Below are 288358 nucleotides of genomic sequence, written 5' to 3'. Positions count from 1 at the left end.
CATAAGATTCCATAACATAATTTGGAAAACAATAGTGTTCACCATTAACAGAGAAAGAGAAAGAGTAAAAGCAAGAGGCTGAGAAAGCTTGACTCCATGTCCTTTAAGAAGAAATAATTTGTCTTATCACAATTCAAAAAGCATAAAAGGGTGAGTCTCAAATGGGAGAGATGTAATGTGTTGTACACCCAACGGTATTTACAAAAGTGGTCATCTTTGTATATCATCTTTAATAGTTTTTATTACAAGAGTTTTATAGTCAAACATATTTTGAAAATGCTACATTCTTATCACTTGTTTAGGGGCTCCCAATTTACATAAGTATATAAAAGGCCCTGAGTAACTAACTCTTCAGGAACAAATAAAATCCAACTATTTTACTCTGTCAAATTTAGAACTTCTTAAATCTATCTGACCATGAAATCCTTATTAGAAATATTATCAGGTACTCAGTGATATACAGCTTGGGATCATAGTTTTGAACAGGAATGCATGACAGAAATTCTGTTAAATAGTTGTAAAAGACATGTATAAACTAAAGTTAGAGTGAACAAAAAATTGAAATACACTTTGGTTGATTTATTTAGTTGTTTTGATTCTACTTGATTTATTTCATTGTTTTGAGTACAGCAATACATCTTTTCTTAATTGTTACAATGCATTTTAACTATAAATTTCTTTTACTGCATGTACCATGATAAATGTGAAAGCACATACACAAACAATTCGGCCTCATTGTTTATTTCCAAAGAATGCTCAGCATTTATTTGTAGTGAAGTAATGATTCTTCTAAACTGGATAAGAGGTAGCAAAAGAACAAAAAAAGGAAAGCGCTGGCAAGCATGACTTGATTCCAATTAATTCCAACTGAGTAAGATAAGTAATTCTATACAGTATCTGTCAAACAATGAGTGACTCAGAGAAGTTTAGCCCTTGCTTGGCACAAGTTTAGTTTGGGGATCATTTATGCCAAAAACAATCAGCCCAAACTATACACATTTAATACAGAAAAAATGCTTATCTAAAACTGAATGAAGTCAAGTGAGGAATTAACCTTTTCAAATAAACTGATAGCTCACAGTCTTATACGAAATATTCTCCTAGCAATCTTGACTCTAAAATAACAGTCCAAGTAGGACATGTTTGTGATATGCAATTAATACCAGATTGAAATTTTAAAATGTTTCCCTGTTTAAAAAAAATAAAATAACTGGCCTTCACAGAGTAGAGCGGGTAAAGTACTTGCTTTGCACAGCACCATGTAAAGTATTTACATGTAATTATAAATGCCTATATTAAGAATAAAGTCAGGGGCCGGAGCGATAGCACAGCGGGTAGGGCGTTTGCCTTGCACGCGGCCGACCCGGGTTCGATCCCTGGCATCCCATATGGTCCCCCAAGCACTGCCAGGAGTAATTTCTGAGTGCAAAGCCAGGAGTAACCCCTGAGCATCGCTGGGTGTGACCCAAAAAGAAAAAAAAAAAAAGAATAAAGTCATAAGGTATTGAAAAATAACAAAGTAAGCCCAAAACAGGCAGATAGAAGAAAACAGAGCAGAAGCAAATAAAATAGGATGTGGAAAACACAATAGGGAATCACGTTAAGTGAAATGAAAAGCTAGTTCTTTGAAAGATCAAAAATATTGACATGTTTAATTATTTATACATAAAAATAAAAAATATTCAAATTACTAGAATAAGTAATAAAAAAGAAAACTACTAATATTACTGGAGAAATAAAAAGACTTTTCAAGAAACATAAAAAATTAATTGAGACTGAAACATAATCATGAAAGTTTGTAAGTCTGTAACTGTATCTCACAGTGATTCATTAAAAAATATTTTAAAAGTAGTAAAATACTGCTCCCTGCCCATTCGAGACCTCAAGAGGCCACCCACAAATGGCTCCTCTGCTCCTGTATGGCCGTGATCCCAGAGGCACACAAACCAATTTCGGAACCCAGCGGCTTCTTGCAGAAATGCCTCTAGACTGTGAACTAATCTATGGCCCCGTGCCGCCCCAGGAGGGAAAAGGTTTTTGTCCCTTGGCCTTTCCTTCTGGCGGCAGCAACATGGCAACTGCCATCTTTCAGAGCTCACTGGATGGAGGTACAAGTTTGCAGTGACAGCACACACGGGGGAAATCTCGGGATGGGGGTCAGGGGGGCTGTACCAGCCCTGCTCCCCACCCAGACAAGACCCTGAGCAGCTGCCCACAAACGGCTCCTCCCCTCCTGAATAGCCATGATCCCGGGGCACTCAAACCAATTTCGGAACCCAGCGGCTTCTGGCAGAAATCACTCTGGACTTAATTACTAAAATACCAGAAATCCAAAATCATATATTCTTCATTACCAGCAAAAGAAAACAAATTATCAAATGATGCCTTTTCGGCAGGTCTGATTGTTGGGGGAAAATTCCAAATAATAATAGTGGATTTTCTGTCCAAACATTGAACGTAATCAAAATTAATTGAGAGTATAGTGAAAATCATCTGATACACAGGCAGGGTCGGGGATATACTGGGATTCTTGGTGGTGGAACATGTGCACTGGTGAAGGGATGGGTGTTTGGTCATTGTATGACTGAGACTTAAACCTGAAAGCTTTGTAACTGTTCTCACGGTGATTCAATAAAAATAAAATTTTAAATTTTTTAATTTTTTAAAAATTAATAAAATAAAATAAAAATTAACTGAATACCAACAAATAATCTAAACAATGGACAAACTCCCAGAAAGGTACATGCTAACAAAATCTTAAAAGTACAAACTTGTTGAGCAAAATTAAATACAACCAAAATAATTTTTAAAAATATTTCATGTTGATGATTTAATATTGTTAAGTGAGCAACACTCCCCAAACTTTTCTACAGATTCAACACTATTTTACTTTCAGCTGACTCTGTATATAAATTGACAAGCTTATTTTAAAGTTTGTAAGAATTTCAAGAAACCAAGAGTAGCAAAAACAAATCTGACAAAGAGGAACAAAATATAAAATTTCAAATTTTAGCTATGAATTAAAAGTAATAGAGACAACAGTCACAAGGATAAACAAATAAATCACCATTGAGAGTACTAAAAATAGACCACATATCTACAAGTGAACTGATTTTTACAAAGGTGTCAATATCACTCAATAAGGAAAGAATAGCATTTTCTTCAAATAGTTCTAGACAAGCAGATAACCATATGCATAAGAATAAAATTGTGCCCCTACCTCACACATTCACAAAAATTAACGTGAAATGTTGATTTCACAAATATAAGAGCTAACACAATAAGTTCTTAAAAGAAATCAAAAGTGCAAATATTCTTGATTTTGCAAGAGTTTCAGATTTTAAACCAAGAGCCCGAACTGAATTGAACAACTGGGACAATAGTGGAGGAAACTGGCACTCAGGTGGAAGATGTAGAGTTGGAATGTTTTATTAATAAAACTTTACCATTATTAATACTGTAAATCATAGGGCCTAAAACAAAAAGAATGCAAAAATTTGATTCAAAGAGAACATTATAAAAATTTAAAATAGCCCACAAAATTCTAATATTTATTATACAGTGGAAAATCATATATGTGATAAGAACTTTATCTCTAGAATCTTTTTAAGCTCATAAAACTCAATAATAAAAACACAAATAACACAATTAAAATAATAGACCAAGGATCTGGAGGAAGATATAAAATGGTCAATAAGCACATGAGAAAATGTTCAACATCATTGATCATCAAAAAATGCAAATCAAAATCTCAATAAAATACCACTTCATACTCACTAGGATGGTAAAAATTTGAAAGTAACAAAATAACAAATATTAGCAATGGTATGGATAAATAAGAAACCACATACATTGGTGGTGGAAATATGAATAATGCAACCAGTCTGAAAAAATTAGTGGCATTACTCAAAAGTCAAAGATAGATTTAGCATAGGAATCAAAATTCCATTCCAAGATATATACCCAAGAAATGAAATACAAAAAGATAATGAGTGTTTATAGTATCATATTTTACAATAGCTAGAAAATAGAAAACAACACTAATGTTTATCAGTAGATAAATAAGTTCCTTTCGACATTTGTTATATCCATTAGTGAAATATCATTTACTAATATAAAAGGTATGAATGCACATGTTCTACAATATGGATAAACCTTAAAGCATTATTTATGTAAGTGAAAGAAGTCATCAGAACATAAGTTTACATATATACAATTAATTCATATGAAATATGTGAAATAAGCATCCACAGAAACAAAAGTAAATTAGTGCTTCCTTACAACAGGGGTAAACAAGAATATAGGCAGATGGTACCTAAAGATAATGGTAATTTTCATTTTGTTTTGTTTTGAGGTCACACCCAGCAAAGCTCACGGGTTATTACTGTCTCTACACTCAGGACTTTCTTCTGGCGTTGCTTGGGATACCATATGGGATGGCGGGTCATGAACCCGGGTTGGCCCTGTGCAAGGCAAATGCCCTACTTGCTGTACTATCACTCTGGCCCAATAATGGTATTTCTTCTTGAGATAATGGAATAAACTAAAACTGTAGCTATGGTTACATATACACTGAGATATACTCAAAGTCATTGAATTATGCAGTTAGTGCATAAATTAAAAGGTTGTGAATTATAAAACTAAAGATTAGTTAATTATAGAATACTTCAATGATATTAACAGTAATATTGAAGAAATCACTCCAAATATTATAGTAGTTTTTTAAAGCTCACATGGCTCATTTATAAAATTAGTCATGTATAAAACTATAAAATAAGTTATTAAGTAGGTTCTCAACATTGTAAAAGATGTGTTACACAGGCGGGGGGGCTAAAGGTGGGGGGGCTAGGGGCGTGGGGGGGCTAGGGTGTGGGGGTGCAGGGTGGAGCTATACTGGGATACTTGGTGGTGGAATATGTGCACTGGTGAAGGGATGGGTATTCGAGCACTGTATAACTGAGATTTAAACCTGAAAACTTTGTAACTTTCCACATGGTGACTCAATAAAAAAATTTAAAAAAATTTAAAAAATTTAAAAAAAAGATGTGTTACACAAAATCAAATGTGACTAGAATTCAAATAAGTTACAAATAAGAATATTTAACCCTAATATTTTAAAAACACACATGTCAACAAATAAAGTATAATAAATTTAAGACTATTTTCATAATTTTTATCCACTTTTAAGAAATATGAACTGTAATATAAATGTTTTTCAGAACACAGGAAATTTTACAATAAGTCCTGGAGCCTTGAATTTTCTTAAGTACTATCGTATAAATAATAGATTAAAGCACTTAGAAGAAATTTCCATATAATGGGTGAGATTAGTTATATACAATAATTTGAATACTGCAGAAAGGCTTCTTATGAATGGTTCATGAGTAAAAACCTAACTGAACTAGACTTCTGTTTTCAGCTCTTCTGCAAATACACAATTTTCAGTATCTATTTCCAGAGTAAAAACAGAGGCAACTTCCTGATTTTTTGCAATCATCCTCCCTGTAATAGTTATTCCAATCAAAAACATATTCTAATATAAAGAGCCCGAGTAAACAAAGCTTTTTTCCTAAAATATTCCTTTCCCCACCCAAATCAGTCAGAATTTTAGTTCACTCATTTTAATAGACCTCCAGTATAATATTATAACATTATATAATATTATATTTATATATAATTATGTCTATAAATAATATTTGTATAATATTAAAACAAGTAAAAATATAACCATAGATTTATCATGTCATAGGATATTAGTTATGATAATTACATAAATGCTACAGCTATTATTTGCCCAACTTAAAATAGATTTTTCCTGGCACAGATGGTATACTATATATAGTACAAGTTGTACAGAACTAATACATAAATCACCACTAGTTAACAATACCACCAAGTTAAAATATATAATTTGTTTAAATAATACCTATAATATTCAAGTTATTGATTGAGGAAAAAAATGACTTGGCTAAAATATGTCAGCATATGTCTGATTGATGTAACTTCTTCAGCTATCAAGGTAAAATTCTAGAGCCCAGGTTGTCTTCTGACATTTAGAATACGACATTTAAAACCAGATGTAGGGGCTGGAGCGATAGTATAAGAGGTAGGGTGTTTGCCTTGCATGCAGTCAACCCAAGTTTGACCCTCAACATCCCATATGGTGCCTGATCACTGCCAGTAGTGAGACTTGAAGACAAACCAGGAGTAAGCCCTGAGCACTGCCAGATGTTGCCAATAGACAGGAATAAAACTCTTGCCATGAAGCATGGTAGGCTGCTTGTTGTTGTTATGTACATGTATCAGAAATATAAACAATTAACTCAACTAAAAATCAAAGAAAAACTTTAATAAAGTGCCTGGAGCTGTGTCTGGCAACCTACTGCCCGGCTGAGTCCAGCTATTCCAAATAATACAGCTATTCCAAAATTCTCAGTGATATTTCAAGATGTGATGACAAACAGAACATACTGGTTTTCTGAACAATTTTTCAAGGGCCAGTACATCTCCCTAGGCAATGCTTTACCATTACAAATACTTAAGCCAATTCTCTTACATATTATATGTGTCATGATCACATTTCCTTTCATTTCCTCCATATAGTATCTACAATAAAGATACAAGCTGTCTTAACCTATTGTCCTAATCTTCATGACATCTTAACAAGGCCGTAGTAGCTATCATCATTATCGCTATTTTACTTTAATGATATCAAATATAATCAACAAAAGTTAGATTATATGGCCAATAACATTCCCTCTTGTGTGGAGTTTTGAAAAATACAGGAGGAACTTTCTCCTTCTCATGACTTAATTTGTTTATTCTTACTGATCAATCAATTATAAAATGAAATCCCACAGGGTAATCCTATACTCTAGATCAGATATTTCCAAATTCATTTGGTCTATTTACCCTTCCTTCTTTCACCATCAAAATTATTCAGTGCTGGGGCTGGAGCAATAGCACAGTGGGTAGGGCATTTGCCTTGCACACGGCTGACGGGGGTTTGATTCCCAGCATCCCATATGATCCCCTGAGCACCGCCAGGGGTAATTCCTGAGTGCAGAGCCAGGAATAACCCCTGTGCATCACAGGGAGTAACCCAAATAGCAAAAAAAAAAAAAAATTACTCCATGCTATGTTGGAAATCAACTATTTAAAATAAACAAATAGTTGCACCCAAGGCTCCTCTGCTCACCTGAATTGTCCCAGTTACCCCCACACTTCATTCCTCCCCACAGGGATGGTATTACCTACCTTTGGAATCATTGCTCTAGAATTTGAATTTAAAATATGATATACATTTGGCAACTCTGAGAGCCCATTTTAAAATACAAGTCTTGTAATGACCTTGAGTAAGAGACTCCCTGCCCTGCATTTAACTTGTTGTACTTGTATTTGTATTAACAAATACCCATGAATTTCCTAAAACTTCTTTTATGAAACTAGAACTGTTGGTTCATTTTCAATAGATCCTATTATAAGTAAGTGGTACGTTAAACTTGGCTTCAAAGGGTGAAATAATACAAGTATCATTTTTGTAATGTGGTTTTCCATTTTTCTGTACCCTTGTCTTAAACAGCATCTTTCAGATTTTAATGTGTTAAACCCGGGATTCTGGGTTCCCAAGAGGTAAGACGACAGAGACATGAACACAATAATGCAAAAGCAGTAGGAGTTTATTCCAGTATATTGGGGTCAACTATTTCACCCACAAGTTGTCTCTTGATAGTGACCCAGACTTCAGGCAGCAAGCAGTTTATATAGGGTTTGATTTTATAAGCAGTACATGCCTTGTTTCAAAAAGAATCTTACTTAGTTACCAAACAAAGGTGTGTTGACAAATGAGTAACAGTGGTTATGCAACAATTGAACAATATTTTCCAGTATCACTACAATTATATGATTACATAGACTTCATGTTCTTTTAGGGTTAACAAAAAGCAACTTCTGGGACATTGTAAGAACTGATTAATTGAGCCCACTTGCTGAGCCCAGGAACTTTCCTAGGTGGGTTCAGCTTGGCTAGATACGCATTGTTTTATTGCTGGGAAACTGTATCTGTTTCAGTTCCAGGAACTGAGCCTGAGATCTACCTGGTTTTTCTCACTTATGCCGCCTGTCATGGCGTCAGTTTCGCCCTTACAAATGTACATAAACAAGTCATATAACTTGTTTTAATTGCTGTACACCAATTTCAATCTCCAAGATGCTGGTTCCATAAGTCTGGCATGGGTCTAGGATTTGCAAGTAATTCTTTTTCTTTTAATATTGAATCACCGGGAGATAGTTACAAACTTTCATGTTTGAGTTACAATCATACAATGATCAAACATCCATCCCTCCACCAGTGCACATTCCCCACCATCAATCTCCCCAGTATACCCCCTTCCCACCCTCTCCCTGCCTCCATGACAGACAATTTCCCGCATACTCTCTCTACTTTGAGGCATTATTCTTTGCAATACAGACACTGAGAGGTTATCAGTATATTTGGTATGTTTGGTATCAGTATGTTTGGTCCTTTATCTACTTTTAGCACACATCTCCCATCCCAAATGATCCCTCAAACCATCATTTTCTTAGTGATCCCTTCTCAATTCCAGCTGCCTTCTCCCCCAGCTCATGAGGCAGGCTTCCGATTATGGAGCAATCTTCCTGGTCCTTGTATCTACTATCCTTAGGTGTCAGTCTCATGTTATGTTATTTTATACTCCATAAATGAGTGCAGTCCTTCTGTCAGTCCCTCTCTTTCTGACTCATTTCATTTAGCATGATACTTTCCATGTCTATCCACTTATAAGCAAATTTCATGACTTCATCTCTGATTTGCAAGTAATTCTGGTGGTGGTTGATGCTTAGATGACATTTTGAGAAAAAGGTTTGATTTCATCTTTCTTTACAATAAACTGTATATTGCTTCAAATTGAATACATAAGGTTGTGTTCTATTCTGTTTCATTTTTGCTCTGACCTTGGACAAATATTGTAACCTGAGGCCAAGATGTTATGAAAATTTCACTGTATCACTGTCACTGTCATCCTGTTGCTCATCGACTTGCTCAAAAAGGCACCAGTAATATCTCCATTATGAGACTTGTTGTTACTGTTTTTGGCATATCGAATATGCCACGAGTAGCTTGCCAGGCTCTGTCGTGCGGGCGAGATACTCTTGGTAGTTTGCCAGGCTCTCCGAGAGGGGTGAAGAAATAAAATCCGGGTCAGCCGCATGCAAGGCAAACGTCTTACCTGCTGTGTTATTGCTCCATCGATAAGATAAATAAGATAAAATGTAATAAAAGGAAGGAAGGAAGGAAGGAAGGAAGGAAGGAAGGAAGGAAGGAAGGAAGGAAGGAAGGAAGGAAGGAAGGAAGGAAGGAAGGAAGGAAGGAAGGAAGGAAGGAAGGGCGATTGGATCTGAAGTGGTCTAACATATGTCCCCTGAAAAACTGCCTAGCTTAATTCCCATATCTAGAATGTTTGGCATACCAACATAATCAGCTGTGTCAGGGAGACTCTAGATGTCCCACTATCATTCAGTTCTGTGGCTCAATTCCTAAAATTGGCCGAGCCACCCTGTTCCTGGGATAGGTTAAAATTATTTATATACATCCCACTCCTTTCTCATGATGGCTCAGAACACTTCATAATACACGCATTCCCTGCCTAAAATTGGCTACACTACATGTTTATTGGTGACAGACTTCCCAGAATTAACAGATAGACAAAAAACAGAAACTTCCAGTCTGGCAAACGATAAAGATTCCCCAGAACTTTACTCACACTCTCTCTCTTTCTCTCTCTCTCTCTCTCTCTCTCTCTCTCTCTCTCTCTCTCTCTCTCTCTCTCCCCCTCCCTTCTTCCCTCACACCCTTTCTCCTTTCTCTTTCTCTATCTCTATCTCTCTCTCCCCCCAACACACGTATTCTCTTTTAAGAAACTTAGTTTACTTTCTTGTAAACAGTATCACTCTTCTACTAATTTTTTTACAAGGAGATAAAAGAAATAGGAGTTTATCTCCCTTCAGTTACCTTTTCGCTCACCTCTTATATATATATATTTTGCTTTTTGGGTCAAACCTGGCAATGCATAGGGGTTACTCCTGGCTTTGCACTCAGGAATTACTCCTGGCGGTGCTCAGGGAACCATATGGGATGCTGGGAATCGAACCCGGGTCAGCCACGTGCAAGGCAAACGCCCTACCCGCTGTGTTATCGCTCCAGCCCCTCACTCACCTCTTTTAAAGCTCATACTATCACATTCTTTCTTTCTATTCCACAAACTACTGTTAAGAAAGACCAAAATGTTGCCTTCTAGAAATGCTGCAGCTCAAAAGAAAACTGCTGCCTCTCTTCTTAAACTCCTAGGCATTGAACCAAAGCTACTCATTTCCTTGATGATTGGCTAACTGTTCGTCACTAATTGAATTTTCCACTGGCATTAGTTCACTTTGGCATTTTGAGCCTTCTTTGGGCAGTAACACAATTCGTTTGGAGAAAAAAAATAACAAGAGGAGAGAAATTCAGCATTTAACGAAACAATCTGTAAGGTACAAGAAACAAGAAAACATCTAGCTTTGTCAGGGAGATACTCTTTTCAAGTTCCCTTTGAATATGGCTGGCAGGTAACTTGAGTCTTCCTGGCTCGACCAGGTTTTAGTCTGACTTCAAGTAGATTATCTTCAATTACTGGACACATTTCAGAAGTGCTTTGGAAGACGCTAAAAGAATCTGTTCCCTACAGTGTGCAATAGTTGTGTTAGTGGAGGGCAAAATAGAACATATAAAATTGGGTAATTTATGCTTCTATCTTAATCTATACAGATCATTGATAAAGGTTCTGTTTTGTTATGTATAAAAGAACATTCTCACTTATTAACCTTTACAATCTCTGAACTTTTCATATTAAAAAGGACCCTTAATTTAAAATGATCTTCTAATGGAAACCAAATGGTAATAAACTTCAAGAAAGAGTAGAATGGTATAGTCATTAAAAAACTATTGAAAGAATATGAAATACTTTTATTGAAAAGACCACTGGCATTGCCAGAAAGAATCTTTAGCCTTTCAGAAACTTTATAGTTCCAATTCCTGTTTCCAAATTTAGATTTTATCAGAAGCAAGAGCAAATATAGTAAAGAGAATCACAGAACAGGTTGGGTATATAGTTCAGATTTATTTTCCTATCTATTACTGAAAGTTCTCTTGCAGACAAAATTAGCATTTGGAAACAAAAATAAATGATAATAATTAAAAACTTCCTATACAGCTTATTTCTTTCAGGAAGTAACTTATCCAGAAACCAATTCATTGGACTTGTTTTGTCAAAAACTAAATCTTAGTCCTGATGCTGCTGTTTCTATGCTGTGATATTGATGATGTTATTCAACCCCTCTGTCCCTCCAGTTTATTATCATTTATTCCTTCATATAGTTATGGTGAGGATTTAGTTGAGTAAATATCTAAGAATGGTACAATAATATAGAGAGTATGAAACAAATAAGAATTTTAACATACTCTCAATATTAAAAACAAATATCAATTAAAAACAAATGGAACAAAAAAATCAATAGAACTATAAAGAAAGATAGTCAAGCATCATCACAGGATACTATTTCAGGCATAGAATCAGAATAATCTATTTGTCATAGGAAACAGGAAGTTAAAACGTTGCATTTTAAGAAAACCAAACGTTTTAAACTCTTACTATTCTGTGGTTCAGATCATCTGATTGCTCTTTGCTTTTAATTAATTTATTTGTGTTTCTTACTAGCACCATCATGCCTGAAATTCTCCCCACAGTTTAATGAATGAATACATAATTTATTTGTCAGTGTGGAATTCTTTAGATTGGAATACAATCTATCTCAGTGCTAACCTGTAATTCGAAAAGCACATTTCTGTAATATTGCAATGATAATAAATTAAGAATATGATTTTTAAATTTTCATTGTATATAGGCAGAATTACTGAAGTCACAAAATATGCAGTAGTTTGGAGTTCAGTTAAAACTGGAAAACTATTCTTTGGAAAATTATGTGAATGGAAATGTTGGCATGGAAATCTGGCACAGTACATTTGCTATGGAATAATTTTAACTGTCACCTTGTTATACAAACTTCATTTTGTCTGGGAAGGTTGAAAAAGTCTATACAGTCACCCTACATGCTAAAGTTGTTCTATTTTCATTTTCAGATATCTTTGAGAAGATTCTAATAAACTTTTCACAGGAAAAAGATCAAACGAAGCAAACTAGGAACATTTTCCACATACGACTGACGTGGTATTTCACATGCTCTACTGTTTGATATATGACCAATTTTGCATCAAAAGAAAAAAATATTTGCCTCTAGAATTTTTATTTTGGGACCATAAACAAGGAGAAAATCCAAAAATTAAAGAGGAGCTGCAAAATAAGAAAAATCAGAAAAATGATTCGTGTTAAATAGCAAAGGAAACCATCCAAGTTTTCTTATTATAATCAAAGTTTGTCAAATGACCAGAAAGATACTGCAAAGGTTAAGTGTGGCCCTTGTAAACAACTGACCCTGGCTTGTTCCCCAGCACCACATGTGGTCCCCTGAGCACTGCCAGGAATAAGCCCTGAGAACTAGCAGGTGTGGCCCAAAAAACTTCCTCTCCAAAATAATAATAATCAAAGTTTGTCAAAATAGTCCTTCCTTCAAAACATTAAAAATCTCTAAAGTTACTCAAATGTAAAAATAGACACGCTTTGGAAATACTATTAATGCTAGTTATCAACCTCCAGATGCATAATTAAAAATACTACATATTATGAATATATTTCATGAGGAAAGCCTGGGTATATTACGCCTATATACACTAATACATTTTAGATGTTATTGAAACATTTTGGGTTTGGGGCCATACCTGGTGGTATTCAGGGCTTACTTATGCCTCTGTACTCAATGATCACATCTGGCAGTGATCAGGGGACAATACACCATGCCTGGAATCAAACCAGGATCAGCTCCATGCACAGTAAGCACCTTAATCCCTGTACTCTCTCCCTTGACCCTAACATGAGTTTTAATAAAAATTTGCCCAAAGTTAGGATCTGACTAATGAGTTACATTCAGAGTAGATTATTCTGCAGTCACTGTAAAATGAGACAGCATGAAAATGCAAAGACATGGAAAAAATGGGTATTTTTAACTTAAGCTGGAAAATAAATAATGTGATCTCACTTTTGCTTTAAAATTCTGCTTATACACTTAAAATTTGGTTTTTTGGTTTACTCATCAGTAGTTTCTCCATGTATTATAGACATAGTATATGTGCCCTAAAATTAAATACATTTTCTAAACTTTAGTTATACATATGTATGGATTTATTTTAACAATGAGAGATGTTACTGGTGCCCGCTCGAACAAATCGATGAGCAACTGGATGACAGTGACAGTGACAGTGATGAAAAATATAACACTGCACAAAATTGGTGGCTACTATCTTTTGTACGATAAGTACAATGTTTATAGTGAAAATCCTGCTTCGTGTATGTTGAAGTGCTCACTAAATTGAGAGAAATCACTGGAAGAGGCAATTCATGAATTAAGAAGGGAAAAAAGTGAAAAAAAAAAAAGCAAGTTATGGACTGTAGAAGATCAAAGTCAGAAACCAGGGCATCTGGAGAAAGACGGGAAATCCCTTCCAGTAGTCAAAAGGCAAGTACCTAAACCCAAGGGTTGAAAGCTGTTTCTTACTGAGTTCCACAAGTTTTTCTTTTTCTCTCTTTTTTTTCTCTTTCACTCCCTTCTATTTCTCTCTCAAAACATCTCCCAAATAACTAATGTGAAGTGTCATCTCCTTAAGACAACAAACTTCTAGATCACATGAAAAAGTGCTGATCATCCCTGATTAGCAAGGAAAAGCGAAATAAAAGTGGTCATTACTTCACTCCAATGAGAATGAATTATTCCAAAGTCCAGAAACAGGGCCAGCAATACAACTCAAAGGGTCCAGGTTCAATTTTTGGAACTATATGGTCCCCCCATACACCTCTAATAGTACCCCCGAGCACACCAGAACTGTGTATAAAAACGGGATTCAAAGCAGTAACAGACACAATCTTTGCCCAGATCCAACATACCATTCATTGCTCATGAGCAGCAGACTCTAGCATCAAGTGGCCATTCCTATGCACACCTTGATTCTCTTTCCAACCCAGACAGTGATAAAAGTCATGAACTTTAGCCTATGGCGAGGCTGATGTAAGCCTAGATGCCAGAAGCATCTAGCAGATATGCTCCCTATTTGGACTTTGGTAACTTGTACCAAACACAAAGAATGGGTTTGAGTGTTTGGGAACCATATTAATATGAACCTGAGGAATATAAATATATATATACATATACATATATACATTACTTTTGGATCACACATTGCTCAGGGGTTACTCCTGGCTCTGCACTCAGGAATTACTCCTGGTGGTGCTTGGGGGACCATAAGGATGCCAGGGATTGAACCCAGGTCGGCCGTGTGCAATGCCCTACCTGCTGTGCTAGCACTCCGGCCCCTGAGGAATATATCTTGATTGGTGAATTATACAAGATAAAACTGTTTATAAATGTGGGCTGATTATATTGTGTGAAACTGTGCAAAGTACAATAAATAATATTAAAAGGTATGTATTGCATAGTCATGATGAACCTGCATCAGGTGGATTGTTCGCCACACTGGGTAATCCCCAGCACTACATCTGCAGGCCTCACAATGAATGCAAACCTGGTAGGGCGAGAATTTTCAGGAGTGGCCCCATGTACCCTGAGCACTGCTTAAGGAGACCCCCTATCCCAGAGAGAAACAAACAAAGGAATAAACAATGGTCAATGGAAAGAAATCTTTGGACTATGATAACTGAACTGAACTGAAATTACTTATTTGAGCAGTTGGTGAAAGCAGGTTGCAAAATGGAAGTGAGATCAAGACAGTAGTATTTTGTGTCTTGGTATTTTGGTGGTTGTGGAGATACAGCAACGTTGTGCACCAATAGCATAAGCATTAACACTATTGCAAATCGTGCTTACTCCATTTTAAAAAAACCACTTTTAAATCAAGCAAGTTGTGAAATCTATGTAAAATTTCATTTCATCAGTCAGGAGAGAAATAATCAAATTTCAAAATATCTGATGAACATAATGTAGCCACACACAGAGAAATATATATTTTATTTACACCTTTACTTATACTTAAAGGTGTTTTACGTAGGAGTGTGTGTGTATGCGCATGTTTATAAGTATGTATATACTTATAATTTTTATAAGTATATAAGTATATATGTAAGTATATAATATAAGTTTATAAGTATGTATAGCTTTGGGGAAACACACAGTGGCCTCTACTCTGAGGGGTGCTTGGAAGACAAATGCGGGGATCAAACCCCAGACTCCTGCATTCAAAGCATGTGCTCCAGTTTTTTGAGTTATAATCCAGGCCCCTAACATGTATATATTCATCTACATATATTTATTAATACTTACATTGACCTTTTCTATTAAAAGATTAACTGCTTCCCTTTTGTTGTTTCTCCTATGACGGGGGTCCCACACCTTTGGTGGATACTATAGTTGCAGCGATCAACGAGGTGACACTCTTGATATAGTGCTCATATTTATTTCCAATGTCCAGTGAGTTCACTTCTACTGTAGGATTCACACACAATTGGCTATGGTGCTTCTCAGGATCACACACTTTTGTGGTGCCAAGGACCAGAACAGCAGAGCCAAGAGAATGGCACTGAGGCACAGGGGGTGTTACTGAGGTCAAAGGGTTCTTTTACTGTTGCAAGGCAGACACTTCTAGCTCTCCCCAGCCCTAATTTTCTTAAAATTATATAATGAAAAGCAACTTCAGAAATACCTTACTCTTCAATAAAAAGTGCTGGAGAAAAAAAGAAGTAGCTCTTCATATGCTAAAGAACAAAACTATACTACTATGTTATACATTCACAAAAATTAATTCAAAATGGATAAAATATAAGACCTAAAGCCATAAAAATCAAAAAATAAATAAAATATAGGGAAAGTGTCCCTTGACCTGGGTCCTGGCAATAATGCTCTTTGAGGGGGATGTTATATTCAGCAATGCATGGAGGCCCCTCCTGGCAGTGCTCAAGAGGGGCCATGTGGAGCCAGATAACAAACCCAGGTCTCCTACATGCAAAGCACAGATTCGGCCTTTGAGTTGCCAGCAATAAAGACAAAAATAAAACTAAAAAGCTCATCATCACCATCATCACCACCACCACCACCATCATCATCATCATCATCATCATCATCATCATCATCATCATCATCATCATCCTGTTGATCATCGAATTTCTCGAGCAGTCTCAGTAATGGCTCCTTTCGTCCAAGCCCTGAGATTTTAGAAGCCTCTCTCTACTCGTCCTTCCAACGATGCCAGACTGGAGGCTCTTTCAGGGTCAGGGGAATGAGATCCAACTTGCTACTGGTTTTGGCATATGAATATGCCATGGGGACATTTCGAGGCTCTCCCATGTGGGAAGGAAACTCCCAGTAGTTTGCCAGGTTCTCCCAGAGGCTCAAAATCAGGGAAAAACTCAATATAAAAAGGAAATTTATGGAATTAGGAGAAGATATTTGTAAGCCACCTATACACATAGAGTTAGTATCCAAAACATAGAAGAAGCACATACAATTTAATACCACAAAAATAATAATATTCTAATTTCAGAAAGTAAAGATGGGTCAGAGAAAAAGTAAATAACCAATAAAGTCAGTTAAAATTTATATTCTGAGTTCAGAATGATATCAGTATGCTTGCAAAGAGGTTGTACACTTCTGGAGAATTCCTCTGTCAATGTCCCCTGCCCCCATAGAAATTTTTCCAATATTACTAAATCTATGGTAGGAGATAGTTACATTAATCCATTTTAAATATTTATTTCCCAATAAAATAATCTCAGCTCAAGTAAATGTTCTTCACATATTAAGAAAAGGGTTTTAAATATACCTCTTAAATGCACCCCATTTTCCTAAAAATAAAATGCTAAAATTAAACAGTATCACATGTATTTCACTCTATGCACTTTATTTATTTATTTAATTAATTAATTAATTTTGCTTTTTTGGCTCACACTTGGTGATGCACAGGGGTTATTCCTGGCTCTACACTCAGGAATCACCCCTGGCTGTGTTCAGGGGACCATATGGGATGCTGGGAATTGAACCCAGTTCTGCTGCGTGCAAAGCAAACGTCCTACCCACTGTACTATCACTCCAGCCCCATCACTCTGTGCACTTTAAAGATAACATCTCATAATATAAATAAATAACAACTTCCAGAACAGTATGTAATGTGATTACAAAGCTGAGCATGTAAATCAGATGACCATTCCAAGTTAATAATAATAAATGCATATAGTTGATAATAGTAAAGATAGTTTTATTACAACTGTGATAAAAATGTATTACTATAACTATTAGTATGATAAATCACAGTGACTGAATAAAATGGAGGTACAGAAAGTAAAAAAAAAAATGGAAAAATAAAAAAGCATGACCCCCTCCACAAGGTAGCTTTTCTAGTAGTTTTCTCATATAGTCACGGCTTTCCAAAGAGTGAGCCCCACAATCTCCTACTAATGCACAACAAAAGATCAAACCTCCCCAGGTCCTTTACTCATGGTCTTATGGATTTTTGTTTGTACTGATGAGACATCCTTCACAACTCACATCAGGAGAGTTGACCCGAACAACTACTTAGAAGTACATGAACCACTTCTCCAAGAAAACGTTCTCCTGGAAAGAAGCGGTGATTGCGAAGTATACAGTACATTTCTCCTAAGTACAGGCTGGCTAGACAATTTATATTATCATAGGTTAACATAGAAATCCAGGTGTCATGGATATGGTTTCACAGCCATGTCCAATTGCACGTCCCAATTCACTTTCACTTGAGAACTTTACATACAGATCCTTAACCATATACCTAATAAGCCAACCTAATTTCAGAGTGTCCACTAGGTGGCAGAGGTGTTTACAAGAAAGTAGAATAAACAAAGTTCCCTCAAACAGTACGTCGAGCAGCAGTTCAAAGGAAAGGGGACCTAAATCGAGGAATATATATCATTTATGTATTATATAATACATATGTCCTAAACTATGAAACCACACTTGCACAGAGATAAATTCAACTTTAAGCAATGCCCACCATTTTAAGTAAATGTTTACCACAAGGACTGGAGCGATAGCACAGCGGGTAAGCCTGGCACGCAGCCGACCCGGATTCTCTTCCTCGGTCCCGCTCTGAGAGCCGGGAAAGCTACCTAGAGTATCCCGCCCGCACGGCAGAGCCTGGCAAGCTACCCGTGGCATATTAAATTTGCCAAAAACAGTAACAAGTTTCACAATGGAGACGTTACTGGTGCCTGCTCAAGCAAATTGATGAACAACGGGAGGACAGTGGACAATGCTACAGTCTACCACAAACAACAATCACCTGACTTAGCCAACATTTTGAAATAAATGTCTTAGGGCTGGAGAAACAGTATAACAAGTAGGACATTTTCCTTGCACACTGCCAACCTGGGTTTAATCCCGGGCATCCCATGTGGTCCCCCTTAGCACCCTCAGAAATAATTCCTGAGGGCAGAGCCAGAAGTAACTCCTGAGCATTGCCAGATGTGGCCAAAAAAGCCAAACGAAATTTTAAAAATAATTTTGTAATATATGTGCCTGTTTTCCTTCATTCTTAAGTGATATTAAATAATGAATAAAATTCTATATTATTTCATTCTATTGACTTGAGCAATTTATTTCCAATTTATACACTTATAAACTCTGGGTTTCTTCTTTTATTCATTATCTCCCCAAACTAGTTTTTTAACAGAAATTAATGTAGTTTTTCAAGCATGCAAATCATAGTTCCCAAGAAGCTGTCTGTTTCATTTCTGTAGTATTTCTGCAAATTACCTTAGAAATTAACCTCTTGGTTTAAAAATAATCACCTCCACATATATGCTTTATGATAAACTGAAATGAAGTCAGATGGGAAGAAATATTTTAAACCAAATATCTACATTTGAATCCTGGTTTACAACTTAATGACTATGTACTCCTATACAGTTTTCATCTATGTAATCCTATACAGTTTTCATGTAACCTATAAATGTTGGCTTCCCTGTCAAAATGAGAAAACAGCTAAATTCCAGGGTGACCCTGATTGACCTAATGAAAATATGCAGAAACTATTTTAAAATGCAGAGATAGCACAGCAGGTAGGGCATTTGCCTTGCATGGGGCTGACCCGGGTTCGATTCCTCCGTCCCTCTCGAAGAAACTGGCAAGCTACTGAGAGTATCTCGCCCACATGGCAGAGCCTGGCAAGCTACCCTGTGGTGTATTCGATATGCCAAAAACAATAACAAGTCTCACAAGGCAGACGTTACTGGTGCCTGCTTGAACAAATCAATGAACAACAGGATGACAGTGACAGTGACAGTGATTTTAAAATAGAATTAAACAAAAATAACCAAATATGTGTAAATATATAAATGCATACATTCTTCATCTAGTATTAACTGATCAAACCTGAAATTAACCTATCGCTATTATTATAAACCCAGAAAGAACCTGCAAATTTTGAGGATCAACTTGAGGACAAATACTTGTTAGTGGAAGGTCATATTTGCGACAAGGATGTGTAGATTCACATGCTGGAAAGATCTCATGACATGAATGAAAGAACAGATGCACAGATAAAAATCCTCTTCTCTCAATCTGTCCAGCCTTTCTTTTTATTTTTTTGTTTGTTTGGGGGCCATACTGGCAGTGCTCAGGGCTTACACATGGCTCAGTGCTCAAACTCAAGAAACATCCTGGCAGTACTGGGGATCATATATGCTGTGGGGAGTTAAACCCAGCTTGATTACGTGCAAGGAAAGCACCTCACCCATTGTAACTCTCTCTCGAGTCCCCCCCAAAATATTTCTTAATATAAAAATGTATTATTTCCTTGAGATGAATGTAGCTGTATATTCTCTAGACCTTTCAGTCTGTTGACATTGTTTCAGCTGTGTGTCATCTTGAGAAAAAATGGACACTGAACTTGCTGATACTTCATTGCATATCTTTGTTAAAATCTACTTATTAAATCCAGTGTATGTCTGAAGTTCATTACTGTTTTTTCAGGTAAAACTGACATTTTAATGAATACTTAATTTTTTTTAAATTGAGGTATTCTAAGTTCTTGCTACAAAAAGTGGTTCAGCAGTACTTTGATGCTCCATACTAGAATCTAAGCCTCCACACTAGACCCACTAAAACAGGATCTGAATTTGAAATGAGTCCCAAGTGAGGGGCTCAAGCAATAGTGCAGCAGACAGGGCATTTGGCTTGCACGCGACTGACCCAGGTTCAATCCCCAGCATTCCTTTTGGTCCCTCAGAACCACCAGGAGTAATTGCTGACTACAAAGTCAGGAGTAACTCATAGTATCACTGGGTGTAACCCAAAAAATTTTTTAAAAAATTAATAATCCGGGGCTGGAGTGATAGTATAGCAGGTAGGGCGTTTTGCCTTGCACGCGGCCGACCTGGGTTCAAATCCCAGTATCCCATATGGTCCCCTGAGCACCGCCAGGAGTAATTCCTGAGTGCAGAGCCAGGAGTAACCCCTGTGCATCGCTGGGTGTGACCCAAAAAGAAAAAAAAAATCCCAGGTGACTTGTTCATGCTTCAAAGTTTGTAAAATACTAATCTTGATCTTCCAATAACTATGTTTAGTTCAACTATTCTATCTTCAAGCTAACCATATTGGCTTAATCTATGATTACATGAGAGATGATGGGGTTTCTCATTTCATCATTTATAAGAGTTTCCCGCCCACATGGCAGAGTCTGGCAAATTACCTGTGGCATATTCAATATGCCAAAAACAGTAACAAGTCTCACAATGGAGATGTTACCAGTGCCCGCTCAAGCAAATCGATAAACAATGGGGAAAATAGTGCTACAGTGCTATTTTAATCACTATGGAGCGTACCAAGTATGAACAAAAAAATTTTTAATAAAATTTCACAATTTGACATCACTAGGAACCAACAGAGATATGTAATTATTGAATGCACATAATAAATATTTTCTGCAAGAATAAAATATTAAGGACATCCAGATAGGAAAGGAAGAAATCAAGCTCTCACTATTTGCAGATGATATGATACTATATTTAGAGAACCCTAAGGCCTCTACTAAGAAGTTCCTAGAAACAATAAACTTGTATAGTAAAGTTTCAGGCTATAAAATCAATACCCAAAAGTCCATGGCTTCCCTATATGCAAATAATGAGAGAAGAAAGTGATATGAAAAAGCAACCCGGTTCACAACCATGCCTCAAAAACTCAAATACCTTGGAATCAGTTTAACTAAGGAGGTAAAAGGACCTGTACAAAGAAAGCTACAAAATGCTACTTCAAGAAATAAAAGAGGACACTAGGAAATGGAAACACATCCCCAGCTCATGGATTGGAAGAATTAACATTGTCAAAATGGCAATACTCCTCAAAGCATTATACAGATTCAATGCAATCTCTATAAGAATACCCATGACATTCTTCAAAGAAATGGATCAAACACTCCTGAAATTCATATGGAACAACAAACCACCACGAATAGCTAAAGCAATCTTGAGAAAAAGAAGATGGGAAGCATCATTTTCCCCAACCTCAAACTCTCCTACAAAGCAGGAATAATTAAAACAGCATGGTATTGGAACAAAGGCAGAGCTGCAGACCAATGGAACAGGGTTGAATATCCTTACACACTCTCTCAAATATACAATCATCTAATCTTTGATAAGGGAGCAACAAATGTGAAGCAGAGCAAGGAAAGCCTCTTTTAATAAATGGTGCTGGCAAAACTGGATAGCTACATGCAAAAAAATAGGATCACACCTGTACCTAACACTATGCACAAAAGTCAGATCAAAATGGATTAAAGACCTCAACATCTGACCAGAATCCATAAGAACATTGAAGAAAAGGTCGGCAAAACCCTCAACGACATTGGAGCTAAAGATGAACCACCATTGGCCAAGAAGTGGAAACAAAGATAAACAAATGGGACTAAGCTTCTGTACCTCAAATGAAACAGTGACCAGAATATGAAGACAGTCTACAGAATGGGAAAGGGTAATCACCCAATACCCATCTGATAAGGAGTTAATATCAAGTCAATGTTTTTTTAAATGGTCAACCAAGAAAAATTGTCACAGCTCTTTGAAATAGGGTATATGGAAAAATGGTAACAGCTGCTAGACAGAAACAAACATTTTGAGTTGTTTCTCATTTAGATAGAAAAAAAATTTAAAACTCCAAGTTAGAAACACTCCTGATTATTCTGAATTACTTAAATTCTTTACTACCTCCCCTACTGGGAGGGAGGAAGGATCTATATGTAACAAGCACTAATGACTATTTGGTTAAGCATAAATTGAACCCATCTAACAGGCATAATGAACTTCGAACAGTATACACTTCCACTTTACACTCCCACTTCTTCCTTCTGCTCTATGAACCTATATCAATAAGAAGCAAATTGGGAAGCTGGCAAACGCAACTACAAACCAGAATGACTTAGGAGCATAAAACTTAAAACAAGATGAGTTGAGGTAACTTTTGAGTTTCAAAAGTATATCATAAATGTGAGTAACTCTGTCACAGGGTCTTCTAGGAAAGAAAATCCCAATGAAGAAATTTCTATTATCTTTGGACTCCAAAACAGACAAAATGTTTTATGAATTCAGAGTATTTATCAGAATTATGTGCCCAAAAGTAGAGAGAGAGAATGGAGGAAATTGTCTGCCATGGAGGCAGGGAGAGGATTGAAAAGGGAGGGTATACTGGGGACATTGGTGGTGGATAATGTGCACTGATGGAGGATAGGTGTTTGATCATTGTATGATTGAAAGTCAAACATAAAAGCTTTTAACTGTATCTCACGGTGATTTAATTTAAAAAAAAAGAATTATGTACTGGAATTTGACAACTTAATTTTGAGTTCCAACTTTATTATAAGATCCCAGAAGAATAACTGACTGACTTACTTTCTCCCTATCCCTTTTACCTCATTCATATATATTACTTAGCTCACAGTCATAAGAGTTGAATTCAGCATAATACATGCAACCTTTATGTTACATGTGTAATACGTAGCATTTAGCAGTACTCAATCATGCTTCTATCTATAATTTCAAGAATTTCTGAGGAAGAACAGCCTGAACACATACCAAAAAGAAGAAAGATAAGCAGTTTCAGACACAGGCTCGGTGATAATACTATCGCAATCACCTCTGCTAATCTCTTGGGGTTTTTTTCTGATGTTTATAAACCCATGCATATAAGATGACTTCTCCGGTGCTGATCAAAACATTTGTGTTCTCTAGTCAGCCCCACCCCTATCTGTCCAGGTTCATTTCCTGGAAATATGTCAATGCCTAACTTCCAAAGTGAAGTTAGAGGAACAGCATTTCCTGTAATCAGCTTCTATAGTGAAAGTGCCCAAGGGAGGAAATTGTAGCAATGTGTTGGAAATAATAGCCAATAGTCTCTGTATCTTTTCTTGGAAGAATTTTGAACAGAAATTTTAAACTCCCCCTAAGAAAATTTACAATATAAATCTATATAACATATATTTATTTTTCTCCTGAGCTTTCTTACTTTATCAGCAGCCATACACCTCCATGATTGATTTCAGCGGCAAGTGATCGCATGAATTTTTCCAGAAGCTGGCTAATGTGCTTTCTGTTAAATCAGAGGGCACATCCCAGGATCACCCTAAGAAAGGGCAAAAAACAGCCAATGACTATATTTACTGCAGCATTTAATTTTTTATGTTGTAATAACTTAAACATTAAGTGGATTAAGTAATATGTACATTTTCTATTAGTTTGAATTTGAAATGATATATTGTCTGAGCCTTTAAAAATCTGACTCTATGTCTTGTATGTTATTTCTACCTGCTCAGGTTTACATAATCTTTATTGCCATCTTCTGGAGGATTTGCTTTTTTATGCAAATAGGTAATACTATATCAATAAAGGTCCTCTCTTAAAAGGATCTAGGGCCTCAAACCCTTTCTGTGTGTCTCTAATGAGAAAGGTTGGTCAAATGCCATAACCACAGAGTAACTTAACCTGGAAGTCAGCACAGGAAGCATTTAAAAAATCACAAGAAAGTCATATGCACATAAAATTAACCCCTGCTCATTAAAAATCAGTGCTCTGATATGGAAATATAGCTAAATGGGCTGAGAATTTTTTGTAGCAGGAGGCCCAGGTCTGCTCCCTGGTACCACATGGCTTCCTTAAGCATCACCATAAGTGACCCCAGAGAACAGAGCTGGGAATAGCATAAAAGTATTCCTAGGTGTTGCCCCCAAACAAACTATATATATTTAATAAATAGCATAATTCTATATTTCCACTATTATAATTCCATGTTTGTTATGTAAGACTTTGAACTTACTCATCAAAGAGAAATTCCACTGTAAATAGTATCTTTAAGACTAATATCGGGCAGTCTCGGGCTGGGGCTGATACCGGCTTGCACTCCACCGAGATTCGACCCGGGTGGCCATGCTTTTCATAGCCGCTTTGCTGCTGAATGACCAAGATCCAAAAGGCAGCTACACGACTTCTGACCAAGCAAGTGCTTACAGCCATGTCTCCAGACTGTGAAGTAAGCCTTTGCCCCATGATGCCGCAGGAAGGGAAATTATACAATTTCCAACATAAATCTCCCTGGGCTTAGCTACTAAATACAGAAATCCTAAACCTAAAGAGACTTCATATCTCTTCATTCTCATCAATGGAAAACTAATTATCAAATGCTTCCTTGTCAGTAGGGCTATATTTTTGGGGGGTAAACTCCAACAACAATAATGAGTGTGTGTGTTGAAACTCCAACAACAATAGTGAGTTTTGTACTGAAATATGGAACGTAATCAAGGTAAAGAGAAAATGAAGTGAAATTTATCATTTATGCAGGCAGGGGTGGGGGATGGGGGGGTGGAAGGTATACTGAGTTTTTTTGGTGGTAGAATATGGGCACTGGTGAAAGGACGGGTGTTTGAGCATTATATAACTGAGACATAAGCCTGAGAACTTTGTAAGTTTCCACATGGTGATTCAATAAAATAAATTTTAAAAAAAGACTAATATCAATGAAGTCCACTGAAGCATAAATGGCGAGCTTTTCATTATGGTATGTGAATAAAGTGCCTTGGTAAAGAAGAGATTTCACAGAGATAACCTGTCACATCTTTGAATACTGCCCAGGAGAGCCCTGCTATTCAACAGGCCGTCCTGAGATCATTAATTGATCCCCAGAACACTGCCATGAATGATCCTGAGAAAAGAGGCAGGCGTGAGCCCTGAGCACTGCTGAATGTAGCCCGAAGCAGAACAAAGTAAACCTCCAAGGAGTTTCATCTGAAGAGGGAAGCATCCCAGCCACACAGCCAAGGTTCAAAAATAGATAACTAGTGCTACGAAGAGTAGCACACATATGTGGCCGTAGAGTTATTAGGGTTTAAAACATTTGTTATGACAAAAACTGATCTAAGAAAGTACATTTTTACGTCCTTGACCCTTAGTTTCATAGAAAACCAAGCTGGTTTTGGTGAGTACCAAACATGGGTACTCACAACTGTAACCATCTATTTTCACATACCAAAAGAGAAGCTCAAAGAGACAAGACAAAACCCAGTGTCTACGGTCACAAGTACCGAACTAGAGGGAAATATCAACCTCTGACTTGGGTTTTAGGGAGGAACCTAGGCTTGTGGCTGAGTGTTGGCTTTTAAAAAGAAAAACCATAGACACTAAAATAAAGGTGAAAATGAGGAACAAGAAGCGACTTGACTTGAGTACACAGAAATCAAACTGTGGGTTTTTTCCCCAGGCCCATAGCTGCAGTGTTCTTTTGTATAAAGGATGTAATCATGTGTTCAAGCATTCATTTATGCAACAAATATTTACCGAACCTGTACCATTTGGCTAACATCGTGATCAACAATAAGCACACCAACGAATAAAAGAAGCCATCTGAGCTTTCAACCACAAGCTTCAATCTTCTGAGAAAAGCATACTTTGCAAAACATAGCCATATCTTTTCTTATATATTGCATTATGTATTACAAAGGGAAAGATCAGCATTCTTACTCTAATAGAAGTTCCAGGTTGCCAACTGGCACTTTCCTCAAAAACTAGAAATTGAGCTTCCATATAACCCCGCAATACCACTTGTGGGATGCAAAAAAGCACAGTAGAAATGACATCTGTAAAGGAACCCTCCTACTCTGCTGGTGGGAATGCCGACTGGTTCAGCCCTTTTGGAAAACAATATGGTTGATTCTCAAAAAATTAGAAATTGAGCTTCCATTTGACCCAGCAATACCACTCCTGAGAATATACCCGGAGAGACAAAAAAGTATAGTCAAAATGACATCTGCACCTGTATGTTTATCGCAGCACAGTTTGCAATAGCCAGAATCTGGAAAAAAACCGAATGCCCGAGAACAGATGACTGGCTAAAATAACTTTGGTACATCTACACAATGGAATACGATGCAGCTGTTAGAAAGCATGAAGTCATGAAATTTGCATATAAGTGGATCAACATGGAAAGTATCATGTTGAGTGAAATGAATCAGAAAGAAAGAGACAGACACAGAAAGATTGCACTCATATGTGGAATATAAAGTAGCAGAGAGGTACGAGCTAGCAATGATGTAACCTCTGGCAGAAAGCCCTCTGTACTTAATCACCAAAATACTAAAATACAGAAATCTATAATCTCATGGCCGCTACTGTGGCCACATGACCTCATATCTCCTCATTCTCAGCAATGGAAAACAAATTATCAAATGCTTCCTTTCCAGCAAGTCCGACTCTGGGGGGGAAACTCCAAACAATAATAGTGAGTTTTTTTTGTTTGTATGTAATCAAAGTAAAGAGAGAGTAAAGTGAAAGTTATCAACTATACAGGCGGGGGTGGGGGGCTGGAGGGCGGGGGAGGGGGGGAGGTTTACTGTGGTTCTTGGTGGTGGAATATATGCACTGGTGAAGGGATGGGTGTTCGAGCATTACGTAACTGAGACCTAAGCCTGAAAGCTTTGTAACTTTCAACATGGTGATCCAATAAAAAAAGAAATTAAAAAAAAAAAGAAATGACATCTGTACCTATATGTTCATTGCAGCACTGTTCACAATAGCAAAATCTAGAAACAACCCCAGTGCCCTAGAACAGATAACTGGTTAAAGAAACTTTGGTACATCTACACTATGCAATACTATGCAGCTGTTAGGAGAGATGAAGTCATGAAATTCGCTTATAAATGGATAGACATGGAGAATATCATGCTAAGTGAAATGAGTGAAGGACTATATCCAAGGACAGTAGGTATGAGGGCCAGGAAGATTGCCCCATAGTTGGAAGCCTGCTTCATGAGCAGAGGGGAGAAGGCAGATGGAATAGAGAAAGGATCACTAAGAAAATGATGACTTGAGGAATCAGTCAGGATAGGAGACGTGTGCCAAAAGTAGATAACAGACCAAACATGATGATCTCTCAGTGTCTGTGTTGCAAGCCATAATGCCCCAAAATAGAGGAAAGTATGGGGAATATTGTCTACTATGGAGGCGGGGGGGGGTGGGAAAGGGAAAGTATATTGGGGATATTGGTGGTGAGGAATGTATTCTGGTGGAGGGATGGGTGTTTGATCATTGTATGATTGTAACCCAAACATGAAAGCTTGTAACTATCTCACAGTGATTCAATAAAATTTTAAAATCACTGTCACCATCACTGTCATCCCGTTGCTCATCGATTTGCTCAAGCGGGCACCAGTAACATCTCCATTGTGAGACTTGTTGTTACTGTTTTTGGCATATCAAATACGCCATGAGTAGCTTGCCAGGTTCTGCCATGTGGGCTATATACTCTCAGTAGTTTGCTGGGCTCTCTGAGAGGGGTGGAAGAATCAAACCCAAGTCGGCCACATGCATGGCAAATGCCTTACCTGATGCACTATCGCTTCAGCCCAAAATTTTAAAAACAATAATAATAAATAAATAAAATTACTTTCCTCAAGCAATATACCAGAAGATGTGTCAGAAAAAAATTTTTTTAATTCTTGGGGCCAAAAACAGTACAGGGGTTAGGGTGCCTGTCTTGCATGCAGTCAATCCCTAGCACCACAGACGGTCCCCCATGCACCACCAGGAGTGATTCCTGAGCAAGGAGCCAGGAGTAAGCCCAACCACAGTCATGTGACCCCAAGCCCTCTGGACCCTCAAAAAGAAGAAAAATGAAACTATTTCTCAGTACTTTTAAATACAAATTTGATGGCAAAGCATTGACATTGTTTTGTCATTATTTCATACAAAGCACTATTATAACCATATTACCAACTTGCACTACAAGATTGAAAATTATGAAAGTGACCCACTGAGCATTACTCCTTGTAAGTCACCCCTACAAAAGAGAAAAATTGTCTTTTAAAAATATGAGTAGCATCAGAGTGATAGTACAGTGGGTAGGGCATTTGCCTTATATAGGTACAATCCAGGTTCAATCCTCAGCATTCCACTTGGTCCCCTGAGCAATGCCAGGAGTAATTCCTGAGTGCAGAGCCAGTAGTAACTCCTAAGCATCTCCAGGTGTGACCTCCAAAGCAACAAAAAATTTAAATTAAATTTTTAAAAATTATAAGAATAAATAAAATCATAAAGAAGAGAAAATGTATTTAAAGTACTGATACTCTAAGTCTACCTGTGTGTTTACAATATAAATTGTCTCTCAGAATCTACTTCAATATTGTCAACATGAAGAAAAATACCATCAATGTTAAGTATATTACTAACACTACCCATCAAAATTTAAAATATAATGTGGAAAATAATTTAATATTTATTTATATGTATATTGACTCATACATTAATATTTACTGAAAAATCTCCACTTAACATAGGTCCACACAGTTCAAACTTGTATTTTTCAAAAGTCAACTGTACATTCTTCTTTTAAGGCAATATTTAATCTTATAACTATTTATATTATGAATATAACAGCTAAAATATGGCCAACAGACAAACTCAAATAGGCACACCCAGGTTCTAGATCAAAATTTTCTAAGTTGATAAATTCTGAGCACTAGTGAATACACCAGGTTCCGAGGGAAAAAAAATTTATAAAATATAAGATCCCATTCACCGGGGTACAAAGCATAATCAAATGCAAAATATATATTCCAAACTTTGAAGTGACCCAGGAAGGAGTGAGTGGATCTACAAACAGCTTTCACACTCAAATGTTAGGGAGCATCTTTAAAATAAAGAACATGACTCCCCCCACCATAAAATCCATTAGCTACCGCCCACACCTGACATCTTCCAGCATAGAAACAGCCGTGACCCACAAATAATCTGGAATAGAACTTGATGCTCTAAAATCTCCCCAGGAAGCTCAGTCAGGGCTGTAAACTATGGGGCCTTCTTAGGACAATGGTAGACAGATCCTCCTTTCTGCCTGAAGGCACAGCAACCCCCAGCCACATCCAGCACACTCCGCATTGAAATAGCCCAGCTCCACAACGGAACCTCCTCAGGCCAGCAAGCCTCCAAATGGTTCCAACTCCTGGAGTGCATGGCCCCGGAAAATTGCCAAATTCCATAATACTGTCACCCCAGTAGGACCACAGGAAATCTGATGGGGTGAGAACCAACCAGCCCAGTAAATCCTCAGACAAAGACTCCAGTGATACCATTGTGAGATATAAAAATTCTCATTGATCTATTTTCATTTGTCTTTGTGTTGTAACAAGCGATATGAAGTAAATGTGTGCCTGCAACGTAAATTTGGGTAGCAGGTGCGAAACTGGGGGCACTGGTGGAGGGGAAGTTCACACTGGTGGTAGGATTGGCATTGGAAAATTGAATGCCTGAAAGAATTGTACTAGAAACAACTTGGTATATCATGGTGTTATATATATATTTTTTAAAATAAAAAGATATGGAAGGATCCTCTGAGGTATAGATTCTATCATATGTTCATTTCATAAAAATAAATAAAGTACATAGTTATGGCTTGTACAAACTTTTTTGTGTATTATATGCCAGTGGAAAGTAACTGATTCGAGGATTTTTAGTTTGGGATGAAAAAAAGCCCCACCTCCCCCGCAAAAAAAGAGAGAGATCTTTTATGAGAATCCCAAGGATATTGTAAAAGATAAGCTTGACGATCTTTACTACTGTATAAAAATCTGATATTAGTTGGTAAGTCATCTCCAAGCAGAATACGTACTCTAAGTAATGAAAGGAACATTCAAAAGAACACAAAAGTAAATGAAATCAGAGGCCATTATGTAAATCTAAATAAAATTTTACTTTAACTGTATGTAGCTTGTTTGTTTTCTTTAAACCAGTGTTCTCCTTTAATCTGAATTTGAATCACTTCTTTATCTTTACACATGGTCTTCATTTACACTTACCTGGAAAGCTTTGTATTTGCTTTTTCACAAGTTTTATAACTTATTTCCTAAGGTAAATACTCAGGAAACTATAGACAACTATAAACATCATTCTTGCCTATTTCAGCTATCAGTAAAATAGAAACAAGATGCTTATTGTTTGAGAATTGATGAAATATCTGAAATTTCACTTACTCAAAATTTGTGAAACAATCTAATTTAAATTTAAAAGTATTTTTCTTCTGACTCTGAAAATGTATTTTCTTAACATTTGCATTTTATGGATATTTTGAGACCAACTGTTCATCCTAATTGTTATGAATCCTTTTCTGTTTGTTAATGCATTTTTAGGTCTTAACCCACTGAAAAACTTGGGTTTCAAATCTCAGGTAATTATATAAGAAAAAAATTCACCACTAATCTATCCTTCAAGACCCATTTATATCACTCAGAGGTTAAAGATAAATACTCCTATGTATAACCATTAAACTTGATAAAAATTGGGTTCAAACTTATCTCTGAAGGGGTATACCTTAACTCCTGAAAAACTTTCCAACAAGGACATAAATTACATAGATGCACAAAAGTTGTTTGCTGGTAGTCAAAAGCTAACAAGAAAGAAAAAGAGTTTGTGTGCTATGGAAAATTACAGCTACCAACATTCATTATTTTTCTCATGAATGGAGTTTTAAACTCATTGGAGAGAAAAAAAAAATCTCCAAGCACTTGCTAATGTTGTGGTTTATCCCAATGGTTGTTTCAAATCAGATCATATAATTCTTCATTCTTTTTGTTTGTGAAACCAGTTACTCATGTTCACTCAATTACTTTCTTATTGGATCTTAACAGAAGCATTCACCAGGCCTTTTGTTCCTAAAGGTTAAAATGCCCCATGAATCACTACCTCACTGAGAAAGAATGCCCTGGTCATAGGAACAAACTCAACCACATGACCAAAGACTCCTGCGGAGAGAGTGGGAACACTTGAACTTAATCTGATTTCCACAACTAGATGAGAAAAAACTCAGTCAATTGTTCTATCTTGAGTCTCTGCCCCAGATAACTTTTTTTTGATAGAAGAGCAATTGTTTAATGTGGCATTTCTTTAGATTTAGTCCAAAACACTTAGTGCTGTAGAAAAGTATGAGTCATTCTGAAACCTGCATGGCCCTCTTCAAAATGAATACAGTAAAAATTCTAAGAAATCCAGGCAGCTTCTGCTCAACTTTGTTCAATAAACAGAGAACAGCTTACAATTTGGGGGCCTAATACCCCAAAACATCTGTGATGCCTCGTTAAAAAATGCTGCACTTGTGATTTTAATCTATGTTCCACAGAATCCTCTCAGTGTTTCCCAAGAAACCAATGTGAAAAGGAACCAAGAGACAAAAAAGAAGCACTTAGCAAGTAGGATATTGGATCTTCAACATCTTTTTAGGGATCATAAATACAATATCACTTTGAGTAAAAGAATCATGATTTTTAAAAATCTCATTTCTAAAATTCTCTGATGAGAATTGACATGTTTAGTCTACTTAAAGGATAGGCTAGGAAAAGGCCACAGTATTTTGAATAATTTCACAAGTATTTCTACTGAATAATAGATTCTATTGAATATTCTATTTTTCTTTAAAATTATGTTTTATATTTATTATTTATCACACTATATTTATATCATTCATATTTATTCTATATTATATTATATATTATATTTATATAAATATTGTTTACATGGGCAGAGCCTGGCAAGCTATCCGTGATGTATTTAATATCCCCAAAATAGTAAAAACAAAGTGCTCTTCGTGTTCCTGGAGCGAGCAGATGCCATTGGGCTACACTAGCATGCAACAAGGACAGATGAAGACATTATTGGCGCCTGCTTAAGCAAATTGATGAACAACGGGATGAGAGTGATACAGTGATTGTTTATATGATTTATATAATTACATAAATTATATTTATATAAATTATACATATAAATTGTAATATGTAATTGTACATATAAATTGTACCTATAAAATTACATTTATACATGTACATATATTATATATTATTTGTGTTAAAATATAGGACTGTATTTATGATTGTATATAATTATATATTTTATATTAATGTATATAATAAAGATATGATTATTTTATAATTACATAATTGTATAAATGCATTATATTAAAATGTAGATTATAAATTTGTTTGTATAATTTATATTCTATAACACACTATATAATCATATTTGTTGTATTGATACATTCATATGATTTATATTATAAATATAATTTTATCATATTTATTATTTTATTTATCATACTATTATATCAACCATTCAAATAATGTTCTACTATACTTTTGAAGAGTAGATTGAATTATTGGTCATGTCATTCCATTGCCATCCAATCTGCGTTTTTCTGGAAGCAGAATCCACTTTACTTTCCCTATTAATCTGAAGCTATGCTGTATGACCTGTATTGGTCAATGAAATGTGAGTGGTTAATTGTACTTGCATGATTTACTTATGAGCCCCTTGACCTCCCTTTAACAGAAGACCATGACCCAGATAACAACTGCTAACAGCCAAAGCACGAGACTTGTAGGTACATGAATCCCAACTAATGCCAACAGAGTTATAGTCAATAAAAGCATTCTTGTAATATGAGCAAGAAGTTAACATTTATTGTACTAAGACTGAAATTTAGTAAATATTTGTGTACATATCAAAAGCTAATTGCTTTTATTCAAATAATGACAACATTATCCCTAAACAGCTTTAAACTAGGTCATATAGTCTGAAATAAAAATTCACTAACAGTTTTATAATTAATATATAAAGTAATATATACTAATCAAAAAATGTATAACTTTAAGAAGAAATGAAGTCATGCTATACTTCCCCTCTTTATCGTCAAATATCAGTTTTCACTGTCCAAGGTTAAATGTTTTATTCTCGATTCAGAAAGAAAGAGACAGACATAGAAAGATCGCACTCATATGTGGAATATAAAGTAGCTGAGAGGTACAAGCTTACAATGTTGCGATTCCTGGCAGACATTTCTCTGGACTTAGTTACTAAAATACTAAAATACAGAAATCCAAAACTATGCTGCTGCTAGTGTGGCCTCCTGACCTCATATCTCTTCATTCTCAGCAATGGAAAACAAATTACCAAATGCTTTCTTTTCAGCAGATCGACTTTAGGGGGGAGAAACTCCAAATCAATAATAGTGAATTTTTGGGGGCTGGAGTGATAGCACAGCGGGTAGGGCGTTTGCCTAGCACACGGCTGACCCGGGTTCGAATCCCAGCATCCCATATGGTCCCCTGAGCACCGCCAGGGGTAATTCCTGAGTGCAGAGCCAGGAGTGACCCCTGTGCATTGCCGGGTGTGACCCAAAAAGCAAAAAAAAAAAAAAAAAAAAAAAAAATAGTGAATTTTTTTTGTTTAAATATTGAATGTAATCAAAGCAAAGTGAAAGTAAAGTGAAATTTACCAGTTACACATGTGGGGTGGGGGGCTGGGGAGGTGGGGGGAAGGGGGGAGGTATATCGTGATTCTGGTGGTGGAATAGGTGCACTGGTGAAGGGATGGGTGTTTGAGCATTGTATAACTGAGACTTTAACCTGAACGCTTTGTAACTTTCACATGGTGAATTAATAAAAGAATTAAAAAAAATTAAAAAAATGTTTTATTCTCCAAAACTTACAGGACAATCAATAATTTAAAACAATGCCAGTAACACAATATATTGCATCACAACAGGGGAATCATTTTCCCATTGTTCATTAATTTAAATACTGCTTGGGGATTGAAACTTAGATAAAATGTTAATCTCAATGCCCATAATTATTTTCAAAAAAAAATTATTTTCAAAAATCTTAAATAGTCAAAATTAAAATTTAGTTATGTGTAATCAAGCAGTAAATTTTTCAAAAGGGCATCCAACCAACACACATGAAAAGCAATTCAGGAAGGAAAAAGAAAGTTATATTTGCTTCTATCTGAAAAATTGAAACCACGTCTACTAAAAACAGTCACATAGGGAATTAATAAATTTTTATATTAGTCAGGTTCTTATATACTTATCATTATATTAAAACAGTTCCCCACAGTATATGGAATGACCATTGAATTACTCAACCTAATAGAAAATATCTTTGGAGAAATACTTATAATGAAAAATTCTATTAGTAAGATATGAAGCAAGGGTCACATTTAAATATGTGAATCATGAACGGTCACTAGAAATAATAAACCCTAATTGAGTCAAACATGGTCAAGGAAGGTCATATAATCAAAAGGAGATTTAGTAAAAGATAAAATAAACTACAGGAAGATTTCTAAGAAATAAATGGTAATAATATGTGCAAAAGTTTAGAGCTCTTAATCACCTTGAAAAATCAATGAGAAAAAGATTTGTGATCTACAAAGGTAGTTTACTTTTAAATATTTTAAGTTAATTTAGAATATACTACTGTTTACTAAGCACCAAGTATGAAACAGTAAAGAATTGGTTAAAGCTTTATGAGTAGAGCAACTTGGCACCATTTTATGAACTTCCCATTTTACCAATGAACAGATTAAAAAAATTAAGATTTTAAACATGTCCTCATAACTACTAAAAGTATATTTTTAATATAAGTATACTTGACAATATAAGTATACTAGCTTTTTTATTTTTTTTTAATTTAATTACAGAATACCAATTCTTGGGCCAAAGTACAGTAGGTAGGGTTACTTGCCTGCATGCAGCCGACACAGGATCGACATGGCACCTTATATGGCCCCCTAAGCATTGCCAAGAGTGATTCCTGAGTACAGCTTAGTATGACCCAAAACAAATATATGATTGTGTGTATATTTGTACATATAAATTATATTTATATTTGTATGTTTATTTATATATGTATATATGTATATTTATATTTGTATGTATATATACAAACTCTTCTAAAAATTATCTCCAAAATTTAAAAGAAGAAAATTATTAACTCAATGATCATTACTATGATACCAATGTCAAAAAACATACACAAACAAAATTAAAAGCCAATAATCACTAATAAATCTGTCACTGTCACTGTCACTGTCATCCCGTTGCTAGTCGATTTGCTCGAGCAGGTACCAGTAACGTCTCCATTTTTGAGACTGTTGTTGCTATTTTTGGCATATTGAATACGCCACGGGTAGCTTGCCAGGCTCTGCCCTGCGGGCGAGATACTCTCGGTAGCTTTCTGGGCTCTCCGAGAGGGGCGGAGGAATCGAACCCAAGTCGTCCACATGCAAGGTAAACGCCCTACCACTGTGCTATCGCTCCAGCCCCACTAATAAATATTGATACAAAATCTTCAACAAATACTTTTTAGAAAAATTAATTCAACAATGCATTAAAATAGATCATCATCATAACCATGTGGGATTTATAAAGGTTGTTCACCATAAGAAACATCAATGTAATGGTACCTTAACCTAAGAGTAAAAATTGCATGATATTTTGAGAGATCACAACATAATAATGGTCATATATGAAAAGTTCTACAAACCACTGCAGTACGGTGTGAGTAAAATTTTACACTAATGAGAGGTACACTGAAAAATATAAATAAAGAAAATTTTTATGCTATATGTTGTGTACCATAATTCAGTAAAAAGTGATTTTGAGTTCAGTTTTATATACCTGAAGGCAGATAAACAGAACAGCAAGAAGTCTAGATAGAATGAGGAGGAATTCAGATGAAAAACAATCAACCATTATGTACTTTAAATGAGAGTAATGTGAGAAGGAAGCAATATCAAAGCCTCAAAATTTTAGTACTTACTTTATTATCATTCATTATCACTAGAATTACCATAACAAAATACAGCAGGCTAGTATTTTCTAATGATTTTGAGGAGTTGTAAGCCCAAGATAAAGATGTCAACAAGTCTGGTTTCTCCCAAGGTCTTTTTTTGTTTGTTTGTTTTAGGATACAGTCTTTTCTCTGTGAAAATGGATTTTTTTTAATGGAGGGCAGGTTAGGTGGGTGGGAGGTATGTACATACCCAGAAGTGCTCAGAGGCTATTCCTAACTCTGCACTCAAGAGTGTCCTCTGTGGTACTCAGTGGACCTGAGACCATATGCATTGTGGACTGAGTCCACATCAGCTGCATGCAAGGTCCTTCCTCCTATACCATATCTCCAGAAAATGTGTCCTTAATTCCTCAATATCCTATTATCTTCTGAAAATAAGAAGAACAAAGGGGGCCAGAGTGATAGTACAGCAGGTAGGGCATTTGCCTTGCATGCAGCTGACCCAAGTTCAATCCTCAGCATCCCATATTGTTACCCTGAGGCCTGACAAAAGTGATCCCAGAACACAAAGCCAGGAGTAAGGACTGAGCACCACTGGATGTGATGCAAAAAAAAAAAAAGAAAAAAAAAAAGGAGGAAGACAGTGGACTAGCTGGTAGTACCCCTAACTTAAACATAATTACCTCTTTTAAAGTCATATATCATATATCTTTAAATATAAGATATATGATTCTCTTTTAAAGTCATGTATCAATGGGAGCAGAGAGACAGTAGGAGGCTAAGAGCTTTCTTTGTACACAGTTGATCTGGGTTCAATCCCTGGCATCCAATATAGTTACCCAAGCCCTGCCAGGAGTTGTCCTGAAGTGCAGAACCAGTAGTAATCCCTGGGCACAGGAGGGTGCCCCCCCAAACAAACAAACAAATAAATAAAGTGGTATCTCCAAACAGAATTATATTCTGAGGTGATGGGGGTAGGGCTTCAATGAATGAATTTAGAGAAAACCCAATTACATTCCTAAAAATTACAAATAGTTTAACTTCCTACTTAGCTATGCACATGACTTTGTCTAAAATAAAACAGAAGAGCAATGGAAAAATAGTTCAGGTCATATGCTGTCAACCAGAAAAAAATTATAAAATGCAATTCTTTTATGTTTTCAGTCTCACTAGTTACTTATGATTCAAACCATATTTTTTGAGGCGTTCACTATAGGCAATTTCACAAATTATACATTTCAATGGGTCCAGCCTTTTAGTTTGCTTCTTTGGTTGGCTGATTGTTAACTATTCTGTATTTACTCAGTAGCTGAAAAAAAGGAAACACACACACACACACATCAAAAAATGGGTTGTCAGGGCCAAGTGTAAGCTTGGAAGAACATCTCTATAATTCTGTAAGTTTATGCACCGGATTTCACAACACACATGAGGAAGTATGAATAAAAGAAAATCCTTTCCTTAAAAGCTTTTAGTATTTTGGTTTCCAGACTTCCTCTGAACTAGAAATATTTGTAATCTTACAAATATTTCAGAGGTTGGTCTATTTGGGGGCCGCACCCAGAGGGGCTCAAGGCTTACTCCTGGCTCTGTGCAGAGGGATCTTTGCTGGTGGTTCACAGAGGACCATATACATTGCCAGTATTCAAAACAGAGTCAGCCACATACAAAACAAGTTCCCCACTACTGTACTAGCTCTTAAGTCCAAGATCTTTTAACTATTCTAGATGAAAATGTGATTTAATTTTGTTCCCCTGCCCTGGGAACCAGATGTGTTTTCCTTTCTTCAATATTCATTTTGCATCATTTCTATTTTACATTCAACAGCCATTAATATCTTTCCTCTGAATTTTTACCTGAATTAAATTCTTAAGAAAATTATATTCATGAACACACTGACTAATTTTCTCAGCTGTCGCTGACATAAGTAAATATTTATAAGAGACCAGCTGGATAATAAGATGCATTGACTAAATGCATAAACATTATGCTCTTGAAAAATGCAGCTCAGGAGCTGTTTTTATAATTTTTCATTATTTGAAGTGACATTATCTTAAAACTTTTTTTAATCAAATGTAAAGGGCTGAGGCTCAACATGTGTATACTCTACATTAAGTTCACTAGTGAAAGTCCAATTCTATCAATTGCTCTACTTTATTCTGGTTTATTCTACTTCTTTTCCCTTCTGGTAATCACTACTTGGTCTTAAAATCAAATTTTCATTTTTGTTTTATTTAGTTCAATTGTATGTTTTCCCTAGATACTACATATTAATGAAATCATAAGATTTTGCCTTTCTCCATTTGGCTTATTTCGCTGGGAATAATAAATGTCCTATGGGTCCATACATGAAACTATGCCATTGTCTTATCTCTTACATAGCTGAAAATATTTCATATGTTTATGTGTGTGTCACATTATTCTTTTAATACATTATCAATTTGTCAGTTCATGGTCACAAATTGTTTCCACCTCCTGGTTACTGTTAATAATGCTTCAATAAATGTAGGAAGACCTATATTTTGGGGGGGTTTTGTTTGTTTGTTTTGGGGACACACTTGGTGGTGCTCAGGCACTGCTTCTGGGTCTGTGCTCAGGAATCTCCTGAGATGGATCTAGGGATAAAGTGCTGGGGACAGGGTCATAGGGTGCTGGGGATCAAACCCAGGTTGGCATCATGCAAAGCAAGTGCCCTAACCACTGTACTATCTCTCAGGCCAAGATTTTTTTGTAGAACCATTCTCATAGGTGTGATGAGATCCTTGCAATTTTGGCTTGTATTTGTCCTATAATAAGAGATGATTAACATCTTTTCATATGCCTTTTAGCTAATATATGAGTCCATTGTGAAGTACCCACTCAGATGCTGCACTCATTTTTTTCTTTCTATTTTTGTAATTTTTTATTTTTTATTAATTCACCATGAGTATAGTAACAAAAATTTCATGTTTGAACTTCAATCATACAGTCACCAAACACCCATCCCTTCACCAATGCACATTTTCCACCACCAAAATCCCCAGTATCACCCCCCCATTCCATATCTCCCTCTGCCAGTGTGGCAGAAAATTTGCAGAATATTCTTTCTCTACTTTAGTTAACTTAGATATTTCGAGACCAGTCCTACCACCCCTCATACCTGCTGAAAATAAAATTGCTAGATAGTGTGTTTTGTATTGTTTGTTATGGATATAATAAAATGTGCGCAGTCTCATGCTCTAGGAAATCTAAGATTTTAATAATTAGGGTCTGAAGAAATTGATGCCACAAGTTTCTCAGGTCCTAGACTCGTTTGTGTGTCTCTAGATCGTGGCTACGTGGGAGCTTCTACACTCAGTTTTTTTGTATTTTTTAAAATTTTTGGGTCACACCCGGTGATGCACAGGAGTTACTCCTAGCTCTGCACTCAGAAATTACTCCTGGCGGTGCTCAGGGGACCATATGGTATGCTGGGATTCGAACCTGGGTTGACGGTGTGCAAGACAAATGGCCTACCCCCTGTGCTATTGCTTCAGCCCAAAACTCACTTTTTAAAACAGTGTCTTTTTATTGTGTCTTTTGAATAGTAACCCCTAGTTGGATGTATGATTTGCAACATCTTCCACTCAGCCTAACATTCTTTCATTTTGATTCAAGTTTCACTATGAAGAAACTGTTACGCTTGATGTGGCAACACTTATTTTTGCCTTGACATTGAATTTGAGTCTTCAAATATATTTCTAATGCTGGAATCATGGAGCACATCATCTTTATTCTCATATATTTTTTTCAGGTCTTAATTAAAGACTTTAATTTCATTTTTGTTAATTTTACAATATGCTAAATAATGGTCTAGTTTTATTCTTTTGTGACTGTCCAGTCCTCCCAACACTATTATTGAAGACACTTTTTATGCTCCATTATAGGCTCTTGGCTCATCTTTCATAATTATTTCTCCATGTGTATGTGGCTTTATTTCTGGCATCTCAATTCCGTTCCATTTATCTATGTAGTCTTTTCTATTCCAATGCCATGATGTCTTAATAACTATCTTTTTGTAGTACAGTTTGAAGTCAAGGTTCATGATACCTTCAGGAGTTTGGCTGTGTCTGTATATATGTGTCTGTGTGTATGTGTGTGTCTGTGTGTGTGTCTGTGTGTGTAGCACTGTAGCACTGTCGTCCCGCTGTTCATCGATTTGCTCGAGTGGACACCAGTAACGTCTTCATTGTGAGACTTGTTGTTATTGTTTTTGGCATCGTGTGTGTGTGTGTGTGTGTGTTTTAAATGTGTATAAATGAGGAGAGTTTTCCAGAGTCAGGAATTGAACCCAAAGCCTCCTACTACAATAATGTGCTCTACCACTGAGCTACATCCCCAGCCCAGGAGCTGTTTCTAATTCAAGGACCAAATTGGTGTGTTTAAAGTACATATTAGTGGGTGTTTATTTTTTGGTTTATTACTCCTACTGGAAATGCGTGGTACTGAGAAACATATTTTAGCTCAGTTTTCTTGGATTTACAAATAGTTTTGTCCAGGTACTCATTGTTTCAATATTATGAAATCTGATACATCTTTTAATATGTAAAATATAAAAACAAAAAGTAATAATTTGGAACAATTTCTAAATTAATATATTTATATTGCTCAAAGTTAAATACTATTTGAAAGACTGGTTTACCATACTAAGTTGGAATAATAAGCATACTCAGGACAGATTTAAATTTCCTAAATATTATACTTTATAAAGCTCAGCCAAATTTGTGAACTTTATATTCTAAATAATATTTACGAAGACTTAGACATAAAATCCTTCTTGATTTTACCTTACAAATGTTGATCTGCATTTAACATTCCTTAAAAATTTAGATTTTCCACACACCACACCAGAGAATGCTCCGGACCCCAGACCGGGCTGATAGCAAGGGGATGCCCCAGATGGAGAAGGTACAGAGTCCCCGCTTTCTCCAGATGGAATCCCGGTGACACTAACATGGCTCCGGTATGTGAGGACCAGGACTATTTCTCCAAACTGCATGGCCACTTACATGGCTATACCACCTTTCCTGATATACAAAAAAACATTCAGGAGTGGGTCTTTTGACCCTGGACGGCCATGATCCCAGAGGCACACAAACCAATCTTGTAACACAGCAGCTGCTGGCAGAAATACCTCTGGACTTAATTACTAAAGTACCAGAATTCCAAAACTATGAGGCCGTGCAACATCATATGCACTTCATTATCAGCAATAGAAAACAAAGGATTTAATGATGACTTTTTGGCAGGTCTGATTGTTGGGGAAATATTCCAAATAATAATAGTGGGTTTTCTGTTGAAAATTGAATGTAAACTAAGAGAGAGTAAAGTGAAAGTCATCTGCCACACAGATGGGGGTATACTGGGGTTCTTGGTGGTGGAACATGTGCACTGGTGTAGGCATGGGTGTTTGATTATTGTATGACTGAGACTTAAACCCAAAAGCTTTGTAAGTGTTCTCACAGTGATTCAATAAGTAAATAAATAAATAAACAACCAAAACCCTAAAAAAAAATTTTAGATTTTCTAGGGGGCAGGGGCAGTGGTAGGTTGATAGCATACTCAGCCTTGCAGGTATGTGGTCTCAAGTTAGAGCCCTAACATTGCACCGCTAGTTTACTGTGATCTGGTCAGCAATCCACTTGAGATCCCTGGCACCACAACAAATTCTACAATTCCTACACATTTATTACACTACAACTGAAAGTATGTAGGTAGGAACCATAATTACTGGGGCCAGAGCAATAGTACAGTGGGCAGGGAATTTGCCTTGCATGCAGCAGAACCTGGTTAAGTCCCCAGCATCCTATATGGTACTCCAAGCACTTCCAGGAGTAATTCCTGAGTACAAAGTCAAGAGTAACCCCTGAGCATAGCCAGGTGTGACTCCAAAAGCAAAAAGCAAAAAAAAAAATTAATAAACAGAAGGATTTATTTACAAAACTTAAAAGCAAATTTTAAAAAGAATCAGAATAATGTGTGTGAGCATCACAATTAGGTATATGTGTTCAACAGTCATCACAACAACATAAAAAGAAGGGAAGAAGAGAATAGATAAATTTCAATTACATTGTATGTTTCAGTCTATGTCTAATAGTTCAATGGTGAAAGACTCACATGTGTGGGGTTGAGTGTTAGATTCTCAGCATGAAAAAAAGGAAATAGAATAAAATTTGAAACATGTAAGACATACTTAGATGTTTCAAAATTCTGCTTAAATATTTCATTAAATCTCTCTAATACACCAATGACATTCTTAAAAACAACTTACTACTGCATCAAAGAAAAGAGTCATTCTTGTTCAAGGAAAACAGCAACTAGCAAACTGAGTAGCAGTGAGTTATACGATATTCAAAAAATGTAATAAGAATGCAAAATTTCAAATTGAGTGATGTATTTCATTTTTCTTTACCAACCTTCAGTTTGCACATGTGCTTTTCTACTCCCTTAAAATATCTAAAAAAACAAATAGCATCATCATATAAGGAATTTAAAATAATATACTGAAGAAATACTGATGAAAACCTCTATGCAAGTCCTATATTTTTTATTATCCTGAAGACGTAGAAGAAAAAATTTACAAATACCAAGTCAGATTGGGCCCCTGAGTCCTATAAAATAGGAGATATATTTCATCTAACAATCAACTTCTAACTGAGATTGGGAACAACACTGATGCCTTGTTGAATGCTGGGATCTTACTAACAAAGTAAATATGAAAATACTAGTATCAGAAAACACTTCTGAGGCTGGAGCAGTAGAACAGCAGGTAGGGAGTTTGCCTTGCAAGTGGCCAACCCGGGTTCGATTCCCAGCATCCCATATGGTTCCCCGAGCACCACCAGGAATAATTCCTGAGTGCAGAACCAAGGGTAACCCCTGTGCATCACTGGGTATGACCCAAAAAGCAAATGTGTATATATGTATATACACATGTATATATATATACATGTATATATATACATATATATATATATATATGCCAAACAGTCTACAGTCTAAAACATGAGAAAGAAAGTCAATGACATCCATTAAAATAAGCCCTGGGCTGGAGTGATAGCACAGTGGTTAGGGCATTTGCCTTGCACGCAGCCGGCCCGGGTTTGATTCCCAGCATCCCGTATGGTCCCCCGAATTACTCCCCAGGAGTAATTCCTTGAGTGCATGAGCCAGGAGTAACCCCTGTGCATCGCCGGGTAGTGACCGAAAAAGAAAAAAAAATAAGCCCTAATTTCTATTTAACACTTACATAAGACATCATCCAATGCACTTTTGAACTCCTTTAGCAACAGTTTTATGTCCTTTTAAAATTTAAATTTATAAGATTATACTTTGAAAAAACCACTGGGTTAAATGCTACATATATGTAGCTGCATACAGTGCATTAATAGGATAGAATAAAATATGCTTTAGATATTTTTTGCCATTGCTTGCTTTGTCAAGTGAGGACTTAATAGCATTTCAATTGATTTCTGTGCTTTTTACATTAAAACATTACCAAATGATCAATGATTTTGCTTTTGTTCAAAAAGTCTGCACTAACAAACCTATGTAATATTCTAATAAAAATGATTTTGTGCATAAAATCTGGCATTTTGTGTTTGATGCTTAGAAGGATCTGGAAAGGGAATGTGATATCCAACAAACACACTACCAAGACAGAAGGTTTCTTTTGCAAAACTGATTCCTAAATGTTTGTGTTTAAAGAGCAAAATGTGATGAGAATGAGGAATGCTTCTGACATTACATAGTTCTACTCAACTCTTTCTGAGGGTTTCCTGTTCTCTTAGCAATCACTTTTATGTGAATGTTTCTGATCAGCCTCCTACCTGTCTTCCTAGCCCTCATTTCAACTTAAGGCTTAACCTTTCTATCTAAATGTTTAACTAATACCTTTGACTCCAAAATGAGTTCAAAAGGAAAACTCCCATTTCTGCCCTTTATCTCCCTCTCTTTCCTCTATTTCAGTGAATCTCCCTTCTTACTTTTTCCTATTTGCCACCACTATTTGTCTTCCATCTCTGAAGTCATGTGTGGGTTCAACATTCATTGACTGCCACCCCTAGCAACTGCTATTCATAGCATAATGAATTCCCCTCTCTACCAAGTTATGCTCCCAATTTTGTGTTTGCTACAATCAAGTCTCTCCTCAATTTGTCATATTATATGCTTTAAGGTATGACTATTTACAGCACATCTTCACAGATAACGAAGAGCCCATTTGTGATGTTGTGCAATTCAGAAAAGGCACTCCATTTTCAAAATACTTGACTTGCATTGGTCAGGAATCAATGCATATTATAATATACATTCAATGACTGATACATGGTTGTAATAAATATGGACATCTGTGGAGTTATGACACAAATGGTATCCTCTAAGATTTTTCAGAGCACAATATTCACACAAGCCTGGGAAGCCAATTCACCCAACTACAATTCACACAAGCCTGGAAAGCCAATTTCCCCCATACATTTTAATGATCCTTCATGAACTGTCAAATTTAGTGTAAAAGTGTCAGGTTTGTACAAAAGATACTCCATGCTTGGCATCACACTTCATCTCTACCATGATTTCCTATTTTTTTTACATCTTCACATGCTTATATTCCTCTCTAGCTCTGCAAGTTTTCTCAGAACCCATACTCAAAAATAATCACGCCTTTAATCATTTTTCTGCCTGGTATGTATCTCTTCTTTTTTGTATTTTTAAATATCTGCTGGATAACAACTTTGGGAGTTTTACTTCCACTGGTGAAATTGAAAACTTCAAAATGGTTTGCCAATTACAAAGGAGAGAAGAAGAAAGAAGAAAGAGAAAGAAGAGAAGGGGTAGTGGGTAAGAAGGAAAAGGAAGAGGAGGAGAGGGAGGATGAGGAAGCCTGCCACGTAGGCAGCATGGGGTTGGGGGTGGGTGATGGAAGGGAACCTGGGGACACTGGTGCTGGTAAATGTACACTGGTAGAGGGATGGAAGACTGTATGATTGAAACCTAATGGTGAACAGCTTTGTAAGGGTTTATCTCACAGAGATTCAATTAAAAAAAAACTTTAAAAAAGGGAAAAAAGTACAAAAAATAAGGCTAACTGTATTCAGAAGTTTTTTAAAAAAAAGACAAAAGTACCTAATTTTATTGTTGTATAGAATGGTGGAAATTTAAATCAAATTTATATTAGTTGGGTATAGAGGTAATTTCCTTGCTTTGGCTAACCAATTATATGTGTAAAAAATGTAATTAATTTTTAATGTCTTCCTATTGTTGTGACACAATTAAAATTTATTCATTGTTAAAAAAAGAATTTGTGGACTAGTATAGGAAATAGATGAACAACGGGATGACAAGAGTTACAAGTGATACAAGTATAGGAACAGACTCTTAACATATATTGTAATAACCCTAGATCAATAATTTGTTCATCGCTCTGAGAAGAGAGAACTACCAGACAAGAAATGATTTTGAGTCTTTCCATATGAGTTACCCATCTAGTTACCCTTGCACCCTAAATTTAGCACAAGGAAATGTCATCACCACTGCATAAAATGCTTGTAGTATTATCTTGGTAACAACCCATGGAAAACAACACATTTATGAATTGTCTGAACTGTAGACTTAGTAAAAGTATGTCCAAAGCTTGAATTTGGTTCTTGCAATTAAAAAGCTATTTCATGTTAGTTGTTCCCAGCTCCTATGAATGTCTCTCAACAGTAATCACTAAGTGTTAACCATCATGACCTTGAACAGAATACTAAGGATTTTTTAAAATCCCTTCAGCAAAAGCTTTATTGTTTGTGGAATTGCCCTCAGAGTGGTGTGACTACACTTAGCCTTAATCACTTGGTACAGCAATCATAGCACCATGCTATTTATTTCTAACAGTTAAACTGTAGAGATGCTATTGTGATATGTTCTGTGGAGTTGAAAATGCAGTGATTCAGTATTACATGTCACTGAGTAAAATGTAAAGTTGTTTTTTCTCAGGCAACCTTGAATGAAGATTAAAAAAAGATTAGAAATCCTCTTATGTGAAAGAATTTAACTCTGAATATTCAGACTCTTAACCACCTTATCCTCCCCCCACTTAACCCATGGATTATCAGAGACAATAATAATGATACTACAGTGAAGAAGAACTAGTGGTTGGGCAGATTAAAGACACACAGCCATTTACCTCAAAATTCATGTTCTCAGAATAGGGATAGATGTTCATTAGTCACATAAATGTGGAATATTGTTGAGGAAGGCTAATTGCCATGAATTAAAGGCATTCATAAAGGCAGATCATAAAGAAACTGACTTAAGCATTAGAAGGCTTCACAGAGGACGTGACAAATGAGCTGAAGCTGAAAGCAAAAAAAATAATGAAGAGGTTGAACTCGAAGAGATGGAGGAAAGTCCTTTCAGAAAGGCAATACGGCTCAGTCCCGACCGCACGTTGCACAGGAGACTCAAGGGATTGAAAGCTTATACATCATACCACATTGCTTGGGTGCAAAAGGCCAAGCGAGCGGAGTAGCCCTTAGCCCTATTAACAAGATGCCATTAAGTTTTGAGTTTCTACATTTTTTAGTTATATTTTTGATTTGCTTGTTCTAGTTTACTCCTGGGCATAACTTTTTGCTTCTTCTGTTTCTTCCAGGATGCTCTTTCTTCTCTGAAGCCACCTCTTCAGGTTCAGGAACAATGTTCCTGAATGACCAATGTTCATTCCAAGTTGCCTGGAATTCCAAGGTTTTAAAGAAGGCTCACCTTCACTCAGGGTGGTCAGGTAGGGGGGAATTCCACTTTCCTGTAAATTTTACCCACAGTGCATCTTAGGTGCTTTGTTCACCTGAATATACTCAATGATAGATAATCTATATTTACAGGAAGTCACCACGAGTTCCTGCATCATTATGTGCAAAAAAAACAATCAGCCTTATCTTTTCAACCAGACTGTAGGTCCAGTCACACTGCTTGGCCTGTGCATACCTACCAAAGCCACCATGTCACAGCTTAGTAGCACATGCTGCTTCTGGGGAGTGACATCCCTCAGATACTCCTTAGCTTTTCACATCTGTGCCCGGCCTGACCTGGGCTTCTCACACAACTGACCTTAACATGACCTCAAAGATCTGAACCTCTTGATTTACATAATTCTTTAAGGTTTTATAGAAGTGAAAGACAAACTACATTTTTAAATCTACATAGCAGAGCAGGTAGTGTGTTTGCCTTGCACGCAGCCGACCCTGGTTCAATTCCTCTTCCCTCTCAAAGAGCCCGGCAAGCTACCAAGAGCACAGCAGAGCCTGGAAAGCTACCCATGGTGTATTAGATATGCCCAAAACAATAACAACAATTTTCACAATGGAGATGTTACTGGTGTGTGCTCGAGCAAAATCCATGAACAAGAAAACGGCAGTGCTACAGTGCTACATTTAAAAAGAGGAAGCAGGTCACTTACAGAAGAGGAAGAGAACTATACTTTAAAGTTCATTCCACTCAGGAGAATTTTCAACAATTTTCAACTAAAACAACAACAAAAACAATAACAACCAAATTAATATCAGTCCTGTGTGCTAACCCCACTTTGTAATTCACAGTGAACAGATAAAAAATAACAATAAAACAATGTTAATTATAAAGTTCATTCTACTGAGGAGTATGCCCTGTGGTGTGTGTATATGTGTGTGTGTGTGTCCTTTACGCACACCCTGCACACCTTGCAGGCTTATTCCTGGCTGTGCGGGCAGGGGCCACTTTTGTCAGGGCTCAGGGGACCATATGGAGCGCTTGGGTTCAAACTCAGCTGCGTGCAAGGCCAAGGCGCTACCCATTGCACTACCGCTCCAGCCCAGGCATACACAATGTTCAATCAGGAAAAAAAGAAGTGTCAATCCAGTATGTTAACTCTGCACACTTTCTCCCTTCCTTGGAACCCGGAATACTCCCGCCGCTGGCCCCTTTGCCACCACAAAGACCCCTTACCCGAGCTCTCACAGACCTGCTGGATGTGACACCCACAGAGTCGGCCACTGCCCAGGCCTCAAGTCTGGTCTCTGTGGCGGGAAAAGCAGACACCGGAAGAGCAGTGCGGGTCCCGTGGCCCGGCTGGAGGCGCAACCCTCTGTGAGAAATCTTCAGAGAAGAGACGCTATGGGACGCACGGGTCGTCGTCATTGTTGTCGTCGTCTTTGTCTCATCCATCCTGCTCACCGTTGGCAACACCTTCATGGCATGTCTTCCAGACAACACAGACCTTGGGGAAGCTGAGAGGCTCGTGAACAACCGGGGAGCCTGTCCTGCAGTGCCAGGAGACACCGCAGGCTGAGGGGCCGGTGACTGAGGCGCTGACAAGGTTGTTTCCATGCCTGTCAGCCTGTCAGGCTGCAGTGTGTGTGTGTGTGTGTGTGTGTGTGTGTGTGTGTGTGTGTGTGTGTGTGTGTATGTGGTGGGGGAGTGGGGCACAGGAGAACCACAGCCTGAAGAAAGACTTGGCATTGTTCTTTTGTTTTCACACACACACACACACACACACACAATTTATATTGAAGTGCCAGTATTTACAATACAGTTAATTATACTTTTAGGCATATTTATCATTCGTTCCCCCTCAAAAATTGTTGTTGTTACACCCGCAGGACTAAATTAGGTAATGTTTTGAAGAACAAAAGGAAAAAGAAACCTTTTTAAAGCAATCACCATTGATTCAGGCGACTGGACTCGAAGGACCTTTGCCTGGAGACCTGCCCTCTGCTGAAAGGATGTCTCCTTTAGGCTTCTGTTGTTGTTAGTGGTGGCTATAGCCCCCTACAGTGCTGGGCTCAAACTCAGGACTCACAGGTGCATGGCCTCTGCTCTACCATTTGAGTCACATCCCTGCCGTGATTATTTTTAAATTATTATTTAAAGGAGCGCTGACAGACTGAACATCACCGAGCTCGGATTATTTCTCAGATAGCCAAAATAGCCAGCCAGGGTAAGACAGGCTCTGGGAACAACAGTCCAGATGCTGAAGCTGAAGCCAACAGAGCTGCTACGCTCTACTGACACAGCCAGGTGCCAGTCTGGTTTTGTTTGAGGGTGAAGGGGAAGATATGGGAGGAACTCATTCCCGAATCAAGATTTGGCAGCAGGAAGACCTGACCAAAGAAAAGTTTCTCAGAAGGAAAAGGATAAAATGATCGCACAAGATGGGAGGGGGGGCAGGTTCAAATAACAGCTTTCACAAGGGAGCCAAGTAAGGCATGATTTACCCCTGAACCCAGTACCTAAAGAGTTTATATCCCTACAGTGGCATTTGTCATCCCATCACTCTTGTGCTCAAAAACTTTTAAGCACTTTTAGGATGGAGAGTAAGTTGCCACAGCCCTTGTTATTTCTGATCCTATACAATTTGTCTCCTCCAAAACCAACTCCCACTTCATTCCATCTCTATATTTATTTCCACCTCCATGCTTGCGCTCATGTCATTCCTCCTTCTTGAAATTAATTTGTGCTTTTTTTTTTTAACCTCAGTCATCTTTTATTCATGCATTAGAACATCACATCTATGGAACTTTCTACTTCCTCTGTAAGTTGCATTTCCCCTCCAACCCCATTGTAGGACTTTTGTTACAACTTTGTATACTCTTCCTGTGTACCTTCCTATTGTTCTTTCTATTTACAACCGGTTATCATTAATGCATATTTTTGTGAAATCCTGTTATATTATCATTGACTTTTCTTGTATTTCCCAAGTAAAATACAAAATCTTTATCAGAAGTCATGAATTTAAGTCATGGCTTTATCAGAAGTTATGATTTATGTAAGAATTTTGAAGTTCTTGGTAGAAGGTTAAAACTTCAGAGAAAGGAGCAAGAAAAAGAAATTCTATTTCATAAGCGACAGTGACATCTAGTGGTTGCATTGTTGCATAGATAATTTTATGGTTGTATTTATGATACAAAAATGGACAGCTAAGGTATTTTTAAATATAATGCATAAATTATTTAATAAAATCAAATTATTCTAAATTACAATTCCTATTAAAGGGGTTTAGAATTAATATTTCTGTGTTCTGCCTTCTCAATGTCTTTCCCACCTCCTGTGGCCCAATAGCCCACAAACTGTTGTTAAGGGGTCTCCACACATACTCCTTACAAACTACAACTTTCTTTTCCGATAAGAAGACCTACGAAGCTTTGTGGTTGTTATGTGATGCATTTAAAATTCTCTGCTTTCTAATACAGATCATTGGGCTGGAGCGATAGCACAGCGGGTAAGGCTTTGCCTTGTACCTGGCCAACTCAGGTTCAAGCCCGGCAAGCTACGGAGAGTATCCCACCTGCGTGGCAGAGCCTGGCAAGCTACCCATAGTGTATTCAATATGCCAAAAACAGTAGCAAAAAGTCTCACAATGGAGACGTTACTGGTACCCACTCTAGCAAATCGATGAGCAGTGACAGTGCTGCAGTGCTATAAAGATCAAGGTTTATATGTTTCTATATTTATTTTGGAAACAAAAATATAATTGGGAATAAATAGAACATGATAAATATAATGGCCAGAGTAGAAACTCATTCAGGAGTCCAGCAGGAGAAAGAAAATATGGGATGGAAGAAAACTTGTAGATTTTAGTGTTTTTTTTTTTTTTTTTTTTTTTTTGCTTTTTTGCTTTTTGGGTCACACCTGGCAATGCTCAGGGGTCACTCCTGGCTCTGCACTCAGGAATTACCCCTGGCGGTGCTCAGGGGACCATATGGGATGCTGGAAATCGAACCCAGGTTGGCTGAGTGCAAAGCAAATGCCCTACCCGCTGTTCTATCACTCCAGCCCCCTAGATTTTAGTTTTAAAGGAACTTGATATCACACACTAATTCTTCCTATTAAAGTCACATACTAATTATAGTACAGTAACATCCAGGGCTAAATTTCCCCAAATAACAAGGATTTCATATACCTTACTAGGTGACCTTGGGGAGAATAAAATAGGATCACGTACAATAAAATTATCTCTTGTGATATACAATGATAACTATTACTATTTCTTACACTTTAATAATTAAATTATCCTCATGTTTCCATATGATATTTAAAAAGCCCTAAACTCTTGTTTCTTTATTCCAGATTGTCAGCAACTAACTTTACTCCTTATTAATATTGCCTGACCTTTCTTGATTTCACATGCCTAAGTATAAAAGTTTACAATAGCTAATTTCAATCTCTGAAAATGAAATAGGAATTATAACCAACTGTGTATTCTTAAAACTTGGATAATAAAAAGGGTTAACAACTGGAGAATACTGAAAATTTTAAAATAGCTTCTTCAATAGTTGCCATGATAGCCTAGGTTTGTGGCAATTAAAGCAAATTACTAGGAGTAAGTTTGCTAAGAAATTGATCATAACACTATGAAGTACTGACTTGTGTGGCCCCCTTGTGGGAAAAATGTGAATCACAATCACCCTTTTTAAATATATTTATTTTTTGTTACAAAATATCACCTGACTCTTGAATTTATCTGAACCTAAAGATTAAAGAACTTGTTTCAAAAGTTAACCAATTTTTACTCTTACATGAAATACAAATAATTATATAAATTATATCAATTATTTGTATCTCTATATAATTACAAATTGAGTTAACTGATTTTTACAAGGGAAAAACAGTTATTGACTTATTTGTTGATAAAAGCATCATAATAAAGGTTTGCTCATCTAGAGAACTGTGACTGAAAAGTAAAGGGAAAAGACAAATATAATCATTAACGTGTCACTGTATATTCTTGTAGTTATCTCTTGTTACTAATCTAAAAAAATAGCATTAAGCAAATGCAGAAATCAAGGATCACAAAGATTGAAATCATTTGTCTTAATAAAGTTTTAAAACTATTAGAAAATTAATAGGGTTTTAAAATTATTGACTTGTTGATGCTTTACTGGTCCTGAATGGACTGACTACTCCAGGGTTAGCTAATTTCTACAGTTAGCAAACAAATTTATCCTGGAGTATTCTTTCATATATAAAACAATCAATCCAGAACTTCAACCACATACATAGAAAACACTAAACTTCATGATCTAATATCCCAACTTCAGTCAGCTAGACAGACCTAAACCTAGAGTCTAATAAATTATTCACACTAACCAATTCTAGTCCCACTTATTCTATTTTGTCTCATTTTTCCTATGGAATCCATATTAAAGACTCTAGTCAATGACTTCCCCTGCTTCCCAACCAATCCTGGTGCTTTCCTGAATAGTATCATGTGGAACTGCATTCCTGTATTTCTAGAAAGTGTAAATGTAAATTACTTTCATGGCAGTGACATCCATATTGTGTGTCTGGCTATACTGGATTAAATTCTGGATGTTTTTTTCAACTTTCCCAATCATATTAACAATTTAGTTGGAGTGTTTCTTTTAGTAGCTATATTATTGATCTAATTTTAATAATATTTAGACGTTTTTTTCTTTTTATTTTTTTGTTTTCTTAAAATACATTTTTATTTTTAAGTGAGACTTTAAGAAGAGAATTTAATCTCTGAAATTATCTTGTCATGAATCAGTTCTATTTTCTTTTTTGAGAAACAGTAATAATCATAGTTCATGAAGTTGGATTTGTGGTTTACAGCAGTTGCTATAATCTGTTTTTGATATGAATAAAATAGTTGAGTCATCTAATGAAAAATAATTTTCCCTCTGTGGATTGAAAATTATTTCAGAAACCTTTTAAAATTCAAAATGAAACAGCATTGCTTCTACAATGTGCCTAATGTTCATTTCCATGCAGTGATTTATTTATTTACAGAGGAACTATTAACAAGAAGATGGCCCACAAGTGATTGGTTGATGTTTTCTTGACCAGAAAAAATCAAACTTGTGGCAAATTTTACTTTTTATTTTTACTGATGATTATGAGAATGGAGTTGAGGAGCTATACCTTTTTGGTGGAGTGGTGGGTGCCTCCTAAGTGGCTCAACAACAAATAAACCCATCAAGAAATATAGAGATGAACAAACACTTTCTGAAAGAGACTGGCTAGTAGGCATATCAAAAGTGTTCATCATCACTTATTAGGGAAATACAAATCAAAATGACAATGAGATACCACCTCACACCAGTGAGAATGGCATATATTTAAAAGACTGGAAACAGGTCAGAAAGACAGACAGGTAGAGTGCTCATCTTGCATATGGCAAATGCCTATGGGTTATATCCCCACCACTCTATGTGATCAACCAAGGCCACCTCAGCACAGAACCAGAAATTAGCCCTGAACAACACCGGTTGTGGTACAAAAGAAAGAAAAGTTTGGAAGCAGCCACTGTTGGTGGGATGTGATGAAAAAAGAACACTCATTCACTGCTGTTGGGAATGTCATCTGGCTTAGCTCCTGTGAAAACAGTACGGAGACTGCTTAAGAAAACAGGAGTCTATTTACAGAGGAACTATTAATAAGCTGGGTTCCATGTAATCCAGCAATTACATTTGTCATCAAAAACATTAACTTGAAAAGATATATGCAACCCTATGTTCATTACAATTCTAAGCACAACCAGAATATAGAACAGTCCAAATATCCAAAATTAGATGTATGGGTAAGAAAGTACTGATACTTTAGCCACAGAGATGGCAAAGGGATTAAGGCACTTACCTTCATGTGGCTGGTCCCAGTTTAATCCCTGGCACCACATATGATCCACTGAACACCGAGCATGGCCAAAAGTGATCCCTGAGCATAGAACCAGGAGTAAGCCTTGAGCACATCTGAGTATGCTCCCCCTCCCCAAAATAGCTTTTGTATATGTACACATTGAAATATGCAGCTATAAGGAAAGATGAATTTTGAGGTTTTCTGCAACTTGGATGGAAGGCATAGTGTTAGACAACATAAATCATAGAGAAAAGGACAAATAACCCAACAATCTCACTCATCTCCAGTATACAGGGAAACAAAACTCAAGGCAATAGATAATTTGAATGATAAAAAAATACTCCAGTTCTTTCATTATAAATGGATTACCAAGTAGTGGGGTTAGTAGAAACATAAGAGGCAAATAAGTGAGATGACAGTGGTACAGTTATCTTAGGAATTTTGGTCATGGCGAAGGTGTAGTGATTTTTGTATATCAAAAACTATTAATGTTAAAATTATTGCAACCATGTTACCTAAACTACAATAAACAAGATTTGTGTGTGTGTGTGTTTGGACCATACCTTGTGGTGCTCAGAGGTTATGCCTGGTTCTGCACTTGGGAATTACTCCTGGCAGTGTTTGGGGGATCATATGGGATACCAGTGATCAAACCCAGGTGGCCACAAGCAAGGCAAATGTACTTGCCTGCTGTACTATGGCTCTAGCCCCAGATTTTTAATTCTTCATACATAAAACCAACTATAAAGCCGGAGCATTCACTAATTTGTGCAATCAAACTTTCAAACTCTAATGTGAATAAAATTACATATAGAGTTTCCCTCAAATTTAAAGGATATGCCCTAGGAATTTAGATTTATTAATGTGAATAGTAGGATCAAAATGTTGCATTTTTATCAAGAATCCTATATTGTAATGCATATGTCCCAAGAATAACAATTTAATAAATGCATATAAATACTGAATTTTAATTGCCTCATCTATAAACTGGGATTAGAATACCTCTTCAGAGAATTATGTTGAGAAATGAGCAGGTAATTATATGTAATCCATTTAGCCCAGTACCTGGCAAAGAATACTAGCTAGTACTAGCATAGAGTAAGGACCTGGTAGATAGAAATAAAGGATAGGGGTGCAAAAGTACAACCCATAAATGCCTTACATTTGCAAGGAAATTGCTATGCAGTTTCCTTTTAAACTTGCATTTTTTCATCATGTCCTCATAATTAGCATGCGGATTTGAAACGCAGGGTGATGGGGGCAAGTCACCCATCCGCGACTCCGTGTAAGCCTGGAGATTTCAGTAACAAGTATCACACAGCTGGGTTTTTCAGCAGATTCACTCATGGTTGAGGCTCAGCCGAGCCTGTGGAGATTGGCCATGAGCATGGTGGTGATTGAATTCTGGAGGTTTTTGGCTGCTAGGGCTCTGTTGGGGCAAAGAGGGGAACTCACCTGCCTTCTTCTGGGTTGCCCCAAATGAGACAGTCTGTCACAGGATCCAGAGACATCTCTATGACATGTTGACACATTAGCTCATTAATGGCCATGATCCAGAGATGCACAAATAAATCTCTCAGAGGAAAGCAACACAGAGTGACATGTCACAGAGATGCCTCCAGACCCCAAAGTCACCATCCAGTTAGAAAAATAATTAATTAACCTCAACTGTGTAACCATATTTAAAATTTTAGAATTTCTGGAGTGACATCTCATTCTCTACACCCCTGATTTACCAAGAGTAGCACACCACATTTGATGGGTGTAAAATAGAAGGCAAACCAATCTTGGGGAGGAAAAATTATATATAAGGCCCTACCTTTAACAATATGCCACTTATCTATTATACAAACGTTTAAATGGCTCCAAAATGAAATATAACAACCTTAACCCACTTTCCTCTAAGGAAACTTTTTGGGTTATTTTTAGTGGATTATTCATAACCACTGTACTATCTCCCAGCCCAAGATGATTTTTATTTTTAGAACCATTCTCATAGGTGTGATGAGATCCTTGCAGTTTTGGCTAGTATTTGTACTATAATAAGAGGTGATGAACATCTTTTTATAAATTATTTAAATCCTGCTTAGGCGTCGGATATGGGATCAGGGTAGAAACATTCAAAACATGATGGTGGGAAGGTGTTATGGTGGTGGGATTTGTGTTGGAATATTAAATGTAATAAATTATTGTGAACAACTTCATAAAATATAAAGAAAAGAAAGGAAAAGATTTTAAAAATGAATTCAACGAGAGTCTGCCATCATGATTGTTTACTCACAGACTCAATAGAAACAAACCTCAAAGCAACTGCGAGGGTATAAGTTTCCTTTGATTTTTAAAATCAAAGAATTAGACCTGGAGCTAGAATTCAATGGTATAATGCTTGCTTTGCATGTGATGCACTGGGTTTGGTCACTGGCACTGTAACAGAACAAAACAAAACAAATCAAAATCAAGAAATTAGTATGCTTCTGAATTAGTGTCCTATAAATTTTAGAACTGATGATGAGTTTCAAATTGACAGAATGGTAGTATATGGTTAAGAGCTAGGTTTCACAGGAGACAAACTTGATTCTGCACTCTAATACTTGTGTTAAATTCATAATTTTATTTTAGTCCTCTAACCCTTAATTTAGCCTCTTTTTAAAATGTTACTAATAAAGCAGTGATTCAATAACATCATATACATATGGATTCTCAAAATAGAAGCTAGCATGAAAGAAACCACCTACTAGAACATATTATAAGTCCTATTAATGTGTGGGGTCTTTTCTTTAAAGTAAAGCAAAAAATTTTCTCCTAATTTACAGATAGCTAATGGAAAATAATTCGTCAGTATAACTTTTTACTTCACTAGGAAAAAAATAAGCATGAAGAGATTATGTCACTAGGCCAAAACATAAAATGATGCCAAAGCAAGGTCAGATTTCTGGCCTGACCAAGACCTTGTCTCTTCTCTAGAGATCTCTGTGATCTTTTCATTTGACTTGAAAGAAAGATTTTCACTTGGGGAATTCCCTTGTAGACTTCCCGTGGTTTTATCCCAAATGCTCTTGGGTCTGGAAAAGTACTTTGAATTCTCATTTCTAGTATTCTGAGTTTCTCTTAAAGATGGAAGTTTTGCTGAGTTAAGTCCCACAAAGTTCTTACAGGTTCCAATTTGGAACCAACCCTAAATCTTTTGTGGCTTCAAGTTAGTTTTGGCAGAACACTTTCAGAGTGGGAGGGTTTTAAACGAGCTTCTTTAAAGAGTCACTTAAAAGCATTCACTTAGGCTCACACCAAAATAAACTGACTACTCTATTCCCACGGATTTTAGAGGTACAAGGGTTAGAATTCAGGGGAAATGTGGTAGGCAAAGCCTACTGAGAATTTGGTTGAAGCTGTGGTCTTTAAACAGAAGCAAGACCATAGCATAATTAAAAGCAACTTTCTCACGAAGACTTTGGTTAAAAAACTTTCTATTGCTCAAAGCTCTCATATTATTAAAAGGTGGTTATATATATTTAAATACCTATATACAAAACATGTATATAGTACTTATATATACTTTGTCCCAGCACTGAAGGCTGAATGATAAAATTAGTATTTTCTGGATATAAAAACTTCAAATGTACTTCCAGAAATTAAAAAAAACTCTAAATTTTTATTGAAAGTGATGATGAAAATTTTAGTTTAACATGTCTATGAAAAACCATAATAGTCAATGCTGACAAATACTAATGACTTTTATAGTCACTATACAGCATCTTTAGGTAAGCTTGTTCTAGAAAAGTGAAACACTGAGATATTTTCACACAGTATTTTTTTCTCCATAGTTTTTATATATTTTGTTATGTCTGAGAATTATATGTTATTTGGAGCTTTTGATCCATCGGGATGTTTAAGATCTCAAACTGATGATCTCTTAATTCTTTCTCATAAATTGTGAATAATTGCCAATAGAATTTTTTTCCTGCACAGGAAGTCAGGTTCAAACTTCTTAAAGTTGGAGCTGGAGCAATAGCACAGTGGTAGGGCGTTTGCCTTGCACACGGCCGACCTGGGTTCAAATCCAAGCACCCCATATGGTCCCCAAACACCACCAGGAGTAATTCCTGAGTGCAGAGCCAGGAGTAACCTCTGAGCATAGACGGGTGTGATCCAAAAAGCAAAAAGGAAAAAAAAAACAAATATTTTAAAGTTAAGTTAGGTAAAAGCTTCAGTGATAAAGTGTATGTTTTGAATGTGTGAGGCTCTGAGTTTGTTCCCCAGCACCAAAACTTTACATTTGGCTTATTATATTGACTTTGTTTAGCATGATGATGAATTTTCATGTTTAATAACTATAAAAATTTAATTAAAATACGGATTTATTTCTATTTCATACTTTTGAATACTGTACAATTTTTTAAAAAATCTTTATCCAACTAAAGTACCTTTTTTACTAGTAACATTAAAACAAATTTTTTATTTTATTGACTTCAATATTTTATTGAGATCATTGACATTGTGTACATTTAAGGTGTAGAACATGTTGATTTGACACTCCCTACCCTAGTATCAGCACACTCAGTATTCATTTTTTTGCTCTTTTGGGCCACACCCAGCAGTGCTCGGGGGTTCTTGACTCTGCACTCAGGAATTACTCCTGACAGTGTGTTGGGAACTATATGGGATGCCAAGGATTGAACCTGGATCCACCATGTGCAAGGCAAATGCCCTATCCACTGCACTATCACTCTGGCCCACACTCAGTATTCTGAGTAAGGAAAAGATCTTTTTCACAACGTCCCCACATGGCTATAAAAATGAAATTTTTCTTTTATTCTTTTTAATATCCTCGTCTTGAAATAATTTGTTTGTATGCCAACAGGGTGCTGAAACATTTCTGATGGACTCCTGGAATTCCACAAAAGTATTCTCTCATCTGTAAGTATCTTAATCAGTGTTCTTAGAGAGACAGAATGTGTGCAAAAGAGTGAAGTCTTTTATTTCACCATTTGGGTAGTTATGCCTGATTTTACTTTTTTTTTTTTTTTTTTTTTTTTTACAAAATAGTTACACTGACATCTTGTGGTAATTGATAGGGTTCACTTGCACAAAAGTGGTAAAATGAAACAAGGACAACATGCTGTTTTCATTTTGTTTTGAAAATATTGTCTTAGCTACTGTACTATCTCTTCACATGGGGATTTTAACTGCAAGGCAATTCAGGAGCTAAAGACTTGCCTTGCATGTGACTGATCCTGGTTTGATACACAATATTGTACACGGTCCCCTGAGCATTACTAGGAGTAAAACCTAATCATAGTCAAGTGTCATACAACCTTCCCCAAAATTAAAATAATTAAGGGGATTATAAAATAAAAGGAAATTCCTACTGAATGGAAGGGAACATTTATACAGCAATGCAACAGTTAAAGTGGTAGTATCCATGAAATATAAAACTCAACAAGTGGAAAACAATACCCTTGTCAAAAAATGGGAAGAGGAGTTAAACAGACACTTCTCCAAATAGAACATGGCAGGCCAGAAGTCATATTAAAAAGTATTCAATATCATTTAATATCAGGAAAACATAAAAAAGTAAAAAATGTAAAACAAAAGAGCAATGAGATCACCTCACACCAGTGAGAGTGGCATATATATATTCATATACATACATATATGCATATATATGTGATGAAAATTGAACGCTCTTTCAACTGTCAGAAGGACTGTCATTTGGTTTTGCTTCTATGGAAAAGTTTGGAGACTGCTCAGCAAAATAGGACTTCCCTGACTGAGACCTCTGGGGCAATCTTGGGAGGGGACAAGCCAAGTTCTTACCAAAACTGGGCAGCTGCATTCACACCCCAATAGCTGTGACCAGACCTCCAGCAAGACTCCACTAACTATCAACTGAGCTCCACAAAAATTTTGGCAAAACCTGTCAAAAAGATCAGGTCCATGCATCCAGCCAGACTCCACGACCTCACACCTGAGCTCCACAAAAATTTTGGCTTAACCTACTCAATACCCCTATTGCGGACCACAACACCCAAAAGGAAAGAGAGAGAACTAAAGGGAATGCCCTGCCACAGAGGCAGGGGGGCTGCGGGGGGGGGGGATGGGATTGGGAAGTGGGAAGGATACTGGGTTCACTGGTGGTGGGGAATGGACACTGGTAGAGGGAGGGGTGCTAGAACATTGTATGAGGGAAACACAAGTATGAAAATATGTAAATCTGTTACTGTACCTTCATGGTGACTCACTAATTAAAAAAATAAATAATTGGAAAATAAAAATCAATATTAACTTAAAAAATTAAAGATAAAATAAAAATAATGTTTACAAGTTTAAAAAAAATTTGGCTAACCTGCCAAAAATTTCAGGTACACTGAGTTTGGGGCTAGAGCGATAGCACAGCGGGTAGGGCATTTGCCTTGCACTTGGCCAACCCAGATTTGATTCCTCTGTCCCTCTCAGAAAGCCCGGCAAATTACCAAGAGTATCCTGTCCGCACAGCAGAACCTGGCAAGCTACCCAGGTGTATTCAATATTCCAAAAACAGTAACAGCAAGTCTCACAATGGAGATGTTACTGGTGCCCACTCGAGAAATCGATGAACAACAGTGCTGAAGACAGTGCAGTGCTACACTGAGCTTTATTTTGGCTGTAAACTGGACCTTCTCTGTTGGAGTGTGTGATCTTCCCCAACGTCCTCATACTTCTGGAAGCTCTGACAGCCACACTCATGTCCCACTGCCACCACCATAAAAGCTGATCTACTGGCCCTATTCCAGAGACTCCTAAATAAATCTCAAAAGAGATCAACTAGCCACAAAAATTTCTCAGATACCAAATCCAGGATGGGACCTCTGGGGCAATCTCAGGAAGGAGGTGGACCAAATTCCCACCCTACCAATGCCTCAGCAGCCACATTCATATCCCAACAGCTGCCACTCTGCCTCTGGCCAGAGTGCTCAGCTAAATATTCTGAATTTTCTGGAGCAACATCTCAAATTCCACAATGCTAACATCCCAGTAGGAGCGCACCAGATCGAATGGTAAGGTAACATAGAAGCCAACTGATCTTGACTAACAAAAACATTAATACAGAAGGCTTAACTTGCAATAACAGCTTAGTAAACTTTCAGATAAGAAGTTAGTGTCCCTTTTGTGAAATACAATTTTCACAAATTTTCTTTTACTGAAGTACTTCTTGATCATTCCATTAGCCATTTGGTGGCTAGTAATATAAAATAAATTATTGTGGGCCTGGTACTAAGTCAGGCTTGAGGAGTGGTTGGGGAAAGGGAGACAATGATGGAGGGAAGCTGACAGTGGTAGTGAAATTGGTATTGGAATAATGGATGCCTGTAACAAATCATGAACAACTTTGTAAACCACAGTGTTTAAATAAAGTGCATGGGTGGAGGGGGACAAAAATAATAAATAAATAAAGATCACTGATGATCACAGAACTAGAAAAATCACTATCAGTACCACCAGCTGGTTAAACAAGTGTGGAATATTCAGTCCCAGGTTGGATATGCATCAGAAATCTAGAAAAATGACAGAAGCAGCTTTTCCCATCACATCAGGTTAGTTTCATGGTACTGACAATCTCAGGCAATATCTAGGTCATAAGGAAGCTATACCAAAAACCCAGAAAAGGGGAGAATCCTGGCTTTCTACTTATTGGGATGTAATACATATGTGACAATGAACTGCTTCCGTGGGGTAGGGAGGAATCTATAGGAGTCCTAGAATAGGCTTGCAACTTAATAAATTTACATGAAATTTTTTTAAAAAACAGAATAGAGCCTCTTTATTACCCAATTATTGCATCTTGGCATATGCAAAAATTAACTCAAAAATATATATGTACACATTTAATTACAGCACTGTTATAAACAAGTTATGGAAACAACCATATGTACAATTATGGGTCAATGAATAAAGAATTAATGGTAGATATATACACACTGAAATATGCAGCTATGAGAAGAGATGAAATCTTGTAGTTTGCTACAACTTGGATGGAACTGGAGGGCATGTTAAGCAAAACATGTCAGAGAGAAGTGAAAAAACTGGTTGGCCTCACTCTTTTGGTATATGAAGAAATAAAACAAGAAATAAAACAATATCAGGTGACTTTTGATTTGACAAACACTTTGCCATTTATTACAAAAGCACTGAAGAGAGAAGTAAAGAGGCTGACTTAGATGTTATATAAGAACAGTGATGAAAGTCCTGGGCAGCTTGGATATGATAAAGAAATAGTAACTACATCAAAAGCATAAACATTAATACTTTTTGCATGTGGTTGTCCAGCTATGCCAGCAACATTTGTTAAAGAGGCTTTCCTTGCTCCACTTTACATTTCTTATCAAAGATTACATGCTCCCTTATCAAAGATTAGATTTTCATACATTTGAGGTTGTGTGTAAGGATATTCCACCCTGTTTCATTGGTCTGCAGCTCTGCCTTTGTTACAATACCATGCTGTTTTAACTGTTACTGCTTTGTAGTAGAGTTTGAAGTTGGGGAAGGTGATGTCTCCCATCTTCTTTTCCCCAAGAATTGCTTTAGCTAGTCTTGGGGTTTGTTGTTACATATGAATTTCAGGAGCATTTGATCAATTTCTTTGAAGAATGTCATGGGTATCCTTATAAGGATTGTATTGAATCTGTATAATGCTTTGGGCAGTATTGCCATTTTGACAATGTTAATTTTCCCAATCCATGAGCAGGGGATATGTTTTCATTTCCTTGTGTTCTCTTTTATTTCTTGGAGCAGCGTTTTGGAGCTTTCTTTGTACAGGTCTTTTACCTACTTAGTTAAGCTGATTCTGAGGTACTTGATTTTTTGTGGCATAATTGTGAACAGGATTGCTTTGATTGCTTTTTTCATGTCACTTTCCTCTGTCTCATTATTTGCATATAGGAAAGCCATGGACTTTTGGGTATTCATTTTATAGCCTGCAACTTTACTGTGCAAATTTCTTGGTAGAGGATTTAGGGTTCTCTAGATATAGTATCATATTATCATATCATATCATATCATATCATATCATATCATATCATATCATCAGCAAATAGTGAGAGCTTGATTTCTTCCTTTCCTATCTGGATCTCCTTAATATCTTTTTCTTGCCTAACTGCTATTGCAATTACTTCCAGTACTATATAGAACAGAAGTGGTGAGAGTGGCAACCTTGTATTGTCCCTGATCTTAGACCTCGACCTAACACCATGCACAAAAGTCAGATCAAAATGGATTAAAGATCTCAACACCAGACCAGAATCCATTGGTACATTGAAGACAAGGTCAGCAAAACTCTCCACAATATTGAAGCTAAAGGTATCTTCAGTGATGACATGCCACTGACCAACCAAGTAGAAACATATACATAAGCAAATGGACTACATTAAACTAAGAAACTTCTGCACCTCAAAAGATACAGTGACCAAAATACAAAGACAATCTACAGATTGGGAAAAGATATTCATTCAATATCCATCTGATAAGTGGTTGATATCAAGGATATATAAGGCACTGGTTTTACTCTACAAGAAGAAACATCCAATACCATCAGAAAATGGGGCGATTAAATGAACAGAAACTTTCTCAAGGAAAAAATATGAATGGCCAAAAGGCACATGAAAAATGCTCCTCATCACTAATCATTAGGGAGATGCTGATCAAAACAACTATGAGATATCACCTCATACCACAAAGACTGGCACACATCCAAAAGAATGAAAGCAACCGGTGTTTGCGTGGATGCGGGGAGAAAGGGACCCTCCTTCACTGCTGATGGGAATGCCGACTGGTTCAGCACTTTTGGAAAACAGTATGGATGCTTCTCAAAAAATTAGAAATTGAGCTCTCATTTGACCCAGCAATACACTTCTGGGAAGATATCCTGGAGAGGCAAAAAGTACAGTTGAAATTACATCTGCACTTGTATGTTTATTGCAACATTGTTTACAATAGCCAAAATCTGGAAAACACCCGAGTGCCCAAGAACAGATGACTGGTTAAAAAAAAACTCTGGTACAGCTACACAATGGAATACTATGTAGCTGTTAGAAAAGATGAAGTCATGAAATTTGCATACAAGTGGATCAATATGGAAAGTATCATGCTAAGTGAAATGAGTCAGAGAGAGAGGGACAGATAAAAAAAAGATTGCACGCATCTATGGAATATAAAGTAACAGAATGGGAGACTAACTGTGTAAACACAAAAAAGGAGGCACAGGGCAGTGGCACTCTATCTCTCCCGCTGCCTGCATTTGGTAGTCTCGAGCTGCTTCCCCACCCAGGGAGGTAATGGCAATGAGGAGGCAAAGGAAGGAATGAGGACCAGGGTGGTTGGTCTCAGTTGCAGTTTATTCCATTCCCATCTCCTCTGATTCTCCTCCTGCTTCTTCCTCCTCCATGCTACTTCATTCTTCTTGCTCTGGGTCTGGATCTTGATCTGGCTTCTCCAAATCTGGCACTTGAACCAGCCGTCAGTCCACTCTTTCAACCTAGTTAAATTCCCAAGCATGAGGGGTTGGGGCTTACATATAGGTGTGGTCACAATCAATAGAGGTAAAGTTCTTTCCCTCAGGGGATGCTTCTCCTAGGACATATTCTCTTTCAGCAGGACACCCACCCAAGAGCAGAATCCCATGGGTGTGTTTCTCCTCTCCTCATCCAACTAACATATGAGCATTCATAATATTAATCATTTTATATGGACATAGTAAGAGATACATTAATCTTATAGAATTGCTCTCCTGCGGTCATCTCAATCTCAGACTACAGTGCTCAGGCCAGATTAGTCTTTCCTATCCCTAGCAGGGTCCTAGTCTCGTCGTTGCTTTTGGATCATGACAGCATTTGTCCATGATCAAGCTCTTAACTTATAGTTAGGAATCCTGGTGTTTTGACCTGACCCATATCGATGCCAGGGTAGCTCACAGCTTGCCCTGGGTCCTTTCAGTCCCTTGTCGGGACTCTGCTTTTGAGGTGCTAGGAACTAAGGCCAACTGAAGCTTAAGTCAAGAAAACAGATGCCTGGAAATGAATAATATTCAAAGCCAATTAAGTCCCAAGTAATAAAAGCATAATATTGACTGTCTTCCTTTATCCATACAAAAAAGACATTGCTTTAAACTAAACTATTCAAAAGACATAAAGAGAGGAGAAAGACAATATTTCACTCATACATATAAAATCATAGATTTTTGAGGAATCTGACCTTACAAGTTAACAGAGTCAGATTAGTGGGGAAAGGTGGTAGACCGGTTGGGGAAGAAAGCATGGAGAGGAGTTTACAGATAAACGCAGTGGAATGGAAGTGCCTCGGGAGCACTGTGATAAACCTAAGCTTCCTGTGGCAAGGGGAACAGGAGATATCAATGTTGTCTTAAAATGTTTAGAGATTATTACCAGGTAACCCTAAACTCTTTGTGGCAAGGGAGAAAGGACAAACCAATGATATCCTACAACTAACACCAAAGAGTAGTGGAGATAAGTACCAGGAGGTTTGCTCCAATGCTTGGAAGCTGGCTGCATATGCTGGGGGAAAGGGAAGCCCTAATAGAGAAGGGAACACCAAGTAAAGGGGATCTGGAGGATCTGCTCGGGATGGGAGATGCATGCTGAAAGTAGACTATAGACTGAACACGATGGTCACTAAATACCTCTATTGCAGACCACAACACCCAAAAGGAGACAGAGAGCAAAAGGGAATGCCCTGCCACAGAGGCGGGGTGGGGAGCTGGATATAGTGGGGGTTGTGGGAGGGACACTGGGATCATTTGTGGTGGAGAATGGGTACTGGTGGAGGGATGGGTACTCGATCATTGTACAACTGAAACACAAGCATGAAAGTTTCTAAGTTTACGTCTATACCACATGGTGTTTCACTAATAAAATTTTTTTTAAAAAAACCATTAACACTTTTGTAACCAAATTACCTAAACTGTGAGAAAATAATATTTTTCAATGTCTTTTTTTATAACTGCCAAGTTATACCTTAATTATTCTAACTAAGTACCCTTTTCTCCCAAGTCCTTCATTCTACCCATGGCATTATGCTAATTGTATCAGATATAGATCTCTCTTATTCTCATAAAATTATCAGAATTCCACTTTTAAAAGGATCACTGATTTCAGCAATCTTATCTCTTTCTGCATGAACTGTCTGTTCTAACCATGCTGATATCATTCTTCTATTATAAAGTAATTTACCTTTGCATTCGTGAAATTTTGTTCTTGTCCTCCACCACACATATCCACTTCTTGAAATTATAACTATCCTCCAAGGACTAACCCTAGGTAGGGTTCTCCTTTGTAGGGTGAAATCATTTGAGATCATAATGTTCTTTTCAGATACTAGAATAGACATTGTGAGTAATATTCAAATAATTTTCTATATTGCTAGATGTATTAGACTTCCCCAAAGGAACTATGTATCAAAATTATATATGCATATGCATATGTATATGTATGTGTGTACATATGTGTACATATACACATATGTATCAAAATTATATATGTATATGTATATGTATGTGTGTGCACATATGTGTATACATATATGTGCACAGACACACACATATATACATGTACATTCCACCTGGGAAAATCTTATTAAAATACTAATATTGTTTATTAATACTATGATATGATGGAAAATTCTGCATTTCTGAAATTTTTAAAAGACAAAAAAGATAAATTATTATGTCACATATGTGCAATAAAAATAAGTTACATTTTTTAAGTAGCAAAGTTGAGGCTGTAGAAGTAGTATAGCAGATAAGGCACTTGGCTCCCCAGGCACTCACAGGTGTGACCCAAATAAATAAATATAGTAGAATTGTGAATTTTACTATAGGGAGGTAAGAAATTGTTTACTCTAGGGAGGTAAGATGTTGTTTATATTGAAGGGAACAACTTGCAAATATTACCACATAATCCATAATTACTCTAAAACATAGTGTGGTGAATATCAACAGCAATATGGTATAATTATATGAAAAAATAAGTATAACTACAGAGATATATATTAATGTATCAAAGAACACATTATACACATTAAATTTACCTAATAGGTGTAAAATGTATTAAATAAATATAAAACATGTTCTTATATAAAAATTAGAAGAAACAGTATAGTTTTTCATGATTTTACAAATAGAACTACCATATGATCCAGAAAAATTGAAATTGCTATATTAGACAGTTACATTCCCCATTCTCATTACAGCATTGTTTATAATAGCCAACATGTGGAAACACCCAAATACCCATCAATGGGTGAATAAATAAAGAAAATATGGCATAAGTCTATAAAAAAGCATATTTTTCAGCAAAAATGAAAGTTTAGTATTTGTGACAGCATGAATGAAACTTGAGGGCATTAATCTAAAGTAGATAAATCAGTCAGAGAAAAATCTGTATCACATGATCTCATATGTGGGGTTGAAAAATTAATCAGTGACTTTCTTTATGCTAATTGTGATCAAGAAAAAATAAAAACTAAACCTTTATTTTATACCATATAAGATATTAGTTAATTGGAAAAAGGACCTAAATGCAGGTGCAAAAACTGTCAAAGTTTAGGAGAAAAAATAAAATAAAAGTTGATTTTTTGACTCAACTTTGATGGTGATTTTATTATTTTGAGACCAAAACTCTGAACAACAGCAAAATCTTATGTAAGTTTTCTTCAGGAATTTAAATTTTGTGTATCAAAGGACACTATCCAGAAACTGAAAGATAATCTAAGAATAGAAGAGTATTTTACAATTCTACATCTAATAATCCAAATGGCCTAATATCCAAAATGTAATGAAACTCTAATACATCTACCAAAGAAAAATGACGGCCACTTTTTAGTGGGCAACAAGCTCAAATAAGCATCTCTTTAGAATGACATACAAATGTCAAATTAACTCATTTGACAATGCTTTATATCACTAGCCATTAGTCTTTTTTTTTTTTTAACTTTTTGGGTCACACCTGGCAATGCACAGGGGTTATTCCTGGCTCTGCACTCAGGAATTACCCCTGGTGGTGCTCAGGGGACCCTATGGGATGCTGGGAATTGAACCCGGGTCGGCCGTGTGCAAGGCAAATGCCCTACCCACTGTGTTATCACTCCAGCCCCATAGCCATTAGGGAAACGCAATTCAATAGCACAGTAATTTACCATTATATGCTGAGTAGGACTATTATTAGCAATAAGTCAGAAAAATACAAGTGTTGGTGAACATTTGAAGAGGGTAAGTGGAATCCTTGTTCCAAGAATTGGAATCCTTGAAACCTTGAAATTCTTCAGCATTCTTAAAGCAAAGTTTAAAAAAAATGAAATATTGTCCAACCCTCGTTGCTAATAGCACTGCCACTATGAAAAAATTGTGACATTCCTCCAAAAGAGAAATATAGAATTGTTATGTAATCCATAATTTCTAATTCTGAATACATGCCCGGAAGAATTGGGATAGAGTGATAGTTCAGTGGATAGGGCATTTGCCTTGTTCGTGGTTGATCCCGGTGCAATCCTCAGCACCCTAAGCCCACCAGAAGTGATCCCTGAGTACACAGCCAGGAGCAAACCTTGTGCACCACTGGGTGTGGCCCCCAAATAAAGCAAGGCAAAATAAAAAATGAATTGAAAACAAGGATTCAAACAGAAATTATTTTTTAAATGTTTTATTGAATCACTGTGAGATAGTTACAAGCTTTCATGTTGGGTTATAATCACACAATGATCAAACACCATCCCTCTACCAATGCACATTCCCCATCACCAATATCCCTTGTATACTTCCCCTTTCCCACCTTTCCCCTGCCTCCATGGCAGACAATATTCCCTATACTCTCTCTCTGCTTTGGGGAATTATGGCTTGCAACACAGACACTGAGATGTCATCATGTTTGGTCCATTATCTACTTTCAGCATGCATCTTCCATCCCAACTGATTCCTCCAGCCATCATTTTCTTAGTGATCCCTTCTCTATTCCATCTGCCTTCTCCCCTCCACTCATGAAGCAGGCTTCCAGCTTTGGGGCAATCCTCCTGGCCCTTGTATCTACTGTTCTTGGGTGTCAGTCTCATGTTATGTTATTCTATACTCCACAATGAGTACAGTCCTTCTATGTTTGTCCCTCTTTTTTTGACTCATTTCACTTAGCATGATACTCTCCATGTCCATCCATTTATAGGCAAATTTCATGACTTCATCTCTCCTAACAGCTGCATAGTATTGCGTTGTGTAGATGTACCAAAGTTTCTTTAACAAGTCATCTGTTCTAGGGTACTTGGGTTGTCTCCAGGTTTTGGCTATTGTGAACAGTGCTGCAATTAACATATAGGTAGAGATGTCATTTCTACTGTGGTATTGCAGGGTCATATGGAAGCTCAATTTCTAGTTTTTGAAGAACTGTCCATATTGTCAAACAGAAATTCTTACTTTGGCATGTGAATGTATTTTGAGTAGCAAAAGTTGGAAACAATCCAAATGTTCATCAACAAAGGAAAGAATAAAGTACAACATACACATGCACACAACTGGACCAGCATTGGCCTTTAAAAATAATAAATTTCGACAACATACTACAGCAGGAGTAAACCACTATGGAAAATTCATAGTAACAGAAAAGGAATCTTCCTTACCAGAAATGGAGGGAAGGAAAGAATATGAAATGTGTTTGATAGGTATGAAGTTTCCATTTAGGATGATAAAATTCTCTATATTGGTGAGATATAGATAGATAGTGTATAGATATAGATAGATATAATGTTACTGAATTGTGACTTAAACAGTTGAAAAGGAAATTTTATGTTATGTATACTTTCGTCGCAATTCAAAATATATTAATTAAATATGCATTTCTATTGAACTCCCAGGTACTGCTGATGCTGGTCCTCTTGGTACCACTCTAGTATTCAGACTGTGACATACAGAAGAAAACTAAGGATATTGAGTTTGATATTATACAGAAAAAAGGCAAGAAATGTGAGTTCCTCAAGAGAAGGAAATATAGTTTTATTTTTATAAAAATCTCTTAGCTGAAAGTTTGTAACTAGTAAACACTTAGTTTTTATTATAAAACAATGTCCCTCTTTTTCGATCTCATTTTTGATGGTTTGTTTATGTGGGAATAGCATTTTAATTTGATAGTTGTAGTTCACTGCACATTGAGGATTATGATTTTGTTTTGTTTTCTAGAATCTGTTTTAGTTAATGAGAAAACTACTATTTGCTTGACTTTCTTGTTTATATATTTTTTCTCTTACTGATATGTTTTAAATTTTTCTCTCTTCTTTAATAAAGTGAAATTTTATTACAAAAAAAAAATCTCTTAGCTGACATATTAAAGATTTAGCTAACTGATATTCCCACCAGTGTAGATAAGGGTTCTTTTCCGTCCAACATCCATACTAACACTGGTTGTTTTCATTCTTTATGAATATTTCACTGGTTTAAGGTGATATTTTATTGTTGTTTTGATTTGCATTTCTCTAATAAAATTACACAGAATATTTTTTATGTAAAAAATTATTGAGATTTGACAGTGGATACTGAGTATATAGGCTCTACAGATCTTTTAAAAAAAGCATGTGTATAGAGTGGTGGCAGTGGCTTAATGGATTTTCTTTGCTCCCCTTGTTATCCAAGTGCAATATGACATGAAGAACATAGTGTGCTTTATCTGGCATTCACTATTGTAATCAGATAGTACAGTGCAGTGAGAAAATAAGCTTGGTAAGGCAGTTGTGAAAGTGTCATTGGTTATTTGTTAAAAAAGAAGCCACACAAGAATTTGGTGCAATTGAACAGATCATGAGCTTACTAAGGTGAGTCTCAGGTGTTTTATTTTCATTACTTTATGCTTTTTATTATATACTTACTATATTTTTATTAGTTTCTATAAACTACAAATGATCAGTACTTTGATTTTACTTGTAGTAATTACCACAGATGCTATAAAGTAAGCATAGCAATTGTGAAAATGTCCTATATGATCTTTTTCTGTGAGGGTCATTGATTTCTGAAAAAGAAAGAAAACATCTTATCTGTATGTAGCACGTCTCCTTTCTCAGGTGCTAAAAATATTTCTAATTAGTTCACACTTGTTTCATTATGACAAAGCTTACTATCTAGAAGCATTGAATTTTCAGATGCTTATGAAATGTTTAAGTAATGACTCCACTGTAGAGTTTAAATCAAAATCATTTGTAATCATTTTCATATAAGTAATATGTATTATGGCCTAACAAATAAGAGTGATTGAAAAACAAGTCTAGACAGGGCCCAGGAATGGTGCAGTAGTACAGCTCCTGACTTGCACTTATAAGGACATGTGTTTGGTCATTGACACTAACTCACATGCCAGGCACTATCCCAGTGGCACTACCATCAGGATGGTGCACAGAAACAACTAAAGTGTGCAACTCCACCACTGCAAGCCACAACTGAAAAAAGAAAGAAACAGAATCAAATGTTGCACATCTGATGAGTACCACAACCAATTGTATAGGACCTGCAGTCATCCCGGTAACAACAAAGAAAAAGAGCAGGGAGAAAACCTCTCCACATTTGAAATGAAATTATATTTATGGATAATTATAATCTTAAAACAAGCTAAGATCCTGAATTGTCTTTCAAAGAAAAAGGGCAGTATGCTTAATGTTTTAATGAAAACCAATTTTTTTTTTTTTTGCTTTTTGGGTCACACCTGGCAACGCACAGGGGTTACTCCTGGCTCTGCACTCAGGAATTACCCCTGGCTGTGCTCAGGGGACCATATGGGATGCTGGGATTTGAACCCAGGTCGGCCGCGTGCAAGGCAAATGCCCTACCCGCTGTGCTATCTCTCCAGCCCCTGAAAACCAATTTTTCAAGGATTTTATATTTTAATAAATAGCAATTTGTATAAATAGAAATTCTAACATGTTTCCTGAAAGAGAACATCTCTCTCAAACTTATGACTGCCAGAAATTCCTCCATCAGATTTTTACAGCGGAAAATAAGCATGGGAGAGTTTTAAAGGTTTTGATCAATTATAGTAAAATCAATGGCAGAATAGTCCCCCAAAACCATGCATTATACATGGAATCTGACTCTTTTCCTCTCATATATTATATTTCTAGAATTCTTATTAGTATATAAGTATAGCCCAGAGTAATAAAAAATTTATATATTCAATGATAAAATCTAAATCACTGTATCACTGTCATCCCATTGCTCGTCAATTTGCTTGAGTGGGCACCAATAAAGTCTCCATTGTGAGACTTGTTATTGTTTTTTTCATATCGAATATGCCACGGGTAGTTTCAAAATCTAAATAATTGAAGTAATACCCAGAAACATTAGTTGAGGTCGGGGTGAGGAGACAGGATGAAATGTTTAGCGGAAAACATTTTTCAGAAATGGCTAGGAATGTAAAGAATGTTTTCTTATGAATAAGCAATAAAATTTTATATTGCCATATTTGTTAACACTTTATAAGAATTAAATTGTAACAAGATGGCAAGTTTTGAAAGAACTGGAAAAATGGAAGAAATTTTTCAGAAAAATAGGTAAACTTTGCTTTAACTCTACATGTTCTGTAACTATTTACATTCATATATGAATATAATATAAGTATATTCATATATGAATAAATTTATATATTAATATACTTGCTTTTCACAAATGTAGCAAAATGTTCATACAGCTTTTAAAAATAATAATACTATTTATATTTTACTGGGCATCACCTTAGTAGTTATTACAATTAAGTCATTTTAGGAAAGTACCTGATGATAGTTACAGCATTTATAGGTTTAGTAGATTGTACATCTCCCTTTGCATTTCTTGAAGCTCACCAGTATTTAGAGTGTAAAATTCCTTAAATATTTTTGCATTAATCAATACGTGGTACATTCAATAAAATATTTGATCCTGATTATTTTTTCCACTAAATATGTAGCACTGTAGCACAGTTGTCCCGTTGTTCATCGATATGCTCGAGCAGGCACCAGTAATGTCTCCATTGTGAAACTTGTTGTTACTGTTTTTGGCATATTGAATATGCCACGGGTAGCTTAACAGGCTCTGCCGTGCAGGCGAGATACTCTCGGTAGCTTGTCAGATTCTCCAAGAGGGATGGAGGAATCGAACCTGGGTCAGCCACGTGCAAGGCAAATGCCCTACCCGCTATAGCTATTGCTCCAGTCCTGGCTATGTGTATGTATGGCTATGTATTTTTCACACCTGTATTTAATTTAGATTTAAAATGAAAATGGTTCAAAATCAATTTTATTTCCTCTTACTATAGTAATTCTGTTAAAGTTGGGTATATAAATGGCCAAACTAGAACGGATCCTTTTGGTTCCTTTAGTTCATTAATGCTGGGGTATAAATGACCATATAGGATCTCCTGACCTACTTATCCATGTGTTCTTCTCCTCTCTCAACTCTGAGCCCTTCTTTGTGTATTTTTTGTTTTTTTCTTAATTTTTGCATAATTAATTTTATAATGCAGTTATATAGTAGACAATGCAAATTACATATTAGTGCTTAAATGTGATATTTAAACAAATAGTTTATTAATAGATATTTTAAAAAGAAACTAAATGAAAAATACTATGCTTGGGGCCAAAAGTCCTAGATTTATATAACAGTTTATTCTCTATTATGAGGTCAAGAATTATTAACTATTTTTTGTTGTTATATCGCATAATGCCTTATATTGTGGATACGAAATATGACTTATGCATTATGACTTTTAGGAAATCGGTTAATTTTTCTAACTTTTTCTAAATTTTATTTTCTTATCAATAAAGTGGGAATAATGTTAAATACCTTTGTAGGTAACTGTAAGACTCAAAATTCTGATAGCATACATGGAAGTTTTATCCATTATACAAAATATTTTTGAAAGCTTATTTGCTCTTTTTTTCGGGGGGGTCACACCTGGTGATGCACAGGGGTCACTCCTGGCTCTGCACTCAGGAATCACCCCTGGCGGTGCTCAGGGGACCATATGGGATGCTGGGACTTGAACCCAGGTCAGCCGCGTGCAAGGCGAACACCCTACCAGCTGTGCTATCGCTCCTATTTGCTCTTTTTTTTAAATTTTTATTTTATTATATTGAATCATCGTGAAAAAAAATACAAAGCTTTCAGGTATAAGTCTCAGTCAAATGATTGAAACCCCATCCCTTCACCAGTGCACATGTTCCAACACCAAGAACCCCAATATACCCCCTCCAACCCAGCCCCCACCTAAGTAGCTAATGATCTTCATTTTATTCTCTATACTCTGAATACATTCAATATTTCAATAGAGAACTCACTATTATTGTTTGAAATTTTCCCCCAACAATCAGACCTGCTGAAAAGGCATCATTTAATAATTTGTTTTCATTGCTGAGAATGAAGATTCTATGAGCTGTCGCTGCCGCGCGGTTTTGAATTTCTGGTATTTTAGTTCAGTCCACAGTGTAGATGCATTTCTGTAAGAAGCTGCTCTGGGTGCCAAAATGGGTTAGAAGACCTCTTGAATCATAGTCTTTAGGAGCAGAGGGTCTGTTTCACGAGCAGCAGCTCCAGATCTTATCTGGGCCGATGGCGTGCCAGTACCATCCCCTTCCCATGATCGCCTATGAGCCAAAACATTGCAAAGTTCCTACCTCTGGGCAGAAGTCTTAGAGGGTGGCTCTCGCCATGTGGATGATGCCGCCGCCACCATTTTCCGAGCAGAAAAACAGGGTGGAGAGAGAAAATCCCTCCCCGGGCGTGAGCTCTTCTTTGAAGGGCTTCTTTTTCATGAGTTTTATAGGAGACGTGTTTTATAAAACAAAATGTATGAAGAGAACTTATTTTATTTCAAAGCTCTGAAAACTATTCAAAGTAGAGACAGGGATTGTGGGACTATCCAACCTGTTTTGTCAAAAATCATTTGCAAGAAAATTGACCCAATTAAAAAAAAGATTATTAACTTCTGGTGGAATAAAATTAAATGACTTATCATTTACAAATCTGACAGAAGAACTTATTATAAAGATGAAGAGAAGAGTGGAACATTCATTATTCCTTGATATTTTTCCTACTAAATTTACTGTGGGCTTCTCCAGTTTATCTTTGTTTAGGGCCATGTGTGTTTTGAGGGTTTGTGAGGGAGCACCGTTATTTAACAGGTTTGTCTGAAGTCAGTGGATGAAACTTAACATTTTCATTTGTACCTCCTTAATACGCAAACTATAAAATTAAATTTTAATGGAAGACAAAATTCACAGCACCTTAATTTAAAGTCTATTAAACAGAATTTCTTTCATTGAAACTCCCAGTAGTTCTTGAGCAATTTGTTACAAGGCTTAAAAATTCTAATCCATTATCTAACACTCATTAAGAAGATTATTATTGGAAATAATAATACTAGTAAAATAAAACAAAATAACAGATGTTAGTGACATTATGAAAAATTTGGAAGTCTTGTGAATGGTTTATGTGAATTTAAAATTGTGCATGCTATAAGCAACCGTATGATGAAAAAACATAACAAAATAGAAGAGCCAGGGATGTATCTCAGTGGTAAAACACTTTCCTTGCATGTATGAGGTCCTAGGTCCAATCCTCAGCAGTGTAAAGAAGGAAGGCGGAGGTGAAGGAGGAGGAAGAGGAGGAGATCTAGCAATTCCTCCCCTAGCTATACCCCAAACAATTGAAAGCATGGTCTTGAAGAGATATTTTTATACCCACATTAGTATCACCATTATTTACAGTAGCCCCAAAGTAGAAGCCATTTAGATGTCCATTGGCAACTTTAGGGAAGAGGAATATTCTAACAGCTACAGCACAGATGAACCTGGAAGGCATTATGCTAAGTCCAATAAAATGGACAACATGCTTGCTAATTCTACTTATTTGTCAAGTTCCTAAAGACAGAGAATGAAGTGGTAGTTGCTAGAGGCTTGGAGGAGGAGGGCTGTGGAAGTTAGTGTTTAATAGAAACAGAGTTTGGGTCTTGCAAGATGAAGAAAATACTCTAAAGATAGTGGCTATGGCAGTATAGCAATATGCACGTACTTACTACCACTGACCATACTTAAAAATAGTTGAAAAAGGGTGCTGTAGTGATAGTCCAGTGGGGAGGGCATTTGTCTTCCACTCGGCCTATCCAGGTTCAACCCCCAACATCCCATATGGTCCCCTGAGCATCTCCAGAGGTAATTCCTGAGTGCAGAGCCAGGAGTAATCCCTGAGCATTGCCAGGTAGGTCCAAAAAGAAAAAAAATAGTTGAAATGGTAGATTCTGTTATGTGTATTTTAGCACAACTTTAAAAAAAAAACTCAAATTGTATGACATCTGTTCTTACTCTAACTAATGTAGAGATATCTTTAATAACTTAATTTTTTAGTGATTATATAAAATATCAAATGTAATCCTCACATTTTAAATATTTATTTTCCAGAAATATGGAAGAACAACCACCATCCAATGTAAGAAGGAAAGTTGTTGGACCAATTGAGATAGTAAGTGGTATCAGTTAGAAATTATGTATCTTAGGAAATTTCAGGAAATTGTCAGTATTGCATAATGTGATTATATTTGCACCTATTTGTAGAAAAGAGGAAGTAAAAGTAAATAATTGATCAAAATATTATTTTCAGCAATAAGAATAAATAACCCAAAAGTTCCACATAAGGAATAAAGAAACATAATAATATATTCATATAATGATTCCATATTTTTTAAGTTTGTACATAAATATATTCATATGTATCACATAAACATGTAATAGTAGGTTATTTATGAATTTGAGAAATTTGAGAAGCTTTTTCTGGTTAATGTTTACAGCATTTTCCATAGATAATACATTTATATAAATTTATCATATTAGTTTTAAAGTTATATTACTTTTCTTAAAATCAAAAGTAATTTTCTAAATCTTGTGTAAGCCTGTGAATCAGTAAGAGTGTAATTTCACTTTTTTTGAATTATGTTCAATGTTTAAGGTTTCAATATCTAATGTTGGAAGGGTATTCAAATCTGCTTATGCCAAGTGCAAGGCAAGCTCCTTAACTTGTGTACTGTCTTTCTTGCCCAACAGTACCTGTTTTTACAAGTCAAACTCTGAAAGACTTGAGATGTAACAGAGCTTGACAAGATTTATCAAGATACCTATTTTAGGAGGAGGTGGAGGAGTATAGAAAGACTCTCTTATCTGTAGTACCAGTATAGTATTATGACAGCTACTCCATAAATATGAGCTATTGCATAAGTGAGTGGAAAAACAGGAAAAGTTTTTATCTTTACTCAAAAAAAATTTTTACTAACCTTCTCTTGCTGTTACTCAAATCAATAAAATTTAATTCCAATACATTATATTTTGGCCTCTTTCAGTAAGCTGAAATTACATGTTTTCAAGTTTTGTTCATATCTTAGCTTTAAAACAAGCCTGTGAAGAAAAAAAAGACAAAATAAAAGCAACCAATATTTGAATGTTAGTTTTTCTTTTTTGCTTATTTCAGCCAGTCTTGCAAATATCATAAACCTTAATTTTATAGGATAGCTGTTATCCTGGGTTGAAAATAAGAAATATAAAAAAGATGATTGATAACATTTGATGAATAAATTTTGATTACTGTTCACTGCAGTTAATTATGTCAGCATTATGATATTTAGCCTAGATAAATAAAAGTTTGAAAATCAAATCATCATTCCCTAACTCAAGCAATTGTTTTATTTTATTTTTTTTTAATTTATTTATTTTTAATTAGAGAATCACCGTGAGGGTACAGTTACAGATTTATACACTTTTGTGCTTATACTTCCCTCATACAAAGTTTGGGAACCCATCCCTTCACCAGTGCCCATTCTCCACCACCCGTAAACCCAGTGTCCCTCCCACCCTCCCCAATCCCATCTCCCCCCCACCCCACCCTGCCACTGTGGCAAGGCATTCCCTTCTGTTCTCTCTCTCTAATTAGCTGTTGTGGTTTGCAATAAAGGTGTTGAGTGGCCGCTGTGCTCAGTCTCTAGCCCTCATTCAGCCCGCAACTCCCTTCCCCCACATGGCCTTCAACTACAATGTAGTTGGTGATCGCTTCTCTGAGTTGCCCTTTCCCCGGAACGTGAGGCCAGCCTCGAAGCCATGGGGTCAACCTCCTGGTACTTATTTCTACAGTTCTTGGGTATTAGTCTCCCACTCTGATATTCTATATACCATAGATGAGTGCAGTCTTTCTATGTCTGTCTCTCTCTTTCTGACCCATTTCACTCAGCATGAAACTTTTCATGCCCATCCACTTAACTACAAAATTCTTGATTTCCTTTTTTCTAACAGCAAGCAATTGTTTTAAATACCTTTTTTATTTTACATGAAAGGAATCAGCCATATGAAGTTTTTGACTCATATCAATATCTGCCCTACATAATGTCTCACAATTTGTACTGATTTTGTACTTTATTTTTTAACAAGCTTCTCAAACTACATTATAAATACTTAAGTATGGAAACTTTGGAGCAGGATATAGATACATTAGGTAGGTTGCTTGCCTTGCTGCTCACTTGGGTTCAGTCCTCAGCACTCCAAAGAGAAGCTTGAGAGGAAGGGGAGATAGATAAGAAAGAGAAGGAAGCAGGGGGAGGAGGGAAGGGGGAGGAGGAGGGAGGAACTTTTCAACAAAATTGAAAACATGAGCTAGAACACCAAACTTAAAAATATGCCTGCTAATAAGGGAGGTTTGGGGTGTGAGAAGTAACCTGGGGACTGGATATTAATGGTCGGAAGTGTATCCTGGTGGTAGAACTGATGCTGGAACATTGTATGCTGGAAACCCAACTATGAATAATTGTAAATCATGGTACCTCAGTCAAAATTTTAAAGGGACTTTTAAAAACAACAATTTCTGTAAACACTGCTCCATGATTTTGCTACCTGGCTGTGTGTAGCCTTGGGGCAAGGAGGAGAGAGAAAGAAGGAGGAGAGAGACAGGGGAATCCAGAGATGCTGCGGTAGATTCAGAGAGAGGATGGAGCTGGGAGTGTGGGAGATGAGAAAGATGGAAGATTGAATAAATGGTAACTAATCAGCAACCAGCTTGGTCCTTGTTCTTCCTTCCCCTGTCCTTGGCCAACGGCCGTCCCGATCCAGTCCATACACAGTGGTTCCAGAGCACCAAAAGCAGGCGGTGAGACAGCTGCCGGGAGAGCCAGCGAGTGCACACGCCCATTGGTGTGCTTTAATTTTTTACAGTGCTGGAGGTTGTTGCATCTAGAATTGCTCAAGGGATGATGCCAGGGCTCAAATCTGGGTCTCCTGCATGTAAAGCATGTGCTCGACCCACTGAGTTATCTCTGGGCAATTTGAATTTGTTTTAGTCTAACAAGCTACCATATTAATTTTCTCCTTCAGTTCTGCTTTGCTGATAGACTGGACATCATACTCATGGTCCTAGGATTGCTGGCATCACTAGTAAATGGAGCCTGTCTTCCAATAATGTCACTGATCTTAGGAGAAGTGAGTGATAAACTTATTAGTGGATGCTTAGCCAAAAGCAGCACAAGTGAGTATAATAGTTATTTTTCTATATTTCTGAGGGTATAAAAACAAAACAAAAAAGCTTAATACAGATTACTGCATTGTCAAACAACATCTATATAAGTCTGTAAGTCATGTTTTTGTCTATATTGACAGTACTGTCACTGTCACTGTCACTCTCACTGGTATCCCGTTGTTTGTCTATTTACACGGGCAGGCCCAGTAAGTCTCTGTTCCTCCCAGCCATGAGATTTTAGCAGCCTCTCTTTACTGTCTTTCCCACCAGTTGGAGGCTCTTTCAGGGTCAGGGGAATAGATCCACGTTACTGTGTTTTTGCACATCGAATATGCCACAGGTAGCTTGCCAAGCTCTACCTGTGTGGGTGGGATACTCTCAGTAGCTTGCCCGGCTCTCCATGAGGTATATATAGATTTTATATATATAAAATATATTATATATACATATTACTCTCTATGATTTATTGCCTACTGTCTGAACTCCATCAAATATAGTGTAGTAGTTATGGAAAATGGGTAGGAAATGTCTTATAATGTGTGCCAGCAGGGTGTGGCAGGGTGTGGCGTATGGGGGTCATCCCTGGGTCACTGGAGATTGGGAGATAGCAGGCAGAGAATCTCTATTTCCAGGTTCCATTGAGTCCAGAATCCAAGGTCACAAATTTCTGCATTATCTGGGTTCCGTGGGACTTCATTCATGTGTGAGGCTCTGACAGAGCGTCCAGAAAGCAGCCTAGAAGGTGGCAGCACTTGGGTAATGGAGGTCGGCTACTGGGGTTGGGTCCCATGGGGTGGGGAGTGTTCTCACTCGCCCCCCTCTCAGGCGCCTGGAGTGAAAGAGTGAAAGCAGCCTGGTGCGGAGTTCTGTGGCATGGCTATGGGGGCCTCATTTTATACTCCCATCTGGGAGGAGCAGCCATTGAGATCTGGAGGGTGGCAAATGAGATTATCTGGTGCCAGCAGGGTGTGGCAGGGTGTGGCTTATGGGTGTGATCCCTGGGGGCTAGTGACTAAGAACCAAAACCTGTACATCAGTGTTCTGTATATTCAGTTTCTGTTCCCTGAATCAGAAACAGGGGCTAGAGAGATTTTACAGCCAGTAGGGCATTTGCCTTGAATGCAGCTGACCTGAGTTCAATCCCTGATATTCCATGTGGTTCCCTGATCTTGCCAGGAGTGATTCCTGAAAAAAGAGCTAGGATTAAGCTCTGAGCACCACTAGGTGAGGCCCAAAGCAAAATAAAAGAAAATAAGAAACAAAAATAAAACTGTATATAGTAGATATGTATGTGTATATATATACACACACATACATAAATATATGTACATATATCCCCCCACAATTCAAAAATGGAGGGTTTCTAAAGCAAGAGAGCAATTTTTTTCCATTTATGCAAAAGTAATTAGTATTCCCATATTCAAAAAAATAACTGACCACATCATATCAAATAAAATAAAACTTAAAATATAGCCCAAGTAGCTACAATGTGAAAAATAAAGATTCCATATAACATAATTCCTAGGAAAGGAGCTTAGCCATTCCAGTAAACCTACTTAGATTACACCCTGCCATTATAATGGCTTGCTGAAAAATAAACTATTCTCTTAGTTTTTGCTTTCCACCTTTTGCTTTTTGTAAAATCAAAAACCCTCTGAATTTCTTTCAGAAACAAAATTTCTTTCAGTAACAAAAGCAGGTATTATGTAGAGCTACCAGTGTGAACATTTAAAAAGCAGGGAATATATATTTGCATATGCAAAATTTCTTTGCTGTATGCAAATATGTGTGTATGTACATACATAGAGGGGTATTTAAGTTATAGATTTGGTAAGCAAGTTGGAAACTCAGGGGAGTACTAGAGATGCGGTTCAAGTTCAAAGACTGATGCTCATAGTATATGAAGTCATCTAAGACTCACAGTAGCTCAGTTTGTCTCTCTAGCTATTCAAACAATTTTCTATGCAAAATAATTATATCAGGATTTAATCACAAGTGTGACTCATTCCACACTACTTGAACATAATGTACCTTTTAAAAATAAGAAATCAAAAATGGCTAAATATTTTTGATGGCTACTTAGGACTCATTAATAGTATACAAATATATGTGACATTGCAAAGCATTATGCCACAAAGAAGTGGGAAAGAACATGCAGAAAATTATAGTACTAGAGACAAATACTCTGACTAAAGATATCAAGAAAATCTAGAAATCAAATGTAAGAGGAAGGGATTTTGTAAGTTCCATAATTATAGATTTCTTTCATGTCTTGTCAGCTTTGTAGTATCTAGTTTGTGTCATGTTTTCAAGGTGGCATATTCTCGATGTAAGTTAAAACAAATTTATGCATTAACATTGTGCATATTAAGTCTCTTTATTTGGTAACAGTGTTAACTATTAGTATCCCTCTGATTTTAATGCTTTTCCAAAAATTACATACTAGAAATTATTCTTAGAGATGCTAATTATAACTGGGGAAACACTCATTAAACATAGACTATTTTGTGGGACCAGAGTAAATAGTACAGCTGGTAAGGCAATTGCCTTGCTTGCGCCCAATTGCCTTGCATGTGCCTGACATTCCATATGGCCCCTTAAGCATCGCCAGGACTACTTCCTGAGTGAAGAGCCAGGAGTAAGCCCTGAGTACTTCTGAGTTTGAGCCCAAATTGAAAATAAATAAATAAGTAAATAAATAAATAAATAAATAAAGTTTCCCGTGACTACTATTGCTAAAAATTTCACATGTATTTTTATTTTCCTTAAGTATTCAATTACTCACTGAAGTATCTCAAACTGATTTCTAAACTTTAATCTCAGAAGGAAAATATAATTCCATTACTATTAATATGCTACTATTGCCTAAAATTGAAAAATTACTAAAGTATACTTTATAGATGTAAGCTGCATGGTAAATAAGACCCTGCATTTTATATTCCTTGAAATCAAAGAAAAAATTTTTGAGCTTTAGATTTAAAAAATATAAAATAGGATGTTCATGATCTATGTGTATGCATTAAGTTTATTTTCTTTAGCAGTCACTAATTTATTTTGAGAGCTGTTTGTGAAACATAACCAAGTCATAAATTAATTTCCTTTATAATTTAAGCAATATTTTTGCAGCAAATTATCAGAACTGTACTCAATCTCAGGAGAAGCTGGATAAAGAGATGATTGTGTAAGTCCAAAATCAATGTTAATATTATGTCTATTGCATGCTGCTATATTCAATTCTTTATAAAAAAAAAAGCCTTGAAGTTTGATCATTACTTTCTCATATTAATTATTAAGCAAACAACTCCTTTCTTCAATTAGACATATAAAATCTATAGTATAATTTTTATTTCCAATTTTTATATAATTACTTTATTTACAATGCTGTTAATGTTTAGAGTTTAAGGCATACTAGCTACAACTCCACACCAATGTTAGTGTCTCTCACCAATGTCTTAAACTCCTCTCTCACCCTCTACTCCACCACCTTGACAAACTTGCTTTAACTATTATAGTTTGTTTCACGTGTTTACAATACTGTTAACACTTATGGTTTTGATGGAAATGATTTTTTTAAATTTTATTGAATCACCGTGAGATAGTTACAAGCCTTCATGTTTAGGTTACAATCACACAATGGGATCAAACACCCACCCATCCCTCCACCAGTGCACGTTCCCCACCAATATCCCAGGTATACCTCTCCTTTCCCAGCCTCCCCCTGCTTCCATGGCAGATAATATTCCCCATACTCTCTCTACTTTTGGGCATTATAGCTTGCAACACAGACACTGGGAGGTCATCACGTTTGGTCCATTATCTACTTTTGGCACACATCTCCCATCCCAACTGATTCCTCCAGCCATTAGTGATCCCTTCTCTATTCCATCTGCCTTCTCCCCTCCACTCATGAAGCAGGCTTCCAGCTATGGAGCAATCCTCCTGGCCCTTGTGTTTACTGTCCTTGGATGTCAGCCTCATGTAATGTTATTCTATACTCCACAAAGAGTGCAGTTCTTCTATGTTCCTCTCTTTCGGACTCATTTCACTTAGCATGATACTCTCCATGTTTATTCATTTATAAGCAAATTTCATGACTTCATCTTTCCTAACAGCTGTATAATATTCCATTGAGCAAATGTACCAAAGTTTCTTTAACCAGTCACCTGTTCTAGGGCACTTGGGTTGTTTCCAGATTTTGTGAACAGTGCTGCAATAAACAAATAGGTACAGATGTCATTTCTACTGTGCTTGTTTGCATCCTCAGGATATATTCCTAGAAGTGGTATTGCGGGGTCATATGGAAACTCAATTTCTAGTTTTTGAAGGAATGTCCTTCAAAAATTGTTTTCCAGAAAGACTGGATCGATCGGCATTCCCACCAACAGTGAAAAAGCTTCCCTTTTTCCTCACATCCACGCCAGCACTGTTTGCTTCTGTTCTTTTGAATGTGTGCCAGTCTCTGTGGTGTGAGGTGATATCTCATCATTGTTTTGATTTGCATCTCTCTGATGACTAGGGATATGGAGCACTTTTTCATGTGCCTTTTGGCCATTTGCTTTTCTTTTTTTAAGGAAACTTTTGTTCATATCTTCTCCCCATTTTTTGATGGGGTTGGAGGTTTTTTTCTTGTACAATTCTACTACTGTCTTGTATATCCTGGATATTTATCCCTTATCAGATGGGTACTGTATTGTCATGCCGTTGCTCATCAATTTGTTCGAGTGGGCACCAGTAACGTCTCTCATTGAGAGACTTATTGTTACTGTTTTTGGCATATCCAGTATGCACAGATAGCTTGCCAGGCTCTGCCATGCGGGCTCCATACTCTTGGTAGCTTGCCGGGCTCTCCAAGAGGGGCGGAGGAATCGAACTCGGGTCGGCCGCGTGAAAGGCAAACGCCCAACCGCTGTGCTATCAATCCAGCCCCACTATCAGATATCAGATGTGTATTGGGTAAATATCAGATATCAGATGGGCATTGTGTAAATTTCAGATATCAGATGGGTATTGGGTATTGGGTAAGTACCCAATACCAATATCAGATGGGTATTGGGTAAATATTCTTTCCCATTCTGTGGACTGTTTCTGTATTTTGGTCACTGCTTCTTTTGAAGTGCAGAAGTTTCTTAGTTTGATGTAGTCTCATTTGTTTATATTTGCTTCCGCTTGCATGGTCAGTGTTGTTTCCTCCTTAAAGATGCTTTTAGCTTCAATGTCATGGAGAGTTCTGCCTACATTTTCCTAAATGTACCTTATAGATTCATGTCTGATATTGACGTCTTTAATCCACTTTGATCTGACTTTTGTGCCTGGCATTAGACAGAGGTCAGAGTTCATTTTTTTGCATGTAGCTATCCAGTTTTCCCAGCACCACTGTTGAAGAGGCTTTCCTTGCTCCACTTTACATTTCTTGCTCCTTTGTCAAAGATTAAGTGGCCATATGTTTGGGGGTCTGTGACAAGATATTCTACTCTGTTCCATTGGTTGATGGACACAATTACCTCAACTTTCCACCAGCAAAGTGTCCAAGCCCTCAACTTTAAGTTACTTCCAGTCCTCCTCATCATACTTTCCACTTAGTCCATTACTAAGCATTCTGTTCTGCAATCCGAGGTCAAGAGCTTGCTTGATATTTGCTTTGATACTTTCCATTTCTTTGTTTTCTTTTTCTGTATACCATAGTCAGTTGTAATCATCCAATATGTGTTCTTCTCTCTCTGATTTTCTTCACTAACATAAAATCCTCCAGTTCCACCCAAGTTGAAGCAAACTGCATGATTTCATCATTTCTTATGGTTGCATAGTATCCTGTTGTGTTTATATACAATAATTCTTTATCTGTTCATCTGTTGTTAAAAAATTTGGACTGTATCATACATTGGCTATTTTACACGGATGTGCATATTTTTTTTCAAATGATTATTTTTGTGTTGTGGAGCTAGAACCAAGAAATTGCATCATGTGGAAGATCTATTCTTACTCTTTTGAAAAATATCCATACTATTTTCCATAGCAGCTGAACTAGACAAAATTCAAACCAGCAGTAATTTAGGGCTCCATTTCACCACATCTCCACCAGTACTCAATTCTTCAAGTTTTTTGCTCTTTTTCTTTGATATGTCATTCTCACTGGAGTGACATTTCTTATTGTTATTTCAATTTTTATTTCCCTGAAAATAAGTAGTGATGAATTATTTCTCATATGTGTATTGGAGGGCTGGAGCCATAGTGCAGCAGGTAGGGCATTAGCTTTGCACGCGGCCGACATGGGTTAGATTCCTAGGTCCCTCTCGGAGAGCCCAACAAGCTACCAAGTGTATCCTGCCCACACGGCAGAGCCTGGCAAGTTATCCATGGCGCATTCAGTATGCCAAACACAGTAACAACAAGTCTCACAATGGAGATTTTATTGGTGCCCGTTCGAGAAAATCGATGAACAATGGGACAACAGTGCTACAGTATTGGTCATCCTTATGTCTTCTTCATGGACAGATCTTTTCCCCTTCTCCCCCATTTTTTAATGTATTTTTATAGTTTAGGAAGCATGATTATAATAGTATAAAGAATTTAGTTCTGATATACAATGCTCTTGCCTCACACCAAAGTGCCTATGTCCCTCTGCCCTGAATGTTTTTGAAAATTAATTTTTCATTTAAGCAGCATATTCACTGTAGAGTTGTTTATAAAAAATCATTCATAATAGAATTTTGGGCATACAATATTTCAACGCCAATCCCACCATATGTATCAGCTTCCCTCCACCAATGTCCACAGACCCCCTCCATACTGACTTCTTAACAGGTATACTTTTATATTTGTTTTTTGTAGTTTGGGTCTTATACCTACAGTGTTGTTAGCTCTGATTTAGCTACATACATAGACCTCACCTCCACACCACCAATGTCCCCAAAGTCAATACTGCTTCTTATTACTTCTGGCCACCTCTCTTACTTCTTTCCTGCCTATCTATAATCTAGGGTCAAGAGTAATCTAAATTTATCCCTGCTTATACTTTCCATTCCCTTGCCCTATTATTCTGTATGCTGAAGATAAGTGAGATCAAATATTTGTCCTTCTCCTGACTTAGTTCACTTACTATGACATCTTCCAGTTCCATCAAATTACAGAAAATTATGTGATCCCATCCTTTTTAACAGGTACATTATATTCCATTGTGTATATATCACACCTTCAATATTCACTTATCTGTTGTTGGACACTTTGGTTGATGCCATATCTTAGCTATGGTACTAAACTTTGCAATTAATAATTACATACATATGTCCTTTAAAGTGACTGATTTTCTGTATTGGAAATAGATACTTAGAAATGAAAGTGATGGGCTAGAGGACAGATCTAATCTTAATTTTCTGAGGGATTTCCACACTCTTTTCTATAGGGGTTGAACCAGTCAACATTCCCACCTAGAATGGATGAGTGTTCCTTTTTCACCACACATTTCCAGCAAACAGATTGTTTCATTTTCTTTTCTCTTCTTTTCTTTTTTTCTTTTCACTTCTTTTCTTTTCTCTTCTTTTCTTATTTTTATATGTGCCATTCTCACTGGTATGAGATAATGAGCACTTCCTTTCTTTTTTTTCCCCTTTGGATTTTTTAACCACACCCAATAGATGTGGTTAAAAAACTTATTCCTGGTTCTTTTCTCAGAGATCACTCCTGATCAGGGGGACTATGGGGTGCCTGGGATCAAACACAAGTTGGCTGAGTGCATGACAAGTGCCCTACCCTATAGTATTTCTTGGGTCCTAGTGAGCAGTTTTTCATGTGCCTTAGCCACCCTTCTGTTTTCTTTAGAAAAGTGTTTATTTCCTCTCCCAATTATTTCACAGGATTTTTGTTGCTGTTGTTAATTCTTTTTATATCTCGGTTAGTAATCCTTTCTCTATATGCCAAAGATGAGTGAGACTATCTATTTATTGTTCTTCTTTCTCTGCTTTATTTCACTCAACATTATTCACTCCAATTCCATCCAAATTTCTGTAAACTATGTGATTTGTTTTTTCCTTGTGGCTGCCTAGTATCCCATTGTGTATATATGCCAGAGCTTCTTCTATTTTTCTGTCATTGGACCTTTGAGTTTTTTTTATATCCCTGCAAATGTACTCAGTACTATAACATACTTAGTTTCTTATATATCTTTTCAAATTATTTCTTTGTAGATCCCTGTGGTGTATTCATATCCAAAATACAGTAACAGATATATACATACCTCTTGGAGAGCCCAGCAAGCTACTGAGAGTACGCTGCCCGCATGGGCAGAGCCTGGCAATCTCGCCATGGTGCATTTGATATGCCAAAAATAGTAACAATCGATCTCATTCTCCTGACCCTGTAAGAGCCTCCAATCATTAAGAAAGATGAGTAAGGAGAGGCTGTTAAAATTTCAGGACTGAGTGTAATAGAGACGTTACTGGTGCCCCTTTGAGTAAATCAATGAACAATGGGATGACAATAATACAGTGATAAATCAATTGTCTAAACTTTAACACTATCATACCCTGTTACTTAAAGTACAATACCAACAAAGAATAAAAAGTAAAATGTATAATTAATTATAGAGCTTATTTTAAGTTAACAGTTGGAAGGAAATTTATAGCTCTAAATATTAATAAAAGACTTGGAAGAACTTGGAAAATATATTTGACAATATATTTGTAAGGATTAATCATTTATATTAAAATATAAAAGGTTATTTTAAAAAAAATTATTTCTTTTGTGTTGGTGGTGGGGGAGATGCCAAGAAGTAGGAATAACTCGGCAATTATGTAAGCTCCATTCGTATTTTTTTTTGAGAAATCTCCATATTGCTTTTTTTAGAGAATAAACTAAATAATTCCAACCAACAGTGAGTGATAGTTCATATTTTGCTACATCCCCACCAGCACTGATTGGTTCTAGTATTTTTAAATGCATTCTCACTGGTGTGAGATGATAACTCCTTGAGTTTTTTTCAGTTGTATTTCCCTGATACTAAATGATGATGAGCACTGTGTCATATACTTATTGGCCATTTGTTTGTTTTCCTTGTGAAAGTGTTTATTCATATCTTCTTTCATTTTTTGTGGAAATTAGGTCCTAATATTCCTCTCATCACATTTTCATATAGCTAACTTTGCCTAATTTCATATATATCTCCATTTAAAGACATCTTTTAAAATTATGTATTATTAATTTATTGGGCTGGAGTGATAGCACAGCAGGTAGTGTGTTTGCCTTGCATGTGGCTGCGGCTGACCCAGGTTCGATTCCTCCACCCCTCTCAGAGAGCCCGGCAAGCTACCAAGAGTATCTCGCCCGCATGGCAGAGCCTGGCAAGCTACCCGTGGCATATTCGGTATGCCAAAAACAGTAACAATAAGTCTCACAATGGAGACGTTACTGGTGCCTGCTTGAGCAAATCAATGAGCAAAGTTATGACAGTGATACAGTGATACAGTGATTAATTTATTGCTGTTTAACTGGCAGCTAATAACTTTATAATTTATACTCAAAATTTATATTTAACCAATACACATATTTTCTCCTTACTGTTCATCTCAGCTTTCTTGCATTTTGACAACATTGATGAAACTTCATGGCTTTCAAACACTTGATGTTTGAAAGCCATTTAAAATACTGAACAGAAGAAGAAAAACTTGTAACTTTATAAACAGAAATAAGACAAAGCGTTGTATGCTTGTTCAACCACAGCTAGAAACATGTAATGTTGGGCAAACCAAATGGAGTTTGCTTTTTTTTAAAATCGATAGCACAGCATGTTTGGGTGTTTGCCTTGCATGTGGCCTACCCAGGTTCGATTCCTCTGTCCCTCTTGGAGAGCCCGGCAAGCTATGGAGAGTATCCCGCCCCCACAGCAGAGCCTGGCTAGCTACCGGTGGTGTATTTGATATGCCAAAAACAGTAACAACAAGTCTCACAATGGAGACATTACTGGTGTCAGCTCAAGCAAATAGATGAGCAACTGGACTATAGTGCTACAGTGTATATATCTGCAAATAACAGTGAAAACATGCCAAGGGAGTTGGAAAGCAGGCTTATTTGCATAAACAAAATCTTGGAATAATGAGACTAGATTGTACTTTCCACTTGTCATTTTCCACAGTACTTCATTGTCTTAGACTTTTAAGTACCTAATTGGCCATTTTTCTATGTTCTTTGCAGGACCTTCTTCATTCCAAATTCTGTAATTTTTTTAATTTATTTTATTGAACCACCATGTAGAAAATTACAATGCTTTCAGGCTTAAGTCTTAGTCATACAATGCTGAAACAACCATCCCTTCACCAGTGCCCATATCCCACCACCGAAAAAAAAAAAAACCCACAGTACGCCTCCCATCCCGCCCACCCCTGCAACCCCACCCTTATAACTGATAAATTTCACTTTACTTTCTATTTACTTTGGTTACATTAAATATTTCAACACAATCCTCACCATTATTGTTAGGAGCACCCCACTAGAGTGAGACCTGTTGTGAAGGGAAATGAGGTCGGCCGCGTGGTTTTGGATTTCTGTACTTTAACAACTAAGTCCAGGGAGATTTCTTTCGGATATTCGATCATTGCAAGCTTGTAAACCCCATCTGTGTTTGCCATAATATGGCGTCCCCACGCCCTTCATCCCCGGGAAGGGACAGGCGAGAGAGAGAAATACCTTTCCCCTCCTGGGCGGGCATGGGGTCTCGGCTTGGTTCTCAGGCTGGAGACATTCTGCAAGTAGCTGCCCATGTTGAATTTGGTTCAGCTGGGTCTGGATTCACGCTCATGCAGCTGCAGAGGAGCCGCACATGCGTGCGGCCCCGGGGTCACATCTCAGTGGAGGCAAATTCTGTAATTTTTATTTAAAGTTCTCTCCTAATCTATTTTCTACATTTCATCTGTCCCTTTGCAGTTATCTCAAGCACCCATTTGTTTTAATTGCTACCTATAAGCAGATGACTTTCAGTTCACATCTCCACCCTTGATCCCTCTCATTTTAAACTTCTCACTTGATCTCCACTTTGATGCTTAATGGCTAGCTCAGACTCAGGCATCTCATGTTTCAATCTAAACTCTTGCTATCTCCTGCTCATCTATTTATTTCCCAATCTCCAGTATCTTTGAAGAGCATCCCATGTCCTCAAATCAGGTTGTTCAAATAAAATCTAAGGATTTTTTTCTTTATGTGTTCCCTTCCAATATCCCTTACTTCTAGGATACTAGAAAATTCTGCTTGTTGTATTTCTAAAACATATTTAGAATCTGTTCTTTTCATTGCATATTAGCTGGTACCTATGTTTATCCAAATTCTAAACCTCCTCCTGTTGAGTATTACAAAAGCCCCGTAACTAAACATTTCAATTGTTATTATCTTTCTCCATTCTTCACTAAGGAATTACAGGGAGCTCTTTAAGAAATTGTACAGATAAGGTCCCCCCATGCTTTTATCCTTCGATGTTCTTATGTTTCTTTTGTGATAACACCTGTTCAGTATACCGTGACTAAAAGTCCTACAATATGCCAAACTCCCTAATCTAATCATTTTATAACACTGTGGATTTCTTTTGTTCCTAGAACATAAAAGACATTTTTTTGCCTCTGAATTTATTGTTTCTTCCCTAGAATGCTATTCTTACTTTTTTTTCTTACTGAATGCATTTCACTTTTTGGTTCCCAGATCTTTGTCTCAGGGAAATATTTCTTAACCATCCTATCTTTACCAACTCTCCCAATCTACCTTCACCTACCAGTTATTCTATTTTCTGTTACCATTTATTTATTTCATAAAAGCTGATATTTCTCTTTGTGCATTGCTTTTCCTCTGATCATAGTAAACTCTTCATGATTTAATACTATCTTGCATATTTCTGTATATTTAGAATGTCATACATACTGAGCACCCAACATAAGATTATGAAATGACTTGATTTCTTAGTGATATCCTATTGCTACAGATAGTATACTTTCATCTCTTTCATTATTAATTTCATAATCTAATATAAGCTAATGATCATCCACTTTGTATATATTTCCTTAGCATAAATTTCTTAAGTTGAATTTCATATTAACTATACTTGCATATATTTAATCATTAAACATTTGCTCATATGGCTACTGTTATTCTTTTCTTTTATAATTTCCTTGAAAGCTTTTTATGTTTTTGTCTCCTTCCCATTTGTATGTTGTTTGTTATTGTTGTTATTGTGACTTTTGTTGTTGTTGTGTTGATCAGGAGTGCAACATCTGGTTTTGGTGCTCACTCAACTGTCCACAGTACCTGCTGGAGGTTACACTCTTCAATTGTGGTTTAGTTTTCCCCTCCATTTTATTTAAATACCATGGTTTACAAAGTTATTTGTATGACTTTTGTTGCAGGCATTAGACTAGTATGTCTTGACCCTTCTCTTTCACATACAACTTTCCACACATAATTTGTTTTTTCAATTAAAGTATTTCTGATTAAAATTACTTGAAGACGGCCAAAGAAATAGAACATAGGTTAAAGTACTTGCCTTCAACACAGTTGACCAGTTTTGATCCCTGGCACCACAGTACTGCCAAGAGTGACCCTTGAGCACAGGTCCAGGAGTTAAGACGTGAGCACCACTGGATATGGCCTAGACCCCTCTGCCCCGAAAATACTGAAAAGAAGATGCAATACTAAAATTCTGAAATCCGAAAATACTGAAAGAAGATACAAATGCCAACTTTGCCCTAAAATACAGGTTCTACTCATACTGAAAGAGAGATGAACTCTAGATATCCTAGACGGGAAAAACTAGATTATTACACTTAGTATACAACTTTTCTTATGACAGTTTACTTTTATACATTCTAGCATAAATTCTCTCAACCAAATATGATATATTTCTTTATGTTGTATAGAAAGAAAAGTTGTGGGGCTGGAGCAATAGTACAGAGGTTAGGAGGTTTGCCTTGCACACAGCCAACCCGAGTTCAATTCCCAGCATCCCACATGGTCCCCTGAGCACTGCCAAGAGTGATTCCTGAGTGCAAAGCCAGAAGTAACCCCTGAGCATCGCCGGGTGTGACCCAAAAAGAAAAAAAAAGAAAAGTTGTACTTTAGTTTTAGTAATATTTTCAATAATCTCTTTTCAGATTAACCCTGTATTATGTTGGAGTAGGAGTTGCTGCCTTGGTGTTTGGCTACATACAGATTTCTTTTTGGGTTATGGCTGCAGCACGACAAACCAGAAGAATTCGAAAACAACTTTTTCATTCAATCTTGGCACAAGACATCAGCTGGTTTGACAGCTGTGAGATTGGTGAATTTAACACTCGCATGACAGAGTAAGAGGATAGCTGTGTGTTATCCAACATCCAACTTTAGGCTATAACATACAAAATACCTAATTTTATGTATTTTGTTTCAGTGATATCAACAAAATTAATGATGGTATTGGAGACAAGATTGCTCTGTTGTTTCAAAACATATCTACTTTTTTAATTGGCCTGACAATTGGTTTGGTAAAGGGCTGGAAACTCACGCTGGTAACCTTGTCCACATCTCCTCTTATAATTGCTTCTGTGGCCATGTTTTCTAAGGTAGGCAAGCAAACTTAACATAGAGTTGACTGGAAGCTGTAGTGTAAACTAGATTTTCTTTCAAAGTTTAATAAAAGACATTTATTTTTATATATCCAAAAATCTATATGTGCCACAAACATTTTTACTATGTTCACCTTTCTATCTTCAAGTTATTTACTACAGTGAGATTAAGCCTTAGCACTAATTAACATGAAAAACACTCATCTTCATTTAACAGACAAATGCAATTTCAAATGATGCATGAATAAAAGATTATGCCACTGTACACAAGATGCTGGCAGAGCATTGTGTGTCTTAAATAACTAATATACAATAGTTCCTGCCTTTTCCACAGTTTAGCTTACTCAGGGTTTAATTCCCAGTACAGTACTCCCCACTCCCCTTTCCCACACCCCTCCTCTGCCCTGCGCACACACACACACACACACACACACACATACACACACACTCATGTACATGCACACACACACAAAAAAAAAACAGAAAATAGAAGACCTCTACTAATAGAAGAAAAGGTACAGTTTGATTTTAAGTTACGTTAGACCAAGATCTTTAACAACATTATTATAATTATAGAGTTACTTTTTAAGCTTCTCTGTCCATTAATTTCCACAATTGAAAATTGACTTCATTTGCTAATATGAACTACCTTTCAATAATAAAATTCTGTTACTCTAACTAAAACTTGAATTAAATTTTCTCCACATTGTTACCATTCCAGGATCCTATTTGGTTAACCATGGTTGTGGCTTATTGCAGATAGTCATCTCATTGACTAGTAAAGAACTTAATGCTTATTCCAAAGCGGGTGCTGTAGCTGAAGAGGTTTTGTCATCAGTCCGTACAGTCATAGCCTTTGGGGCCCAGGAGAAAGAAATTCAAAGGTCTGTTCCTTTCATTTTAATCATATGTTCTCGGTTTTATTTTTCCAAAGGCTATTACATTGTGTTTTATCTTCGTAAGGTATACAAAGAATCTGAAAGATGCAAAGGATGTTGGCATCAAAAAGGCTATAGTTTCAAAACTCTCTCTTGGTGCTGTGTACTTCTTCATGAATGGAACCTATGGACTTGCTTTTTGGTACGGAACCTCCTTGATTCTTAGAGGAGAACCTGGTTATACCATTGGAACTGTTCTTGCTGTAAGTCTTGTTTAAGAACAAAGGCAACATGTGTAGATTGTTTTCTTGCCAAGAATTTAGTTTAAAAAATCATCTTTGAGTGACAGTAAATATCCAAAGAATATTTTTAACAAATATTTCTTCTCTCCAAATTTTACACATGCTTTTAAGTTGGTTAAAAGTTATCAATTGATATAGTTATGTCAATTTATGTATAAATTATAGTTATAAACTGACATCATTTATTTATCCAACATTTCTCTAAGAGCTTTGTGCTTTTCCTAGAGTTTTCATTATTTACCAATCAGAAAAATGAAACATTTCCTTTTGGTCTTGCTGAGATAAGATGGCACTCTATACTGACCTTGCAAGAAGTCTTCCCTAAGGAAATAGTTTGTAGGTTAGGGTCTGCAGCACTTTGTCTGTGTAGTGTATAGTAATCTCAAAGTACAGTGGAAGCAGTTCTGTCCAATGTCAAAATTTATATATTATACTTCTCATTTGACCTTCCCATTCTACACAGCTTTTTTTCTCTTTCAATAAAAGTCATATCTTGAAGAGATAGTTTTTAGTCTTAGGAGTTGTACATTAAATTATAATCTGTTTAGTTATCCTCTTAAATTTCATCAATAAATTGATCAGTTAATGTTTAAGAAACTTTGTCTTATTTAGTGAATTGATCTGGTCTATATATGTCACTTCTCATTTAGCTTCCCCATTCTTTGTAGGTTCTTTTACCTTACAATTAAAGACATGTTTTTAATTTAAAGGTTTTAATCATTAAGACCTTAAGCTATTTATTTCATGTTAATGAAACAAGTATGAGAAATTTTGGGTGTATCCTTACCCTCCAATTTATGTGTAACTGAGGACAAATAATTTGTTAAGCTTTAGCTTCCTCATCTATAAGCTAAAAAAAAAAAGCTATAAGCTTTTTACCTGGCTTTTGCAAAGATACGTCAGTCTGGAAATTGGCATACACCTATGAATAAAACAATCAGAATGTTTGGTTATAAATAGCTCAATGTCTCTAAGCTTGTGAAATCTATCACATTCTTATAACCATTTCACATTCTTCTTATAACTTTATCACATTCTTCTTATAAGCGGGGCTGGAGAGATAGTAAAGCTTCTAAGGCACTTGCCTTGCATGGGGCAGACCCAGGTTCATTCTCTCACTACACACGGTTTCCTGAGCAGAGCCAGAAATAAGGCCTGAGCACTGCTGGATGTGACTCCAAAACTAAAATGAAATTAAGTTATATCAAATAAATAGAACCTCAAGCAATTGACCAACACAGACACAGATGCAAGTGTAATTCACATCCTCACCAAATCAAATTCACTTATAACCAGCACTCCTCAGTAAGCAGATTTCCCGCATTCCACAAATGTTACAGGAGGTGTTAAAATCAAGTCTTAGAAATATTAAAAGTTGTTCCACAATAGAAAAAGAATGAGTATATGCAGGTTGCCTGGTATTTCCTATATATTTCCAGCCACATTTTTCTATAATGTCTCTAATACTTTTCTATGAATCTAAGCCAAGTTTTCACTTTATTCTAGTGTCTCCATTACATAACTGAGGAAAGATAAATATCTTTTTGTTTCCAATAGGTTTTCTTTAATGTAATCCATAGTAGTTATTGCATAGGTGCAGCAGCATCTAACTTTGAAAACTTCACTATAGCCCGAGGAGCTGCCTTTAATATTTTCCAGGTTATTGATAAGGTAAGATTTCTAATTGCTTTAACTATAACTATCATTACTACAAGAAGGACAAAAATATTGGCAAAATTCATTTCACCAAAAGCAAAAGATAGCCAAAATTTATGCTGGCCAGTTGGCAATTAAAAAAAATAACATTATTTTAACCCTCAAGAAGCAAATTATAAATTATTGAAATCTTCATATCTAACTTAATATACTTCTAAAATAAGAAAGGGTGATGTAAAAGGAAGATATCTTCAAACTTGTTTTAGGACGTGTAGAGTTAGTTTAATTCCTTGAAGATTTTTAATATCGCCTCTATTTTTTGCCAAGAAACCCAATATAGGTAACTTTTCAACAACAGGATATAAACCTGAATGCATAGAAGGAAATGTGGAATTTAAAAATGTTTCTTTCAGTTATCCATCAAGGCCATCTGTCAAGGTAGGTTAAATTTAATTGTAAAACTTTACCATTTTATTATATGATCTTCTAATAGTTAAAATATTCTTTTATGAGATTGTTTAGAATCACTTTACTTTTATAAAAATCTATCCACTTTGCCTAGAAACTAACATAGAGATAGAGAAAGGACAGAAGGAAAGAAGGAAGCTTAGTAATGGAGAAATAACTCTAGGAGAGCTCAATCTTTTCTCTAGTTAATTGACTAATGCATTTTCAACTTCAGAATTTTCTCCAAACTAACGCATAACCAAGATGTTTTGGTGATTCCATTACTGATGATACCACCTATTATTGGTGGCCCCAATATGTTAACCCACTCAACATAAATATCTCATTTTAGGAATTGGAGTGATAGTACGCAGGAAAGGCACTTATTTTACTTTACCAGCTGAGATTCAATCCCTGGCACTTCATATAGTCCCCCAAGAACTGCCAGTGATCTTCAAATGCAGAGACAAGAGTAATGTTTGAGGACCACAGGCAACCCCAAAACAAACCCAAAAATCAGTAATAATAAGTAGCTCATTTTACCCTCCTAGTTTCTAGATTCTAATCTGTGTGTTATGCAAATATTGTACCATTCCCCTTTCCTCTAGTGCTTTTAGTATTTTGGGTTTCTGTGCCTAATTAATATCCTTTGTTTCTTTCTCTCTCTCTCTCTCTCTTTCTCTCTCTCTCTTTCTCTCTCTCTTTCTATTTTTTTCTCTCTCTCTTTGTTCTGTTAGATTTCTCAATACAATAACTACTGTTAAAGATTTCAAATAAAAGACCAATACATATCCATCTCATAGAAAAAGGACATGATTTTAAGTGAAGCTGATAAGATTATTAATTCCACTAACCTCTATGCCTTTTAAAGTATCTAGATATTGCAACAAAATTCTCATCTAAAAAGCATCTACCTACTCCTTTCTGTTTTTTTCTGTGTGAAATGTTCTTTTCAAATCTTTTTTTTTGATTTTTTAATTTAATTACCACTATTGAAAAAGTCTTGTGATTTACATTTATCTGGATATAAAGAAGTATTTCTAGTCTGTAACCACATTTGGGTTGATTTCCTGGAGACTTAAGCACCAACTGTGCTATTATAATGCATGAGAAAGAACTTTTGAAACATAACCCCTTGGTTAAGGTAAGAAAAACAAGTTGTTATTTTCTTTTGGTTAGTGGGCCACACCCTGCTGTGCTCAGGGCATACTCCTGACTTTGCACTTACTCTTGACAGGCTGGGGGAACATTTTGGGGTGCCTGGACTTGAACCCGAATCAGTAGCCTGCCATGAAATGCCTTACCCACTATGCTCTCTCTCCAGCCACAAGAATGAATTTTTAAAAGTCCATCCACTTCAATTTTTTTAACTGATTATTTTAATCACTGTCACTGTCATCCCATTGTTCATCTATTTACTTGAGTAGGCACCAGTAACGTCTCTATTCCTCCCAGCCCTGAGATTTTAGCAGCCTCTCCTTACTCGTTTTTCTCAATGATTGGGGGCTCTTTTCAGGGTCAGGGGAATGAGACCTGTTATTGTTACTGTATTTGGCATATAAAAACCTCAAAAATAAATGTGAATGTGGAAGAAGGGGGGACTTCCAATGATACCTCCACCACTTTTAGAACACTTTTTCCTTTTTAACCCTTTGGAGGTTTCCTGTTGGCTTATATAAAGAGTATTTCTTTACAATGGGAGATCAAAGTAGGAGGATCCAAGTGGAGATTTCCTGGGTAGGAGTCAAAACTCATACAAGCATAGGGGGCCGGAGCGATAGTACAGCGGGTAGGGCGTTTGCCTTGCACGCTGCCGACCCGGGTTCGATCCCCAGCATCCCATATGGTCCCCCAAGCACAGCAGGAGTAATTCCTGAGTGCAAAGCCAGGAGTAACCCCTGAGTATTGCTGGGTGTGACCCAAAAAGCAAAAAAAAAAAAAAAACTTATACAAGCATAAGCAAAAATGTTGATGGTTTCTAAGTGTGTTTGCTATTGTCATTTCAGTAGGATAATTATTTATGAGACTTCCCTCACATTGCAGACCCCTGAGACAATAAATTCTGGTAAATAAGATCCAGTTAGTGAGAAAAAGTTAAAGTTCTCCCCCTCATTGAATTGTCCCCATGATATGTACTATTAGAGATTTTTAATGATGCTAACCCATGTAGGAGCACAGAAAGGGTCTTGTCAGTTACTTTATTTTGAAATATATTTTGCAAAATAAATTTTTGCAAAATTTATTTTGCAAAGATATATTTTGCATATTTTTCACTATATGCAAAGACAGGATCTCTTTAAATAGCTTACAAAGATAGTGCAGCGAGATCATACAGCACGTAAGGTTTACCTTGCATGCAACCAACACAGTTCAATCACCCATATCCCATACAGCCCTCTGAGCCTGCCAAGAGTGATCCCTAAGCACAAGGCCAAGAATAAGCCCTGAGCATGGGTGGGTGTGCCCCCCCAAAACAAACTAAATACATAACTTACAAAGATAACTATAAACTTTCCTTCAGGTGAGGCAAATTAAAAGATAAGGCTTTCATTACCTGATAGTTATAAAATTCACATAAATTATTTCTGTTGAAATGTAAATGGGTTTCTGTGCCTAATTAATATTCTACAAGTACTACTAAAGATTAACTGTATACAGAAATATGAGAAGTGATTCTCTTATTATTGTTTTCCAAAATTATGTAGGTCGTTAATTTAAATGTCTATGAAACAAACATAGCATAAGATCTAGATTTGTTAAGTGTCAAAATAATTTGATTTTGCTTTTTATTATTTGCTAAATTTCTCAAACTATGTAAATCATATTCTCTCTTATCTTGTTTGTGGAATGTCCCCCCAAAAAAACTTTGAAAAGATTCTGAAAGGTATGAACCTCAAAATTAAGTCTGGAGAGACAGTGGCCTTGGTTGGTCCCAATGGCAGTGGGAAGAGTACAGCAGTCCAACTCCTGCAGAGATTATATGACCCTGAAGATGGCTATGTAAGTGCAACTAGTATCACTGTATCACTGTCATCCTGTTAATCATCGATTTGCTTGAGCAGGCCCAGTAATATCTCCATTCGTCCTGGTCCTGAGATTTTAGCAGACTCTCTTGACTCGTCCTTCCCAATGGTGCCGCGTTAGAGGCTCTTCAGGGTCAGGGGAATGAGACCCATCTTTGTTACTGTATTTGGCATATGAATGCACCATGGGGAGCTTGCCATGTTCTCCCCTGTGTGGGCAGTAAATTCTTGGTAGCTTGCCAGGTTCTCTAAGAGGGAGAACTAGGCTATCAGATATATCCTGGCCGCATTGCTTTCGGGAGTTTGGTTTTATAGTCTCTGGATGTTGGCCTTTGATGGGATTACTGGGGGCAGTTTCTGGGTGTGACTGCCTAGCTACTGGAAAATGGGGAATCTGGGTGGAAAAGGCCCAGTCCCTATCCGAGCAGCCTTGAAGATCTCAGCCCCGGGTTCTGCACACCTGGGTTCCTCTGCTGGTTTTTTCATGCATGAGGTTCATCCAAATGTGTGAAGAGTGGGAGCTAGCAATACCTCATACAGTTCACACAACAGGCTTTTGATATACCACCTATTACAAGAGCATAATTTTATCAACATTTTGTTCTTACTAGTGCAACTAAGCAAGAAGACATCCATTTTTTCCCTATATAATTATCACCAAACAAATATTTATTGAGTGCCAGTTATATGCCAGGCACTGTCTTTGATTCTGAGGATACATTGGTAAATAAAAACTTCCACTTTATCAGGTTTGCATTCTAATAAGAAGAGAGAGACAACAAATAAAATAAGTAAATTATATAGTCTATTAGAAGGTAATAATGCTGTGGAGGAAAATTGCACAGTAATTTATAGTACCCAGAATTTAACGAGAATTTGTTTTTAAAAACAGAAAAAAATGGTATCTGTGTTTTAAAAAGAAAAAGGAATGTGCATTTGGGGGCCAGGATGATGACTCAAAGGACTGTAGCACACGCTTTGCATATGAGAACTCTGGGTTCAGTAGCCCCAAGCTCTGTTGGGTGTGAGCCAAAAAGAAGAAACACTCATTTATTTTCTGTCATCCACAATATTGCACTTAAATTTCTCTACCTTGTAAATAGCATAAACAATGAAACTATAATAGTAACAGGAGCTTAATTCTTAATATACCTATCTGAATTTTTTTTTTTTGCTTTTTGGGTCACACACAGCAGTGCACAGGGGTTACTCCTAGATCTGCACTGCTGGGGGACCACATGGGATGCTGGGAATCGAACCTGGGTCGGCCGCATGCAAGGCAAACGCCCTACCCGCTGTGCTATTGCTCCAGCCCCCCCATCTGAATTTTTAATTGTTATTTTTAAAAGAAAAAATCTACTCTCCTAGAGCCTGGTTTCATTTCACTTTTCTTCTGAAGTCTTCAAACCAGATAATGCTAGAATCAGGTGCCCATGTTAACATTGCATAGGTAAATCACCTAGGGAGACTCTCTGAGTTGTAATTATTAAATTTTGGCTTTGTCACAGGAATGTTTGGGTTTGGAAAATGGAACTGTCTATGGAAGATAGTGTTCAATTACTATTATTTATAGCAATAAATAAAAGACAATTTTACTTTTACGGGGTAATAAGATTTTGAAAAGGATTAAGAAAGGATATTTTCTTTAAAAAGTAAAAGCTGGGGCCGGAGCGATAGCACAGCAGGTAGGGCGTTTGCCTTGCACGCGGCCGACCCTGGTTCGATCCCCAGCATCCCATATGGTTCCCCAAGCACCGCCAGGAGTAGTTCCTGAGTGCAAAGCCAGGAGTAACCCCTGTGCATCGCCGGGTGTGACCCAAAAAGCAAAAAAAAATAAAAATAAAAAAAATAAAAAGTAAAAGCTTATATGAGTCTTATAATAACATAACTGAAATTTTCTAAACATGTCTACAAAAATTGTGACTCCTAGAGAAATATCCTTAAGATACCTATATACCAAAAAAGTCTGTTACAATATATAATACTATAAATCTTTTGTCAAAATATAGTCAGTCTAGTGGTACTTTAATCATAATAGATAACATTCTGAAGAGGTGAGGGATTTTAAACTTACACGTATAGTCTTATTAATGTTACCTCAATTTTTTTAAAAAAATTGAATATTCAGCTTTCATTCTTGAAATACATTGCTTCTCAGCTTCTGCTTTGGACTACTTAAATAATCCTCTTAAACCAGTATAGTGAAAACATCACAGCATGACTCATTCCTCTGAATTGGCAGATCATGGTGGATGGTAATGACATAAGAACTTTAAATGTACAGCATTATCGAGAATGTATTGGAGTCGTCAGCCAAGAACCTGTTTTGTTTGGGACCAGCATTAGTAACAACATTAAATATGGACGAGAAGGTGTGACTGATGAAGAGGTTGAAAAAGCAGCAAAGGAAGCCTATGCTTATGATTTTATAATGGAGTTTCCCAATGTAAGTTCACTATATAGCCTATGTCCTTATGTTTAAGATAACACATTGCAATATTTCAAAATAAGGTAACAAAAGAATAACTTATACAAAGATGAGATTATCTTAGATGAGACATCTGTAAATAACTGAGTATGGTAACAAACTAAAGAAGAAATGCGTAATTGCAGGGTCCATTTTTCAATCACATTTAATTCTTACTATTTTTCACTACGAATGACAAAGGGGGGAGATATGTAAGAAAATAAAATAAACAAAATCATTACTGCAAGCTGTGTTTAGTCTCAAAATGTTGATATGTGAGGCCATCTTGTGGTTAAGAGAGAGAATATCATACTCTGTTGAAGTTGGTTCTGTGATAAGAAAAAAATAAACCTATTAGCAGTTACCATGTTTTAGAAATACATGGGGGAATAAAAAATGTGTGGAACAGTATTTGAAGAAATAAAACTCTTGGTTCTTTGACTGATCAGATCCTAATAACTATTTAGATTTGATAAAGAGGTATAAAACCACTTATTTACACTTCTGAAAGTATTTGTTCATGAGTTAACCCCTGGATTTAATGTGTGAAATACCATGTAAATATGAAAGGATCAAATTGAAATTCAATGCAGATAAAATGCCACTATCCCAGAAGACAACTTTAACAAATAGTTTAATTTTCATGAATATATTTTGCAAACCACACTCCACTCCCTGGATTTAAATGACATTGTTTCTTTTCTTCTTTTTTTTTTTTCAGTAGAAACATTCGCTGTACTAGTAATTACCTCCTTTCTAATTTTTTAGGATTGCAGTGAAGACAGTAAACTCACTGAAGGCTTGAGATCATTCTTTGCTTTGTGGTTTCATATACTTATTTTCTTTGACTTTTGTTACTTTCTATATCTTCCCTTCTTCAAAACACTGCCATTGATAATCCTGACTTTCCTGATTTGTAATTAGGAAGTTTTCTGATTCTCTTAGATTATATTATACCCCTTTACAAAAACTCCAATACTACTTAAATATGTCCCCTGATGTAAAGCTAATTATAAATAATAATGTAAATCTAATAACAAACTGATGATACAGCCCAACAAATTAAAGATACTAGCTTTTCCTAGGTTTGATCCATGCAATCAAAAAATAAAAATAAAATAGAAATTCTAGGTTATCATGATTGAAAACATGTTTAGCTAGAGAAATAAGAATAAGCGTAAGAATAAAAGTTTTGGAAGTTTTGGCTATTTTAGGTTGGTAAAAATTAGGGAAAGCTACGCTCAAAAGTATAAGTCTCTAATTCAATGATATATATACATGTATTTTTTTAATGGAGCCACCTGTAGCCAGGCTTGAAGGTAGAGAAGGACAGCAATATTTAGGCAATGTTTGCAATGTCACCCATTGGATAAGCAGTCCTAGCCCCAAAATACTTTTTAATTAATATAATAGGTTTAACTGATACTTAGTAGCCTTTTACCATAAATAACTATAGGACAGGCTAACATATAGGAGGCATAAAACAGTTGTTTTCAAGCATCGGATTCAAGGTAGTGCAGATTGATTTCTAAATGAAAAGAAACTCATAAACAAATGAAATCTATGGGGCTGGAGTGATAGCACAGCAGTAGGGCATTTGCCTTGCATGAGGCCAACCTAGGTTTGATTCTGATCATCACATATGGTCCCCCAGCACCTTGAGGAGTGATTCCTGAGTGCAGAGCGAGGAGTAACCCCTGTATATCGCCAGGTGCAACCTAAAAAGCAAAAAAAGAAAAGAAATGAAATTCACAGCATTCTGCCTGAGAATAAAATTCTGACATGTAGTTTAGTCAGAAAAATCCCAGAAAACCTTGGAAATTGGGCTGAATTAAGCAACTGGATAATCAGTAAGATGTTTTGGTTTGACATGGGGTTACGGGTGAGGCAAAGAGTTTCTGTAGGAGTCCTTGAGGTTTTGTGTTTGACTGTAAGACTACCCAAGATCTACCAGGAACAGCAGTTATAAAGCTAAAAGGCGAACAGAGTTACTGGAAGTCAAGCAGTGTGTATGTTGAAAGTATAGCTTAGCCAGAGTGGAGAGATCACTTTTACACCCTTTTAATACACCAGGCATATAACTAAAACACACACACACTCACACTCACGCACGCACGCGCACACACACACACACACACACACACACACACACAGAAGAGACACACGCACACGGTAGAAATAAAGAACACACCTCCGAGTAAGGCTGACTTTAGACCTGCCCTAACAAAGCCTAAAAAACCAAGCCAGGACAAGATTCCTAGAGACAGAATTTAGAGATCGGCTGCTGCCAAGTTTTGAGGCTTTCTATGTATCCACCCTAACAATGTGTAGAACTAATATCATACAAGCTCAAGATGGTCAGTCAGGATCTAAATTTCCTACTAGGACAAAAATCCAAATTTTCAGAAGAAAACAGAACCCAATCTGCCCAACATTTCATCCACTGGATTTAGTATATATACAATAACAGGATTTGAAAAGAAACAGGAAAATATGACCTATATGCAAGAAACCATTTACATACTTTTAAAACATTGCCATTTCATGGGGCCAGAGAAAACAGTATGGCATACAGACAACCGAGGTTCAATCTCTGACATCCCATATGGCCCTCTGTGCCCTGCTAGGAGTGATCCCTGAGTGCAAAGCCAGGAGGAACTCCTGAACACTGCCTGATATCCCCACCACAAAAATAACTGCCGTTTCAAAGAAAACATTGAATTATGTTCTCATATAGTATAATTAAATTCTAGAAATTAATAACATAAATATATATTATAATTCAGAAACATTTGAAAATTAATAAATATAGATTCTAAATAATATATGGCCACAGAGGAAGTCTTGAGGAAAATTAAAATCTATTTGGAACTAAAAAATGAAAAAGCACTATATCAATATTAGTGGAATATAATTGTAGCCTACATTAAGATGCTTGTATTATCAAAAACTTGTTTTAGAAAATAAAAATAACTCTAATCTATAAGCTTCATTTTCATCTTGAGAAACAAGTAAAAAAAAAAAACCTAGCAAGAAGGAGGAAGGAAATAATAGATTAGAGTATAAATTAATGAAACAGAAAACTAAAACAACATTAGAAACCATCATTGGAACCAAAATATGTTTATTTTAAGAGATCAATAAAATCTGTAAAACTATGTGAGCAAGACTTACACAAAACCAAGAAAGAGAACAGAAATTAACAATATCAGGAATGGAAGAAGTTACATCACTATTTTCACAAAGACATTAGTATAAGAATACTATGAAAAATGTTATACCTACAAATTTAACAGCTCAGATGAGAGTCAATTCTTTGAAAGACAAACTAATAAAACTCACTCTACAGGAAACTTTTAACCTTGATAAGACTTACAATGGTGAAAAATAGGCTGGATTTCTAGTCACAATAGTTACAGAAGAAATAGAAGTAGCAGAAACAGAGCATCAGATAACAAAACAGATGCTGGGGATTATGGCTCAAATTGTAGAGGACATATCTTCTATGGATTAGGCCTAGATTTACTCCCTGGCATTGCCAGCTCCACCAGCACCTCAGGGCATGGCCCTTAGGGCATACATTAAAAACATCAAAGTGACATCAAAGTCTTGCAGAAAATTAAAAACTATTTGAAACTGAAAAATGAAAATACACTATATCAATATTTGTGGAATATAATTGCAGCTTTACTTTAAGATGCTTGTATTTTCAAATACTTGCTTTAGAAGCTAAAAATAATGAATGAATATAACAAAATGAAATGAGCGTGAATTTAATGAAAGCTGCCTTGGGGCTGGAGTCTCGCCTTGCTTCAATTCTAGCACCACATATGGTCCCTGAGCACCAACAGGAGTGATTTCCCATGTACAGAGCCAGGATTATACATGCCTTGAGCACCACTGAGTGTGCCTCCCCAAAATAAAACAAACCAAGAAACAGTATATCTTCTAAGCAAAAATTTGGACATATTGCTAGGATAAATCATATATCTAAATAGTGTTTTATTTTTGGGCTTACAAGTTTAATATTTTTAAAAATATGTTCTCCCCAAATTTATCTATAGATTTTGTGTTATACCGGAATCCTCAATAATCCTTTTGGAGGGGGATGGGGTTTGGCCACACCTATCTAGTAATGTTTACTCCTGGATATGTGCTCAGGGATCACTCCTGGAAGTGACCCTGGGAAACATATGTGGTGGTGCAGAAGATGAAACCAAGGCCTGCCAAGTGCAAGGCAACCAACTCAACCACTGTACTCTCTTTCATGCTCCTAATAGTCTTTGTATGTATCTTTGGAAACTGACATATTGATCCCAAAACTTATTTGAAAATTTAAAAGATCAAGAACAGCCAAAAGAATTTTGAGAAAAGAACAAGAAAGTCAGAATATACAAAAAAATTTTATTATATCAATTAAAACAGTGGTTACAGCATAAAGAAGGATATAAATATCTGTAGACCAAAATGAAGAAATAGACACATGTATTTAGTCACTTGATTGTTGGTAATGTCCACATAATTCAGTAGGGGAAAGAGAGATCTTCTCAACAAATAGTGCTTGAACAATTAGCTATTTATAAGGAATCCCCGTAAAAGTGAAATGTAACTCTTCATACCATACACAAATATCAATGTATGGATAAAGTAGATGAAATGTAAAAACTTAAACTATCAAATCTCAAAATAAATCCTAGAGGAATCCTTTGTGACATTAAGGTAGAAACATTTCTTAGAAAGGCATTTTTTCCAGAGAAAATGGGCCAGGAGGACTGGTCAATGGTTGGTCAATGGTATGGGAGATAGAGGGTAGTTAAGATAGAGGAGGAACTATTATGACGATACTAGTTGGAAATGATCACTCTAGACAATAACTGAGTGTTGAAAATAGATAAAGGGATATAAATGATAACGTTTCAGCATCTGTATTGCAGACCACAATGCAGAGCCTAAAATGAGAGGGAGAAAGAGAGAGGAGAATTGCCTGCCATAAGAGCAGATTGGGGTGGGGGGTGGCTTGAAGGGGTGAAAGGGAAACTGGGAACACTCGTGTTGGGAAATGAACACTGGTGGAGGGATGGGTGTTGAAACATTGTATGACTGAAATGCAACCATGAGCAATTTTGTAATGCTCTATCTCACGGTGATTCAATAAAAAAAAAGTCATTTATTATTTTTAAAAATTGACAAACTGGATTCTGTCAAAATTAAAGCCATCTTCTAAAAAAATCATTTAGGAAATAAAACATAAGACAGTGAAAGAAAATCGTACTATGCAAATGTGATAAAGGACATGGATCTGGAATATATAGAGACCTCTGAAAGCTTAGTAATAAAAGCAAAATCTAAGGGATTGAAAGATAGTACAGCAGGTAAAGCACTTGCCTTGTACACAGCTGACTCACTATGGATCTATCTCCAGCCCCACAGATGGTCACCCAAGCATCACTAAGAGAGATTCCTGAGCACAGGGCCAGGAGTTAGCCCTGAGCAACAATAGGCGCCATATCCCCCACCCTACAAATAATAATAGTAAATTGATTGAATTAAATTTTAAATTAATAAAAATTTAGAAACACTTCACCAAAATTGAATCAGCTGAACTATATGCGTATTTAAATTAATAGTCACTAGAGATATGGAAAGTTAATAATCATAATGTGGTAAATACCACCCCACACTCATGAGGGTAGCTAAAATTTTAAAAACTAGCAATAATAACTTTTGTTGATGATATAAAGTAAGTGGGTCTTTTAATTCTAAATATAATCATACAAATATTTTAGAAAGAAAGTTAACAGTTTATTATAATGTTACAAAGGTATTGTTCTATTTTTGGATATCAATAGCTGCATGGGTAAATTTATACAAAGTTGTCAAATGAAATATGTGGTTTTCAGCTAACTTTGAATATCAGATAAACAATAATTTTTAAAATATTCCCCAATATGACATAAAAATTTATTTATTTATTTACACTAAAAATTGCAGTGTAAATAAATAATTTAGTTTATTTCATGAAGTTTAAATCATGATGTTTAAATCTAACTGACAGCTATGATTTTTGAAGTTTTTAATTTAGCTACGCTAAATCTATTAACCCAATATAGTTCATATTGTGTAGGAAATTACTTAGCAATAAATGGGAGTTAATTACTAGCACACAATATAGATGGATTTTTTTAAGTGAATTATGCTAGGTAAAAGAACATAGACCAAAAAAGCATTCACTGTATTTACAGCAAAGCTTTGAGATACAAGGTCAATTATTTCATATAAACCAAAAATAAACAATGGATTTTGACATAGAATAAGCATAATACTATGCCCCTCCCCCAAAATGAAATACTTGGACATACATCCAAGAAAATATGCACACAAATTGTAAGAGGAAAACTACAGAATTATGATTAACAAAATAAATAAATAAATAACTGTGGGAGGCAGTCCATTTTCAGAGGCTAAAAACATCAATATTACCAAGATATCAGTTCTTCTCAACTTGATCTATAAGCTCAATGAAATACCAATCAAGATCCCAGAAAACTTTTTTGTGAAAATATGACTGACTCTAAATCAGATATGAAGACGAAAGACCCAGAATAGCTGACATAATATTGAAAGAGAAAAATAAAGGATTACACTGACTTCAAAACTTTCCAGAAAGCTACAGTAACCAACACAGCATGCATCATTCAGTATGTGTCACTGAATAACTCTTCATTGATGGACCTCAAATAAGACAGTGGTCTTAATGGTCCTGACCATATTATCTAGGTGTGCCATAAGCTATACCTATATTTGTATAATTATTGATATTTGCAAAATAATGAAATCACAAAATTATACATTTTCCATTTGAACTATAAGATGCTTAACGCTAACAATAAATCCTAATGTAAAATATGTACTTTCGGTGATTATGAGATATCAAATGTAAATTCATCAGTTGTAACAAATTGTTGACAGTTAAGACGGCACATGGAGGGGGCTGGAGCAATAATAGCACAGCAGGTAAGGCGTTTGCCTTGCACGCCGCCGACCCGGGTTTGATTCCCAGCATCCCATATGGTCCCCTGAGCACTGCCAGGAGTAATTCCTGAGTGCAGAGCCAGGAGTAACCCCTGATGCATCGCCAGGTGTGACCCAAAAAGCAAACAAAAATAAATAAATAAAAAATAAAGTAAAATAATTTTAAAAAAAGACTACACGTGGAGAGCAGGGAATGTATAGAAATTTCTGTACTCTGCTCTACTTTTGCTGTGCATACAAAACAAAACTTCTAAAAACTATTAAAGTACCCACTGTATGATTCCATTTATGTGAAATCATAGAACAAATATCTAATACTTAGTGTGTTAAAACCTCATATGTTAACCAAATAAAAGAAAAATTAGGGGCTGGAGCAATAGTACAGCAAGTAGGGGGTCTGCCTTGCACTTGGCCTACCCAGGTTCAATCTCCAGCACCCTATATAGTCCCCTCAGAACTGCCAGAAGTTATTCCTGAGTACAGAGCCGGAGTAATCGCTGAGCACCACCGGCTATGGCCCATAAAACAAAAAAAAAAACAAAAAAAGTTCATATGATTGTTAATTTTTCTCAAACTTTTGGCTATCATATGTATTCATTTCTTTTAGTTATAGCCAAATTTTTCTTAGGCTCTCCCTTCACTAGGCTTTTTTTTTTTTATCGCTGTTTGCTTTTACTAAGAAAAAAATAAAGGTCAAAATCAGCTAGACTGGAGTAGTGATTAAGTTGGTGTTTAACACACCTGTGATTGATTGCCATTTCCTGTTCTAATCGTGCTGCTTTCTGTTTCTGTGCTCTTTCCTATTTTCCATTAGAAATTTAATACCCTGGTAGGGGATAAAGGAACTCAAATGAGTGGGGGACAGAAACAGAGAATTGCAATTGCTAGAGCTTTAGTTCGAAACCCCAAGATTCTGATCTTAGATGAAGCTACATCTGCTCTGGATACAGAAAGTGAATCAGTTGTTCAAGCTGCACTGGAGAAGGTAAGTGAGCAGATATATTTATATTCTTGGTTCACCGCTGATTTTAAATATAAGAAATCATGACTCCATCATGAATTTTTTTCTTTTAAGTTTAGAGTTCCCATTCTGGTAGGGTTGCAGGCTGTTTACTCTTTCTTCTTGTAGAAGTCTAGGTGTGTGTGTGTGTGTGTGTGTGTGTGTTGTAGTATATAGGCTATCATATATATAACCACACTGCAATATATCTGCCGTTTTCAACTCCTCATGTCCACCATCAACACTATAATCACATTTATCCTTTGCTTCTTCTATACATCCCTGTGACTGTCTGTTCTTAGTCAATACCCAATATATATTTGTTTATGGAGTCTGTTCAATCATTGGACAGAATTGCCCAAGGTCTGAAGTGCTCTTTTCTGAATCTTTTTATTTATGCTTGCTGAAAGCAAGTTTTGCTTTATTAATCTAGTTTAAAAAGAGGACTTAAACAAAGAATATGCAAAATGGTATTTAAGAGGAAATATTTCACTTGAGGGGGCTGGGGAATGGAAGAATGGGCATTGTGAGAGGAAGGGGATCATTCAACCAGGAGGAGGTGGTGCTGAAAAGTAGTAAAATGTTATAAGGAAGTGAATACTGGTGAGGGGATAAGTGTTGAAACATTGTATGCCTGAAACCCAGTCATGAATAATTGGTAAATTCAGATATATATGCATATATATTAGAAAAAAATAAACAAACTGGGACAAAAATGAAATGAAAACAGGACTTAAGCTAAATGGATAAAGGTTAATGTCACAAGCTAGCAGCATCTACTCTGCTCCTGGTTCCGACCTGGCTTGCCAATGCTGCAGACCCCACACTGCCCCACAACAAGGAAACACGGCAGCAAACACCTGCGGCCCCTGGGGGAGCAGAGGAAGCTCACACTGATTCTGTGATAAACCCTGGGAACGTTTTTTGGAAATGTTAAAAGGAGGATGCAAATATAAGGAATAATAATTATTAAGGGAGGCTCAGCTACACCACATCAATGAAGAACTTTTACAAAAGGCCCTTTGCTAATTATGAGAGAAGGGTTTCCATCACAGTTTTATTCTTTGAAAAGACACAGCTGCTTTGTTGCCGCCTTTTTGAGCCTTTCTCTATCATCATGGTTATTCCTCGCAATGAAGCACTTTGGTAATCTTCCTCCAAGTCTCTTCATATTATATTTTTATTATTGGAGAACTGCAAAGTACGAAAAGTAGTATAATACATTAACGTGTAGGCTTGTTTAGTAAGTTAAGCTCTGAGAAGCAATTATCTAAAGTTGAAGTTATTATATACAGACACATGTATATATACAAATATATATTTGGTGTGTCAGTTAAATACCTTGCTTTCTATTCATTTATGAAATTAGATTTTTAAGGTTTTTTCTTTTCTATTTTCTATTTGTAGCAACACTGTAATAGTTGGAAACATAAAGGGGATTTTTACAAGGGGATTTCCTTACTGGGAATTTAGCCAGGAGAGCAAAGGTAACAACACCCAAACTAACTATTCCAAGAAGCACCATGCAACTGTTTAAGCCTCTTTAGTAGAGCTCACATTGGTAAGACTTGTTAGAATTTAGAACACTAACTTTTTTCAGGGTATCATTTCTTCCACTTTGATCTATCAGAGCCTTGTAGAGAATCTAAGGAAAGAAAAAAAAACTAGATCATTGTAACTTTTTAGCAAAATTTAAAAATGTAGTCTCCACAAAAATGTACTTACAATATTAAAGGGTTCAAAACCTCTTTTGAAATCATTTGTAAATCATTATTTTGGGTGTAATGAAGAACAAGTTAATGATAATAGCTCATCTTCACAAGAAACCAATGAGATTAAAAACATTAATTTTCCTAATGACTTTACATCTCACAGTAGGATGTGTGCACATTGCGGCACAAAGGCTTGACTCCTGTGAAAGCAGAAACCAGTGAGGCCAGAACCTGGACCAAGACACTTTCTAGCTCATTCTCACGGTCCCTATGCTATGTTGCCTCAAGATTATATATCCACTAGTGACCAAGGCAAAAATCTAATATATTTCTTAAAATTAGCCTTGGGTCAGAGAGATAGTATAGTCTTGCCTTGAATGCGGCAGACCCAGGTACTGTCACCAGCACAGCATATGATTTGGCATTGCCCTGAGCACAGAACCAAGAATAAACCCTGGGAACCACCATGTGTGACCAAACAAAACAGAAACTTAAATAGAATTACCACATGATTAGGCTATTCCAATTTTGGATACATACTGGAGCGATAGCACAGTGGGTAGGGCGATTGCCTTGCACACGGCCAACCCGGGTTTGATTCCTCCGTCCCTCTCGAAGAACCTGGCAAGCTACCAAGAGTATCCCAGCTGCGCGGCAGAGCCTGGCAAGCTACCCGTGGTGTATTCAATATGCCAAAAACAGTAACAACAAGTCTCACAATGCAGACATTATGGGTCTGCTCAAGCAAATCGATGAACAAAGGGACGACAGTGCTGCTACACCATAATAACATTAAGCATATGTCGTCCAAATACTGCAATCTAAAGCCAAAGATTGCCAGATTGAATAAAAAAATAACTATATATCATCTACAAGAAACACAGTTTGTATAAAGATATAAAACAGGCCAAAATTAATCGGCATGAAAAGTTCCATGCTAAGTGAAATGAGTCAGAAAGAGAGAGACAGACATAGAAAGATTGCACTCATCTATGGTATATAGAATAACAGAGTGGGAGACTAACACCCAAGAATTGTAGAAACAACTACCAGGAGGTTGACTCCATGGCTAGGAGGCTGGCCTCACATTCTGGGGAGAGGGCAACTCAGAGAAGGGATCACCAACTATAATGTAGTCGAAGGCCATGTGGGAGAAGGGAGTTGCGGACTGAATGAGGGCTAGAGACTGAGCACAGCGGCCACTCAACACCTTTATTGCAAACCACAACAGCTAATTAGAGAGAGAGAACAGAAGGGAATGCCCTGCCACAGTGGCAGGGTGGGGTGGGGGGAGATGGGATTGGGGAGGATGGGAGGGATGCTGGGTTTACTGGTGGTGGAGTATGGGCACTGGTGAAGGGATGGGTTCCCGAACTTTGTATGGGGAAAGCATAAGCACAGATGTGTATAAATCCGTAACTGTACCCTCATGGTGATTCATTAATTAAAAATAAATAAATTTATAAAAAAAAATCCAAAAATAAAATCAGGCCAAAATTAGAGGAATGGAAAAAGATACTCCATGATAACAGTAAATATAAGAAAGAGTATTTATGTCTACAATTAGATAGTATTTGGATAGTAATGTATGCTGAATGAATGGGAGCTTGTCCTATGTTCCCATTGCTCCAACGCTCCACAGTGCTTCACCAAAATATTGAAGAACAGGTATTTGTACTTCTGTGTTCACACTAGCATCATACTGAAAAGGTAGAAATAAATCAAATTATGTTTATAAACAGAATAATAGATAAGCAAAACATGGTTTATATATGTGGATACATAAACATACATATGTTTGTACATAAACACATGCATATAAACAGACACATATATACACACAAAGGAATAGGAGTCTTGAAAAGAAAATTTATATACTATAACATGGAAGTCATGCTAAGTAAAATTAGATAGAATCAAAGGTATAGTTATTGTATCATTAAACTTATGTGAGATAGCTAGAATAGTCAGATTCATAGACAGAGACAGAGGTTACCTAGTGCTGAGATAAAAGGGAATAGGGGAGTTATCATTTAAAGAGTGTACAGTACCAGTATGAATTGAAGAAAACATTTTAACGATTGGTTGTAAAACAATATGAATGTACACAGTGGCACTATATTGTACCTTTAAAAATGGTTTATGGCTTGGAAACTAGTTAGCAGTAAGACGCTTGCATTGCATGTGTGATAACAACAAACACATACACACACACATACACACACACAAAACAGCGATCTAAACCCAAATATTAAAAGAATAAAAGCACAAAAGTAATCACCTCTCAGATCTAGAAGGATTTTAAAATAGAGTGGATGTGGCTGGAGAGATATGACAGTGGGTAGGACTATTGCCTTGTATGTGGCTTAGGTTTGACGTCAGTCACTTCCTATAGTTCCCTCAGCCCTGCCGGGCATGATCCCGGAACCAGGAGTAATTCCTGAGCACCACCAGCTATGGTCCAAAAGCAATAAAAAAAACTAGAATGGTAAACTTCATATTGCTCAATTTAACAGAAATTCACATATTTATCAGTATACACATACATATACTCTTTCCCATAACCCATTGCATTTTTGGTAAAAAAAAAAACTCAAGCCACACCCCAATGTAGGATTATAATAGATTTATTTTTGTTCTCTTGTGCTCCTAATTTTGATCTTTCTGTATATACAGGCAATTGATTTTCCTTTCATAAATGAACTTGTCGTTATTACTTAGCAGACTATTTTAAGCCTTTAAAAGTATAATAAAACATAGTGAAATATTTTTCATGATATCGATAACTCAGTAAGTTTAGATTATTCTTGAGTTTTGAACTCCACAAATATACAATTTCTATTTTTTTACATATTGATTTTCCTAATTACTACTAAATGAGACATTGATCAGTGTTCTGGGCTAGATAAGCTATAATTCACCTCTGGAAGAAAGATGAGCTTATTATTGTAGCTTTTTATCTTTTTGTCTACTATGCTTTTGATTGTTTACTTTTTTGTTATAAAGTTCCCCACAAATATTAGCTTAATAAAATTTTAGTGAAGGAAAAAGATATAGATGGACCATAAATAATTTTATTATTGTCAGTAGTTAACTTCTTAACTCATTTAAAAGCAGAAATAAAACAATTTCAGGTTATAAAAAGAAAACATTGTATGAGAGTGCTATGTTCCTAGGTAGTACAGGTGATCTCATCTCAACAAAGAGCTTAAATTTTGAGTGTTCTTTCCCTTTTAAAAGGTCTTAAAACTTACATGCTTGAATAGATCTCCTGTAAGTTAAAAAGAAGTGCTGAACGAGGAGGTGGTTCTCTTATTAAATATGGCCACTAAGTACCTGATATTTTGCTATTTATCATCCCATTTTACAGGCAAGAAAGTATTCTTTAATAGGTAAAAGTAACCTAAAAGTAATTACACACTGTTGAACTAGGCAACTAGTGTGGATACACAAGAATGCCAATTTAATTGGCTTTCAGTATCAGACTGAGGTACTGCAGAGAGAAAAAATTCCCATAGAGATTTTCTATTACAGATGATCAGTTAAAAATTGGTAGAGTTGGAAACATATCAAAAGAATAGCAACTTTTTTTAGATAAATAGTACATTTTTTATGTATTTTTTATGAATTTCCACACCAGCTTTTATTAGATGAAAGCATTTTGCAGCTAAAAAAAAATGATAGACCATAGAATTGTATTACCACAGGACTGAATCATGGAGAGCATGTCACCAAAGGACCAGAAGTCCATCTGAGGCAACCCTTGGGCAGAAGTGGGAGCTTGTGTTCTCATAGGTTACCCACCCCCACGATTGCTGTGGGACACTAGAACTTTGTGTTTACAGGCTTCTTGAGAGTATATTACCCTTGTTAATTGACCAGCAGTCACATGCAGGCCCTCTCAAATGCTCGCAGCCTTTCATTGTTCTCCTTTCTTTTCCTGTTGCCCACCTTTATTCCAGGCCCAGGACCACCACTGGTGAGAGAGAAACAAGCTGGTGTTGTCAGGCCCTTATCTCTGCCCTAGCAATTCTGTAAGGGATGTTTTAAAGCACCCTCAATTTCAAAGTCCCAGCTAATTACCTGGTGATTTATGGTTGTGCATGGAATTGTGAAGTAATCTGAAAAATGCCAGCAAAGTGTCAAGTAGAAACCTATCTTCCTGTTGACCTTTCTTTGGTCAAATACCTAATTGTTTGGCTTTTAGCTTTGTGAAATCTGTGAAGGAAGAGAGGAAGTACTAGTGAATTCTTGCAAATTGGTACTTTCTAGAAGAAATAATAACAACAAAGGTACATCGAAAATCTACCATACCTACTTTGATGGATCTGAAAACACAGTGGGATGAATTGCACTGCCTCCCTTATCATTATAGCAATTATTGGTAAAAGATGACACATCAACAAAAAATTTTTTTAATCGGTTTTCTTAGAGTCCTTGACTTCTAAAATCTTTTTTTTCTGTTTCTTGGAGAGTCTTGAACAAGTTTTATTTGTCTATTTTTGGGGTGTGGGGAGAGTGGGTAGGTGGAGCATGGCAAATGAGGGGGTTGTACTGTTTCGTGCTCAGAGGGTCGTAGGCCGTGCAAGGAATCAAACTGGGGTCAGACACTTGCAAGGCAACCTCGTTTTCCCCTCTACTGTGTCTCTTCAGTCATCATTTTATTTTTGGACTACACCCAGTGATGCTCAGCAGCTACTCTCCGCTTTGTGCTCAAAGGGTTGTTTGAGACCATATGGAGCCAGAGCTCAAACCCATGGCTCCAGCATACAAAGCGTGGGCCCCACACTTTGAGCAATCTCTCCTGCCCTCTTTTCCTTATTTTAAGTCTGAAAACAATTAGTGTTCGCTTTTTTGTTTCTTGCTGCTATTTGTTATCAGGGGCTGGAGCAATAGCACAGCGGGTAGGGCATTTGCCTTGCATGCAGCCGACTCAGGTTCGATTCCTCCGCCCCTCTCGGAGAGCCCGGCAAGCTACCGAGAGTATCCCGCCCACACGGCAGAACCTGCCAAACTACCCGTGACGTATTCAATATGCCAAAATCAGTAGCAACAAGTCTCACAATGGAGACGTTACTGGTGCCCGCTCGAGCAAACCGATGAGCAATGGGGTGACAGTGACAGTTGTTATCAGGTGTCATGCCGTCAAGTGCTCTTTGGTCAGGGTCATTCCACGTGGAGGGGTGGAGGGTATTTGCCCTTTATAAACCAACCTCTGGTGTCCTGCTACGATTCTGAACATGTCTCCTGCCCTAAAATATTTTTTTGTACCTTATTACTAGTACATCACTTTTAGACTCTTGGATCAATGATATATACATTTATGTAATGAATTTTATAATACTTTGAGTGTGAATGGTAGTAATAGGCACATTTTATAAGCCTTTTAAGTTTTTTCCATTTAAATTATTAGTCATGTATGTGATTTATAAACTCAGAGATTGTAAATCATGCTGCCAATAAACAATATAATATCTACTTTAATCAGAACTTTATTGCTTAGAACATGATACTGATGGATAAGTACAGGTTGTGCCAGTCTTAAAGAACATGTATACAGACAAAGACACATTCTTATTTTCAGAATTCAAATGACATACATGAACCTTTGTAATATAAGAAAGCCTGACTCATATTCAATGCCTGTCACTGTCACTGTCATCCCGTTGCTCATCGATTTGCTCGAGCGGGCACCACAATCTCTATCGTGGGATTTGTTGTTACTGTGTTTGGTATATATCGATATGCCTCAGGTAGCTTGCCAGGCTCTGCCATGCGGGCGAGATACTCTTCGTAGCTTGCTAGGCTCTCCTAGAGGGGTGGAGGAATCAAACCCGGGTTGGCTGTGTGCAATGCAAATACCCTACCGCTGTGCTATTGCTCCAACCTATGCAATGCCTAACACACATAAAGAATTTAGTTTTTTTGAAGAGAAGATCTAGAATAATACAAATTTGCATCAGAAAACCTTGTGATTCTGATTCTGTCCACAAGAGGCCACACATTATTCTGATCTTTTCTAGATGAAACTTTTGAATTATTTTTTAAGCCTTTTTTTTCTCACATTCTCCTTGGAGTATAATGTGATATATGTACTTCTTTCTGTTTTTTAAATTTCATACACATAGATCAATTTCTCAAACATTTATTTTGAGAAATGTTTGAAAACAGTGTTATAAAATCATGAAGCTAATTAGTAGCATCATATTGCTTTACCAAGAAGGCTTGAAGCTTGCTCCTCTTCAAAAATAGTATTTGTTAAAAAGAAAAAAAAGAAAGAAAAGGAAAGAAAAGAAAAGAAAAAGAAAGTAGCATTTATAATCTCAAAATATATAATTGAACAAATGGAATCAATATAGACTGGAGTTGGTCCCTGAAATTATTATCTTTGTGTTAGTGGTCATTCTACTGTATACCCAAACCTATATTGGGTAGTTTGCAAAATAAATAGGAAAATAGGAAAACTATTTTCTTCAATTTCAGAGTACGCTGCTCATGATTATCACCTTTTAAATTCAAGTATGCCAATAAGAACACCCATTACATAGCTAGTTATATTGAGTCCACTTTATCATCACATTTGCTAAACATTCACTAATAGGTCTCAGAGCCTTTCAGGATTCCTGCAAAACTTCAAGAATAACCATCAGGACAGAAATGCTACTTCCATTTAATTTTCTTTTCCTTAACACCTTTAATTTTTAATTGACTTATAATAAATTTTACTTATTAATATTTATAATTGGAAAATTTGGGCATGTATGTATCCTTGTGAAACCATTTCACAATCAAGAAAATTAACTAATCATTCCAAATATTTTTTACATTTTCACATTTTCATTATTACTCCATTCTGACCCACCAACTCCCCACTCCTGACTACTTATTTGTGTACTGATATAAACTAGTGACTATACTAACATATAGTTTGTATAAACCATCTTAACTGTATGATTTATATATAATGTACATAAACTATAATTTTCTATTATATAGAACTTTATATAAATAAAATCATACACTATGATTTGTGTTATGTATGGCTTCTTTCAAATAGCATAAATGTTTTAAGATTCAGTTTTGTGGGATGTATCTGCTGATAGTATCTGATGATATTGCTGATTTAATTTTTCTTTTTCTTGGTGAATGATATTCAGTTGTACATTATACACTATAAAGTTCATTGATATTGAAGCTCATTTGAATTATTTGATTTGTTTGCAGTTTTTTGATAAATTTACGACTTCTCTGAACATTCATGTGAGAGTCTTTTTGTAAATAAGCACTTTTATTTCTTTTTCATATAATGTAGAAGTGGGCTGGAGTGATAGCACAGTGGTTGGGCTTTCGTCTTTCACGTGGCCAACCTGAGTTTGATTCCTCCGCCCCTCTCGGAGAGCCCGGCAAGCTACGAGAGCATCCAGCCCGCATGGCAGAGCCTGGCAAGCTACCTGTGGCGTATTGGATATGCCAAAAACAGTACAATAAGTCTGTCAATGAGAGATGTTACTGGTGCCCGCTCGAACAAATCAATGAGCAACGGGATGACAGTGACAGTGATATAATGTAGAAGTAATGCTATTTATTTAGCCATTGATTAAGCTGATTGAATTGGGCATAAACTCCACATTACTTCTTGTTTATTCAGAAGGTTAATTTTATTTTATTATTATTTTCCCCCTTTTTATTGTTTCACCATGAGATACAGTTACAAAGCTTTCATGTTTGAGCTTCGATCATACAATCATCAAACACCCATCCCTTCACCAGTGCACATTTTCCACCACCAAAATCCCCAGTATTCCCCCACCCCAGTCCCGTTCCAACCCTTCTCCTGCCTGTGTGGCAGAAAATTTTCCCCATATTCTCTCTCTTCTTTGGTTACATTTGATATTTTGACACCAATCCCACCACCACTCAAACTTGCCGAAAAGGCAATGCTAGATGATTTGTTTCATATTGCTTGTTATAGATAGGATATAATGTCCAGGAAATTTTGTGTCATTCTCTTTATAGTCTCTGGGTCTTGGCTGTTGATGAGATTACATGGTGCCAGAGGCAGTTTGTGGGTGTGATTGCCAAGCTATTGGAAAACTGGGGATTCCGGGGGAGGAGGCCCAGTCCCAATCCAAGTGGGCCTGGAGATCTCAGTCACATATTTTCACTTTCTTCCGAGCCACCTGTCCTAACTCCATCCATTGATCTCTTTTGAGATTCATGGGTCTCTTAAATAAGGCCAATAAATGAGCTTATATAGTTGAGCCAGAGGTGGTTTGTGGGTGTGGCTCCCACATACCTAACGGTTGGCCATTTAATTTCTTGGTAAACCTGGCCAAGTTGTTGGGGTTCGGCCAAAGGCGCAGCAGCAATTTTGCAATATCTGGAAGTCTGAAGGCCCCATCAGGCTGTTGGTGCACTTGCCCTGCAGGTATAGGTTGAGCTGCTGGTGGCACCATACCCCCTAGCACCTTTATTTTTTTGGGTGAACACCTGAGATGTGAATGGCTTGATCTTATGATAGGGTTATAGTTAATTTTTTATTCAAGTACCAAATAAATAAATGAGTTTTCTTTTACTTTCCTATCACATGTGGCAATCCATCTGCTTTGAATATTAAGCAACATTTGATATGGACAGTCACTTTATTAAACTTTAGTGTTGGAGTTTTTTTTATTTTGTTTTGTTTTAGGTTTTGGACCACACCCAGTGGTACTCAAAGACCCTGTGCTAAAGGTCAGTCCCAAAATTTTTCTGGAGGCCTGTGTGTGCTGAGGGTCAAATAGGGGTTGACTGTAGGCAAGACAATGCCCTAACCCCTGTACTATCTCTCTGGCCCATGGCTACACATTTTTTTGGTTTGTTTCCTTTTTTTTTCACTTTTTGTTTTTGTTTTTGTTTTGGGGTCACACCTGGCTGTGCTCAGGGTTTTCATTCCTGAGGGGACTTGGGAAACCCTATGCAGTGCCAGGGCTATGTGCAAGGCCAGTGCTTTGTCCACTGTACTCTTTGCAGTTATGGTCAGATGGTCTAATTTAACCACATAAAGAAATGTGTAGGGTTTGGAGCAATAGCACAGCGGGTAGGGTGTTTGCCTTGCATGCAGCTGACCCGGGTTCGATTCCCAGTATCCCATATGGTCCCCTGAGCACCGCCAGGAGTAATTCCTGAATGCAGAACCAGGAGTAACACCTGTGCATCTGTTTACAATAGCCAGAATCTGGAAAAAACCCGAATGCCCCAGAACGGATGACTGGTTGAGGAAACTTTGGTACATCTATACAATGGAATACTATGCAGCTGTTAGAAAAAAGGAGGTCAAGAATTTTGTAGTCAAGTGGATGGGCATGAAAAGTTTCATGCTGAGTGAAATGAGTCAGAAAGAGAGAGACAGACATAGAAAGATTGCACTCATCTATGGTATATAGAATAACAGAGTGGGAGACTAACACCCAAGAACTGTAGAAATAAGTACCAGGAGGTTGACTCCATGGCTTCGAGGCTGGCCTCACGTTCCGGGGAAAGGTCAACTCAGAGAAGCGATCACCAACTACATTGTAGTCGAAGGCCATGTGGGGGAAGGGAGTTGCGGGCTGAATGAGGGCTAGAGACTGAGCACAGCGGCCACTCAACACCTTTATTGCAAACCACAACAGCTAATTAGAGAGAGAAAACAGAAGGGAATGCCTTGCCACAGTGGCAGGGTGGGGTGGGGGGGAGATGGGATTGGGGAGGGTGGGAGGGACACTGGGTTTACGGGTGGTGGAGAATGGGCACTGGTGAAGGGATGGGTTCCAAACTTTGTATGAGGGAAGTATAAGCACAAAAGTGTATAAATCTGTAACTGTACCCTCACGGTGATTCTCTAATTAAAAATAAATAATTAAAAAAAAAAAAACACCTGTGCATCACTGGGTGTGATTCAAAAATTAAAAAAAAGAAAAGAAATGTGTGGTGGTATCTCATATTAATTTGCATTATCCTCATGAGAAATAATATTCACCACTTTATGTACTTATTGATTATTCATATATTTTTTATTGTTAAATTATCGATTCATATGTTTGCCTGTTGTTCAGTTGCTTGTTTGAGTTCTTACCATTGAGTTTTTTGAGGGGGTTTTAAAAAATACATACTCTTGGACTGGAGACATAGTACAGTGGGTAGGAGTGCTTGCCTTGCATGCAGTCCACCTGAGTTTGATTCCTGGCATAACATATATTTCCACAAGTCCTGTCAAGAATGATTCTTGAGCGTAGATCCAAGAATTAGTCCTGAGCACCACTAGGTGTGCATCCAAAACAATAAATAAATATTATTTATCTATTGTTTAATAATAAACAATATTTTTAAATAATAAATATTTTTAAACAGATGTTCTTTATACTTATGCATAAAAGAAACCATGTGAATCTTAGCTTTTCATTCTCTTGAGTGTTTTTCAAAGAAATATAACCATTAAATTTTGATGTAACTTGTCAATTAAAACTATATTTTATTATTATTCAGATAACCTGGTTACAGAATGGAGAAATAGCACTGCAAGTAGGGCATTTGCCTTGAATGCAACTGGCCGAGTTCGAGTCCTCCATCCCTCTTGGAGAGCCCAGCAAGCTACTGAGAGTATCCTGCCCACACAGCAGAGCCTGGCAAGCTCCCCGTGGCGTATTCAATATGCCAAAACCAGTAACAACAAGTCTCACAATGGAGACATTACTGGTGCCCGCTCGAGCAAATCGATGAACAACCGGATGACAGGGCTACAGTGCTACAACCTGGTTACAAAAGTGCTAATGTTTACGTTTTTGTTATACAGTTACTGCACCTCCAAAGTACCAAAGACCTTCCACCATTTGACCTTATGATACTCCTACTCCTCCACTTTCCACTTAATCATAATCCTCTGGCAGATTAACCTCTGTTCTTAAAGTCCAGGAGTTGCTTTAATTGAGCATTATCCATTTCCTTGGGTTTTTTCATTTTCCTCCGGTCACACCTGGCAATGCTCAGGGATTACTCCTGGCTCTGAACTCAGGAATTACTCCTGGCAATGCTCAGGGGACCATATAGGACACCAGGAATCCAATCCTGGTTGACTATGTACAAGGCAAATGCCCTACCTGCTATACTATCACTCCTGCCCCTCCATCCCCTTGTTTTGATTCTTTATATATCCAATGAGTGATCTCATCCTGTATTTGTCCTCCCTTTGACTTGTTTCACTCAACATGGCACTCTCTAGTTCCATTCAAGTTGTGACAAAAGACAATATTTTATATTTTCTTATAGCTGAGTAGTTTTCCATAATATATGTATATATCACTGTCACTGTCATCCCATTGCTCATCGATTTGCTTGAGAGGGCACCAGTAACGTCTCCATTGTGAGACTTGTTGTTACTGTTTTTGTCATATTGAATATGCCACGGGTAGCTTGCTAGGCTCTGCCATGCGGGCGAGATACTCTCAGTAGCCTGCCGGGCTCTCCAAGAGGGGCAGAGGAATCAAACCCGGGTCGGCTGTGTATTGTAAGTTAAATATTGCTTTTCCCCTTCTCTTATGTCCTTTGCATAGTTTATTTTAAAGCAATGTCCTTTTTGTATGAACATCAGAAGACAGTTAATATTATGCTTTTGTAACTTGGGAGTTAAAGTTAATTGACTAATAATATTCACTCTAGGACATCGGCTTCCTCGATTGAAGCCTCAGTTGCCCGTAATTCCCAGCACCCCAAAAGCAGTATATATATATATATATATATATATATATATATATATATATATAATACAATTTCTTGAACCAATTTTCCTCTGTTACTGGGTATTCGAGGCATTTTAACTTTTGGCTATTGTTAGTAGCGCTGCAATTAGTGGGTATGTATTTATCACTTAAAATTTGTTTGTGTTTTGGGGATAGATGCCAAGAAGTTGAGTTACTGAGTCATATAGGAGTTCTATTTTTTAAATTTTGAGAAGCCTCCATGCTGTTTTCCATAGAGAATGAGCCACACAACATTCCCACCAACAGTAAATGGGTCCTCTTTTATCAGCACATTCCTATCAACACTGGTGTTTCCTGTCTTTTTGATAGAGGCCATTATTCCCAATGTGAGATTGTATCTCAATGTCACTTTTATTTTTATTTCCTTGATGATGCTTCTTTAGTTGCTGCATTTATGTTGATAAGCGCTAAGTCCTCTTGATGTGTTAATCCCTTAATCATTAATGTAATGTCCATCCCTTCTTTAGTTTGAACAATTTGCTTTGATACAGGTATAGCCATCCCAGTTCTGGTTTTGTTTTTGCTTCAGGGTACTTTTGGGGGTGGGAGGGGTTGCTGGTTTTGTTTGTTTGAGGACCATATCCAGAGTCACTTAGGGCTTACTCCTGACTGCACTTAGACATGACTTCTGGCTATGAACAGGGCACCACATTTTGTGCTAGAGATCTAACTTGGGTTAGCTGTGTACAAGGCAAGGACTTTTCTCTCTATACTGTCTCTCTGGCCCTGTCCCAATTTTTTTTAGTCTATAATTAACCTGTGTGATAGTTATTCAGCCTTTCATTCTGAGGCTGTGTTTATGATAAGAATTCAAGTGCGGTAGAAAGTTGGATTTTATTTGCTGGTTCATCCAACTGCTTCGTCCTTTTGGTTGGGATATTCCGTATGTTGACATTACAGAAGTATTAACAAAAAGGAATTGATTGGAACTTTCTTTGAGGATTTTTGGATGTTTTTGAAGTTTGGCTTTGTTTCCTTAGCTTTTTCTTATTTTCTCCTCTTGCACATAGAAGCTGGCCTTTTATGTGGTGATCTGTCTCTTCATAGTAGTTTCTCCTACATATTTTTGCTTTGTAGTTAACATGTAGCTTGTTTCCAAGTCCTAATAATAGGCCAAATTTTTTATTTAAAGCAGGTAAATCTCAAGTTCATCCTGGAGTCCCCATTATTATGCTCCATCTTTTCCCTTTTTAAAACTTTATATATCTTTCTGCCTTTGCTTGAGATTTTCTTACCTTTTACATAGAAGATCAAGTAATATTTCTGCAGGGTTCTTTTAGAGACAACAAACGTTTGACTGAAAAAAAGTCATCACTTCAAATATGAGTGGCAGAATAGAGGATTCTTGGTCAAAAGTTCTTTACATTCGACACTTTGGATATATCATTCCTTTGTCTTCAGATCTAAGATGTTGCATTTGAAAAATCTGATATTTTAGGAGTGTATCTCTTGCCTTTAGAAGTCTTAACTGTTAGCTGGCCAACCACCATGGGCTGGATGGGACTAATCAAATAGGCTAGACTAAGCAAGTATCAGTCTTCCACGATCTTCCTAAGTCATAGACCTGATGGGTAGGGCTCACCTTTCATGAGGTACTGAAGCTGCCATTTGAAGCCACAAGGTCCCTGGTCACACTGGCTCCCACAAACATCCAGTTCTCTTCTCTGTTTTGCAGCTGCAATCACAAAGCCAGACTTCTATAAAGCCTCGTCACTCAAGCTGAGTGGTACTCCTCAGTCATATACTCCACTACCACCACCACTCTTTTTTCCACTGCAGTATTCACACCCACTACAGAATTCCTCTCTCAGGTGTATACCCAGATCCAGTGCTCTTTTTCTGATGGAACTTAGGTCAGACTTCTACTCAAATCCATTCTACAGTGTAAGCTACAGTTGTGCATAGGACAAACTCCCATTCATTCAGCTTACATTACTATCCAAATACTATATAATTGTTGACAGAAATACTCTTCCTTATACTCAGTGTTATCATGGAATATCTTTTTCCATTCCTCTAATGTTGGCCTATTTTATATCTTTATACAAACTGTGTTTCTTGTAGATGGTATATAGTTATTTTTATATTCAATCTGACAGCGTTTTACTTTAGGTTGCAGTATTTGGAGCACATATGCATAATGTTATTATAATGAAATTATATTGAAAGAGATCATCTTACTATTTGTTTTATAATCTTGATTTCTGTTTCTTCATATTCTACCATTATTTGGATTAGTAAGATAATTAACTAAAATGCTTCATTTTGCTTTTCCAGTAATGGGTTTACAATTTATAGTGAACACTTTCATTTTTTTATAGTGAACGCTTTTAACTTATCACAATCTACCTTTAAATAATACTACATTACTTAACATATAAGATAATAATTTTTATTAGTGTGCTTCTATTCCTTGCTTTCATGCCTTTAAGCTATTATTATCAGATAGCTTACCTATCATATATTATAAGCATCATGCTGCCTGTTATTTTCCTTCTTTTGCTTAAATAATTCTTTTGTAAAAGGCTTAAATAATAAAAATACATATTTACCATTCAATTGCCATTTCCAGTGCTCTTTATTCTTTTGTGTATATTCATAATTTCATCTGATGCCATTTCCTTTATCTTAAAGAATTCCTTTACTGTAGCACATTTTTGTTCAGTGAATAGCTCTTGCATGTCTGAAAAACTCCTTAGTTCATTTCAACTTTAAAAGAAAAATGGACTTTGGGAGGAGATAATTCTAGACTGATAGTTCATTTTTATTTTATGTTTCTATATTTTAAATACTCTCCACTGACAATGCTTACACCTTTTCTGATGAGAAATGCACTATGCTTTTTAAAAACTGGGGCCACCTCCATCAGTTTTGGAATTTGGGGATAATAGGGCCCACTCCTAGCAATTTCTGCCTGGCTGATTATTTTGTTCAGAACTAGCACCCAGCATCAAAATTTTTGTCCTTCCCAATACCTCTATTTAAAAAAATCTTTAAAAAATAATTTTCTCTTCAGTACTGTACACTGTTTCTTTGCCTAATAGTGTTGTGTTTTGAAATCACGTATCCATATATTTTCCTAGATTTCAAATAAAAATATAAACCTGAATTTTAATATCCCATCAAATTTCTGCTTTAACATATTAGCTAAAAGCAGAAATCTATCACTTATTGTATAAAATTGACTCTTGATTTCCTCTTTGGGGAGTGGGGGCAAGGTTGAGACTACACCTAGCTGTGTCTCAGTGATTACTCCTGACTCTGTGCTCAGGGATCACTCCTGGTGTTGTTCAGAGCAGTATATGTGCTACCAGAGAAAAAATAATGGTCAGCATTCTCTAGGCAAGTACCTTACCCACTGTACTGTTTCTCTGGTACAATTCAGTTGTTTTTAATTTTGTTTGTTTATTTATTTATTTACTTGCTTTCTGGGTCATACCCAGTGACACGCAGAGGTTACTCCTGGCGGTGCTCAAGGGACCATATGGGATGCCGGGGATTGAACCCAGGTCAGCTACATGCAAACCAAATGCCCTATTCACTGTACTATTTATTGCTCCAGCCCCTCCAACTTAATTTTTACCACTGTGTTGATATTCTCCAACATCACTCATTTTTCAAACCACACATAATAAAATATCAAAAGTTTGTGATTATGAATATCTTTTTAAATTAAGAATATGTTATAATGGGCCTCATTCCCCTGAACGCAACAGGGACGAATAGAGACGTTACTGGCACCCACCGAAGCAAATCGATGAGCAACAGGACAACAATGATACAGTGATACAGTGAAGAATATGTTATCAAATAAAAATAATTCTTTTGGTATACATGCTCAGAAATATTTTTGGTATACATGCTCAGAAATCATTATTAATGATTAAGATTCTCATCTTGCACTTTAAAAGAAAGTTTATTATTTTTATGACAAACATTAATTTGCATCACTATGTGTTTTTAGGGGTGTCATTTTATACCTCTTCAAATTGTATGTTACAGTGCCACAATCTCCATCAAAATACCAATATTCAAAAGGGCTGAATACTGTATTCACATGTAAAACTGTTACAAAGGTTTACACTTGCCAAGGAAAGCCCATGTATGCTTAATGCTTTTATAAGGTTCAGGGGAAAAAACAGTATAAGAAACAGGCCATGCAAAGAACATTAGTCACATTGCATGAAACAGTGCAGAGCGGTGTAGCAGTATCCATGCACTTTTAAAACTCCAAGGACCCAGTTTGTGTTTCTGATGTATCTTCTATGTGAACTGTCATCCACATCCCCATTGCTTAACTTCTTTGATCTTCTAAGAAGGGGAAAAAGCATAACTTTCTAGCGATTCACAGGACTGTGTATAAAAACCAAAGAGAGAAATATAAATGATAAAAAACCTTTAAAAGTCTAAATTTCTCTAAGTTATGTTTTGAAAAGAAACTTGTCATGAATAATAATGATTTATTTATAATGCTGTTTGTGATCACCTAAACAATTTATGTAAAACAAATATATATAATTTTGTTGAATTGAGTAATAAAAAGACAATTAGGCAAAAAAAGGAGTCAAAATCTTATCAATATTATTTTATTACAACAGAAATTTTTTATCCTCGTAATTTTACAACTTTTAAAATCTCAGAACTGGTCAAAGAGATAGTACAGCACGTAAGGAGCCCATCTGACTCCAGTATGATACCAAGAACTGACAGGAAACTTCATACATTTCTGCACTATGTAAAAGTCAATATTCTCCCCACCTCCCATGTTCTTTTAAGTCCAGTTGCTATGTTCTACCACTCTGCAAACTTCTATATTTTCAAAAAGATTTTACCCAAAATTAACCTGTTTTAATAACTCTTTCTATTTGACTAGACCGCTTACCACTGCTGTGTTGCTTAGTGTTTTCATATGACTTTTTATATAGATTTATTGTTATATGTTGTAATTCTTTACCTTGTTCCCTTATTTGCTCATGCGGGCACCAGTAACATCTCACAATGGATCCCTTATTAAATAACTCTTAAATAGTTCCCTTATTAAATAGCTCTCTCATTGATAAATAATCTCAACTTATTAAATAGTTCCCTTATTAAATAGCTCTCTCAAGAGCAAATATCTGATCTTATCTTTGGAACTTTCCTCAGTAAACAGTCAGAGGCCTGCACCTTTGAAGATACCCAATTAATAAGTTTAAAGTTATTACTTACTTCAAAATTTTCACATACAAAGCATAGTTCAAGAACACTAATCTGGGGCTTGAATTATAGTATAGTGAATAGGGTTTTGCCTTTTACATGGCCAACCCAGATATAATCACCGGTATCCCACATGGCTCCGAGCTCTGACAGGAATAATTTCTGATTGCAGAGCCAAGAGTAATCCCTGTGCATTGCCAGCTTTGACCCCAAAACCAATGCAAACAAACAAAAAGAACATTAATCCGCACAATAACTGTAAAATAGAGTTAGGTCAATTTTCCATAATAAATGAAGACCGAGGGTACTGGAGCTATTAATCAAGTACAGCAGATAGGGCATTTGCCTTGCATTTGGCCAACCTGGATTAAATCCTCATATGATTCCTCCAAGGCTTGCAAAGAGTTATCCCAGAAGGTTGAACTAGGAGTAATCCCTAAACACCGCTGGGTAGACCCCAAAAAATCAAAACAAAAAAAAAGAAAAAGAAAATTTAATGAAGATTGACATTTAATTAAGTAACAGGTCTAAGGGACTGGAGCAATAGCACAGCAGGTAGGGCGTTTACCTTGCACACCGCCAACCCAGGTTCGATTCCTCCATCCCTCACGTAGAGCCCTGCAAGCTACCGAGAGTATCTCACCCACACGGCAGAGCCTGGCAAGCTACCCGTGGCGTATTCGATATGCCAAAAATAGTAACAACAAGTCTCACAATGGAGACATTACTGGTGCCCTCTCAAGCAAATCAATGAACAACGGGATGACAGTGCTACAGTGCAGTGCTACAGGTCTAAGGTTATAAACTCAGGAAAGGTCAGAAACAAGATTCATGGGCCAGAGAGATAGTAAAGCAGGTAAGGTACTTGCCTTGCACTCAGTAGACTTGGGTCCAATCCCTGACATCCCATCTGGTCCCCTGAGCCCACCAGGAGTGACCCTTGGTCAGAAGCACAGAGTCAGAAGTAAGTCCTGAGCACAGCACAGTGTGCCCCCAAAAGAAACAAGATTTGAGGTCATAAATTGTAACTCCAGAGTACATCAATGAAGTTTTTACCAATGATAAGGTAAAAATGTAGTTTACCTTATGAATGCAATGCATTCTAGAGTCTACATATGAGGGTGCTTGCCATGTAATTAGCATGATTAGAACGGTAACATCTGTCATTACATGTTTCTTTTTTTGTGTAAGATTTTATTGAAATGGTTGATTCCAATTCTACCATTAGTCTTCTTAGTTTGTTCATAAAAACTACTTAGCACATTTTGCAATATGGTACTCTTTCAAGATAAAAACAATGAGATTTTAGTGCTGGTTTTATTATTTTACTATCTTACATTTTATATTATATATGAGACATTTAAGGTAATGCTACAAACCATAATGTTTAAAAGGGAAAAGATAGAGACACAGAGAGAGAGAGAGGGGGGAGAGAGAGAGAGAGAGAGAGAGAGAGAGAGAGAGAGAGAGAGAGAGAGAGAGAGAGAGAGAGAAGGAAAGTGCTGCCATAGAGACAGACTGGGGGGAGAGTGGCATTAGGGAAACTGGGGGCATTGGTGGTAGGAAATGTACACTGGTGGGGGATGGGTGTTGGAACACTGTATGACTGAAACCCGATCGTGATCAGCTTTGTAACTCTGTATCTCATGGTGACTCAAAAATTAAAATTAAATAAAATTTAAAAGTAATAAATAAGTTAAATTTCTTGAGCACTTAGGAATTACTTCTTATTTTTTCTGTGCTTACTTTCCACAGGCAAGTAAAGGTCGTACTACAATTATAGTAGCACACCGGCTCTCCACTGTTCGAAATGCGGATCTGATTGTGACCATAAAAGATGGGATAGTGGTGGAAAATGGAACACACGCTGAACTAATGGCAAGCCAAGGTCTATATTATTCACTGGCAATGTCACAGGTAAATGCTTACTGACATAAAGTCATGTTAGTAGGGTTTTTGTTTAGTTTTTACTTTTCAGAAATACTATATTAGGAAATAGAAGTTCTGAACTATAGTTTTAGGTATTACCAAGGTTGCTAAGTATCTGATATTCCAGGTTTTTTTTGTTTATTTGTTTGTTTGTTTTTTTAATTTATTTTATTGAATAACCATGTGAAAAGTTACAAAGTTCTCAGGTTTATGTCTCAGTTATACAATGTTCAAACACCCGTCCCTTCACCAGTGCCCATATTCCACCACCAAAAACCCCAGTATGCCTCCCACTCCCACCCCCCACCCCCGCCTGGGTAACTGATAAATTTCACTCTTCCCTTTACCTTGATTACATTCCATATTTCAACACAAAACTCACTATTGTTGTTGGAGTTTCAACACAGACTCACTATTTTTGTTGGAATTTATCCCCCAAGAATACAGCCCTATTGACAAGGAAATATTTGATATTGAGTTTTCCCCTGATGAGAATGAAGAGATAAAAAAAAGTTGTGCGGCCATGGTAGCGGCCGCGCGGTTTACAATTTCTGTATTTTAGTAATTGAATCCAGGGAGATTTAAGTTGGAAATTGAATCATTTCCCTTCCTGGAGCAGCATGGAGCAAAAGCTTAGTTCACAGTCTGGATACATGGTTGCAAGCACTCTCTGGAACCCCAAGTCTTATAGCTGCCTCTGGTTCCTGCTCATTCAGCATTCCCGCAGCTGTGCAGAGGCATGGCCACCCGGGTCGAATCTCGGCCGGAGCCCGAGCTTCGGCCCCGGCCCGAGCCTGCCCAGGTGTCCCGGTTTCAAGTTCAAAGCACACATTTTTTTTTTTCCGCGCCACAAAGTTCATACCTGCTCAAAGGACCCATAAAATGTCAGACACCACCGATATTCCAGTATTATCTAGGTAATATGACGAAAATTAAAGAGCTAATGGATACATACCACTTTGTTTAGCCAGGTTTACCACAAACAGGTTTCAGAGCTTTAACTGTCAGATCCAGAACAGTTGAACTCTCTACACTGTAATTTTTTTGTTTCAACTTTAAAAAGTAAAACATACTATCCTTATATACTACACACATAAAACCTAAATTAATCTGCAGGTAATTAATTACAAAGTATTATGAAGTTTTATTGCTAAGAGAATCAATCCCGAGAAGCAGCATATATAGTCAATGTTATGAATTCTGGAGTCACTGCAACCTGAAATCTTAACTCTTCCACTTAGGATTTAGGACCTTGCACAGTTATTTCAGCTTTCTGTGCCTCAGTTTCTCAAATTTTAAACATAGGGAAAAAGTAATAGGCTATTAATGAATAGTGGTTTAAGTAAGTTCATTCATGCGTGATGCTAATAATTATTGTTGACACAATAAATTGTGTTATATGACTCTTGTTTGGTTTTTGTTCCGGACCAAACTGGCTGTACTCAGAGTTTACTCCTGGCTTTGTGCTCAGGGATCACTCCCGGTGGGGCTCAGGAGACCATGTGTCATGCTGAGACTGAACCCATGTGCTCTACTACCACTCCAGTCCATATATGACTCTTCTTAACATTAATATCACCTGATCAAACTTTTCAAAATGGTTCAAAGAATTAAAATTAATGCTATAATTTTTCTGAGTTATCTTAATATTTATAGATATATTCCATTTATGAATTTCTATGTGAAAATGAAGCTAAAAGCAGTATAAAGGTATATAAACACCAAGCCTAGCACTAGGCTGTAGCAATAGTACAGCAGGCAGGGTGCTTTCATTGCACTTAGCTGATAAAGTAAAAGTCCTGATATCCTATTTGGTCCCCCAGCATCACCAGGAGTGAGTGATTCCTGAGTGCAGAGCCAGGATTAATCCCTGAGTATCATCAGGTGCGGCTCAAAAACCAAACCAAAACTAAAACAAGAAACAAATTATGTTCTTTTGTCTGATAGCCTTCTCAGAAAAAAATTATCTTTGATCTATTAAGCCAATTTCTTAGAAAGAAGTTGAAATTTTATTTTAAACTTCCTACAAAGTAAATAACCCCTGAAAAAACAAGCCAGATAAAATATTAATTTCTTATTAGAGATATTTGTAAAAAAATAGATGTGATATTTATTAAAAAAAAGTGTATGAGTGTCTGGTTTAAAAATGTTAGGATGATAAAAGACTGGTTAAAGTTCATTGTAGCTTGAAATAACTGATTAACTTTTTTTTTTTGGCTTTTTGGGTCACACCTGGCGATGCACAGGGGTTACTCCTGGCTCTGCACTCAGGAATTACCCCTGGCTGTGCTCAGGGGACCATATGGGATGCTGGGATTTGAACCCGGGTCGGCCGCGTGCAAGGCAAACGCCCTACCCACTGTGCTATCTCTCCAGCCCCAACTGATTAACTTTTGTAAGCTTGTCAAAGAATCAGGTTTTCCTAAGAAACCTTCTATTTACATGTTCTCTTTACATCTGAGAAAATTACTTGTATACTTATGTGTTCTTTAATCTACCTACTTCTTACCATTTTCACTCCCTATCCTGGTCTAAGCTTTAGGTCATAATCCTAAATGGGCTTCTTATTTCTATTTTATTCCCCTTCTCCCATATTTTTTTGGGGGAAATCACAGTTACTTCCCCTTCAAATGAACAGAGACTATGTTGCTCCTTTGTTTCATTAAAGATTGTCTTACTTTGGGCCCAGGGGATAACTGGAGAGGGGCACATCCCTAGCATGTATGATATACTAAGTTTGATTTCCCAACACCACATGTCCCCACTCAGGTACCTCTGAGTGTGTCCTTTATATTTTTTAATGGTCTTATTTCTATAATAAACATGAAATATAAAAACTAGGCTAAAAAGAAGTGGATTTAGAACTTCTTCTTAGCCTATTAATTAAATAATTTATTTACGGTTGACCTGGCTGCTTTGGAATTTCTTATTCTTTAGGAGTACATTCATCACTATTGCTTTCCGATGAGTTTGAAATGGGAAGTTGTGGGAAGATTGAGATCTCCCAAGATCTTCTGGGAACTGGGAACAGTCTCTTTTTTAAAGTGCCTAACTACCTCTTGTAAATTTATCAAGTCTAGAGAAGGTGATGAAGAAAAAAAATTTTTTAAAGTAAATTTGAGTTATCTGCCTCACAGGACTCCTTGTTTAGAATTAATTTCTTCAGCTGGAATAATTATTTTGGATTGATGTGTTGTTTTTTTTTCCAGTTACATATAAAGGTCTTTAGAAAATAAGGTACAATAAGCCATTGTGAGTCACTAACGTCTTTTGTGTGAGTTGGGCTGAGGAGCTTTATATCAAGACTGAAAACTCCAACAAAAGCTTTATAAAAATATTCTATTTTCAATAACAGAATCAATACCATCATAGAAAATGCTTATTTACATTACTTTGAATTTTTAAGGCATACTTTGAATAGTAACATGTATGTTGTTCATTTAAGGATATTAAAAAAGCTGAAGAACAGATGGAATCAGTGACACATTCTATTGAAAAAACTGCCAGCTCAGTTCCCCTGTGTTCAAGGAATAGCATCACGTCAGGCTTTACTAACAAATCTGAGGAATCCACCCAAAATAAAAAGGTAATGTTTTGGAACAGCAGTAATAATATAGAGATTAAGGTGCTTGCCTTGCACAAGACCAACTCTAACTCTGTATCAAACAATGCATATTGTTCCCCAAGTTCAGCCTGGAGTGATCCCTGAGCGCAGAGCCCTGAGCACCACCGGTGTGGCAAAAAATAATAATAATAATAATTAATAAATAAGTTAATGTTTCAAGATATTTTAAAATGTCTTAAATCTCATCACTCTTATACTTATATAATATAGTAATAATGAAATACATCTATAGCAATCACAACTTCAAATATTCCTTAATATTTTGGAGATGTATTTTAATATAATTAACTTTCTTTGGGGGAAGAAGAGATAGTACAGTGCCTTTCATGCAACATGCAACATGAGGTTTGATCCCCAGAAACAAATTCTGCCCCCCAAGAACCTCCAAGGGTGAACCCCAAGTACAAAGCCAGGTGTAAGCCTTGAGTTGGGGTGTGACCCGTCCCAACATAAGTATTATATGTTATAAGTATTATAGTTGCCTTTCTTTGAAACCCATGTGTTATTTAGTACCTCCTTATTAACTTTTCTGGAAAGCTGTTCAGACATTTCTCCAATCTTCCTAAGAGATGCATGACACAAAGATGGTTAAGAACTGTTACATGAGAGGGGTGTCATTTAGAAGAACATGTGCCTTGATTTATGCAGTGACTGTTACATGGATAACAGTATTTAGGAACAAGAGTAAGATCAGGATGAGCATGCTAGGGAAGAGACCATGGTAGCTAAACTCTAGACCCAATAGGTCTAACTAAAACTAAGGGGAAATTAAGTATAGCTGAAGAAGCAATTAGGAATTGGAATACAAATTTCTGGTACTGCACCATTTAGTTTCAGGTAGAAAAACAGTAGCCAGCAAAGGAGCTTACGTACTAACTAGAAAATAAAAGGAAATAAGGATAAACAAAATAAAGAAGTACCATATTTTCCTAATAAAAATAAGTAAAGTGCTGCAAGATAAGTAAAATAAGAGGGGCTGGAGTGACAGCACAGTGGGTAGGGCATTTGTCTAGCATGCGGCCAACCTGGTTTGATTCCCAGCATCCTATATGGTCCCCTGAGCACATCCAGGAGTAATTCCTGAGTGCAGAGCCAGGAGTAACCCCTGTGCATTGCCAGTTGTGACCCAGAAAGTAAAAAAAATAATAATAATAAAATAAAATCAGAAAAGTGCTGCAACAAAGCAAGGGAATAAACAGTAAAACTGAGGTTACTAAACAGAGAAGAAGTGGGGGAATGAAAAGGCAGTCTCTAAAAAAGAGATAAGGACAGTGGTGGATGGGCTTGGGCACTTTGGTAGTGATGAAAGTTCATCATTGTACATCAAATGATGCATTATACATCAAAACCATAAATGTGGGCTGGATGTAGCTTGGTGTTAAAATACTTGCCATGTATGTATGAGACTTTAAGTTCCATCCCTAGAACCTAAAAAAAAATAATTTCAAAACTATAAACATGGGGTTGGAGCAATAGTACAATCATCATCATCATCATCTCATTTATTGTCGATTTTCTCAAGCAGTCTCAGTAACGTCTCCATTTGTCCTAGCCCTGAGATTTTTTGAAGCATCTCTTTACTCGTCCTTCCCAACGGTGTCAAATTGGAGGCTCTTTCAGGGTCAGGGAAATGAGACCCATAGTACAATAGGTAGGGCATTTTCTGTGCAAATGGCTGACCTGTGTTCAAACTCCGGCATCCCATATGGTCCCCAGGTATCAGCAGGAATGATCCTTGAGAGCAGAGACAGGAATAACCGCTAAGCATCTCTGGGTGTGGGCCAAAAACAAAGGAACAACAACAACAACAAATCCAAGATCATAAATGATAAATTTTGTAGCTATGTTACCTGAACTATAATAATGTTTATAAAAAGAAAATTTTAAAAGGGAAATTCTATAGGGATCCTAGGAAATGGCCTGGCCTTGCAAATGTGCAGCCTCAAGCTCCATCATTTATGGAGGCATTTCCTGAGACACTGGAAGCTTTTGTTTCAATCCCAAACAAAACCCATCAGGGTGCAGAAAGACTTGGTGTGAATTTTACTTAATTTTTTAAACCTATGGATCATCTTTTGGACAAGTCAGCAAACAGAAACATTAGGCTTTTTATGACAATGATATTAAAAACTGCAAAAGGAAAAATAGTAATAAATTTTTTTTTTTTTGGTTTTTGGGTCACACCCGACGATGCACAGGGGTTACTCCTGGCTCCTCACTCAGGAATTACCCCTGGCGGGGCTCAGGGGACCATATGGGATGCTGGGATTAGAACCCGGGTCGGCCGCGTGCAAGGCAAACGCCCTACCCGCTGTGCTATCGCTCCAGCCCCAGTAATAAAATTATTGAGCAAATTGTGATTTCACCATCCTAAAAATAGACTTTAAAGACATGGGAATTCTAAAAGTTCTATTGTCTAAATAGTAAAATTTTTATTATAGTTACCAGAGTAAAATCAAAAGGAGAGTTAGGATCTGTTCTATAGTCCTTCCTGAAGAATTCATTGTTTATCAGCTGCATAAACTTAATTACTTTGAGAGGGAATATCATAAGGAAGTTTTAACATATGCAATGTATTCACTGTACACCTTTCCTATTCAAAATAATTGCTAACCACAGAGATATTTTAATAAATCCACTGTAATGAATTCACCGTATTTCCCAATGAGAACAAAATGAGAACATAACGCATTATTTATCCTTTGATCTCTTTAACACTACATCCCAACACTACACTGTTACTCCACACATCCTGGGATGTGCTTTTGCTTTGTAAAACCTGGTGTTTTACATAATATAATCCTCTGTAATAATAGCATCAGCAACAATTAATATTTAATTAAGTACTTATTGTTTGTAATAGTTTAGAATTATACTGATAAATTTACTTCTGAAATCTCTACAGAATAGGAACTGATATCACCCCTTCCTATAGATAAGAAAACTTGGCAAGTTTAAGTAATAAAAGTCAGGGGCTGGAGCAATAGCACAGTGGGTAGGGCGTTTGCCTTGCGCTCGGCTGACCCGGGTTCGATTCCCAGCATTCCATATGGCCCCCTGAGCACCACCAGAAGTAATTCCTGAGTGCAGAGTCAGGAGTAACCCCTGTGCATCAGCAGGTGTGACCCAAAAAGCAAAAAAAAAAAAAGTTATAAAAGTCAGCCTTGCAGCATTTGTTTGTAGGGCTCAAGGGACTCTGGGCCACTCCCAGCAATTCTCATACAAATTGGCCTAACAGGTTATTGCTAGGGCCTGAAGACAAGGCGAGAAATTACTAGGGTCTTGTGGCCCTGGCAATCACCAGGCTGCTCCAGGGCTATACATAAGGGCTCTCTTGTGTATGTTTAGAGGGTTGGGTGGTTGTAATATGCTGCCAGATTTTGAAGTTGGGTCCTGGTATAGTATTGGCATCTGACCACTGGGTTGTCTTTCTGGCCACTCCACACCAAATTTTTCGTCAAGATATCAAAAAAAAAAAAAACGTGTTTATGAAAAAAAAAAAAACCTAGGAAACTTTCTCCTTAAAATTTTAGGAAAACTTTACTTTCTCTGCTTATTTCATGTCTAGATTTTTGTTCCATCATAGAGTATGCTATTCCATCTAGTTTAACAGGAGTAAAGAAAAAAAATATGTGCCTGTCAATCCTTCAGTAAGTCTTAGCCATCAGAACTTGTGCTTTTTTTCATGATCGCAACTGAGTGGAAGACTGAAAGATAATAAATTGCAGTCACTTTTGAGTAAGGTTCTTTTACTTTATGTTTTTCCATTATCTGTAATGCCTATGCACACTAATATTTCTAAGGAAATGCTATTTCTACTTTGCGACTATTTGATATTTTACTTTACATTGACTAATATCTGTAGTTTCATGTTCAGTCAAACTGGAATTTTTAACCAAGGTATTTTATTTACAGGCACATGTTCCTGAAGTGTCTCTATTAACAATTTTTAAATTAAACAAGTCTGAGTGGCCTTCTATGGTTCTAGGGACATTAGCTTCTGTTTTAAATGGAACTGTTCATCCGGTATTTTCCATCATCTTTGCAAAAATTGTCACTGTAAGTAAAACTTAAACATTTTTGACAATCTTAAACAACCTAGGTCCTAAAGGAACAGTTACCTTTTACTTTGTCTCACAAGGGAAATATTGGGACTGTGTGTCATTCCTAGTGTGGAATCCATAATAGGAAGGTTAAGTAATGATCTTAGAGGATAAACCAGCTTCTGTTGTGAAGTGTTTGACTGACTCTTGTTGACTGGGAGATCTGTAAAGAAATTGCTTTGTTTTCTAATTTTAACTCCAATGCTGTATCAGCATTCCAAAGCACTGAAGCAATAAATTAGACAAATACAACTGCTCTCCTTTCAACTAGTCTGAACAATGGCCATTTTTTATTACTCACAAGCTCAGAAAGGGGAAGCAACAAAGTTTGAAGTTGTGTCAAAGGACTCAAACAGGTTGACAAAATCAAGGGTCTTGCTAGAGTCATATTAGGTCTTAAATTCCCTAGATTTGTTCAGCTACACTAGGTTAGCCTAAATGCCAATATATTATAATCACTTAGTTTAAGAATAATTTCTGGGGTATGTTTAAAGTTACCACTTTATAAGTAGAGTAATACCAAGAAACCTGACTTAATAAAATTTACTAGAAACAGTAGTTTCTTTGAAACTGTGCTAGTATAATAGCATAATTAGAGCAAGCTAAGGACTTATTTTATTCTATATTGCATGGCTTAAAAGAATTTGAAGCAAATTATTTTTATCAAATGTAATTAAGATAAAGGATAGAATACTGTATACTTTTCTCATCAAAAAATGTGTACATAAAAAGCAGTGTAGCACTGTCATCCCGTTGTTCATCGATTTGCTCGAGCAGGCACCAGTAATGTCTCCATTGTGAGACTTGTGTTTCTGGTTTTGGTATATCGAATATGCCACAGGTAGCTTGCCAGGCTCTGCCATGTGGGCGGGATACTCTCGGTAGCTTGCCAGGCTCTCTGAGGGTGTGCATAATATTATGTTAAAATTCATTCCAAAAATTTTATAGATAAGATTTTAATTTTTTAATATATTTTCCTCTAGTCACTGATTTTTAAAACCTTCTCTTACAGATGTTTGAAAATGATGATAAAACCACATTGAAGCATGATGCAGAAGTTTATTCTATGATATTTGTCATTTTGGGTGTTATATGCTTTATCAGTTATTTCATTCAGGTAAACTTTTCATAAGTTATTAAGCTTAAATATCATTAATATTCTGTTTTCCTCTCTAAGTTGTAATAATAACCAAAATAAATAAAATATAAATTGCTAGTATAAAAATTTATGTTATAAAAATAAAACATGAAATTTCCATTTTTTTTTTAGGGATTGTTTTATGGAAGAGCAGGGGAAACTTTAACTATGAGATTAAGACACTTGGCATTTAAAGCCATGTTATATCAGGTCAGTGTTTAGTTCATTTTTTTTATTTAAAATGTTTTTAAATGTTCTCGCTTTCAGGTTTTCATCACATCAATTTATTAATGTAATATTTCCTTTAATCTTTTAAATCTATTGTTTATTGTGCTCTGAACAGCAATGTTCTGACATCATAATTCTTATTTGTATAATTTATTAGAAGCACATCCAAAATTCTTCAGAATTGTCATATTCAAAATAGAATTTGTATCAAAGAAGGATTTTGAATTCACTACTTGTTTCTTGAATTTTTCTTGACAAATCTTTCTTTTAATTATAATGTAGTGTTCTAGAATCAGAATGGAATACCATAACCAAACAGAAAAAAAGGAGACTAAGAGTTGAAATATCTTAAGAAATATATTTTAAAAGTAGGAGCTCATTTATCTAGTTCTTATCCCTGTACACAATTTACAATTTTTTTTTCCTCTCCACACTTCATGAAATCTTCTCTCTGCCCTTTTCTTAAGAGTCTTGAGCTCAGAGAACATCAGTCTAACAGGCAGGTCAGCCTGCCACACACAAATGATCAATCTCATCTGTAAAATAACTAAAATAGGTGGATCAAACAGTAATCTTGAGAAGTGAGTCATAGGGGCAAGTGGCAGGAATGTTTCAGATTGGCACCTCTAAAATTCTTTCAGGAGACTGAGGTGTATTGGGTTACCCTGAAAGCCAGTAATCATTTGGAGCCCATCGCTTCACTTTCTGTCACCAGAGCTTACTGTGCAGAAGCAAATAGCTTCCTGCCAGGGTCATTTCTTTTCAGAAATAGAGTTACTGTCACTCCAGTCAAGTTATCAAAACCCGTTTTTATATCTCGTGATTTTTGGAGTCGTTGGAGCTCTGCTGTGTAACAAAACTACTGGCTAGACTTTTGTATTCTCAGGAAACTACACGAAACAAAATAGAGTGAAGGGGTTAAGAGGTTCCAATAGTCACTTGATACTCAGAAGCCGATGGTGCCTGACACCCTTCTCTCAAAAAGTTTCTGTCTCTGATATTTGGAAATCCTCTCTAATTCAGGAAAACAAAAATCTACTTGAGCGATTATAAAACTTTAATAACTGCATAGCTCATTGATGTTAGACTTTAACTTTGCTAAATACCAAGACACTTATGAACACTTTATCTTTTTATCCCATAAATTTATTAATTAAAATTATATTCCACACTGGTTGATTATGTCACCTCACTTTTTGGTGGTTTCCCTACACCATGAATTTATGCCATTTCATGTTCAAGAAAATTTATTTTCAATTTCCCAGAATTTCTAAAAATTCTCCTTGAATGTTTGCAAACAAAATAGTAATTTTTTTGCAAGCAAAAAAATACAAATTTAAATTTTTTCAAGCACCCTTTCAACTTCCTTTTTGTCTTAGGATATTTTTGGTTATGAATGGAGTCTCAAGGCCATGAATCAGTTTGATCAGTAGAAATTTTTAATCCAATATCCTGGGGCCAGACAAATAGTACAACAGGTCAGGTGCTTATCCTGGCACCATGTATGATCCAATGAGCCTCACCAACATAGAACCAGGAGAAAGCCCAGAGTACTTTTATGTATGGCCCCCAAACAGATTAAAACAAAATAAGACAAAATCAATATTCTGATTGTGGATACTAGGTGTCTGTCCTCTTCCTAGTATTCACCATGCAAACACCAAGGCAGTCACATGACCAGATAGAGTAGTTTCTGCCCATAAAGATAGGATAGCTTATGGGATACACAACCTATAAACAACAATATCTGATTCTTCGAGAATCATTCATGAAAACTTTCTGTTATTAAGATGGTCTTAAACACCCACAAAATTTATCAGCCTCTTCCCAGTTATTTTTTGTTTTTCCTCTTTTACTTTTAAGAATGCTTTTTTTCTTACTTCACCTCTTTTCAATTGGAGTGGGAAATTCATAGTACATTTTTATAATAAATATCTTTCTAATTTAAATTTTATCAATTGTAGGAGAAGCTCCTAATGTACAGTTTTACCTAACTTTTAATACATGGCATTTGTCCTAAGATAAGAAGACTTTTTAAGGCTTAGAAAGCGTGCTGAGGCTTGCAGGTCGTTTTATAACTATTTTGAAATCTCATTTGAGAGAGAGAGGTATTCATGGAATTGGGTGTAGTCTTATTGTAGGCATAAAATCTATATTTTATTTTATTACTTGAAACTCTTCTGGTTGAAAATAATACTCTAATTGCTGCTTTCAATGGTTGCAAATATTCATTACTTATTTTGTATTTCAAAGCTTAACATAAATTCCTTTTTTGTACTTTATCTGCTATGAGTTTATAGCAATGAATTTATAGTATATGTGAATATATATACTATAGTGAATATTGTGAGTTTTTGAATGAAAGGTTAGTTTTAACCACTTCCTTCTAAATTATATTGGCTAGGGCTTCTGGGGATGGTTGTTAAATCTTAAACTGATAGCATTAATGTTAATCACTAAAGGCTCTCTAAAAGCCACCTCTAAAGTTGAGGTGGCAAATCCTGAGGAGAAACAGGTAATGAAATTCAACTATAATACTTTCAGTTATATGAAAAATATTTCTCTTTTCCTACAAAATCGCATTGTTGACTACAAACTAGTGTTCTGTCTCCTTGGCACTTGTCAGCTGTGTAGGACAAGTCATTTCAGTACCTCAGTTTCTTCATTTATAAAATATTAACAATCACAGTTCTATCACAGAGCTGTTATGTGCTTAAATGAGAAAGTACCTGTAAAACAGTTCTAATAATGTTATCATTTTTTATTTCCATATTCATTTTTTGCAGAAATGGTAGATTTGCAGTATAAAAAAACTCTATAACTTTAATTTTTACATCAGAAAGAGATATAGCAAGTAAATTTTTATTTAACCCCAGCTATATCCCTTAAACACTGCTAACTATTTTACCCTACATTGCCTGTGCTGGAAAACAATCCTGGAATGCATAATTGCTAACTTGCTGGAAAGCAGTTATGGATACCTTGCTCATTAACTATCAGATAATGCCCAAAAAAGCCAATGCTAAGTGTTACAACATGTTTTTATATAATGTAAAACGTAATATGCAGGGCTGGAGAGATAGCACAGCGGGTAGGGTGTTTGCTTTGCACGCGGCTGACCCAGGTTCAAATCCCAGTATCCCATATGGTCCCCTGAGCACCGCCAGAAGTAATTCCTGAGTGCAGAGCCAGGAGTAACCCCTGTGCATCGCCAGGTGTGACCCAAAAAGCAAAAAAACAAAAAAACAATAAAAAACGTAATATGCAATATTGTTTTCTTCCTATATTATACTTTATTTTATATCTGAGCAATGCAGATATGGTTGTATAGGTTTCCCTTTAGCAGCTGGGACCTTCTCCAATGCAGGGACTTTGGGAACACTTTTTCTTTCTTTTCTCTCTCTCTTTTTTTTTTAATGTTTTGGAGGCCTCACCTGGCATTGCAAAGGGCTTACTTCTGGTGGAGCCTGGGGAATCATGGGGCCCCAGGGATCTATACCTGGTTTTACATGTGCAAGGTAAGCATCTTACACTCTATACCATCACTCAGGCTCCTCTTTGGAACACCTTTGATATAGACCTCTCACATAGAACTCTGTGAAATAAAAAAAATAAGAGTTATTTGATCCATAGCAGTTATAAGAATTAATTAAGAAGCAAGAAAATGTATTCTGGCTTACAAAATGACAAGTCAAAGAAGAATCTCTTTGATAATTTTATGTTGATTTCCCTTTTTTCTAGGATATTTCCTGGTTTGATGATAAAGAAAACAGCACAGGAGCTTTAACAACAGCATTAGCCATAGATATCGCACAAATTCAAGGAGTAAGTATACTACTTCTATTTTGAAATGATAGATGTATGTGCTGTACATGTGTGTACATAATACACATGTGTCTGTGCATCTTAGGTAAGCTGTGCTCATATGGCCCACAACCTTAAGAAAACCAGGTAAGAGTCATATCTAAGAGGGAACACTCAGTGTAAGATGTAAGGCAGCCCATTCAGTTCTAGGTATTTTTAGCCAAAAAAAAAAAAAAATTAACTGGTGTAATTGGATATCCAGAAGACTAAAAGAAGATTCCAACAATGAATCAGAGAAAACACTTGAAAAGTGTGGGTTCAATTGCTTTGCCCCTCTCAGAGAGCCTGACAAGCTACAGAGAGTATCTTGCCCGCACAGCAGAGCCTGGCAAGCTACCCATGGCATATTGGATATGCCAAAAACAGTAACAAGTCTCACAATAGAGACATTACTGGTGCCCGCTTGAGCAAATCGATGAGCAACAGGATGACAGTGATACAGTGATACAGAATACACATTCAAGAAAAGGAAAATCAATGATCCACCTCTGAAAGACAGAAAAATCTTACAAGTATATTTTTTAGTTAGAAATGCTGAGGTATTAATTGTAACGGCATCATTATCAGAATTGAAAAAGCTCTTCAAAATGACATTTTCCGGAATCAGTCACCGACACCCCATATGGTTCCCTGAGTACCTCCAGGAGTGATCTTTGAGTTCAGAGCCAGAAATAAGCCCTGAACATCTCTGGCTGTGACTCCCCACAAAATTAAAGTGGCATTTTCTTGGTCCAGAGAGATAGGACCATGACTAAGGCATTTACCTTGCTACTTTGATCAACCCCAGTTTGATCCCTGGCATGGCATGTATCCTCCAAACACCATCAAAAATGTTCCCTGAGCACAGAGTCAGGAGTAGCCACTGAGCACTCACCAGTGTGACCCCACCAAAAAAATATTTGCATTTTCTTTTGTAGGTTATTTCCACAGCACATGGCAGCTGTTCTAATTTTGAAACTTTATAAGACCTCTTTGTTCAACATATACTTCCAAGGTTATAATAGCAGAGAATGGGATGAGTTGGTTACAGTTGCAAATATTCACATGCATTCACATAAGTTTGGAATAGTAATTTCATGATGCAGTAAAAGTAGAAGAGGAAGGCAGGAAATGTTTTCATTCTCCGTCTGAAATTCATTTTGCTATTTTAAAGGAAAGACTAATTTTCATAGATGACCCAGCAAGCTACCGAGAGTACTTCGCCCACACAGCAGAGCCTGGCAAGCTACCCGTGGCTTATTCGATATGCCAAAAACAGTAACAACAAGTCTCACAATGAAGACGTTACTGGTGCCTGCTCGAGCAAATCAATGAGCAATGGGATGACAGTGATGACAGTGATACAGTGACAGTATTGAAATTCAAAATAGAGTGGAAGAGATCAATGTTATAATCATAAAATTGATAAATATAATGTTAATCAATTAATATAAATTAATAGAAAAAGTTATAAATATAATGTTACTTAGTAGACAAATAAGAGAGTAGAGAAATAGCTCAAAGAGGTGGAGCCCATGCTTTTCACTGGGGAAGCCCAGGTTTGACCCACAGCACTAATTTGTCCCCCAGTACCACTGGAAGCGACCACCAAGCACAAGGACTGAGATACAAGTAGCCCTAGAGCCAGTGGCAAAAAAAAACAAAAACAAAAATCAAATAACAGGTACAGCATTAATCTTCCATAGCACAATCTTCCATAACATCATATCTGTGCTAAATGATTCCAGAGTCTACTTTCGGCAGAAATATCAAACCTGATATATAATCCCCATCACAAAACTTGCTATGTTTTTTATTACTGTGCTTATGTTTTTCTTGAGTAGCGTTCAAATCTGTAAAAACCTACAAAATGGGCATTCTTATTTGTTGCTATATTTTATATTTGAGTCATTTTCTCTTTTAGCAAGTACTAATTATCAAAAGAACAAGAATAGTATTCAAAGATCAACATAATTTCTCCTTATGAAAAATCAGCCTAATTGTAAGCATCTGACTCCTATCATTTGATTGCTCACAACTTTCTTCTTATAATTAGTAAATGATGGTCTCATAATAACTTCTGAGCAAGTCGACTTAAGATATATTCTATCTAAGTTTTTTATCATGTAACATCATTTGCATTTTATCTTATGAAATGCTTTAGGGTGGCTGTTCACCAAAGAACTCTTTACCATTTTGAAACATGTACTAATGTCTGAAAATATATATGGCCCAAATATTTTTAGAAATTCTAATTCCTCAAGAGTCATGTTAGTGAGGTACGCGTGAAATATATATCTACATATATACATACATATAGTACAAATATATAATAAAGCACAAGATAATTTCTAAGACAGTTGAACACAATCAATTTAATTGGTATTGTTTTAGACTAGGGTAATGAATTATCATCAGTACATCTATCACCAGACATTCTCTGTAAAATATGTGGTTTTACTAAAGGTACAAAGTCATTTTACGTTCTTTGAAAAACTATGTTCCACAAATCACAAGTAAGCAACTCCCTTTCATAAATCAAAAATTTACCTTTTTTTGTTCACAGGAAAGTGTTTTATTGATAACATAATGTATGCTTGCTATACAACTGACTGACATTAATTCCAATAATTTTTCTCATCAAAGCTAAAATTATATTACCCCAAGAAGTCATAAAATTTTCATTTATTAAATCCAAGATCCCAGTGAGTCAACTATGTAAAATTAGAATATCATTACCTTGATGATGGTGACCTCATTTCTTGATTTAGCTTTTTGACATGGAAGTATGTAAAACAGCTTGACATTATCTGTGATTCAAATAGTAGAACTCATAATGATATGAACCATAGAATAAGAGTGGCATATGATTGATGTTTTGTCTTATAATTTTAGATCGAATTTATTAAAAGACACCATTAAGTCTATAGCAAAAGTTAATATATAAAACCATTCAGTATTTAATAATAGTGATTACAGGTGGTTTGTTCTTATAAAGAAAAATTTCAATCTAACCCCTTTACTCAAAATATTGCAATAAATCTATACTACTGATAAAAACCTTCAAACTGTTGTATGGTAAAGCATTTCAAGACATGCAGCTTCCAAGCTGTGACATGGAACACATGCTTCACTCATGTGAGACACTGCATTCAACCCCCAGCACACTCACTAAAACTGATATTTAGCTTTGGTTTTTGACAAAAACATAATAATTCTTAAGTCTACAAGAGCAAAAAAGTTTCACCATTAACAACAATGGTTCAGGAACATATAATATATTAAATTAAATTTGAAAAAATTCTTCCTGATAAATGAGTGACCATAGATTTAAATACCTTACATTTCCAAAACTTTTCGCAATGCCAAATATGTCTAATTAAACTTTTTCTTCTGCTAAACTGATCATTGTCACCATTATGAGCTACATTACATTTTAACAGAATTCACTTAGTTTTCATTTCATTTCATTTAGTTTTTCATAACTTCTTTGAAAATATTCTCACCTACAGTTGTTCCATACAAACTATTCCAAACAGCCTACTTTTCAGCAACTTCACACTCAGTATTGTCTCCTCAAAAACGAACAATTAAAAACCATGGTGCCTGAAAGATTGTACAGGGTTTAAGGTGCTATTCTTGCATGTGACTTACCCTACTTTGAACCCCCAGCACCACTAGGTATGGCACCCAAAAAATATAAATAAACAATGTTTTTTTAACTAAGAAGCAAATAATATCACTGTTGCTGCATCACTGTCAACCCATTGCTCATTGATCTGCTCAAGTGGGCACCAGAAACATCTCCATTGTGAGACTTGTCGTCACTGTTTTTGGCATATCGAATATGCCACGGGTAGCTTGCCAGGCTCTGCCATGTAGGCGAGATACTCTCGGTAGCTTGCCAGGCTCTCCAAGAGGCAAGGAGGAATCAAACCCAGGTTGGCCACGTGCAAGGCAAATGCCCTACTCGCTACATCGCTCCAGCCTGAGAATCAAGTAATATAAATAACATAATGTCAACTCATCAAGAGTCAGGAAGGCTACTCAAAATAACCCACCTTGCTTTTGACTAGTAATGTTGCTATCAGTGCCTTCAACTTTTTGAGCAACTATCATCAAAATGCTAACCATCAGATATGTTTGTGCTCTCTGAACATATTTTTTTCAACTATTTCAATCAAACATGACTTAATTAATTTACTATCTACTTTATTTATTTATTTATTTATTTGCTTACCTGAAAACTGACTCATTCAAAAACATACTTATTTTCAGTTTCCTTTTCACTTTTTAGCTCATGGAGACATTATAATAAGATGAGATGATCTTTTTTAAAATTGTCTAATTTGGGTGGAATTCTCTAACATTACTGAGTGTTGCTTTTATGATAATTAGGACTATATTTTGATGACTGCCTACTTTGATAATTATTTATCTTGTATATTTTTAGAACTATATATTCTTATGGCATTAAAAAACACACAATTGTAGTATCTGTTAGGAACAAAAAAATATTTACAGTCCTCTGTGGCTTAAAATCCTGATATTTAAAGTCCACTTTTCTATATTTTAGTGATGGACATACAATAGTATTTTTTTAGCTAGAATAAAATGTACAGCATTATATAAAGAATTCACTAGGTGTCAAATTATAACTACATGACAAATTTGTAACATACTGAGCACTAGTGCAAAATGACAAAAGTACCATATATAGCTTCTTTAGCAACTATTTAACACCACATTTATAGCATTGAAACAGCTACAGACAGCAAACAAATGAGCATGACTATGTCAGTAAAACTTTATTTATGGACACTGAAATCTTTACTTTCGTAATTTTGCTCTAGTCAACTTTTAATATTTCCTTATTCCAACTTTCTATATATATGTTCTACAGTAATAATGTCTTTTAAAGTCATTATGAGCTAGGTCTAACATTTGTATCAATTCTGTGTCAGCTTCAATTGATTGATTTTAATACTCACCATGAGTCCTATTTTGCTCCTATTCTTGCTTTTTTGCTAGTAATTTCTGACAGGATGCCACACATTGTGAATTGAACAGTTTTGGATGCTAAGTATTTTTCCTTTCTATAAATATCCTCAGGTTTTGATCTGGGGTGCAATTAAATTACCTGAGAGTAGTTTGGTTCTTTGAATCTTGATTTTTAAATTAGATAGAACTAGAGATCATTCTGTGTTTCATTGAATTCTTTATAAATTATAGTTTTTCAGTCTGACTCAATTGAACAAGTAGGATTCCCAACCTCACATATGCACTTTTCAGCTGAATACTCAGGGAGGAACTTCTGCAGATACATCGATTTCTCTTTCAGTGCATCTTCTTCCTCTCTGGTGTTCTGCGATGACACTTTTATCTTTCTAGATTCAGATTCTCACTTTTGTCTACTCAACCCAGATAAACTGTGGGGTTCTGCCCTAGTTCAGTTCCAGTGTGGAAGCTCTCTTAATTAGCTCTCTCAATATGCTAAGGAAATTAGCATAATCTTAGGGTTCACCTTGTGTGTTTCCCATCTCAACTTTCAGTTGCCTTTGGTCCAGAATCCTGAAAATCCATTTATGCATTGAAGCCATTTTTGTTTGTTTCAGATGGGAGAGTAAGTCCATTCTCTGGTACTTCTTGTTGGCCAGAAGCAGAAATTGTACCATGTAGAATGTTATTTCTATGATTTTATATTGATTTCCTTCCATTTATTTTTTATGCTAGACATTTATCTTTGCATACTGCCATTTTGTTAGAAAAGTTGTATTCTCCACACTTAACATAGTACCCTGACACTATAGATACTTCAGAAATAATTATCTAAAGAGTTATTTAATTATGGAGTCAACGCTGACACTGCCCTCTCACATAACAGAAATTATATTTCTGTTATATTCAGGCAAAAGTTCTCTTCCTTTCCTTTCACAAATCCCTTCTTTCAATCAAAAAAATTCAGTTATAACTTTCTACTTTTGATTTCCAAAAGGAAAAATAAAACCTGTGTCTTTGTGCATTATTTCCAGAGATGTACCATTTATTTTAAGGATAAGGTCACAGTAGTTAGGACTCTTCCTTGCACGTGGGCTACCCAGGTTCCATCCTCGGTAGCACAGTATCTCCTTGAGCACACCAGGAGTGATCCCTGAACACAGAACCAGGAGTAAGCCCTGAGCACAGTCAGGTGTGACTCAAAACCAAACAAAGACCCAAAAAAGTCCAATTTTCTATTTTCCTTTAGTTTTTATAGTAATACCCGTCAAGGCCCAATATCTGTTACTTTCTGTTATGTTACTTCTTCCTGGGTTGGAGCGATAACACAGCGTGTAGTGCGTTTGCCTTGCACGAAGCCAACCCGGGTTGGATTTCTCCACCCCTCTCGAAGAACCCAGCAAGCTACCAAGAGTATCTTGCCCACATGGCAGAGCCTGGCAAGCTACCCATGGCGTAATCGATATGCCAAAAACAGTAACAAGTCTCACAATGGAGATGTTACTTTCTGCTCGTGGAAATCGATAAGCAACGGATTGACAGCGATACAGTGATACTTCTTCCTGGAACAGGAGAATTATATGCAAATCCTTGTTATCCTGCCACTTTCCCAGAAGACAAGGTTTATGGCTGTGCTTGGCTTCACTAGCTGAATATTTCAATCAGCCTGTGGTGGTTTAAACTACAGTGTCAATTAGAGAGGTATATAATTTTTTTTAAAACCAAAGATGAGCTAAGAGTGGATGTTCCAAATCTATTGAATGAGCAAAGTTATGCAAGGGCAGTCACTTGTAGAAAAAGTTCTTATGTCCCAGGCACAAAGCTCAAATACAAGATCAGGATCCAGAGCGATAGTACAGTGGGGAATGCATTTGCCTTGCAGGTTGCTGACCCAGGTTCAATCCCAGGCATCTCATATGGTCCCCCAGCACCACAAGGAGTAATTCCTTGGTGCAGAGCTAGGACTAACTCCTGACATCACTGGGTATCACTGTGCCACTATCATCCCATTGCTCATCGATTTGCTTGAGCGGGCACTGTAACATCTCCTGAGACTTGTTACCATTTTTGGCATATTGAATATGCCATGGGTAGCTTGCCAGCTCTGCCATGAGAACAGAATACCCTCGGTAGCTTGTCGGGCCCTCCGAGAGGGGTGAAGGAATAGAACCCGGGTCGGCTGCGTGCAAGGCAAACACCCTACCTGCTGTGCTATCACTCCAGCCCACATCACTGGGTGGGACCCAAAAAACAAACAAACAAACAAACAAAAAAGCCAAAAGAAAAAAAAAAGAACAGATTAGTTATACAGAAAGATTAATTACATATATCACTTTTTTTCTCTTAATGGGAATTAGATTTTTCAGTGCTGAAGGGATAACAAATATTGGAAAGTAGAAAGCTGAAATAAACATGTTATATTATAATTAAAGATATTTACATAACCTTGTGGATTTTAGGAAATAATTAGAAATAAATATAGATTTCAATTTGAGCATATATCCTTACATACACACACACATCACACAAAATTTCACAGTTCTCCCAAATTGATATTTCACTAATAATAAGCACAACTATCACCATACTTTGACCACAAATAACCTTCTCCACTAGATGGACCACGGCTCCTACAGAAATGAGGACAGAACCTGGAAAATCTTTTTTCTCTAAGAAAGTAAGGACATATTCAAAGAATGATAGAGACATGTCAATGAATAACAAAGTCACACCGAAGGGATTTCAAATGGCCATATCTGAGACAATTTCAAACAATTATATTAACATTTTGAATCACTGAAGAAAAAATAAAAACATTAGTTGCTACTGAAATAAATGAATTGGAAAGTTTGATGATAAAAATTTACAAAGCTTCAAAGTATCTCCCCTCAAAACATTTCTTAACTACAAGGAAAAAATTAACTTTATGGTGAAGAGAAGGCTAGAAGGCTCTATCTTTATGAATTAATGAAAGTGAAAACCATTCAGTAATGAAACCAATTAAATGTGTTTGTCATAAATTGATTGTCAAGATACAATTAAGGTACAAATCACTGCTGTGGCATTACTGCCAGTGATGAATGATTGAGAGAAGTGTAAGATAAGCTAAAACTCAAGAAACTGTTGACAAAATACAGGCCTGTAATCTTTCCCAAAAGTCAAGGTCATGAACATCGAAGAAAGAAGGAAGAACTGTTAAAATGCAAGAAGAGTTAAAAGTAGAGACAAAACAACTAAATGGAATGCATGGCTCTGAATTTAAAAACTTTCGACTACGAAAGATACTATTGAGACAGTTGATATCCTGAAAGAGAGCTGAGGGTTAGATAATAGTTACATCTCAAATATTCATTTCCTATTTTTGAATATAAGAAAATTCTTATTTCCAGAAATTAGCTACATCTACGCAAGGTGAGTAGGACGTCAATCTCCCAAGTGGTATAGAGAACAAAGGGTTCTTAGATTTCAGTCAACAAACTGTAGCATTGGGGGCTAGTTATCTTATCTATTTCCCCATCTATATTACAGGAATAAAGACAGTATCTCATCATTGTCATATTAAATAAGATTAAATTAAAGAAGATAAATCGCTTATTTCTTGCTCTGAAGGAGTTGCCTATTTCTTTATCTGGCCACACCCTGTGGTGCTTGGGGGCTCCCAGGACCAATTCCAGCAGAGTTCAGGAAAGCAGGGCCATGCAGGTGCTGAGTATGCATTCTACCAATTGTGTAATCATTAATGTACAAAAAATATATAAAAATTTAATTTTTATAGACTACATAATGCAAACTTTTTCACTAAAGCATTAATTGAGGATTGGAGAGATGCAGTAGTAGGTGAGGCATTTGCCTGATTTGCAGCCCAGCATGGCTTGAGCCCTGGCACCATAGAGAGCCACCAGGAGTGACCTCTGAGCACACAGAGAACCAGGAGGAAGCCCTGAGCAGAGTATGGCACAAATACCAAAAATAAAGCAAAATAGAAACTGACCGTTCACCAGTTTATTACTTAAGATGTACTAGATTCTATTTTTAGTGACTATGTAAGTTTAATATATCATTTTCTTGATATATTAAAGGCTTCATAAAGAATTCATATGTAGGGGCTGGAAAGAGAGTTCAAAAGACACATGTTTTGTATACAGAAGTCTGGGACACTACATGATTCCCAATCACCAGGAAGATCCCTGAAACACACTAAGCCAGGAGTAGCCTCTGTGCACCACCACATGTGGCCCCAAAACAAGCAAACAAAAATAATGCATATGCATAACTCAGTCTGTTCAAACACTTCCATTTTAAGTACTTGCCCATTATGCATAAGTGCAAAAGTGACACTCAAATGTAATTAATTGCTAAGACTTTTATTTTTCTATAAAAGTCTTAGTAAACCTAACAATTTTAGGGACTGGAGCGATAGCACAGTAGGTAGGGCGTTTGCCTTGCATGAGGCCATCCCAGGTTCGATTCACAGCATCCCATATGGTCCCCTGAGCACCACCAGGAGTAATTCCTGAGTGCAGAGCCAGGAGTAACCCCTGTGCACTGCAGGGAGTGACCCAAAAAAGAAAAATAAAACTAAAAATTTTATAAACAGTAAATATGGAAAGATGCTTAACTGACTTTGATAGACTCTCAGTATTCTAATTAGTTTTTAACATTAACTCTAATTTAGCAATTTTCAAGCATCAGATTTATCAAAAGTCTGACTTAGGGTTGAAGAGACTGTGTTTATGTTTATACGTACACATGTGTGTTGTTTTGTTAATTAGGTGTCTGGTGGGGGTTGGGTGCATACAAGGAAAGTGTGATTGTGAGAGAACCATAGAAATCCTAAAACTTTGACTCTTAACTTAGATTTGTATATAAAATCCTTTATAACTGTTCATAAGGAACTCTAAAATTGAGCACAATAATAGTCCCTTTAAGCAGGTGGTATTTAATTTCCATTTGTTTATTTCTATCTTGCTTCTATATAGTTTTTTATTGTGTTCCAGTAAATGTTAGGTCTTTCCAATCCTATACATAATACCTTAATATAGTTCTAAAGATATGTGTATATTATACCTGTATACATATATGATATATATACATATTCACATATATCCGAGTAGAAGTCATGAATAATCTTCTCTGTTGCCCTTCTGGGAGATGTGATAGGTCCATCAGGACATCAGAGGGCAGCCAGTTTGGTCTTGTAGCTGGCGAAGGACAGGCGAGTGTTGCAAATACTTTTACCGGCTTCTGCCGCATTGGCCAACACTTACTCACGACTTCTACTCGGACCTCTTCGACAGCCACGTCCACCTGCCCACATACCAAATTCCGAAGGATAGATATGTCGTTCCCAACTTCCTCCCTTCCAAAATCCAACACGCCATTTCATCAGTAAAGACACATGCAGCAAAAGGTCAGACCCGAACACCTGAAGAATTTGCTCCCAGTACTCATCAATACACTGGCCTGGCTCTTCACACACTACCTGTCTGAATGCAAGGTTCCATTGTCCCAATGAAAAACCAGCAGGACCATTCTGTTGTATAAGAAGGGAGATATGCACGACAATGGCAACTATCACCCAATTTGCCTATTGTTCGTTATCTACAAGTTGTTCGATTGAGTCATCCTGAAAAGAATAGGCAAAGCACTCAATGAAGGACAACCATGCAAGCAAGCCGGTTCCGAAAAGGATTCAGCACAATCGACCATATCCACACAGTGACCAAACTCATTGAGGTGAGGTTTCATGAGAGTGCAAGATGCCGCTCTGTCTGACATCCATCGATTTAAAGAAGGCCTTCGATTCTGTTGAGACTGAAGCGGTCATGGAAGTCCTAGCCAAACAGGGCGTTCAAACTCAGTACATCAGGATCCTCCAGGAGCTGTATTATGGATTCAACACCAGGATCTCACCATTCTATAAGGAAGTGATCATTGACAAAAACAGAGGCGTTCAGCAGGGTAATACCATTTCACTGAAACTCTTCAGTGCCACCCTCAAGAACGTCATGCTTTGACTGGAATGGGAGTGAAGATAGACAGCCAGGAACTACATCACCTCTGCTTCGCTGATGACATCGTTCTAATGACACCAAACATTAGCCAAGTGGCACAAATGCTGGCCGACTTTGACCGTGTGTGTAAAGGTCGGACTGCAGCTGAATTTCACCAAAATAATGTTCATGAAAAATGAACTAGTCCCTGACGTTCCATTTGCTCTCAATGGAACAAACATCTCCGAATGCAAGAGCTATGTGTACCTGGGACGAGAATTCAACATGAGGAACGACTTGGTGCCAGAACTGCGCAGAAGGAAAGGAACAGCATGGAACGCCTTCAAGAGTGTCGAAGAAGTGGTTAAGAGAATGAAAAACTCCAGCTCCAGGCACATCTTTTTGACTGCACTGTTCTCCCTGCGTAACATATTCGTCAGAGACCTGGGCCTTACAAAAACAGGATGAAAACACTATTCGGGTATCCCAAAGAGGAATCGAAAGAGCTATGCTTAGAATATCACGTTTCATTCAAGTGAGAGAAGGAATCCAGAGTTGCGACCTCTGTCGAAGATCAAGAATCAGGGACGCTGTCTTGTTTGCCAAGGCATCAAAAATCAGATGAACTGGACACGTAATGTGATTTAGAGATGACCACTGGGCTAGAGTTGTTACCCACTGGATTCAATGGGACTTCAAAAGACCGAGTGGCCGCCCACCTACAAGATGGTCAGACTTCTTCATCAAAACCCTGAATGAACAGTTTGAGGCTCTTCATGTTCCTGGAGCGAGCAGATACCACTGGGATACACTAGCATGGAACAGAGATGAATGGAGACATTACTAGTGTCCGCTCGAGCAAATGGGATCACAAGTGATACAAGTGATTCACACATATGTATACATATATATATCATTTAATCTCTAAGGATAATTTCAAATTAAAAATCTAAGAACAGGGGCTGGGGCAATAGTACAGCAGATACAATTCCCTAGTCCCATGACCCCCTCCGAGAGTGATCCCTGAGCACAGAGCCAGGAATAAATCCTGAGTGCAGGAGAGTGGGGACAGATGCCCAAAAACCGAACAGAAATCTAAGTGTAACCCCCATCAAGAAAATTTAATTTGTTTTGTCAGAAACTATAGTAAACATTTTTGCAAATTGTAAGTTAACTCTTTTTCTCCAAACTATGTCTAATATCAGGCAACTGGCTCAAGGGTTGGTGTCTTCACACAAAACGCAACTAACATGGGACTATCAGCTCTAATTTCCTTCATGTATGGATGGGAAATGACACTCCTGATTCTGAGTATCGCTCCAGTATTTGTTCTGACAGGAATGATTGAAACAGCAGCAATAACCGGATTTGCCAACAAAGATAAGCAAGAACTTAAGCGTGCTGGAAAGGTAATGTTAATTCTGTTCTTACAATCATAAACACGAGAAAAGCAGAGCTTCACCTTATGATGAGTTTATTCTATTTGTTAAAAACGTATTAAGTAGGGTTTGTGTATACATGAATGCAGTGAAGTTGGGGGTGAGGTATAAATGCTGTAGCAAAAAGATTTGGAACATGACTTCTGCAGCCGAATTAGTGGAGTTAAATTCAGATTCTAAGAAATGTATGATATGAGTAAGTTATTTAGTTTTCCATGTACTCAAATTTCTCTCTCTGGTCCCTAAAAATGTTTTTTATCACTTATATATCTTTGTATTCACTGACTGAAACACCTAACATTATAACGCAAAACTCTTAGAATGGTGTCTGGAAGACTGTGAGCACTCAATAATGTCAGTCAGGCAGGGGTGATGAGATAATACAGGAGGTTCTGTGCACGCTGCTAGGGGTTACCCCTGAGCACAGATCCAGGAGTAAACCTGAGCATTTCCAGGTATGGCCTAGCTCCTGCAATAATAATAATGTTAGTCCTTATGACTGCTAGCAAATCATGGGCCAACTTGCTGACATAATTCCCCATTCTCTATTGACTAATACCCAACAGAATATTTTCTGAACAACCTAGGTTTTCATTTTTTTTTGTTTTTTGGGTCACACCCAGTGATGCACAGGGGTCACCCCTGGCTCTGCACTCAGGAATTACCCCTGGCGGTGCTCAGGGGACCATATGGGATGCTGGGAATCGAACCAAGGTTGGCCGCGTGCAAGGCAAATGCTCTACCTGCTGTGCTATCGCTCCAGCCCCCTAGGAATTCATTTTTAATTAAATGAATTAAATGAGATATGACAGTTACTAAATATAAGACTGATATTGATATTGCCTAAAAACACTTTTGGGTGCCCAGGGTGCACCCAAAAATAACCGGTAGACTGAAGTACTACTCCCGGTTCTGTGCTCAAAGAGTACTTCTGGAAGTCTCAGAGGAACACACGGGGTGTCAAGAATCAAACCTTGGTTGGCAAGAGCTTTCCCTGCACTGTTATCTCTTAGGGCCCCTAAAACCACATTTTAAATCAAGGACCATTTTTATTCTGATGATAATGAACCATTTATCTAATTGCTTGGAAATGCTTTGATATATTTAAGCTCATTAGGATCATATTGATAAAATCCATTTTGTATCAGCAATTTAAGGACTTATGGAAACTACTGCTGTTGTAGACATCTAAGAATAGAAAGCTGTCATTTGATCTAATCACTCCAAGTTGGAGTCCCTGTCAAGTGTCCATCCATTTTCTGTCACTGTAGTGGCAAACAGTGTATTACTCCACCAGACTATCTGCCCTGGATACCCTTGAATGATAGACAGTTTTGTTTGTTAGCCTTTTGACTCTCTTTTTTTAAGAGGCAGAAGTGTTAAGTCAAATTGTGTTTAGCTATTTTCAATGTGTCTCCATAATGGGCATTCCAAAAATACTCCCACATGAGAAAAATCACACTTTCCAATACACCCTCAGTAAGATTGTGTATCAACTTTTTCTATCATTGTGTATATGATTAGAAAAATTATCTCTTTTCATAGTTATGATTTGACATTTTATTTTAAAATGGTGGTTCATTTGTACTTCCATCTGCAGTATGTGAGTTATCTGATTTATTACATCTCTATCAGCATTATCTTTTTATTAATACAATTTTGTTCGGTTGACATTATTTTGTAGACTTTAAAATTTGAGAAGTATAGCTTTACATGTGTGTATGTGAATTAGCCTTGCCTTAGACATCTTCAAAGTTCTCTACCATCACCATGGTCACCCCTCTACCCTTTTTTCTGATCCCCTTCCCCTTCCCCTCTTGGAAAACCATGTTCCTTAGAGAATCTAAGAGGTATTTTGGGGGGTTTTTTTGGTTATTACAATTAACATCTGAGTGAAATCAATCTGTACTTATTCTTTACTTCATTATTTTAGTGAGGCTAATACTCAAGCTTCATTCATGTTGTCTTGAAAGACATAACTTCATCCTGTTTTGTATATTTATTTTTGGCTTTTGGGACACACTCAGGTGCTTAGGGACTTCTGGCTCAGTGCTCAGGCATCATTCCTATCTAGGTTCTAGGACCCACCTAGTCACTGTCACTGTCATCCCATTGCTTATTGATTTGCTTGAGCGGGCACCAGTAACATCTCCATTGTGAGACTTGTTGTTACTGTTTTTGGCATAGTGAACCTGGACCTACCATATGTAAAGCATGTGCTCCGGTCCATTGAACTCTCTCTCTCTCTCTGGCTCAGTGTCTTGTAATAAATGAGTAGCACTTTTCCAATATACTTACCACAGCTTCTTTATCTTTCATCCACCACTGAACTTTCTGCCTTTTTTCTCTGTATTAATTGGTACTAAATATTTTACTCTATACTTTCATAATGAATCTTTTTTTCTTAAAGTCTAGTATGAATTTCATATATATATATGTATATATATATATATATATATATATATATATCCAGAGCTACTATATGTCTTTTGGTAAATCCAGACACAGTGTGATTATTGATAAACTGATCTTAATCACTGTCACCCTAACTTGTTTTCTGCCATTTTATCTATTATTTCATTAATATCTATCAGCCTTTTCATTTTGATCATTTTACCTAGTGATTCTCTCAGTTCCTGCAGATTTTCCTCTAAGTGTCTTTGCTTCAGATTTTTGGTTTTTGGTTACCAAGAGGTTTTAATCAGGTTTCTCTGTAACAACCTTTTTTTGTGCTGGTAGTAGCTCCTCGACATTTTGACCGATCAGATTCTATCCTATTCTTCTCTCTCTTTGCTATTTTGCTGTTGTCTCATTTTATTCTTATTTACATTACTGCCCCATTATTTACCAAATATTTTAAGTATTTGCCATAACCAAAGATTCATATTCTCTTGACTTTTTTATTTCCCTGTAATAGAACTCCCTTCAGCATTTCTTCTACTGTAGGCCCAATGGTGGGAAATTACATTAGCTATTATTTATCAGGGAAGATCTTTTTTAATCCTCCATCAAAGTTAATGATTTATTTTATCTGGAGTATTGGACCATACCTTATGGGGCCCAGGTTCCACTCCCACCCCATTGTCCAGGTCTCCCTCAGAGGAACATGTAACATAGTGAGGACCATGTATCCAGGCCTCCTGCATACAAAGCACACCCTTCAATCTACTGAGTTATGTCTCCAGCTTAATTGATAATTTTAGAGTATTATTATTCTTAGCTGAAATTTTCTACCTTTTAGAATAGTAAATATGTCATTCAACTCCTAACCTGTTCGTCTGTGTTGGGAACATGCAGCCTGTGAGCGAAAGAAGTCTATGAAACCATGTAGTCTGGCCCTAGTTCATGATGGGACAGGCACATGGGTATCTTACAGCTGCTACTGGCTCCATCTGCAAGTTTTGGATGACTTGAAGGTGATATTATAATACTCAACTGGCCCTGACTGAGAAAAGCTTCCTTTCCCCTGCTAGAGTTTCTGCCGAGGAACCAGATAATAACTTTATTGGGGTAGATTTTTATTTTACCTATTTTCCTCAGCAATCTTGAGTATCTTTTCCTTTATTGTTCCTTTATGATTTGATCATTTTTCATTTATCTTTTCTAATACTTGCATTTAGAAATTTGGGTGTTCTATTACTTGCTAGATTTCTGTGATTTGGGTGCTTTGGGAAATTTTCAACTTAAGTTTGGGAAGTTTTCAAATATTCCTCTTTGAATCGACACTTGTTCCTAGTGTTAAGTAACTGGAATTGACAACCAGAAGTTTTATTTTAATAATTTGTTGTTCTTATCAGATAGCAACAGAAGCTGTGGAGAATATACGTACTATCATGTCATTAACAAGAGAAAAAGTCTTTGAGCAAATGTATGAAGAGATGCTTCAGACTCAGCACAGGTGATTACACATTTATTCTGACTCCATAACTCTAGTCTGTTTCTATAAAGGCAGTATTCCTGAGTAATTCCTATAGTTTACCTGCCAATCTACTTGGTTTACAATCTTTTCTAATAATGCCATATCATAATTCTCTCTATGACTTCTCCAAGAGACTGAAGAGAACTGAGAACAAGCATAGTTAGAATAAATATTTCCGTTCCTCCCACCATTAACTATCTTTTACTAAGTATGCATTTTCCCTACTTTCCTGAAACAAGATTAATAAGATAACATACTAAAAATAATAAGGTTGCTCAGTTCTTTATATTGAATCTCTAAAACAATTCATATTTTAAAACAAGATATAAACAATAAATGTAATTGTTCCTTTGCATTTTAAACTAGTCTTTATCACATTTACTTAGCAATGGTCTTTGTATTACTTTATCAGAGAGAAATAGCTATATGCTCCTTTACTTCCAAACTTGTGATTCATATAGCCCTTTACTTTCCTCTGTTCATTATATTAGTGCCAGATTGTCACTGTCACTATCATCCCGTTGCTCATTGATTGGCTCGAGCAGGCACCAGTAATGTCTCCATTGTGAGACTTGTTGTTACTGTTTTGGGCATGTGAAATATGCCACAGGTAGCTTGCCAGGCTCTGCTGTGTAGGCGGGATACTCTCAGTAGCTTGCTGGGCTCTCTGAGAGGGACAGAGGAATGGAACCCAGGTTGGCCACATGCAAGGCAAATGCCCTACCCACTGTTGCTATCGTTCCAGCCCAGTGCCAGATTACATTAGAAAATATTTCTAAATACTTTTAGACAAAATCTCTTTCATTTTTTTCTTCAGTATTTTTTTTTTGAGAGGGGCACAGGGGACTACACCCAGCAATGCTTAGGAGTCACTCCTGGTTATACTCAGGAATCACCCTAGTAGTGCTCAGGGGACCAACCATAAGGGATTGAACCTGGCTTGGCCAAGTGTAAAACAGAAGCCTTACCTGCTAAATTACCTTGATTTACAAGAGTTGGTTTTTTTTTTTCTTTTTGGGTCACACCTGGTGATGCACAGGGGTTACTCCTGGCTCTGCACTCAGGAGACCATATGGGATGCTGGGAATCGAACCCGGGTTGACCGCTTGCAAGGCAAACGCCCTACCCGCTCCAGCCCCGATTTACAAAAATTGTTAATGTTAGGGTTTTTCATGCATATAGTGCTCTCTCTCTCTCTCTCCCTCTCTCTCCCTCTCTCTCTTTCTCTCTCTCTCTCACTCTCTCTCTGTCATCTTTAGTAGTTCTTACATGAACTTAGGTCATTCATTTAAAAGTTCATAGAAGCAGTGTGGTTACAAGAACTATAGAGTTTATATAGCATTAGGGAAAAAAATTTGCATTTTCTGTTTTTACTATATCTCTAAATAGTTTTTTAAAAAATCACTCCCTTTAATCCTTAAAAAAATTTTAGCCCCAAATGATAACATTTCTGGTCTTCTAAATTCAGCATTCTAGATTTCTTAAAATGACCTTGCTAGGGCTAGAGCTATAGTTAAGTGGATAGGACACTCGCCCTGAGTGCAGCCAACCCAAGTTTATTGAACAACCCCTGAGCACTGCCAGGAGTTAGTCCTGAGCACAAAACTAGGAATAAGCCCTAAGTACTGCAGGGTGGTCCCAAACCAAAAATAAATAAAATAAAACAAAATTGTATTGCATAACAGAAGCTGTGAACTGGTCTATTGAACTGAGCTGACATGTCAGGGACATGGGAGGGGGAGGGCAGGTTTTCAGTGAGGGAATCAGGAGATGCAGAACTAGGGAAGCAGACAAGAGCTCCAGTAAGGGTGTGGAGCATGATATGCATGAACCCTAACATTAACAATTCTTGTAAATCCAGGTGACTAAAATAAAATTTGTCTTTAAAATGATCTTGCTTATATAATTCAGATCCTGTTGTTTAATAAATGTTATGCATTTCAGAAATGCCTTGAAGAAAGCACAGATCATTGGAAGCTGTTATGCATTCAGTCATGCCGTTATATATTTTGCCTATGCGGCAGGACTTCAATTTGGAGTCTATTTAATTCGAGCTGGAAGAATGACCCCAGAAGGCATATTTATGTAAGTGCTGCAAATAAATATACAAACCCTATAAGTGAGTCATATGCATATGTAACCAGAAAGAGGTACCATTCAGTGCATTGTCATTTAAACACATATGTGGAAAACACACAGAGTATTTCTGTTGTTATTTAAATATCTAAAAGTGCAGTCTAACTACACTAATGGTAAACCGTTAGTATTGGTGTAATATATTAGGAATCTGAGTTAGATTCCTATATTAATTGCTTCCTACTTCAGTTTGCTGGATTATGGAGATATAATGGTAAAATAGTAATACCTCCTGGAATTTGTGAGGCTTTTTGGAATTTTGGGGGTAGAGATGATATTTTTCTGTAATGACTTTTTTCTGGAGATGGCATTTATTTTTCTAAATCACAGAGGTTGACTGCCTACTAAACAAACACTCCAGAAGAAACACAATTAAGAGTATTTTCCTGGGGGATGGAGCGATAGCACAGCGGGGAGGGCATTTGCCTTGCATGCGGCTGACCCGGATTCTATCCCAGCATCCCATATGGTCCCCTGAGCACTACCAGGGGTAATTCCTGAGTGCAGAGACAGGAGTAACCCCTGTGCATTGCCGGGTATGACCCAAAAAGCCAAAAAAAAAAAAGAGTATTTTCCTTCATAAAAGTCACCTTTGGAACTGATAACAGAATCTCAACCAAACTTCCCTTGCCAAAGCATTTGCTAAAATGTCTTGTTCTAAAATTCTGCCACATACAATTATGAATTTTGCATTCCTTTACTTTTGGATAGCACCTAAATGTAACTTCTAAAGTTAGAGAAATGAATTTTGAGTGCTAATTATTTGCTTTAAAGTCTTTCCAAAATGTTAAAGGTGTTGTTGATCATGAATATCATTGTTACACACATATTTTTTAAATTTTAGTCTTTAAGTCACATCTTAGGACTTACTGGCAATGCTTGGGACTTACTCTTGGTTCTGTGCTCAGGAATCAATCCTGACTGTATTAAGTGCTGAAATCAAACCAGGTCTGTGGTGCACAAGGCTAGTGCACTACGCACTGTACTATCTCTACAACCCCACAAAGTCTCTCTCTCTCTCTCTCTCTCTCTCTCTCTTAAACTTATTTTTGGCAGTGTCCAGAAATCAAACCCAGCATCTTATACATGTAAGGCAAGCGCTCTAACACTGAGCTACAATCCCAGGTCCATTGTTATACATTTAGAGCTAGAGAAATCCATGAAATATTTGACCTCAAAAATAACAATATGATATCTAAACAAAGATAGATAGGTAGATAGATAGATAGATAGATAGACAGACAGACAGACAGACAGACAGACAGATAGATAGATAGATAGATAGATAGATAGATAGATAGATAGATAGATAGATAGATAGATAGAATCATGGACACATAGATCAAAGAAAGAATAAGCCTATTCCAAAAAATGACTTGAAAGGTATACCTTATGAAGGATGCTGCCATTTTCCAAATGTGTTAAATATGTTGAAAATTTGTCTTGGGGATGTAATTACCAAGAAAAGGCACATTTTTATGATATATTTTTAGTGGCATATATTTGTACTTTGCAGATATATTAAACTTGAGAAAATGATTTAAAGTTATTTGAAGCCAAATAATTTCGGATTTAACTTGGCCTGATTTTCAGCTTCTGCTCTTGTGATTATTTATTGACCTATCTTTGTATCAAACATTAGCTGAGTTCCCAGGAAGTGTTGGCTAAGCATTCAAGTGAAAGGTTTGTAGTTCACTAACCCAGAATTTCCTCATATTTTTCTTTTTCTTTTTTTCTTTTTTTTTTAAACACTCGGGTGCTTGAGGCAAGAACTCAGGATGGGTGGAAATAGGGGGCCACTTAGAGGGAGGAACTCTGATGCTTCCAGAGCTTGCTGCCAGAGTTGTGTATTAAATATGCTCTTACATCTTTTGGGGGTGGAGATTTGAAACTATTACTAAGTTAAGTTGAGAAGTAAAAAGAATTGTGAAAAAATTATTATTGAATATTAATATTTTTGTTTTAATTAGATTTCCACCCATCATGCAGGTAGGATAGAATTGTCAGAGGCCTATTTGTTGTCATAAAAATCCTCTCATAGAATAAGTGAAATAATGAAAAAACACTTTTTTTAGCAAAGGGATCTAATTATTTCAGTTTTGTGCTCATTGATCTGTTTTTGTTTTGTTTTTAACTGAATCACTGTGAAATACATGTTGCAAAGCTTTTATGATTGCATTTCAGTCATACAGTGTTCCAACATTCATCCCTCCACCAGTGTACATTTACCACCACCAATGTCCCCAGTATCCCTCCTACCAACCCTGCATGCAACAAGACTGCCTCCATGGCAGGCACTTTTCTTTTCTCCCTTCCTCCCTCTCTCTCTCTCTCTCTCTTTCACTCTCACTCTCTCCCCCCCTGCCTTTTTGGGCATTATTACCCCAACATTTCTTAATCTTACCTGTAATATAAGGTCATTCAGCAGTCTCTTGGAAGCATATTTCACTTTAAAATGAAATAACTATATTTAAATGTTTGGCAGGAATTATAGGCTCCCAGGGACTGGAGTGATAGTGTAGCACTTGTCTTGCACAAATTTGATTCTGGTTAAATTCCTGACACTGCATATGGTCCCCTGAGCAGTGCCAGAAGTAATCCCTGAGCAGAGCTAGGAGTAATCCCTGAACGCCAGGGGTGTGGCCAAAATGTATCTATAATCACCTAGATTTATTTGTTTGTTTGTTTGTTTGTTTGTTTTTGATTTTTTGGGCTACACCTGGCAATGCACAGGGGTTACTCCTGGCTCCGCACTCAGGAATTCCTCCTCACGGTGCTCAGGGGACCATATGGGATGCTGGGAATCGAACCCAGTTCAGCTGCGTGCAAGCAGCAAATGCCCTACCCGCTGTGCTATTGTTCCAGCCCCTATAATCACCTAAATTAATTTATTCAGCTCAGATCCTGAACTAAATTAGAAACTCATCTCTTGGTTTTAATGTAAATAGACACTAGCACACATAAAAATTGGTTTTATTTAAAAAAATGTTGGCTGTATTTCAGATGTTTGCTTATGAGCCAGTTGTTTGAATTTCAGAACAAGTTTTCCTCTTGTTGCTCTAAACTTTCTTTCTTCAACCACCTTTAAATCCCCAAGGCCCATGTAATATAGTTGGACTTTGATATAAGTGGAGAACACATCAATAGAACACAGTTATTCTAATATAAGATGTTTCATGATTTTTTCTGTTTCAACAGGGGTAAAAAACTTATTCTTAAAGGTAGTTGCAATCCAAGATAATTTTTAATAGGTTTAAGTGAGGTAGTATAACAAAGCAATGAGGATAAAACCACATATCTTTCAATCCTCAAACTCACCGAGTTACCACATGCCATACTAGGGCAGCCATCTCAGTGAAAAAACTAACTCACCTTGTCTACATTGGTCCAGGAAATTGTCTCCTATTTTGTTTTGTATTTTTTTGTCACTTTAATCAGCTTATCTATCACAACTATTTCATTTTTAAAATTTTTTAATGAATTATTATGAGATACATTTATAGACTTACAAACTTTCATGATTGCATTTCAGTCAAACAATGTTAAAGTACCCTTGCCTCCACCAGTGCCCATTCTCCACCACCAATGTTCCTAGTATCCCTCCCCCCACTCCCACCCCTTCCCACCTCCTGCCTCTGTGGCAGGTACAATCCCTCTTACTCTCTCTGTCCTTTTGGGTGTTATGGTTTGCAATACAGGTAACAAGCAGCCATCGTGTTTAGTCCATAGTCTACTTTCTTTCTTTTTTTTTAGGTTTTTATTATTATCATTTTTTTTCATAGTTCTTTTTTTTGTTGAATCACCGTGAGAACAGTTACAAAGCTTTCAGGATTAAGTCTCAGTCATACAATGATCAAACACCCATCCCTTCACCAGTGCACATGTTCCACCGCCAAGAACCCCAGTATCCCCCGCATCCCACCCCTCTACCCTGCCTGTATGGCTGGTGATTTTCTCTTTACTCTCTCTTTACTTTGAGTACATTCAATTTTCGACAGAAAACCCACTATTATTATTTGGAATTTTCCCCCAACAATCAGACCTGACAACTATTTCTTTATGATCACCTGTCTTAAGAAAAATAAATTTAGATACTGAAGCGATAGTACAACAGGAAGGGTGCTTGCCTTGCACAGCTGATCCATGCTCATCCCCAGTACCCTGCATGGTCCCCTGTGCCCAGTCAGGAGTGACTCCTGAGTAAGAGCCAGGAGTGAGCACCTTTGAGTGTTGCTTCCCTTCAATCTAGTTCCAATATTACTGTTCTCCTTATAAAAAAAACAAAAATCTCATCTCTCGTATCTCCTAAACTCATTCCACTAATAGTTAGTTTCGACTGTGTCACTAAAATGATGTGTTACCAAGGTTATCAGTGACCTCAGTCTCACCCACCCATATAACCATCAGTGCTCAGTTCTCCAAGCTCACCTAATATGCTCATCTAATGCTGCTCTTTTGAGCAGTATGTGCCACTCTCCTGCCTGAAATATTTTCTTCTATAGACCTCTCCCCATTATCATTGGCACTCTTTCTTTCTCTTTTCTTATAGACTGGTTCTTCTGCCAGTTTTGGAGCGATTTACAGCTCTGAGTACAGCTCAGCTGCACTCTTATTGGTGATTTCATCTAACCTGATGATTTTAAATAACACTGTCACTGCCACTGTCACTGTCCTCCCATTGCTCATCGATTTGTTCGAGAGGGCACTAGTAACGTCTCTCATTGAGATACTTATTGTTACTGTTTTTGGCATATCCAATACGCCACAGGTAGCTTGCCAGGCTCTGCCATGCGGGCACGATACTCACAGTAGCTTGCCGGGCTCTCCAAGAGGGGTGGAGGAATCGAACACAGGTCGGCCGCATGCAAGGTGAACGCCCTACTGCTGTGCTATCACTCCAGTCCATGTATAGACTGAGAAATACAAATGTAAGCTATTTACCACCTAATTTTATATTATTCCCTTGAAGGTAGTTTGCAATATTTGCATTCCTTTTCTATAATTCAGAAACCTTTAGTGCCCAATCAGACATTTCTCTACTTCTCTATATTCCAACTTGACAGTTTTCCTCTCTATCACTCTTTCTTCCTTCTTTGCTATATATTAGAATGCTAACTAGAGCAGATATATAAGAAAGAGTAAAGACATGGCAGGTCTTGGTGCAATAATAATTGTCAATAATAACTGACAATTATTATTATTAATTATTATTGTAATAATAATTGCAATAATAATTGTCATAGCTTTGGTAGTTGCCTGTAAAGCTGAGCCATGCAATTTATATAGTTTATTTATTATGGTCTCCAAAAGAAAACTAAATGCATTTTTTGACACAAAATCATATTAAGTTAGCCAAAATAGCAACATAGGTGGATTGTCAATGAATTTTAATAAGCCAGTGAGTCCGTGAAATAATGAGGGATAAAAATAAATATGTGTGGGACTCGGCTGTAAGAAAAGGTAAATTTTTTCACCTTTTGCTTCTACATGGCTGCATCCAGAGAGCATAGTGCTGAGTTAAATGAGTTAATGGATGAGGGACAGACAAAGAATGGTTTCACTCATATGTGAGATATAAAGAAACGTAGTAGGAGAATAACCAATGCCCAGAAGCAATAGAACCAAAGAACAGGGGAACTGATTCTTATTAAGAAGCTTCTCACTGGGGAGGTAAGAAAGAGAGGGATAGGTATGGAACAGACCACTAAGACAAAGATAAAAGGAAGTGGTCACTCTGGGGAAGAACGGGGTGCTGAAAAATGGTAAAGTGATATGCATGGTAGTAACAGTATTGTAACTCACAGAGCCTAATAAGAAAAAGAAAAGGTGCTACCATAGAAACAGGTTAGGGGCTGGTGGAAAACTGGGGATGTTGGTAGTGAAATGATTGATGTTAGAATATTTCACACGAGACAATCATGAATAACTTCATGATGATTAAATTAAATGGGGGAAAAAAGCAAGTATCAGGGATATGAGTCAGTAGTAAACACTTAACTTGCATGTTTAAGACCTGGATTCAATTTCAAGCATGAGAGACAGAAAGAGAGAGGAGAGAGAGAGACAGAGAGAGAGAGAGACAGAGAGAGAGAGAGAGAGAAAGAGAGAGAGAGAGAGAGAGAGAGAGAGAGAATAACAAGCTGGAGCACATGTTTTGCTTATGCTCCAGAAACAAATGCTGGAGATCAAATCAGGAAACCATGGTTTGATCTCCAGCTTTGCATCATTGCATCGTTCCCCAAGCACTAAGCTAAGAGCAGCCTCTGGGCTCCACTAGGTATAATAGAAAAAAGAATAAGAAAGAAGAGGAGGAAGAGGAGGGGAAGAAGGGGGAGGAGGATGAGGAGAAGGGGAGAGAGGGGAGGAGGAGGGGGAGGAAGAAATAAAAGTAAAAAAGGCTAGGCCTCTATACCACCATCTTTGTCCCAGTAGGCCAGGCAGCCATGGAAGATGTGTGGGTGGAGTGCCATCATTATAAATAAGAAAACCACCTTGCCCAAACAAGGAAAACAGGAAATTCTTCTTTCAGAGTTCACTAACATGGCAGCCACCCAACTTCTGCCCAGAGATTATCCAGAAGGGAGGTCAAGATAAGAAGGCCAGATAGAGGGATCAGCCAAGAGGAGACAAATCAACAGCAAAGGAGACAAATCAAAAGAGGCTGAGACCTACCTAGAGGCTTCTGAAAATTCTAAGAGAGGAAACATTTGCCTTAAAAACCCCAATATCCTGGGAAAGAAACTTAATCCAGTTTACCACGGAAAGGAGCACTCTTTAGGGGGAAACACAATGAGCAAAGCTCAAGTTCCAGCCCTAGAGCTTCATAGACAGGTGATCCCGGGCACAATGCTCAAATTCTCTGAGCTGGACTCTTCTTCCTTGCTAAGAAACGATTAAAAGTTCCTGCCCTATGTATCTTCTAGGTCATCAAATGAAATCATGTTCATGAAAATGTTCCATAGAACCCAAGGAACCAAAGAAATATGTATTGTATATTTTCTCTTAATGGAAACATTTTGGGTAAGAGGAAGAGAATCTCTGTGCTGTTATATGAATGTTAGGGGGAAGTTATGAATGTAAGAATAATTGTAATGACAGCCTCCCTGAGGAAAGATTTTCTTCCTTCCAGTCAAAACAAAACTAAAAGCAGTGACTTCAAAACTTGCAACACGCAGTGCTAATCTACATCTATAGATAGGGTGTCCCATTAACTTTCAGCTCTGTGAGAAGAATAATAAATGTGTTGAGCACTGCACCAAGCACTTTTGAGTATTTATATATTTAATCCTCACAAATGCCTTATGAGATATAGACATTCTTGTTATCACCTGTTTTCCAATAAGGAGAAGCTCAAAGTTAAGTAACACAACCAAGATAACACAGCTTGGAAAGAAACATTGCTGTTTGGCTGTGGTCCAGGAAATCTGGCTTCAGAGACTCTAAACCATGGCCCTCCCACTTTCAACTCTTAACCATTCCCCATGCTTCCACTAGAGTGAGTAACCAAAGGTCTACAACTTGGATAAGAGAGTAGGATTAATGGGGGCTGGAGCAATAGCACAGCGGGTAGGGCGTTTGCCTTGCACGCAGCCAATCTGGGTTCGATTCCTAGCATCCCATATGGTCCCCAGAGCACCGCCAGAAGTAATTCCTGAGTGCATGAGCCAGGAGTAACCCCTGTGCATCGCCGGGTGTGACCCAAAAAGAAAAAAACAGAGAGAGAGAGAGAGTAGGATTAAGGAGAGACAGCAAAATCTGAGACAGCAAAATCCGAAACAGCAATTAAGTTTGGCATTCCTTTATGAATTCTTGCTAAAATTAGGAGTAGTACTCCAGGGAGATAGAGCAAAGGACTGGAGCACATAGCTTGAATGCAGAGATCCAGATTCCATCACTCGTAATACGTGGCACCCAGAGCATTACAGGGTGCTACCCTGGTGATCCCCAGCATCGCTGGACTAGCCAACATGTATCTCTGGCACTGCAGGGCCCAAGGATCATTGCATCCATCTGGCCCTTAGCCCAGTGGCCAAGAATCCCCAGGCCTCCTGAACACTACTCGGGAACAAGAAAAAGACAATTATACCCTTTGTACATTTGTACCTAGTGTTTAATAGTGAACTTTAGCATGGGTGGATTTTTGGCTCATCTTGGATCAAAGAAGAGAGACTTTTTCTCCAGTATTTACTTTTTACAAGTTTCCCTGTGGGACAAAAATAGCAGGGGGTTTCTCTCGATGGCCATTGTCCTGTTATCTTCCCACCTGCTGATCAGAACAAACTCAAGTCTGCTCCAGTCTGATTTTTCTCTTGCATTTAAGACACAGCAACAGGCCTGCTCTTCAGATGTTCTCCCTTGATGATGTATCTCACTTGTTCATCTCTGTTCCTTTGTTTGCTTATTTCCACGTTGGGGAAGCCTATGTTCTCTCTCCAATAGGTACTTCTCTCTCCTTCCCCTCACTTCTTTCTAAATAAGTTGCAATAAATAAATAGTAACAGAAGCACTACATTCTAGAAGGGGCCACATCCCAGATCTCTTTTACTTCACAGAACTCACTCTGGGCTTCCTTATTCCCTTCTTCTGGTGCAAATTTCCTTCGCTTTAGTTGCGGGGGGAGGGGAGTACTCTTCGCTCTCTCTCACAACCCACAACAGCATTATCTTAAAAATTAATATACTCCCTTAATAAATCTCTTTTATTTGGGAAAAAATAAAAGCTTTAATGTGCTTTCTAAACTCTAAGTAACCCAATCTGATATTTATAGCTGGCTCTTAAGTATTTCAAATGGCATTTTGAGCCTTCAGTGATTTCTCTAAATATAAGTACTTGTAGTCCCTTGACATCACAGAATTAGCATCCTTCAGTGGTTTCTCTAAATATTAGTACTTATAGTCCCTTGACATCACAGAATTAGCATCACAATAATTTTAGCATCAGACATCCCAGTAAATTGGTTGTTCCATATTTTATACTGTGACCTTTATAAAAAAAAATCAGGATCTGAGATCTAGATCACTGAATAGATGGCATTAACACACCCCCCTTGGTGGGTTCCCTCTTAGGAGAAAGTCACAAGGAGTCCAGACACATTTGCCTTGCGGTAATCCAGCAGAGCAAACAAGCAGCTGTTCTCTTTAACTGCCTAACGTTCAAATACTGTCAGTGAAACTTATTTGATTTGAGACATGGGGGTGAGGGGGTGGAAAAGTAGGACAAAAATAAGAAAACTTGGGGCTGGAGCAATAGCAAAGCAAATAGGGCATTTGTCTTGCACACTGCCGACCCGGGTTCAATTCCCAGCATCCCATGTAGTCCCCCAGCACCTCCAGGAGTAATTTCTGAGTGCATGAGCCAAGAGTGACCCCTGTACAATGCTGAGTGTGACCCAGAAAGCAAAAAAAGAAGAAAAAAAGAAACTTACTAAAATTTGACTGAATTGTACATATTCTTCTACTAAGATAAATTATATTTTGTTTCAGCAAAATGTTCTCATCTATAAAATGAAATAAAAGATGAGGAATCTACTTAATCACGACTGCATAATATGCCACATTTCTGTGAACATGCTATGTTTCCCAACATTATGTGTTTATTTGCTATTTTATAATTAACATGTTCTGTGATTTATATGTACATATAATTCAGATATAAAGAATCAAAGCTCATCTTCCAATCTTACTAAGGCATATTTTAGTCAATTTTGTTTTAAAGATTTTTGGGAGAAACTATCCAAACTTTGTTCTCTTTACTTCAAATAGCACTTCAGATAACCAATTATCCAACATCACTTATCTCTTCTAACTCCATTATATGCAAAACAAGAAGAAGGAAAAGAAAACTCATTCATATCACTGCGTAGATTCAGATCTCACTAGCAGTCTCATTCTTTCTATTGTCTATTGAATTCTCTGTCAAATCTCTAAGTCAGTGAGTGATATATCTAGGTGACTAAGAAGTTTTAGATTCACCATTTAGGACCTTTGATCTCTGTATCTCATTGGAAGGAAAATTTTTAAGATTATTCAAGCTCCAAAGGTTATTTTTTATACAGAGAGCAAGGGGAGACCACTGCACAGAAGAAAATTACAAAAGAGATATCATTGTTGAAACTTCTGGACTCATGTTTCTAAGTAGATGACATTTCTGTTCGTTTAAAAATGGGTCTAATTAAGATTAAAATGCTTTATCTTTTGATAGTGTTTTTACTGCAATCGCATATGGAGCTATGGCCATGGGAGAAACACTTGTTTTGGCACCTGAATATTCCAAAGCCAAGTCCGGTGCTGCACATTTGTTTGCTTTGTTAGAAAAGAAGCCAACTACCAACAACTATAATCAAGAAATAAAAAAAATAGTAAGTACAATCATGTATTTCAATTTCTGCTTATTAGTCGTTCATATGCATATTGTCTAGAGATGTAACTGACGATGCTATTAAATAACTATACAAAAGATAGTAGTATAATTGGGGCCAGAGACACATGTACTGTGGTACCATGGGTAGGACACTTGCCTTGCATAAGGCAGACCCAGTTTGATCCCTGGCATCCCATGTGGTCCCCTAAACAAGCCCTGAGCACAAAGCCAGGAATAACCCCTCAGGATCAGTGGGTATGGCTCCAAACCATAAAAAGATAGTGCTATAATTGCATAAAATTGTACACAATAATTACTATAGCTCAAAGTCAAGATATCCTATTTTTTTGCTTTTTGGGTCACACCAAGCAATGCTCAGGGGCTACTCCTGGCTCTGCATTCAGGAATTACTCCTGGTGGTGCTCGGGGGACCATATGTATTGCTGGAAATCATACTCAGTTGGCTGTGTGCAAAGCAAACACCCTACCCACTGTGCTATTGCTCCAGCCCCAAGATATCCTTTTCTTTGGCAATTTTCACCTCTACCACAAAGATACATAAATTTTATATTTAAATATATATGCTTTTATTTTATAAATTTGTCTTCTAACATCTTGAATAAAGGAGTGGTTTATTTTTATGTTATTCTTTTTATTGAAGTAGTAATGAATTATAACATTATGTAAGTTTCACATGTGCATTTTTAAAATTCAGCATGTCCTTTGGGGTAGGGGCAGAAGTGCCACATGTAGCAATGCTTAGGGGCTACTCCTGGCTTAATGATTAGAGGTTGCTTCCAGTGGTACTCGAGAAACTGTGTAGTATGGGGGATCAAACTGGGGCATGCAATGCATGGACACTAGCTTTTTTGAGCTATCTCCCCAGAAGTTGTCTCCCTTTTCTTTATTGATCTACCTCCAACCCCAGTTCTTTTAGATAAACACCAGGGAGCCTCATGTTTAAAAAAAATTATTTTTGTTTTAGTTAGCTCCTCTGACTAAAACAAAAATAAATATATAGTTGTTCTATATATTTATGAGTTAAATATATAGTTAAATATATATATAACTCATATATATGAGTTAAAATATATGTCTGTCTTTCTCCATCTGATTTATTTCACTGAACATACTTTCTGGGTCTGTGTATGTTTGGAAATAACAAACTCTTATCTTTTTGTATAAATGATATTATTCCATTATGCACACCACATCTTCTTTATACATTGATAAGTCAGTTGTCACTTAGATTTTTTTCCAGTTCTTGACTATTATAAATAATACAATAAAAATGAAAGTGTATGTATTTCTTTGAATTAATGTTTTTGTATTTGTCATGTAAATACCCAAAAGTGGGACAACTAAATCATCTGGAATTTCTTTTATTATTGTTGTTGTGGAGAAGGGAAGGTGGATCTTTCCTCTGCTGTCCATAAAGATACATATAAAATTACATTTTCTGAGGCCAGAGAGATAGTATAGCAGATAAGACACTTGCCTTGCATGCCAGCCAATCTGGATTTGATACCCAACATATGAACCCCCAAATATAACTCTCAAGCAGAGCTAGGAGTAAGGTTACAACCAGATGTGGCCTCAAACAAACAAACAAACAAAATTTGTATTTATCTATGTAGCTGTACTGCAGTCACATCAATAATATATGAGGATTCCTTTCAGTGTGTGAAGATTCATTCTCTTACTTTTCTTGTTTCTTGTCTTTTGAATAACAGCCCAGATTCTCCAAGGTGTGGATAATTTGATGCCTATATTTAATTTTATTAATACAGCAAAAGCTATAGTGGTGAATTAAAATTTGCAGTAGTTTTTTTTCCCTTTGATAATATGCAAAGTAAATAATTCCAGGCTAGTGCAATAGTACAGCTGTTAGCGTACTCACCTTGCACATAACCAACCCAGATTCAATCTCCAGTACCCCATTTGATGCCCCAAGTCCCACTAGGAATGCTCCCTAAGCACAGAATCGGGAGTAATCCCAGAGTGCTGCTGGGTGTGGCTAAAAAAAAAAAAGAAGCAATAATACCTTGCTATTCAGGCTGCTAAATTTTGTTGAGGCACTAGCCGTCCCAAATAGCAGTCTCGGGACTGCCCTCTGCGCATGTGAGCTTTGCCAGAGGTCAAACTCAGGCTTCATGCTTGCAAGGCAAGTATATTTAGACACTGAGCCATCCCCTGTGACCCTTTGTAGCTTTTGTAAGATAGTGAAAATATTGGGCAGGGAATATACTCAACTGTAGAGCACATGCCTTGTATAGGTGAGACCCTAGGTTCAATTGCTGGCAACACACACGCACACACACACACACACACACACACACACACACAGTAGAAGTTTTGTTTCAAACATTCCTGGAGTACATAAGTATGTATTAACCACTAAAGGGATCAAAGTTCAAAGTATAGAAGAAAATAAAATTTTAGGCAAGTGCCACTATCAGGTAATAATAAGTTGAAAATGATGATAAATCTGAATTAAAACATAATGCACATTCTATTTTGAATTCACCATAAGAATTTGTCTAATTTTCAAAAACATTTATACATTTTGTTTATGAAGACATGCATTATTCTAAATTAAGCAATAAGTGTAAAATAAAACCTAACTTTTATTTTTTGTTAGTGTTTGGGTGGCACTCAGCAGAATTTAGGGGCTACTCCACCTCTATACTGGAGATCTCTCTCAGAGGTGCTTAGGGGGTCAAAACCAGGTTTCCCTTCTGCAATTCTTGTGTTCTGCCCTTTGATCTATGATTTAACAAACTAAATTAAAATTTTTATTTACACAGAGGCTGGGGAGAGAGTGCCCTATAGCGGGTAGGGCACTTGTCTTTCATGTAGCCAGACTGAGCTCTTTCCCCAGTCCCCATTAGCCCCCCAATCCCCACCAGGAGTGATTCCTGTGCACAGAGCCAGGAGTAAGCTCTGAGCACTACTGGGTATGGCGCAAAAACAAAACAAGGTCAAGATAAAAGGTTTGTTTACTGGTCAGTTAATCTCTGCCATTGAACTGTGTCTGGATAGGGAAGCTAAAGGAGAGTAGTAATTGTAGGAACTAAGTGAAGTTCCTACAATTGTGTTGAAGACAAGAAGACATGAAAAATCTAAACAAAAGTGACAGAAACCAAGGTCAGTCAACAGCTGCACAGAATGTAATAAAATGCTTAAAAGTAAAATGGTCATAACCACAGGTACAATTTTGAGAGAGCTACCATCCAGTGTGTTCTAGTGTATCACAGCCATTCCAACTCATCCTAATTGCTGTCAACCTTCTTCCCAGAACACATGTGAAGGGAATATAGAGTTTCGAGATGTCTCTTTCTTCTATCCATGCCGCCCAGATGTGCTGGTCCTCCACGGCTTATCTCTCTGTATCGAGAAAGGAAAGACAGTAGCATTTGTTGGCAGCAGTGGCTGTGGGAAAAGCACTTCTGTCCAACTTCTGCAGAGATTTTATGATCCCGTGAAAGGACAAGTGGTAAGATTAAATTTAAACGTACTTTATCTGAAGATTAGAGGTGCTAGTCTACTGGAGATGGTGGAAGGGAGGGGGGAGGGATAAGCTCCCAAATGGCTCAGAAGACCCAGGAGCCCCTTCAGCCAGCTGAGCTGGTGATTCAATGTGAGGGCCTGAGGATGTGGTGCTGTTCAGGCCTGTTGTGTCAGGGATTACTTGGGCCCCTCTGGCAATTCTTGGGGATCTCTGGGATTGTGCCAATCAAAGTTCCAAGGCCCTGTAGTGCCAGGTATTGAACTCAAGTTGGGAACCCCTGCACTGTACTATCTCCAGGCCTTTTTTTTTTGCTTTTTGGGTCACACCCAGCGATGCACAGGAGTTATTACTGGCTCATGCACTCAGGAATTACTCCTGGCGGTGCTCAAGGGACCATAAGGGATGCTGGGAATTGAACCTGGCTTGGCCTCATGCAAGGTAAATGCCCTACCCGCTGTGCTATCACTCCAGCCCCTCTCCAGGCCTATTCTTTTTTTTTTTTTTTTTTTGGTTTTTGGGCCACACCTGGCGGTGCATAGGGGTTACTCCTGGCTCTGCACTCAGGAATTACTCCTGGCGGTGCTCAGGGTACCATATGGGATGCTGGGATTTGAACCCGGGTCGGCCGCGTGCAAGGCAAACGCCCTACCCGCTATGCTATCACTCCAGCCCCTCTCCAGGCCTATTCTTAAATACTCTTTTAACCTCACTGGTTTGGTAGAGTTAACGGGACAGGAGTTTTTGTTGGTGGTTAGCTTTTAAATTTATGTCCCTTAACTAAGAAGACAACCAAGTCAGTAAAAAATAATAATATATCATTATATATTATATATACTATAAAATATATATAGTATATTATCAGGTCTGGAGTGATAGCATAGTGGTATGGCATTTACCTTGCACGCGGCCGACCTGGGTTCGATTCCTCCGTCCCTCTTGGAGAGCCCAGCAAGCTACCGAGAGTATCTCACCCACACGGCAGAGCCTGGCAAGCTCCCTGTGGCATTCGATATGCCAAAAACAGTAATAACAAGTCTCACAATGGAGACATTACTGGTGCCCACTCGAATAAATCGATGAACAATGGGATGACAGTGATATTGATATTATCTATATTATATATTAATATGTTAATATATGATAGATAGATAGATAGATAGATAGATAGATAGATAGATAGATAGATAGATAGATAGATAGATGAAGCTAAGACTGGAAGAGTTCAAACCATTATGGCAGCAGATATTTTCACTTTACAAGCCATGCACTTCTTTTAGAATAGCAGTCTCAGAGGAAAGATCTAATATTCACATCTCAGCTCTTTATTTTGTTCTGGTTTAAAACAGAGATAATAATTTCCTCTTACTCCCTGGTTGAGGCGTTCTCCTTTTCCCACTGGCCATCTTCATTCCTCCTGCCAACTGCCAGATCCTTATGCATGATTAAGGTTTATTTGAGTCAGAGTTATTAACTCCTGCCTTTTAATCTCAAAAAGGATGCAATCTTTCCTTCCTTTGAACCCTAAAGACTATTATTCTTAGCTGGCCTTTTTTTTCTTATAATTTTTTTTTAAATTAAGACACTGATTTCTCATGTTGTTTACAATAGGTTTTCAGGCTTACAGTGTTCCCAGCTTCAATCCTACCACCCCATGACCCTATCCCCTCCCACCACCACCCTCCCATCCTGATTACTTGATAGATATATTTTTAAGTTAAGTGTTATAATTTGGATTCCATACTTACAGTAATGTTGGGTCTAGAGGTTTATAGATATACATATACATATATATATGTGTATATATATATATATATATATATATATACTTCATCTTTCTGCCAAAGAAGGGTACAAGGCTCATGACCCTTACCTTTATGTTACTCCCAACTATCATTTTCTTGCTTCCCCCTTCTATATATTTTCTTCCTGGACATTCTTGTTTCTATATAAACTAAAGCTGGTTTCTTGCCCACCTTTGATTCATACCATTCCCTAGATATATTATGCTATATATCACAGAGTAGTGAAAATATATGGTATATGTCTTTGTACTACTTCTGACTTAATTAACTTAACATCAGATCCTCTAGTTCCATCAAAGTTGCAGCAAATTACACAATGCATCATACCTGGTGGCTGCATCCTTTTCCATTGTGTGTATGTGTTTATGCAAGTCTATATGCATATACATTCTAGTATATATAAACATATATACACATATGTATCACAACTTTATTATCCACTCTCTGTCATTGGACAACTGGGTTGTTTCTGTAATCTGGCTATTATTGTACTAAATGCTGCAGTGAGCATAGGTGTACATATATCTTTTCAAATGGATGATTTTTATCTTTGGAGTCGATACCAAGCAAGGAAGTGAATGGTAGCTCTATTCTTAGTTTTTTGAGGAAACTTAGTAATGTTTTACATAAGGGCTGAACTAGACAATATTCCTACCAGCAGTACATGAGAGTACCTTTTTCACTACAACCCTGTCACAAGTTACTTTTATCCTTTCTGATATATGTCATCCTCATGAGTATAGACTCCAGTACCATGCTGTTTTGATCACTATAGCTTATAATATGGTTTCAAGTTAGGAAAAGCAGTACATCCGATTTTCTTATTTCTCAGAATGGTTTTGGCAATTTGAGATATTTTATAAGTCTATACAAATTTTATCAGTGCCCATTCTAAATCATTGAACAATGTAATTAGGATTTTGATAGGGATTACATTGAATCTATACAATGATTTAAATAGAGTGGTCATTTCGGACAACATTCATTCTTTCAATCCCTGAACATGGAATGTTTTACCATTTCCTGACGTCCTCTTCTATTTTTCTTAAGCAACTTGTAGTTCATCAGGTGAAGGTCTTTCATCTCTTTTGTTAAATTGATTCCTAGGTACTTGATATTTTTGGACAGACACCATTTTGAACAGAGTAGTCTCTGATTGCTTTCTCATTCAATTGCTTAGAGAAAATGCAACAGATTTTTGTAGCCTTCTACATTGCTGTACTGGTTCATTTTTCCAAAAAGAATTTTAGTGAAATCTTTGAGATTTTCTACATACATTATCATGTAATCTGAAATTAGTAACAATTTAAATTCCTCTTTTCCCAGTTGGATCCCCTATATTACTTTTACTTACCAATTGCCGCCACGGTATTTACTATACTAAATGATAGTATGCCAAACCACAAAACAAACAAAAGGAGCTTTGTTTTGTTTACCACTATTTCTCTGATACCAGCTTTCATCGTCAGTCTATAATGACTCTCTTACTGGACTTTAATTAAATGGAGCCCTATGACAGTGAGGTTGGCCCTTTCTCATCTCATTTCAGCACAGCAAACGAGGCTTTACTTTAGACGCTGGACAGCTATTTAGAATATGAGGCCATTCCTAGAAATGTCAGTTGTTTAAATTGGCATTTTAGTCAGTTACATGAAATCTGCTTCTATGCAACATATAATTTATGAGCCTTCCCTGAGTAATATTATACTAAGAAATAACTTGAATTCCTAACTTTTTTTTAATGATTTGTATGAACTGTAACATGATACAGTTGTCTGTCTTTGCATACCAACCATTCTCCATTATGCTTTTGACAGCTGTTTGATGGTGTGGATGCAAAGGAATTGAACATACAGTGGCTTCGTTCTCAAATAGCAATTGTTTCTCAAGAGCCTGTGCTCTTCAACTGTAGCATTGCTGAGAACATTGCCTATGGTGATAACAGCCGTATTGTGCCATTAGATGAGATAAAAGAAGCAGCAAATGCAGCAAATATTCATTCTTTTATTGAGAGTCTCCCGGAGGTAAGAAATCTGAAATCTTACTCTACAACAGTGCTTAATAAGCTCGAGTAATCTATGTGTATAAGAGGTTATTGTTATAGGTTCTTTAAATTAATCAAATAATTTTCTGTTCACTTATAATATAAATTTATATGTAATAAACAAAATTTGAGGGGCCAGATAAATAGTACAGAAGTTAATATTGCCTTCCAAGCAGCTGATCCTAGTTCAGTTCTAACAGTGCCAGAAGTGATTCCTGAACAAAGAGACACAAGTAAGCCCTGAGCAAAGCCAGATATAGTTGAAATAGCAAAACAAAACAAAAGATAGAAACAAAAAGACAAAACAAATGAAAAAATATTTTTAAAATTGCGTAATTTTTCTAAAGCCAAAAATTATTAATATTCACTGAATTTTTTCATATATTGATTCTTAACCTACTCTCTATACTTATGTCTTTCTTTCTGCCTTTGCCCATAATACTTTCAGTCTTGCCCATAATACTTATTCCCCATATCAGCCATAGAGAGACATCTTCGCGGCCGTGTGACATTTTATAGCCTACTTCTCTCTCTGGGAGAACCTGGCAAGCTACTGAGAGTTTCCTGCCCACATGGGAGAGCCTCCCAAACTCCCCATGGTGTATTCATATGCCAAAACCAGTAACAATGCTGGGTCTCATTCCCCTGACCCTGAAAGAGCCTCCAATGCGGCATCCTTGGGAAGAACGAGTAAAGAGAGGCTTCTAAAATCTCAGGTCTAGGACTAATGGAGACATTACTGAGACCGCTCGAGAAATTCGATGATCAATGGGATGATGATGATGATGATGATGATGATGATGATGATGATGATGATGATGAACCAGAGAGAAACTTTGAGAACAAATTGCATTATATCTCTCTTTGCTTGAAACTTTTTTCCCTTTTTTCATTTTTTGTGCCACACCCATCAGAGCTCAGGGCTAACTCCTTGCTCATTGCTTAAGGATCACTTCTGGTGGTGCTTGGGGAAATCAGGTGATGCTGGGGATGGAATCCAAGTGAACTGCATACAAGGCAAGTGCCTTACCTACTCTGGCCCATTGGCTTGAAATGTCTTCATGGCATCCCTTTGCTCTTAGATACAGCCAAAGGTCCTACCGAACTGAACCGGCTTCTGAGAATGGTGCTCCCTGTCCCTCCAGGCCCACCCCAGCCATATGTACAATGGGCTCCAGCCAGCCTAGTCTCTTATCTTGTAAACAACTTAGTAAATCAGGACATTTATACTTGCTGTTTCTTTCCCTTACATGGTCTCTTTTATACAGCCTGAGCCTTAACTTTCAAGTTCTTTTAAATACAGTGACCTTCCCTGGGCACCTTATTTGAGTCTGCATTATTTCACCCATCTCTAATCACATCACAGTCTTCAGAGTACTTCTCAGAGTCTGAAACTATGCGATTGTTTCATAGTTTGCCATTTTTGCCATTTTTATCACGTTGAGGTCTGCAAGGACTAACCTTAAAAAAACAAAAATAAATTTTTAACTACGTGAGACTACATGCAGACTTTATTAATCTTAGACTAATCACCTTTTTATGCACACTCAGATGCCTAAAAATCAAGAGGCCTCAGAGCACTAAGGAAAGTATTATAGCTATGTTTTCTGGTTTGGGGGCCACACCTAGCAGTGCTCAAGCCATATTTTTGGCTTTGTGCTGAGGGGTCACTCCTGAAAGATCTGGGAGACCATCTGGTGTCAGACCCAGGTCTGCTATGTGCAATACAAGTGCTTTAACCACTGCACTACCTCTCAGGCCCTCCACATCCATATATTGAATTAGCAGCTGACAATCCTGACTTATTGGAATGCTAAATAACTTTACTATATTGTCTATTAAATACATATACAATATATGTGTTTTCTCCTGAAGCACATATAGAGTATAGAGACAGAATTCTTTTTAGTTTTTTAGTCAAACAAAATAGTTTTATTTTAAAAAGTTTACTTAGAAAAATGTAAGGGAGGAGAGAGAGACGTATTTAAGAGAGAGCACAGCTTCTCTGGAATGAAGAAAGTCAGGATACTTACAGGTTGTTTTTTTAAGGTTTTCAGTTTTCCTTTACTTTCAGGTTGGGAGGAGGGGGTCATTCCCAGCTGTGTTCAGGGCTTATTCCTGACTGCCAAGAACTCAAACCTGGGTCACAGCTGCCATAGCCTCCTGCAAGACAAGTGCCTTTATTTATCTGGTCCTGACAGAGTCCAATTAAAACCACTGTGTTTAAGCTTTCTTAAACAGAAGGCCAGAGAGATAGTAAAGAGTTAAAGCATTTGCCTTGCAAGCAAGCAGTTTGACTCCGGAGCCATCACCAGCAATCTCAGGTCCCCCAAGCACTGCTAGGAGTGATCCCTGAACACAGAGACAGTCAGAAGCCCTGAATACTGCCTAGTGCAGCCCAAAATCCACCCAATATTTTAAAAGGAATTCTTAAATTCATACAATACTAAGGGATTCAGGCAACTCAAACCAGGAAGCTGAATATCAAGGCATTAATTTAGAGTATACTAAGGATTATCCTTAGTATATATTGTACCCAGTCATAGTGCCGGGCAACAAGCATTTGGAAATATGGGGTGGGATTTAGTAAAGAAGTTGAATGTGTTAAGGACCTTCTTAATCGATATCCCTTAGTCCCGATAGAATTCACAGTGACAGCTCTCAGTTAAGTCACATTATGGCTCCTTGATGTAGACCTTGCAAAAACTTCACAACTGTAACCATCCCGACACATCTCCAGACCCAAAATGGATCTCCAGAAAGTGGCCAATTTAGAATTTTTTTCTTACCCAGGTTCCCTGCAAGACCAAAGTGGCTTTTAGCCCCAGGTTCATAGTTAAGAAACACGGGCCCTAGAACATCTCATTAAAAGATGATTCAGAGCACCAGGAAAGAATGCCATTTTAGTTTTTCATTCAAAACAAAAAGCATTCCATAACTTTTTGAATATTTAAAAAGTTTTTACAATATGGACGCTTCTCAAAAAATTAGAAATTGAGCTCCCATTTGACCCAGCAAATACCACTGCTGGGAATATATCCCGGAGAAGCAAAAAAGTATAGTCGAAATGACATCTGCACTTATATGTTCATCGCAGCACTGTTTACAATAGCCAGAATCTGGAAAAAAAACGGAGTGCCCTTAGAACAGATGACTGGTTAAAGAAACTTTGGTACATCTATACAATGGAGCTGTTAGAAAAAATGAAGTCATGAACTTTGCATATAAGTGGATCAACATGGAAAGTATCATGCTAAGTGAAATGAGTCAGAAATACAGAGACAGACATAGAAAGATTGCACTCATCTGTGGAACATAAAATAACAGAGTAGGAGACAAACACCCAAGAATAGTAGAAATAAGTACCAGACGGTTGACTCCATGGCTTGGAAGCTGGCCTCACATTCTGGGGAAAAGGCAGCTCAGATAGAGAAGGGAACACCAAGTAAAATGTGGTTGGAAGCCATGCGGGGGAAGGGTGATGCGTGCTGAAAGTAGACTAGAGACTGAACACAATGGCCACTCAACACCCCTATTGCAAAACACAACACCCAATTGGAGAGAGAGAACAAAAGCGAATACCCTGCCACAGAGGCAGGGTGGGGTGGGGAGAGATGGGATTGGGGGTTGGGAGGGATGCTGGGTTTATTTGTGGTGGAGAATGGGCACTGGTAAAGGGATGGGTTCTCAAACATGGTATGAGGGTGGGGCTGGAGAGATAGCACAGCGGGTAGGGCGTTTGCCTTGCACGCGGCCGACCCGGGTTCAAATCCCAGCATCCCATATGGTCCCCTGAGCATGGCCAGGGGTGATTCCTGAGTGCAGAGCCAGGAGTAACCCCTGTGCATTGCCAGGTGTGACCCAAAAAGCAAAAAAAAAAAAAAAACATGGTATGAGGGAAACATGAGCACAAAAATGTATAAATCTGTAACTGTACCCTCATGGTGATTGACTAATTAAAAAATAAATAAATTTTAAAAATAAATAAATAAATAAAAAGTTTTTAGGTCACTATTGAGATGTAGATACACAATTTAAATCTGCTTTAAAAACAAAAAAACTGAATGCAATTTTTATCCAATTCATTCTTGAGACTTACCTCTTCTTTCAATTCTGAGTAGGCAAAAAAAAAAACCCTGAAAATTGATTTCCAAATTAATTTTGTAGCTTCTTGCCTATTCTAGAAGAATCTAGATATAATTAAGCTGAACTGGAAGAAACTACTACCCACCATTATCATTCCTTTGCCAACCGAATTTTGGGATTAATAAAATTCTCTAATATAGATGGTACCTTTGCAGTATGTGACAATTTACGACATAGTTTTAACTGATTATCCTGCTCCACGGTTCCAAACATAATAAAATACATTTTAGGGAGAAAAACCTAAACTTCTGGTATTCCCAAATAAAAATGCAGAAAAGATATGGGCATTGTTTCCTTTGTAGAGCATTTACTTCTGAAAAGATACTAGGATTCAGACACGTATTATTTGTTAGAAAGTGAGAAACTTCAATAATTGAAAAATAAACTGAGATAAAAATGCCACATTTGTCACAAATATGTTCCAGTCACTTGTGATGCTCATTCTGACTAAGAGGTACTCCTGGAGTCATATGGGGGTTAAGGCCCTTGGTTTGAATTCAGCTGATACCCACTTTGAACTTCAGCACATATGGTTCCCCAAATACCCCATGCCTGAAAATAGAACCAGAAATAGACTATGAATGCTGCTGGATGTTGCCCCCCAAAATTAATAATTGGTTAATTAAAAGGTACCTCTTCAGGTACTCACATGTGGGGAAAAAAAATTTATTCAAGCTTCTTCATGGTGCTAAAACAAAATGAGTAGCATATAAATCACATGTTGCTTTATCTCTGTGACACTGCTAAATCACTTATCTTTAAAAGGTTAATGTGAAAAATAAATAAATAAATAAATAAATAAATAAATAAATAAAAGGTTAATATGGTTAATGTGGGGGCCAGAGAGTTGTTACAGCAGGTAGTACACTTGCCTTGCATCTGGTTGATCCTGGTTTGATCCTGGGCACCCCATTTAGTCCCCTAAGCCCACCAAGAATGGCTGCTGAGCACAAAGCCAAGAGTAATCCCTGAGCATTGCCAGGTGTGGCCCCAAAACCAAAAATTAAAATAAAAGGTTCATCTGGCATGGTAGCAATACAATGAAGCTATGCATGTGAACTTACTTTCTTAGTAGAAAGTAGAACTTACTTTTTTACATATCTAGATATACTTGTCTGGGGGAGCAATGGCATACATTTGTTAAACAATTGAGAAGAGCTGGTAGAAAGCAGAGTGACACTTTGGGGGGAAAGCACAGTAGTAGGACAATTTAGAAAGAAAGAAAAAGTTTGCTGACACCAGCTGATCTGATCAATCCTGACTTAGTAGACTGTGATTGTATAGATGCATGTGAAATTTCCTTTACTCTTCCATGGATAAAAATACTGAAGAAAAGGTCTTTGGCAAATAGAATTGTAGACACATTGTCAAGCACTAAATGTTACGATCAGGATCAAAAGAGAGAAATAGACTGTCTCAAGATAACAGCCTAAATTTTCTTGAAGAAGATAACTGAGCCACTTGAAACCATCCCAACATATGGGGAGATGTGCCTGGAGACATTTGTGGAGAACAAAAAGGAAGGAGCCAAATTATTTCCTTTTTGTGGTTAGATACTTCAAATCATTTTGCCTGAAAGTAAAAGGTGATGTAACATAATGGAAAAAGATTTGGGTTTACTTGGAACTTGTTCTCCCCAATTTTATTTTCTTATGCTTTAATTTGAGTAATTCCTTTGTAGAAACATAATGGCAAAGGTCTGCCCTTTGTGATCAGCTTAGATATGTAAATGAGATGGTAGTGTTTACTGCTGGGTTAGCCTTTATTTGCATCAAAGCCCAAGAATAGACTACAGCACTGTTGGGACACAAATTTTCGATAGTAGCAAAATTTGAAGTATTTAGATGGTTCTCGCCCACAGTTTCCATGCTAATTTAAATAACCTAGCTTTGCTTTCTTAATTGCATGTTCCTGTAATAGAAATACAACACCCAAGTTGGACTGAAAGGAACACAGCTTTCTGGCGGCCAGAAACAAAGACTAGCTATCGCAAGGGCTCTTCTCCGAAAACCAAAAATCTTATTGCTGGATGAGGCCACATCAGCCCTTGATAATGAAAGCGAAAAGGTAATAGACTGTTTTTGCATCTCAAAATAGATTATAAGATATGAGTGGAGTGTCTTGGAAACCAAGGTCAGTTTGAGCAAAGTCTCTTAGAGAGGGACGTTCAGTTACAGGGTCACCAGTCCCAAGTATGGTTTGCAGCCTTTGAAAGAAAGGTCAGCGGCATAAAGTGGGTAGGAAAGAACTGGGACAGGCATCTCAGGTTCTAAAATGGATTCCCTTGAGTTGGTCTCATAATCCAAGAGGGCCTTATTCTTGAAATCTATCCCCACTGGAAAAAAAAAAAGGAAAAGAAATGTTTTATTATTATAACACAACCAAGTAAGTTAGGAAGACATTCTCCACGAGCGAAAGAATGATTTACACAGAAATAGTGGACTCTTACTCTACCCTCTTCAGACTGTGAATAGCTTAAGTTTGAAGAGGAAACCAGGACACAGAACACCTGACAAAAAGACTAACTCTTACAAGTTCCTTCAGACTTCTGATTTTGTTTTGTTTCTGTGCCTTTGTAGTTTCTTGCACAGAGTAGGCACTTTTTGGTTAAATGATGATTGATTAAATGAATGATAACCACTGCGATTTATAAAGTATTGATTATATGGCATTTTCTCAATCTTTAAACTCAAATTAGTTTATTGGATTAGCATCCTTATTTTATAGATTAGCACACTAAAATTTTAAAAACTAAAGTGACTTCTTTAAGTTTTAATAAAAGTATCTGATATATGAGCTCATCTGGTTAACCACACATAATTGCAATATGAGAATGATTATCACTTTTGGGGGGAATTTTTCCCTATTTGGGGGCTGCCTGGTTCTGTTCTCAGGGATCACACCCGGTGGGCACAGGGGACCATATGGGCTATAGAGAGCCAGAGACAGAATTTGGGTTGGCCATATGCAAGGCAAGTGCCCTGACCACTGTACCATGTCTCTAATTATCACTTTTTTATGTCCAAGAAAACTGTGTTGTGAAGAAAGAAATGTGTGTGGTCAAAAACTGTGAATTCATTAGTAAGAGCTTGTCCTCCATCAAGTGATCTGAATTTTTGAATCTCAATTTACTCATCAGCAAACAAAAATATTCTGGGCCTGGACAGATAATAAAGGAGGTAGGGCATTCACCAGGTTTAATCCCCAGTACCCCATATGGTCCCCTGAGCACAGTCAAGAGTAAATATGGTTGCCTGGGCACAGCCAAGAGTAATTCCTGAGGGGCTGGAGCGATAGCATAGTGGGTAGGGTGCTTGTCTTACACTTGGCCGACCCGGGTTCGATTCCCAGGATCCCATATGGTCCCCTGAGCACCGCCAAGAGTTAATTCCTGAGTGCAGAACCAGGAGTAACCCCTGTGCATCACTGGGTATGACCAAAAAGTCAAAAAAAAAAAAGAGTAATTAATTCCTGAATGCTGAACCAGGATTCACCCTGAGCTCTGCTGGGTGTGGTCCAAAAGACAAAATTTTTTAAAAAGAAACAAAAATATTCCTTCTTACAAAGTTATCACTGGGATTCAAATGTGAATTTAAATCTAAATTCTTCACACATATTTTCACATATGAGAAGAAGAACTGACACTAGCAAATTATAGATTGGACATAGATATACTATTTTTCTATCTCACAAAGTAAAGTAACTTCTTTAGTATAAATAAACAAAAACTGTTACATTACCTTCATTGATTTGACCTAGACAAGCTTATTGGCATCTGACCCAAGCTATCAATCACAGGTCCTTCTTTCTTGCAGGTGGTTCAGCATGCCCTTGATAAAGCCAGTAAGGGAAGAACATGCTTAATGATTACCCACAGACTCTCCACCATACAGAATGCAGATCTGATAGTGGTTCTGCATAATGGAAAAATAAAGGAGCAAGGAACTCATCAAGAGCTTCTGAGAAACCGAGACATGTATTTTAAATTAGTGAATGCACAGTCAGTGCAGTGATGCTTTTGCAGTTAGAATGTATTTTGATCTTTGTGTAATGCAAAAATAAGTTTTTAGTGATTATTTAGCATGCTTTGATCTCAATTCTTGCACTTATCAATACTTGGAATTATACTATTTAAATACAGATATAGGTCATTTACATACCGTCTTCTTTTCAGATTCTCAAAGGAAAAGAACATTTGCTAACCTTGGCATAAGTGAAATAACACCTGTATCCCCCACTCTATAAAAACACACTTGAACAGTTGCTTAAAAGAAGTTTTCGTTTCTTTTGGAGGAGGGGTTGGTGGGAATCTAAAGCAGTTTTCTGTCATTGGAATCTATTTTCTCATCAACTTCTGCAAAAAAATGGGACTATGTTACTAGAAGAGAAAATACCCAAATGAGCTGTAAGAATTTAGCAAGAGGGACTGGAGTGATAGCACAGCGGGTAGGGCATTTGCCTTGCACGCGGCTGACCCAGGTTTGATTCCCAGCATCCCATATGGTCCCCTGAGCACTGCCAGAGGTAATTCCTGAGTGCAAAGCTAGGAGTGACCCCTGTGCATGGCCCGGTGTGACCCAAAAAGCAAAAAAAAAAAAAAAGAGAGAGAGAATTTAGCAAGGAGCGAGTAAGAAAATAGTTTGACCCTGACACTAAAGAGAGAATGGTTTAAATTTGGTTTTTCACTAGCATTAATCACCTATGACAGTTCTTTAAGATAATATTTTTTCTAGATCACAAGAATTTCTGGGGCCAGAGAGATAGTATAGCAGCTAAGGCAATTGCCAGGCATGAAACCAACCCGGATTCAATCCCTGGCATCCCTGTGGTCCCGTGAAGCCCATCAGGAGTGATCCCTGAGCACAGAGCCAGGAGTAACCCCTGAGCATTGCTAGGTATGGCCCAAAAACAAAACAAAAAGGAATTTCTCTTATAACCTTTCACTAATGTTACTGTCAAATGAATATTTTTCCAAAATTCCATCATATTCCTTTGTTAGGCTTAGTGAGCATTACAACCTAAAATTTCTGGCAGAATTTCACCATTAAATATAAAGCCTCACATGGTCCATGTTGAAGATTACATTATTCTAATCCTTGTATTATTAAAGTAAATCACTGTGTATGAATACTGACATACTTGGCGGGGGTAAACACATACATACTTAAAATAAGAACTACTTCTGGGGCTGGAGGGATAGCACAATGGGTAGGGCATTTGCCTTGCACACAGCCGACCCAGTTCAACTCCCAGCAAGCATCCCATATGGTCTCCTGAGCACCGCCAGGGGTAATTCCTGAGTGTAGAGCCAGGAGTAACCCCTGTGTATTGCCAGGTGTGACCCAAAAAGCAAAAAAAAAAAAAAAAAAAAAAAAGAACTACTTCTATTATGGGTAAAAACCTTAAGATAGTTTTGACTGTTATACAATCATATAATTTGTTTAAATTTTATATGTGTTTTTGTCTTATATAACATGATTTTAAAGTTCTGTGTAAATAGTAGTGTTGGTAAACTGAGTCAGGTTTTCAATTTACTAAATTACGTAATTTCATCTAGTGATTTTATCTGTTAACTGCAACTTATTCCACTTACAGAAACAAAATTAGGTTCTCTAAAATGCATCCTGCAGTTAATCTGAGATCTTGTGAAATAAATTAAACTCATATGTATATTATATCACTTGCAAAATAAAAACAGGATGAGGTAATATTAGAGAATCAGATGTATTATTTAGAAGCATTGGCACAGAAAGTCTTGTAGCCCCTTTTCAATGCATAAATTGCTGGCTTCTATTTCCAGAGTAGGGTGGACAGGAGCTAAAGGGCAGCAAGATGTGGATATGCTTAAAGCCTCTGAGGAGACCCTCTGAGAACGATTCCATTTCTGCGATGCCTTGTTAGCAAATGCCTGCAATGCCTCTTAAATCTATCATCGGGGATTCCATGATAGACCTTCAGAAACCAGTAAAACACATTCCTTTCTAATTAATAGCCTTAACTAATTTTTATCTTTACTTCAAAATATTTCAAAGGATGCTCCACAGGCAACATTCTCTTCAATAAAGTCTCTCTATAAAGATCTGTGAGGTTACTAGCCAATGAAGACATATGGTAAAGAACTAGTTTACTGCAGTTTAAAAGTTTTGAATTGTTCCACTTCTGAAAATGATTTTAAAATATGTCATTTTAATTTAAACACTAGGTTTAGTTAAATAAATATTTCCAGGATTGTCTCAATAAACTATGAAGCTACTTTTATGAACTTAGGACTTTAGGAATACTTTTAAAAACTGTTAAGGTATATATGTTTCATATATATATACACATAGATATATATATATATATAACTGTTAGGATATACATAAATGTATAAAATATACATATGCACATAATACGAATATATACATAAATGTATATAAATAATATATACATAAACATTTTGTGTACTCCTTAACTGTTTTATAAGTTTTATTTTTTAATAGGACTGGAGCGATAACACAGCAGGTAGGCCGTTTGCTTTGCATGCGGCCGACCTGGGTTCGATTACTCTGTCTCTCTTAGAGAGCCCAGCAAGCTACCGAGAGTATCCCACCTGCACGGCAGAGCCTGGCAAGCTACCCATGGTATATTCAATATGCCAAAACCAGTAACAACAAGTCTCATAATGAAACATTACTGGTGCCCGCTCGAGCAAATCGATGAACAACAGGACAACAGTGCTACATTTGTTAACTACACTACATTTTCTTACAGCAAGGCACCTTGTAACTAAAAAAGAAGCTGAATTAGGAATTGAGATTTTAAAACCTTTTTATTTTTTTTTTTTTAAATAATTTTATTGAATCACCATGTGGAGGGTTACGTAGTTCTCAGGATTATGTCGGTTATACAATTCTCAAACACCCTTCCCTTTACCAGTGCCCATCTCCCATCACCAACCCCCCCAGTATACCTGCCACCCCCTCCCACCTCCCCAGTCCCCACCCTTGTACATGATAAGTTCCACTTCGTTTATGCCTTATCTCGATTACATTCCATGTTTCAACACACAACTCACTACCGTTGTTGGGGTTTCCCCCAAAAAAGGAAAGCAGTCCTATTGCCAAGGAGGCATTTGATAGTTCTCCACTGCTAAGAATATAGAGATATTAAGTCCCGCTGTTTGTTACATAACTTTTCTTTTTCCCCCTTGCCCCGCGCCACCGAGTTCACGCCTGTTTGGTAATCGCCACGCTGCCTGACAAGGGAAAAAAAAAACCGAAAAGGATGGTTATTTCCCGTCATCGGCAGGCGTGGGGCTCTGGCTTAGTTGATAGACTAGTAGAGTTTCTGCAAGCAGTTTCTGGAACCGAAGGGCTTGCGCTGGTATCGGCTCCGGCTCGAGATTCCACCAGCGTCCCACTGTTCCATGTACATAATTTTTCCCCTTATATCCCATTCCCACGCCACCAGGTCTGTTTGCTTAATGGACATCACACTATGTTTGACACCACGCCGCGTTTCTTCCCGAGAAAGAAGGATATTTCTTCTCAGCCGGCGTGGGGATATAGCTTAGTTCAGTCTAGAGAGATGGCTACCACTTTGATTGCCTTCAATATTTCAGCAACAGACTTACTATTCTTGTTAGGATCTCCCACAAAAGTCCGACCCATTAAAAAGGGACATATTACATATTGCTGATGCTAAGATGACATTAGGTCGCGCGGCCGCGACAGCGGCCGCGCGGTTTTGGGTTTCTGTATAGAGTCCAGGGAAAGTACAACCAGAAATAACATCACTACAAACTTTTACCCTTTTATGGTGCTCATAAGATGGAGAAGCCTAGAGAGAGGCTCGGCGTCTCCATTTTGCGCTCAGGAAAACCGCGGATCCTGCGCTGTGCTCAGGGGGGAGGTGTGGAGAGAGAGAGAGGTTAAAAGAATTGGGGGATGCCCGGCTCCCACTGTTTCAGCGCACCGTGGGGTCTCTGGTCCCATGCCGGAATTAGTTCAGTGGGCTGTTTGGAGTCCAAGAGCGCTTCCTTGGGCTCTTCCATCATGCTCGCTCCGCAGCAGGGTCCAAAGGGAAGCGCACGTGGGGGAGGTGGGTTTAAGTATCTATCTGCTGTGGGCGGGGGTCGCCGCCCCCGCCCCCTGGGGCCTCCCGCAAGCGCGCGCGCCTCCCGTTTCAGCCGGATCGCCGTCTCCATTTTGCGCTCAGGAAAACCGCGGATCCTGCGCTGTGCTCAGGGGGGAGGTGTGGAGAGAGAGAGAGGTTAAAAGAATTGGGGGATGCCCGGCTCCCACTGTTTCAGCGCACCGTGGGGTCTCTGGTCCCATGCCGGAATTAGTTCAGTGGGCTGTTTGGAGTCCAAGAGCGCTTCCTTGGGCTCTTCCATCATGCTCGCTCCGCAGCAGGGTCCAAAGGGCTTAAAACCTTTTTAAAGTTAAAAAAGGGAAAAGCATTTTAGATTAAAATATAGTTCCTAAATTTTAAATTACTAGCTCAAACTCTTGTAAATTAGTTAGTAAGTGATAATATGTCTAAAGTCACAATTTCGGGACTTTAAGCCATGGAAACCAAATTATCCAGGACACCAAATCAGTACATTAAGGCATACTCAGAGTAGCAGGCATCTAAATGGTCAATAAATAGTAGATGATTCCACTTGAAAAGACTATCATATTAAGTATGTATTATTTACAATGAAATCAGACACACATTTGTGACCTGTGTGTTTCAGTAATCATGTATCCTCCTCTCCTTGTGTTTGAGTATTATCAGTGGACAGTATACTTCTATTCCAGGCTAGTTTTAAGTCTATGAAAACTTTTCCCTTCCATTCACATGACCTAAAATTAAAATTAAAATTAACTTAAAAAAAAAACTGGGGTCACACCCAGCAGTGATGCAGGGCTACTTCCACCTGGTTGCTTAAGGGCTTTTCCCAGACTTTGGGATCAAATCCAAACCTGCACGCAAAGCATGTGCGATAGCACTTTGAGGTTTCTCCTCCAGTCCTTATAATCAACTTTAATTTAGCTAATTTTGATCTCTTATCATAAAACATGAGTTGATTTAATTGATTGAGTGTTGAAATAATTTGGTCCTTGAGCGTACATCTTTGTGGTCCTAATTCTCTACAAGATTTTCATCTGTGTTACAACACACTCTAATCTTCCTGACCTCTCTAAAACGCTGATTTCTGTCAGTAATGGTTCACAGGCTAAAACTTAACAGACCAACATTAATTGAAATTGTCCAAGCGCCCTTGCCCTCTGCTCCTTCTTGAACGTTGGGAGATGAGGTGGGGCATCTCACACAGTGCTCTGAGACCCTCGGGTCCCTCCAGCTTTCTCAGCCAAATGAGCCAGTAGTTCAATTCAAAGACCCAAGGCGGAGGTGGTGCTTAAGCAGGTTTGTGCTGTCGGGCATTACACAGATTGCCCCAGTGTCGGGGCCTCCGGGGCTATACCCAGCAATGCCTGGGATACAGTGCGTTGTCAGGATTGGTGGCATGTGAAGTGTGCACCTTAACTCCCATACTCTCTGTTCCCAGTGTCCTCTTTATCTTTAGGCACTGATAGAAAAGAAAAAAGAGAGAGATAAGAATTTTAAGAGAGAGGGGCTGGAGCGATAGCACAGTAGGTAGGGAGGGCATTTGCCTTGCACGCGGCCGACCTGGGTTCTATTCCCAGCATCCCATATGGTCTCCTGAGCACCGCCAGGAGTAATTCCTGAGTGCAGAGCCAGGAGTGACCCCTGTGCATAGCCGGGTATGACCCAAAAAGAAAAAAAAAAAAAAAAAAAAAAGAATTTTAAGAGAGAGAGAAGAATGGGGCTCAAGATAGAGTTCACTAGTACAATACATGTCTCCCATGATGGTGGAATGGGAGTAGGCTAGAGGAACCTAAAATAATGTGAGTCTGGTGAGGTACTGACCATTAGAGTCATCCATTATATGATTAGTGAATTCCAGTACTCCTCAGCCATGTTCACATGTTACCCTTCATGGCACCTTTCTTTCCTATCAGGAAGGATTGCTCAGTGAGCCTGGAAAGAACCGAAAAACACTACTTAGTGTACCCCTGGATTACAAACACCTTGATGGGCTGGAAAGATGGTACAGTGAGTAAGGCACTTGCCTTGTATGAGGCCGACCCAGATTCGATCCCTGGCATCTCAGAAAGTCTGTCAGCACTATACTCTCTGCTACAGGATGAGGTTATCTAGGAACTTGTCTGGATGCTTCCCACATGCTACAGGGTCTACTTCTCAACATTTACATAGTTTTCTCATACTGCAGCTCTAAGCTGTAGTACACGCGTGCATGTGCACATGCGCACGCGCACGCGCACACACACGACACACACATGCACGGAGAATAAAAAAAAAAATCCTTCAAAACTGGGTTAAGAGGTGGGCCAAACGTTTTTAAAAGTTTAAGAGGAACCTGGGGCCAGAGCATTAGTACAGCAGGTAGGGTGCCTACCTTGCATGTGGGAGACCCGGGTTTGATTGCTAACATCCCATATGGTCCCCTGAGCAATTCCAGGAGTAATTCCTGAGCAGTAACCCTTGAGCATTTCCAGGTGTGACCCAAAAACTAAAGAAAAAAAAAAACTGAGGACGATAAGATATGGCACCGATAAAACACAGGCCACACCCATTATGCAGCTAACCCAGACAAATTACTTTACAGCTTGCTATTCCTTAAAGCAAACTGCAGTGTATTCTCGTGTTAACTCAGCTTAGGCCACAGCAGTAAGCAGCTTTCCAGCTTACACAGTCGGTAAGTTTCATCATACGCATAGAGGGTCTTGGCATGTGGCTATTGCATGAAAATACTTCCGTTTGTATCAATGCTCTGTGGTAACGTATAGTATACTCTGTTTGAATTCAAGAGGGTTTAGGAAATAGGGGCAGAGATTTGATTAGGCAGCTTACTCATCAGCCGCAATCAGCAAGAAGGAGAGATGGGGCGCACAAGCCTGGGCTGAGGCCTGATTTCCACCTCCAGCACTACATGTAACCCCTAAGCACTGCTGGGTGTGTCCCACACAGCTGATCAAAGAAAAAAGCAGAGAAAAGAATTAAAAAAAGATGAAAACTGGGAAATTTGTAAAAGGAGAAACGAATGTAGAGATTGAAAGACCTAGTGGCTTTAGAGTATTTATTTCTTTCCCTCCCATAGGTAATAATTATCAAAACTATAAAAACTCATTCAAAAACCACAATAAGAAATACAGAAATTGGGGCAGGAGAGGAGCTAAGGTGCATGCCCTTTCCGTGGCCAACACCAGTTCGATCTCCAGCACCACACAATTTCCCCAAATATCACAAGTGCAACCCTGCAGGTCTCCAAGTAATACCAGGGAAACAAAAATCACCACATCCTTGGGCACGGCACATTGACCCGCAGGCCCTGATTGTGGAGAACTGCTGGGAGGGAGCTCTGGTCTCCTGAACACTGCTTGGGAAGTTTTTAAAAATAATCTCTATATAGTGCTTAAGTAATACCATTTACCTCCTTTTAGGTAACCTAGGACTGGAGCACAGCGGGTAGGGCGTTTGCCTTGAACGCAGCGACCCAGGTTCGATTCCTCTGTCCCTCTCAGAGAGCCCAGCAAGCTACTGAGAGTACCTACCTGCACGGCAGAGCCTGGCAAGCTACCCATGGCGTATTCAATATGCAAAAAACAGTAACAAGTCTCACAGTGGAGACGTTACTGGTGCCCGCTCGAGCAAATTGATGAACAACGGGATGACAGTGCTGACAGTGCTACAGTGCTAGCTAACCTACACTGATAATGCCTGTAATACTTTCTTCTGCTTTATCAATTGCCACAAATTTAATGAATTGAAATGACACAAATTTAGGGGTTAGAAATATAGTACAATGGGGGCTGGAGCTATAGCACAGCGGGCAGGGTGTTTGCCCAAAAAGTAAAAAAAAAGAAAGAAAGAAAAGAAAGAAAGAAAGGAAGAAAGAAAGAAAGAAAGAAAGAAAGAGAGAGAGAGAGAGAGAAAGAAAGAAAGAAAGAAAGAAAGAAAGAAAGAAAGAAAGAAAGAAAGAAAGAAAGAAAGAAAGAAAGAAAGAAAGAAAGAAAGAGAGAGAGAGAGAGAGAGAAAGGAAAGGAAAGGAAGAAAGAAAGAAAGAAAGAAAGAAAGAAAGAAAGAAAGAAAGAAAGAAAGAAAGAAAGAAAGAAAGAAAGAAAGAAAGAAAGAAAGAAAGAAAGAAAGAAAGAAAGAAAGAAAGAAAGAAAGAAAGATAGTAGAGTAAGGTGCGGTGCTTCTTTTGTGTACAGCCAAACTGCATTCAATTCCAGACACCCATAGGCCCCGGAGCCCCACCATGGATGACCCCTGAGCACAGAGCTAGGCATAAGCCCTGAGCACTTCTGGGTATGGCAAAAAAAGGGGGGGGGGAGAAAAGTTTATATCTGATTGTTGTGGAGATCAAAATCATAAATAGTCTTCGTGGGCTGTAGAGACTAATTTTTTCCTTATTCTTTCCCATATCTGGAAGTTGCCCTTGTTCCTGATCTGCATTTCTCTGATCTCTGCTTCCGCCCTCATATCTCAGTCTTTCTCTATCCTGGCTTTCCTTTCCCACTTTTATAAGGATCCTTGTTGTTACATTGAGGTCTGCATTGATAATCTGGTATCATCTTCCCGTATCAAGACTCTTAACTTAATCACATCTATAAAGCCCTTTTGATATGTATGATAACCTTTAACAGAGGTTCCAGGAAGGAGGATATGGACTTCTTGATTCGCTTGCTTCTTAAATTGCTTGCCTTTGCAGCCACATCTGGTAATGACGAAGGATTACTCCCAACTGTGCTCAGCTGTAACTTAGGGTGGTGCTCAGGGAACAGTAAGCAGCACTGGGAATTGAACAGAGATGGCGCATGCAAGGCAAGCACATTAGCACCTGTACCATCTCTCCCTTCCCAGGGTGTGGACTTCTTTTGGAGATCATTCTCAATTTCTTGCAAAGCCTATCTATTCAAACGCTCATTAAAGAGAGAAAATTGTAGAAAATTGTCAGATTCGTATCAAGTAAAAGCAAAGGGGAGGAAGGGGTAAGGAGATAATGGAGTCTGTGCCAGGCATATAGGGGATCCTGAAATCAATCCCTCATACCACAGAGCTCTTGAGTCCCACCAGGTGCAGTTCCGCCTAGCCCACGCCAAGCACTGTTAGGGAAGCTCCCAACTAAAAAGCTCAAAAAGAATCCTGACAGAATCCATTCTGTCATCATCATGACACACAGTGAGAGCAAGGTATCACTAACCTGGCCTCCAAGTCCTCTGTTTTTTCCATTGCAACATTGCTAAGCCAGAATTTTGAATGCATTTGCCTCTCTCTCTCTTCACCTCTGCTATTGAACTCCACTACTGCTGCTCATTTCTCTTATGCTGAGAGCAGACATATTAAATAAAAGTTGTTCTTAGTTTTTTGGTGGTTTGTGTTTATTTGTCTGCCACCTGTTTGTCACCAGGTTGATGATCAGGGTCTCTCCCAGTGCTGCTCTGTACTGGAAGCAGTGGGGATAGGAACCAGCTTCCTGCTTACAAAGCAAGTACTCTAGCCTTTTGAGCCATCTCCACAGCCCAAGCAGAAGTCTAGACTGAATTCTACTCTTTTTTGGGGGGGCATGTTAATGTGTGTGTGGGGGGGATGTTCTGGTCCATATCCATAAGTGTGCAGGCCTTACTCCTGAGTCTATGCTCAGGGATGACTCTGGTGGTGCTCAAGGAACCATATGTGTTGCTGGGATGAAACCAGGGTTGTCTGCAGAGAAGGCATATGCCATTACCTCCATGCTATCTCTCCAGCCATACTAAGTTCTGCTTTCTTTTTTTCCTTTTTTAGTTCTTTTGTTATGGGGGCTACACCTAGTGGTACACAGGACTACTCCTTCCTCTTCACTCAGGGATATCACTCCTGGTGAAGATCAGGTAACCATATATGGTGCAAGAGATCAAACCCAGGTCAGTGGCATGCAAGGCAAGCACTCTACCCACTGTATTGCTCTGGCCCTAATTTCTACATTCGTAGTAGAAATAAATTTATGTGCTAGCAGATAATAATGGCATTATTAATACTGTAGGTCTTCCACTGCCGGAACTCTGCTTGGGGAGGGGAGGGAGACTCAACCCACCCTCTCCGAGGGGCCCAAGGTGAGGACAGCCAGGCGCGGGGGCAAGAGACTCTGCATCACTCTCTTCCACACAGTTCTCCCATTTTCCAGTAGCTAGGCAGTCACACCCACAAACTGCTCCCAGCGCCGTGTAATCCCACCAATGGCCAACATCCAGAGACTATAAAACCAAACTCCTGGAAAGGACATCTTATAGCCAAATTCTCCCTCTTTAAGAACCTGGCAAGCTACCGAGAGATTCCTGCCCTCATGGTAGAGCCTGGCAAGCTCCTTGTGGCATATTCATATGCCAAATACAGTTAACAATGATGGATCTCATTCTCCTGACCCTGAAAGAGCCTTTAATGCAGCACCATTGGGAAGGGCAAGTAAAGAGAGGCTGCTAAAATCTCAGGGCTAGGATGAATGGAGACGTTACTGGGCCTGCTCGAGCAAATCAACAATCAACAGGATGACAGTGATAGTGATAGTGATTAATATTGTAATTATATAACTTCTAATTAAATATACATTTAAATATACATTTAAATTTCCCTAAAACCATCTTACTGTGTCTAATGCCATCTAATATTTTTTGTGGATTTTTCTATCTAGGAATGAGTTAAGTACCTTGTATGTATCATCTCACTTAGCCCTGACATCAGCTCTATAAGCAACAAGTCATTATCTGCTAGAAGAGAAGGAAACTAGCTTCTTAAGCAAATTGCTGAAAGTCCAACGTTGAAATTCAAACTTTGTCTAACTCCACAGTCTATGGGTATTATAATTCTTTTTAGACTCCTTGAGATTCTGCATAAAGATGTGGGTTCATTGAGATTTCAGAAAATAAAATTTGACAATTATATGTGATAAACTTTAAATGAACTCAGTCATCTCCTTTATCACACTAAGGGAAAGTTATTCCACAAACTACTCTGTGCTTTTGTAGATGTAAATGATGGGATGCCATCCTTTAAAAGTTAGATTATTTTGCTATTAAGTGGAGGCATTTTGTTTAATCATCAACTTTATTCTATCATAATACATGTCTAATAAATTCATTACCTAGTTAAAAGTAATTAAGGTTCTAGGAAAAAGGTTGGAGTGCTTAAATTACCATTGCATTCTGGATAACTGTGAAGCATAAATAAATAAATAAAGAGACTAAGAGAGACAGCTAAAATAAAGAAGAAAATTTAACTTGAAAAGAAACAATATGGGATGTAGATGCCAGAGAGATGGTTCAATGGGTTGTACAGAAGGCCTAGGTTTATTACCCTGCACTACATGGTAATCAAGTACCTCCAAGAGTAGCAGAGCTAAGCACTAGTAGGTACGCAAATGCCTCCTCCTCCCCCCAACCCACCCACCACCCTCCCAACCCCCCCCAAAAAAATAGCAAAAAGAGATGCAGCACATTCTGGCAAGAATTTTAAGAGGAAGCAAAATGTTCCACTATGAAGTTCTTAAACAGCTTTAAAAAAAGGATAGAAATAAATTTAAGTTCCCAGTCTCACAACCACAGCAGAAGTGAAATCTAACTTTTGTTACATTCATAAATTCCTATAGTCCCCCATTTCCTCAGACTAACTCCTCTGAGAATAGAGGGGCTAATGAGCATCATACTGGCCAACGAGGAAAGATCTGGCTTGTACTAGATGGCTTATACAAAGCACCAAGAGAAACAGAAGTAAGAGGAAATGATGAAAATGATGGCAGGGTCAACAGACTTGCCAAGCATGGAGAAAGGAGAAAACCTCCAGAGAAGGAGAAAGTAAATTCTTTCCATTGTAAACAGGAGAGAGATACTACAAGAGGGCTGTCTGTCTGGTAATGGAAACACAGGGTCAAAGCCAGGGCATCACATACACACTCCTGAGCCCAGAGCCAGGACCAGATTCATTTTGAGCACTGCTGTGTATCACCATATATATATATATATATATATATATATATATATATCACCCTAATATATATGAATTGTCCTATAATCACTACTAGTAGTAAGCTCAATAATATAAAATTAAAATTATCTAGAACTATTTAAAAATAAGTTCAGGGGCTGAAATGATAGTACAATGGGTAGGGTGTTTGCCCAGGTTCAGTTCCTGGCACCCCATATGGTACCCCCCTCCCCCAGCCCTACCAGGAGTGATCCCTGAGTGCAGAGCCAGGAGTAAGCCCTGAGCACAGCCACTGTGGTTCCAAAACAAAGTAAGAATAATAACGATAATTTTACATTCATGGAAAATTCATCTTTCATGCATTGTAACTAAGCCTTAAAGGCATTCATTTGCAATTAGATAAATGTTATCATTATTTAACTTCAGCATGTTAAGAAACTGAGGCAGAGAATAGTTAAGGGAACTTCCCAAGCTCAAGAATGAAGAAAGTAACAAAATTTGGATTCAACCCAGAAAATCTGAATCCTTAACCACTTGGTTCACCCATAATCTAAAATGGAATTGGAAGTGGTACTGTATTTCTGGGTTACATAAAAAAAAATGACTTGCTATTTGCATCTTCTTTACATGATACAAATACAGAGATAAATGATTCCTCTTTGGTTAACATTTTGTGATAAGGCTGGATTTTTCTGCCCACCCACAATCTGAAAAAATTGATTACACACAACCCAAATACACCTTGAAGGGTGTATCTTCATACAGCTGCTCTGACAAAAGCACATTTTCCCCACCTCAGTCTCTTCTACCTTCAGTGATATGCAGAGTGTAGGGGAGGATTAGACACTGGTATCTACATAGATTGTCTCTCACTGTTGAATCATCCCAGCTATCTCTATTTTCAGGGTGTTTATCATAACTCTTTTGTTCTATTTGCAACCCACTTGCTGATGCATCATTCTTCTCCTTTGGTGAAGACAAAAGGATCTTGATAACTGTATTATGTAAAAACCAAGACAGATTTACAAATGTTGTAACTGAATAAAAGTAATAGCATGTTCATTTAGTAAAGTATTGACTAAGGTGTAGCTATCAAAAGTGGTTCAGTTTAGCCTAGTTCTATGGAGGCTCCTATTCGTAGGAATAACTTTCCAAATATTTTAAAATGAATACTGCTCTCAAATAATGAAAGATTTTCAATATTGGGGTGTTTGACAGTGGACTATAAACTTCTGTATCTTTCATATTGGCAAAAATTCTGGTAACAATTAAACTAGATAAAACTAAAGCATTTGACATTACCAACAGTAAATTATTTCAAAAATTCCAGCAAATTTTGAGGCTGGAGAGATAATATAGCATATAGGGTACTTGTCTTACACACAGCCGGTCCAATTTTAATCCCCAGCATCCTATATGGTTCCCTGTGAGCCATCATAAGTGACCCATAAGTACAGAGACAGAAGTAAGCCCTGAGGACTGTCTGGTGTAGCCCAGAAGCTTAAAATTTAAAACAAACAAACCCTCCTCCTCCCCAAAAGTAGAAAGTTGCAAATTCAGCACAAGCACAAAAATTTGCAAACATTTCAAAATCTTTATCATACACTTCTGAAATGTGTTTAGAATTTTGTGTATAGAGTAAAAGAAGGAAGAGCTGTGACTTTATTAAAAGACTACTTAGTATCATCACTGAACTCTCTTGGTATATTATACATAATAGAATATTTCCGTTTACCTAATATCCAATAGATTTATTTGGAGAAACTAAATTTACCTCTGTCCCCTTGTCACAATTTTAGATAAAAATAGATAAAGGCTTAATTCTGAAGAAATACTTCTATACTCACAGACCAAGATTTCAATACACTTGGAGCATTTTAAAATAACAACACTACAATGTCTACATATTATTAAGGTTTTTAATAGTTAATTTTAGAGTCATGAGGGCAAGATGATGGGGTGATTTTTTTCAAGTGATAATTTTTTCTTAAAGAATACATGAAATACTTTTGTTTTACAATTATAAGTAAGTTTCCAAACTATGACTATGATTCATGATCAGCAAGGCTTATTTTTAACCCAAAGTACTAAAAACAGAGCAGGCATTTAGTATTTGTTGATTTTTAAAAACACTTTTCAACAAAAGCAAATACGACATTTAAACTAGGACTGTAGGGGACTTGAGATAGTACAATGCATAAGGTGCTTGCCTTGCACCCCATAGTGTCCCCTGAGTCTGCCAGGAATTCCTCAGCACAGATCCAGAAGTAAGCCCTAAGCACCACTGGCTGGATGTAGCACCAAAACGAATAAACAAAACATTACTTTAGGGCTAGAGAGATAGTACAGTGGATATGGCACTTGTTTTGCACCGTGGCCAACCAGGTTCCAGCCCTCAAACCACATATGTCCCCAATCACCATTAGGAGCAATCCCTGAGTACAGACCCAAGAGTAAGTCATGAGTACAGCAGGGTGCAGCCCAAAACCCAAAAATAAATAAATTAATTATTACTATAAGATGAGCTGTTGTCTCTACTACAAGCACAAGATACATTAGAGCTGCCACGTATTACCATAATACATGTCCAATCCAATAATCGTATTCTCTTCCTTCTCTCTCCAACAACTCAAGAGTTTAAGACTGTTTAGTGGCCATATTTTAATATTTCCTTTAAGTGTTAATGAATGGCATGTAGTACAAATGTCAGCACTGTTAGGGGTCTAAACAATAATACTCTCCATAGGGTACTTGCCTTGCATGTGGCTGACCCCAATTTGATTCCCCAGCACCTTGCCAGGTGTGATTCCTCAGAGTAAGTCCTGAGCAATGCCGGGTGTGGCCCCAAACCAAACAACAACAACAACAACAACAACAACAACAACAACAAAATAAACCTCAAGTCTTGTTAAAGAATAATTCTTTGGAGGGGCAAGGCCACACCTGAAAGTGCTCAGGGATTACTCCTAACTCTGTGTTGGCTCTCTGGCCTAAATAATTCTTTTTTTTTTTTTTTCGCTTTTTGGGTCACACCCAGCGATGCTCAGGGGTTACTCCTGGCTTTGCACTCAGGAATTACTCCTGGCGGTGCTTGGGGGACCATATGGGATGCCGGGGAATCGAACCCGGGTCGGGTCGACCACGTGCAAGGCAAATGCCCTACCCGCTGTGCTATCGCTCCGGCCCCCAAATAATTCTTAATTATACTGAATTATATAAGTAACCTAAAAGCTTAAGAATTAATTAGTGGAGGGGCCGGAGTGATAGCACAGCGGGTAGGGCGTTTGCCTTGCACGCGGCCGACCCGGGTTCGATCCCCGGCATCCCATATGGTCCCCCAAGTACCGCCAGGAGTAACTCCTGAGTGCAAAGCCAGGAGTAACCCCTGAGCATCGCTGGGTGTGACCCAAAAAGAAAAAAAAAAAAGAATTAATTAGTGGCATCAGAGCAATAGTACAACAAGGTATTTGCCTTGTACACAGCTGATCCGGTTTGATCCTTGGCACCCCATATGATCCCCAAACCCTGACAGGAGTCATCCCTGAGCACAAAGCCAGGAGCACTAATGGGTGTGGTCCCAAACAAAAGAATTAATGATGAAGCAGGCCTGATTTTACTCTTGGGTACTATTTCTTCAATAGTCAAAACATAAGAAAAGAGATTTTGGGGGGGTCACACACAGGAGTGCTCAGGGCTTACTCCTAGTTCTGTGCTCAGGGATTGCTATAGGTTTGGAAGACCATATGCAGTGCTGGAATAGAACCAGAGTCAACCTGATGCAAGGCAAGTATCTTAACCCCTTTACCATCCACTCAAGCTTCAAAAATTTAACATAGATAATTTTGTTCAGTTGTTCTAGCTGATTCAAAAAAGACATAGATAGATAGAATAAATAAACTTTTAATAGTTGTGTAGGCTCTATGTAGACAAAGACCAAAGCCTGTGGCTAAGTCCATCAATAAAGTAAAATATAAAAATCCAAAGTCATTTCTGGGGTATCCAATAAATTCATTAAATCTTTTTGCACTTTATAACCAGTTATAGCTTTGAAAAATTATGACTTATTTATGTATTGGTTTAGGAGTCAGCAGTGCATGGAGGTTACGCCTGGCTCGGTGCTTGGAGTCACTTTTGGCAGTGCTCAGAGACCATGTGATGTCAGGGATTGAACCTGAACTTCCACAATCCAAGCATGCACTAGGCCCATTAAGCTATCTCTTTGGCCCACAGTTAAAGCTTTTTATAGATGCTGCCACAGAAACTTTCAGTGGAATTTAAGACTGAAATAACAGGGCTGGAGAGTGCAGCAGGTAGGGTGCTTGCCTTGCACATGGCCAATGGAGGCTCACTCCCCAGCTTCCTGAGTGCAGAGCAAGGAGTAACCCCTGAACATCACCGGGCATGGCTCTAAAATAACAAAAACACCAACGAAAAGACTGAAATAACATTCGGTGGAAACTATATTTTATATAAATATACATAAATTTAGTGCTATGTAACAGTACAAAATAATGTCCGGTCTTATTTGAGAAATACGAATGGTTGTCTTCCCAAAATCTCTTTGTTAAATAATAGCATGAGATTTTGTTCTGCCCACTTACCATAGCTAATCTAATACTAATAAACAGAAACCACTTTGCAAGTTCTAGTTTAAGGAAACTTTGGCACAGAAGCTTGCTGCAAAATTCGGCTTCCTGAACCGGCAGTCCCCTAGGATGTTCTTTAGTGGCCCAGATCAGCTGCCTCATTTTGCTGCCAAATAGATGTTCATTCTCAAAGGGGAATAACCAGGGAAGGACAGTTCCCCAAAGAGGAAATTAAAATGGCAAATCAACATCGAGGAAAGTTTAGGAATCTCAATTTTGCAATTTAAATTAGATAAAGAGATTTATTACTTATTAAATGAACAAAGATGAAGAACTCAGTACAGGCGCTGAGGAATAGCTGGAAGAGCTGCAATGCAAGCTCGGCAGGCTTGCATGCTGGAACCACGGGGGTCAGCAGGAAGCCCAGCATCACATGGCCCCAGAGCATCACGAGAAACTATCCACCCCCAGGCCATGAGTACCCGGGGAATACCCAGATGTGCCTTCACCCACCCTATACCCTCAAAGGAAAGAAAAGAAAAAACATCAGTGCGAGTGAAATTAAAGGCTTATTCTTTTACCCACATTTTCTGGACTGTAAACTAGTACATACACCCAGGAGAGTAAACTAGTAATTTCTTGAACACTATAAAACTCTAGTGAATTCCTTGAGCATGTCTACCTCTTCTAGTATACTAGAGAAATAATTTGTTGAATAACAACAAAAAAGTCATGCATAGGAATGTATATAACAGTGATCATTTGGGAACGACTAAATATGAAGCACTGGAGAAGCAAATTAATTTTTATGTATTGGTTCGATACAGCATTTTGTAAGCATTTAATAATGTTTAATAAGGTAATTTTTGAAAACAAGATAAATTTAGTTTAATATTAATTGGATAAAATTTAAGTTTCACTCTTGGACCTATTTGTATGGAAAATATCACGTGGAAAAGAAGACTAAAGCGAAGACACAATTCTTGAAATTTCTAGAATACATTTAGTAAGCATTTAATAATCTTCCAAAAGTGAAGTTTACAACTTCTATTGAACTGGATGGCTTTGGATTAAGATAAAGAATAATATGATTAGACACCTGCACACTTTTTGTCAGTGTCTCACCTAGAATTCACAGAGGTAATTACATATTTTAAAATACTTATTAAATCAAATGAATATCTAATTGGTTTTATAAATCAAAGTGAAAAAATAATAGGCATTTGTGGCAACCTGTTTGCAATTAATATTTCATGGAATGTTGTTCTGGAAGTCAGCTTCCAGAATAAGTTTTCCTAAACATCCTACTTACCAACTTCTCTTGTACCCTCACAATAGTAGTTTCATTGCCTGGTGGAAGCCCAAACCAATGACTGGCTACCTTGTAAGTCTGGATCTTTGATCCTGTGTTTTTATGAGGAGAAAAAAATTGCCTGTATTACTGTAATTGGAAGATGTGGTCTGTGAATATTGTTTTTACTACTCCTTGGGTTATGTGATGGCATGGTGGATAAACCTTAGATGCCAGATTCTTTCTTCCCCTTAACTCGTATTAGCCTGAATTACACAGGCTAGAATTTTACTGTTATTTCTAGGGATAATCACAAATGATGATTACCAAGATATCAAGAGATAGGAAACTGGGGCTGAAGCTATAGCACAGCAGGTAGGGCCGTTGCCTTGCATGTTGCCTACTCGGGTTTGATTCCCAGCATCCCATATGGTCCCCCAAGCACAGCCAGGAGTAATTCCTGAGTTCATGAGCCAGGAGTAACCCCTGTGCATCGCCGGATATGACCCAAAAAGAAAAAAATAAGAGAGATAGGAAACTAAAAAAATTAAATTAAGCAGCATAAGTGAAACACAAGAAATCAGACTGTTTTATAAGTATAGTCTATTGCTTATTAGGATAAAAGGTTATGAATAATGAATGGATGGGAGGGTAGGGTCACACCAGCTGTGCTACTCCCATCTCTTTATACTCAGGAACCAAACCAGAGTCTATTGCATGCAGGGTGCAGGGTTAAATAGACAATCCCTATACTCACTTACACTCTCTCTCTCTCTCTCTCTCTCTCTCTCTCTCTCTCTCTCTCTTATCTCTCTCTCTCTCTCTCTCTCTCTCTCTCTCTCTCTCTCTCTCTCTCACCCCACTGAGTGGACATTACCTCTACTTCTATAGCAAACCTTCCACAAAAGGCAAAAACAAAATTGGGAAAAACTTTTAACTCTTGATTAGTTATAAGCAATTATAAGCAATGTATGGAATATTTATTGGAATATTCATCCTATTGCTCATCGATTTGTTCGAGCGGGCACCAGTAATGTCTCTCCTTGAGAGACTTATTGTTACTGTTTTTCACATATTCAATACACACGGGTAGCTTGCCAGGCTTGCTGCACGGGCTCAATACTCTAGGTAGCTAGCTGGGCTCTCCAAGAGGGGTGGAGGAATCGAACTGGGGTCAGCTGCGTGAAAGGGGAACGCCCAACCGCTGTGCTATCACTCCAGCCCATATGTAATATAATCAATCAATCAAATACGGAATTCTTAGCAAGCAAATTTCATATGCAGTGCTTCTGCTACAACTTGCTACACAATGTCTAAAAATATAAATGTCCACATTTGTGTGATTTTAAAAAAGAGCAATTAAAGTAGGGGGTGGGTGTAAAGTAAATGGGAAACTGAAGTTGCAGAAGGAAAATTTCTGTGTAGATCTTCAATTGCATGAATATTTTTTACTTTATTTTTTGGCTTTTGGGCCACACCTCTTGGTGCTCAGGAGTTACTTCTGGCTTTTACACTCAGGAATTACTCTTGGCAGTGCTTGTGGGACCATATAGGGTGCCAGGGATCAAACCCGAGTCAATTGTGTGTAAGAAAAGCACCTGACCTGCTGTACTATCTCACTAGCCCCTCAATTGCCTGAATCTAAAGAATAGAAAATAGAAATCTAATGAATAGAAATGGAAAAATCCTTTTTCACAGTATTAGTATTAGAAGTGAAGAGATGGTGACCAGAGGTCAGCAACAGAATATTATTTTATGGGAAGTAGGTAAATATGGTTTCTTATAAAAAGCATAGTTAATACTAAGATTCTAAATGAGCCAAAATAAAAGTCAAACAACAGAAAAATAAAACAAACTACAGAAGGATTTTTATATTTTCACTCCACAGATAACAAGTCCAAACTTTATTATATGCCACATTTCTTTTTTCAAAAAACAGACCAGAATGAACTCTTAGCATTTTCATTAACAGGCACAAAATATTTTTATTTTTTGTAAGAAAAGTTAATAAAAGTAGTTTTTATTAACTTATTTTTTTACAGGAAGTGAGCCATACCCAGCTCTACCCAGGGCTTCCCCAGAGCACACTCTCGGCTCTGTGCTCAGGAATCATGTCCGGCGGTTTTCCAGGGGAACATATGCAGTTCTGAGGATCAAACTCATATGAACAGCAGGCAAGGCAATAACCTTACCCCTATACTCTCTCTCTCTCTCTCTCTGGCCCCACCGTCCCCCCCCCCTTCAGCTTTGTTTTTTTTAGATACACCAATTTCTTCTAAAAATAAAAATGAGAAATCAGGACCATAATGATAGTACAGGAGGTCGGGCGTTTGCCTTGCATGCAACCTATTCAACTTTGATCCTCAGCACCTCATACAGTCCCCCAAGCACTACTAGGATTGATTTTTGAGCAAAGTGCCCGAATTAAGCCCTGGACATCACCAGGAGTGTTTCAAAAATGAGAGAGAGAGAGAGAGAGAGAGAGAGAGAGAGAGAGAGAGAGAGAGAGAGAGAGAGAGAGAAGGACTTCTAATTAAACTTGAATTGAAAACAGGCAAACAACACATTAGGGGTCTGGGCCACAGTGATAATATGCTTCCACTTTGCATGCAGGCAACCTGGATTAGAACCCCAACACCCCATATGGTCCTGCCAGGAGTGAAGACCCCTGCAAAGTCAGGAGTAAGGCCTGAGCACAGCCACTGAAGTCCCAAACAACAACAATAACAACAAATTATGGGTCTGGAATCTCAAACAGCTGGACACAAACTGCACACAGGAACCCAGATTCAGTTCCCATCACTGCATGGTCCCCTAAGCACCAGCAGATGTGTCTCCAAATAAAAACAAATTATGTATAGCATAAGTCTCAAATATTGCACAGGGCATACTTAAACAAAAGTTTTAAAAAGGGGTTATTGTTATCTAAAATTAAATTTAATCTTTCAGCCTATATTTTACTTGGTAATATAAATGAAGGAAAATATATTCCAAAGAAGACTATATTCCTATTTTTAAAAATTCTTTATAAAATCAGCATTGCAAACATCTGACTTTAGTTCAATCCCCAGCACTATGCATGGTCACATGAACACTATGAGAAGTGATCCCTGAGTACAGAGTCAGAAATAAGTCCCATCACCACTGATTATGTCACTGCCTGCCAAAAATGTAGGTATAGGTTACAAATATAACATAGTTAAAAACAAATCTTTAACTATTTGAAGTGAAACTATTATTTTTTTTAATTTAATCTAATGCTTCCCTCTATTAAGAAAAGATTAAACAAGTTGTTTTCCTTCTATTTTAACTATCAAGGAAACAAAAACCTTTTTATTCTATGAAACTATATTTTTAAAAACAAATTCCTCCAAAGGAATAACTTTCTATGTAAGTTGTCTCTGCATACATAGATCAATCATAAAAAGCTAAACAAAAAATGTCAGCATATTTACTACAAACAACCATTAGCTCATGTACAATGCAACATTTGTTCCTTGATTTATTTATATAGATATAAAAAAGAATCTATACAAATGCTGATTTCTTGAGCTTGGTCAAATATTCCATTGGAAGATAGTTAGCAACTGAGAAGACTACTTGAATTTCTTCTATTATTTTTACTACTTTTCTATAAATCTAAAATTATTCCAAAATAAAAGATATATTTTAGAACAAAAGTAAAAGAAATGCTAATGCTTTTAGAGTCTAAAGTAATAAAAGGTTTTCCAAAACTATTTCACAAACATAAATGCCATTACACTACAATAGGGATTTTTATTATATTGTTTTAACTTTTTTTTCCTTTGCAAAACATCAGGTGGAATTTTAAGAGTGGACCACTTTTGTAAAACAACAGGTGGAATTTTAAGAATGGAACATTTTGCTAGTTCTGATTTTCCCAGATATGAATATTAAAACATTCAAGTGAACACATCACTATGCAAAATATGTATACTTTTAATAACTACATGTATACTTAAATTATATATTTCTATAAAGTATATGCAACTAAAGAATAACTTGTTGCCAAAGTATTCATAAGGTTGTTTCACTGTTCTATTTATTATTATAGCACTTCTGAAATAAATTAAAATATATCACTATTGAATCACAGGAGATATATATGTATACATATATATATCTTACTCAAGCTTAACCACTACAATTTTAAGACATATTTATTGGGGGTAAGAACAAAACTGAGTTTCCTTTACATTACAAAAGCTACTGAATTGTCATAAGAAAAGAACTTCAACACCTGCTCTGACTCAAACACAAGAAATAAACCTTTGGTGTTTGAGAAGAAATATAATTTAGCATTATAAAATATTATTTCCCTAGATATTTTATTATGTCTATAGACAATTTTTATATAGCATTGCTAAATTAATATATTTTAAATGCATTTCCACCTGCTACTAGCTTCTCTCTCCCTCACAAAAGCTATTGTTTGTTCAGCTGAAAGGGGAATGAAACTGCTTATGAGGAAAAAAATAAACTAAAGGATAGGTATGTAAAAGAGAAATGAAGCATTGATCAGTGTAGAAGAATGAGCACAAAACTTCCTGAAATGATGGGAAACCTGATGATAGGGTACCCACATAATTAAGGACATTAAATTGGGTGCAAAATTGGGCAGCACAAATCCTTTATTTTCAGTTGAACTGATAGATAATCACCTGAACACTGGGGGGGGCACATGTACTTTCTTTTATTTCTATGCTTAAAATGGGGTAGCAAAAGAACCTATAGCTAAATCAGCTCCCCCAAAGATGTTAAGATAACCTTAAGTGAAGTATTGAGTTTTTTTCCCCAACACTCGCAAAAGCACTGAGTGAAATGGACTTAATGTAAATGAATTCATTGTTTGAGTCCTTTCAAATTAGTTGCCAAGAGAGGAGTGAAAACTTGATAAGCAGGCTCGAGTTTCCAGTTTCTGTGTGTTGATTTAGAAATCTTAAAGCTGGTGAGTAGCTCAGCTCGTTTAAAGGAAGAAATTTAAAGGGAAGGAAAACAAACAAAGAAAATACTATGCAATGAAACACTGATGTAGACAGGGTATAAAGGATTTTCTTTAAAACAAAACAAAACAATAAAGCGTTTCGTTGTGCTTTTAAATTTCCAATTTAGAATTCTTTGATTTAGATTGAGTCTCATTTCTTTTGGAGTAGTAGTTTGTCAGGTGGATGCTGTTTCTGACCTATGTTGAGGAGAAATTACTTACAAAGGAAAACCTTCAGTTAACGTTTTGGCTAGTAGGTAGATGACTATTTTGAATAAAGGGGTATGGGCAGGTTTCTTTTTAACTTGCCCCTAAGGTCGAGTTCTTTTCAGACTTGCGGACCTAGTAGGCAGTCGCTACTGAGCCTTGATGGCAGTCGCTCTGGGTCTTAACCCTTTTTCTCAGAACTAAGCAAAGACCCTAATTCACTAAAACAAGTCAAGAGAGGTGGCAAGAAGGAGTCGGGGCAAAATCCTAGGCAGCTCCTCTGCCATTTTACCAGAAATAAACAGCCCCCGCTTTCATCAACATGTATGTGGTTTAGAATATTTAAGTACTTTTTAACCTTCCAAAGAAGATCCTTTAGTTACTAGAGAACCACGTTACACATTAATTAAAAAAAAAAAAAAAAACGGGGGAGGGGATGACAAACTGCTTTGCAGGGGCCAGAAAGGTGAGAGCAAAGGATTATTTGCATCGAGATTTGAAAGACACTTGTAGCTTACTTGCGAAGCTTCACTGAGCTGAGTGTACCGGGGAAATTCTGCTCCTGGTGACAGCGCAGTGGGAATTCCCACTCCAACAACCCATGAAATGTTACTGCATAATTATTCACCTTCTGAGGCCCATTAGAACTTATCAGCGGAGAAAGAAATTTAATTTAAACTCGCCCCTCTGTGCTAAAGAATGACTGGGACCTGAGATCAAAGCCCCAAGCTCTGTCCTCCAGTGGTTTGCAACACCTAGGCACAATAGGGTGAGAGAACGCGGCATTCCAGCGCTTCCCGGCTTTCCGGACCCCGGAGAGAGGGGAGGGGCGGGGGCTAGCGCCACCGGCGGGATGGAGGGGCGAGGGTGACGGCGCCGCCGGAGGGGGATGTGTCAAGTAGATGCTGGGACTCCTGGAGGCTAGAGTGCTTCTACCCGAGAGTGCCCTCTCCTCTCTCTGCCACGGGGATCGGCGTCCGTGGAGCCCGTGGATCTGAGCACGGGAGGGACGTGGCCGGAGCCCACCCCGGCGCGGGAGCGCAGCTCTGAAATCCCGCTGGGGAGATTTCCTCAGTACTGGGGAGATGCTGAAGCTGCACTCATCTCGGGGGTTGGCCTATTCGATGGTGCTCATATGGATAAGCGCTAAGTTTCGTCCTTAGCATGCCTCGAGAACGCACTGGATCCACGGGCAAAAGCGGCCTAAGTCCTCGAGGCGGCTAAGAGGCTGGCGTGCGCCCAGGGAGCATCAGGTTTTCTCTAAATTAACACCCCACCCCCCTCCTCCACTCGCCAAACTCCTAGGAGTTGATCCGTCGTTAGACCCCTTCAAATTTCACCAAAATGTGAGGGATGAAAAAACGTGGCCAACGCTCCCCATACTCCCAGCAGTTCCAAAGGTGCAAATGAAGGAGGAAAAGGGCAGGGGTCGGGGACTGCCCTAGGGGGGCTGGGCTGTAAGCACACCGCGCTTTGAAAAAAGTTGAGTTTCGTTCAACAGGTGCCGAGAGGATCTATCTGCATCTGCGTCCATCTATAAAGTGTCGCCCTGGACAGTCACGGAGAAGCCTGAACTGTTCTTAGAGGCCTGAAGTCAAAGCGAGCAGCGCTGGCCAGCACGTCGCTACACTTGGCACCCTAAATGATAACAAGGTGGGAGAGGCACGCACGTCCCCTCCTCGTCTGGCAAATCCACACGAAAACGACGCGCACACGCTTTCCCACCCACGGAGAACGCCGCACTTGCGCCCGTGTGGCGGGGCCAGGGAGGAGGCGCTGGTGCGCATTGGGCCGGGGCCGGCGCCCCACAGGGACAGTCGGGCCGTGGTCGTTCTGGCCGGGAGAGAAACCCGCACAAATTCAGAGAGAAAAGCCTCTACCCGTCCACGCCGCGGCGGGCCCTGGTGGGCTGCAAAACCCCCAGGAGAGGGTGGGACAGAGACCGGGAGGTCCCCGCACTCAGATGGCCCAGGTCAGAGGCAGGAAATGCGGGTCCGGGAGAGGAGGGACCGGGAATCCTCGACCCCCGTCGGGCGGGCGCTCCAGGGGCTGGCGACAGCGATTCGCGCGGCTCCCGGGGCAGCGCAGGCCAGGCCGGGCCCGCGTGGCCGCGCCGGGCGCGCTGCAGAGCGGCCGCGGGGCACAGGGTGGCGCTCGCTGTCCGCGCAGCTGGCAGAGGCGGCCCGGGTGCCTTTGTGTGCGTGGGCGCGGCGCTGGGCGACGAGCGGAGGGCCGGGACTCGCGGGGCGACCCTCTGACCGCCGGCCACCCTTGGCTGCAAGCAGCGGACGGACGGGGCGGCTCGCCTGCCCGGGCCCTCGCGGGGCGGGGGTAGGGGGTGGGAAGGTTCTCGGTGGGGCCTTTCGGATGGCAAGTAAATGCTCACGTCGAGGAGCCTGGGGAGGAAAGAAGGTCGCGCTCGGAAAGGCGGGGGAGTGGTCCCAAGCTCAAAAACCTCTCCGGCAATTAACAGGGGAAGAAAAGTGGGGGAGAATGCACGAGCCAGACCTCAGCGGAGAGTCCCCTCGGAGGAGCAGAGGAAGCGACCTCCCTGCCCGCCAGCGCAGCCTGGATTGCTAGCGCAAACTGCAGCCGGAGACTGGGTTTACAAAGAGGCCGGGTGGAGGGCGTGGGAACGACGGTGGAACTCGTGCGCTGGGAGTTTTCAGTCCACGTTCCCAGCCGCGCCGGGGCTCTCCACGCCGGAACTCCTGAGATCCAAAGTTCCACGAGGAGCTAAAGTCAAATGTATACGGCCGTACCTCGCCGGCAGGATACTCCGCAGAAGATTAAATTAAATTAAACACGCGTCCAGGGACCAAAATAGGCACCACCCCCCTTCCCCCAACCAGAGCAAATCAACACTTCTCTGCACAGGGAGCGATCCTAAAGGGATGGTCATTGATGCGCATCCCGTTCAACGGCAGCGGCCGCAGCTCGGAATAGCAAGGAATTACCGGCTTTCCTCTAATCCGGAAGCAGGGAATAAATAGACTCAGGTCAATCTGGATCTTATTGTTTTAAACAACAGCGGCAATTCTTATCGAGCAAAATATTGCTCTGAAGATGCCACCCAGAATATCAATCTTAAGTACAACTAACTTCATTCCTTTGCTTCCTTAACACGATTTTCTTTTTGCGGTGATAAGAAAACTAGATAACGACCAAAAATCCAGTAATTTTTGGAAAAGAAAAATTGATCAAACGAAGGGTTTTTCTTTTAGGAGTAAAAGTAGTAATAATGCCTGCTTGAGTAGAGCAGCAAAAAAATCACGAAGCTAAAAACCTCGGTTTATTCAAAGTACCTACATAGAATAAATCCCTCTTTGAGGCTATTCATATATATGATATATGAATGTATATATGTTAATGACTATAGTATAGAATGCCTTTCATTACATTTACTTCTACCGTTTATAGGCAACCAGAAAATAACTAAAACCGTACCGGTTTCCTCTTATTTTCCTACCTTCATCTAGCAGCCTAAAAGATAATCTGTTCTTTAATTCTTTGAAATAAGAGGTAAGAACATTACACCTAATAATCTCACCAAAAGATTCCAAGGGGAGAGAACATGTTGGTTGCAGGATTATGAAACAGACTACTCAGGAGTCTAGTCTCACCATCATTTGTTTGTCTTTCATTTTCAATTTCCATATTAATTCTTTAAGAGAAAGCCAGTTGAGAAGTTAGGCCAAGATAGATGAAGGAGAGCGGAAGGCAGGCAAACTGTTTCATGAACTTTTGCCATCACCCGTTGGTATAGAAGAGCATCTAATCACATTTAAGTTTCTAGCATAAAACCTTTTCATTGCTGGCTCAACCACAGCAATGCATAGACACATCTCCAAAAGGAGAGAAGTTGAGCTGGAAAAGGAGAAAGCAGGAGAGGAAAGAAAACAATCTTGGCAGAGACAAGGTTGGTCAACAGGAAGGTGGAAAGACCCTATTCCAGTCTCTGGCTGGTGAACTGCTAGGTGCTACCTTGGACACTGGGCAACAGCCAGTTTTACTATACCTTGGTCTGCAAAACTGGAAGCTTGTCCCTTGGTTCAAAGTGAGCCCCAGCCCTTAGCTTCACAGGAGCCAGCCTCCTGGCCCTTGTTGGGATGTCTTATCAGACAAATCTGTGGGAGAAATAAGTTTTGTACTTCATCCTGCCTTCCAGAAAAAGAATGTTTTTCCCCAAGAGGGAGCCCTGCCCACTCTATACAAAGTGAATCTAGAAGTAATCCTCAATAACCATAGAAAGAAAATCAACCAAAGCCAGAGGGGGAGGAGTCAAACAAAGTGAAAGTTTGCCATCTGCACTATAGAATAATCTTTCCCCTTTCAACCACCCCAAAGAAATTTTCCTCCAGACAATCTCATTCCTTGTCATCACCCACCTCTTAAATCAAATGTGATTTGGTATGTAATGCAACCGATATTATAAATGAACCAAGCAGCTTTCCTCTTACCTGCCACTACATTTAACTCCTTCAGATCGGTTTTCTCCAACTCCCTCAGCACTGCAACTTTCAATAAAAAAGAAAGAAACGACACTTAAACTGTGTTCTGCATGTTATTCCTAGGAAGAAAGTGACAGAGACTTTTACTTTTAAAAATTATTATTAAAGACTTACAGTTCATCAAAGGATCAGAGCTGATATACACTTGCCTAAACCATAGGGATTGGAGACCTTAAATATCCATATAGACAAGCAGGAGTAAAGCAGAATTCTTCTCTATGTGGGGAGCACATTGAATTATTCCTAAATATCTTAACTGGCTTTTTTTCTTCTGAATTTGCAGTATTCTTAGTGCTGTGTTTTCACTTCTGTCTCAATAAATAAGGTTATATAAATTTCAATGAATATCTTCCAAGTCAGGATGCACACCAAGAATGAACTTGGAGCAAGAGAGAATGAAAACGAAAAGAAAGAAGCTAAACTTATAAAAATCTGAACACACTAATGTTTTATTCAATTTGATTCAAAATATTATTCTAATAGTGAAATAGTTTGATATAACAGCAATCAACATTTAAGGTATTTTATGTTTCAAAGTATGGCTCAAGGAACACCCATTGCTTAAATGCACTTAGACATAACAAGACAATATTTTTTTATTGGCATCATTGACACCTATGAACAATAGCCTAGTAAATAGATTAAGGTTTAACCTTCCTTTTCTTTGGTGGCTGTTTAGAGACTTTGAAAGAACAGATAACTCATTTCAACAGGAATCTACTACTGATATTTACCTCTACATAATCTTTAGCTAAGACATGGAATGCCAAAAACAAGCTTTTGTTAGCTTGACCTCCTCCACCCCCTAACAACAAAAGTTATCCCCAAACCCATGTTTTTATTTTGGATGTATTGATCTTGAATGTAAGGCTTGGCCTTTTAAATACCAAATGCAATCAATGGCCAACAACCTGACTCCTTCTGTGAACTGAGAAGGAAGCAGAACAGGGAAATTTCTTTAAATAGTTTGGTGACTTCCTACAAATTTTAAGAGGTCAGTAAATCCTGATGCTTTGAGCTAAATCTACTAGTAAATAATTACATTTCTTAGACAAAATCTTTTTATCCTGGTAAATAGAGAAAACACAGCTTTGCCAAATAGATCATTCCATCTAAGTAATATCTTAAAGGCAATTATTTAAATATTACCACATAAGGGTTATATTTTATTTAAATAAGACATTTAACTAAAGATAAATGCAAATGTCCATAGTTTTAAAAGGGGGAAAAAAAACAAATTAACTGGCCTAGTCTTTTATCTGAGTTTATTAATACCATTTAAAATATTACAAATAAATCAATTACATTTCATGCATTTAAAATGCAAGTCTAAAATGTTCCAGAGAAAGGCTTTTCATTTCAATGTGAAATATCCAAATTATTTCAACATTACAATGAGCAATTAGTTTGCAGAATCTGCAAACATTTAAATGTAGTGTCAGGAGTGTTTAATTAACAGTTAACAATATTACCTTTAGGAAATACACAAAGGCCAAAGTTAGTTGAGTTTCACTTGGACAATTTATTTAATACATGGGTTTTGGCAGACCCAGTTATTATGAAATATAGGAGAACTCTCACTTTAACTATGCCTGAACTGCCAGCAAATGCAAATAAGTACATGCTCCATTAAATTAAATGTCATCCCACATTTATCAAATATTGTCTTAGTTACAGTTTGATACCTATCTAAATTCATATTCGAGCAAAACTAGGCCCAGAAAGTGCGTTTGTGGCTCTGCACCTCCAGAATTGAGTTCAAAAGACCTGGAGCTCATCAGAACTGCAACAATAACTCTTAATATTTTCTTGTGACAAAAAAAAATCAAGTTTACTTCAATATATTTTCAAATATTTACTGGAAGTAATATACAAGAAAAAATACTATACAAAATCGTCTCCTGGACAACTGCACCTCACACCCAGACACTGGTGGAGTTAAGAGTTAATTGGTAACTAATCTAGAACGATTCTCCAGTTGTACAAACCATTAGGTTCAGATATATTTTACAAAGAATTTTTTCCTATTTTCCCCCTCTTTTGGCATTTAAACTACAACCTCGTCTGAAATAAACGATCGATCATCTTCTTCACTTGTTTGGAAGTTTAAATCACAAAAAAAAAAGTGTTTAACCCTAAGGATTTTCAACGAATTGCAAGAATTTACATAAATGAGTACAATACAAATTGACGGCTGGATAAGGGGGGGAGATCAAGAGATTATGCTCCGGAATGGGGAGGGGGGGAACCGAGGTAGAAAAGGACAAACACGAAGATAGTTAATCTGGTCTCACCGGAAAAGGGGTATTTTTGCATAAGAAAAAGACACCTACCCTCACCCCACCCCTACCCCATAAGTTAATGTGATCAAAATAACTTTGGGATCAATATTAGCACAGTTTCAAAAGAAAGACTTGCTCACTGCTAGAAGGAAAATGCCTAGATGGGAATCCAAGTGTTTGGATGTTTGGGGTATTTTTTTCTTTAGGTTTTTAGTTTTTTTTTTTTTTTTTTAATGTTATAAAGATGAAAGAAGGCTGCCGCACAAATTCTCCAACACTAGCTTTAGCTGAAACTTGCACTGGTTCCACCTCAGGAAACAAAACAAAAGAGGCAGAGCCGAAGGTGGAGGGCTAAACTCTGAAAACTCCGGGACTTGGTGCACGGCTCGGGAACACTCCCACAGAGCTCTGCCAGCGGGGCGCCCGGTGGGCAGCGGAGGCGGGGCAGGGCGCTCTGAGGCCAAGATGCCCAAGACTCCAGTGCTGGGACTGAATCCAAGGCTGTCCCGCCTGGGACGCCAGGCCTCCCGCGTCGCCACCGCGCATCTCCACCCGGCTAAACGAAGCCGGCTCGTGCCCGCGGGTGGCCCGGGCAAGGTCCGTTCCGCTCGGTGACCTGCGACCGCCACTGTAGCCAAGCCGGGCGCTCCCACCCGGGCTAGGGGGAGAGACACGCACTCCAGGCCCAGCGGGGCGCGGGCGCGGATTGGACGGGGCGCCCCGTCTTCTCCCACCGTGGAGAGAGCGTGCCAGGGCCCAAGCTGTAATGCACACTACATACATGTCCAAGTCCCTCTTTACAAAGTTAGGACATGGATGGAGGGAATCAAAGCGAGCGGGACGGACAGACAGAGTGAGCGAGCAGGGTGAGTGGAGAGAGGCAGAGGCCGAAGCCAGGACGGGCAGGGGACGGGATCGGGAGCAGGGACCAGGGGAGGGGGCGAGGGGGCGTCACTCCAGGCCGTTGCGGTGCCCGGGCTCGGGGGGCGGCAGCAGCTCCGGGGAATGGCAGGGCGGGCTGCCCGCGGCGCTGTGCTCGCTGTCGGTGTCGCTGCCCTTCTTGCCGCCGCTCCCCGAGCCAGCTGAGCCGCCGCCGCCGCCGCTGTGCGTCTTCACGTGTTTGCTCAGGTGGTCGCTGCGCATGAAGCGCTTGTTGCAGACCGGGCAGGCGAAGCGCTTCTCGCCCGTGTGGGTCCGCAGGTGCCTTTGCAACTCGTCGGAGCGCGTGAAGCGCTTGCCGCAGAAGAGCCAGTTGCACACGAAGGGCCGCTCGCCCGTGTGCCAGCGAAGGTGCGCCTTGAGGTGCGACGTCTTGCCGTAGACCTTGCCGCAGCCGGGGATGTGGCAGCTGTGCAGGCCCTTGCGCCGCAGGCTCGCCCCGGCCGGGCCCAGCCGTTCCGCCTCCTGGCAGTTGGGGCAGTCGCAGGTGGCGCGGCCCGAGTAGCGCCGGGCCGAGGAGCGCGGGGAGCCCCCCAGCGGCGCCGACGGCCCCGCGCTCAGCATGGAGCCCCCCGCGCCGGCCAGCGGCGACGGGGCCGAGTCTGGGTAGGAGCCGGGCAGCACGGGCTTGAAGCCGTCCATGAGGTGCTGCCCCGCGGGGCTCAGCAGGTGCGAGGAGGCGCCACTGCTGAAGGCGGAGTGGCTCAGGCCTGAATAATCCGAGTTGTAGCCGCCGAGCGGCGAGTGCAGCGAGGTTTGGAGCCCCCCGGCGGCGGGGTGCAGCGAGCCCGGCAGCGCCGCCGCGCCGTTCGGGTTCTGCACGTCGATCCAACTGGCGCCCACGTCCCACCAGCTGGAGGCGCCGGCCGAGCCCACGTCGCCAGCGGCGCCCAGGCCGGGGTGCGAGGGCTTGAACCACGACTCGTAGGGGTGCGCCATGCCCACGCGCGGGTAAATGCCCTGCAGCCCGTCCACCGAGGTGTGCACCTTGGAGATGAACACGGGCTGGTGGGAGCCGTCTTGCGAGTGCGCCGAGGAGCCGCCGCCGCCGCCGCCGCCCCCGCCGCCGCTGCCCCCCGAGACGCCGGGGGCCTGGAACACCGAGTAGTCGTTGGCGAAGGGCGAGCTGGAGGCGGCGGCGGCGGCCGCGGCGGCCGCGGCGGCGGCGCTGCTGGAGGTCAGGGAGAAGGCGCTGGAGCCGGGCGAGCCGCCGCAGCTGAACGAGTCGGACACCAGGGCCGCGGCCGCCGCCGCCGCCGCCGCCGCCGCCGCGGCCGCCGAGGACGAGCCGCCGTTGCGGGAGGCCCCTGACACGCCGAAGCTCGACAGACTGGAGCCCACTACGTTGCAGCTGCCGGAGGAGGAGGAGGAGGAACGTTTCCAGGGGTAGAAGCCTTTGCCGTAGGAGGAAGAGCTGTCCGATAGGGAGGAGGGAGACGGGCTGGGGCTGCCGATCTTGTTACAGGTAGCAGCAAGCATGGCCAGAGGAGTCGATCCCAACCTCGGTTCTTCCTGCGGGAAGGAGAGAAGGGTGGGGGAGGGGAGGTAGGCCAGGGGTCGGGGTGGAAGGGGGTGGGAGGGAGGAAGCGGAGAAGTGTGTATGAGTCCTCTGATCGCCTCCAGGACGCCCCCACTGCACCCCATCTCTCGCTGCGGCGCGCCGCCACCAACTCACCTGGCTCCCCCAACAAGCCCCGGCGCCCGGCTGCTTCCTACTCTACGGGAGGGGACATGTTTGGCTGCAGGCGTCTGGTTCGGGAGCAAAGCGCCACGCTAAAGAAGAGTTTGACAAGTATTCTCACCTACAGCGACACTCCCGAGCACACAAGGCCCCAGGCACTCCCCGGGGGGGAAAAAAATAAACCAGCGAACAAAAAGTCCAGATTGGGGAGGAAGGAAGTTTCCTTTGCCGACAAGCCTGAGGAAGAACCATTGGCTAGTTTTGGAAAGCGCTTCCCCCTGTAATCCGGAGAGAGCTTGGAAAATCCTGTTCCGGTCCCCAGAAACCTCTCCTGGGTTGTTTCTCCCAGGCCCAAAGAGGTCAAACTTTGGAGCTCGCTCACTCAGCTTTTCTTTTTAAATTTTTTTATAGAGAGAGAGACAACAGTAAAAATAAATAATAAGACGGGTTCAACGTACCTGCAAGACAAGGCGGGCTGCGGAATTTTTAAGGGGAAGAGGGGAAGTCTGCAGTTTGCCCAGGAGGAAAAAGTTGCTCTCTTTACCCCCGAAATCGTCGCTTGTTAAATGGGCTGGGCGCACATCTCCCGGGCAGAGAGCGACCGGGCGCTGCGAGGTGGCTCGTCTAAATGCCCTTCGAACCTTTTCCTGCACTGAAAAAAAGTGACTCTGCCCCCCACTCCCCCTCTTTCTTTTCTCCAAACTCTCTTGTATTTAAAGAAGAAGGAAAAAAAAAAAACAGCTCTCAATAGAGACTGATAGCCCGTGGCCTGGCCGGGGCGACTTTAACCCCCTCCGATCGGCAATAAAAGGAAACTAATTAAACCAGCAAGAAAAAAATCCTGAGACTCACCCCTAGAAGTGAAGTTGCCATCACACAAAAGTGCCCTCCTCCTCTCAGAGGATCTTTTTTATATTGATAAATCAGAGGCAGTGTTTTTTTTAGAGGTGTGCAATACAATGATCAGTTCCGCCCATTCCACCACAATTGTAGCTCCCTCTCCGGCTTTGAAGTGCCGCGGAGGCGCCGCCAGCCAATCTGCGGCCTCGCCGGGCCGCGCCGCGCGCGCGCCGTGAGGTCATCGGCGCCGCCGCTGGCCGCCGCGCAGGGGGGTTGGGGGGGGAACGCGGAGCCGCGGCCCGAGGGGAGCCGGCGGCAGAGTGCGCGTTACAAAGCGGGTGTGTGAGTGTGTAACAATGTAGCTGTGTGCGCCGCCGCCCCGAGTGAGAAGAGCCTGCGAAGGGTGGGGAGGACGAGGGGCTGGGAGTGCGACCGAGTGTTGAAGCGGGGGAGGAACGGGGAGGCGAGGGGAGGGACAGCGCGGGGAAGGGGGAGGGTGCTGGGGGTGACCGTATAACTGCGCGTGTGACAAAAGGGGGTAGAGGGACACGTCCGTCGTGTGCAGGGGACGGGCGCGAGAGTGCTAGAGTCTGAGTCTCCCCAACCTCCGGAGGGCAGGGGGGACAGTGTAGGAAAGGAGGGTGGAGAGTGATCGCAATGTGGGGACCGGCACGAGTGTGAGTGTGTGCGTGCAAGATGACTGGGAGGGTGGCTGAGTGTGTGCACGCTCTATTCGGGGGGGGGGGGGAGAGGCTAGGTGCGTGTGAATGTGTGTGTGCGCGAAGGGGTTGTGTGTGTGCCTGTGTGCAACACCTCTAGGGCTGGAATGTAGGAACGGTGCGGTGGAAAACTACGTTAGAGAGGTTGACTTGGAGAGTGAAACTGACTGGGAAATTGAGTGAAGCCCAGTAAATATCCAGCAACTGTATCACTATCGCCTACGTCCCCTACTGCCTTGTACCTCAAATATTAAATTTCTTGATTTCTTGCACACTGCCACTACATGTTTGAAGAAAGTAATATTCATACCTCCGTTTCTTTTCCAACTCTAGCAGCCAAAGAGCTAGACGCAACATAGTCTGCAGTATTTTTCGGGGTGACTTGGGACTTGGCGCTCCCGCGTCCTCCACCGGTTACTTCGGTGAGGCGGCTCTTTAGTTTTGGGGGTTTTTTCCTTCTTTTTTTTTTTTCCATCCTGAGGTGGGATTCCGCTTGGGGAATTGAGAGTGTATTTGTCCCCTGGTGCTGAGTAAATTTCAATATAAAAGGATTGGCTAGAGGAGAGGGTGAGAGGAGCGTTAATTTTTTCTTGTTCTTTGAGTAATTGAGCATTTTTTGGGGGGAGTTTTGAATTTCTCATAGGAAACCCCCACTGCCTCTATGAAGAAAAAAATAACCCAAAAATTTGATAGAAATCTATGGGTTCTATTTATGTGGTGGGGTGGGATGTTCTTATTTCATCAGAGAAAGAAGCTTCTAGTTATTCCTGGATCATATATATCTGGGTGTCTGTATCTAATGGCGTTTGGCCCAGATCTCTGAATATGTGCATGTTCCATAGATTCAGTTCAGATTCTGTAGATTGTAGTCACTTGCTCACCATGTTACTAGTCGCCTGCAGAAATGTCATTACAATTTCATTGCCACCACCCACACAAACCACCTCCCCAATGCAGCAAAAAGTCCACCATCCCCAAAGCCCTCCTGAATATTCATGTTTTCACTAAGTAATTCATATTTTAAGGAGTCACAAATGCTCTTGTAAATCTAATCTTAAAACAGAACTGTTTTGTTTTTATGAGGGAACCAATTTTTATTTTGGGCTGTTGTTGTCTTCTTGCAGTGCCACAAAGCTTCTGAACTGGCCCTGCCCCCTCCTGTGGTTTTCTGAACTCCCAAGTCCAGTTAGATCTTTCTGCAGGTTTCAGGAGGCAAGTGGAAGCTGATGTTTGTGGTGCATATGTTTGTTTCTGACCCCTTTCTGAAACATTGTTGGGATATTGACTGTACATCATATCTATTGATTAAGGGGGTAAGGTATACTCTCATACTTTGAAGTAAGTGTGAAGTAAATTAATGAACTGCTTTCTTTTCTGAAGGCTGACGCTTACCATAAATGTCGTGTTTCTCCCTGCAAGCCACTCTGAATGATTTTAGCGTGTTGAGAAGGCGTGACAGGCCAGCCCAGAAGGAGGAAGGGGTGGGGGAAGGAGGGAACTCCGTTTAACAAATAAAAGAGAATTAACTTCATTGCTTTGGTCTCCTTCTATAATGATATTCATTTTAAAGACCTAATACACAGTTGTTCAAACCTGGGGTTTAATTCTAATCAATGTGGCACCCTTAAAAGGGGGGGGGCTGAAACCTTTGAGAGAAAACAGTTTTGCGCGGAGTTACTTATTTTATCTTTTTATCCTATCTTCTAGAAGGAAGGATTATTAAAAAAGTTAAATGCTGATTCTGAGTGTAAACAGAGGCAGTAGTCACTGTTTCTTTTTTTTAAAAAATGCCAAGAATTAGAAAAATGTGGCATCTCTTTATTACAATTTGGTGCTATCTACCCCTAAGATGTTTTTACTTGTATAAATTCATTTTGATAGAATCAGAGGTCATTCTTTCTATGAAAATGAGTCACAATTGCTGGTGGGAATTTAATTAACATACTATAGTTTTCGGTTTGCGTGAAGTTGGCCTGAGGCACCTAAAAAGGTTAAAGGTGCAGCTTTGTCCATTTGAGTAAACAAGTATATATTCCATTTATTCCCATTTTCAATATCTAGGTGTTCATTTCATACAAGTCTCTGTCAGAGGGCATTTTTTTTCTTCTATTGCTCTCATCCCTCACCCTTCTATAAAAAAGTGAATAGAGTTAGAAAGGAAAGACAAAGATAATTCTATAATTAACCAAAATCAAAAGCAGTAATAATCTTTCTTCTAACGTCCATGGGACTGGTCATAATGTTGGCTCTTCTTCCTTTCTGGAGAACTGACTTGGTCACTTTTGAACCCCCATGGGAGGGAACATCTGTAATCCATTGTAGATACAATTTGTCCAGCAAAGGGTTTCATGGTTCATACAGTTCAGTTTACCAGTGTGATATTCATCATGATTGTACCCATTTAATATAAAGGGTTAGAAAGGTAAAAAAATCAAAAAATAAGAAGTACTCTTATTTTACAATCAACTAAAAGTTTCTCCCCCAAACCTCATATGAAGTTTGAAGTGCTGGCAGAGAGAGGAGTAGAGAGTGAGTCCGCTGTTTCTTGCAAACCTGTGGGATTCACTTTCAATAAAGCTAAAATCTATTAGCATTCTGTATGCATCTGCAGCATAAATTTCATTTGAATTTCAAATTTAATAAACCAGGAGGTTTTTAATCATCCCTGGTTTTATTTGTTTGATATTAACATGCTTATTGACCGGGTCTGGTGACCAGTTTGATCATTACAGGACAGCAAAAAGTTAATTAAAACGACCACAGCCCCTTAATCATATCATCTGTCTCATCCATGTCGCTCTCTTTATTACCAGTGATGATGGATAGTCTCCCAGATTAATTTCTCTGTTTCTTCGATTTGGACAACAGCTTTTGGGACCTAATTTACATCCTGGGAACAACTTGCTCAAGTATATCTAACACCTTGCAGCCACAATATACATCAACATCTTCTTAGATGGAGCGGAGAAGGGCAGCGTTTTTTGCAGGCGGGTCTGGAGACTAATCAATGCTGTCTGGAGCTCTTACGCTTTCACGACCAAAGACATAGAAGGTTCTAAAAGCAAATGAGAGGCCTGAATCCCTGCTTTTTCCTTGCGGGAGAGAAGGAAGTGAAAAAAATCCTTGACTGCTCCGTTAAATAGATTATAAAATGTGCAAATTCAACGACAAGTAAATAAAGCCATTTGTAACCATTAAGTACAATTAGGGATATATAGTCGAAAACATCAAAGTTATCCCGGCTTTCATGTGCCCGGCCACACATCTACACCAAATACAGTTTTGAATGTGTAAGTGTGGTCCCGCATCTACACCGTACTGAAAAAGCTTAAATTGGAGAGCGGGGGCGGGCGGGGATTGGAGGTTGGAGGAATCGCAAGTGAACTATATAGGTGCGTACTTCTGCTGGTACGTTTAACCCGGGCTCTTCGCCCTTCGGTTTCCGGAGCGTTGCCAGGGACGCAGGAGCTCTGTGAACTAGACAGGCGCTAGTCCGCTGCAGACTCAGCCAACGCAGTGCGGGCCTCGAGTCCCCGGCGGGCGCCTCTGCCAAAATAGGGAGATGTGCGTCCCCACCCCCCCCAACCCCCATGCCGGGCCACTTCGGGTACGGACGCACTGGGCTACTAAATAGAACGTGAAAGGGGGAGGGGTGCGAGCCCAGTTCTGCCAGCCGCTATGGGCTGGAGGGGCTGGGTGAGGTTGGGGTGTTTTATATCAGCATCTCTCTGGTCAAAGTTTCTTTCCTGCCGAAATGAAAACCTGGCCAGGCGAGGACCTGTGGATTCCCAAAGGGGCCCCTTTTGTCGTCCACTCCTGCTTTAGCGCGGCTTTACTAGGAAGTTGCCTAACATTTCCTGGGAGGGAGGCAATAAAAGCCCCTCGCTGGTGGCAGATTGTTGAGCCGTAGGTGGGAAGGGATCAGTCGGCCTGAGCGCAGAGAGGGCTGTATTTTCCTGATTGGAAAATGGGAACTTTCACGCTGAACAATAGCCCCTATTAGTGAGGTTATTCGGTTTCAAACTGTCCGGCCACATTTACAGCGGAGACTTTACTTTCCTGGTACTGCTTAATTGGACGCATTTGTTGACCATAGCCAAGTAATAGTGACTCTTGATCTACTTTCGTAGGATCTCTTGGTGAAGGCAAGCGTTGTATTGGTGACATTTTTTTTTTTTAATTAAAGGGACCATTTGAGAAAGAGCTTTATATTATTCTGAATGGAATAACTTACGAACTTTCTTACATTTGATTTTTTTTCCTTCTCTGTCACTTCAAAACATTAGAAAGTTTGGGGACAGGTTATTTAAGAAACTCATCCAAGCTTAGGCTATTAAATCCCTAGATTCACATTAGTTAGGGCATGCACTGATAAAATTCAGTTAACAAGAGAAGGGCTTTTCCCTGGCATCAAGCATTCAATATGAACATGTAGGTAAGTTCACAGGTAGGAAAAATATGAGACATTTACCCAAATGGGTCTTTCTTCCAATATGAAAGAAAAAAATTACATCTTTAATTGTCCACATGCACAATGTCCCTGTCCTTATGGCATATTGATATGATCTTGTGTGCCATTTCTGTAGACAGAGGTATCCTATATGGTATATTTTATGTCCACCTCTCTGTCAGCCCGCAAATAAAACTGAAAATTAATTCTACAGTACTTTGGACTTCTTCATGTAAATGAAGGAAACACATGTAGGTCAAAGAGTATTTGCTCTTTTAGGGTGATGTGTGTGTGTGTGTGTATGTGTGTGTGTGTGTGTGTGTTCTAATGCAAGGCAAGAAAAAAAAAGGCTTATTCAGATTATTTGATCTCTAATTATTTTCCAAAATGGATTTGTTTCCTTTTTTTCCTCATCTGGTATTATATATCACTTTCTCACAGCTAACATGCAGAGTTAAAAACTACTAAATTCTTATCCTCAACACTATTGATTTCTTTTCATTCTGTTCTGTTAGTGAAGGAGGTAAATGCTCACAGATTACCCTCCGTCTTCTCCAGACGGTTGACAATTGCAATCGCAGTTTCGGGAAGATAAATGTTACTTTGGGAATTGTGTTTAATTACAAATAATCTAGGAGCTGCACCAGGTTTCTGGGTTTAACCACACATGTGTTCAAATAATTGTAGAAGGTTTACAAATGGACGGTGTTTATGAGAGGGACTACCATTCGTTTTTCTAAGATCAGGGGACAAACTAGGATTTCCCACTTGGGGGTTGTCAGCAGACCCTCAGAGATGACAGGGACAAAAATATCAACAACAAAATGTGTGGACAAAATGTCAAACAACCAAATGTCACAGTACTTGAAAGCATAAGGAAAAACATGTCCACTGGAGTTTATCTTCAGGTCCATTTTATTCAAATGAAACCTGCAAATAAACTAATCTTTGTTGAGTTCTGAAAAATCCCTTGTAAATCAATTTTTGTAGGGAACAGTTTCGAGCTCACGTTCCCCCCAACCCCAGCTTTTATTTTTTATTTTTTTGACAGAAGCCTTGTAAAATGTCCCTGCAATAACCCAAGAGTTCTCTTTTTTCACAGTTCCTCTTGTAACTCAGCTGATACCTTTGTGTGTCTGATTCTTTGCTTATATGGCAGCTCAATTAGTGGGGTGTGTGTGTGTGTGTGTGTGTGTGTGTGTGTGTGTGTGTGTATACTCCCGCTTTTTTTTTCTTTCTCTAATAGTCTTATTAACAAGAAAAAAGGTGGCGAACAGGTTATTCTCTTAACCTGACCTGGCTGTAAGAGTAAGATGAGCAGCACTGAACAGATGTCCCCATTTAAGCCGTTCTTTTCCCACATGCCTGCTGGATATTGCAGGCGCGCAGGAAGCTCGCTTCAAACCTGGCCCATTTCAGGCCATAATGGCCACGTTATTTCGGCCCAGTGAACACGAACAAAATCGCGTGCTTTAGAATCATTCGACTCTGAGTCCAGGAAAAGCAGGGGGTGTGGTGGCAGTGGGGGTGGCTAGGGAGGGGTTTGTATGGGTGGGGGGAGTGGAGAGCCGATTTCATCTCGGATCGCAGGAAGAGAACTTGCTGAAAAGAATTTTCCCCCAGCAAATATGGTATAATTTACAGTGCAACTTAATAATCCGAGGGGCAATGCAAAAGCCCTTTGCGTTGTAAACCACTTCTAATTACCTGCCAGAGCAATTAGCTGACTATCACGAAGAAATTAGATCGCTCAATGTAGCATAAATAATGCGAATAATTTTGTAAGAAGAATGGAAAGCGAGACCTGGTGTTTCTTTATAAGGAAATAACACCTCGTACTGTACGGGCCCTCCATGAACACATATTAATGTCTAGGCATGCATGGCAATGAGTCCGAGCAGGGGCCCTCTGGCTGCCGTTCAGCACTTTTCCCGTTTACGTATGCGGGGTGAAAGTCGGCTTCCAGGCGTTCAATCTCCAGCCTTCCAGCTCACAGTAATTAACACATAGAGACTTCAATGGGAAAACCTGTTTTCCAGATGATTTTTACAATGCAGCTTTATGTCTCATTTGGCAGTTTAAATAGCTGGAGTTGTTTTCTGGCTTCATCTCTACTATCATCTGTTGAGCATATTTTGCTTAGAATATTGAATCCCAATCAAATCTGGGTGTGGGTGTTTGCTAACCTGATTTTTTTTTCTTTTAAGAAGCAGGACTATTAAAAGTTACATTATGGATAGTTGGGGCAACGAACTCTTGTGGGGATGTGAGAGGGGTCTTCTGCTCCGCCCCCACATGAGATCGCTGTGTCTATTGGACTATTTGGTGTTTAACTTTTTATCATTTGTGAAATTATACCTAAATCATAGTATGCGTTTAATTCATTTCTCTGGACTGAGCGTTTTCTGTAGGGGTTAGTGTGGCGAATTAACAGATTTCTGAGCAAAAGAGTTTAAGAATCAAGGGAAAACTTTATTTTGGAGGTAACTGGCGGATCGTTTAGAAGACTGAATACAGCTCATCGAGCTCCTCAGAATTTCTTGGGTTTATAAAAAGCAAAGACACTTATAAGAACGTGAACAATTGCGCCTACACCTGCGTGCAGGCGCGCGCACAAACACACTGTAACCCCACCTCTCCAAGCTTCCTCCTGCCGCCAAAGTAAAGGGAATCACTGGCCCCTCTTGCCCTGGAAAACGAGATGGGTCACACGTTTGGGTCAAGTTGAATCAGCGCGGAGAGCTTCCGTGGTAATCGAACTGGACGGCTGTTATTAGTCACCGCAAAGGGTGTCCTGTGAATCTGGTTATTTGCTGGGTCCATTACAGCTGTCAGGTGAGTCCCACCCCAGCAGCCCTTGTAGTTTAAGGTTCACATCGTCCCTCCACAGCCAGCCCATATCTGACTGGTCCTTACACGTGGAAAAACCCAGGTCATTTTTGAACACCCTTTGCACTTGATTCCAGTGAATTTTGCAGGGTTTGGCACGAATCTAAGCCCAACAGGCTTCACTAGCTCAGTTTCCCCCTTATTAATAAACAGGACAGTTTGTGACCTGGGACTTCTAGAAGGCAACCGAAGGAATCCTAGTGATCAGTGTTATCAATGATACAGCAAATGGGGTTATTCCTTATGGCATTAAGTGGCTCAGAACCCAAGGATTCATCAAACTAAAGCATGCTGGACTCTATACATCAGCCACAGCCCCTGGCCTCCTCCTGTTTTAAATGGAGAAGTGCTGTCCACCTTTGGTACTTTCTCTGGAGCTCCCAGGTGCTGGGGTATGGTGCACGGTATTGGCATGTAGAAAGGACCTTCCACTTAGCAAATACCACCCTTACTTAGAACATATTAGGAATAAAATATCTATCCTGGTTCTAGAAAACGGTGATGTGCACTAATCACTGAATCCAAATGTATCTGTCATATCTAATATGAAGCCTTACTTCCAAATCCAGTCAAAAACGGAACATTCATCTAAGAGGGAACAGGAGACATTCCTTTATCTAAGGTTTGATAAATACTGACTCCTGTACTGGGCGGTTACTTTTTGAGATGAAATTTTTAAAAATTTTATTCTTGCTTATGGATTCTGGAAAAGAAAACTGCTTATATACCGAGAATTCAATTTTCCATTCATGCCTCACCGGAACTTTCCAAGTTGCTGAATTTTATCTCGAAGCCCGGGTTACATGGAACAGTTTGGACCAGCCCTCTGCCCAAATCGCTCGGATGGAAGATTCTCCATCTTAAATGCCAAAGTTTCTGCTAACCTAAGAAGGATGGCTCCTTTTTCATTCAAAACATGGACCAGTGGTGCAGGCCTTTAGAATTGGGGAGAGATCGATTTTTTTTTTTTTCTTGAAATGTCTGCCCTGAATCCACATGAGCCAAAGTTAGTCGCTCTTTCCCTTTTCTTTTCTTTAAAGATTTTATTATGAGTGTTTACAACATTTCTTAAGGCGAAACCAGTCTCACTGAGCAGTGTCATATCTATAATTGTTCTGAAAAAACTTCCCAAAGAAACCTCATAAAGCAAAAACATTTGTCTTTGCTCAAGTAAGCAAACGTGAGAAGAACCAGGCCCACCATTTTGGAATCCGAACTCAAATTTAGACCCCTGAACTGAAATACCCATTACCTTCTAAAGAGAAACCTATTAAAACAGAATGTCCTCATTGTTCTGCAGTTAATGCTTTAGCAGTTTTCTAGGTTATACTTATTCTCACATAAGCATAAAAGAGTCCTCTCATCCCAGTTTAAAAACAAGCAAACAAAAACCCAAAAACTGAAATGTCTTCACTAATACATCCAAGGTTAGTTCTGGATTAAAAAAACAAAAAACAAAAACTTGAAGCTAGTGAATCTACTTCAATACTTCTTCTACTTTGACCTAAGAAGTCTTCTAGGCTTAGAAAACAAATGGAAAGCCAAAGTCTTTTTGACTATTTTGACATAAGGTACTGTAAGAAAGTTGTGTATTGAACTAAGAAGAGTTCAACTCAAATCCAAAGAGGCATGTTGTTGTTGTTATACTGGTAAGAGAGAGACACGTGCACCATTAATATTAGGACATTAAAAACAGTTTGCTCCATTCCAATGGTTTAATAGATTTTAACAAAAGTAACAAAAATCAGGACAGGTAACATATGTTTCAAAATAAGTTTTGAAATAAAAATAAGTTTTCAAAATAATAAAGTTTCAAAATAAGCCTCAGCTAATTAAACCAATTTCATTGGGCGATTTGCTGTTGATTTTCCAACTATGTCATTCTTAAGTTTTGGTGATTCTAAATTTTTTCCCCCTGGCCTAGATTTGAAAACAGAAATTCGAAGGTGGTTATAAATAGGTAGGAAGACGGTAGTTCTAGAAGTCTGAGGGACGAAACCACAACCCGGCGGAGTTGACAACTTAGGCCTAACTCAGTGGGCGCGGCGAACCTCGCGGAGGTCTGGGTCAGAAGCACCGCAGGACCCGCAGGCTCCGCACCCCCCTTCCCCCTACTACCACCCCGGGCGGTGGAGAAGGTGCGCGCACTCCGCAGCCCACAGTCCGGGCCACTTCGGGCGGGGCTCCCGGCTCCCTGTTTCACGTCTACCCGCCTTCGGTTTTGCCCTAGAGTTGACCACTGACCCCGCGTCCCTTTTCTGTGCTATAGCGGCCTAAGGGATGAAGTCGAAAGCCAGGTAACCCAAGAGTGCCCAGGGTGCAGCCAACGGGGAGGAGGGGGACAGCATGGCAGGAAGAGGAATCCCCCCCCTCGCCGACCCCGCCGTCCCTTCGCATCCGTCTCCAAGGGGTGCAGCCGCCGGACGCTTTCCCGGAGCTGACAGTGCCTTCTTTATGCTGTCCCCGAGGGACCAGAGGGAGAGGTGAGTGATGGGCAACTTTGCCTCGCCGTTTGAGCACGGGGGAGGCCCGGGAGCGTCTGGGGTTGTCTGAGCGGCAGCCGGGGCCGCCTGGCTCCCCGCCGTCTCCCCGGAGCGCCCCTCCCCAGCAGTCACAATATTTGCGCTCCCTTTCTCCGGGGCTCGCCAGCCCTCTTCTTCCTTCCCGCCCCGCCGCGTCCCCGCCGTCCCGGGTCGGCGGGCCGTCCGCCGCCCCCTCGAGGCCCGAGGGGCGCACGCGTCCCCGGCCGGCCGCGCGGGAGGCGGAGGCGCCCGGCCCCGGCCCGCCCCGCCCCACCCTCCGGCCCTCCCCTCCGCTTAGCCGCGCTCTCCCGCCGAGCGCCGCCGCGGCTCCCGCCAAGGGGGAGGCGCCAGCCCGCCCCGGGGCGGTGGTTCCTCGCCGAGCGCTGGGGCCCGGCCACAAAGAGCCCCTTCCCCTCCCACCCTCCCCGCGGCCGGGCGGCCCCGGGAGCTGGGGAGGCGGCGGCGGCGGCGGCGGCGGCAGCTCTCCACCCCTGCACTCAGCGGCCCGCCCCGCTCCTCCTTCTTCCCTCCCTCGGCCCTCCTCCTCTCCCACACCCCCCGCCTCCGCCCCGAGGGCTCGCACACCCCGCGGGCGGGAAGGTGCCGCCCTCGGGGCGGACAAAGGGGCTGGCCGGCAGGAGGGGGGCAGCGGCCGGCACGCGCGGCCGCGGGAGGGGCCCGCCTCGTCCCGGGCCGCCGACCTGACTCCCGCTGAGCCGGGGCGCGGCCGGGGGGCGGGGGAGGCGGGTCCGGGTGCTGGGGACTGGGACCGCGAGGGGCGTGTGTGCGGGAGGGGGTCGCGGACGGGTCAGGCGCCCGGGACCCACCCCACGCGGGCTGAGGCCGCACCTCCTGCCTGCGCCCCTCCTTCTTCTGGGCTGAACTGGTCATTAAAGCGCCTTCAGAAAATGCATCTTCTGGTTTCCCAGACAGCAATCATGACTTCAAGATCCTCGAAAGAGCTAGGTGAAACGCGGATCGCTGGGCCCCATCCTCAGAATTCCGGCCTAAGTAGGGCTGGGCTGGGATCCGATCGTTTGCATTTCTCACTGGTTCCCGCAAGATGCTAAAGCCGCAGATCTGGGTGCCACCCACAAAGTATCTATACCAGAGCATTCATTCTCCCCCACTCCCAGTCGTTCCCTTCCTGGCGAAGGCGGAACAGGATCTCCCATTGGGATCCCCAATGCACTGTGTGCTCTCTCATTGCCAAGGTAGTTTTACGTCTTTCCTAGTAAACTTCACGTTGCGGATGAACTGGATTTTCTCGCTGTAAACTCTACACTTGAGACTTGCCTCCACTGCAGCGTAATCCCAGAGCTTTTGAAGCCGGGAAAAGTGAGGCTGCATCATAGCTACAGACCAAAGAAAAGTCCAGTTCAGCTGATCGGTTCTCCAGTCTGAAATGGGGGTTGGGGGAGGGGCGGGGCGGGGTGGTGCTGTTCCCCCCCTCCAGAAGAAACACAAAACAGAATCAGTTCATTCCTTTTTGATTTCATAGCAACCTCCGGTCTTCTTACTATACACACTCACACATATTACGTTGTACAATCCAGTGTTCTCAATCCGCTTATTGTTTAGTATTACGTTTTGCATTTAGTATATAGTTTTGTGTTTTGTATTGTTTGGTAATTGAGAGATACGAAAATGTTTGACCTAAATGACAGAGAAGAGATATGAATGAAGTTTGTATTATAAAGACACATTTGGATCTCAGGATCTAGCTCTAGAGACAGAGCATGTGCCTGTGTGTGCTTGGTCCTGATTTGATCCTGGTCATGCCGCTTCCATACCATCAACGCCCGGTATTGCTCCCACAACAATTTTATAAAGCAGCCACGTTACTATGGAAAAAACGTTATGATTTGGATAGAAGCATATCTAATATGCTTACTCTTATCATGTTAAACACCCCCTTCCCCAAGCTGGTTCCTCCAAAAAAAATCATCTGAAAACTGAGTGCGAAATATATTTTGACATTCCAACCCTGTTGAGAGTTAGTTGAGGCAAACTACCCAAGAGACAAGCTAAACTTTTCTTATCCCCAGTGGGCGGTGTTAATCATCTGGTTTGAGCCATGTAGTTTTCATTGTCAAATACTTGGGTTCTCTCAAAGGGAAGAAAGTTGGGACTTGCATTCACTGTTTTTCAAGAGGAGATTAAACACAAAATCGATTTAATGGAGCATCTGTAATCTTAAATACAAGAAGTCAAGAGCTAAGGCTATAATAGAAAGGTTAGCTTTCCTCCATTGTTCACACATTCTAACTCATATTTTTGGAACTTAATTATCAATGAAAGCTCCTGCATCAATGCAATACTGTATAGGCAAATTACAAGAACCTTTTACTTCTCCCGACTGGGTTTAAATTGCAAATCTTAACACTGAACAGTGTGCTTTTGGCATTGAATATTCAATACAGTGAAATGTGTTTTAAGTGAACCACCCAAGGGCCCAGGAACATTTGCTTAATAATGATACTTTGCAATTCTATAGGGCCTTTCAGGCAAGGATCTCAAGTGGAATGCTCTTTAACTATACCCTGCATGGGAAACCTTGGGAATATTTTAAAGTGCTCACTTAAGGCCTATTGGAAAGAATCCTTAGTATACATTTCACAGTATGGTTTTAAGAAATAAGGTACTGCAGAATTTTCAATTCTAGAGGTATCATATTCTTGGGGGTTTTGATGGGCCCTGAATATTTATTGCTTACTTTATGTGAAGCTTAAAATGTCTATTTCCATGAACTTTTTATTTTGAAAATGTTAACCCTACAGAAAAGTTGAAATAATAGTACAATGAAACATTTAATTTTACTGAACACCCATATTCTTTTTCTCCAGGTTAGCATTGTTAACCTTTTATAACAATTGCTTTGATTTTTCTCTCTCTTTACTAGCTAGTTAGATAAGAAAGATATTAACATACTATATCTGGATATATAGGTACATATGTAGGATCTCATTATTATTATATGCACATACTTATATTTCTCTCTCATTTAAAAAAATTATGAGCATCACTGCACTTCACTCCTAAATACTTCAGCACACTTCTGCTAAAAGACATTCTTCTACATGATCTTTAATACCATTATAAGAATATATTCTTCTTGTTGATTTAATGAAGACATTCTGATGACTTTATTTTTGAGTTTAGAGTGCCCATATCTTTTATCAGTGTTACCTTTAAAGTTAGGAAATGATATTTAAGCTAATACTAGAACAAGTAGATGTTTTACTTATTATCTAGGCATCTTAGGTATTAAAAAGATCTAAGATTCTGATTAAGGAATTGTTATAGAAACAACTTGGGACTAAGTGTTTTGAAATCAGATTTCAAGAGCAATTCAAGAAATAGAAGACCTTTTAGACATGCTTGTGGAACACAAGAGCAACATTTATAGTCCAATCCACACCCCTCCCCCCAATCAATCTGCTTTTACCTTAATTAATGTTTGATCTAAATTATCAGAATAATTGTCTTAATTATCCACTTCATTTTGCTAGCTAGTGTAGACTTTACCAAAGTGAAAATAGCATTTGCAGTTATGTACTTTGAAAAGTGTATGTAGACAATTTACATAATTTAGCCAAAATGGCCAATTAATTGGTATAATTATGAATGTCTAGACTTAGCTTTTATGGGTAGTTAGAAGAAGTAAAACCTTTCCTCTTTCCAGTGGTTGGACTCCTCTAGCTTTAAAGATCCATATTTTTTCTGTATTGAATATTTTTACATTCCTAATTTAAAGCATTCTCATTTTTATAATATAGGCGTGTTAATTAAAAGTAATTATCCAAAGCTTATCAAGTACATTTTCTTGCCTCTTACAAGTCCTTGAATTATTACATAACTCAATGTGTGATTTATCCCACTTTTGGAAATGTATATAATTACATATTTACTCTGTAGTGTTAGTGTCTTATACTTAATATTCATTCATTAGCATTATTCTCTCTTCTATAGAAAGTCAACTTTTAACTGCAAAGGATTCCTGAATCTTAAAACCATCTTACAAATAAATGATGATGGATTTTAGCAGTTTTTAAGTGTAAATTCATACAGTTTTATGTAAAATCTAGCAGAAATATTAAACTTAGCACATGCTAAGGTTTTAGAAGTACTGTTACTTTCATTATTTAAAATCAATTTAATATATTTTTCACTATTATGTAGTTATCTTTTTTGTTTGTTTTTGGACCACAGTCAGCTGTACTCCGGGTTTACTTCCGGTTCTGTGTTCAGGCATCACTTTCTGGAAAAGCTTTCAGGATGGGTGCAGGGTGGGAATCCATATGAGCTGCCAGGGAACCAAAGTGGTTGGCCATGCACAAGGCAAGTACCTTATTCCTTGTACCCATTATATATGTATATATATATATATGTGTATATATATTATATATAAGACACATGACCATTTCCTATTTAATTCAAGTCTATCTTATCATGCTATTTGTCAAGGCAAAGCAAAAGGTTTAGGGGTGTTTTCTGGGGTTTGCTTGTTTGTTTTGTTTTAGGGCCATACCCAGCGGTGCTCAGGGCTTACTCTTAACTCCGCACCCAGGAATCACTCATGGCAGTGCTGAAGGGGCTATACGGAATGCCAGGGACTGAACCCAGGTCAGATATTTGCAACGCAAGAGCCCTATTTACTGTATTATAGCTCTGGTCCTTGACAAAGCACATTTCTTGATGGTTTTATTAATTCCATTGAACAACTGCTGTGAGTAATTTTAATCAGAATGTCAGCTTCAGGATGTACAACCAAGGTTATACTATACATTTTTTTTTCTTTTTGGGTCACACCCAGCGATGCACAGGGGTTATTCCTGGCCCTGCACTCAGAAATTACTCCTGGCCATGCTCAAGGGATCATAGGGGATGCTGGGAATTGAACCCGGGTTGGCTGTGTGCAAGGCAAACGCCCTACCCACTGTGCTATTGCTCCAGCCCCAATATACTATACATTTTTGACATCTGCTGATATTGTCTCTATTTCTGGGAGTTTGTTAATATTGATCAACAGAAAGAAGAAGAATATTTCTGCAACAGATATATAGTTCCATACCATTGAAAAGCTACAAAAATACAATACACACTGAATTATAAATAGGCAAAACTGGGTTTCCTTCCCAATTTCTCTACTTATTAGTATTAGGTCAGGTGCCATGAGCTGTAGCTGCTGGAGTCTTAGTTCGTCTACTTATACAATAGGGAAATGCCTGCCCTGACAGTGCCACAAATGTCTCTGAAGATTCAGGAAGGTCTATGATTTCTTTTTATTGAGCATCTACTCTAGCAAACATAAGCATAGATGACTGATTTCAAGACATTTTCAGTCCCTTGGCTGAAGAACAAGCATTTAGGAAGTCACCAATCCAGCAAATGGTAGAGTATGAAATATGTGTCCAATGAGTTGGGTCGATAGACAAGTCCCAGAAGATAAAAACTAGAAGCCTTTCATAGATTACAAAAACAGATGTGAGATATATTAAAGATTAAAATTTTTTATGTTGTAAAACAATTACAGATTTTTTGATGGGTACACAAAAGACAAACCTAAAAGCAGCCTTTTTGACATATTTCATAAGCAATAGATAGAGCTGTGGAATATAACAAATATCTGGTAATATGTAGATGAATGAATAAAAAAGTAACAATTAGGAAAACAACAGTTGTTGATGTTTTGGTTGGATATCAGGTAAAATGGTGGTTCTGAGACAGAATTAGTGAAGAAGGCCTTGGATATATCTTACATATTAAAAAGACAGCTGGCTTAAAAAGCGTTTTATTGAAGTAATGGGCCTCCAAGGCTGTCATCCTCTTTTGTTTGTCTGGTAGAAGGTCCTGCCCACTTTGAGATACTGGCTCTACATCTGTTATCCCTTTCACCAGCAAGTCTCAAAGTCAGGACACTACAGCTGTCCTGTTCTTTTCAATCGTTCTGGAGATGGAAGAGATGCGACTGGCTGGCTGGTCAGGGCTTCATCGCATATTCAGCAAGTCTGTACAGCACTATCATGTAATTGTTTTGTTCTCCCAATTATTTGTAGAGCAGGTCTTTTCAGTCCGAAAAGGTCACTGGCATGTTTATTTTACTCTGTGTCCCTCTTTAATTATTTTACTTTGAATTGTATTTGTTAATAAAACAATGGTGTCAAACTGTTAGCTATAATTTCTATCGACCAGGCACATGCATGCATTTGCATAGCCAGAGGAGTGAGTGAATGGAAGAGGAAAGCAGAATCCAATTGGAAGTCTCTCCTTGAGTTTCCTTCCTAATAAGGACTAATCTGTTGACTTTCCAAATAAGACATGTGGACATAAGCAAAGAGTCTTTTGTGTTTGAAAGAAGCAAATTCTACTAATTTGGTATTAATGGCTTGGATCTGTCAAAGGAACTTGAATGTAGAGAATCAAATAGTCTTTCTATTGGTTAGTGACTGGACCAGTTCTGGCCCCAGTTTTAAATTGGAATTGGTGGAAGCAAGATCAAAGTTCATTTGGGTTCTTCTGTCATCAGCTGTTGTGTCGATCGGTGCTGTGTGTGTGTGTGTGTGTGTGTGTGTGTGTGTGTGTGTGTGTGTATGTATAGTTTTAATTATCCCAATAATCCTGATGGAAAAATATTCATTCCAATTTCTAACTCCAAAAATTTATTTGCTTTTATTTTTTTAAAGGGAGGTGGCTTTTGTTTGTTTTGGGGCCATACCAGGAAGTATTCAGGGCTTACTCCAAAAATGTAGATTGCTTCACAGTTGGGTTTGGGGCAATTCCAACAAAACAGACTTTATAGCTTACAGGGAGTAAAACTAAATTTTAAACAGATATTAAAAGCATGAATTATTGCAGAAGCACATGAACTCTGAAAAGTGTTTCCATTTGGATATGTATATATATGCATATGTATATACATATACATATATATTAAGCCTTACAGTATTTTTGTCAGAGTGCCATGTAAAACCACTTACTTTAGAAAACATGACATAAATGATCTAGAATATAAGGTTTCTGTATACATTAATGCACACAAATGTTTGACCTGATACAGCTAAAATTAATGTTAAATGAAATCCTTAAAAAGTAAGTTCTTTTTATTTTTAATTGTTGGGAAGAATTACAAGTCTCTTTTTTATTTGGAAGATTTGTCTTTCAGCTATTATTACTCTGGATTTTATGCAAAATGGAGTCATTTAATCTAAATTCAGCTGTATCTACATAATAACTTCAGCTTTAAATAACTCTTAAGTTTGTCCTTTACTCTTAAACTTTGTTCCTAATACTGTTAAGTGTTCAACAGTAGAGAAATCAGAGAAGTGCCTTAATCACTCCACATAGTCTACCTAACATGAGCGTGCCCTTTCTCTATATAATTTTGGCAGCGTGCAATGCAGGCACCCCTTATACTATTGCCCTAGCCCCTAAATATGCACAGTATTGTTGCATAACCAATCACATCCTTTGTCTTTCCCTTTAATCTCTGTTGCAAGCTTCTCAAAAGAATTTTGAGAGATAATTCTAATCTATAAATGAGGTGGGGATCTATTGACTCCGAAGCAATATTTTGAATGATTTTCAAGTGCTTCTAACTTAGTAGCTCCCCCCCAGGTCTTTTCTGTATCTTTAATGAAGGGCAATAACACAAATAGATAATCAAAAGAGGTAAGTAGGGTTATTTACACAAATTCAGAATGAGACCAAAACAAGCAGGAGGCAGAGCCTGATAGGATAAAATGTCTCTTTCATCTTATCACCTCAACAGCCTCTTCTAAATGCTTCTATTTGTTTTATAATTGTTCTTTTAGGTTTTTATTTTATCTTATTTTTTTGTAGGATTAATATATTATAAGAATTTAAATTTTCTTTTTAAGGAATGTCTTTTGAGACACCATGATTTACAAAGTTGTTCATAATAAAGTTGCCCCAGGAATGCATTGTTTCAACAGCAGTCCCACCATCAATGTCCGCTTCCCTCCACCCCACAACCTGCCCTCTTGGCAGGCATATAGCAAATTTATTTCATACTACACGGCCTAGTAAAATATACAGGAGTGGCAAATAGAATTATCAGAAAATAAATCAATAAAAGTCAATTTGATGATTAATTGTTAAATGTTTTTAATCTGTCTTTAGCAGAGGACAAACCTATGCACCATGATTTTTTTTTTTCTTTTTGGGTCATACCTGGCAATGCACAGGGGTTACTCCTGGCTCATAAACTCAGGAATTACTCCTGGCAGTGCTCAGGGGACCATATGGGATGCTGGTAATCGAACCGGGGCCGGCCTCGTGCAAGGCAAATGCCTTTCCCGCTGGACTATCACTCCAGCCCCTGCACCATTAATTAGTGCCATACTCAATACCGCATGCCAGGAAGTCTCTCCTGTCCTTTAAAGGATCTCTATTCACTCTTATTGCAAAATTGGCTTTAAGGCCTTGAATTCACTGAGCTGATGCTGTCCATGAAGCTCTGTATAGTTCCTTCAAATCTGAATGATAATCTAACTGGATATGGTATTCTTGGTAAAGTGTTCATTCTGTTGAGTTTTTTTACTTTCATATTCTTCTGGCTTGTAGAGTTCTTTTGATAGATCTGCTATATATCTTATGGGATTTTTTTTTTGTACCTAAGTTTCTATTTTGGTCATGCTGTTTTTAGTATTCTGTCTATCTTTGCATTTTTGTCATTTTGAGTATAATGTATTTGGAGTTTTCCTAATAGGGGCTATTTTCAATGGGTCCCTTCAGACCTCTTAGATCTCAATGCTTGGAATCCTCAGCTCTGGGAAGTTCTTATTGATGATTCCTTCCTTCCCTCCCTCCCTCCCTCCCTCTCTCCCTCCCTCCCTCCCTCCCTCCCTCCCTCCCTCCCTCCCTTCCTTCCTTCCTTCCTTCCTTCCTTCCTTCCTTCCTTCCTTCCTTCCTTCCTTCCTTCCTTCCTTCCTTCCTTCCTTCCTTCCTTCCTTCCTTCCTTCCTTCCTTCCTTCCCACACTAAGTGATGCTCAGGTTACTATGGCTTTGCTCTCAGCAGTTACTCCAGGCATTTCATGGGGGCCCTGTGGGATGACAGGGATTAAACCTAGGTCAACCATTAGCAAAGCAAGTGCCCTATCTGCTGTACTATCTCTCCAGCCCCTTATTGATAAATTTTTAAACTATTGTTTCTTCATCACATTTGTCTTCCTGTTCTTCAGAGATTCCTTTGATTCTTATGTTGTTCCCTTTGAATTCATCACATAGTTCCCTGGTATGCTGTTCATTTCTTTTCAGACTATTTTCCACCTTTTGCTGTCTCACAGTGGTTTTCTTCTCATCTTGGAGCTCCTCGATCTTTTTGCTCAGCTTCTGTAATCTGCTGTTGAAAGCTCCTATTGATTTTTAAATTTTAAAATATGGATTGGAGAGATAGCACAGCGAGTAGGGCCTTGCACATTGCCTTGCACATTGTTGGCCCCGGGTTCAATTCCTCCATCCCTTTGGAGAGCCCAGCAAGCTACGGAAAGTATCCTGCCTGCATGGTAGAGCCTGGCAAGCTACCCTTGGTGTATTTGATATGCCAAAAACAGTAACGACAAGTCTCACAATGGAGACGTTACTGGTGTCTGCTTGAGCAAATCGATGAACAACAGGATGACAGTGCTACAACAGTGCAGTGCTACCATGTTCTTCATTTTATATCTACCATGTTTTTCTTTATATACTTACCATGCCCTTCATTTCTGTTATTTCTGACTAATAGTTTTTCTTTTCACTCATACTTTCTATTCTTTCTTTTTTCTTTTCTTTTTTTTTTTTTTTTTGCCTTTTTGGGTCAAACCCAGAGATGCCCAGGTGTTATTCCTGGCTCATGGCTCATGCACTCAGGAATTACTCCTGGCGGTGCTCTGGGGACCATATGGGATGCTGGGGAGCCAACCCAGGTTGACCGTGTGCAAGGCAAATGCCCTACATGCTGTGCTATCGCTCCAGCCCCTCACTCATACTTTCTTGTGCTTTGCTGATACCCTCTGCTACTGTGCCTTTGAACTCATTGAGATCTCAGGAGCTATTCCCGATTCTGCACTCAGGGCTCACTCCTGGTGGTGATCTGGGAACCATATGAAATCGAATCCGGGTTGGCCACATTCAAGGTAAGGGCCTTACCTACTCCACTATCTCTCAAGCCTTCAGAAGGTCTGTTTTAGGTTTTTAAAACTTAATGGACATTTTCATTTCCTTTCATTAATATCATGTACATAGAGGTACTTGCTGATTTATTTAAATTATATTATTTATTTAGGTAATATTTCAGCACTCCTTTTCATACTCATATTCAGTAGACTCAAACTAATGTTATTACAGGGAAAGAGGTAGAAGTTAAATACTTTATTTTTAGAGAAAGGAATATTCCTTTGAGCCTGTCTTGTAAGAATAAAAAAGCCTTCTCTTATAGTGATGACTTTAAAAATTTTGTTTTGCTATTTGTTTGGGACCACACCACATAAGGGCTATTCCCAACTTTGTTCTCAAGGTCACGGTACTCCTGGATCATGCAATGCTAGGGATCAAACCCTGGCCCCCACAAGCAAAAGCATCCACTTAGCTTGCTGAACCATCTTCAGCCTCTTGTAGTGAAGATTCTTCCCTATCTTTCGTTTTATCTTGATGTGCTTGTCTCTTGACCTCCCTACTGCATTACTATTTGGTGTGTAAACTGGGAAGATTGATGGTGGAGATTGGGCACTGGTGGAAGGATGGGTACTTGATCATTGTATGACTGAAATGTAATCACGAAAGTTTGTAAATCTGTAACTGTATCTCATGGTGATTCATTTAAAAAATTTTTTAAAAATTTCTACTTAATGTTTTGATGGACAGTCCAATGTAAATTTGATTGGTGAGCACTACTTTTTTTTTTACCAATTATAATGATTTATAACTTTAAATGTTGCTAAATTGATTCTGCTCGTTTTTTTTTTTTCATTAGAGGAAGCAACCAGAGGTGCAACAAAAGCTTTTTGACTAGAGAAAAAAAGAAGTATCGGAGGGTCAGAGAGACAGACAGTGGACTGAATCAAGAGGATTCGGGTTCAATTCTGAGCACCTCAGGTACAACCCCAGAGCATGGAGCCAGGAGTAATCACATATCACCCTAAGGTGTGGCCACCCTTAAAAAGAAGTATGGAAAAGCTTAATGTTGACTAGAGCTGGCCTTTGCGCCAAAATATTTACATTCATTGTATAGATACTGAAAAGTGACATGAAATACGTTGTCTTCACTTCAGCTAAGTATATGTCACTGGAAAGTTATGTAACTAATACATCTAGTTATAACAGCCATTCTGTACACATTATGTGTGTTTGTGTATGTAATCTATCCAGGTAGATGCTAACTGCTGTTGGTGATTATTTTAAACTGTAGCTATATATATTTTGTGTATTGAAGAGATAATACAAGGGGTTAGTTATTTGCATTACACACGGCTGAATCCGCTTTGATTCCTGGCAGTGCATATGGTTCCCCAGGCACCACCAGGAGAGGTCCCTGAGCACAGAGTCAGGAGTAAGCCATTAGAACAATAGGGTATAGCTCCAAAATATATGTGCATCTCTTTGGGGAGGGTGCTACATCTGATGGTGCTCTGATGCTATTCCTGGTTTTGTGCTCAGCAGTGACCCATGGCAATGCTCTGGCAGAGATAAAAACAAGGTTGGAAGGATATAAGACTTAACCCCTGTACTATCTTCCTGGATCCCTATTAACATTTAAAAAAAATCTTAATCCTTTTTTGTGTTCTTTTATATTATCTTTCCCTCCTCCCTTCCCTTTCATTGCTGTTGTTATTGCCATGACTTGGAATCATAGATAATGGTTGCCGTGCTCATAGAGTTTAGCTGCTGTGCTCATATGCTTTTGATTGAGATCATGCATTTTGTTCTTGCATCATTGATCTCAATCAGAAGAGACTCTGTAATCACAGGAGCACATAGGGCACTTTGGGGAGGAGGGTGGAGTTGGGGGTTGGAACTCAACCTCATCAACGTCAGCCTTGCAGATGAGGAATTTTCCCACTGATGTAGGGCCAGAGAGATTGAAGGTAAGGTGCTTTTCATGTCGCTAACTTAGATTTGAATCCCTAGCACCACACATGGTTTCCCAAGCACAGTCAGAAGTCACCCCTGAGCAGAGAGCCAGGAATAGCCTCTGAGAACCACTGGGTATGGGCACTTCTTACCTGCTCACCCAAATAAGTGGTGGGAAAATTAAAATAAATTTTGTATATGAATCACACCTAAATATCTTATTGACATCTAAATTGCACATGCACAGAGTAAGGTGTCCTAAATGAGGAATAAAATAATTAAGCAGAAATTAGAGCGCTACAAACAGATTTTACAAAGTCAGAGTCCAGCTGAGTTAAAATCTGAAAATTAAGAAACAAAAGCAATGTGCTATTATTTTACTTTATTTTTTGGAGAGTTCTGGGTCACAGTGCTTCTTGGGACTTACTCCTGGCTCTGCTCTCAAGACTCACTCCTGGCAGGGTCCAGGGACCGAATGGGGTATCTGGGATTTCACTCAGGTCAGCAGTGTGTAAGGCAAACATCCTACCCATTGTACTATTGCTCCAGTCCAGCTGTTATTTCTAAACTAACTGGATCCAGAGAATTCAGAATAGAGTTTCTAAAATATCTGGGAAAGAGGGCGGAGAGATAGTACAAAGTTTATGGCATTTGCCTAGAAGGCTACAATCCTAGCACAGCATCTGGTTCCACAATTATTGCCATGTGTGGCCCCCAAACATAGAAATAGGTGTGGCCAAAATGAAAATCTTGGATACAATCTAAAATTAATCAACAAAATAAGAATAACATGAGGGGTTCAGAACAAGAGGACCACGGGAAAGGTGCTTGTCTTGTACCATCTGGTCCCTCACGTGTGCCAGTAGTGATCCATGAGCACAGAGCTAAGAGTAAGTCCTGAGCAGTGCTGGATGTGGCCCCCAAATACACACACACACACACACAAGCACACACACACACAAGATTATTCTAATTTCTTCTTCATTCTGCCATGGTAGGCTATCTTCCCTACCAATGGTATTCTCTGTCTCCAGTTAATGTGGGTGTTGGTTTTTGTCTCTTGTTACACAGACTTTGTCCACTGAGGTTTCTTTTTTCTTTTTTAAGGTTTTAATTAAAAAAAAATTTTTAGGGGCTGGAGCAATAGCATAGCGGTAAGGCATTTGCCTTGCACGAGGCTGACCTGGTTCGATTCCCAGCATCCCTTATGGTCACCTGAGCACTGCCAGGAGTTAATTCCTGAGTGCAAAGCCAGGAGAACCCCCTGTGCATTGCTGGGTGTGAACTAAAAAGCAGTTGTTCATCGATTTGCTAGAGCGGGCACCAGTAAAGTCTCCATTATGAAACTTGTTTTTGGCATATTGAATACACCACGGGTAGCTTGCCAGGCTCTGCCGTGCGGGCGGGATACTCTCAGGAGCTTGCCGGGCTCTCTAAGAGGGGTGGGGGAATTGAACCCAGGTCAGCCACATGCAAGGCAAACGTCCTACCCGCTGTAAAATTCATTTATTTTTGAATTTTTGGGTCACACCCGGTGATGCAAGGGTGTTACTCCTGGCTCTGCACTCAGGAATTACTCCTGGTAACTCCCAGCAGTACTCAGGGGTCCATATGGGATGCTGGGAATCCAACCCAGGTCGGGCCCTACCCACTGTACTATCACTTCAGCCCCCCCACCATTGAGGTTTCTTCCATATAGACCAATCAAGGTTGGAGTAGATTTGCTGTATTGGTAGAAGTAGGCAAATGTAAGTTTTCCTTATTTGGCCCTGGTGACCCTCCTCAGGTCTCTTCCATTTTGTTTTCATTTTCTTTTTTGTTTTGGGGAAAGGAGTTCCATTCATGGCAGCCATTAGTACTGCCTGGTATAGCTCCCAAGTTAATAATATAGTGATGATAAGAATAATGATGATGATGATGATATCAATATTATATTTGATTCTTTTAAGGTATATCTTATTTCTCTGTAGAATTTTCATCTATTATTAGCATATTTCCATTATTATCATTATTTTATTATTTTATTTTTGAGCCACACCCTGAGGTGCCAAGGATTGAATTTGGGGCTTCCATATGCGAAGCATAGACTCCAGTCCTCTGAGCTATTTGCGGGTCCACTTATATTTTAAATAAATAAATAAATAAAATAAATCAATTCCAGTGTCAAAAGCTGCCTCAATGTAAGTAGTCTCTCAAGAAAATATGATTCAGGGGGCTGGAGAGATAGGATAGTGGGGTAGGTGCTTGCCTTGTGCACAGCCAATCTGAGTTCCATTAGTGGTATCACATATAGTTCCTCAAGCACTGCCAAGAGTGACCTTTGAGCACAGAGCCAGGAATACTCTCTGAGTACTACCAGGTGTGGTTCAACTCTTATAACCCCCAAGGGGGGAAAAATATGATCTAGTTAATAGTAACAGATTGAGCATATGTACTTTTTTTTGTTTTCCCTCCAGAAACCTATCAAAATCATAATGCAAGAATATGAGTCAGAAAAGTAGAACTAGATAGATATGTATTCTAGAAAATAATTCAGCAATGAGAAGTGAAAGAAAGAATGATATATGAAATCTCTAAATGGCTTAGAGAGAGCAACCAATCCAGATTGAAATAGGAAACTATGGAAGGGAGAAATTCAAGATAAGTGCAGAAGTCAAGAATTTATTTGGTGTGCACAAACATGTAGAAAAATAGTAATATTTGACAAATCTCAAATCGTTTCTGGAGAAAAACTGGTCAAGCTTCATAACATTAACCTTGGGTTAGTGACTTAACTTTTATGAACATTAGTTTTCTTTTCTAAAATAAGGTATGAGTTGATATTTATAGAATCAGTATGCAAATGAAGCATATTACTTACCAAAAGTGTTCAGAATATCACAGGTGGGCATTCAGTTTAATATATTAAATTCATGCTACAACTAGCTTCCTTTTCTCTCCCCTTTGTTTTTCCCTTCCTATATAGTATATTTCTTTTCAATAGTTTAATTTTTATCCATTCTCTTCTATCATGAGTTACTGGATGCTTTGTAACTTACCTTATTAGATGATTACCTATAAGTATATCTATTTGTATGAAGATGTGAATTAAGGACCATTATGTGCTATACAACAGAACTAATTTCTTAATAAGTGTCATAATTATATATTATGCAAGAGCAGGTAACTGGTTTCTGATATTCTGCGGGAGTAAATTTAATATTAATTATAATTATATATGATTTCCATTTGTCAAACTTAATTGCCATATAAATAAAATCAGATTAAGTCTTTAATACACTGTGGGTTATTTATTATCCCCATTTGTCTGATGAGAAAACTGAGGTCTGAAGAGGGTGTGTAATTTGTCATAGGCTACACAGTTTATTTTTGGTTTGGGAGCTACATCCAGCAATGCTCAGGGCTTACTACTGACTCTCCTGACAGTGCACAGGGGACCTTTTACAATTCTGACTATTGAACTAAGGTATACAATGTGGATGGCAAATGCCTTTTCCACTTTACTGTTTTTTTAGCCCCCAGAGCTATGTAATTTCAGTCTTTTTTTGATTTCTGGACCACCCCCAGTGGTGCTCAAGTATAGCTCCTAGCATGGTTGCTTTTGTGGGTCACTGTGGTAATGCTTGGAGGTCCATGTGCTATTGGGGATCAAATTCAAGCCTTCTGCATGCAAAGTATATACTCCAGCCCTTTGAGTATCTTCCCACCCAAAAGTCATATCTTTATTTTATTTTATTTTATTTACTTTTTGGGTCACACCTGGTGATGCACAGGAGTTGCTTCTGACTCTGCACTCAGTAATTACCCCTGCGGTGCTCAGGGGACCATATGGGATGCTGGGAATCGAACCTGGGTCGGCCTCGTGCAAGGCAAATGCCCTACCCGCTGTGCTATCACTCCAGCCCAAAAGTTATATCTTTCAAAGTCAACATTTCTGTTTAGAATATCATATATACCATTTATTTTTGGGTTTTTTTGTCATTAATATTTCTGAGGGCCTGGGGGAATGCTGGAACATTTGCTTTGCCTTCTCAGTACTGCGTGGTCCCCTGTGCTTCTGGGAGTAGCCCATGAGCACTGTGCCAGGGGTATCCCTCAAGCACTGCTGTGTGTCGCCTTAAACAAACTAAAGAACAAAAATAATAAGTGCTGATGAATATGTAATAAAAATGTTCAAATTTTAGTTAAAGAAATACACTGAACATTATAGTATGTTGTTGAAAAGAAAAAGACACAAAGAAATGAAAGACATTGTGTGCTCTAGGATTTATAAGATTAATGATTAAAAATGACTATTGCTATTGCCTAAAGTAATATACAGATTCAATGCAATCCCTGTCAAAACCCCAATAGCTTTCTTCAGAAAAGTAGAACAAAAAAAGCAAATCACAAAATTTATTTGAAATTACAAAAAACCTCAAAGAGCCAAAATAATTTTGAGGAAAAGGAATTAAAGTGAATATATCAACTATCTCAATATTAGATTAAACCTTAAAGCAATAGCATTCAAAACAGCATGATACTGTAGTGAAAAATAGATACAGAGGAGTGGGAGAGGTAATACAGCAGGTAAGGAACTTTCCTTGCAGGGTTTGATTTCTGGAACCCTATATGGTCCCTCAAACTCACCAGGAGTGATCTCTGAACACGAAGCTCTGAACACATCCAGGTGTGGCCCCAAAACAAAACAAAACAAAATAAAACAAAACAAAAACCCAAATCAAATATAGATAGGTGAAGTGGAAGGTCAGAAATGAGTTCACAGATATGGGCAATTAATCTATGACAAAAGAGCTAAGAGAATATAATGGATAAAGGAAAAATTCATTAATATAAATGGTGCTGAAAAACTGGATAACCACATTTAAGAAAATGAATCCTTCAGGGGCTGGAGCAATGGCACAGTGGGTAGGGCATTTGCCTTGCACGCGGCCGACCCGGATTCGATTCCCAGCATCCCATATGGTCCCCTGAGTGCCGCCAGGTGTGATTTCTGAGTGTATGAGCCAGCAGTAACCCCTGTGCATCGCTGGATGAGACCCAAAAAGGCAAAAACAAACAAACAACAAAAAAAGAAAATGAATCCTTCCTCTTCTTTTACATCACACACAAAATGATTCAGAAATGGGTTAAAAACTTGAACATATAAGACCTAAAATCATAAAACCCATAGCAGAAAACAGGTATCAAGCTGCTTGATATTCACCTTAGAGATGTTGGAGCACTGTAGCACTGTTGTCCCGTTGTTCATCGATTTGCCCAAGTGGGCACCAGTAATGTCTCCATTGTGATACTTGTTAGAGATATATTTGGGAATTCAACTTCAATGACAAAAGAAACAAAAATAATGTGTGCTTCAGCAGCATGTGTACAAAAATGAAAATAAATGAACAGGGCTACATCAAATTTTTAAAACTTCAGCGCAGCAAAAGAAATTATTGTCAAATTTAAGAAAAACTACCACCACCCCAGCCCCTGTGAAACCTACTGAATTAGAAAATATATTTAAAATGTATGTGGCTAACAAGGAATTAGCATCTAAAGTCTGGCAACAGAGCTGTAGCAATAGCACAGCTGACCCCTGTTGAATCACCAGCACCATAAGGTCTCCAGAGCACTTCCAGAAGCTACCCCTGAACTTAGAACCCAGAGTACACTTGGGCTGATGTGGACCTAAACTTTGTGCGGACCTAAAGAACCAAACCCATACATAATATATAAATGATATGTTATATATGCACGGCAGAGCCCGGCAAGCTACCCGTGGCATACTCGATATGCCAAAAACAGTAACAATGATGATCCTCATTCCCCTAATCCTGAAAGAGCCCACAATATGCCATCAGGCTACACTAGCGTGAGACAGGGATGAATGGAGATGTTACTGGCACATGCTCGAGCAAATTAGTGAACAATGGGATGGCAGTGATACAGTCATACAGTGATGTTTATATATTTTGTAAGTTGAAAGATGCAGATAAGGGGCTGGAGTGATAGCACAGCGAGTGGGGCGTTTGCCTTGCACGCGGCCAACCCGGGTTCGAATCCCAGCATCCTATATGGTCCCCTGAGCACCGCCAGGAGTAATTACTGAGTGTAGAACCAGGAGTAACCCCTGTGCATCACTGGGTGTGACCCAAAAAGCAAAAAAAAAAAAAAAAGATGCAGATAATACAAAATAAACAACTCTGGGATTTAGGACTGGCTCAGTGTTTAAAGCACCTGCCTTGCAAGTGGGAGATCATGAGTTCAATCCCTGGTGCCACTTACATATACCCATTAAGGTCCTGGAAGCTCTGCTGTTTGTGAGCCCCTGCACGACATCTCACCTACCTCAGCCAGGTGTGTGTAAGCAGCACCATGACCGGAAAAATGTGTGAGCACCAAGGTCAGAAGAAGAAAAGAAATGGACAGAGTATATATACATAAATATATATACACACATATATACATACATATATTCCTTTAATACAAATATATGTACATGTATATTTAATTCAAGTATATATACACATATATATGGATTATATATATTTGAAAAAATATATATTTGTTTGGGGGCCACACTTGACAGTGCTCAGGGCTTATTTCTGACTCTGTGTTCAGGGGGCATATTTGATACCTAGGATCGAACTGGGGTCAGCCACATGCAAGATGCTACATACATTTTACCAAAGAAGATGTCTAATTTTCTAACATATGAAAAGATGTGCATTATCACTTATTATTAAGGAAAGGCAAATTAAAACACAATGAAATATTACCTCAGAGCAGCTAGAATGTCTACTTATTGTAAAGACAAGCAACAAGAAGCATTGTCAAGGATGGGGAGATAATGGAACCTTTCCACACTGTGAGAACATAAGGTGGCTCAGCTGTTCTCAAAAATAATACAGAGTTGGGGCTGGAGCGATAGCACAGCGGGTAGGGCATTTGCCTTGCATGTGGCCAACCCACGTTCAATTCCCAGCTTCCCATATGGTCCCCCCAGCACCGCCACGAGTAATTCCTGAGTGCAGAGCCAGCAGTAACCCCTGTGCATTGCTGGATGTGACCCAGCAAGCCAAAAAAAAAATAAAATAAAAAGAGTATAGAAAATTAAATTTATTAAAAAAATAGTATGGAGCTTCCTCAATAAATTAAAAAGAAATTATTTAAGAGCCAGTCATTCTACTTCTGGTTTTTTTTTTTAATAAGGAAACAGTAATTTGGAGAGATTCACTGTCACGCTCATTTTCACATTCATACTAACCAAGAATGAAAATGAACTTTAGTATTGACTGGCAGGAGACTGTATAGAGATATATAGAGATGTGGCACATATAAACAATGGAATATTACTCAGCTGCAAAGGAATTGAAATACTTGAAACAAGATGGATAGACTTAGAGGGCATAACATTAAGTGAAATGAGTCAGATGGAGAAAGATAAATACTACATAGATTTTACTCATGTAAACAATACAACTAGTGAACAAGCAAGCAAAACAAATTACTAGACTATAAAAACAAAGTAATGGTTATGAGAAGGAAGTAGGTAAAGAAGTGAGCAAATCAGGTGAAAAGAATTGGTTGTGTACAGGGGCGGAGTTCCATGGGCTGAGCCCTATTTTGTAGCATCTTGTTCAAGGAGCAGACCTTGAAATACCAGTAACTGTTGTGTTATTGTCCTTCTGACCCTCCGCACAACAACAAAAAGAATTTGTTTATTGAAGGGATTCAAATTAGACTTTTGGTCACTGTTACTGTCATCCTTTTGCTCATCAATTTGCTCGAGCAGGCACCAGTAACGTCTCCATTGTGAGACTTGTTACTGTTTTTGGCATATCGAATATGCCACGGGTAGCTTGCCAGGCTCTGCCATGTGGGCGGGATACTCTCCATAGCTTGCCGGGCTCTCCAAGAGGGATGGAGGAAGCAAATCAGACTTTTGGTAATGAATAAAATATAGTGTATGCATAAACTGATTTATAATGCTGTAGGCCCACACCCTATGTAATACTATGAGCCAATATTACTTTAGTAAAACAATAAAAAACAAAACAAAACAAAACTGGAGGGGCCACGAAGACAGCTTAATGGGTTGAGTGAATTCTGATTCCCAGGACTGGGTGGCTGCCCCCAAACCAAACAATAAAGGCACTTGACTATGCAGCGACAATAGTGATCTGTGCCCAGATGGCCGTCATTTTCAGTCTTTAATAGCTATAGGGCTCTCTTTGTTTCCTCAAGGTCAGTAAGATTTTTTCCCTCTCATTGATTTGCTTTATTTGTGGACTTTATTCATTAAATAACTAAAGCATGCTCACTATGAGTAGGATACTGCTTGGCTCTGGGCATTCCTCTATTGCCTTTGTCCTCAACCAGATATGAGAGAGAGAGAGACAGACAGCAGACAGACAGAGAGACAGACAGAGAGAGACAGAGAGAGAGACAGAGACAGACAGACAGAGAGACACACACAGAGCACAGAGAGAGAGAGAGAGAGAGAGAGAGAGAGAGAGAGAGAGAGAGAGAGAGAGAGAGAGAGAGAGAGAGAGAGAGAGAGAGAGAACTTTGCCTGCTTGAGTTTGATCCCTGGCAGCACTGTTGAGTGCTACTTCCAAGCACTGAACCAGAAGTAACTCCTCAGCATCTCTGGTCATGGTCCCCAACTGGGAAAAAAAATTAAGCTCCTAAGTGTATACAATAAAAGTCAGGCCTGGTTTAAATTCCTTTATCCCTGGATTATCTCAGAGGAAAAAGCTTTTGTCAGGAGTTTGTTCATTTTTTTTGGTATGAGAGGTAGCCCTTAACCGATTGCTTTTGATTAGTCTGTTGTTGTTATTACTTTGTTGTTATTTTGTTGGGAGTCACACCCAGAGGTGCTAGAGGCAGGGAGAGGGCCATCAGGTGGTTACAGTTTGTGTGGCTAGGTTTATAGCTGGCTTGCACTCCAGCCTTTGGAGACATTTCCCCTGTCCTGGCATTAGCACTCCTTTACAAAACTTTTTATGATTATAGAAATCATTGCTTCTATAATCACTATAACATTTGTATCTCTGTCTCTAGGTTTCTTTTCCCCAGAAGGCAATATTCCAATCTCAATCTCAATCTTAATGAACTAGTCTGTAGTTGCTATGGCACTCATTTTGTTGATTGTGGATTTACATGTCTGGGGCAAACTGGGATTAATTTTCTGTGGCTCGTCTCACAGAGGCAGTTGAGAAAGTTCCATGCTTCCTTCCTGTGCCAGGGTTCCTCTGACTCCACATTTCCAGTCTCTCTGTCAGAAGGAATATAGACTCTCATTAACACTTTAACTAGTTATGTTTTCTGCTGCTAAGGTCTGGTCCACTGCTGTCGTGACTTCCTGACAAAGAAATGTGCCGGAGAGGTATAAGGGGGAGTCACAAAGGCTGACACATCCCTGAGGTGAAAAGTTAAGTGGAATATAGTGACTAAGAATACAATGGTCTGAATGTTAACCCTTGTTCAAAGTTACCTTGGGCAGGTTACTTATCTTTATCTTTTCAATTCTCAATTTCCTTATTTGTAAAAGGAGACAATGGTGGTAGCAATTCCATGCTAAGGAATGAATAACAGAAAACCTCCCAAACTCCTAGAGTAGATGGTTGACGTTAGGGTCTACTCTGGACCCACTGAGCTTTATGTTGTGCAGAGAACCACCAGACAGAAGTTCCCAGTTCCTTTTAAGCTTCTCTCTTTCCTGGTTCTCTCTGAGCACTGTGCTATTTCCCTGGCATGTCTTATTTTGATTTTTGCCTTCCAGACTCTGGAAGCCAGATGGTGGTTTTCCTACTGTTCTTTCTTTCTTGAAATTGCACCTACTCTGAGATTTTACAAGAAAATCCAGGGAATATTATAACTGGGGCAGTGAGAAATGATTGAATTTCACTCACGTGGTTTTTACTTCTCTGGCGTCATTTTATATTTTTATTTTAGCTTATACCAGAATATATGATAGTACCAAGCAGAAATTTATACAGGCTCAAAAATTATGAACAGACTAGTAGTATTATTCCCAAATGTGTGATTGAAATTTTATTGTGAGGTAGTGTGGAACATCTAAAAATTAAATGTATGGCAAATAATAATGCCCTTTCTCTGTTACATAGAGCCAAGCTCTTAAACTGTTGGGTCATGACTCCATAAGAGGTTGCATAACTGAGTGTGGTGTTCACACATTTTTTTTTACATTTAATTAATTTTATTAATTTTTGGTTTGGGGGTGACATCTGGCTGTATTCTGGGATCACTCCTAGTGGATCTTGGGGGAACATATATAATGACAGGGATTGGACCTAAGTCAGAAAGATGCTTAGGAAAATTACTAATAGGACACTGGGATTGGGTCAGCGATAGAATACAGAGATAAGGCACCCACCTTGCATACTAGTAAGTCAGCTAAACAATGGTTTGAATGTTCAGCACTATATATGGTCCCAGGAGCAGATTCAGAGATCATTCCTGAGAACAGAGTAAGAAATGGCTTCTGAGCACCACTGGATGTGGCCAAACTCCATCCCTCCTCCTAGCCACCACACACACACACACACACACACACACACACACACACACTCTAGTTCGCTCTATCTATCTATCTATCTATCTATCTATCTATCTATCTATCTATCTATCTATACCTATCTATTTATCTCAGACTAAACACTGGGAATGTGCATAGTTATGTTTGGTGGTGAACTTTTGATTGTAGTTTTCTTTAAGTAATTATTATAATTACTAATAAATGATGATTTAGATTAACATACAGAATCATTTGTGTAAGGTAGATTGTTTCTAATTATTTTATTTTTCAGAGCTCTAGATATCAGATATAAAGTAGAAATATTCAAAATACACAGTATCTTTGGTTCTTTTAAAATCATTTATCTTTCTTTTGGTAGCTACCACTGCACTTGAAAAATCATAAATACTTCAAACCCAGGAATAATGATATTGCTAAAATAAAACATTTATTTACATATAAATGTCCTATTCATTATGAGTTGAGTTTATAGTAATAAACTTTCTCATTTATAATAAGTGGCCACAACTGCAACAATCAAATTCTAAGATGTAGATACTAGATTAAAGTGACTGAGTATATCTCAGAATCAAAAAACAAAAAACAATTGTTCAAAAAAAAATTCAGCCTTGTTACAATGTATAATCCTTCTTAAAGCTATTTTGAATTACTGCCAGATCCCTGGCTATGATTTTGCAATCCCAGCCAAATTATTCATAAGACTGTTGGAGGAGGGTGTTGGAAGTTCTACCTCACTCATCCACTACCACCGAGGGAGTGATGCTCTCTTCTCTCAGCATCATCTGTCTTTTGCTGAGAGACCAATAGTTTGAATTTATAGTGATCTGTGAAAATCAATGGACATTGTGGTTTCACAGTAACCACAATATTGTCATTTCTGAACAGAATATCCAAGTTCCTCACAATCCACTGTAGCCCTTCTGTGTCTTCAAAGCAGCAGGAAACCAGTTTATGTAGTCAGTTAAATGGTGACTTTGACTAAGGAATTTTGTGTCATGCTCTTATCACTAAACTGGAAATATATTCAAAATCAACTCAGAACATTGGAAAACTGAACACAGTTTATTATGAATTATTCATGTAAACCTGTTTTTTTTTCACTTTTTGAGTCACACCCAATGATGCTCAGGGGTTGTTCCTATCTGTACACTCAGGAATTACTCCTGGTGATGCTTGGGGGACCATATAGGATGCTAGAGATTGAACTCAGATCAACCGCGTATAAAGTAAATGCCATTCCTGATATATTATTACTCCAGCCCCTCCTGTAAACTTTTATTGTAATATTTAAAGAGCACAAACTATTTTATTTTTGGAGGGTGGTTTGGGCCACACTTGACGATGCTCAGAAATTGCTCCTGATTCCAGCACTCAGGAATTACTCCTGTCGGTGCCCGGGGGACCATATGGAATGCCTGGGATCGAACCGAGGTCAACTGCATGCAAGGCAAGTGCCTTACCTGCTGTACTATTGCTCTAACCCCCTATTAAAACTCTTAATGTAGCACTGTAGCACTGTCATCCCATTGTTTATAGATTTGCTTGAGTGGGCACCAGTAATGTCTCCATTGTGAGACTCGTTGTTACTGTTTTTGGCATATCGAATACACCACAGGTAGCTTGCCAGGCTCTTCCATTCGGGTGGGATGTTCTCGGTAGCTTGAGGGTCTCTCAGAGAGGGATGGAGGAATCAAACTTGGGTCAGCCACGTGCAAGGCAAATGCCCTACCTACTGTGCTCTCGCTCCAGACCAAAACTTTTAATGTAATAATCTTATTTTCTTACTATTTGACTGTCTTTGATTATCACTTACATGTCAATCTCACACTCAGTTTAGTAAAATTTTATGACTTTATCCTTTTCTTACGTGCGCTTTAATTAATTTATTTTAGTCCCTTTGCTTCTCTATTGATAAAGCATGTCTCCATAAAACCATTAAATAACTATACTATGGCTGGAGAAAGGTCAATAGGCTGAGTGCATGCTTTGCCTGTGGTAGATCTGGAATTCCTGTGAGCTGATGTATTCAGTGAATTGTGTATTTCTATTTAAAATTTTTTAAATAATTCATTTATTTCATTTTTTTGGTCACACCTGGCTGTGCTCGGGGTTTACTCCTAGTTCTGTACTCAGAGATCACTCCTGGTCGCACTATGGGTACTATATGGGGTGCCAGGGATCAAACCCAGATCAGCAGCATGCAAAGCAAGTCATACTTGCTGTACTCTATCCCTAACACCAGATTGTGCATTTTATACATTTTGGTAAAGCACTGTGATTTGCAAAATTATTCATAATTGAGTTTTAGACATACAAAGACATATGATGCTGTAGAACTCATCTCAACACCAGCATCAACTTCTTTCCACCAATGTTCCTGGGTTCCCTCCTATATCAATGTCCACTCTCACCCCCACAGCCTGCCCTCTTGACAGGCACCTTTCTAAGTTCAGTTGTTTAAGTTTGAGTCTCTTGATTTCAGTGTTGTTGACCCTCTGGTTGGATATTTGGCTTTGTTATTTCTTTAAAAAAATTTTTTTTATTAGTAAATCACCCTGAGGTACAGTTACAAACTTATGAACTTTCATGTATGCATTTCAGTCATATAGTGTATTTCTTTTTTTTTTTTTGCTTTTTGGGTCACACCTGGCAATGCACAGGGGTTACTCCTGGCTCTGCACTCAGGAATTACCCCTGGCCGTGCTCAGGGGACCATATGGGATGCTGGGATTTGAACCCGGGTCGGGCGCGTGCAAGGCAAACGCCCTACCCGCTGTGCTATCTCTCCAGCCCCATATAGTGTATTTCTTAACACCACCTTTGACCTTAATCCTCTGACCTGGCCCCAGTTGCTTCTTATCTGTATTCCCCTCTACTCCACTTTTTCACTTTCTTTCCTTCTCTCTATACTCTGGGGCCAGGGTTGATCAGGGCATCCCTCTCTGCTGCCTTTAAAATATTGCATTCTCTCACCCAGCTATTCTAAATACTACATATGAGTAATATCATCCGGTGTTTCTCCTTCTTCTGGCTTATTTCATTTAACATGATATCTTCCAGTTCTCTCTATGTTGATGCAAATTGCATAGTTTTATCATTTCTTATAGTTGTGTAGTATTTGTGTGTGTAAGTGAATCATAAAATGGATCACAGATAAATGGATCATGAATATGTGATATATATGTATGTATATATTGCACGCATACCATATCTTCATGATCCACTTATCTGTCATTGGACATTTAGGTTAATTCCAAATCCTAGCTATTGTACCAAGTGCTGCAATAAATAATGATGTGTATATGCTTTTTTGAATGAATGTTTTGTAGTTTTTAAAGTGAATTGCATATTTTTAAAAGTAAAACTTTGACCATGAGTCATAGATCATTATACTTCATGTATAATGAAGTATTATTTTCTGTATTTTTCTGTGAAGGGAATAATAAACAACCTGATTAGAAGATGATTGGAAAAAAAAACCATTTTGCAGGTTTAAATCAAGTTCACTTTTACAGATTTTAAGAAAAACAAACTGAAGAAATCTAGTGAGTCGTTCCTTTAGTATTTATACTTTGTGATTTGTTTTATAATAATATAAGATTTTTTATTTTCATAAATTAAAACAGATGATACATATGGAATTGGTGCCAGCAAGTTTACCAGTGAAGCAAAGCTCAAGACCTTAAGGATTTTGATAGCCCAGTTTCCTTGCTCTGATCATGTTGAAAGATGTTCATGTAGAGCACGACCCTAGAGAATTGAAGTCAGTGCTGGCTGGCTCACTGGAGTATAAGTAGAGGCTGCGGCTTTACCCCAACAAGCTCCAGCACTAGCTTAGAATTGTTTCAGCCCTGCTCTTACAGAGTTCCAGCAACCCTTCTAGTGGAGACTTATCCCAAGCTCTTCTTGGCAGTGAGCTTCCATGGCACCTTACAGTGCTTCCTGGTGGAATGGCAAAAAGTAGTTTTGCCTATTCTGATTGCCCTACTCCAAGCTGGATGGAAGACAGGAATAGAATTCCCCTTGCCTGGAATTTGGCTCCATTAAAATGTTGAACAAATGAAGGCAAGCCTTGGAGAGACTTGGTGATTTCCCTCTTTAAGTTGTTTGATATGGGACAAAGGGCAAGGTCTCAATATTCTAGACCAGACTGAGACGCATAGTATATGAGCAGATGATATACTCACGAAGAGGGTGGCTGAGGTCATTAAGCTACTGGTGACCCATGTTACCTTGTGGTGGAACATACCAAGGATCCCGAGCTCTGGCCCATGTTCATCTCATGTTCACATGCCTAACCTCTTTTTTTTTTTTTTTTTTTTGCTTTTTGGGTCACACCCGGCGATGCACAGGGGTCACTCCTGGCTCTGCACTCAGGAATTATCCCTGGCGGTGCTCAGGGGACCATATGGGATGCTGGGAATCGAACCCGGGTTGGCCAGGTGCAAGGCAAACGCCCTACCCGCTGTGCTATCACTCCAGCTCCTAACCTCTTCTCTTTTTCAGACATTTAATTACATTTTTTTAACCTTGGTGCAGAATACTGGCCTTGTTGCTGTACTTCACATTTAAGTGGTTTTTCACCTGCCCTCCTTCATCCCAAGGTCTGGTCACACAGTGAGTTCTTCTACTGTCAGCTCATCACAGCAGTGTGCTAATTCCTTCTCTTAACACCAGTCATTCACAGGGTCAAAGTTCAGGCCTACAAACTTCCCTGAAGGGTTTAATGCTTACTCAAGAATCTGTAATAAATGAAACCTGCCAGGATGAGTACCTCTAGTAAGATAAGAATGGAAAGTAGCAGTTTGTTGCTTGCCACTTTTCTGGACATTGAACAAAGAATCTTTAGACTTTTGCTCAAAATTTCACTGGGTACCAAGAATAGGTGTGTTCCAACCACTCCCGTTGCTCACCTACCTCTTCTAGGATTTCTAAGCCAATTTGTTCAGTCTCTGTGGCAATGGGTTGAGGAATTGAGTGGCCCAATTTAGGCTTTCAGTTCCCTGCAGTAGCAATGCCCTTAGAGACAGCGTTTGATTCACGTGCTCATTTTCCCATTGTTTGTGTGTCATAGTCCAGGTCCCCGGACAGAGCTGTCAATCATTTGCTTGTCACCTCCCAGTGAAGGTGAGCAAGGTTTTTCTGGCAGGTTCGAAGTTCAGATATCACAGTGTTATAGAAAGATGCAGTGCGTAGCCTGGTTCCTCCTCCATCTCTGCCAGAGTTTCACTTGGCTGCTGATGTTCATCAAAATCTCTCACCAACCTTTTCTTCAGTTTGGTTTCTGCTCCCCAACGCATTTCTCCGGCACCCCTTTTAGGTGTTCGTGGAGGCCGTGAAAGATTTCATGCTATTTCTCGAAGTGCTCGGACACGTTCGAAGTAGCCGAGGTGCCAAACTCCGTATTCTAGGCAGGCTCGTAGCCAGGTGATCAGCCTGGCAATCATGTGGGAATTATGGCCACCAGGGACAATACATTTACGGGTCCAAACATTTCTGGAGATAGCACAGTGGGTAGGGCATTTGCCTTGCGCGTGGCAGACCAGGGTTCTATTCCTCCATCCTTCGGGGAGTGCCAGGCAAGCTACGGAGAGTATCCCGCCCCCATGGCAGAGCCTGGCAAGCTACCAGTGGCTATTCGATATGCCAAAAACAGTAACAACAAGTCTCATAATGGAGACGTCACTGGTGCCCGCTCAAGCAAATTGATGAACAACAGGAAAACAGTCCTACAACAGTGCAACAGTGCTACAGTGCTACAGCGCAGTGCTACAATTAAAACATTATTGATTGCAGTTCTGGGACCAAACCCAGGTCCTCACACTTGTGCGCTAGCACCAGGCAATCTACCCTGCCAATAACTTCTCTTGCTTAATGGGATTCTGCACTTCCTTTGGGCCCTTACTTGTTGAGACCCTCTTCGACTTGCTTCTTTTTTGTTTTTCTCTTTTATTGTTTTTTCAATAGGAAAACATCCTGTCCTTCCCATTCTTAGGGATTGCCAGCCATATTCTCTGGGTTCTTACTCTGGATTTTTTTTTTGCTTTTGCTTTTTGGCTCACACCCAGCATTGCTCAGTGGTTACTCCTGGTTCTGCACTCACAAATTACTCCTGGCGGTACTTGGGGTACCATATGGGATGCCGGGGATTTAACCCAGGTTGGCCGCATGCAAGGCAAATGCCCTATCTGCTGTGCTATCACTCCGGCCCCTAAATTTTTTTTTTCCTTTTTGGGTCACACCTGGCAATGCACAGGGGTTACTCCTGGCTCTGCACTCAGGAATTACTCCTGGTGTTACTCAGGGGACCATATGGGATGCTGGGAATTGAACCCGGGTCGGCTGCATGCAAGGCAAACGCCCTACCTGCTGTGATATTGCTCCAGCCCCAGGATTTTTTTTTTAATGGCATGATTCTTACTCTTTTTTCTAAATTGAGGTGTCCTTAAAGAAGAGACTTTGCACTCATAATATTTATAATCTTAACACAGTGGCTGGTTTATAATCTACACATGACAAACATTCTTATAGTCTTTATGTTTTCTTTTGTGTGTGTGTTTGGTTTGGGGACCACATCAACACCATCTGGTGGTGTTCAGGGCTTTTTCCTGGCAGCCTCAGGAGACTGTATGGTGTGCTGTAATAGACCTGATTAGCTTGCTGCAAGGCAAGCACCCTAGCACTCTACCCAGTGTACAATTGCTCTGGACCCCAAATAGCTATCTTTTTTTTTTTTTTGCTTTTTGGGTCACATCCGGAGATGCACAGGAGTTACTCCTGGCTCTGCACTCAGGAATTACCTCTGATGGTGCTCATGGGAGCATATGGTATGCTGGGAATCGAACCCAGGTTGGCCACGTGCAAGGCAAACACCCTACCTACTGTGCTATTGCTCCAATCCTTCCTTCCTTCCTTCCTTCCTTCCTTCCTTCCTTCCTTCCTTCCTTCCTTCCTTCCTTCCTTCCTTCCTTCCTTCCTTCCTTCCTTCCTTCCTTCCTTCCTTCCTTCCTTCCTTCCTTCCCTCCTTCCCTCCTTCCCTCCTTCCCTCCTTCCCTCCTTCCCTCCTTCCCTCCTTCCCTCCTTCCCTCCTTCCCTCCTTCCTTCCTTCCTTCCTTCCTTCCTTCCTTCCTTCCTTCCTTCCTTCCTTCCTTCCTTTCTTTCTTTCTTTCTTTCTTTCTTTCTTTCTTTCTTTCTTTCTTTCTTTCTTTCTTTCTTTCTTTCTTTCTTTCTTTCTTTCTTTCTTTCTTCCTCCAAATAGCTATCTTTGTGGGGGGGAAATGGTTTTGTTTTTGGGCTACAATTTGCTGTGTTCAGGGACTACACCTGGCTCTGTGATCAGGGGTCACACCTGGTGGTCCTCCAGGGACCTGATGCAGTGCTAAAATTTGAACAAGAGTTGGCCAAGGCAGACTAGGCAAGCACCTTTACTTTTGCACTGTTTGCAGCTGTTATGAAAGAAATGGACTCCTTTTGTTTAGTGTCTGGGGAAAAGAACTGGCCAATGTCAAAATCATCAGACTCAGAGCTGGAGGTGTGCGCCAGTGATAGAGCACATGTTTTGCATGTATGAGGCCTTGAGTTTAATCCTGGCACTAAAGCAAACACCAAAGCAAACAAAAAAGCAGCCTACTCTATAATGACTAAAGAACCCCCTGATTATCAGCAGAGACCACTGAACTAAAAGTCATTCCACCAGTGAAGCTACCTGTGAGTTAGGAAGTTGTCAGAATGAGGAGAGGAAATTGGATTGCCAAGAGTTTAAAAAATAAAGTTAAGCAAATCAAGCATTTCTTCAGAAAAAGGATCTTTTGAAAATAAAAAAGGTAGGAAGGAAAGATATGATTGCTTTTACCTCTGCTGTTTTCCAGCACTTTCCTAATCAGCCTTTTTTTTTTTTTTAACCACACCTGGTTGTGTTCAGGGTTTACTCTGGGCAGTGCACTCAGGAATCATTCCTGGAGGGACCAGAGAGCCATATATGTTTTGGGAGGAATGGGGGCGGGATTTAAGATGGATGAAATCCAGGTCAGTTGCATGGAAAGCAAGTCCTTACCTGCTGTATTATCTCTCTGTCCCCTAAACTCATTTTTTAGGAAGGCTCAGATGACATATTATTATTATTCCTTTTACTATCTACTTCTATAAGACAGAGTAATGCTGTGGCTAAGAGGGCCATATTGAGGCTGGAGAGATAGTACAGTGGGTAGAGTGCTTGCTTTGTACGTGGTTCACGAAGGTAAGATTGTCTGAACTGGATTTTAGTCTTGTCATTGACTTTCAAGATTGTTGTGGGCATGAAATAAATTGAGTACATGTAAAATAGAGCCGCACATGGGTATGTTCTCAATAAATATTAACTGCTATTATTTATGGCATAGATTTGTGGAGTAGAATACTTTGCTCTAAAAATTTTATTTTTAAACAGAAAAGCCATTCACTACTTAAAATTTCATGGCATTTTCCCTCTGTTCAGTAATGAAAGCAGGTTTCATGAGTAAATAAACAATTTGTAAGTAAACAGGAAAGTTTGTATTTTGTAAGATGAGTACCTTCAAAGATTACCATGTCACAAAATCAAGATTATCCTTTGCTATAGTTGACAAATGACCATCAATTATTGAATGAGGCTGAAAATGACCTCTCAATAAGTACATGCATGACAGAATGGGAAATATAAAATAATCTTTCCTTGTTCCCAAGCTACATTCTTGATAAACATGGAAGTCATTGTAAAACTCTAAAGACTAAATATTTAACTCTCACAACATGTAGCAAATGTTTACATTTTTTGTATACAGTTCAAATCTCTTCAATAAGTAAACATTGGTTTAATTCCCATGTTTCTTGGTTTCTTTTAATAAATGGTGTATTTACTTTATCAAGAAGGCCAAACTAACATGCAATATTATACATACATATATAATACTATAAGTATTCATGGATGGTTGACTTAATTGTCTAGCATTAAGTTTGATTGGCTACCACTATGGCTGTGCAAAATTTACTCTCTGCCATTTTTGGAGGGGAGCCATGCCTGTGGTCCTCAGATGTTATTCCTGACTCTGTATTCAGGAATTAATCCTGGGAGTGCTCAAAAAAATGTGTGAGATACCAAAGATCAAATCCAGGTCAGCTGCATGCAAGGTAAGTCCCTTACCTGCTATACTATCTCTCCACCCCTGAATCTTTGCCCTTCTGACAGGTTAAGATCTGTCTCATATCCCTATCTATTACATGTATCCTCATTTTATCATGATATTATTATGTTAAAAATTTGCATCTTCAAGGAAAATATATTAGATAAGGAGAAGCTGATATTAATTATAAAGGTCTATACCAGATGAGGTGAGGGTGACTTGGCTCCAGGAAATATTTCAAGGACACGTGTATCTGCCGGCCTCACTTATGGCATTTTTGCCATCTACTTGGGCAAAGCGTAACTATCCAGATGTCTTTGGGCTGAAAGGGAGAAGGAAAACTGCCTGGTTATGGATTGGGCCAAAACAGTGAAACTGATCACTTCTTTACTTGCTCAGAAAAAGAAGGAAAATAGATTTTGGCAGAATACTAGCTTTTTCTACTAACTACATTATTCTGTTGATTTGCACGGTTAAGTTTCCAAGATACAGAATTTATTATGTTAGTAAGCTTTTTCTTTCACTGATTCATAACAATGTAAGTCTAAACATAACAAAGTTATATTCATAACAATATAACATCCCTCTCCCAACCGAACCACAAGGGACGCTGAATTTGTCAAGTTTCCAGTATTGTTGACATACTTGCTTCCTACAAATTACATTCCTTTTAAAAAAATTTGCTCTTCTTTTTTAGAACATGGTTCATTAAAAACTGATCTTTGTGGATCAGAAGCCATAGTACAGTGGGTTGGCACTTGCCTTGCATGTGACCTTCCTGGGTTGGAGTCCCACCCTGTCCTCAACCCCCCTCCCCAGCATTGCCAGGAGTAATTTCTGGCTGCAGAGCCAGGAGTAAGCCCTGAGCGTGGCCCCAAAGCAACAACACCCTACCCTCTCCTGCCTGAACAAAAAATTGATTTTTGGGGGGCTCAGGGAGAGAGCTCTAAGAGCTAGAGAGCAGTGCTTTGTATGTGGGAGCACTGGGTTCAGTCCCAGTGCTCTGTGGTCCTTAGGACACCTTTAGGAGCAACTTCCAAACACCCAAGACAGGATCTGTTGTGGTCTGGATATAAGAAGAATAATGATGACCACTGACCTTTGCTGCTCGAAAGGCTGGAGCACCTGTTTGCGTGCAGGGGCCCCAGGTTCTGTCTCCAGCACTGCATGGCCCCCGAAACACTGCAGCCCAAAAAACCACTGGGTGTGGCCCTGCCAAAAAATCTATCTTTATGAAACTGATTTTTCCATCTAAAATTCTCATAACTGGGGGCCGGAGCGTTAGTACAGCAGGTAGGGTGTTTGCCTTGCACACGGCTGACCCGGGTTCAATCTCCAGCATCCCATATGTTCCCCCAAGCACTGCCAGGAGTAATTCCTGAGTACAGAGCCAGGAGTAACCGCTGAACATCTCTGGTTGTGATCCAAAAAGAAAAACAATTTTTTTCCTAATCGTTCAGAACCTTCTTTCAAAGAGAAAATCTTTTTTTTTATTTGTTTGTTTTGGGGCCGCACCTGGAGCTGCTCAAGGTTTCTACCTTGATCTGTGTTCAGGAATCACTCCTGGCAGTGCTCATGGGGTGCAAGGGATTGAACCCTGGTTGGCCATGTACAAGGCAAATGCCCTACCTGCTGTACTATCTCTCTGGCCCCAAGAAGTAACTTTATTTGTTTTTGGGTCCCACCCAGAAATGCTCAGGACTAACTCCTGGCTCTGTACTGAGGGGTCACTCCTGGATGGGCACGCTCTCTGCCCACTGGACTATCTTTCCAGCCCTCAACAAGTTACTCTTAAATTTTCTTACAACAGTTCCATATACGAACAGGTCTCCTGATAACAGGAGCTTGTTTGTCCAGCCTTTCCAGTAGGTGAGAAAAGACCTGTAAGTATTTTACCTTTTCTTAAGAAAAGAAATGTAGTAACCCATTTATTTATTTTTAATTCACTTATTTTTATGTTAGACAATTAGCTTTTCTTATCACATGCTTTATTATCATTGTTGAATGGTGTGACTATGGTAAATGGGAATTCTATCTCATCTTTGACTATAATTTTTTTATAGTGTTCTTTTTTTGTTGTTCTTATTCCTTATTTATTTAGGTGAAAATTTCTCTTAGGAGAACTGAAGAGGAGTTTTACCAGAATAGTTATATCTTATGAGTACTAGGGAATTAGGTAGTAGAGGGAAGCAAATTGTTTAGGTTTTTATTTATTAGGCACTGGTGCTTATTTGAAGTGGCAAAACTTGAAAAAAAAAATGCATGTATTCTAACCTTAAAAAAATTGAACCGTGACAAACGATTGCATAGAAAAGTTAGTTTTGTGTCTCCTGGAGGAATATATTGCTTTTAGAAAGTACCTATCCTGACTCACCAAAACTTTAGCCTAGATTTTACTTGGGTTAATTTTATACACCATTCCTATTGTTTTAAAAATGTTTATCCTTCACAAATATCTCTTCTTTCAAAAGTAAGCCCATTTGGGGATTATGGTAATCTTTGTTCCTGATTAAAATTTCTCTATCCTGTTGCTTTGTATTTTACCTTTCGCTGTAGCTTAATCCACATTCTATGGTTTTGTGATTAACTCTGACTGTGGAATGTTGTGTTGGTTTCATACGAGCCTCAGCTGAACAGAAAGACATGTTTCATTTAAAATTTCTGCGGTAACATTACTTTATTTGCCCTCTAGTTTTGCCCATTGAGCAAAGAATTATTATTATTATTATTATTTTAGTTTTATTTCCTCTTCTTTTCCTTAATTATTCCTTTGCAGTGATTTGTGGAGTGGTGGTGCTGGAGGGGGGTGGTTTCAAAGTACTGATCAGTAATTCATAAAATTGGGTTTCCTTGCAGTTAAAATAAGCAATGACATTTAGCCATCTACAAATCCCCACCCTACTGTCCCTAGTGTTAAGATAACTGATTAGTTCCGCTGCCCTGCCAAACACCTCCCAGCATTCACCTATAATGGCCCGTAAACTTGAAAGCCTCCATGGCCTCTTTCCCTGTTCCTGGGTGAGGTTTGTGGGGGTGGAGGAGGGGCGCCGAGCCCAAAGGAGAATGAGTGAGAAACACTGACAGAATCACAGGGGGAATGGGGAAAAAAGAACTTAAGAGGATTATAACAAGAAAGGAAGCATTTGGAGTCCTGGGAGGTGATGCCAGTCAGGATATCTGAATCGCTAAGAAAGGAGAAACTTAGCCCTTCCATGGGGAGTACTTGGGCCGAGAATTTCTTTTCCCTTCTATATCCTTCTCCATCTTTCTTCCTGAGGAGTGATGGGCTTGCATTCCTTCTCAGGATGGAAGGGAATGGGCCGATTTCTGCAAAGGAGGAAGTTTCCTTGAAAAGGCGGCATGTGACTTCCCATTTCCAGGGAGCAAGAAGGAGCAATGGGGCAGGGTAAGCATTTCAGTGAGACCAGCTGATGACATCAGAAAAAGGCAGGCCAACAGAATTTGGAGTGGAATGTAGAAAATTGCTATTCAGCAGTGGCTATTGAATTTAGGGCGTTTTAAGAAGGGCTTTTCCACAGAAAGCCTTGAACTTACCAAGGGACGGTCAGGCAACATGGATCATTTAAATCAAGATTTTCATTCTGAAATGTGTTTTGATCATATTTGATTTCATTTTAAGAAAAGAATATAGCTTGATCTTTTTAAAAAATGATTACTAGACTTGTTACTAATAAAATTTTTCTCATGAGCCTATTTCTAGCATCTAGTTTTAGATGACAGGTTGGCAAAAATAGTCAAAATTCTAAATATGTGTAATTGCTGATGGTAGAGATTTTTTAAACAACATGAGAAATTTGCTGAAAATTTGCTTACAGATAGCATCAAGCACCTTAATGGAAACAAATTCATAAATATTGTGGTTTTTTCTTGTATCTTTTTGTGGGGCTGGAGTGGCAAAAACTTCACCTAGGCCTCGAAGGACTTGCAGGCCTAACGCTTCTGTTCTCAGCCCAGAGGTGGTGCTGGGCCTTCCATGACTGCGGCAGGGGTTTCTCTGGGATTGCTCTGTGGTGCTTCGGTTGGAATCTTTACATGTGTCTGGCATATGCAAGGCTTGAACTTCAGTCTTTGTGCCTTCAGTTCGATATTTTAACTACACCATTGCTTTAAAGTTCTATTAAATAATTTTTGAGGAACTTAGCAGCTGAGAGATGTTGTTAAACACCACCCTTCAATAACAGCAGAGTGTTTATTTTTTTTCTTTTTGGCTTTTTGCATCACACTTGGTGATGCTTGGGAGTTATTTCTGGTTCTGCATTCAGGAATTACTCCTGGTGGTGCTAGATGGGATGCCGGGGATTGAACCCAGGTTGGCCATGTGCAAGGCAAATGCCCTCCTTGCTGTACTATCACTCCAGCCCCAACAGCAGGTTCTTTTTTGATGGGCATGGTGGCTGATCCACTAGTGGCTGATAGATGGTGAGAGGGGAAAAACACTCCATGGACCAGAACACCAACATGATGATGTATCTGTATGACATGACCATCTTTCCTCAATTTTTTCTACTTTATTATTTTATATCAGTTTTAGGTTTATAAGCAAAATTTAGAGGAAGGAGTCGAGATTGTCATATACCTCTGGCCTCCTCATCATACCTCCCCATTATTAACATTCCTCACTAGAGAGATTTGTTCCAATTGATGAAGTTACATTAATATATTACTAGCGCTTAAAGTCCATTGCTTACATTATTTATTCTTTGTTTACACTGGGTCTTGCTCTTGGTCTTATGTCATCTATGGATTTGGGCAATGGATAAATTGTGTCCATCATTTATGGTATCTTACAAAGTATTTTCTCTGCCTAAAAATCCTCAGTATCCTAGTATCCATCTCTTTTCTTCAGTTATAACAATTGAACTTTTTACCATCTTTATAGTTTTGCCCCAACCCTTTGGACATTCTGGCCCCTTGGTATGCCTTTGGTCTTATGTCTAAAATGTCATCACCATACCTGAGAAAGACATCTGGGTTTTCTCCTGTCTTAAAGAACATGACTTTCAAACTTATTTGCTCTACTGTCCCCTTTTTGGGAAAAAAATAATCACCCAGTTCTGTCTCCTTCCCACTCCCAGGAACCTACCTTCATTTAAGTGAATGGAAGGCACCTTTCTTCACCAATTGCACAAAAACTATAATAGACCCTATGGGTGTTCCAGCAACCCCAACCAAAAAGCCCATGCTTGGGGTCAGTATTGGTATCTACCACCTTAGAAAACACTGTTCTAGGAGTTTCTAGTTTTGCATCTATTTTTAGTTCAGAGTGAAGATGCTTGTAGTTTTAGGTTTGTGGTCAAGTCCTGTGAAGGGTATATAAGATCAAATCTGTGTCTAGAATCGTATTTTACATGTGGATGTCTAGTTGTTTCAGACCCCTTTTTTTAAGAGACCATTTTTGCTCCATTGTATTGCCTCTTTCCCACTGGCAAAGATTAATCGATGATATTAGACGAGTCAATTTCTGACCTCTCTATTCTGTTCCCTGACCTCATGCACTGCATTTTCCCCACCTCCAGCAATACTATATTGTATCCATTATTATTGTCTTATTATAAGACATGCTGTAGTCTTAGAGTGTCAGTCAGCTTTGTTCTTTAATGTTGTGTTGACTATTTTGGGTCTTTTGCTTCTCCATATGAACTTTAGAATTGGTATTTGCTATCCATAAAAATAACTTTCTGGGATTTTGATTGGGATGGCACTGAACTGTCTATCATGATGGGAATAATTAACATCTTGGCAGTGCTGATTTCTTCCCTGTCAGTGAAAAGAACTATCTTTCCATTTACTTCATTTTAGAATTCGGTTCATCAAAGTTTCTTCATTTTTCTTATATGGATTTTGTACATATTTTATTATACTTACATAAAGATATTTCATTTTTGACAATGTTAATGTAAATGGGGCTATATTATTAGGATTTAACATGATTATTCATTCACTTGCCCTTCCCTTTTTGTTGTTGTGATGACCTGAGTCACACACGGTTGTTGCACTATTTGCACATTTGGTTCTCACTGTGGGTGGTGGGTGAAGGGTGTTTGCATTCTTTATTTGCGGTGCACTTGATCTTCTTTTTGGTATGCTGGAGATCACACACTTTGTCATGGTTTCAGGGATCCCAAATAGTGGAGCTACTGAAATTGAACCTGGACATGTGGGTCAGTGCTGGAGAGTGAACCAGCATCAGGCTGGGAAGACAGATAGCCTTGCCACTATTTAGCGACATCCCCCAATGGTACTATATATTTTTTTATACCAAATCTCTCTTGTTCTTTTTTAATTTCTTATTTATATATATCTATTTTTCCCCCACACCCAGTGGTGCTTGGGATTACTCCTGGCCCTATGCTCAGGGTACCGTATGCGGTGTCTGGGATTGAACCTGGGTCAGTGTGTGCCGGGATTGAACCTGGGTCAATGTTTGCAAGGCAAATATCCTACCTGCTGTACTATTTCTTCAGGCTCCTCTCCTGTTTATTGATTTGCTTTTTTGTGGGCATAGCACTCTCACTGGTGCTCAGGGCTTGCACTCAGGAGCAAATTGATCCCTGAACTCAGGGATCACTCTTATTGAGTGATAGCACAGTGGGTAGGACATTTGCCTTGCATGCAAAAAAAAAAAAAAATCTCTGCCTCTGTCCTCTGGGGATCATATGTGGTATTAAGATTTAAACCAGTGTCCCTCCTACAGCCGAATGCCAGACAGGTCCCTTAACCTTTGTAGTATCTCCACAGTCCCAGAGTTTGTAAGTATTATCTCTGCTTATATCTCAGAGAGAGGTTTTAGAGATATTTTTTGGACATTGGGACATTTTACCCATGAACGTATTTTAGCTTGGTGCTTTTATTTTTGGAAGGTTATTTGTTATTTTAATTTCTTTAATAAAAACCATTCTATTCAGATTGTCTACTGATTGTATGAGTTTTGGAAAATTGTATCCTTCAAGGCATTGATTTATTTCCTCTAAATCATCAAGTTTGTGTTTATAGACTCACAGAATTCCTGTGTTTTTTTTTTTTTGATTAATTCTCACTGGATTTGTAATGATTCTCCCATCCCATTTTTGATAATAGTAAGTTATATTCTCTCTCTTTCTCTCTCTTTTCCTCTTAGCTTTGCTAACATACTTATCAATTTTATAAATGTGGTAAAAGAGCAGGTTTTGTTTTCTGGATGTTTCTCTATTGGTTTTCTATTTACAATTTCATTGATTTTTGTTCTAGTTCTTATGATTTCTGTTCTTATGTTTACTTTGTATTTAATTTGCTCTTTTTTTATTTCCTAAGGAGATTTGAATGACTGACTTTAGATCTTTCTTCTTCCTTCATATATGTATTTAATTAGAAATGACTATAAGTCATCTCATTAATGTTTTAATTATAATGATTTATTGGTGTTCAGCTAATTCTTAAAAGATTTATTCTATCACATACAAGAAAATTTCCTAAAATCAAATTCGTTTCCTTAATACTAACATTTATGACAATTAGCACAGAAGAGCTATAAGAGCTTTTCTTTTTCTTTTGTTTATGGACCACATCTGGCAGTGCTCAGGGGCTATCCCTGGCTCTGTGCACAGGGCTCACTCCTGGCAATGCTTGGAGGACCCTATGATTAAAACCCACAGCCCCGACCCCAATCCCATAATCACTGGCCGTGGGCAAGGCAAGTGCTCTACTCGCTGTACTATTGCTCCAGCCCATTTTGATTTGTCTAAGTGTGATTATGGCCCAAAATGCAATTTCTCTTGGTCAGTGTTCCATGAAAACTTGAGAAGAATGTGTATTTTACTGGATGAGATTGTTTACAGATGTCAATTATATCCAGTCTACTGATGGCATTGACTTTAACATTATCCTTAGTATTTTCTCCCTACTGCATCTGTTTTGGGCCCACACTTATGCTGGTGCTCAGGGGTTGCTCCTGGCTCTGTGCTAAGGGATCACTTCTGGCAGTGTTCTGGAGACCATGTAGGGTGCCAAAGATTGAACTCTAGTCAGTCCTCATGTAAGGCAATTACCCTACTCACTGTACTAGCACTCCAGCCCTATGCATCTGTTCACATTTGATAGAGGCTTGCTGAAATATCCAGATGTGATCATGGATTTATCTACTTCTTTTTCTATTCCTCTTAGTTTTCGCATCGCCTAGTTTGATGCTTTGTTATTAGGCAGATCATTTGAGGAACATTCTATCTTTTGGGTTAGTTGGCCCTTTAGAATTATCATTGGCCCTTCTTTATCCTTTTTAATATTTCTTTATTTGAAATCTTTACCCGTGATTTACATATTACCCATATGGCTACCAACAACTATAGTACATTACTTGCTTGTTGAGCATTGAGCATTATGTACAATGAAAAAGGAGTTGTTGTAAATAAGCCTTCAGTAATGTGGTGAGATATGGGGAAAGGGAATATTATTCATTAGGTTTGAGGTCTTAGCATTTAATGAGCTATGCCTTTGTTTTTTTTTTTTTTTGTTTTTTGCTTTTTGGGGGTCACACCCAGCGATGCACAGGGGTTACTCCTGGCTCTGCACTCAGGAATCATTCCTGGCGGTGCTCAGGGGATCATATGGGATGCTGGGAATCGAACCCGAGTTGGTCCTGTGCAAGGCAAACGTCCTACCAGCTGTGCTGTTGCACCAGCCCCTGAGCTATGCCTTTGGAGTATGAACTTCAAAAGACTTTTTCATTGTTTTCCTGTCTCCTTAGGTGGGATGTTACAGGAAGAGTGAGTTGGACTTGTATTTCTCTTCCCCAAGTTTGGTTGGGCTGTGACAATCTCTTGGCAGGGTGTGCATTAGTTGATTAGTTTTACCTGAGATAGGCTTAAGAACTGAATTGATTTTCCCTATCTGAAAAATGGTTCTTTTTTTCTCTTTTCCTGTCATATGCACAACAAAATTATTTTCTCTGATATTTACTTGGGAACCTGGTGGTGCTCCAGGAGATAAGTATTTCAATACTGTTGGCTCTTGTTCATAATCAGGTCTTTCTGGAAGTTTTTTCTGGGGGAAGTAGGGTTGCATTTTGGGCCATACCTGGTGGTATTCAGGGATTTTTTTCTCATGGTACTCAGGGGATGTAGAATAAAGATTGGCCATGTGCAAGGCAAGTGCCTTAGCTGCTATACTATATAGATAGTATATGCTATAGGTATATAGTATAGTATAGTATATAGATAGGATACTATACTATCCCTGGCCTTCTTGAGATTTGAAATCTCAGAATTTCCACACTGAGCTTTCAGCAATTTATCAATTACTCTTTCGGTTTTCCTGACCCAATAGTAGTTTTCTTGATGGAGGCCATAATCTAGGAAGCCAAAACTTGCTGTATCAGCTTGTCTGTGTTTTTAGTCTTGGGGGGTGGTGGCTGACCTGTGTTTTCTCCTCTCTATTATTCCAAGAAGAGTTGTTGAGTTTTCAGTTTCTTCAGAGTTGTGTTTGTTAGGACCAAGTGGAAACTTCAAGATCCCTTCGATGTGAAACTAGAGCACTCCTACATTTTCAGTCAGCAGTGGGGAGTATTTATGTGAGAAGCTGTTGCATGGGTGTGAGGTTGCTATGACTACAGAAAGCATTGGAAGAGACCAAGGATGATCTCTTCCTTCATTCCTGGTCTGCTTCTGTCCAATACTTAGGATGTCTGGCTATGAAATCTGCCCACAATGAACAAATGAAAACCCGGCACCAGAGGACTCTAGAAGTGTTCTATAGGGTAGTTTTGCTTCCTGATGACTCTTTGGAATCAGTGACTTGAGAGGGATTAGCATGGCAACTCGGTGCCAGCACATCTGGTGTCTGCAGCTGGTCAGTCTTCTCTCTTCCACTCACAGTGAAAGAAGTTCCCAGCAAAGGCCAAGTCCTAAGGTAATATTTCTTAAGAGTAGTGTTTGAAATGTGTTCTTATTGTGTTGCAGTTCTGTATAAAGATTGTTAGGAAGGAAGCCAACCTTGAGGTAGAGCCCCTATAATTATTAAATGGCAGGAGCTTCTGTGGGTGGACAGAAAGGAACGTGATCTGCACAAAGAGATGGTTTTGGCACATCCTTTATAGTCAGTACTATCCTTTTGTACAATCAGTTGAAAGGTAACAAAGCAAGGCAGTGTTGATTCAGACAGGTTCTTGACCACAAATTTGTCAACTGGGTGGTGGTCATTGTTAGAAGCAATAGTAAATTATTGTCAGTGTGTTGCACTTGGTCTATACCTAGGCCAAGTATTTGCAGCCAGGTTTGAGTTGGACCTAAGAGCGCTTCTATCTCCGAAGATCTGGTGCCAGATTTGTTTCGTTTTATGTTGTAATATTCTTCCTGGACTAACTCTGTTTCTACCTCCCTAACCTTTTCTGTTACTGAGTTGGGGCAACATGATTTCTGTTGCAGCTACTTTGTACCAGCTATTTGCCTTTCTCCCAGAATTTCCTTAAATAGCTGATACTAATTAGTCTCAGGTCTAATATCTTCTCAGAGAGGTCTTCTTGCAACTGTGTCAGTTCTCATCTGTCACTTCCAGTAATGATCAAATCAGTCCACTTTACATTTATTACTCCCTGAAGGGAGCGGAGAGATAGTGGAGAAATTAGGGCCATTCATTCTCTTGCATGAGGTTACCCCGTTTGATCACTGGCAACACAAATGGTACCCTAAGTTCTGCCAGTGGTCACTTCTGGGGACAGAAGCAGGAATAGTTTCTAAGCACTGCTGGGTATGGCACCAAAAACAAAGCAAAGCACCTATCACTCTTTAGAAATGATTATCTTCTTTTATTCTTTGGTGACATTTCCTGTTAGAATTTAGCTGCATACCCATATAGTATAACAATTCCATATCCTATCTTCTACCCCACGAATCCCAAAAGTCTAGTCATAAAAGACATTGTGTGTTCCTATGTTCATTGCAACAATATTCGCAGTAGGCAAAATCTGGAAGCAACCCAAATGTACAGTAATAGATGACTAGATAAAGAAATATGTACACAATGGAATGCTACTCAACTATAAAAAAAATGAAATCATGCAATTTGCTGCTCTTTGGATGGATCTGGAGAGTATCATCCTCAGTGAAGTGGTTAGAAGGAGAGGAACGGACACTGGATAATGTTTCTCATATGAGAGTAATAAATCAATAAAGTTAGGAAGTAAATGGCCAATGGCCATGGAGCCCGAGACCTGGTCTGCAGAGCAGAGCTAACCATTATGGTGGATGGAGCTGGGAGTTCGTGTAGGAGAGTAGGGAAGCATTCAGGTGAGGGGTATGGTGTTGGAGCATTGTATGCATGAAGCCCCATTATTTACAGTATTGTAAATCATGGTGCCTAAAACAGATCAACTCCATGAAATGTGGAACTTACCTTACTTAACACTGTATCCAACTTCACCCAAAATAGTACTAGATTCTTAGGAAACTGGTAATTTACTTAATGGATTAACAAAAAGTACTATTTATTGGTACTATACATATATATATAAAACCTTAAAAAAGCCCATGTCAAACTATTAAAATAGTATATATTACTATTTTGTATATTTATATATGACTATATATTTATACATTTATAATGACTTTATGTGTTAAAGTCACTGGCCAAAAATCAACAAACAAAAAAATTAGTTGCATTAAAAAATTGTTGAATTGTAGTTTAGGTGACATAATTATGATACAATTAATGCTTAAGTTTTTGGTGTACAAACAAAGCTATTGCATGCACCTTTACCATGACCAAAGTACCCAAGAGCCTCTAGCACTGATTTTTGTTTGGGGGCCCACCAGTATTGCTCAGGACTTATTCTTGGCTCTGTGTTCAGAGATCACTCCTGGCTGGCTTGGGGGACCATATCAGGTGCTGGGGATTGAACTCAGGTTGGCTGTGTGCAAGACAAGCCCTCTGGCTGCTGTATTATCTCTCTTGTCTCTTTACCACTGTTCTACATCACTTCTAGTCCACTTCTTCTTCCTTCTCAACATTTATTCTTTTGGGAGACTGGAGAGAGTACAGCAGATAGGGTGCTTGCCTTGCACATAGCAGACCCGGGTTCAATTTCTGGCATCCTATATAGTACACTGAGCACTGCCAGTAATAATTCCTGAGTGCAGAGTCAGGAGTAACCCCTTAGCACATATCTTATTTTCTAGTTGTCTGAGAGACAGCAAGGTAAGTTATTTGCTTTGCATGTAGTCACGTCACCAATCCTGGTTTAATCCCTGGCACTGCATATGGTCCCCTGAGCACCGTCAGGGGTCACTTATGAGCAAGAGCTTGAAATGCTCCCTGCATACTACCAGGTGAGGGCTCACCAAAACAAAACAAAAAATCATTCCATTTTTTTCTTACAGCTGAATAGTATTCCATTGTGCATATATAATTTTCTTTCTTTATACACTCATCTATTCTTGGACAATTGAACTACTTCCATAATCTGATTATTATACTTGGTGCTATTATTAACATAGGTTGAATGCATCTTTTCAAATCAATGCTTTTGTGTTCTGGGGGTAAATGCCTAGTGGAATTGCGGGGTCATGTGAAATCTCTGTTCTAAATTTTGTCAAGTAGTCTCCATGTATTCTCCAGAGAAGCTGGATAAAATGACAGTCCTACCACAATGAATGAGGGTTCCTTTTTCCACCACATTTCCACCAACACTCTTTTCATACTTTTTGATATGCCAGTTTTACTAATGTGAAATGATACCTCATTTTTTTTTTTTTTTTTTGCTTTTTGGGTCACACCCGGAAATGCACAGGGGTTACTCCTGGCTCTGCACTCAGGAATTACCCCTGGCGGTGCTCAGGGGACCATATGGGTGAGATGCTGGGAATTGAACCCGGGTTGGCTGTGTGCAAGGCAAATGCCCTACCTGCTGTGCTATCGTTCCAGCCCCAATACTTCATTTTTGTTTGGCTTTCCCTGACAAAAGTCATAATGAAAACTTTTCTCATATGCCTATTGACTCTATGTGCATTCTTTGGTGGAAGTGTCTATTCAATTCCCTCTCCTCATTTCTTTTTCTTTTTTTTTTTTTTGGCTTTTTAGGTCACACCCGGCGGTGCTCAGGGCTGACTCCTGGCTTTGCACTCAGGAATCACTCCTGGCGGGGTTCGGGGGACCATATGGGATGCTGGGAATTGAACCCGGGTCAGCCATGTGCAAGGCAAACACCCTACCCGCTGTGCTATCACTCCAGCCCAGTCTCCCTATTTCTTGTGTGTGGGTTTTTTTTTGAGTTCTGTGGGTTCTTTTTATATTATATATAAATATAATCGATTTGTATATTAACCTTTTATCTTGTGTGTGGTATATAAATATTTTCTTCCATTCAGTAGGTGGTTTAGCATTTATAGTAAAATAAAGTAGAATAATATACCTGAGAAATAAATTTTACTGAGGTGAAAGGCCTGTATATTTTAAACTAAGGTACTGTCAAAGTAAATATAAGAAAACAGAGAAATATAAAAATAGCATACATACATTTTTACATATAAAATGTATTGTAGCACTGTAGCACTGTCATCCCATTGTTCAAATTGTTGCTAGAGTAGGCACCAGTAATGTCTTCATTGTGAGACTTGTTACTGTTTTTGGCATATCGAATATACCATGGGTAGCTTGCCTGGCTCTGCTCTGCGGGTGGGATACTCTCGGTAGCTTGCTGGACTCTCCAAGAGGGATGGAGGAATCGAACCCAGGTCGGCCACATGCAAGGCAAACGCCCTACCCTCTGTGCTATCGCTCCAGTCCATAAAATGTACATATAAAATATATATATGTATATACATATAGGTAGGTTGGAAGAATTAATGTTAAAATGAACAATTTGTCTAAAGTAATATACAAGTTCAATGTAATCCTTTTTAAAATACCATTGACATTCTTTACAAAAATAGTAAAAAATATTATTAGATATGCAGTGATATTGAATGATATTGAATGGCCAAAGTAATTCTGTGGGGAAAAAATGGGGTTAAGTTGATGTTTTCACATTACAGGCTAAAATAATTTAAATTATATGGCATTAGGGGTCAGAGAGCTAGTACAGTATGTAGGGTGCTTGTGTTGCACGCAGCTGACCCCAGTTTGATACTTAGCAGCCCATATGGTCCCCCAAACTTGCCAGAAATGATTACAGATTGCAGAACCAGAAGTAACCCTTGAGCATTAACAGATGTGCTGCCCCCCATCAATTACATAGTATAAAAACAGCCACAGATAAGCAGAACAGAATTGAGAGACCAGAAATAGTGCACATATATGTGAATTTATAACAGAAGAGATGAGAGTATCCAATGGACAAATAAAGGTCTTTGCAATAAATAAAATTGGGGAGATAGCAAGATAGTAGCTTTGTGCACATATATATGTATATATATATACATACATACATATATATATATATATATATATATATATATATATGTATGCCTCACCGAGAGCCACTTCCTGACTAGTTTAGGGTACTGGGGATTGAACCCATGTTGCCTATGTGCAAAGCCAGCACCCTAGCTGCTGTATTTTCTTACTGCTTGAGTGACATCTTGACTGTTGGAAGTGATTTGAACTGTAATGTGCTCACATCAGGACTGGAGTTACTGGATTGAAGTTAGTGGTCTTGATAGACATAAGATTTAGAATTTTCCAACTGTGGTGTGATACTGTGTTCTGTAGATTTTCTCCTTATTAATATTGGCATTCATCTTTAAATATTTTCTAAAACTGATATGAGAATAGCAAGCATAGTTTTCTACAATATGACACAAATGCAATCAGTGTAATATTGTATGTCATAGACGAACATACCCTATGTGTCATAGTAATCTATTTATTGGTTTATGGACCCAAAATTCTCCAGGGGAACTCACAAATTCCCATAATGTTTCTGTGTGCCAGCTTTTTCATTTTTGAGTTTCGATTTAGCTGACAGGTACATAAAAATCGCTTGTAGCCAAACGACATGTCATTCATGGCAATGCCGATCAGAGTGGTACCCACTAAGATTCACTGGGACCTCTACCTAGACTATGTTTTTCAAGTCTTATGCTGGACTTTAATGTTACTATATGCCACTGTCAGCGCTCTGTCCCCAATGCCATGTCTTTAACATATCATTCCTCTTGGAGTGATAGTATAGTAGCTAAGGCTTCTGCCTTGTATGCGGCTGACATGAGTTCGACTCCTACACCCCATATGGTCCCCTAAACACTGCCAGAAGTAATACCTGACTGCATATCCAGGAGTAACCCCTGAACACAGACAGGTGTGGCCCCCAAAACAAGGAAAAATAAGTCAGTCCTCTTTCTAATATTTCTAATATTCAGAGAACACTCTTTGAGGAAGTCAAAATAGACCAACATCTACATTTGTTTCTTCAAAATTATAAATGAAACTGTGCTTTAGAGATTCACACATAAATCAGAAAATTTATAATCAGAACAATAAATGATAAAATTCTTAAAGCATAAGAGTTAGTTGGATATTAAATATTAAGTTCTAGCTGTGCTGTCAATAATAAAGATGTAGATCTATGGAGGTAAATTGGCTTACTCAAGGTCTTTGGCTCAACTGGTGTCAGAATGTGAGGCCTCTGGCTAATTCAGCCCAGTTGAGCTCCCAGCATATTTCAGCCAGTCTGTGAGATCTACTGAGCACAAGTCCAGCCAAAACAACAGAATGGTAAGAGAAACAATCAGTCACTGCATTTGAGGATGCCTGCTTATACAGCAACAATTACACCAACAGGATTGTCCTTAAGACTCATACCCATGCATCTTCCACAGGTTCTGGTTAAACTTGGATATTTTGTTTAGTTTCCTTTTGTCTTTGGGCCACACCCAGTGGTGTTCAAGGCTTATTCCTGGCTTTGTGTTCAGGGATTACTCATGTTGGGTTAAGGGGATTTTATGGGGTGCCAGGGATTGAAACTGGGTTGACCACCTGCAAATCAAGAGTCCTACCAACTGTTCTATCTCTTGTCTCTAAATTGCTATATCTCTTGATAATTTTGTTCTTCTGTATGTTAAATAAGCACATGAATGATATATTTTAGAACAAATATCACTGCTGAACCCATGGAAAAAATGTAGACAATATAGCATTGAATATTTATACTACAGATTTATTCCATCACTTATAAACAACTCACAGGCAATGTGCCTGAGTTGCTCCCCCCACTCCCCATTTTTTGGTTTGTTTTGGGGCCATAACCAGTGGTTACTTGAAGCTGACACCTGGCTCTATGCTCAAGAATCACCCCTGGCAGTGCTTGGGGAGTCATATGAGGTACTGGAGATCAAACAAAGTCAACCTTATGTTCAAGGAAAACATCTTACTCACTGTACTATCTTTCTATGGCTCCATATCAGAGTGTTTTAATCAAATGAAGCTAGGAAGTCTGCAAGACTACATTTAAGAACATTCCACAAAAGTTCATCCTGATAGGAAAGATAAGAGTTTATCTTATTTTCAAGCATTTAAATAAATTTTTTTCTTTTAATTTTTATTGACAAAACTCAGTAACATTCAGATAAGGTGATTATGGGTACATGCTTCTTACAACATTTCATTGTACATTGCTAAATCAGAAAAGCCACATACCATTGGTGAAGGACTATTTATTCTTGATTATAAGTAAGATAATATACATTATGCTAGGCAAACCAGCATCTTATATGATTTGAGAAATGGTACAGAGCAAAGAACTGATGAAATGGCATAAGCTGTTGCAGATTCTTTATGCATTTTAAATATTTATATATTTTTATGAGTCCACTTTGCCAGGAAATGAAGTCTTATTTTTAGTATATGATTCTTAAAGAAAACTTTCCAAGCATTATTATTTGATGAAAATTTGCATACTGATACTAAAGGAGAATCAATATTTCATGCATCAAAAGTGTTTTAAAGAAAAGAAATCCCCCCTGAGTAATATCTTGTCAATTGCTACTGATGGTTCTACAGGGATGATAGTGCTATAGGGATTTTTCTTGCATTTTTTAAAAAAAGTGATTTTTAATGTATTCACTGTACAGTGTCATTAATTTTCAATACATAGTTGCTGAAAATCTGAGTAAACATCCAGTTAGGTCATTGCATTATGTTATTAAAGCAATCAGTGAAGATCAGAAGCAAATCATTGAATGACAGATTGCTTGAACAACTTTGTACTACAAATAGTGATGAACTCAGCGGCAGCCTGCATCAATCAGAAGTTTGTTTGCTACAAAAAGTAAAACCGTGTTTAGATGTCTGTTATAAACTCTTTCAATAAGTGCTAGAGTTCCTAATAAGCAAACATGATGCTTTAGGAGCCAACTTGATTGATTTGAAAAGATGACATGCCTTATTTGACAGACTTTCTAAACTCAGTTGCAAGGTGATAAGCCGAATCTAATCAAAATCTAAACTGTTATTTTTGCATTTGTGCCAAATACTCTTCAATACAGATGAAATTCAGAGCAGGAGAATTTAACCAGTTTCCAAATTGACTAAGAGTTGGGGAAAAAAAAGGTGAAGAACATTTTTGATAACCTGTTGTCAGCATCTGGAGGTTCTTCATTCTGACTCTAATCAATGAGTTGAAGATCCTTTTTTTTTTTTTCCTGGTCATACCTAATGGTGTTCAGGCACTACCCCAGCCTAAAGTTTGGGGGAATCACTCCTGGTGTGCTCGAAGGATCATAGAGAGCCAGGGATCAAACCTGGCCTTCCCAACACACGAAGCATCTGCGCTAGCTGCTCTTGTCCTTTGAATTATTTCCCTGATCTTCCTTCCTTTCCTACTTTTTCTTTCCTCTTAATTTTATTAATTTTAATCATTTATTTTTACTGTGGTTTTGGTAACACAATTACAGCAATGTTAATGTCTATGGTATTGGTGTGCTAGGTCACCGTACCACACGGCCACCAAAGTGTCCAAGACCTTCTAACACTGTCCCTTTGTTATGACTGTTCCTGCTTGGGTTTTTGGGCCTTTATTCAAGTACAAAAACAGAAGACTCTCCAAAATTATTAGAAGAACTGATAGAAATAACAACAAATGAGCACTTGAATTCTAAATTCAAAGATAACTGCCAACGGTTCTGGCTATACTTTATCTTGGTTTAGGGCTATGTATTACAAAAGTTTTTTCATTGAAATAGAGTTTTTCATTGCAGTTAGAGGTTCCATGTGATCACATATCTGTTAGCTGAAAAAGTTATGTCAAATACTGGCAGCTAATTGGGGAAATCTATGAATGCTGCTGATGGGCCAGACAGTAGAGGGGGCAAATTAAGGAGTTAAGCCTTACTTTGCTACTGACTCTAATTCAATATCCAGCTTCTCTCATATGATTTCTCAAGTCACTCCTGAGCACTGATGGGGGTGTGACCTTAAATCCTGCTCCTGAGCAAGATTGCTGCAGATAAAAATAAGGCAAATATGAATAAATTATAGCAATGAACCAGGCTAATTTAAGCTCAGTAAATTTGAATTTGACCAGTAATGGACAAAATATTATGATTATTTTTAAGGTTAATAATATTTCTTTAACATCACCCTTCATTATATTTGCTGTGTAATAAAAATGCCACTATGGTTGATTTTAAAAAATAATTACATTTTTCAAGCTTTGATGTGTCTGGTTTGCAATATCTTTCTTTACTATGCCGTAGGATGTAGATAGATGTGTAGATACACAAAAGAATGCAAAGTTATCACTGTATCTTTGTTTGCTTAAAGAAAGTAGATTTCCAGGCATTCACTATTTTTTTTCTGAAAAGGGACAGTAGGTCAAATGAGTTTATTTTTTCTTTGCTGGTTTGGGGGCCATATCTGGTGGTGCCTGAGGAGCAACTTTTGGAGATGCTCAGCGTCCATATAAGATGCTGGGGATTGAACTGGGGTTTGACTGTGTGCAAGTCAAATGCCTTAACCCTATACTATCTCTCTAGCCCTAGATCAGATAAGCTTGGCAACCTCTACTTTAAAGTATCAATTGATCTGAAAGTCAGAACCTTTTAAAATATTGTTTAAAGAAAGCCATTGGTCTATTAAGCAATAGAATTTGGTCAGGTTCTTTGCTAGAAAGGACTATTTTATGATGGGAATCATTTAGAATTTTTAAGACATGGTCATAATTAAAAAGCAGACTTGTCTTTAGTCATTTTATTATGTTTCAAAATCTGCTACAAATGTTCTTCTTCACTCTAGGCACCTAGACATATTACTCCTTCCACCTATCTGTCTTCAGAAATAAACAAATAGCTTTAATTAAAAAGTCAGATACAATAGAAATTTTCATCAGAAGGATTTTAACTCTCTTTTCAGATGTTCTGCGCCAACTAAGAGGGAGTCTCAGGCATCTGAGTGACCGATATACTTCAGACCCTGTTGACCTGGGTGATAATATGTAATCTTTCACTCTCAGAGGTGACAGGCCACTCCTCATTTGGGGAATACAGGGAAAACTATTCCTATTGTGCATGTATTCAGTTCTGGTCATATGAAAAGAGACAGAATAGGGTTTTGTGCTTTCTTTCTTTCTTTCTTTCTTTCTTTCTTTCTTTCTTTCTTTCTTTCTTTCTTTCTTTCTTTCTTTCTTTCTTTCTTTCTTTCTTTCTTTCTTTCTTTCTTTCTTTCTTTGTCTCTCTCTTTCTCTCTCTCTTTCTTTTTCTTTCTTTTTTTCTTTCTTTTTTCATTCTGTATGTGCCATACTTTCTCTTTAGACTTTGTTTCCATCCCCAATATTCTGAGTTTTCAGAGATTGGAGGAGATATGAGGAGGTAGGGAGCATTCAGTGGCAAAAATATATATTTTTTCTATTACTGGTCAAATTCAGATTTGCTGAGCTTAAATAATCACTTTTGTTGGGGCAATCAAAAGAAAATTCCAAGAACAAAAGAGAGAACACACATGAAAAAGTGAGTAAGCCTGGTGCCATGAAAATAATGAGAGCAGGGCTGTAAAAGTTACATTAGTCATTTGTTTCCAATCTCCTCTCCTGTCTTTCACTCTGTCTGTACTTGCTGAATATTTTTGAGATGAGAAATCTTAGTTGCCTGCTTATTTTGATGTAAAGGTAGATTTCCTCTCTGCAGAGATAACAGTTCTGAATTGCTAACATGAGAGTTTAGCTGATTCTTGTGTTGCGCCAGCTCTGATATGGCAGAGGAAAGGAAAAGAGCTGATTTTTGGGCTGGCGAGATAGAACAGGGGTTAAGGCACCTTTTGTGCACACAGTGGCTCCCAATTTGAACTCCATGAGCATGCTGTAAGCACTGCCCTGTGTGGCCTAAGGCCAACCTTTCTCAGCATCCCTTCTCTAATGCTGAGGATCCAAACATAGATTCCTTTGTTACATCACTTGTGCCTTGTTCCCTTCTCTCTCCCTACATCTTCCACCACTGCTGGGCCTGGTTATTTGTAGTGTCCTTTGCTCTTCTGATTGAATCTCATAGAACGGCATATATGGCCAGCCTCATGTGGGTTTGGATGCTGGCCCCAAATTAGCTAGTGCCTGAACTGCCAAGATGTGGCACATCCTATTTTAATCTTAATGCCAAACTTCAGCTGTTTTATTTTTTGACCAAAAGTAAACAACAATTTACCTAGAAACAGGGATAGATCATCAAACTTTTTGCACAAAAGACCAGATAGCAAATGTTTTCAGCTTAATAAGCAATGCTTTATGTAGTTTCTATCTCTTGCAAGTATTCAATTTTGTCATCAAAGTACACATGCAGTCGTAGATAATATACAAATTAGTGTGATTGTTTTAAAATAAAATAAATTCATCAGCACTTAAATTTGAATTTAATATTTCACATGTGAAAAAAGAATCTTCTTTTGAGTTTTCCATCCAACCACTTACAAATGAAAAATACCCATTGGAGCGATAGCTCAGCAGGAAGGGCCTTTGCCTTGCACACGGCCAACCTGGTTTCAATTCCCAGCATCCCATATGTACCCCGAGCACCACCAGGGGTAATCCCTGAGTGCAGAGCCAGGAGTATCCCCTGTGCATAGTGGGGTGTGACTCATAAAGCAAAAAAAAACAAAAACAAAAAACATTCTTTGTTATGGGGCCATATTCTCTGGTTCTCTGCACTTGCTCCAGGCTCTGTGCTCAGGACCGACCCTGTGGGGAACCATATATGGTGCCAGAAATTAATACAGGGTTGGTCACATGCAAGGTAAGCACCTTAACCTCTTCCATCTCTCCAGCTCCAAAACTATTCTCAGGCTATAGACTGCATAAATATAAAGTGTACTGAGTTTGTAGAAGACTATAATTTGCTTAGCATAAACTAAAATCCTCTTCCTCCTCCTCCACCTCTCTTCTCCCTCTTCCTCCACTTCCTTTTTCCTCTTTCTCTTCTTCCTGCTCTTAAGCAATGTTCAGGGGATCCAGGACCACTTTCAGTGATACTTGGCATGTCAGGCCAGACAATTCAAAGCTTGGACCTAGTAATTCAATGTCTTAGACCTAGTGTTGCTGAGGCTCAGGAGGGCCACAACCAGTGAGAGGCCATGTAGTGCCAGGGATTGAATTTAGGGCCTTGTGTTCCAATCCTATGAGCTATTTCTCCAGATTCTAGAATATCCTTTGCTATGGTCTAGGCACCAGAAAGTTAGAGGTTTCAAATGTACTTAGCTTGTTGCTTGTGTGTGGTAATTTTGGATGCACTCTACTGTGTGGTTGTCTAGTTTCACTCACGTATCTGTGGGCACCCGATGGTCATCTAGTTGGCTTTGCTTCTAGAGGTTACCGGCTATTGCGTGGGGAAATAGAGATGACTTGGCCTCCTATCTTTCATCATCCAGCAGGCGAGCCTGTGCTTGTTCACCTTGTGGTTCTAACAGCAGCTGAAGCAGGCACGCCTCAAGGTTCTGGCTGCTTCTATCTTGCTACGGTTTCATTGGCTAAAACAAGTCACCTGGTTAAGTCCACAGTGCAGTTGACGATTTGGTATGGACACAGTTAAGTGTGAATAATGAGAATTTATTATTGCACAACCTACCACAGAAGGCCTCTGCCCTGATTACTAGGTCCCTCCTATATGATAAATGTATTCCTGTCCTGCTGAGACCCCCTGAGTTTCACCCAGTCACCATATTCATCTTTATTATCAGGTTCAAAGTCAAGGATCTCTTGATCTGTAATCAAGTCTGGAAGTGACTTTCTGGATGCAGCTGCTCTTGATTTGATGTCACTGAAAGAAGACAAATTATGAACAGGAGAGATGGTTCAATGGGCTGAGCACATGCTTTGCAAGTTGGAGGCCCATGTTGGATCCCAGGCACTGTATAGTCCCTGAGCACTGCCAGGAGAGATCCCTGAGCATAGAGCTGCTATGCTTGGTGTGGTCCAAGAAACAAGAGCAACAACAAAGATTGACCATGACACAATGGTAAGACAAGAATGTAATACATACAATAGAGTCATTTGGTGGGGGAGGACTGGAGCCGCTGGAACCACATGGCCTATGTTGGCTGGAGTCAGGAAGTTTTCCATGGTTAGGTGCAATCTCTGCTTCCTACTTCCTGGGAGTGTTTCCCCAGCCTTTGCTTTCCAAGCTCTCTGCAAGTGATGTGCATTGTTCACAGTTCTTGGTCCTCTAAGATGGCATTCTTCCCTTGGAAGGAAGGACTCTGAATGCCTTCCTTTCTGTGTTCCATTCCTGAAGAGAGTTGGTTGCTCAGAGGCCTCCTTTATTATTATTTTTATTATTATTGGTTTCTTTTTCTTTTTCTTTGGCCTCCTTTTATTTTGAGCTAATGTGGAATAGTTTTAGTTTAAGATGGTGATGATTTTCTCACTAAAGTTGACCTTCATCTTTTTTGAGAGTTTCAAATGACTCTGATTCCGATCTGGAAGACACATCTACCACTCTTCCTTCCTTCCTTCCTTCCTTCCTTCCTTCCTTCCTTCCTTCCTTCCTTCCTTCCTTCCTTCCTTCCTTCCTTCCTTCCTTCCTTCCTTCCTTCCTTCCTTCCTTCCTTCCTTCCTTCCTCCCTCCCTCCCTCCCTCCCTCCCTCCCTTCTTTCTTCCTTTCTTCCTTTCTTTCTTTCTTTCTTTCTTTCTTTCTTTCTTTCTTTCTTTCTTTCTTTCTTTCTTTCTTTCTTTCTTTCTTTCTTTCTTTCTTTCTTTCTTTCTTTCTTTCTTTCTTTCATTCTTTCTTTCTTTTTCTTTCTTTCAGTAAATAGATTTTATTTGGAGGGTTTTTAAGGTGTGGAGGGGGAGAGAGTGAGAGAGAGTAATGTACTCAAGAGAGAATCTGGGCTTCTCCAAGGGCGGAGAGAGCCCCTACACACATCCTAGCATTAGACACAAAAGGATGAAAGTACACATCTCAAGAGGGAAGATGTGGGCGACACATGTTCTCAGACACCACATGTGCTCGGCCATGTAGGTACAAGCAGCACATGGGCTTAGGCAGCATATGCACGCCCTTTGTTCAAGGTGGCTTTTATTGGGTTTCTCCAACCTGCCCCCATGTGGGGCTTCTTCCTAGATAAAAGTCTGTTGCTAAGGAGATTACCAGGGAGGCTGGGAGACATCCACCATTCTTATTTAGGTAGGTCCCCTTTTTTACTGTGGTATGTCAGGTTGCTAGGGAAGATGACTTTTAAAGTTGTAAAAGACATTTTTTGTGTGTGTCTAAGAGTGTCTTATAAGTACATTCTTAAAATTTTCAGAATCTTTAACAAAAGTAATTAGTCTCATTTTAACATTTAGCCCCAAACCATTTATTACTTTGACAATATTTTGGAAGAAGGATTTGGGTCACACCTGATGGCGCTCAATTTACTACTGGCTCTGTGCTCAGGGATCACTCCTGGTGGTATTCAGGGGACCATATGCAGTGTTGGGTATTAAACTAGGATTGGTTATGTGAAACCCAGCTGCCGTAGGCCTTATAATATCTCTCTGGTCCTTTAAAATTTTTTTATTTTTTTTATTATTATTTTTTTTATAAATTTTATTGAATCACCATGTGGAGGGTTACATAGTTCTCAGGTTTATGTCAGTTATACAATACTCAAACACCCTTCCCTTCACCAGTGCCCATATTCCATCACCAACCACCCCATTATACCTCCCGCCCCCTCCCGCCTCCCCAGTCCCCGCCCTTGAAAGTGATAAATTTCACTTCGTTTACACTTTATCTTGGTTACATTCCATGTTTCAACACATAACTCACTATTGTTGCTAGGGTTTCCCCCCAAAAAAGAAAAGACAGTCCTACTGTCAAGGAAGCATTTGATAGCTCTCCATTGCTGAGAATGTAGAGATATTAAGTCCCGCTGTTTGTTACATAACTTTTCTATTTTTCCCACCCCCTCGTCCCGCGCCACCGAGTTCACGTCTGTTTAGTATTCACCACGCTGCCTGACAAAGGGAAAAGAAACCGAAAAAGATGGTTATTTCCCGTCATCAGCCAGCGTGGGGCTCTGGCTTAGTTGATAGTCTGGTAGAATGTCTGCCAGCAGTTTCTGGAACCAAAAGTAATACGCTGGTATCGGCCCCGGCTCGAGATTCCACCAGCATCCCGCTGTTCCAAGTACATAATAATTTATTCCCTTGTATCCCATTCCCACGCCACCAGGTCCATGTCAGCTTAATGAACATCATACTATGGTTAACGCCACGCCGCGTTTCTTCCCGAGAAAGAAGGATATTTCTTCTCAGCCGGCGTGGGGATATGGCTTAGTTCAGTCTATAGAGATGGCTACCACTTTGATTGCCTTCAATATTTCAGCAAAAGACTTACTATTCTTGTTAGGATCTCCCACCAAAGTCTGACCAGTTAAAAAGGAACCATTTCATATTGGTTATGATTAGATGACATTAGGTCGCGCGGCCATGGCAGCGGCCTCGCGGCTTTGAATTTCTGTATAAAGTCCAGGGAAAGTACAGCCAG

General features: G+C 38.5%; 2 protein-coding genes and 1 pseudogene across 5 annotated transcripts; 1 reads left to right on the top strand and 2 right to left on the bottom strand.

Annotated features, from left to right (window-relative positions):
* The first annotated feature begins 72425 nt into the window (after window positions 1-72425).
* ABCB5 (ATP binding cassette subfamily B member 5) lies at window positions 72426-187729 on the top strand. Its single transcript, XM_004604094.2, has 27 exons — window positions 72426-72478; window positions 76358-76418; window positions 79304-79454; window positions 82572-82626; window positions 92564-92755; window positions 92839-93010; window positions 93773-93897; window positions 93977-94154; window positions 95751-95864; window positions 96177-96287; window positions 99171-99296; window positions 101562-101765; window positions 109633-109803; window positions 130259-130420; window positions 133878-134018; window positions 137973-138116; window positions 139173-139277; window positions 139431-139508; window positions 143268-143351; window positions 155566-155769; window positions 159597-159697; window positions 161663-161803; window positions 172055-172211; window positions 175512-175709; window positions 179344-179550; window positions 185637-185783; window positions 187532-187729. The coding sequence occupies exons 1-27, from the start codon at window positions 72426-72428 to the stop codon at window positions 187727-187729; spliced, it is 3780 nt and encodes a 1259-aa protein (XP_004604151.2).
* Window positions 187730-218444: 30715 nt separating this feature from the next.
* On the bottom strand, window positions 218445-221304 carry SP8 (Sp8 transcription factor). 4 transcript variants are annotated; one of them, XM_055147363.1, is made up of 3 exons: window positions 221103-221304; window positions 220245-220342; window positions 218445-220081 (listed from the first exon to the last, which is right to left on the bottom strand). In XM_055147363.1, exon 3 carries the CDS (start codon window positions 220046-220048, stop codon window positions 218582-218584), a length of 1467 nt encoding a protein of 488 aa, XP_055003338.1. In that variant the 5' UTR covers window positions 220049-220081; window positions 220245-220342; window positions 221103-221304; the 3' UTR covers window positions 218445-218581. The 4 variants fall into 4 exon arrangements, with proteins under 4 accessions (XP_055003338.1, XP_055003331.1, XP_055003353.1 ...); XM_055147356.1 differs by lacking the exon at window positions 220245-220342; XM_055147378.1 differs by lacking the exon at window positions 220245-220342 and having other exon boundaries at window positions 218445-220077.
* A 37711-nt stretch (window positions 221305-259015) lies between these two features.
* Window positions 259016-268054, bottom strand: LOC101545733 (vesicle transport through interaction with t-SNAREs homolog 1B-like; annotated as a pseudogene).
* Window positions 268055-288358: the final 20304 nt, after the last annotated feature.

This window comes from Sorex araneus, chromosome 1, assembly GCF_027595985.1.
Source record: "Sorex araneus isolate mSorAra2 chromosome 1, mSorAra2.pri, whole genome shotgun sequence".
In the NCBI taxonomy this organism is placed as follows: Eukaryota; Metazoa; Chordata; class Mammalia; order Eulipotyphla; family Soricidae; genus Sorex; species Sorex araneus.
This window is presented reverse-complemented; position numbering and strand designations above follow the sequence as displayed.

Coding starts and splice junctions, on each gene's coding strand:
- ABCB5 (XM_004604094.2), top strand. CDS start 72,426: ATGGCAAGTTTTGAAAGAACTGGAAAAATGGAAGAAATTTTTCAGAAA. Junction 159,698..161,662: donor ATGCTTCAGACTCAGCACAG/GTGATTACACAT, acceptor TATGCATTTCAG/AAATGCCTTGAAGAAAGCAC. Junction 185,784..187,531: donor TTGATAATGAAAGCGAAAAG/GTAATAGACTGT, acceptor TCTTTCTTGCAG/GTGGTTCAGCATGCCCTTGA.
- SP8 (XM_055147356.1), bottom strand. CDS start 221,123: ATGGCAACTTCACTTCTAGGG. Junction 220,082..221,102: donor TGGCAACTTCACTTCTAGGG/GTGAGTCTCAGG, acceptor TCCTTCCCGCAG/GAAGAACCGAGGTTGGGATC.